The 288,358-nt window shown below is 50.5% G+C and overlaps 2 protein-coding genes and 2 pseudogenes across 27 annotated transcripts in view; 1 reads left to right on the top strand and 3 right to left on the bottom strand.

Annotated features, from left to right (window-relative positions):
• Bid (BH3 interacting domain death agonist) overlaps window positions 1-19,186 on the bottom strand; it is a 23,909-nt gene extending 4,723 nt beyond the window's left edge. The window contains exons 1-3 of the mRNA XM_016009865.3: window positions 19,026-19,186; window positions 4,391-4,454; window positions 2,147-2,360 (exon numbers count right to left, since the gene is read on the bottom strand). Of these exons, the coding sequence (XP_015865351.2) occupies window positions 2,147-2,360; window positions 4,391-4,402 (226 nt within the window). The 5' untranslated portion in view covers window positions 4,403-4,454; window positions 19,026-19,186. The remainder of the gene's footprint in view (window positions 1-2,146; window positions 2,361-4,390; window positions 4,455-19,025) is intronic.
• A 13,593-nt stretch (window positions 19,187-32,779) lies between these two features.
• On the bottom strand, window positions 32,780-242,417 carry Mical3 (microtubule associated monooxygenase, calponin and LIM domain containing 3). Of its 26 annotated transcripts, none has more exons than XM_076567846.1 (42): window positions 241,900-242,280; window positions 191,918-191,971; window positions 148,280-148,617; window positions 145,517-145,724; window positions 143,601-143,717; window positions 143,123-143,224; window positions 142,574-142,729; window positions 141,358-141,458; window positions 138,747-139,004; window positions 138,430-138,545; window positions 134,855-134,981; window positions 133,528-133,624; window positions 129,705-129,852; window positions 127,056-127,252; window positions 124,839-124,951; window positions 124,682-124,744; window positions 123,447-123,620; window positions 121,729-121,812; window positions 118,710-118,808; window positions 117,147-117,203; window positions 114,715-114,822; window positions 112,259-112,366; window positions 111,480-111,666; window positions 103,124-103,212; window positions 102,182-102,269; window positions 78,360-78,555; window positions 70,757-71,007; window positions 69,153-69,242; window positions 67,204-67,341; window positions 65,777-65,839; window positions 62,362-62,472; window positions 61,415-61,561; window positions 60,804-60,886; window positions 57,429-59,220; window positions 56,919-57,013; window positions 52,678-52,728; window positions 51,123-51,233; window positions 50,063-50,156; window positions 38,770-38,835; window positions 36,184-36,283; window positions 35,977-36,050; window positions 32,780-35,894 (listed from the first exon to the last, which is right to left on the bottom strand). In XM_076567846.1, the coding sequence occupies exons 3-42, from the start codon at window positions 148,541-148,543 to the stop codon at window positions 35,710-35,712; spliced, it is 6,708 nt and encodes a 2,235-aa protein (XP_076423961.1). In that variant the 5' UTR covers window positions 148,544-148,617; window positions 191,918-191,971; window positions 241,900-242,280; the 3' UTR covers window positions 32,780-35,709. The 26 variants fall into 26 exon arrangements, with proteins under 26 accessions (XP_076423961.1, XP_076423960.1, XP_076423959.1 ...); XM_076567845.1 differs by lacking the exon at window positions 241,900-242,280 and adding an exon at window positions 222,645-222,736; XM_076567844.1 differs by lacking the exon at window positions 191,918-191,971 and having other exon boundaries at window positions 241,900-242,417.
• LOC121828237 (multiple inositol polyphosphate phosphatase 1 pseudogene) lies at window positions 227,326-229,771 on the top strand (annotated as a pseudogene).
• A 25,632-nt stretch (window positions 242,418-268,049) lies between the features above and the next one.
• LOC121828404 (U6 spliceosomal RNA) lies at window positions 268,050-268,149 on the bottom strand (annotated as a pseudogene).
• Window positions 268,150-288,358: the final 20,209 nt, after the last annotated feature.

Here is a 288,358-nt window from a genome sequence, read left to right on the forward strand (position 1 = left end):
CTCTGGCTTCCTGACAGGAACAGCTCCCTCCCTCCCTCCCTCGGGCAGCTGTCCAACTGGCCCTCACAAGGCAGGCTCGCCCTGTAGCTCAGAACCAGGAGGCGGCCACAGTGAGCTGGGCCTAAGGGGTTCACTTTAAGGAAGTGGCGAGAGGCCCCAGGTACTCCACGTTGGAGTGAGGGAAAGAAAAGATGGCTTCCCTCTGGTGACTCGACTCGACTCGGCCTCACAAGTGGGGCAATCGCTCTCCACGCAGCGAAGGCCTGGCCCTCGCTCAGTGGCTCCAGGTCTTAGAACCACCACACTGCCCCCCAAGGCCTTTCCAGTGCTCACTCACTTCTGCTGAGTGACATGTATGTCACTGGGCTCTGGTTCCCTGTGACAATGTCACTCCTGCCCGCTCACTTCCTGAAGCTTCTACTCTGCCCCTCTCCCGAGGCCAGTCGGACCAGACTTCTCCCAGGCCTGAGATCAAGTGCCAGCCCCTCAGTCTCCCCTCCTGACACCCCTGCAGGTTTAGCTTTGACGTCGGCAGGCATGACCGAGGCAGAAAGAAGCAGGGCAAGACTTACACAACAAGTTTCAGGCTAGCCAGGTAACTGTGAGACCCTGTGTCAAAAAAATTAATTAACCAGAGGAAAAAAGAATTTAAAAAAAGGCTAACCCAGTCGCTAGTCTCCCTCACAACCATTCAGGGCAGCGCAGCCTCTGTGCCTGAGATCAGGGAAGCTGGGCTTGCTTAGCAGCAGGTACCAAGTCTAGCTTGAGAGGTCAGCTCTCTTTGGTTTGCTTGCTTGCGACAATCCCAGGGCCTTAGAAAGGCTAGGCACTCTCTACCTCTGACCTCCATCTCCAGCCCCTGGCCTGCAGGGTTGGAAGGCCTCAGTCTAGGGCTTGGAGGTGCTGGAGGCCTACAGAGCAGTGATTCGAACCAGGATCAAAAATCAACTGAGGGCCAGTGGGTTGGCTCAGAGGCACTTGCCGCCAGGCCTGACAACCTGAGTTTGACCCCCGGACACTCTTGATGGAAGGAAGGGACCAACTCTGACTCTATCCGAATGCTAGGACATGTGCATACGCCGTACCCAGACAGACACGAAGTTCATAAAAAGTCATGCAGCAGTCTCCAGCCCAGGAGCACACTGGTGGGGCGGAGCCCCAGGCCCGCGCATTTGGAAGAACTCCTCACAATGCCAACGTGCACACTACCGACGGGTGCTCTGAGCACGTGGCACACCCCAGCCTTTAGGAAAGTCCCGTCCCCGTCCGTCCGTCCGCCCCCCCCCCGTCCCCCCCCCCTGCAAACAGCACCGGAACAGAGAGACATTAAACAGAGGCTTTGAAGGGAGCCCAGGGCTCAGGTCAGGGAAAGACCAAGTCTAGATGTGGCCAGAGTGATACAGGTTCAGCGGGGAGTGAGACCGCATGGTTCAGGGACAGCTCGGCTGAGTCCTGCTCCCGAAGGACAAGCAGTTTGATCTGAGGCTACTCATTTTCCTCTGCTGTGCCTCAGTGTCCTTATCTGGAAACCAGGGTCAGAATACTTTTGTGCTCTGGTTATCTCTTAAGGTAATAGCAAGTCACATATGTTAAGGTTTCTGAAAGGATGCAAAAATGACTAAAGGCAGGAGTTTTAGTTGGACAGAGAATTCAACTAGCCTACACAAGGTCCTGTGGAGCTGTGTTAGAGTCGCTTGGAGGCTGGGACCAGACTAGCAATGTCCTAGCCCTCCCAGATCTGAACGGCAAGGCCAGCCTTGCTAGGTTTGAAAACCCCCTAGGTCTTTGAAATTCCCCATCTGAAGCTGGTGGCAGCTGAGTTATGAAAGCTCCAGCAGCATCCAGTCTTTGGCTACACCACACTGTAACTGCTTGGGACCTACGGTAAAAAACCCATTCGTTATTGGTCCAGACCTGGAGAGAACTCAGAACTCCTCGGAAGGAGGAGCTTTCTAATTAGTCCTGAAGCGGGATAATGAGTTAGACATGACGCAATCAAGCACAGACCAAAGACAAGTCACATGACATGCACACGTTTAAGAACCTGACAATGCAGGGTTAGAGACCGAGCCCCAAAGTCCCCTGTAACCTTTGGGGGGACAGTGAAGCCTAGATGTGGGGTGTAGGGGACAAGGCCGGGGCCTACCTGGCTCTATTCTTCCCTGGTAGAAGGAGCGGCTGGCCCGGCTGCCATCGGTCTGCAGCTCGTCCTCCAAGTCTGCATCCAGGTAAACTTCCACGGGCAGTTCCTGACTCAGGGCCTCCAGTTCTTGGTGGAAATTATACTTCGAGCTTTGGAGAAAGCCAAACACCAGCAGGTCTGTGATGTGCGCAGCCTCCAGGCCTGAGCCGTTGCTGACCTAAGGTGAAAATGGAGTCAGGAAGGCTCACGGAAGCCTGGGTCAGGGCACAGGCAGGCCTGAGGCTCACTACCTGTGAGAGCCAGCAACTCTGAGGATCCAAATGCTCCAGTAAGAGGCCTAGGGGTGGAGGCATTTTCTGCAGTACCCTCTGTGGCAGAATAGTATTTAAGGCGTGTTACTTTTGTTTATATTGCATTTGTTTAACTCTGTGTTACTGTGCCTGTCTAAAACACCTGAGGGTCTAATAAAGAGGTGAACGGCCAATAGTGAGGCAGGAGAGTATAAATAGAGGGAGAAATCTGGGAGGAAAAAAAAGAGCCAGAGAAGGAGGAAGACTCCAGGGGCCAGCCACCCAGCTACACAGCAAGCCACGGAGTAAGATTTACAGAAGTAAGAGAATGGGAAAAGCCCAGCGGCAATAGGTAGACAGGATAATTTAAAGTTAAGGAAAGCTGACAAGAAACAAGCCAAGCTAAGGCTGGACATTTATAAGTGAGAATAAACCTCCGAGTGATTTATTTGGGAGTTGGGTGGCAGGCCCCTCCAAAGAGTAAAAAACAACCAACGACAACTCTCCCCAACTACCGAAACCTGCAGACATCAAGGGGTGATCTAGTCACCTCCCACAGAAGGCCTCCTGAAAACCCCCTGCTGGGGAAGCAGCTTCAAGTAAGGCCTGCACACTGTCTTAGGGGAGCCAGGCAATGTCATCGTTTCAGTTCCGTCCTTCTTTACCACAGAGCTGAGTCTGATGGCCCTGGCTCTGTTCCCAGCGACAAGCACTTCTTCTCCATCATTCCCTTCACGAGCCCAGGATGGTCTTGGCAGGCTGACCCAGGTCGGTCAGACTCTGCCTCTGCCCTGGTCTACTGCAGGAGCAGGTGTGCATAATCAGAGCCCCAGCGCTGGCAGGGAGGGCCTTGCTCACAGGCCTCTGTGCTCTTCACTGCAGATCTGCAGGGTGTCCAAAGCAACACCTGGGAAGCAGCACTGGGGAGGAGCACTGGGGAGGAGCACCGGGGAGGAGCACTAGGAAACAGCACTGGGGAGGAGCACTGGGGAGGAGCACCGGGGAGGAGAACTGGGGAGGAGCATTGGGGAGGAACACTGGGGAAGAGCACTGGAGGAGCAGTCAGAAGCAGCATTGGGGAGGGGCACTGGGGAGGAGCACCAGGGAGGAGCACTAGGAAACAGCACCGGGGAGGAGCACTAGGAAACAGCACTGGGGAGGAGCACTGGGGAGGAGCACTGGAGGAGCAGTCAGAAGCAGCACTGGAGGGGCACCCAGACAGCAATGCCTGTACCATGAGTCCCTATAGAACAAGAAAGTTTAGAAATAAAATTGCGTCACTTAATGGCCCTCAACTGTGCACTTAATAGATGTAATAAATGCTAACTTGATGTTACTTTACCATACAGAGCTGGAATAAAAAAATTCAGAAAGTCAAAAATATCTACAATAAAATATAAGTTCTGATGGGGGGGTGGGATCAAATGCCAAGATAAAGAGAAAATGTCAACATTTCACCGTGGCCTCAACCCTGTGGGCACTGGGCAAGCTACCTAAGTTCCTGGCAGCGGGAGGAATCTCATCCACCCCTGCCCCCGGGGTGGGGAGGAGGCCCACAGGAGAGAGGCACTCCATAAGGGCCCTGCAGGACAGCGGGGGACACCAGCCTTGCAGCAGACTGTGGCTGGAAGGGGAGACATCAGGAGACCCAGAGACCACTACTGCCCACGGCCAGCCAGTTCAGCCCCTCACTGGGACAAGCGAGAGCCCAGGTCTCTTCCGTTCATACAACTGTTCTGTGTTGCCCTGCCAAGTCTACCAGGCTGACAGTCACGCCATCCCATCCTCCTTCGGGAAGAACATTCCCCGCCCCACACCAAACCCGTCGGTGCCAAGGGAGACCAACTCTGTTGGCTATTTGAGGTGGACCTCTGCAGACCTGTCAAGTGAGGGGTCAGGCTGCACCATGAACAGGAACACCCAGGAAGAACAAAATGGAAAGATGCCAGAATCTAACCTGAGAGTCCATGGCTCAAGCCGTGCAGCTCCAAGCACTGCCGCCTCGCGAGTCCAGGGAACACCTGAAAGAAGACATCAGATGTGTAGGTGGCTGTTCCCTGAAGCAATGGCCCTGTGGCCCTTCAGGATGCAGGACGTCCCCCCCCTCCAGCTGAGGCCATACCCACCCACCACCACTGGCTCTCAGCCTGGGTTCCTTTTTTGATCTCCACCCAGACCCGGAGCAGCAACCCAGTCAGTCAGGTCTGCAGTCTTCCTCCTTACAGCCTCAGCTGGTGCTTCCCTGGGCACCCCCAGGCCAGTTCTCCCAATTTTGCTACTCACACTGGTCAGGCCAACCAGCACATCCCACACAAATTCCCATAGTTAGTCCTCACACTAGTCAGGTGCCCAGCTAGTCACATTCACCTGCGAGACTGCAGAGATCTACATTACAGGACCAGGGCCTGCCAGCAGCACCTGCCCATTTCCCTTCCACCCACACAATGAAGCCCAGCAGACAGCGTGTATTCTGACTTCATGGGAAGAAAACAGTTTGGAGGGTCATTCTGAGCTCGGCAAGACAGCTTGGCTGGCAAAATGTGTCTGTCACTCAAGTTTTCTGACCCACCACACACTGACTGGACCAAAGCCACTGAAGAACTGAATTTAAGAAGTATGTCCAGCCAGGCAGTGCAGGTGTGGGAGCATCCTGAATCCTAATGGGGCCCCACAGGGGCCCCGCTTCAGGGAACAGCCACCTACACCATCTATGGCACACACCTTTAACCCCAGCGCTTGGGAGGCAGAGGCAGGCGGATCTCTGAGTTCGAGGCCAGCCTGGTCTACAGAGCGAGTTCCAGGACAGCCAGAGCTACACAGAGAAACCCTGCCTCAAAACAACAAACAAACAAAAACCAAAAAGAAAAGACGTTATGTCCAGACAAGCGGCTTTGTCTGGTGTGGAGGCGTTCTGAGGTGTTCCACAGTTTTATCACCTTCATTATCAGGTTAAAATGCAAATCTGGGTGAAGATTCTGACCAGCAAGACCATTACCCTAGAGGTGGAGCCCATTGACACCACAGAAAATGTGAAGGCCAAGGTCCAGGATAAGGAGGCACCTCCCACCCGCAACCAGCAGAGGCCCATCTCTGCAGGCAAGCAGCTGGCAGATGACCATACTTCTTGATCCAGAAAGAGTCAAGCCTGCACCTGGTCCTCCACCTGAGGGTGGCTGCTACTTCGTCAGCCTGCATTTCCGGTGGGCACTGATGACATCACTCTACACTAAAGCCATCTGCCCCATTTAAGCTTAGAAATTATAAGTTTCAGTAATAGCCATGTGTGCTGGCGCATGCCTTTAATCCAAGCATTTGGAACAAAGGCAGGCAGATTCCCCGAGTTCAAGACAGGACTATACAGAGAAACCTGTTTCAAAAAAAACAAAAAAACAACAACCATACACACACACACACACACACACACACACACACACACACACCCCAAAACCCCAAAAAGCAAAGTTCCAGTGATAGCTGAACCTCTGTTTAGAATGTTAACAAAGGATGTCCATGCACTGTATACACTGTTATCGATAATGCAAATAGTATGGCGGCTATGGAAAGTAGTGTGGAGGTTCCTCAAAAAGCTAAACCCAGGAGCAGGCCGGAATATGCTTGCCAGCAAACCAGCTGACCTGAGTTCCAGCCCGGAATGATGTGAAAGGTCAAAGGAAAACCGATTCCAGGTTCCTCTGACCTCCCGCACCGTGTGCCCTGCCCCCACAACACACATACAATAACAGACAGAAAGAATATTTAAGAAGCCACCTTGTTCCACAGTTCCCACCACCTCCTGAAGCATTAGACACGGGTGTGAAAGCGAGGGCAAGACCTCACGGTGGTCTTGGCCCTCAGTCACGTCCACAGCAGAGGCCACCTCCTCCAGACGCCACCAGGTGGAGTCTGGGGCAGGAGAGCTGCGAATCTGGGCCAGCCGGGTCACCAGTGAGATGGTCTACTCAGACACCCCCTCACTCTCCTGGGGGCCCAAGAGTTTCTCTTGTACCATGGAAGCCAAATGTGAAGTAGCTGAGCACTCTGAACCTCACAAAAGCCCCCCTCCCACATGTCCGAAGTGCAGACACAGGCCACACCAGGCGGGAAGACGGCCCGGCACTTGAGTGTAGTTACACACAGAGCTGGGTGTCCTTGTGTCCCACGTGTCCCCCCTGCTGAAGTTTATCTACACAACTAATCGCTAACCACTACGCACAAAGTCACACCCCACTGTAAGCACCCACTCGTTCATTCACCAAGTGTCCAAGGTGCCAGGGACTACAAAGCAGAACACAGAATGCCCCCAAGACAAGATCTAGAGAGGAAAAAGCCACCCAGATTTAGGGCTGATGAACGCCCAAGAAACAGCCAGAAAAACATAATGAGTTTTCCATCTTTTTAAAAAAAATTCTTTAATTTTATGTGCATTGGTATTTTGCCATGGGTGTCCGGTGCCCTGGAACTGGAGCTACAGATAGTTGTGAGCTGCCATGTGGGTGCTGGGAATTGAACCTGGGTCCTCTGGAAGAGCAGCCAGTGCTTTCTAGCCTTGAGTTTTCCATCTTTTTAAATGAACAAATGTTAAATATTTAACTCATTACTTAACAAAAACAAACAAACCACACCACAGTGCCATGTTAAAACTGCCCAAGGGTTAAAGATGCAGCTCTGTCGCGGACTGCGCATCTCACCTGGAAGAAGCCCTCAGGAAGTAGAGCAGGAGATGATCAGAAGTTCAAGGTTGGGGGCTGGAGAGATGGCTCAGAGGTTAAGAACACCAACTGCTCTTCCAGAGGACCAGGGTTCAATTCCCAGCACCCACATGGCAGCTCACAACTGTCTGTAACTCCAAGATGTGACACCCTCACACAGACATATATGTAAGCAAAACACCAGTGCATATAAAATAAATAATTAAAAAAAAAAAAAGTTCAAGGTCGTCCTCTACTACACTTAGGCTGGGCCACATGAGACCTTGTCTCCATAAAAATAAACAAATAAATGAATAAAAATCATTCAAGAGTCGAAGAAGCAGACGATGGGAACTAGAAGAATTTGTAGCCGCCTGCAAGCCTGCCAGGAGCTGGAAGGCGAGCGCTGCCTTCCCCGGGGTGAAGTTCCTGTGCTGGTCTGTGGAAAATGCCTGCATTAATATCTGCGGTCCACAGAGCAGCACTACCCTAAAGGGGATGACGGTTAAAAGACCCAAGATTCAGCACTGCCCAGCACGCCCGAGGCCCTGGGCTAGACCCTCAACAACCTGAAAACAAAGTATGCCTCGAGGGGCTGGTTGGAGACTGGAGAGATGGTTGGGCGGTTAGGAGTGACCCAAGTGCGGTTCTCAGAACCCATGCCAGGTGGTTCCTAGCCACCTGTAACTCCAGCTCCAGAGGGATCTGATGTCTGAATGGGCCTCCGTGGGCAATCCACACATGCATGCATGCACACACACACACACACACACACACACACACACTAAAGGGGGCTGGAGAGATGGCTCAGATGCCCCACCAGAGGACCCAGGTTCAGTTCCCAGCACTCATTTCTCCAGCCCGCTCTTCTTTTTCTTTTTACAGGACAAATGGTCAAACTGATATTTTCTAGGGTTACCCAACATAGCTTTAGGTGTAAAGAGCCTGAAAAGGCTGGGAACAAAGCCTGATGGTAGAACACCGGCCAACATGAGCAAGGCCCTGAGAATTCCATCCCCAGCATGCAAAATATGAGTAGACAAATAAAGTTGTTTTTTTTTTCCAAATCTAGGGTCTAATATTAGAAAACAATAAACACCAAGCATTGTCAGAAACATGAGGAAGCCGGACAGCCGATTAAAACAGGAACTCATGCACCCTAGAAGAGACTTGGTTATCCATTAATGACACCACCCTGACCGTTTCATAAGCAGCGAGCTTATGTTCTGCTCCCCTCCACCCTTCCACCCCTCCACCCCCGGTCCCCACTGCTGTCTAAAAGCCAATCAACATGCAGCAGCAAAAGTTACTTCCTGTAAGAGCTCACAGGTGAGCACAATAGGGTGGCATGTGTGGAGGTCAGGGCCCAATTCTGCCGCGTTAGTAATCTTTTTATACCTCTACATAAGCTCCACGGAGCCAACTGCAGGGCACCAGGCTTGCCGGGCAAATGTCTTGACGCACTGGGACATGACTTTTAGGTCCAGGAAATCCCAGAGAGTGGACACCTTTTCAAAGAACCAGTGAGGCCCAACTGACTCCATAAGCCTGGTGTGGTGGTGTGGACTTACAGTCCCAGGGACGGGGAGGCTGAGGCGGGGGCTCACTTGAGCTCCAGGGTTAGCCCAGCATGGGGAACACAGCAGGGCAAACACAGGGACACCCCTGGAACCATCCCATCAAATAAGAAAACACAGCAAATGATCAAACGATGTTATATATATGCATATATGCATGAAGTCATCTTTTTTTTTAAATTTTTTTATTTTTATTTTTTTGAGACAGAATCTTGCTGTGTAGCCTTGGCTAGCCTGGAACTGGCTACCTAGACCAATCTAGCCTCAAACTTACAGAGATCCGCCTGCCTCTGCCTCCTGAGTGCTGGGATTAAAGGTGTACACCACCATGCCTGGCCATAAATAAATAAAATAAAAATACATACTGTGTTTAAAATTTTTTCGGGCGCCAGATGTGGTGGTGCACACCTTTAATCCCAGCACTGGGGAGGCAGAGGGAGGAGGACTCTGTGAGTGTGAAGCCAGCCTGGGCTGCACAGCAAGTTCTAGACCAGCCAAAGCAACATAGAGGGACCCCGTCTCAGACAACGCAAGCAGAAGTGTTGTTGTTGTTGTTGTTGTTGTTTGCTTCAGGGCAGTCAGAGTTACACAGTAAGACCCGGCTTTAAAAAGGAAATAAAGTAAGTTTTCGGGGAGTAGGAAGGTGTCTCAAGTGTGAGAATCTGAGTTCGGATGCCCAGAATCCACCTAAACGCTGGGTGGGTGTGGCGGCCTGCCAACAGTTCCAGCCTCTGAAGGCAGAGACAGGAGTCTCTCCTACAAGGTCAGGGCTCACTTGAAAAATTTTACCTAGCCAGGCGGTGGTGGCACATGCCTTTAATCCCAGCACTCGGGAGGCAGAGGCAGGCTCTGCGAGTTCGAGGCCAGCCTGGTCTACAAATCGAGTTCCAGGAAAGGCACAAAGCTACACAGAGAAACACTATCTCAAAAAACCATTTTATAAATATATATATAATATATATTATATATATATAAAATAAGGCTGCCTAGAATGCACAAGGCCCTGGGTTCAATCCCAGTACCACGGTTCACCGTGGGAGTTTGGGCGGGGGGAGGATATGCTTTACTTTCTTTTGTAATAAAACACGTGACCAAAAAAACAACTTGGGGATGAAAGTACATATTTCAGTTTACAACTCTCAGGTCACGCCCCATCACTGAGGGAAGTCAGGGCAGGAGCTCAAGGCACGAGCCCACGGAGGAGTGCTGCTTACTGATAAGCTCTGCCAGCTTTCGTACGGCACTCAGGACCACCTGCCGGGGAGTGGCACTGGCCACAGTAGCTGGACCCTCCCACATCAATCATGAATCAGGAAAATGCCCCTTAGGCTTCCCTACAAGCCAATCTGATGGAGGCATTTTCTCAACTGAGGCTCTTTCTTCCCATATGACTCTAGCTTGTGTCAAGTTTACAAAACACACACACACACACACACACACACACACACACACACACACACACACACACACACGGGAGAGGGGGTCAGGAGGGGGAGGGGAGAGACCCAAACTCATAGGTCCAGATAACAAATGCTGTTCTTCCCACTGGACACAAAACTGAGTTCAACTGAGCTCAAGAGACTGAGGACCTCAAGAGAAAACAGTCCGTCGACAGGTGCTCTCTCAACAGAGAACAGATGTGCCACCCTTCACGTGATGAACAAATGTTAAGATCATTAAACTGAATCCTTGCTGTGCCAACAAGGAGACCACTTCATCTGTCATGTACCAGTCACGGACCAAGACAAAATCCAAAATGGAAGACAGGGGTGCCAGACACACTGGTCAGCAAGTTCCACTCCTGCCTCTACTTCCCAGGTACCGGGCTGTCCCGCAGATGCCGTGGGGCTGTCCCGCAGGTGCCGTGGTGCCCAGCGCTCTCGATATTTCAAGCCTGGCTGCACCCTGGAATCTACTGGCATGCCCCTGAACATACTGACCTGACATACATCACCCAAGGAATCCACTAAAAAAGCTACCAGAACTAATTCTCTAGGAACACAGGGCAGCAGAGAAGAGAGGACCGTAGGGCTGTTTTTCTATACACCACTGATAATCCAAAATACAATTAAATGACTGTTATGGCACCAAGAAACAGAAAATACTAAGACCTGGGCTGCACAGTAGAAGACATCTCCCAAGAGCCTGAGATTGATCCCAGTGCTGTGAAAAAAAAATTAATACACACATACAAAACATTTACAATAGGAATAAATTTAATACAAGTGTCAGGCCTGGACACTAAATGAAAACTATAAAGACCGTTGAGAGGAAAAAAATGAAAGGCTAGCACCTGTCACGGGTGGGAAGACACTCCCCACACGATCTGCAGATTCAGTACAGTTCCTATAAAAACGCCGGCTGGCATTTTCTGCAGAAGTGACAAGCAGTTCCTAAATTCATAAGGGAATGCAGAGAACATTTTCAAAAACAGCCGATCTTGAAAAGGAGCAAAGCAGACAGACTTTTACTTCCTGATTTCACAACTTACTATGACACCAGAGTCATGGCAGTGTGGGCCTGGCTGACAACCCCAAGATCACCTATCATTGATGGTTCCTCAACTGTTGACTGTGGAGCCACCGCCAGGGGAAAGAACAGGGTTTTAATCAACGACCCTGGAACAACCAACTATGCCTAAGCAAAGGCATGAATCTGCACCTCCGCCTGATGGCATACAAAAGATCTCAAAACAATGCCAGGAGGGCTGCAGAGAGAGGTCAGCAATGAAGAGAACTGGCTGCTACTCCTGAGGACCTGGGTTTGATTCCCAGTGCCCATATGGTGGCTCACAATTATCTTCAACACCAGTTCCAGGGGATCTGACTCCTGGCCTCCACAGGCACCAGACACCCATGTGATACCCAGACGGGCATGTAGGGGAAACAGACACATAAAAGTAAATAAATTTGAAAAAAAAAATAAATGATAGAGGTCTTTCCTATCAGACAAACATTGGCCATGGACATACTGTCCAGACTCAGGAAGACAGGAAAACTTCGGGGTGCTGTGGTAGCATTAGCAAGCCTAGACCACACCGGGTCAGGGCATCCAGAGGATCTACTTCCGGAGACAAACCCAGGTCACTCTGACGAAGTTGTTATGAGTCACCTAAGAGGAAGTGAGCCCAACTGTCAGTGAGCAGACAGGGTCAAATGATGCCACAAACAAGAGTGCAGCTGTCCCACCATGAGGTGGCATGAGCCGGCTTCTCTGGCATCCTGGCACACTCCCTTAGCAGTCTGTCTTGATGAAAGCCAAGTTCAGAAGAGCTGAAATGATTCGGGGTGCTGGAGGTACCAGGAGATGACTTGAAGCTACACAGAAAGGTTCATTAAAGGTTAACAAATTATTTTACTTTTATTTTGTGTCTATGGTATTTGCCCTGCATGTATCTCTGTGCCTGGTACTCATCACATGTGCCTTGTACTCATGGAGGCCAGCAGAGGATGTCAGATCCCCTGGAACTGGAGTTACGGAGGGTGATGAGCCACCATGTGGGTGCCAGGAATCACCAGTCCTCTGGAAGAGCCGCCAGTGATCTTAACCACTGAACCATCATCTCTCCAGCCCGAATAATAGTTTTTTTTTTTTTTTTTTTTTTTGTTTTTTTTTAAAGACAGTCTCACTATGTAGCTCCAGCTGTCCTCAAATTTACTATGTAGATCAGGCTAGCCTTCAATAGAGATCAACCTGCCTCTGCCTCCTGAGTGCTGGGATTAAAGGTGTGCATTACCACACCTGGCTTCAAAAGACAAATTCTTAAAAGAAAAGAGAGAGAGAGAGAGAGAAAAAGATAGGCCTAAGTGTAAGAGCTAGCCTGTAACACTTTAAAGAGCACACTGGGGACCAGAGAGCTGGCTCAGCAGTTAAGAGTACTGGCTACTCTTCCAGAAGACCTGGGCTTGATTCACAGTATCTAAAGAGTGGCCCACAACTGTAACTGCAGTCTCAGGGGATACAATGCCCTTTTCTGGCCTCTGAAGTCACCAGATGCACCACACAGATGGTGCACAGACATACATGCCATCAAAACATCTACACACATAATTTTTAAAATAAAATTTAAAAATTAAAAAGAGAACATGGGAGAAAAAAAATCTCAATTCTCTTGTACTAAGCAATACCTAAGACACAGCCCAGAGGCAAGTAACAAAAGAGAAAATTCTCTAAATTAGTCTTCAAAATTGGAACCTTCTATGATTCAAAAGATACTACTGGGAAGATAAAAAGTCTAAGAAGACAGTGTGTAATCTCAACCCTCAGGCAGCCGAAACTGGAGGATCATCTTAAGTTTGAGGACAGCCTGACCTGCACAGTGCTTTCAAAGCCAACTTAGCAAGAATATGGAAGTGGCCGGCGAGATGACTCAGCAGCTAGAGACATGGGTACCAAGCCTGTCGCCCTGAATTTAACCGCGAGGACTCGCCTAATGGAAGGACTTTTCAGGAAACTGTCACCCGATTTCCATATGCATGATCCGGTGTGTCCCATAACAAAATGATTACGTGAAACAGAAAGGAACATGGGCCTGAGAGACGGCTCAACTGTTAACAGCACTGGCTGCTCTTCAGAGGACCTGGGTTTGATTCCCAGAACCCACACGGCAGCTCACAATGATCTGCTACCTCAGTTCCAGGGCATCTGACACCCTCGCCTGGCCTCCCTGGGCACCAGGCATGAAAGTGGTGTGGGCGAACACCCATATACATAGACTGGGACGCAGCCCAGCTAGTGGAATGCTTGTCCAGCATGGACCTCAGGTCGGCCTGGAACTTGATATGCAGGCAAAAATGGCCTTAACTTCTGATCCTCCTGCCTCCGCTGCCCAAGTGCTGGGATTACAGATGTAAACCATTGTGCCTGGTTTATGGCATTGAACTAACTACTCTGATAGCTTTAGGCCCTTATCTGGGCTTTTTGAGACAAGTTTAGCTGCTCTGGAACTTGTTCTCAGCCTTCTGCCTTGGAGTGCTGGCATTACAGACACCAGCCACCACACCAGCAATACAATGGCTTTAGAACAAGAGCACAGCTCAGTGGTAGAGCCGCTACTTAGCGGGCGAAAGACTCTGCATTTAACCATTAGCACTGCCACGGGGAAAAAAAAGTAAATATAGCTGAAGGGTGGCATGAGAGAGGGCCCGTGTACCCTGGAACTTGGACTGTCCCATCACTTGTGGGGTGTCATGAGAGAGGGCCCGTGTACCCCGTAACTTGGGCTGTCCCATCACCTGTGGGGTGTCATGAGAGAGGGCCCGTGTACCCCGTAACTTGGGCTGTCCCATCACCTGTGGGGTGTCATGAGGGCCCGTGTACCCCGTAACCTGGGCTGTCCCATCACCTGTGGCTCCACCAGGCCCTCAGAAGTTGGCCATCCTGGATGCCTGAAGTCTCTGAGACAGCCCCCTGCTTCCCTCCCTGCCCAGGACCTGGGCTTCTGAAAGATCTCCGCACTGGGCGGGGCAAGATGGCTGGAAAGGGAGTCAGATGTCCCCCGGGTGAGCCGGCAGGGGGGCAGACAGATGTCCCAGAGGCCACCCTGCAGTGTCTGCATGCCTTTGTCCTCTGCCTTCTGCTCCCCACCCCCAGGCTTTGAGCTTAGTCCTGGAGGGAATGGGGTGCCTAGCCCAGCAGAGAATACAATGGAGAGATGACTGGACGCTTGTACTACACTCAGGGGCCAGAGCTGGCCGTGGGCCTGCCCTGGGTAACAGCACTTTCCTGTCTCCCACACCACAGAGGAAAGCGACCTTTTCCTGGTCTGTTAAGGGGACAAAGCAGGATGGATGACAGGTAGGACGCCAGCACCACCGCCCTGCCTAATGAGAAATGCTCCTGGGGGACATTGCTCCCCACGGTCAGCCCAGGAAGGACCGTGGAGTGTGGTCTCCCTGTGTCTAGAAGATATTCATGGAAGAACAAGGCCATGTCTTGGCCAGAGACTTGCCTAGCCTTATCTGGAACTCAAGGGAAGTTAGGGCTATGGTATAAGAGAGGATGGCAAGATGCCAGACTGAGGAGGCGTGGTGGGCTCTAGAGGCCTCTTCCAGATGACGTCACCTAGCCCCAACCCACCTTTCCAAGACTGATAAGGAAAAGCCTGTTGGAAAGTTCCCACAAAAGTCCAGGCAAAGGCTTTCCAGGTCCTCACTTAGAGCAGGGCTGCTTTGGTGGGTTCCAGGATCTCTAGGACCCAGCATCGCAGTGGTCCCTTTGTCCCCATGGGGGTGCACACACCCCTTGGAAGGCTAGCTGTCTGTTCTGAGGACACACAAGGTGGGCTAAGGTAACATAGTGTACTTAGGCGTACGAAATGCCTTTTCAACTTGTAATCTTTTTCAACTTATGGTAGGTTTATTGGGAAGAGCCCCGTCATAGGAGAAACATGTATGTATGCACTAGTTATGAAAACTAGACCAAATATAGACATGAGACACAGGATCATTACTGCTGGCTCAGGTAAAAGCCAGCAGCCAACGGCTCTTGATCAGACAAACTGGACTCTCCCAATCTCCCTCACCTGGAACTCCCAAGATCAGCCAGCACCCACCCAGGCTTCGGCTCGATTCTTTTACTGCCTCTGAAGGAAGGTTTAGCGCATGGGTGGTGGCACATGTCTGTCATCCCAGCACTCGGGGAGACGGAAGCTGGAGAATCAGGAGTTTGAGGTCATCCTCAGCCACACAGTGGGAAACCAAACTGGGATACATGAGACCCTGTCTCCGGAAACGAAAACCAAACAAAGAAGGTTCATCACCGAAGGAGACCACCCTGGTCTAAGGCAGCACAGACCTGGCTCAGTCATTGCCGGGGCCGTCTTGGTGGGAACAGACTCACTATAGGCCAGGAGATGCTTCCAGGCCAGAGAAAACAAGCAGGAAGTTTTGCAAGAAGTTTTGCAAAAAGGCACTTAACACCGTGAGCTGGGTTGTGTCCCAAGACACACAGCCGGGCAACCCCCCTACATCTGGCTGCTTCACTTCCACCAAGCCCAGTCCTGGGCCAGGGCTGCCGCCAGGGCTCTCCACACCCTTCCAGGCACAACGCCAAGAAAGCACATGGCCTCTTCTTTTTTTTCAAGACAGGGTTTCTCTGTGGGGCCTGCCCTGGATCTCGATCTGTAGACCAGGCTGGCCTCGAACTCACAGAGATCCACCTGCCTCTGTCTCCCGAGTGCTGGGATTAAAGGCGTGCTGCACCACCACCACCACCACCACCACCACCACCACCACCACCACCACCCAACCCCCTCCCCCTTTCTTGATTGTTTGATTTTTGGTTCTTCCTTTCTTGATTGCTTTCTTTTTTGCAGCAGGCATGTCCATGAGGACAAACACCCATAAAGCCAGCTAAGAACTCAATTTTCAAGATGGCAGCACCTCTAGAAAAGATTGCTTTTTAGCTCGTTCAGACAGATACGATTACCCTTTGGTCTGAAATAACCCTCCCGTTTGGACCAGTGAGAACAAGGAGATGAGTAAGAGAGGAAGAACGCCGAACTGTGGGCAGGGAAATTGTGGCTCTCCGCCAGGATGGGTCTTGGGGGAAGCCCCACCGTCGAAGCTCCCAGCACTGAAGTTCCAGCTTCTCCATTCATACAACTGGCTGCCTTGTCCCCTCTAGCAACAGTGGGAAGAGGAGACTACAGGAAGGGGCATGGATGTCTGACTCGGTGGCGGAGTGCATATCTGGCACATACAGACCAGGCCTGGGTTTGTCCCAAGACCCCCGAGGTCTGCCAGTCCCATGGATACACCTCCTCCCTTGGGAAGAGCAGCTTGGCCGGGGAAAGCCCCCACCCAGTGCAATTAGAACTGGGAGTTCTGAATCTGATTTTGAGACCCTGGGCAAATTAATTAGCCTCTCTCTGCCCAATTTACCTATCTGACGAAAGGAATCTAGTCTCTAATTACTGTAATAAGAAATGAGCTAATTAATATAAATGGTACATATTATAGTCCCAGGACTTAGGAGGCTGAGGCAGGAAGTACTCTTTTTGGTTTGCTTGTTTGTTTTTTGAGGCAGGGTTTCTCTGTCTAGCCCTGGCTGGAGCTCAGAGATACACCTGCCTCTGCCTCCTGAGCGCTGGGATTAAAAGTGTGCGCCACCACTGTCCAGCAAGAAAGTACTTTTGAGTTGGAAACTAGTCTGGGCAGCCTACTGCCTTAAAAAAAAATAAATTTGTAGCCGGGTGTTGGTGGTGCGTGCCTTTAATCCCAGCACTTGGAAGGCACAGGCAGGCAGGTCTCTGTTGAGTTCAAGCTCTAGGACCAGCCAAAGCTATACAGAGAAACCCTGTCTTGAAAAACCAGAAAGTGCCCTCATGTGCTTACCAGGCACAGAAAGCTCTGTGTAGTATTTGATCACTGCCACCCTCCACCCTGCAGCTTCAATTTAGCTGTCTCCTTCAGGCCTGTGACTATGGGGAAGGATATATGTGGCCAGGCAGAGTGGCCAGAACCGAAACCCTAGCTGCCCTCCACGGCCACAGCCTGGCAAATGGTGGCCAGAGATGCAGCCACAGAACAAATGTCCAATGACCACAGACCCACAGCAGGAGTTTCTTACAGACTGCCAGTCTCAAGCTCACATCCAGGGAGCCACCAGATTCATTGTATCCCTGATGACAATGGCTGTGTGGCCTTGAACACAGCCTAGAGGTGGGTCCCCCATCCTCAACCTCTCACTAGAGAGGAAAGGGGCAGCTAGAACAGCATGCACCGCCCTTCAAAAGGTCTAAAAGGCTGGGTCCAGGCACCCAGCACTGTTGAACCCTAGGGTAGGCTAGTCTTCATGCAAATAAGAGGAACCAGGTGACCTCAAGCTGTGAACATCGCCTCCCCTCCCCCAGCATCCTCTGCAAACTGCCCTAATCGGCCCCTTTTCAGGTACACCCTCAACTCGTCCACCACGGATCTACCCAAATCTCTTCAGAACAGAGTGCCTGCCACATCGGGGCAGCTCTCTGCATTGGCCGTCACCAAAGTCGGTACCCAACACTACAGACCACAGCAGCAGGAGCTAGCTAGCACCTTGCTCCTCAGGAACCTGCACTCAGTGGTGAGATGCCTGCTAACTTGAGCTGTGACAAGCCAACCCCAATACCATTCCTTTCCTAGGCGAGAGTGGGGGGGGGGGCGGGGGGAGGAGGAGGCGAGGACACACACAATTCCTGCCTACCTACACACAATTCTCCCTACCTACAAAACTTTGCAAGAGCTCAGCCATCTCAAGGGTTGAAGCCTCTGGAACTCGGGAACCCTCAAAGCTGACTGCCAGGGTTTGTCCAGGACAGCGCTGCCCAAGGGCTCAGGGGAGCACTCAGGACTTTGAAGTGTCATGGCTGGGTGGAGATGGAATGTGGAAAATCCACATCATTCTTGCGGTTCCCCCGCAACTCCCTTCCATAGTTAGGTCACCCTCGATCTGGTCTCAAGGCAGTCTTCCAGGAAGGGCAAGCAAGTCTGGCCTGGCACCAGGCAGTAGCCTGGGAAAGTCGGGGTTGGGTCCTCAGTCTGCTCTTCATTACCCGCTTATCAGATAAGGGCCAATCTCATTCCTACAATCGATGACACCTGGTCTTTCAGTCCAACTACTCACAACAGTTCCACCCTGACCCATCCCTGGTGCACATTCATTTGCTGAGGATATAAATGAATGAATGAGTGCGTGAATGAGTGAATCCTTGGGGGCCCAGCCACTTGGTGGCTGAAGGCTGCATATTTCTTCTAGAATCCTATAAGGTTATTTGGCCAACCATTCAACAAACTTTTTAAAAACACCAGCAGCCAGTCTCTACCCATATTTTCACACCACTTCAGGTACTGGAGACGCGGCAGGGGGCGGCTACTTTCCCAGTTTAGGCGCCCACAGATGGAGGGAAGGTGCCCTTCCCTGGAGTCCAAGGTCTGTGCTCGGGTTGGGGTTCAGAGTCTGTCGCGGGGCCCATTTGCGGGCTGTAAGCCGTCCCTCGCTCATCTTGGTGGGTGGCCACGGCAGAGCGCTCGCCCGAGACTGCCGACCTACGGGCCCGTCTTCCCCTCGCCGCGCGCACCTGCCCAGTGGAGCGCGACCGCGGGGTCCCGGGTGCACCAGGAGGCCTGCCGCGCAAGCAGACCAGGGCCAAGCGCGCGTCCCGGGCCCTCCCGTGCCTGGCCCACAGCTGCGCGGTGGCACCCGGCGGCCGGCGCCCCCACCCCGCCTCCACCAAGGCGCAAGCGCCCCGCCACCGCGAAGGACCGAACGGATACCAGACTGAGCGCGGCGCCGAGCCCCGCAGGGGAACGCAGGGCGAAGGCGCGCCCGGGAGGGTGGGCGGACTCACCAGGCAGACGCCGCGGCGCGGGGAACGGGCCGCGTACACGCCGAGGCTGGGCTCGCCGGCCGACTGATACTTTAATGCGCGCAGCGCGCCGCACGCCTCCTTCCTCTTCTTGTGCCCGCGGGGGTGGCGGCCTAGCCACGCCCCTCGTGCAGCCACGCCCCTCGTGCAGCCACGCCCTCCGGATGCTCCGCCCTCTGCCTGGCCGCAGCCCGCGGAAACCTGAGGTTCCCACCCTTCGCTGCGGGGGGACAGGAAGGTTGGTTCACCCTGAGCCCGCGCGCGCCCCCTAGTCCCCAAAGCCCGGGCCCCCTGCCTTCATGAGGATGGGTGTCATACCTGATCCTGGCCTCTCGCATAAGGCGGTCATAGGAAAAATAGCATCATCTTAGTTCATAGCATGGTTGTCACACTCAGACCAGTGGCCCTGTCAGAATCGGCCCCATCAGAGATGATGGGCGAGCGATTCCTAATGTTTCTCATAGGCAGCCGCTTTCAGACCCCATAAACTGTTTTGGGGGGTGGGCTTGTTTCCTTAGTCATGGAAGGGGCCAGCAAGGATGAAAATGTGAAAAGAGTCAGGTGGATAGCAGATCATGCTAGCTAGTCCCCGTGTCCGGAGATGCCCCAGTGCTATGCTTAAGTGCCGGCCATTACCCCCAAAGGACACGTGACATTGACAGAAGAGAAAGAGAAACAAAGTGAATTTCTGGGAAGTATGAGGAAGTAAACAGGACCAAGAGTATTGCTGTTTTTGAGCAGAGAAACTGGACCTGAGAAGACAAAGGAGGTGAGCACTGAAACTCACATGGTTACATTAGCATAATACAGGGCAGAGATTTTTTTTTAATTATTTATTTATTTATTTATTTATTTATTTATTTATTTATTTATTTATTTATTTATTTATTTATTTTATTTTTGGAGAGAGGGTTTCTCTGTGCAGCTTTGGAGCCTGTCCTGGAACTCGCTTTGTAGACCAGACTGGCCTCGAACTCACAGAGATCCGCCTGCCTCTGCCTCCCAAGTGGTGCTGGGATTAAATGGGCACAAGCCACCGCTGCCCAGCTACAGGGATGTTCTTTTGTGTGTGTGTAAATGTTTGCTTGTGCATGTGAGTGCCAATTCGAGAGCGTGTGTGTGTGTGTGTGTGTGTGTGTGTGTGTGTGTGTGTGTGTGTGAGAGAGAGAGAGAGAGAGAGAGAGAGAGAGAGAGAGAGAGAGAGAGAGAGACTGGAGGCCAGAGATCCGTGTCTTCCTCAATCACTCAGTGCCTTATTTTTTTGAAACACCATCTCTCTCTGAACACAGAGCTCACTGGCTTCTCTAGGCCAGCTAGCCAGTGAGCTCAGGAATCTTCCATCCTGCATCTCCAATGATGGGATTGTAGGTATACACAGCACCCTACTTTTTACATGGATGTTAGAGAAATTTTGAATAGAAGCAGCTTCATTAAAATAAATATATTTCCTCCAGAGGGGATTGGTGTGAACAGTGAGGACTGGTGTGAACAAAGGGGAGTTTCTCACCTGGATATTTAAGATCACAGAACAATTACCTCGGTGGTCCCAGCTCCATACTTTCTATGGCAGAAAGGAATAGGGATGGGCTGGAGTGGGAGAGAGGAAAGGCTCTGTGCTGTCTGGCACACACTCTCCACCCAGCCAGCAGAACCTGGCTCACACAAGCTAAGTGTTCTTTGTCCCTAAATATGTCTAGGATCACACAGACCCAATCATAGTCTAGAAGTTGTTTGCAGGATCTGGATGCATATCCTTGCTTGGAGGAGTTTAAATTCTAACAAATTCCTGTAACTAGGAAGCCTTCCAACCTTAGCACCACTCAGATCACACTTAACACATTTGTTTAACACACTTCAGATCACTGACTTTTTAGGGTAGGGGGAGAGTATTTAAGACAGAGGTTGCTATGTAGCCAAAGCTAGCCTAGAACTATGACCTTCTGGTTGCCAAACTTTGTTCGATGGATTGTTTATCTCTCTGCCCTCTGATACAGAACTCTAAAAGCAGTTTCTCTTTCTTTGGTGACTCAGAGCACCAGTACAAATAGGACCTTCTCATTTATGGCTCAGGTAGTGCTATTGCGTGAGTCTATATTCATTATGTAATAAAAAACAAAGCCTAAGTACACATCCGTAAGTGTGTGTTCCCCTGGATATGGCCGTGTCTTAGTCACTTTGTCAGGACAAAACAGTATGACCGAGACACCTTACAAAAGAAAGCATTTAATTTGGGGTTCACGGTTCCAGAGGGTTAGCGTCTATGACCATCATGGTGGGGAGCGTGACAACAGGCAGGCATGGCGCTGGAGCTGGAGCTGAGAGCTTGCATCCTTGTCTGCAGGTAGGACGCAGAGAGAAAAAGCTAACTGGGCTTGGTGGAGGCTTTTGAAGCCTTTAAGCCACACCTTCCCCAACAAGGTCACACCTCCTAATCCTTCCCAAAAGGTTCTACCCCCTGGGGACCAGACATTCAAACTTATGGGTACCAGTCTTAGTCACTGTCCTAATTGCTGTGAAAAGACACTGTCTTAGTCTGGCTTACTATTACTACAATGAAACACCATGACCCAAAGCAAACTGGGGGGGGGGGGGGGTTATTTGGCTTATGCTTCCACATCCATAGTCTAGCACTAAAGGAAGTTAGGACAGAAACTCAAACAGGGCGGGAATGTGGAGACAGGAGCTGATGTAGAAGCCATGGAGGGTTGCTGCTTACTGGCTTGATCATCATGGCTTGCTCAGCCTGCTTTCTTGCAGAACCCAGGATCACCGGCCCAGAGATAGCACTACCCACAATGGGCTGGATCCCCGCCCCCCATCAGTCACGAAGAAACTGACCCACAGCTGGATCTTATGAAGGCATTTTCTCAGTTGAGGTTCCCTCCTTTCAGATGACTCTAGCTTGTGTCAAGTTGACATAAAACTAGCCAGGATATGCTGGGTGATGGTGGTTCATGCCTTTAATCCTAGCACTGGGGGGGGGGGTAGATGGGGGCAGACAGGTGATCTCTGTGAGTTCGAGGACAGCCTTGCTGTGGATATTACTCTATGTAAATAAAACACTGATGGCCAGTGACCAGGCAGGAAGTATAGGCGGGACAAAGAGAGAGGAGAATTGGGGAAACAGGAAGAAGGAGGGGGAGACACTGCAGCCAGCGCGATGACCAGCAGCATGTGAAGATGCCGGGAAGCCACCAGCCATGTGGCAAGGTATAGATTTATAGAAATGGGTTAATTTAAGATAAAAGAACAGTTAGCAAGAAGCCTGCCACGGCCATACAGTTTATAAGTAATATAAGTGTCTGAGTGATTATTTTATAAGTGGATTGTGGGACTGCGGGGCTTGGGGAACCTGGAGAGAAGCCCTCCAGCAACACAGCCTGGTATACAAAGCAAATTGCAGGACAGCCAGGGCTACACAGAAAAAAAAAAACAAAAACAAAAAAAAACTGTCTTTTTTTTTTTTTTTTTTTTTTTTTTTTTGGTTTTTTGAGACAGGGTTTTTCTGTCCTGGACTCCTGGACTAGCTCTGTAGACCAGGCTGGCCTTGAACTCACAAAGATCTACCTGCCTCTGCCTCCCGAGTGCTGGGTTAAATTAAAGGCGAGTGCCACCACCGCCCGTCAAAAACCTGTCTTGAAACACACACACACACACACACACACACACACACACACACACACACACACACACAAAAAAAAAAAAAAAAAAAAAAAAAAAACACACACACACAAAAAAAAAACCTAGCCAGGACATACACAATGACCAAAAGCAACTGTTACAGCCGGGCGTGGTGGCGCACGCCTTTAATCCCAGCACTCGGGAGGCAGAGGCAGGAGGATCTCTGTGAGTTCGAGGCCAGCCTGGGCTACCAAGTGAGCTCCAGGAAAGGCGCAAAGCTACACAGAGAAACCCTGTCTCGAAAAAACCAAAAAAAAAAAAAAAAAAAAAAAAAAAAAAAAAAAAAAAAGCAACTGTTACAAAAACAATGGGGGGCTTGCTTAGTCCTTTATCATGATGGCAGAGAGTGTAGCGGCACACAGGCACACATGGGGCTGGAGAAATAGCTTTGCGGAGTCGTTTCTTGCCTTCTGCCGTGTGGGGTGGAACTCAGGTCATTAGGCTTCGTGGCCGGTGCCTACCCCTCTGAGCCATTCTTGCCAGCCCCACCTTGTGTTTTGAAGCAAGGTCTGTCGTGAGGAAGGGGGCTTACTGTTCAGGGTCGGCTGGCCGGCCAGTGAGCCTCAGATGGAATGAAGCATACAGGGCTTTTTGTTGTTGTTGTTGTTGTTGTTGTTGTTTTGAGACATGGTCTCCCTGTGTTGCCCTGACTGACCTGGACCTTGCTACACAGACAGGCCTGCCTCTGCCTCCTGGTGATGGGATTGAAGGTGTACACCCCCAGGTCTGTGTCTGCTTCATACTTGGCTTTTGAAGTGGATGCTGGGGATCAAACTGAGGGCATCTCCAGCTACATGGTGTGTTTGAGGCCGGGCACATTCCTGGCACCGGGGTGTGGTTGTAAAGCCCCACATACCTTTCTCATGGTTTGTGCATTTATAGTTTCCATCTGTGGGAAAAACAAGACCAGGGTTACTCGAGGGTGGTCATGGTACTTAGGACCCGATGTGTAAAAGAACACAACTCACAACCAGCTAGACAGCACTTGAGAAGGAGAAGAGGGGCTTGATTATATGAATAATCCCAATACTCAATTTGATATGACTCCATGAGTCATAACACCCACGAGGAAGGCCACACCTGGGTGGGACAGCACAAATACTGAGCAGTGTCCCCATGGGTCAGTGTGTGGTTAGACAAGATGCATCTGGTAAGGAGACGGCAGACGGGCCTGTGAAGAGCACTAAAACCCCTCCCCAGGTGGTCGGGAGGAGTGTGGGAGCAGAAGAGCCCAGCTCTGGGGAGTTATTTTCACAGCTCTCTCCTTTGGTGGCCGAGGTTCAATCCTTCAGCAGCCCTAGACTCAGTTCTCCCATCAGTCAGAGAGAGATGAGCCTCTAGGAGTCCTTCCTGTCAAAGGAGATCTTAGAGTGCATCAGAGGCATGCTCTGAATAAATGAAATATATAGCAAGTGCTCATAGAATGTGGCTGTAAGCCTGTTATCAGGCTCCTGCTAGCTCTGTGTGTGTGTGTGGGGGGGGGGTCAGAAGGCAGGACTCTGCTGGGGGATGTCTTTCTGTATGCTGTGAATGTATGTTGTTCCCATTGGTTAGTAAATAAGCTGCTTTGGACTATGGCAAGGCAGCTTTGAGGCAGGTGGGAAATCCAAGGAGAGAGACAGGAAAGAGAAAGGTGGAGTCGAGAGAGACACCAGCACTGCCAGGAGAAGCAAGATGTGAAAGTACCAGTAAGCCACGGCCAAGTGACAACTTGTAGATAAATAAAAATGGGTTAAGTTATAAGAGCTAGTTAGCAAGAAGTCTGCCATCGGCCATACAGTTTGTAAATAATATAAGCCTCTGTGTGTTTAAATAAGCTGCTTCGGCTATGGCAAGGCAGCTTATAGGTAGGCAGGAAATCCAAGGAGAGAGAAAGGAAAGAGAAAGGCTGAGTCTAGAGAGACACCAGCCTGCTGCCCAAGGAACAAGATGCCAGCAGACCGGTAAGCCACAGAACATGTGGCAAAACATAGGTTAAATAGAAATGGGTTAATTTAAGATCTAAGAGCTAGCCAGCAAGAGGCCTGCCATAGACCATACAGTTTGTAAATAATATTAAACCTCTGAGTGATTATTTTATAAGCTGCTCCGGGACTATGGGGCTGGGTGGGACCCAAGAAACCTTTTGACTACAGGACTCTATGTGCAGGGGCCCGAGTACAACTATGGGCTTTTTTTGTTTTTTGTTTTGGTTTTTCAAGACAGGGTTTCTCTGTGTAGTTTTGGTGCCTGTCCTGGATCTCTCTCTGTAGACCAGGCTGGCCTTGAACTCACAGAGATCCACCTGCCTCTGCTTCCTGAGTGCTGGGATTAAAGGCGTGTGCCACTGCTGTCTCACACACCTTTAATCCCAGCACTCAGGAGGCAGAGGTAAGCAGATCTCTGTGAACTGAGGCCAGCCTGGTCTACAGTGCAAGTTCCAGGACAGCCAGAGCTACCTAGTGAAACACTTTCTCAAAAAACCAAACCAAACAAAGCCAAACAAAACCAAACAAAAAACAGTGTCTCAGACTGGCCAAGAACTTCATATATAAAGTCCAGCATGATCATGAACACATTTTACATTTGCTTCTTTATAATACACATTTATTTATATATATTCATATTTGTATATAAATAAATTGTAGTGAAAGGCCAGAGGATGATGACTAATCTTGGTTGTCAACTTGACCACATCTGGAATCAACTAAAACTCAAGATGGTGGGTAAGCCTGTGGTGGGATTATTTGAAGTGGGAAGATCCACTCCAAATCCCAGCCACGCCTTCTGGTGTCAACCCACATTAAAGGACATGGGATAAGGAAGCTTTTGCTTCTTGCCTGCTTGCCCTGTGTTCCTCTGCCTGTCAGAACTCATTTCTTGGGGTTCCAAAGTAAGACCGAAGACCAGCAGCTCTCCAGGAATCCTCTAGGACTCAGGGCCAGCCTGGGACTACTCCAGCATCTGAACTGCTGCCAGATTCCCCACCTTTCCATTGCCAGCCATCCATTGTCAAACTACCTGGACCACGTTCTAGAAGTAATCTAATACATATTCATTCTGTGTGTTCTGTGCCTTCTGAGAGCCCTGACTAATACAGAGGACAGCTTGCCGGAGTCAGTTCTCTTCTCACCATGTGAGTTCCAGGAATTCTCAGCCTCGTCACCGACAGTGAAAGACTCCCCTCCCGCCTCCAGTCTCCTCAGTGCTGGGACTACAGGCGTGGACCACTAATGCGGCTAGTAAATGAATCTTTTATTATTAATATTAATATTATTATTTCAAAACAGGGTTTCTCTGTGAAGCTCTGGCTGTCTTGGAACTTGTTCTGTAGCCCAGGCTGTCCTGGAGCTCAGAGATCCACCTGCCTCTGCCTCCCGAGTTCTGGGATCAAAGGCGTGCGCCACCCCTGCCCGGCTGTAAATTAGTCTTTTGAAGGACCAGAAACGGGAGCCGGGAGAGACGTGCTTTCTGCAGTGCAGGTGCTGGAACCCAAGGCCTCGCACAGACGAGGCAATTACTCTACCACCGAACCCTCCACCTAGCACTCTCCCCCGTAGGTCACGGCCTGCCAGCTGTCCTTCAGTCCCAGCAAAACCTCGTGAGCCCCAGAGCTCCTGCCAGTCTCCCAACCTCCACTCCACCTCACCCCGTCCTGGTAATTAGTGTTTCTACTGGGTGTCCGTCTGTCTCCACAGCCCCAGTGCCTTCTTCTTCCCTGCACAGGCTCACCACAGCTGACACCTGGACATTTCCAGCAGACCCACCCACCCTGGGCTTGGGGGGGCGGTGTCAAAGCTTCCTCTGTCCCCGCCACTTTTCACCTGGGTGAAACACGGACAGCAAGCTCCTGCTCCAGTCACCGATGGCAAAACAGAGACACACATGTGTAGGTCGGTGAGTCCAGGCGTGTGCAGAGTACCCTCCGAACTTAGTTCTCTTCTAATGGCTCACTGGGGATGGCCTCGGGACGCAGGGGGTGGTAATGAAACACCAGATCAGCTCAGGGAAGATGATGAGAGTCATCCATCAGGACCGCAGCATCCTCCCAGGCCCAGGCAAGGCCACCAGGGCTGTCTTGGGACACAGAGGAAGGGACAGGCCAAGCTCGGTGGACACTAGGTTGCTAGGAAACCAACAAGTGAGAGCAAGGTGCCCAGTGCAGCGTGGGCTGAGGGAGTGTGCTGAGGCTGTCCTCAGGGCTGCTGTCTGCCCTGGGTGTAAGAGTGGGATGTTGGGGTCCGGTGCTACTCAGGCCACAGGACCCACAACAGCTCCCCCCTCTCACAGGTACTGACAGGTGCCCGGCTGTGGCGCTGTGCTGTGAGTGGGTCCCTAGCTGACAGACTCTGGGGTGCTAGGATCGTTCACCCAGGGAGATGAGAGGTGAGCTCACACCAAGGCCACACAACGTGCTCCTCACCCCCTTCTCTGCCTCGGAATAGGAATGAGAGCCTGAGGACAGGCTTGTGTGCTGAGACCATCCCCAGCCTCAGAACGGCTTAAGAGGCTACCACTTTTGCCATGTGGGCCCTGATTTCCTCTGTTCTACAAAGTCCCCTGCCATGCTGTCTGTCTCTGATGCAGAGGGTGAGCTCTCCAAGCCCCCACCAATCTGTCCCTCCATGGTGTTAACAACCTTTTTTTTTTTTTTGAGACAAGGTCTTATTATATAGCAATGGCTAGCCTGGAACTCACTATGTAGACCAGGTTGGCCTCACACTCCGAGTTCCTTCTGCTTTCCCAAGTGCTGAGATTAAAGGTGTGCGACACCACGGTTGGCCTATTAATAAATGAAATAATCTCCATACTCCCAGTGATCCATCTCAGGGTCTCTCTGAATCCCCATCTGAGACCTCCCACCGGGAAGGTAAACGTGTTCAGGGGCTGGGCCAGTGTCCCACCATTTCCAGCATGCTGTCCTTCCATGCTGTCTATAGCTCCAGACAGACAGGTGAGGGACAGCAAACAAGCCCCGCTGGATGAAGATCTGGACCAAGGTCTGCGGTGCTAAAAAACACAAAGTTCCTGTCACTTACACCTGAGCGGCCTCCCGGTCCTCTGCTGTGGGAGGGTGAGCCAGGTGGAACCGCTGTGACTCAGCACCTCCAGGGAGCCACAAGTCCACGGGGTTTCCCAGGTTTCGCCCCTCGGCTGTCCCTTGGGACTCTTGGGTCTACTCTAACAGTTACTAGTGAGGCTGCCCAGCTGAAGGAGGAAGAACAGAGACCTGGAGGGCCAACTTCCCAAGGCCAGATAAATGTCCCTTCCTAGGGTCTGGCCACAGCCCCCACAGACTCCTGGGGAAGGAGCAGAAGAATGGGGGTGACTTTTCCAAAGAGCCAGGCCGCCCAACATTTGCCCCAAGGTGGGTCTGATCATGCCCCCCAGACCATGTTCTGCTCTTTCTGAAGCCAGCTCTATTTATTTATTTAGTGTTTTTCAAGACAGGGTTTCTCTGTGTAAGAGCTCTGGTTGTCCTGGAACTCACTCTATAGTCCAGGCTAGGCTCGAACTCAGAGACCCGCCTGCCTCTGTCCTAGAGTGCTGGGATTAAAGGCATGCACCACCACCAGGCGATTATTTTAAATTTTAAGGCATGGTCTTACTTTGTAGCTTAAGCTAGCCTAAAGCAGCCTGTGACCCAGGCAGGCCTAGAATTCACGTCAATCCTCCTGCTTCAGTCTCCTGAGTCCTGGTATTGCAGGTGTGAGCCATGATGCCCTTTTTGTTTCTGTTACTGTTACATGCTGTGATGTGCTATTTCTGTGCTCTGTGTTCTTGTACAGGACTTCCCCACATCCAGTCCAACCCTGGCTTCCTTCCTCCCCCTCTGCCCTGGGATCCACATGCCGTCAGGAATTCCTAGAAACTGAACTGGGACAGTTTTTGGGTTGGGCCCTTAGCAGGGATGGACTGGCATGTGGCTGTGACTCAGAAGCCTGAGAGACAGGCAGAGTCCATAATGCCATTGGTTCTTTTCCATCCCACCACCAGTTTACTGGGCAGAGATGAAGGAAACAGATTTGGAGAGCTAAGTTCAAGATCAGTCAGCTGAGTAGCAGCCAGACTGGGCAGATGCCAAGTCAGCTCCCCAGGGCTCGTCACGTCACACGGCCAAGTGACCTACAAAACATTTTCCTCCTGAGGGTTCTTAGGATCATCATTAGCAGATGTAAGAGAAGAGAGGAAGGGCCTGGGTGAAGCCTCCATTGGCCTGGAGGAAAAGGGGTTTTAAACCATGGGCCCACAATTAAATACATTACATATATATATATATATATATATATATATATATATATATATGAAAACAGGATCCTAAAACCCATTCTGTATAGTTAATATATGCTAATAAAATTTTTAAAAAAGTAAAAAATTCTTTCGAATTAAGTTTACATTTTTTTATGGTGTGTGTGGGACAAGTGTGTGGAGGTCAGAGGTCAACTTTCCTTCTACCGTGGGTCTGAGGGTTGAACAGGGTTACAAAGCAAATGCTTTCTTTCACCTGCTAAGGCTGAGCCATCCTGGTGGCCGCAATGGCCTTTCATCCTCCAGCAAGAGAAACAGATAACAGGACCTCTCTCACGGTGGGCCTCCTACGTTGCTGAAAGCAGGGTCCAAATCAGTAATGGGAACTCCTTGAGACCCTGATCCTAGCTCCTGTATGGCTGCTGAGGTCCTGGGAAAAGCAGGCACTCTGAATCTGTTTGGAAGATTTCTCAGAATGGTGAGTGGCGCTTGATTCAGCTTCCTAACAGACTGGAGAAGGACCAGGGGTTTAGGGAGGTCTGCAAAGGGCCAGCCACAGGTTTCAGATTCCACCGTGACCTTGAAGACTGGGGGTTGGGAGACACCTCTCTCCTGGCTATTGCCTAAGGTCTGGGAAACTAAGGGAGGGTCAGTTTTGGTTGGAGACTGGCCAGGGATGTCTGGATACTGATGACCTCTGAATTAGCTGCTATAGAGTTAAAGTTAGATGATTAATGACATTTCAGGCTTGCATATGTGTACGCGTGATGATTTCTATTTGTTTCTTTGTTCTTTTTACTTGGAGACAGGGTCTCAGGCCATCCAGGCTGACCTCACCTTTGCCATGTACCCAAGGATGAACTTCAACTTCTGATGTTTTTGCTTCCACTTTCCAAGTACCGGGATTACAGGTGTGTGTCAGCATTCCTGGGTTTACGACGTGCCGGGCTTTGTGCTAGACAGGCACACTACCACCTGAGCTGTGTATGTTTTAAATCTTCCAGAAAACCAACACATGGGATTTAATGGTTCAGTGTTTTAAAGACTTGTACTTAAAAGATGTATTTTCGTGTTTGCACGTATGTACGTGTACCAAGTACATGCCTGGTGACCTTGGAAGCCAGAAAAAGGTTGTCAGATCCCCTGGAACTGGAGTTACTGATGGTTTTGAGCTGTCATGTGGGTGCTGGGAATCGAACTCAGGTCCTCTGCAAGAGCACCAAGTGCCCTTAACCACTGAGCCACCTCTCTTGCCCCTTGTTTCTATGATTTTAAATTGTATGTGTCTGTGTGAGGGCATGTGCACCTGAGTGCAGCGCCACCTTCCAGCCAGGGTCCAATGTTTTCAATGTCAACGCCGAATACTTACATATGTAAAGACTTGTGGAACTTGGGGCCGGAGAGATGGCTCTGTGGTTAAGAACACACACTGCCCTTACACAGGACCCAGATGAAGTTCCCGGCACCCAGGTCGGGCAGCTCACGATTGCCTGTAACTCCAGCTTCAGACGGCTCTGATGCCTCTGGCCACAGCTGGCACCGGTACTCACATTCACATACCCACACACAGACACAAAACTAAAAATAAAATAAACTGTAAAGAACTGTGGAATTTATACTTTGGGTTAACAGCTTTTCTCTCTTCCCTGTGTCTGTGTTCCTTCCCCTCATTTCTCTTCTCGACCTCTTTAGGCCATTAGATAACTAGATTGAGCCATAAAGTGTCCACACCAGGGGCTGTCTCATTACTGGGAGGTGCTTGGCTACTTACCAGTGATTAGGAAACAGTCTTTCTCTATGATATAGCCACAATGCAGTCTGGGAGACCAGACGGAGGTAGCCTGAAAATAGATCTCTGAATCATGACTAATACCTCGTAGTTAAATCTATTTCCCTGAGAGGGAGGAAGAAGGAATGGAATTCCCTCTGAGTATTTCTGAGCCTTCTGTTGGGAGGCCTCCGTAGGGAAACACCTTTCTGGAGTTTGTCTTCCAAAGGACGGTGACTTGCTCTTCCTTCCCCTGGGTCAGGAGGGAGGTGGCTCCCACGGCTCTCCGGCTTCTGTGGCTGCCAGAAGAGATGCCCCCAACACATGCTCTCTAGAGCCTGAGCCCCCTTGCCTGAAGGCTTTTCCCGGAGCCTCTACACCTCACACCCTCCCCTGAACCGTGCCTCTCCAGCAAGGTATAAGTGGAGAGGGACGCGCAGTTTGCATGGAGGATGTGCGTCTTACCACCTCTGACTCGTTCAGCTGGAAGGCACACACCCAAGGTCTGCGGCAGACCCAGGAGGATGCTATCCTTACCGCTCACCTTCTTAGGGGGACGGAGATCTGCTCTCCTCTCCCCTCTTCTGACAGGAGTCAGCTGTGCTGGCAGAATGGCGGTTTCTTGAGAGGAACATCTTTCTGGCTGGCTGGCTGCCTAAAACTACCATTTCCTGCCACCTGGGGTTGTTGTGAAGTGCGGCCATGTCCCACCTGTTTCTCAATCTTATTATGGGAAAGCCTCTGGGGTAAAAAAGATGGCTGGACCCAGGTGCCCACGAAGCTCGGTTCTCTTTTCAACAGAGAAAAAGCCATGCTCTCCCTTTCCTCGGGAGTCTGGGGTCACACTATATCCCTCCTAAGCTGAAGTCTGGGGTCACACTATGTCCCTCCTAAGCTGGAGTCTGGGGTGGCAGTATGTCCCTCCTAAGCTGGAGTCTGGGGTGGCAGTATGTCCCTCCTGAGCTGGAGTCTGGGGTGGCAGTATGTCCCTCCTGAGCTGGCTGTTCTTATTCCTCTCCTTTTCACCTCCCATTACACACAGGCCCTGGGCAGCAGCCTTCTCTCTGAAATAACTGGTAACCCAGCCATCTTGGAGCTCTGTGAGTTCGAGGCCAGCCTGGGCTACAGAGCAAGTTCAAGGACTACACAGAGAGAGTCTTGTGACTGTCCTCTGGTAACTGCCATCTCACCCCCTTGCAAAAGCTCCTCCCAGCTAGGTTTGTTGATGGGTCATACCCTCTTGGACGGTTAGGAAGAGTCACATGACCCTGGGTACCTAGTTCTTGCTTACTAGACCTTTGTACACAACTGTCTTACTTGCATGTAGCCCGGGGGAGGGGCTAGCTACGTAGGTGGGGGGAGTCTAGGGGAGGGGAACTCTATCTAGGAGGCTTTCCAGGTGCAATGTTCTGGGTTTTTTTGGGAGGGGGCATCCCCCCCATAAGTGACCTAAGTTCTATAATGAAGCTCAGTGAACACATTGCTTTCCCACAGTAACTTGGGTGGAATCCTGCCTTAGGTTGACATCGGAACCCTAAGAGTTTTAGCAACACCAGTCTTTTTTTTTTTTTTTTTTTTAAAGACTCCGTGTAGTCCTCGAACTAGCTCTGTAGCCCAGGCTGACTTTGAACTCACAGAGCTCCACCTACCTCTGCCTCCTGAGTGCTGGGATAAAGGCCTGTGCCACCGTGCACTGCTGTAACAGCAGTCCTAAGGGGCTGGCTCCGGCTTCCTTGGCATTACTCAGCACTTCTTACTAAGTAGGGTGCTGCAGAGAATTCTGTAAGTGCTAGCTGCTGGTGGCTGAGTGAGGCTAACAGAGGGCTCAAAATCATAAACCAAATGAAAAGCCACAGTCTTTGAGCAACCCTGTCTGTTTACACTCACCTATAAGCTGGCCAAATGATTGGCGTAGAGATAAGGAACTGTGTCTTGGCTCAATGCCCAGAAGAAAAAAGGGCTTCAGAAACAGTCTTTATTTCTTTTTTAAAAAAACTTTATTGCGCATAAAACAGACCATTTCCTCTGTGGGTCATGTTACCATCTCTCAAAAAAAGCCTTTTTGTTTTTTTAAATGTGGTACTGGGGATTGAACCGTGGGCCTTATGCACGCTAAGCACACATCCTACCACTGGGCTACAGTCCAGCCCCTGATACTTGCTGCTCCCCCTCCAACTCGTTTCTTCTCCTGTCCCAGTGAAAAATGTCTTATCTTTTAAAGTCTACAGTTGCTGGTCAAAATTATCTTAAGGATGGCTGCTGGGGGGACATGCCCAAAGATATCACCTGAGCTGGGTTAGAACCTGGGGTTCTGGCCCGGCTCTTGCTGGGGAGCAGGGGGCTGCCTTCTGCTTGACCTTCGGGGTAGAGCCTGGTGCCTCAATGCACTGACTGTACTTAGCTTACTCAAATGCGCTCTAGCATCTTATGCATGTACGAAGTGGGTATACATCCCTCTCTTCCCGGCCTTCACGTGAAGACATAGTCCCTGGGAAGAACATCTGACTAGACCTGCATGCATTTCCAGAGGTGGAGAACACATGTCCCCGGACCACTGAAATCAACTGCAAACTAGTGGTTAAAAACTGGGAGCCAGAAAAAAAGTGCTCTACGAAAACCCCACGTCTTCATGCTGTCACGGCTGGAGAGCTGGGGGATGTCTCCCAGGCTGGTGGATCTCTGCCCCACTTCTGGTGACTGCAGGAAGCAGCGTGTGCTTTGGAAAGATCAACAAGGTCGTGGCTGATCAGGACAGAGGTGGGAGGGAACACCCGGTGCTCTGTGAGGCCACTGGAGGCGCAGTGTGCCCCTGGGTCCTTCTTGAGTCACTCTGGAAATGGTCTCCTTCTTCTGGGCTAGCAGGAATGACAGGGCTGGCCTTCCCGGGATTGCCTCTGGCACTGGGGAGGCGGACAGGGTGAAGGAGAAGGCCACACAGGCCATAAAGGTCCTGTTCAAAGTCCAGTCCGATGGGCAGATTGTGGTTGAACAATGGAATCCAGAACATCCTCCTCTCCCCGTTTCAGACAGAGAATAAAGACAGCAGTAACTGCCGTGGCAGAGACCAGGAGGTGATGACGTCAGAGCTGTGGTGGTTGCTAGCAGCACATCTGTATTTCCACAGGAGAGATGGCAGCTTCCGCACAAGGTGAAGAGTGAGCTAGCAGTTTGCTCCTCTGGAGCTAGATGGATGTTCAAGTTGAGGCACACGGTGGTTCCCACAGGAAGTCCAGGGTGAGTGTGGGCCCTTGGCTGTGTCGCCCTTTGGAGCCTTGAAGGCTGCCAGGGACGCCATGTTTTCTGCACCGGCCCCTCCCACCAGGCCGAGCTGGCATGCCCTTTTCCAGATTGGTGTGGCACCAATGCACTGGTCCATGCGCTGCTGTTGTGAAAGAGAAGCACCCTGGCCCCCCATCACCGGTCTCTGGGTGAACCCCGAGAAATGAACAGCTTGGCTTATGGGGCTGGTTACATGGTGCTTATTGGCTCTTGCCAGGCCAAGAAAATCCTAGTACAGGCAGGGAAGACTGGAGTGGCCAGTGTGTTGAGGGGAGACCAGCACAGCACACACACTCCAGTCTAGCTGGACCACGGCACTGTCATCTGCCAGTCCAAGGACAAGGTCACACTCGACTTGGTCCCAGCAAGAGTGAAGAGGGGCTACCCTCAACCGTTAACATATGTACAGGAGGTAAAACCTGGGCTGCAACACTGGACAGAGTGGGTTCCACAGTGCCACGATCCGAACAGCATGGCCCACAGCAGCCTGTCTGTCTTCAGGCCTGGTGCCGAAATGCATCCTCATAGAGAGGCGGTTCCCTTGTAGAAGTCCAGTGCCAGCAGGGACAGGGTGCTGGGTGGGGGTGGGGACAGAAAAGCTGTGAGCAAGGACCCACAGGGCTTTGAACTGCTCCCCGGTACCGACCAGGTCAGTAACACTATTCAGAAGGCTAATAAATAGATGCATGTAACAAGAATCAGGTCAGCTTTGCATCAGGCTGCATGGGATATACAAAGACCTCCCGGTCACTCCTACACGCAGGTGACAGGCAATCAGTGTCTTTAGTAAAGGTATAAAAATGAAGTTGCTTACTTTCAAGTATTAAAAAAATAAGTTAATTGACAAAAAAGGGTCCGAAGTGGCCGAGTGTCTGGCCAGGTTGTCAGTCTTGTCTCAATGTGCAAACACAGGAAAATGCCAGGGAGCGCCATCTCCTGTACTGATGTGGGTGCTGACCAGGGATGGCGCCTGCCTGTCAGTGGGGGGAGGGGAGGCTGGCACGTAGGGCTTCCCTCAGCTCTCTCCCCAAGTCAATACTTTCCAGTGTCAAAATGGTTGTGAACTAAAAGCAAAACACAGCAATCCACGGGCCTCAGGCCACTGCCCATGCGAGAGGCCTGGGGCACACTTGGCCACTGGGAATCCAGTGTGTGGTGGGGCTGGGGACAGACCCCTCCTGCGCCCTCCTAACTTGCATAATGAACCTGCCTACTGTCTGCCAGGCAAGGGTAGGCATCACACCCCCATGGGGGTCGCTCCCCGCGGATCTCCTCCATCCACAGCCCTTTCCGTAGATGCCGCCGGACTTTCTTTGGTGGTGCTTCGGGGGGCAGGAGGACAAAGGCTGCTCTGTTCTTCAGGTGCTCTGTGGTGGCTGTGGTTCTGAAGAGGAGCCACCTGCCTCTCTCACCAGCAGAAGGAAGGGAGAGGTGCCGGACAGCAAGCCCAGGGGACCCCGCAGGAGTTTCCCCCCCGGGCACGCCTCAAACACACCCATCTCCTCCCTCCTGAACGGGAAGTCCGGGCGGGGCCTCCCCCAGGTGATGGAGTCACCTCGGATGATGGCCCTCCCCTGGGGTTTCCCCACAGCACAGGTGTCTGTGTGCCGCCTTCCAGGGATGCCAGGCCTCTTCTGAACCTGGATCCGGTGGTCTGGGAGGACGCAGCCGGGTCAGGTGGGTGCCGATCAATGCACACGGTGGCCAGGCTCAGGACCAGTCCAGGCTGAAGCCCTTGCACAGCATGGCGGCCTCCAGGTCCTTGTCCTCCTCTTTCTCCCGCAGCCGCTGCTCTTCCAGCAGGACCACCAGCGAGTCTCTCTGCTCCACCACCTCCAGCATCTCGTTCAGGATCTTCTTCTCCTCGGACAGCTCCTCCTCGGTCTTCAGGTGATCTGCCGAGTGGCGGGAGGCGTCAGGCGCGCGGCCTGGGAGAGCGGCCCATTTCACCTTCCCACTCAGGTGCCCTCCACTTACCTTCCACGGCCATACGCTCTCGCAGCTCCTGCTGCAGCCGGCTCTGGCGGTCTTCCAGCTCCAGCTCCCGGGCACTGAGACGGAGACAGCAACAGTGACTTGGGGGACCTCCTCTCTCACCCCGCCAAGCCAGGACAGCTGTGCCTGCTGGGATGCACCACATGCTGGCACCCCCTGTAGCTGGTTCTTAAAGCTCAGTGTACTCACAAGATCATCAGCTCCGACTCGTAGCGCACCATGGCGTTCTTCTCCTGCACCAGCTTGAACCACTCCTGCATCAGCTTGGGGTCATCCTTTTTGCCCATGCCTGTGTGAGAGACTGAGGGTCAGGCGAGGGGACGCTCTCTGTGTGCCCAGCCCAGAAGGATTGTCACACTGGGGCAAATGTGCAAAGAGCCAAGCAAGATGCTGCTGGAACAGTCCCAAGCCAGGTCCAAAGTTTGCCTACTGCCCTGACGGGGAGAAGGGGACAGAGAACGACAGGCCACTGCACCGTGTCCACCCCAGGGCCTGACAGACCTAGACTTTCCATCAGTCCTGCCCAGGCCTTGTCCTGGGTGCTATTCCTTCCGACAAGCTTAACACGCCTCTGCTCAGTGACACAGGTGTGCGTGCGTATGAAATGACTCGCTCTCTCCTCGCTACGAGGTCTCTTTGGAGGAAAAGTCTCGTACACAGGAGAAGTATAATATTTACAGACTACACCTGGCCTTTAAGATAGGGTTTCACATAACCCAAGCTGGCCTCGAACTCCTGATCCTCCTGTCTCCATCCTCGCACATTCTGAGATTGCAGGGACGTGTGTGCCAACCATGCCTCGTTCTACACCTTGTTCTTCAGTTACTTTCTTTTAACACTGTTTCTTCCTGGGCAGCTGGCTCTTTCAGGGGCCCCGGACACTTCACCTCTGCTTCCTAGTCGACTAGGAAGATGCCACTTCTTTGGTTTGTTGTGCATTCACCTAGACACATGCATGCCGGGCGAGTGCTCCACCACTGAGCTACGTCCCCTGCCCTCAAATACCCCTTCTTAGCGTGCTGCCCAACAAACACTGCAGCCCGGTGGCCGGTGGCCATCACCAGCAGACCCCAGCTGAGGAGGGCAGCTGTTCCTACTCTTTGGCCACCTGCTGACTTGAGCTGTCCTGAATCAACATTTGACTGACACTGAGTCTCCATCAGGAGTGCCCCCCCCCCAGGCTTAAATGCAGCAGGAGCATGGAGGAAGGAGTCCCTAAGGAATCACCTTCTGTGTAGTGTACAGACTGACCTTGCCTTGGAAACACACTGTATCAGTGGCTCTTTGCCCACGTGGACATAAACCTGTAGTATTATTTTTGTGTGCTGGGGATGGAACACAGAGCCTCATATGTGCTAGGCCACGCCCCACCACTGAGCTACACTCCCATCCCAACATCCAGTAATTTTTTTATAGAATTTTTTTATAGGGTGTTCCAAGGGCTTCCCGAAGTTCATTCACAGACCTCAAGTTAAGACTGGAACCCTCTAAGTCCCCTCCACTAACTTGGTTGGATGGTCCAGCCCTGAGCAGTGCCCTAGCACAAGAATGTGGATAGCATCCTCAGGTAGGTGCTGATCTTGTGTCATAGCCTGCTTCTTCCCGACTCTTTCAGGCTAGTCAAAGGCCAAGCTCTGTCATTCTACGCTGGACACATGTCAGGCCTAAGTCTAAGCCTTTAGCCGGTGACCACACTTCAGAGACAGAACTGACGCACTCAAGGGTTAGTATCAGACCGTGCCAAGCACACATGCACCCTTGCTCCTGGCGTGGGGGATCCTGGCCCTGAGCTCTGCTCTCAAAGATAGACACCTCCATCCTGGCCTGTCGAGCCTGCCTACAGGTCTGGGGCCCAAGCTTTCCTTTCCCGCTCCAATAGACTTGGGTCTTTGGCTTTAAAGCAGCCTAGAGCCCAGTTCCACGCATTCCTTCTGGAGCGTCTCTGCACAGTGTGCCCATGTGGCCATGGAGATGAAGCCCTGAGGCATGCAAGCTGTCCAGAGTGGCAAGTCCGTCCCTCCTTCCCACCTCCCAGCACGTCAAGACCCCAAATTCCACGGGGTGGGGGGCGGGCGGGCGGGGAGACACTGGGACACTACTCATGAGCCATGTTGGAACTCAGTCATAGCCAATGAGCAAGGGGATGTGGTGGGGTAGGTGGTCAGATGTAAGAACCATGGAGAGCAGAGAAGAGGTTAGCAGGGTTAGTTATGGCCACACTCCCCTTCCCCTGCCCACATGCCTTGCCAATGACAATCTTATCACCACAACAGACTTCAAATCAGACAAACTTAAAACAAAACAAGACACACTCAGCAAGACACACGGTAGAAGTTTGTTTTTAGTGGTTGCTCTGGGGGAAAACAACAGAACTTGGGGGGGGCGTTTGTGTAGACCAGTCTTTGTAAGGACAGTATTCCTTGACTCTGCCAATACAAACTGCTGCCACAGGGGGTTCCCGACCCGTCCCTGGCCCTCTGGATGCTGGCCTTGAGCTTACCGGCCCCAGGCCCCCCAGCCCCAATGGCAGGCAGAGCCACAGGAGAACTACAGCCTGCAGACGCTGGAGCCCGCGGGCTCTTCTATGGCTTCCCTCGGTCCCTCTCCTCCCTTAGACAGTCAAAGGGATACTGTGCCTTGTAAGAAACTGCCACATACTCATGACATTCTGCAGTCAGAGAGAGGAGCAACTGCTGGCCTTGGCTCCCTGCTGGACTACGGTGGCTGCGGCCCCTCAGAGGCAGTGGGGATGAGTGGGTGGCGAGGTTACGTTACCTTCCTGGACACAGCACGGGCAGAAGGAGAGAGGTCTACGCCGTGGAGTCCCGCCACTGGGCTCAACTTCAAAAGGACCAAACAAGGAAGAGGAGACAGAGAGAGACAAAAAGAGGAAGAGGGAGGGAGAGGAGGAGTGTGGAGGTGGAGAGGGACCGGGAGAGGGTGAAATAAAAACAAGCAGAGGACAAAAACAGAAAAGGTGAGAAAGGAACAACAGGAAGAAAAGAAAAAAAAATCCACAAGAATGGAGAAGCAGAAACAGGGAAACAAAGTCTACGAATGAATTAAGTCCTTGGTTCAAGCACGGAAATCGAACGAGAGCGGACCCAGACTGCAGGCAGCAGTGGCTGGTGAGGGCGTGTAGGGACATCGGAACACTGTCCTACGGTGGCCCTGGGCTCCTTCCTAAGGAGCACCCACAAGCCCTGGGTAGACCTGCCTCCCTCCATTCAACGGACTTCGTAAATAAGCAGCCAATGCTGCTCCTGCGTGTGCAGGAGGTGCCGAGGTGACCAACAAAATCTACATAAAACGGATTCAGATGTCACCACGGGCACGGGTGCTTGAGGAGGTTCAGCTAGCTTTTCCATAAGTCTAAGGGGCAAGGGGGGGTCTGTCACCCTTGGCCGTCACCCATGCCCACAGAAAGGAACTCTGAGTCTGCACGAGCGGCGTCTTACCCTAGTCATGGCCCTGCAGGGCCGGAGATACATTGCTTTGCGTTCTGAACCAGCGGAGTTAGGGGGACGGATGGACTATGGACACCCAGAAATGACCTCTAATTGCCTGGAGCATCCCTCCCACGGGCTAGGGAAAACCAACCACCACCTTTTCTTTTGTTTTCCCCACAGCTGAGGGACGGTGTCACACTGTGGACTGTGAGACCGAAAGGGGGTGAGCTGACAGGGCAGTCCACGCCTCACAGCGACGCTACTGTTGGAGTGGTGATGGGCAACCGAGAGGAGACGGTGTGCAGAGGCGTCTACAGACCCTGGGGAGACCTGAGCACCATTCCAAGAAGAGGGAGAGGAGCTGATCAAGGGACCATCACAGAACCACAGGAGCACACACAGGACACAGGAAGCCCAGGAAGGTAAGGCCTTCGGGCCACGGGAGAACTGGGAGGGAGGTGGCCCATGATGAGAACAGGGCTCAGGCTGAAACATCAAGCTCCCGCTGGACTGGCGGTGGGATAAATGTAGAGCCCACAATTGCTTTTCCTTTCAAGCCTTGTCCTATTAAGCACTTTGTGCACAGTAAACCTGGTACTTGGGTCCAACCTCCACACCAAAGGCACAGACAGAGTGTGTGAAGTGCTTTTACCCCATTTCAACAGGTGCGGCCATCAGGAGCTGACGCCCACGTCTTTTCCAAGCATGTGCTCTGACACAGCTAACCTACTCAAGCCTGCTTGGCTGCGAAGCATAAAGTCTGTGCAGCTCAGATACCTGGATGAATCCCGTGAATATCCCATTAACTCTCTCTGCCGCTTCCTGGGACTCTAATGATGCCAGCAGGTAGAAATGTCGCTAGAATGGCATAGTGGCATCCTTGCTCCTTAGCAAGGGACAGTGACACAATATGACACAATATGTAAGCAATGCACATCCAAAATCAGGCAGGTGCCTGCACACGCACACGCATGTACACTGTGAAATTTGTTGCACTCATTGATAATAAAAAGTGACTGGCTGATAGCTAGGCAGGATTTTCAGGACAGAGAGAATGCTGGGAAGAAGGGCAGAGTCTGAGGATGCAGAGGAAACATGAGAAGTTCACAGATGAGGTAAACGAGCCTCGGGGCAGCACACAGATTAATAAAAATGGGTTAATTTAAGTTGTAAGAGCTGGCTGGAGACAAGCCAAAACTATAGGCCGAGCATTTATAATTAATAATAATTCTCTGTGTGTGGTTATTTGGGGCTGACTACCAGGACACAGAAAATCTACACACACACACACACACACACCAGGACACAGAAAATCTACACACACACACACACACACACACACACACACACACACACACACACACACCAGGACACAGAAAATCTACACACACACACACACACACACACACACACACACACACGCTAAAATACATACACAGACCTAAATATAAACACTAGTTTCTGGACATCATACAATAGAGCCTACGTCCTTTTATCTTGATCACATTCCTCAAAAATGAGATAACAATATTGAGAACAGAAGTTAAAAAATAAAATTAGAAAGCATCGGGTGAAGCAGGTATTTAAAACAAAGGAGAAAAAGTGATTCCATAACAGGCGAATGGAAGGACATGTTCAGATGGGTCTGATCCACATGACTTGCTTTGTAGCCTCCAACATGTCCATGATGAATACCTATCACTCATAATTAGAAAAAAAAATAATACAAAAAAACCACCTACTAGGTTCTATTTTAAAAAGAAGAAATGGAACAGAAAAACTAATCAATGGGGAATTCCATACTAAATCAGACTCTGAACGGAGCATGTGGGCAAAGATTTTGATAGTTTTTTTTTTTTTTTTTTGCCATTTATGGACATGTGAGAAACAGATGTCTTGGTTTGCTGGATCTTGTCTCTCCTCCTGCCTTTTTTCTGTGGTGCTGGAGATGAACCTAGGGCCACAAGCATTCTAGGCAAGTACTCTACCACTGAGCTGCCAACCTGCAAGACACTGAGCTTAGGCGCTCAATGACACTTAGAACACACTGTAGTCTTTTTACTGCTCACAACACTGAGAGCTCTGAGTGCAAGGCTGAGACAGAGGAGGGCTAATGTTGCCTTACATGAAAGGAAGTGCTCATCATGGAGAGGCTCAGACGGAGATCTGGTCTATCATAGCTGGGCCCCCTCAGGGGCAGCATGGACTGTCAGGGGAGACGGCTTTAGGGTCCCCATCTCCAATCCAGCCACTCGGTCCTGCTGGTTACATTTAACTCCCCCTCTACAACGCTGCTAATACCAGAAGGAACTAGACATACCTAAAGGGACCATGGGCTTATTTTAAGGTGAGAATGATTCATGGGAGAAATTACTCTCTGGACATGGCAGAATGCAGTAACTCAACACCTGGAGGTACAGGCCGGAGGGTCAAAAGTTAAGGGCATCCTTGACTACACAGTGAGCATGAGGCCAGCCTGGGCTACATGACAACTTCTCTCAAAACAAATAAAACAAAACTCCAAGGAAATATCTATGAAGTTCTTCTCCTGTGCCTAGCACTGGTTACTATTTTAACAGCTGGTTACTATTTTAACTGCTGGTTTACTATTTTAACTGCTGGTTACTATTTCCCTGTTTTCTTTAAAATCCAAAGCAGGAAAGCATTTCTTTATTTCTTTTTCTCTTTCTTTCTTTCTTTTCTTTTTTTTTTTTTTTGAGACAGGGTTTCTCTGTGTAGCCCTGGCTGTCCTGGAACTCACTCGGGTAGACCAGGCTGGCCTTGAACTCAAGAGATCCGCCTGTCTATGCCTCCTGAGTCCTGGGATTAAAGATGTGCCTCCCCTCCTCTCCTTGGCTGGAAAACATTCCTGATTGGACAAAAATAAAGGGATCATCAGGGAGCTGGTTTTTTGTCTCAAAAAGATGAGGTGAAGAGCAGGTCCAGCACAGGGCAGGAATCTGGGTCTGGACGTCTCAGGTGAGGAACGGAGTTCCCTAACACTCCAAGTGCTGCTCAAAGCTGTTTCCAGGAAGACTGAAGCTGTGGTCCCCAAATGGCATTTCTGTGTGGTAAAGGGCCAGCCAGCTTCTCTATCTACTTCATGACCCAGACTTCAAAAGGGCAATTACTTCTCAAATAATATTAGAGCATGTGCCTGAAGAGAAAACCCCAGCAGACTCTGAACAGGGTCAACTGTGGCATCTATGTCTTCCTCTCTGGAGAGGGCCTGGTGACCCTTGCTCTTTGCTGGAGCACACAAGGGCCTCTCTTCAGAGAGGAGTGCATCGTCCTTCACTGGGCAGTAGAGTCTGCCTACTTGTGACAGAAGCCACGAGGGGCCGGGGCCGTGGGCAAATCAGAATGGTTGACGAGAAGCCATGAGGGTCTGGAATGGGGAGCACAGGCAGACGGTGTCTGACTCGGGGAGAGGGGTTTTAAAGAGCCTTTTTCCTGCTCATCCCACTTCACCCCAGAATCCCCTGGCACATGGTTAGAGCTCGGGGTCTGGGGCCACAGACAACGGTCCACTGCATTTCCTTACCTGAGCAGTGGGTCAAGGACAACATTCAAGACACAACACAGACAGTCTACGCTGCAAAAGCCAGTCTCTCAAGCAGGAGGGGTGGGTTATGTGGCGGGAAGTGGGTCTGGACCACTCCCTCCACAATGTCCTGACGTAAGTTATCTTTTCACATGTGGAGATGACCTCAGAATCGACATGGACATTCCTCAGGGAACTGTTAGGAGTAGGCGGGGGAGGGAGACGGGTATTAGACAAGACGGGGGTCTGTTAACTGGGGTGCAAGCATCAGCCCTTTTTCAGCATCAATGGCCGTGGGTGGGAGCCCCCCAACACTCCAGAAGCTGGAGACTCTGAAAAGCGCCTGTGGCCAAGTGGACTCCTGGACGTGTAAGACTAGGAACGAAGAGGGCAGAGGCCGACTCCTGCCCCCTACACAGGAGCCCAGGGTCCTACCCTCTGGGCACGTGCTGAGCAAGTGCCCCACCTGGCTCTGGGTTCACTTTACTCACGATTGTGTATATGTTGCCTATGTGTGCACATGCGCACCCCCAGGCCTGGCTTTCATTTTACTTGTGTGTGTGTGTGTGGTATACGTGCAGGTGACTGTGGGAGTGTGGAGAAAAGAGGTTGACAGCGGCTGTTTCCTCAGTCACTGACCACATTATTTAAATGATTTTTTATTATTACATTTATTTTTCTTTTTAAAAATTTATTTACTTTTATTTATGTGTATGTGTGCGCCTGTCTGTGCATACATGTACAGGTGCCCACGGAGGCCAGAAGAGAGTGTCAGATCCCCTACAGCTGGAGCCACAGGTGGTTGTGAGCTGCCTTTCATGGATGCTGGAATTGAACCCGGGTCCTCTGGATGAGCAGCAAGTGCTCTAAGCCACTGTGCCATCTCTGTAGCCTGTTGTTATTATATTAATTAATTTACTGTGTGAGGTGGTATGAACATGCCACGGCAAAAGTGGGTAACTTGCAGGAGTTGGCTCTTTCTGTCACGTGGGGTCAGACACTGAACCCACAGCATCAGGCTCAGCAGCAAGGAACTCGTCATGTAGACCAGGCTAAGGAATGTCCCTTTAACCAAGGACAGGCCCACCACCTGAGGTTTTGACACCTAGCTTGGCCTGACTTAAAAAAAAAAAAAAGTATTTATTTTGTTTGTGTGTGTTGTTGAAAGACATGCATGTCATGGCAAGTGTGTGGCTGCCAGAGGACAACCTGTGAGAGCTGGTTCTTTTGCACCACGGGTCTTGGGAATTGAACCCAGGTTGTCCGGCTTGGAAGCCAACACCCACGCCCAAGAAGCCATATTGATGGCTTGACTACGACTTTTAAATGAGTGGGAAGTGTCTCTCTCATGGGGAAAATTTTATCTTCCCCTGCAGTTCTGTTTTCTGGAGGCATGGAAGCCCCAGGGGCAGGTGAAGAGATCAGAACACCTGACCAAGAAGAGGGGAGCTTCCACTGCCCTGCTATACCAGACAACCCGGGGCTGGACCCTCGCTCTTCTGGAAATACGGCAGCTCCGAGTCTAGGAGCAAGACTCCAGACCGGCCATTTCTCTGCTGAGCTTTGTTCAGGACGACAGCAAATACTCAGCCCCACGTGGCCAGGGCTCCCCTGCTTTAGAGGCATCAGAATCAGCTGGGAAGTCTGTAAGACTAGGCACGCAGGCCTCCTCTGTGGAGTTTCTGACCCAGAAGGTGTGGGCTGCTGTCTGAGAATCTGCATGTCTAGAAAGTCCCAAGTGATCAGGGGATCAGTGCAAAGTGAGCCCCAGGGCACGGGGAGGAAGGGACATTATGGATATAACTAAGTGCTAAGTCTCGTGACTTGGCAGAGACGGCATACTCCGGCCTTTCTCGTGCTCTAGGGTCTATGCGACACTCCCAAGCGAAAAGGATGGCAGCTGAGTTCATTGTTTTACAATTTTTAAAGCATATTTCATCTCTAGCTGCTGCGGACGGACTCGGAGGCGTGCCGGCAAGCGCTCTGTCACTGACTCGGGCTCCCATGCTTGCACTGTAAGTGCCGCGGGTGGTGAGCATCCCAGAGGATGTGAAACCTGCACACGGTAAGGGCTGAGATTCAGGATGGAAGTCTGGACTTGCGTGTGAATGAACCGCTGCCCAGCGGCAGCAGAAGACGAAGGGGACTGGGGCGCAGATGCAGGGCGGGTGGAGCAGGGGGCGTAGGTCTTGTTTGTTTTAGATAAAAGTTTAGGAAAACATCAAGCAGCAGGAGCTATCCTGAATCTCCCTCTGTGGCACACAAGGAAGAAAGGACTGCTGCTTTTCGGCTGTGCCGAGGATGGAGCCCAGGGCTTCTGGCGCACTCTAGGCAAGTGTTCTGACACTGAGCCTGGAAAAGGGTTTGTGCTTTGCCGTTTGGTTATCAGGCTGGTTTTTTTTTTTTCCTCACTGTTGTGAGCAAGGACCGGGATGGAGAACAAGAGGAAAGGGCGTCTCGGGGTTAGTGCCAGCAGTGGATGACGCTATACATACCACCCAGGTGCAAGTCGATGAGGCCACTGTAATTAGACTCTCCCCAATAGTCTACAACAAGGAAGTGGTGAAGACAGAGTTATTGGATAAGATGACCCTGCTGCCACCCCGCCCCAAAAGCTATCAAACGCATGACACACAGAACACAGGCAAAAATATCATGAGAGCCCAGTGGAGCAGCTGGCAAGCATGCATGTCTGGGAAGCATGGCATGCACACACACAGGCCATCTCTGCATCTCGTGGTACTGTGTGTGTGTGTGTGTGTGTGTGTGTGTGTGTGTGTGTGTGTACCAAACACCATTATGAATGGAGTTGCCGGCCAACATCAGGGAGATTCCTGTTCGCACCTCCACTCAGCAAGGATGGGGCTTGGCTTTACTGTGACCGCCAATCGTGCTGGAAGGCAACGTTACCCGTGATTTAAGGAAGTTTTAAGGGCAGACCAGGAGCTGTTCTCACTTAGTTTCTGAATATTAAAGGCTCCAACCTAAGGCTTTCAAGATGTGGATGTTAAGGGAGAAAAAAGAAAGCTCTGGAAACCAAGGAACTTGCAAGTGACTCCACTAGTGGTGAGCATGCTTTCCTTCGCTGAACGGGCTTGAGATGGAGGCCCCCCCATCTTCAGAGAGCCTTTTCTTTCAAGATAAGAAATGAGCTGGGACACTGGCAGAATTTCCACCCTCGATGCCGAGGCTGCTGGCCACAGGCCTTTCTGGCTTTTCAGCTCCTGGAGCTGTCCAGCAGTGTCTTGTCTTAATGTGCCTATGGTGTGAAGAGGGGGGCTGGCAGCAGGTGGGGCCCGAGCTGGCAGTTCTTAGGGCCCAGAGCACACCAAAATGCCTGTCTTTCTCTAACCTCACAATCTGGATGCTGATCCCAGCAACCACAACCTTCTCTTTTAAGGATGAATATGTCTGAAAGCTGAGTTCCAGCTCGTGTTCAAGCTAGTCTAGTGGTTCTAGGCTTGAGTCAGAGTTCTAGAAACAGAGAAGCTCCCCTCGGATTCCAGGACAAGAAGCCCACAAGTCTCAGCCTTGCCCTGGTCTCCAGGGCTCTGGAGGCAATCCGCACAGCCTGTATACAGAAGTCTTCGACAAACACAGGTTACCTGCTGGCAACTCCAGACCAGATCTCTTCTATGAAGGGCATCTTGGCTAACAAACAGGGACCCGCTCTGACAGCAATGGAGGCTTGAGGCCACCACATGAGACAGGATGACAGGTTCTGGCCAGCTGGCTGGAGCTCAGGGAGCGAGCTGAGTTGTGCTGCTAGAAGCCGCGGTGCTCCTTGCTCAGCAGGTAAGTGAGAAGGCCAAGTGGAATGGGATGAGGAACAAGAGAAAGGTGCTGGCACCATGTACATTCAGCCTCCAAGGCGCTCTCTGCCAGGAAGGGACAAGGGCACTGGGAACTGACACTAGCCCAGCCCTGGGCATGGAGTGTTCAGTGTAAGAAAAGAAAAAGAATGTATTTGGAAATACAAATGCGTCACAGGCGGATGTGTACCTTCGGAGGCCATTTCACCTTCTGGTCCAGGGGGTTGTGCAAAGATCTGCCTACAGTCAGGAGCTGGACTAGAACACGTCTGTTGAGCCCTAGGGCTCTTCAAGAGAGGTTCCAGGGGTCCACAGTGACTTTGAACTTTTAAAGACTAGTGCACACCAAGCTCAAGTGCTTCCACAAGACAACTTTTGACACACTCGAGACCTCCAGGAAGGCTGCTTTTGTGGGCTCTCAGGTCTAAGATTCTTTTGCTTCGTGTCCAAGAATTTTGCACTTCTCATAGATATATTAGTAAGAAGTGAATTCAAGTCCCTCTGGCAGTGACAGAGATCATGTACCGCTGTACTGGGATCCGTGAGAAGGGTGTGGCTTAGGGGATGACTTCAGAGCACACTGCTGGTACAGTCCTTCAGATGGCTGACATACCACACCAGTGTATATTAGCACATTTGGGGTTTCTCTTTATGTTTGGGAGCTTCTTGTTTATAATTTTTTAAAGACTTATTTTGATTTTATGTGTATGGGTGTTTTGCCTGCATGGACTTGTACCATATGCATGCCTGGTGTCTGCAGAAGGTGCTGGATTCCCTGGGACTGATGGCTGTGAGCCGCCATGGGTGCTGGGAACAAAGCTCAGGTCCCCTGCAAGGCCACCACGCACTCTTAAGTGCTGAGCCATCTCTCCAGCCCCTGTACTTGGTTTTGTTGTATAAAGAACATGAATTGTTGCCAGAGAGCCAACTGCTCTGTTCGTGAGCATCCATCATATTTGCAGACACCGTGGGGTTCCTGGTGAGCTGCTAAAAAGAACAGGGGTCTATTTAGAGCAACCACATGTTCCTGCGGGGGTGCCCTGAGCACTGCTTGAGGAGGAACTGACGCTTCTGGACGTCTGCAGCTCTCACTGGGACACGGGCTTTCTCTCCAGTTTGTGTGTGCGTGGCTTTTCAATGTTTAAAAGACACGGAAAATAATTTTTTGGGTTTTAGGCCTCAACTAGCAATTGTGTACAATGGGCTTTTCTCCTGCCAAAGCAAGTTGAAAACCACTGAGTGAGAAGAAATTTGGGGTGTGTGTGTGTGTGTGTGTGTGTGTGTAAATGTGAATACCGATGTCTGTGGAGTCCAGAAGAGAGAGACAGCTCCCCTGGAGCTGGAGTTACAGATGGTTGTGAGCTGCCTGGTGTGTGGGTGTGGGGACCGAACTCTGGTCCTCCGTAAGAGCAGTATGTGATCTCACATGCTGAGCCATCTCTCTGGCCTCTCTGTCCATTTGTAATGGTATCATTTTCTGGCCCACTGGTGGCAATGGAGTGACAGTTTTTTACAGAAGTGGTGAGGAAGAGGAACAGACTCCGGCTGACTGGAACCGTAAGCACTTTCCAGAAACATCCAACCGAACCGGCCATCTCCTTGAGCCTCTGAACCTTGTGAGTGGGGAGAGTCAGGGCACTTTTGGGAAACTAGGAACATGAGCTCATGTACCTAGACAGTATTGCCAGCTATTGTTGTGGGACATGGCTGTCCCTTAGTTGAAGTAATCTGGAGAAAGGTTGAGAGGCAAGCTGCAGATTCCCTTCTGGACTTTTGTGCATGGAGAGAGTAGTGGAGAGGACAGGGCTTTACAGCTCTGTGGCCAGGGATCTCCGGAGGGAGGGCTAACCCACGCCAGTGCTCACTCAGGCTGCACTGAGGAGATCAGTCAGAGGAAGTCGGGCACAGGGAGGCCTGCAGGCCGGTGGAGCCACAGGCTCATTGGGAAGCCAAGAAAATGTGCGGGTGAGTCTCTTCTTCACTGCTTGGCATGGGACCAGTCTTCTTAACTTGCTGGATACAACGTGACGTAAGCTTTTGGACTCCATTTAGTAACATGGGCTCCAAGCATTAGGTCCAGCATCTGGTGAGGCACAAACCCCCAAACATCCACCTCCTCCTCCTCCTCCTCCTCTCTCAGGACACATCTTCACCTGAGGGTCATCACTGAGCTGACACACGTCTTCACCTGAGGGTCATCTGAAGGAAGGTTTGCTTCTGTGCCAGCCCTGACTCCTCTATTGGGAACTCCAGTTCCAAATTGGATCCCTGACACCAGTCCCACACCCGAGGCTAGACCACATGGTCTATGAGGCAGTGGTTGGCCCTGTCTGACCTGCTACTGGTTCTTTAGCTTGCCTGCCCAGGAGGTGTACCAGCTTGCTTTCCTGTGCCCAGAAGGAAAAAACAAGAGGCCCTGCCCTTCCTTCTACGTCGCCTCACAGAATGAATGCTGAACCCGTAGGCCAGTGGCCACCTGCAGGGATAAGAGGGTCCCCATCCAGGGACTGGATCTTGAGGAAGGAGATCAATCATTCCATGCCCGAGGCCAGGCTGACCTCGGACCCAGGGACAACAGCTCAGATACCTCATCTTCTCTGTACCCACCTGTGCCAAGCTGGCAGGGCTCCAACCACATGGCCCTGGTAACAGCTCCCCACGCCTATGCCTCAAGAGCTTATCCCAAGCCCAAGCCTCTGCGACACCGCTCTTAGTGACCGGCCTTCGGTGGACACAAGCCTGGGCTCACCCAGGGAAATCGGAGTGCAAGGGCAGCCAGAAGCCCCACATGGGAGAGGATGCAGGCGCTCTGTGGCTGTGCAGCTCAGGGAATCGAGGACAGGAGGAGTCTCGGGAGAGCAGGCTGAGGCCTGTTCAGTGCAGTTCTGTGATGGTTCCTTGAGGGACAATCTCTCTCATTCCCTGATATTTTCTTTTAGAGAAAATGGGAGGGAGAAGGAGGAGGAGGAGGAGGAGGGAGAGGAAGAGGAAACCCAGGGCTTGCCACCAACAGGTGACAGGGCCTGGGATTTTGTTCTGCATGGCAACAGCAAGCTGAGAAATGGACTGGGGAGCAGGCCTGGGTGTCTGGGCTGCCCAAACACAGGTCAGCACCGGACCTGGATGATGCCAAGAACTCAGCAAACCCCGATAGAGAAGGAGCTGAATTCCAGAAGATGTGCCGCCCATCTGGCTCACCCCCGGAAGGAAGGTAGGCTCTCTCCTTGAGAACAAGCCTCCTCACAGAGGAGGCCAGGCAGTACCTGCTTCTCCTCGCAGAGCCTTCTCCACGGCCACGCCCCTCTCCTCCAGCTGCCTCTGCTTCTCCTCCACCTGCTCCAGTTGCCGCTGGATGATCTACCGAGAGACAGAGCGTAAGCTCCCGGCCTTTCCTCACCTCCCGTCTCCAGGAGGAGAACCAAGCCGCAGACCCGTGGAGGGAGAAAGAGAAGCCTTGTCGAGACACTGAAAGGGGAATTACGGCCAGTGTGGTGTGCCAGTGCACGCAGCTGGATCCTGGCGCTTGTTATCTTTCCCTGGAATAGTTCAAGAGCATTTCAAAATGGTTTCTTTAAACCTTTACAGTAAGAAGACTTAAAACACTGGATGGAGTGATTAGAAGTTCCGTTTCGATAAGTTTCAAGAGTCTAGAACAGTCTAGGACAGTGGTTCTGAACCATCCTAATGCTGCGACCACAGGGCCTCAGGTGGTGACTCTCAACCATAACATTGTTTCATTGTTACTTCATAACTGTGATTTCTCTACTGTTACGAATCGTACTGTGAATGTCTGTTTTCCCATGGTCTTAGGCTACCCTTATGAAGAGGTCATGACCCCAAGCTTGAGAGCCACCAGCTTAGGCTGTGAACACAACCAGAGGTTCTTCTGAGTTTTCCCTGTAAAACCACAGACTATTCCAAGCAGAGGTCAGGGCCGCGAACTGACCCCCGACACTATGGTTACAAGTGAACTAGCTGGTTCTACATCCACTCTAGACTAAGGCTTCCAGGAAACTCAAAGCACGGATCTTTCTTTTTATAGACAGTGCCACAAAGAAGGGGCCTCTGTAGAGCATGAAGCTGGAGTACTTGGAGGTTGTCATCTTGGAAGCCATGAATACCGTCTCTGCTTCTGCCCTGGCGTCTACACCTTCCTTGATGTAGATGAGGCCCTGTGGGGGCACGGGATGATGCCGCCTCACTTCCACCCGAATGTGGTGCCCCCCAGCCGGTGTGTACCTAGGCTGTAGATGGGGCCCCGTTGGAGCACGGGACGATGCTGCCTCACCCACCCACATGTGGTGGCCCCCGGCCGGTGTGTACCTGGGCTCGGTGCAAACGCTTCAGCTCCTCCTGCTTGGCCTGTCTCCGGGCTGCCTTCTGCACACGCCGGGTCAGCTTGGCACTCAGCTCCTCCTCTGTGTAGGTTCTGGGCTAGAGAGGGCGAGAGAGAGCTCCTGAGCCGGCTGCGTGCAGGTGGAGGCTGGTTTGGGCGGCAAGCTGGCAAGGGTATGAGGACTGTCCCCTGCGTCAGCGGGGCATGGCCGGTGCAGACACCCTCTCCTGAGGCGAGGCTAGAGACCTCAATGGGAGACACTTTGCCTCTGTGACAGGGACAAGACCTTAATGTGGAATGAGTGTTAGCAGATTAAACCTCAGACAGACACACTCCTTTGGTACTGAGGCCATCACTGCCATAAAAGCGTGTGTGTGGTTTGTGTTTGTTTGTTTTTGGTTTTGTTTTTCAAGACAGGGTTTCTCTGTGTAGCCCTGGCTGTCCTGGAACTTGCCCTGTAGAGCAGGCTGGCCTCCGACTCACAGAGAACCGCTGCCTCTGCCTCCTGAGTGCTGGAACCAAAGGCGTGCGACACCACCACTTGGTGTGTCTGGTTGTTTAAGGCACTGTGATGATAAAAACAAAAACCACCACAGTAAAATGTTTCCCTAGGCCTCCTCTTTCTGAGGCAGACAGGAACAAGAAAAGGCTTGGAAAGTAAGGGCTCTTCTCCCCCCTTGTTTGGGATTACTTTCTCTAGGTGAGAGGGCCCATAGGGTCCAAGTAGCTAACATCTGCCTGCAAGGGAGAGGACATGGGTGCCTCCATCTGAAATCTCAGTGAATCCAGACTAACACGGGCTGAAAAAGGAACAGTGGTGGTGACTGCTTGGGTGTGCAGAGGCAGCTGTTGTCATGGAGTCTGCAGCTGTTGTCATGGAGAGGAAGGGCGGAGATGCCCGGGCAGGGCAGCTGGGGTGGAAGCCTGGGGGCTTGGAGGAGGCCCCTGGACAAGTCCCATGCAGACAGTGACGGATGTCCCAGGAACCTGTACACATGGTCCACCACACTCCCAAGCATTCAGTGACAGGACACACTGGGCAGCCACCGAGAAGCATGAGTGGGGGACTGTCCTCTTTTGTGAGACCCTCCTGATTTCCTCTAAAAAACCAAGAGACCTTTCTGACTGTGAAGGAGACATCTACGTTCAACCTGGGTCCAGACTTATCATCTCTCTTCAAGGAGCTCAGTGACAGCAGGAGGTCAAGCGAACAGGTGGAAGGCGGCCTGTAAGGAGCATCCCGGCACCCCAGTGCCCTGATGGTTCAGAGTGGAGGTGATGAGCACCCCTTGCTGGGCTACCCAGACCCGCAGGGGCAGCTCTGCCCCCACCCATGATGACATGCACTCCAGCCAAGGGGAGAGTGACTGGCTGTCTCCTCCTCTTTCTGTGACACAACGGAAGAAGGTTTGACCGTGACAGCTGCATGCACGTGTGACAGTTAGTGAGGACGTGGCCGCAGGGCCCAGCAGGGCGGTCCAAGTGGTTAATCACAGACAGGCATGCAACGAGGACCAGCCATGGATGGGAACGAGACACTACCTTTGATGAGTAGGCTCTCCTGAATGCCAAGGCGTGTGGTACATAAACCGACTTTTAAGGGGATGGCAACGGAAAACAAAACAGAACAGCAATGATAATGATGATTAAAATATGAAAACAGAATACAGAAATGGAACAAAATCAGTTAGAGGTTTAAAACAAACACAAGACTCAATCACATGATCATTTCTCACAATGCCACACAAGACTGCACAAGAAGGAACCTGGGTGTACAGACCCTATCGGCCGAGTCTCGCTGAACCCCACTGTTAAATAAAGCTGGGGTTCACTTTTCTATTCACAGAGCAGCATGCCCTGACTCCTTTGTGTCTGTTTCTTGTAGAGCCCCGGTTTGTGGAAATGTGTGCTGGCTGGGCCCTCTTCACCCACAGCAGCCCTCGCTTCCCTTTCCTGCCGCTGACCACTTAGCCTGAATGGAAGCTGGAGGCAGGAAGTGGGCGCTGACCCTGCACACTCTTTTGACTGGTTCTCCAGCCTGGCAGGGTTCTCAAGCAGGGCCCTATAGGTCACAGTGTGATATCTAGCCGTCCTGGGACTAGGCAAACTTGTTCTTTCAGAATTAGACCCCATGAAGAGAACCAAGGTGTCAAACCAAGGTGTCAAACCACCGTGACGCAGAGAGAGCACCAGGGTTCAGGCAGCCGTGGAAAGCTTTTCACTTCACACACTGACCAGAACTGCTCCAAGCCTTGCCCAGTAGCCTTTGCTTCTGTGGTCTTCTCATGGGTCGGCTGAAGTGCCTAAAGGGTCCCCGTGGGCCGAGGCATGGAGGCAATCGGAATTTGGTGGTGTGCGGGACAGAGGGATGCTGAGGGCGGCCCAGTGGGGGACCCACACAGGATTCCACAAGCATGCTGGCTGGGGAACGGATTGGCCGCTTTTAGCTCCGAGCACAGGCATCCTCTCCCCGACAAAGCAAATTGTGAGTGAAGTCCTCATGCAGAACAGGGCACTTTAAAAAGGAAGAGTCCGGGCGAGGCCCCCAGCGGCCCCACACAGACACACTTCAAGAGCGGCGCCGACACCTGGATCTGTCTGTGGCTGCTGCAGCCACAGCAGCCTCCTTTATTAACTTACCCACTGCTGGCACTGGTACCGACTGGGCAGTGGCAGTGACAGGGAGGTGAATCACGACACACTTGGGTAAACTGGGAGAGTGGGACTGAGGGCATGGCTCGCTGGCTGGGGCGGGGGTACAGAGCAGGATGAGGGGCTGGTCGGGTGCCGGGCAGGCTCTGGTGTCCTCAGTGACAAAGAAGCAGCTGGTCAGGCTGCACTTGAGTCATAGGGAAGAAGGGAAAGGGGCCATGATGAGTTAGCCCTTGTTGGCGGGGCTTTAGATGGCTAGACAAACCTGGATTGGCTGGGGAGACAAATCTGTTGGTAATGAAGACCTTACGTAGGGTCTGAGCTATAAACCCCACATAAAAAGCCCGGCTTGGTGGGGTGTGCTTATAATCTCCGAGCCGGGAGGTGGAGGCAGGTGGATCCTGTCTCTCGGGATTTGCTGTCCAGCCAGTCTAGCCTACACGGTAAACTCGGCCACGCATGCACACATTAAAAGGTAGACAGACACCAGAGGAATAACGCTCAAGGTTGTTCTCTAGCTTTTCACACGCGTGTTACAGACATGTGCGTGCACACATACGAATAGAAACACACAAACCCTGAACGGTTTATTTTTGGATAATAGACATTTAGGGGAAAACAAGGTTTTGGTTTTATGTGCTGTGCATCCCTGCGGCACCCAAACCCAGGCCCTTGTTTCGAGTCCTGACTCAGGGCTTGGGTCTGCGAGACAGGAAGGACTGGTTTCCACCTACACTGCACTGTGGCTGGAGGCTTCCTTTTCCGGGCGAGCAAAAGCTCATTTTCAATCTCGGTCCCCTTGATCCTGACACTTGTGAAAAGAATCTCAAACCCAGAAACACAGAAGGAGGAAGTCAACGATGCTGGAACACTCTTCACCCCGACTCCCAGATGGTAGCACAGCCCCATGCTTCAGGTGTGGTCTTTACACAGCCTGTTTTTAGACATCAGGGACCCAGTCCCTAAAAGCTTCGGGATGTACTTCTTCCTCAGAAGAGACACACCTGCCCAACAATGCCCGTAATGCCACCTGCTAGGATCCGGACACCAGCTTGATGACGGATGGCATTTTTTAAAGTTACACGTTACATTTGCCATTGACCATCAATGCCATCAACAGTTTCAAAGTGTCCTTTGTACCCTTACGGTTGTCTTGCTCTAGTTTGTCCCCACTCTAGGTTCCGTATGTGTCCCCCCACCACCTCTGGTGATAAGACAGGATCTTGCTATGTATCTCTGGGTGGCCTAGAACTCACCAGGTAGCCCAGGCTGGCCTTGGATTTGCGCAATCCTGCCTCAGCCTCCTAAGCGTTAGGGTTACATGGAATCGCCATGCCCAGTGGGTCCCATATTTTAAGAACTACTGTGCCCTGCCCTCACTCGGTGAGATGCAATGTCATCCTAAGAGCCATGTTTGCCACTGCCTGGGCCCTGCTTGTCCTCATCATTCCCTATGTGACCACCAGAGAATGACCTTGTCCCTGTGGAGTCCACCCGGTCGGTACACAAGGTGTCCAAGGCCCTGCTGTTCTAGGAATCTGTGAATGGCGGCTGTCAGTTGTTCACATAACCACGGAAATGAGTTCCTGGGCTCTTCATACTTGTGGTCACTGGGTGGCTATACCAAGATGACGGATTTGGCACAGCCAGGGGGGGCACCTGGCGCTCCCCACTGCGGCAAGATGTTTCATTAACTCATGGAGAAGCGGTATGACCTGACCACAGTGGCAGCCAGAGATGGAAGATCTGACCAATGTGGCACCAAGTGTCTCAACACTCACCAAGGAGGCCAAGGGGACTTTGGGCCACATTCTCTTCTGCTCAGGCTCCTTCAGGACTCCTAAGACAGCACCTGCCCCCGGTGCTGGGATGAGCTTTGAAACCCATGTGCACATCCACATATCACATATCACCAACACCACTGCCTGGAAGACCTCAGGGGGGCATGCTCAGTAGTAACACACTGGACTGAACCCCCATGGAGAGCACACAGCTGCCCCCCACCCCCACCCCCATACTACATTCAGACTCCTGGTGCAAGAAATGAGGCCTGGCTGCAGGAGACGGAGACGGAAGAGAGGTCTGTGCTTCTTGGAGACTAGGACAGTAGAGAAAGAGCCATCGTCACGCCCGGGGAGAGAATATAGAATGAGATGGAAATGCAGATGAATGCAGAAGGAGGTAAGAATAAGCTGACTTGTTCCAGTCTGCTGAATTATTCAAAGAGGAACTGAGACAGGCTGGAGGATGGACCTGCGACAGGGGGATGCCAGCTCAATGAACAGACACATGTGGGGTGCAGAGCGACCCCAGCCTGCCCTGGCTGGTCTACAGCTCAAGCTATTGACAGAGGGAGCAACTTAGGTCCAAGCCTTGAGACGTCACATCAAAAAGGTACAAGGGGGTGGCCACTGGTGGGTGCCCATGCCCCAGTGCATGGCTCGGCACCCACGCTTTCAATCAGTGCTGCTTCAGGGTCAATTCTCCAAACAGAAAAAGTCCTCTACCTAACAAATGCACCAGGCAGTTAGCTTGGCCAGGCTGTTCCTGAGGGATTCCTGAGGGAGCTACCCGGTCTACCTCCTTCCCATGCCTGGTGCCCAGTCCAGGCTTGTACGACTCCAAGCAGTATCTGGGCTCTTCCCCCACTGTCTGGCCCTGGCAGACACTGCTCACAGTGTAATGGCAGGCTGCTCACCGGCAGCGTACCCTGGTCTCTTCAGACTGAGGCAATATCCTCAGCTGCGTATTTCAAAGGCCCGAGAGACCACTCTGTGGCGTTTGCTGTTGGCTGTGGGATGGCACGGCACTCCAATGTCTATCTGCTAAGAGACCAGAGCAGGGCACTGGCTCTGCACTGCAGCTTTAGACTGGCCTTTCACGGTCTGCTTCTCTACCAGAGACTAAATCGATGTTCTGGGGCTGGAGAGGTGGTTCAGGGGTTGGAAGCACTGGCTGCTCTTCCAGAGGACCTGGGTTCAATTCCCGGCACCCACCTGGCAGCTCACAGCTGTCTATAACTCCCGTGCCAGGAGATCTGACACTTACACACGAATGCACATAAAGTAAAATTAAATAAATTGATGTGTTCATCGGCTCTCTGAAGCCGTTCAGGGACTGGGCGTACCCACCTCTCGCTTGGACTTCTGGGAAGACCTTTCAAGGATGTCGTCACTGGACAGGTCTGAGTCCTCTGAGAAACTCAGCTGGCGTCGGAGCTGCAGATCTGTAGGGTGAGAAGAGGTCAGGTGAAGACAGCAGCCAGTGCCTCACGAAATCATGCTGCAGGAAGTCAGACGCCCCTCCTACACAAGGAGACACGGGCTTGTCCCCAAAGGCGATGGGCCAACACCAAACATGTCACTCTAGACACCTGCTCAAGACCCCTTGGCAAGACCCTGCTCCACTCAAAATCAGGCGCACGTTTGGAAGGCAGGGTACCAACAGGAATCTACCCTATCTGGTTTTCACATTGGCGTTAACATTATTCCGTGCAGTGGATCAGGCTGAGAGCGAACGGCCTGTTCTCCTTCTTAAGAACCCTTGCAGGAGCAGCACAGGAAAGTGCATCTTTTGTAAACCGAATGACTGGGGAGGTACTCCCCATGCCTGTCCTGTGTGCATCCCTTGGCCATGCATACCTGTTCTCACGATCGGAGATGCCCTGCGCTGGCCAGAGTCCACTGTGGCACCGCTGGACGGGGTACTGGAGCAGGACTTCTCATCACTCTTCTTCTTTTTGTCCTTCTTGTATCCAGAAAAGACTGACTTCCACAGGGACTTGGGCTTAGCAGCCCCTTCCTCCGGGAGGCCTGGGCTGGGTTTCTCTGGGGGTCGGCCTTCTCCTTTGGGTTTCTTCTCTTTCTTGTTCCTGCGCGGGGAGAAGAGGGATGACCTCTTTTTGCTCTTCCCACTAGAGCCCTCAGACGAGGTGACAGAGCCATCAGGGCCTCCTGAGTCTGATGGAGGGGAGAGGATCTCCTCACTAGTAGCTTCATGCTTCAGAGTGGGCTCCTGGGAGGCTCGGAGGCCTGAGCGCTTGGTGGACTCTAGTTCCTTGCCCTGGGATGGCGCTGTGCGGGACCTGGAGGCTGCCATCTCCATGGCCTGCATCCTGCTCAGCTGCTTGGCCATGGCATCTCGAAGTGCTTGGCTCTTCACCGACTTCTCCCGGGCTCGCATGCGCTCCTCAGCCAGCTCCTTGGCTTCTGCGGAGACCAGAGGCAGTCCCCTTTTCTGTGGCTGCACATCTCGATCCGGGGGAGGGAGCCGCCCATTCTCCTTGGCCAGGAGCTTCTCTGACCGGGACCAGCAGGAAGGGGGTGTGAAGAACTTCTCCTGCAGACTGGAGTCCTCAGTCTTATCATCGTAAGTGTCCTCCACATCATCAGCAAAGGGGATCTCATCCACACTCTCCACAAAGGACTTCCGAACCTCCTCTCTGGGGGGCTGGGTTGGCTCCCTTGGGGGCCGCATGAATGGGGCAGGAGGGGGAGGGGGGATAATCGAGGCCTCCCTGTGCTCAAAAGTCTGATGGGGTTTCCTTCGCAGGGTTGCAGGCTCCTCGTTGGGAGGTGGGGGTGGGGGTGGGCTAGAAGGCGGAGTGAGCATGGTGGAGTCCGAGGTGTTGAAGCTCTGGCTGCCCAAGGTCTTCATGTTGGAGGAGCTGCCATGCAGGCCCAGGCCGGAGCTGCTGGAGAGGTCCCTGCGCTCCTCCTGGTTGCTCCTCAGCTCCCGGTCCGAGGGCGACTTTGGGGTGAGCAGTGGGGGCTGGTCACCAGCTGACTTTGGCAGGCCCAACCTTTTAGGAACAGATGGAGGTTTCAGAAGGCAGAGACCCTCTTCCTGAGGGGACTTGTCAACTGAGTAGGACTTTAGGGATATTGGCTTCAAGGCAGGGGAGGGGAGGCTGGGCTCTGACCCCTTGCTCCGGTCCACAGGAGTCAGGCCCAGGCTGCGGCGGATCTCGGCGCTCTTCATCCAGAACTCCTCTACCAGATCACTCCGCTTCAGGGCCTCCTCCACAGCCAGGGGGCCACTTAGTCTGTCTTTGGGGTCTCCTTGGCTCTTCACAGGGAGTGGGGTCAGGGGCGTGGATGTTTTGGCTGGAACCGGCTGGAAGCGTATGGGGGACTCGGTGGGCGATGGTATGGAGGCGTCCGAGGAAGGCTGAGGTTGGGAACAGATGGGGAGCTGGGCGGAGGGAGGTGTCGGAGGGGCCAGCAGAGACTCTGGCTGTAAGCTGGTGGGCGAGGTAGGCGTCCTGGCTTCTGGCAGGGCCACAGGCTGTGATCGGATGGGCGAGGGTGCAGTTTTCTGATCTGTGGGGGCTTCAGCTTTGGGCTTTTCTCTGGGGAGCAGAGGCACAGGGAGGAGGCGCTCCTCGGGGGACTGCGTCTTGGTGGCGACAGAGACAAGAGGGGCCTGGGCCCCCTACACAGAAAGAAGAGAACAGCGGTCAGCACCGGCCCTCAGGGAGCCTCTCTCAAGGGGCCTACACTGACTGAGGTAAAATCCTCCCCATCCTTTCGGCTAGTCTTCAAAGAACTGCAGGGGGAGCGTCCTCATTTTCTACGCCACTTGTTAACATTTCAAAACCTCTCCACTTGGCTTGGACAGCCTGAGCTTTCAGGGTTGGCTCATCTCACACATGACCTTGGTTCTTGGTCCACTCACATGAATACTGGCCAAGGACACTAATGAATGTGGCTTTCATCACAACCCACAATAACCAGAGCTCTGGGGTCCCCGAGGGATAACACGGGGCTAATGTATGAGAGGACTTAAAGTCATTACTGAGTACTGTTCTCCTCTCCAGCCACGCTGTCCCTCCGAGGGACCGTGGAGATGCACACAGACCCTCTCCAGCCACGCTGTCCCTCCGAGGGACCGTGAGATGCACACACAGACCCTCTCCAGCCACGCTGTCCCTCCGAGGGACCGTGAGATGCACACACAGACCCTCTCCAGCCACGCTGTCCCTCCGAGGGACTGTGAGATGCACACACAGACTCTCTCCAGCCACGCTGTCCCTCCGAGGGACCGTGGAGATGCACACAGACCCTCTCCAGCCACACTGTCCCTCCGAGGGACCGTGAGATGCACACACAGACCCTCTCCAGCCACGCTGTCCCTCCGAGGGACCGTGAGATGCACACACAGACCCTCTCCAGCCACGCTGTCCCTCCGAGGGACCGTGAGATGCACACACAGACCCTCTCCAGCCACGCTGTCCCTCCGAGGGACCGTGAGATGCACACACAGACCCTCTCCAGCCACGCTGTCCCTCCGAGGGACCGTGAGATGCACACACAGACCCTCTCCAGGCACGCTGTCCCTCCGAGGGACTGTGAGATGCACACACAGACTCTCTCCAGCCACGCTGTCCCTCCGAGGGACCGTGAGATGCACACACAGACCCTCTCCAGCCATGCTGTCCCTCCAAGGAACTGTGAGACACACACGGACCCTTACAATACCCAAACCAGTGCTTCTCACTTCTCAGGTCAATTACCGGACTGCGCTATGCTGCCTGGAGCCCCAGAGGCCAAGGCCTGCGCTTTGATTTCTTCCTGGTCTGCCCTGCACATGGTACTTCCCAGACTAAAAACCTCAGACATTAGCATGACACATTCATGCGTCATTCTCTAAAGTGGTTCTGACGATCTAGAGACATGTTTTTTATTTAAATAGTTACACATTTATTTTAACATACAGAAAAAAACATAACCGTTATAAACCTCTATCGATGCATAAATATCATTGCATCAACTTAAAAATAAGCTTGTCAAATATTAAAAACACAAAAAACTTGCCCATCCATAAGGACTGAGGTAGCGCCTGAAGCCTTTGCCTCGTCAGCAGCCTTACCTAGCAATCACATATTTAGAAGTTCACAAAACGAGGTGGCTACAGGGCTGCTCTACCTCTCTTTGTGGAGCCCACACCTAGGACGGAGCCACGTCTCCTCAAGGTCTCAAGGTCCCACGGACCGCCCGGTCCCCAGCGCTACTTACCTCTGCCCCGGGGCTGTGGGCTGGGGAGAACAGAACATCTTGTTTCTGAGGTGACTGGCTGGGGCTGGAGACTTGGGGAGGACCTGAAAAGGAGGGACACGGTGTTTATAATAGGAATGAAGTCCCTTCCTCTCCACATATACGAGGAGAAGGGAGCAGCCAGATCCATGGAGGGTCTCACACGACAGCCAGCCCCTTGCTGAGGCCGGAGAAGAGGGACTCAGACAGGCTGAGCACGCACTGTGTTCCAAAAGAAAACAAAGAAATCAAGGGAAGGGACTCAAGGAAGGCGCTGCCCGTCCCCTCCCTGCATGGTCCGTGGTAGCTGGCACTCTGGTCATTATGTGGGGTGGCTGCGAGCTGAGTTTCGAGCTTTGCGATGTCTTTATTCTTCCCAGGCTCCCAAACAACCCAAGGGAAGGGGCCATTGGCTGCGGCTGTCTGTCGAGATCTGTGGTCTCAGACAGGCAAGAACCAGAACAGGGACGGCTGGGGCCCCTGGCCGCCCACAGGGCTAGGCACAACAGGCTCTATTCTGAAGGCCTCAAGTGGGGTGACCAGCATGCCCCCGCGGCCTCTGGCATTCTGGGAGTGGTTCCTCCTGCCCCTACCTCTCTCCTCTGGCTTTGGTGTAGCAGGCGGCTTCTCCTCCTCGTTCTCTGACACTCTCAGCTCCAGCTCGGCTTTCACCTTGGCCTGACGCTGTAAGCGGAGTTCGGTTTCGGCGTCGGAAGGGATGTCGTCAGACCAGTGCTGATCTGGGGGAGGTAGGCGAGATACAAACTGTTACACAGTTTGAGCCCTGGCCCTGTTCCTTTTCTGTGTCCTGCTTCCTTAGAGGATTGCTCCAGGGGTGTTCCACTGTGGCACGAGGTCTAAACCAGACGCGGCAGCCCCTGAAAACCCAGCCTCTCACCTGAGACAAATCTGACACAGCAAAGCATCCATCCTGCCTTCTGAGTGTGGGGTTTGTGGAACCCCATGGTGCTTTTGCTTTTGGTGTGTGTGTGTGTGTGTGTGTGTGTGTGTGTGTGTGTGTGTGTGTGTGTGTCTGCCTGTCCTCACCTGTGTGAAGGCCAGCAGTTGACCCTGGGTGGCTTCCAATGCTCTTCACCTTATCTTTTTGAGACAAGGCCGCATTAAACCTGGAGCTTGCCTTTCAGCTTAACTGGTTGGCCTGTGAGCCCCTGAGGTCGGCCTTCTCTATCCCCACCCTCCTCCCTGCCGGGGCATGTGTTTACAATGGTGTCAGGTAGCTGAACCAGGCAGTCCTGTCTGTGCGGCAGGCAGCCATCTCCCCAACCCATTTGTCTACTTGTAAAACACAGTGACCCCGACACCAGAGGCTGCGACAGAAGGCCAACAACAACCACCGAAACCCTTTTGGGGGTGCCCGGGGGCTCATTTCCCCTTTTCTTTCTCCAGAGTTGCCCCCAACCCAGCTGCCCCCCTAAACTTTTGCTGTGAAGTATCTTCTGTGAGTTCCACCCACGCTGGTCCTGTTCCCCATGTGTAACAGGAGGTCACAGGGGTACAGAAGGGAGGCTGGGCCCCGTACCATCCAGCTCAGCACCAGTGTCTCCAGGGTCCCCATCCTCTGCAGCCTCCCCTTCCGTCTCGGCGGGCTCAGAGTCCGCGTCCTCTTCTAGGTCATTCTCATCCAGAGGGGCTGGAAAGCAGAGACATTCACGGACAGGAAGAAAAGGGCGGACAGACAAATAACTGTGCAGGGCGCGAGACGGCAGTGATGCACAGGCCACGCGGGGAAGGCCGGCCCCTGGACAGACATGGAGTGTGCTCTGTAAGCAGCGTGGGTACCACGGCCACTTCTCCACTCTAGCAGGGCCAAGTGGAAGCAGAAGGCAGCTGCTGGCCTGGAGGCATCACCTTTTCCTCCAAGGCTGCTGCTACGAGATCCTCAAGTCAGTCATAATCAAGGGATGCTATGGGGCCCCAGGCAGCTTCTACTAGTACTTATGTACCAGGCCCAGTGCCGGCCACTTCATGTGTCATGAGGTAGTGACTCCTCATTTGGGGGCAGCCAGAGGGTCCTCATGGCCACCTCTGAGTGACAAACCTTAGTTCTGAGTGTCAAATGACGCACAGTGGGCTCTGCCCTTCAGTTGCACTGGTACAGGTATAGGTGGATGCTTTTCTTGAGCTAACTTAGAGGAGTTTGCTAAAGCAAGACGGTGGACCTAAGGGGATATGTAAAGCTCTCTTTCTGGACTCAAGAACGGCTCTGCAGGGCTGCAAAATAAACTAAGACTCTCCTCCACTTCCTCTACAGAGGCAGACAGCCTCGGAGCCTTACAGCACCTGGCCCTAGCCTGTGCCCGCAGAGGATCTGCAGCCAGCGCAGGGGAGAGCAGGAGGAGGACAGAGGCTCCGCCTGGGGATGCTGTCAGCCTGAGGGCAATGCTTTTGATTGACATGGAGAAAGGCATCAGAGCGCATCTCCATCTTCTCAAAGCTGAGCTGACTGGGGAGAGGTCAGGCCAACCCACCGGCTCTGTCCTAAGTCAGCACGGGCCACTGAGCTCAGGTGATGACAAAACTTGAGAAGGGGGCTCCCTTAGGGGGTGACACTGGGGGACCGTGGGTAAGAAGCGTCACCTTGAGGATTCTGGGAGCGCTGCATTTCCTGACGTAGGAGGAGGCAGTTCTGTAAGTTCTGGTTTAATTCCCTACATTGTACACTTTTTCTGTATACTTTCTTTTAACATGTAATTCATAAGATGACGATAGTTCAAATCTATGAAGAACTTTTTATGTTTGTTTGTTTTGTTTTAAAACAGGGTCTCACTATGTAGTTCTGGCCGGCTTGGAACTTGCTATGTTGACCAGGCTGGCCTTGAACTCAGAGATCTGCCTGCTTCTGCCTCCTGAGTGCTGGGACTAAAGGCGTGCGCCACCGTGCCTAGATGAACTTTTTCAAACTTCAACTGGAGAACTATGGCAAACAAGTCTGGAGAAGGGCGACAGCCTGGGTTTAGGAAGCGGTGGCTGCTGAACAGTTAACCTCACCTCCTGCTCCTTCTGAGACACTAGAGCCATCCAGGAGTGGATGGGCCACCAACGCCAAGGCACGCTCGGACGGTGACACATTTGCTGAGGTAAACACTGGGGAGAAGCGGCTCAAGGATTCCCACAGGTCTAAAACCTTCAAGTGGCCATGCTGCTTTGGGCCACTCATGAGGATGGTCACCAGAGAATGTGTGAACGTGATTTTGGAGACACAAACACCCACTGAACAACACCCTGGGCCCCACTTTGTACTCGGATGGCGAGTCTGTCACTGCACTCTGCCATGTCGGGGGGGGGGGGGGGGGGGAGGCCTCTGGAAACCGAATCTGGGCCCATTCCAGAGGGCCTTTGTGTACAACGTGCTTGCTTGAGTGCCTGGCACTGAGGTGGTAACCACATTCTCTCCGGCAAGAAAGCTGGATGCGGCACAAAGGAGACCTGGTTCCCCAGGCTGGCCCAGCCTGCACCCAGCCTGCCCTGGTCCTGGTCTCGTGGTCCTTCCCAGTTTTCCTACTAAGAAACGTCTGCTGTAGAGTCGGAAGGGTGCGGATCCTACACTCCTCGGAATACCTTGAAAGAAATGATGACCACACACAACAAAAGCAATCACTCAGAGGGCTATTGCGCGGCAGTGGCGGCGGCGGCAGCGGCAGCGGATGCGGATGTGTGAGGGGACACAGCTGGAGCGTTGGAACTGGAGGATGGAATTCTGGTTAAGATGGAGCGCTGTGCTGGAAGCGGCCACACGAGTGAGGAGCCACACACTACGGAAGCTGCTGTGAGTGGCCATGTATTTCAGCTGCCTGCCAGGACAACCTCTCTGCTCAGTCTCGCCGTTCCTCCTTCCTCTAGCTCAGAGGGTGATAACTCAGGCTTAGCCACGCTGGACTCCGAGTCCTCCTCACCTGTGGACCCCCCCCCCCCACCACATATGTCTACTTTCAGCTGCTTGGGAGGACAATGGGGACAGGTCCACAAGCATCGTCCCTACTGGTCCTAGAAGTGACTGCCAGGATACTGGTTCTCAATTGGGGGGGGGGGAAGGAGGGGTGCTATCTCCTTTTGGGGGGTACCTGGTGTTAGGCGGAGAGTGCTCATCACTGAGAGCAGAAGACCATGTGATACCCCGCAGTGGGAAGGGCTGTCCTAACCCAAAAACCAGGCACCCCTCTCCTCGAGAAACAGGTTTCTAGTGAAATAAAGGACAACTGAGGCCCCTCAGGTCACCTTTGGCCTGCGTACCGAGTGAGACGCTTAGTTTAGTGTGGGAACCCAGCTCAGGGACCACCTGGCAGTATCTCGCACAGCTCAGCAGTGCCCACAGTCTCTCCTCTTAGGCAACCGTTCCGTGAATTCCCGTTTTGGCTGCTCCTCTGACACACTGGTGGGGTTATCTGATTTCACTCCACCATCTACTGCTACCCAGGCTCGTTTCTACAGGTTTAAAACTTCAGCAGAAAAAGCTTCCTTTCACAAAAAAAAAAAAAAAGCCAGTCGGTGACAGTGCACGCCTCAATCCCAGCACTTGGGAGGCAGAGGCAGCGGATCTCTGAGTTCGAGGCCAGCCTGGTCTTCAGAGGAAGTTCCAGGACAGCCAGAGATACACAGAGAAACCCTGTTTCGAAAAACCAAAAACTAACCAAACAACAACAACAAAAGCTTCCTTTCACCTTGGCTTTCCTAGCTAACTGCTAATGGTAATTTTTAAAAGGCGTGACTCCATCCTGTCTCCACTGTGGGTCTCCAGTCTGCCTGGGGATGGGGGACGCACTTCCGGTCCATGCATACGGGCTGTCTGACTAAGCATGCACGAGCCCCGCCCACTGGCTCTGCCCTCGCATGCACCAGCGACAGGAGCTGAGTCCTAGAGTTAAGATGCCAGCGGAGCTGCCTAGAGAAAGAGGTTACAATGAACGGGGTGGGGGTGTCACATATCACCAGACTACCTCCGGAGACCGTCTCCAGCCAGGCCTGTACTGCTGCACGGCGTACTGAGGGAAGGCCGGTCACTGAATTTAAAACAGATGATAAATACAGAGTTAAATACTGGTAGGTTCTCGGCAGGGAGAGCTGAAGTCGGTCCTAAAACTCAAAACAGAGGATGAGAAACCAAGACATCGTACGGCAGAGGGCCATCCGGAACTGACACAGGGTGTGTATGTGTGTGGTCTGATGGTAGCCCATGTGACGGGTATTTGGGACAAGGAGAGAAGACAGACGGAACTCCAGAGAGGTCAGCTCTGGCTAGGACAGCTGAGTTGTCCTTGTTCCCATCTTGCGGTTCATCTTGATGTCCTAGAGGATTGAAACATCACACGAAGGCCCAAGTGTTCCCATGGACCATAGTGATCTTCTATAGACTCAGAGCCTTACAGGACAGGTGGCCCTGGGTGGCACCACCTGAGCCAGAAATGGTGATGCCACCACCGGTCCCTACGTGGAAGAAAGATGGCCAAAGAGAACGACATCTAGCCACCATGCCTCTAAACGGGCTTTGCTTTCTTTTTATTGCTACTGCCTAGAAGAAGCCAGAGGCTAGACATGGTGGTGCCAGCCATTCTGGAGGCTGAGGCAGGAGGATCTCGAGTTCAAGGCCAGCCTGGCTAGCTTGGTGAGACTGTCCAAAAAAATAATAAATAAATAAATAAATAAATAAATAAGGAAAGAAAGAAAGAAAGAAAGAAAGAAAGAAAGAAAGAAAGAAAGAAAGAAAAAGAAAGAAAGAAAGAAAGAAAGGGGGGGGGTCGGCGAGGGCCAGGTACAGCGGTGCACATCTTTAATCCTAGCACTTAGAAGGCAGAAAAGGGTGTGTCTCTGTGAATCTGAGGCCAGCCTGGTCTACACCGCAAATTCCAGGCCAGCCAGGGATACAGAGTAAGAACCTGTTTCAAACAAATAAACAAACAAACAAACAAACAAACAAACCAAACAAGAAAGAAGCCAGAATAAAACATTTTCACCTCAGTGGGAAACACAGACCCCCTTCACCTAGAACTTGGAGTTGAACATGGCACAGAGACCCCAGGGGTCCCCCCATGCACCTCTCTTTACTTTCACTTCTAAATACGCCCCCTTCTCTGGTCCTGACATGCACTCACGCGACACCCACTCTGCCAACACACTCTGGAGAGGGCTGAGAATGTCCTGCGGAGAAGCACAGGACAGCAAGGTCTAGGGTCTTCTAAGTCAGGCTCACTTTTCTATTTCGCATCAGGAGAGAGGGCCGGCAACCTCATAACTCACGGAGAGCTTTATGTATCTTCGAATGAGAGCCAAGGACAGTGGTCCCCCAGCACTGGGCCTCTGCGGCCGTGGGAGGGTCAGGAATGGGTGCTCTGGATGCACCCCGGACTCTGGGGCTCAAAGCAGTTACCTCTAGAAGTGGAGGACTCAGAGGTTGGGAGCATCCTCTCCTCCGCCTCTCTCTCACGGATGTGTGTCCAGTGCACATCAGCCTGGATCGCCAAGGGATCCGCTGCGGTTATGATCTGCTGCAGCCTGTTGGTCCCGGCTAGGATGCCAGGTCCCCAGGGAGGAGAGGACAGGGAGGACAGAGGGAAAGTGGACAGTGAAGGGAAGGAGGGGATGAGACACCACAGGAAAGGAGAGAAAGAATTACAGTGTTTGCCAGGACCAGTTTGAATCAGAAAGAGGTACACACACACACACACACACACACACACTCGTTCTATTAATACGGTTTGATTTAGTCATTTTGGGCTTCACATACACTTCTTAGTTCAGTGAGATCCACACACTCCACCTCCAAATGCAGAAGGAATTTTCCCCTTTCATCATGGAATGAATCTTAGGCCCACACTGCCCAGGGTGGAACGGGACAAATGACCCTCAGCTTTAAGACCACCACGGCAGGGGCTCAAGGACTCAGCTGTTAGCTAGCAGAGCGGAGCTCAAGAGCACCCTTCTTGGCCATCACAGGAGGTGAGGATGGTGCCACTCTGCCTGGAGCCAGCCAACTAACCAGGACAGATATGTGCATTGCCGGGACTTTAGCTTTTACCCTCTGCGGTAAAGCTGATGCTGGAGAGAAAATGTCCTTTGGCCAGAGACCACATGCGGCATGCTGGCACCGGGGCACGGACCTGGGGCAGGTGGTCAGCATTGGAGGGTGGGGATGGCCGCTAGGAGAGGAAGCAGAGATCTGTCCTTCGAAGTCCTGAACTCCAGCATTCGGGCAGAAGTGAGGCCAATACCCCTGCCCTACTGTGGGGAAGGCCCCACCTGAAGCCCTTCCGAGCCCTCTGGGCATGAGATCAGCACTTACCAGGGCTCCCTCATGTGCTCTCGCTGGCAGAGCCCGGGCAATTCACATGCAGCCCTTACCCGGCAGGACCCCTCATTAGTGCTTGGATCATGCCACACAGTAGGGTTAAGAGAAAGGGACAGCCAGTAACTAAGGAGCACGGGGGTGGGTACTGAGGCAGGGAATCCAAGCTATTCAGGCAGCAAGAGCAGGTGCCACCGATGTGAAGGACGCTGGGGCTTCTGTGAGAAGCCAGCGTCCACCTGGGAGTATACGCTCCCTGTCCCCGACACCCTTAACTGGATACTGTCACTACCAGGACAACTCTAACAAAGGAGTGAGGACGTGACTTGGCACAAGCGGAGTCTCCGATGGGGACAGTCAATTGTACAGTGACGTAGAGTTGGCCCCCAGACTCTTACTGGTCTCCAGAGACTCACAGCCCGTCCCCAAAGACAGTCTGCCCAGACGGTGCTGGCGAGGGCTGCTTCACGGCAAACTCACCGACCGCTTAGGTGTGCCAGGACCAGGGAGGGTGAGACAGAGGAAAAGGCCGGTCCTCTGGTCCTTTCTTTGGCTTCTAAGCAACAGAGGAAAGAGTGGAGCCTTTTCTCTGGGTACAGGCCTGCCTTCAGCCAACACATGCAGCCTTGTGGTGTGTGTGTGTGTGTGTGTGTGTGTGTGTGTGTGTGTGTGTGTGTGTGTGTGTGTTGGGGAGGCATCAGCAACATGGAGACCCTGGGGTGAGACTGGAGAGCTGTGGCCGGGCAGTGAGGTTTAACTGGATAAAGGGAACTCAGAGCAAAAGCTGCGGGGACAGAGGTGGGGCCCCATTCCACAGACCCTGTTTCCGGTCCTCTGGGAATCTGATGACTCATGTGCTATTCTGTGCTCTGTCCGTGGAGGACATCGGGGCCAGGTGACCAGCTAGGCATGCCCAAAGCCTTTGAGAGCAGCTTTACGAAAGAGACCTTGCCATGTGGGACCTGCTCTTGGAGGTGCATTTTAGATGGCTGCTTGGGAGCCGGGGTGGAGATGGGCAGGGGCAAAGCGGGTACCTTCACTTGTACCCATTTCTTCTTCTTTTGAGAGATGCTGGAGCCACTGGCCTTGCAGTTGTTCTCTGTCCCAGGGGCAATACTCCCCTTCTACAGCAGGGGGAGCCAGACACCCATGGACAGCACCAAGAGTCCCACAGGGGGACAAGAGGAGAAGGGAATGGAGGGAGGAAAGAGAACAGAGAGCAGAGTTATCCCAGCTGCACGCTAGAGTGTCCTGCCACTGTCCACACAGGCATCCAGGTGTGCTGCCCCAAAGAGGCAAGGCAGGCTGGGGACAAAGGAACACCCAGGGCTTGGCTGAATGAACTGTGAACTTCCCAGCCCGGGAAGTCAAGTTTTCACGAAGGGAAGGAGCGCCAACTCTCCCAGAGTTGTGCTGGGACTAAAAGCTGCTAGGTATTCATCATCACCACGTAGAGATAATGGCATCTCAAATGATTCGAACAGAGTACCCTTCCCTGTGGGAGCCGTGAAGGGGATGGGACTCACTCTGATGAGCGTGAGCACACAGAAACTCGCCAGCATGGCGAGGCAGACATGACGGAACAGAAAAACCATGCTCTGGCTAGTCCAGTCGCTTTCCAGCACATTCCTTCTTCATGTCTCATGAAACTGAGTGCATCTGCCTAGAACCCACGTTGGCCTTCAGAGGAGTCAGTGCAGGAGGATGAGAGATGATGCTCTCTAGGGAAGATGCCTAAACATCACCAAGTGTCCCACTGAGCCCGAGAACACCGGGACGGTCCTGGGCAGCGAGCACACAGAATCCAAGGACAGGCAGAGCTGACTGGGAGGCAATGTTGAAAACCGAGAGCTAATTCTCTGTGTCCACGCTGTCAGGAATTTAACCCCTCACTCTGACGCAGGGCTGGAAGAACAAGTGCTTGTCCCTCCCTTTGGCCCTGGGTCCCCGGGGAAGTGAGCAAAGCTCTCCTTGGGGAGTCAGATCTCCACAGTCCTGGCTCCTCCTCCACAGTCCTGGCTCCTTCCTTACCCTTACACGGGCCCTCTGCAGCCAGGGAAAGAGGGACGCTCTCTACCCAGCCAAGTTCCTTCTGTCTCTAGGCCACAGCCAGATAGGAGGTGGAAGAGAAAAATCTCGAGCTCAATGCAAGAGGAGTTTTAGAAGCAACTGGAATGGCTGGAAACTCAAAAACTGAACACTTTCTTCAGGCCCCGACAGTTACTGACTATGTGACTGGAGCCAGTCTAGTGTGCACCTAAGATCACAGCGGCCTGCTCTCCAGCACCACAGGTGGCGTCTCAAAGGAGCTAACTTGGTCTTATAAAGTTCTCTGCATGAAACTGAAGGGGATAAAAGACATAAATGAAAAACAGAAGCCACTTAATTTGGACACAGTCCTCAGATGAGCCCTGTCTCCCACTCCCAGTTAAAAATATGAATGTAGACAGGGGACATTTTTCTCAGTCTGCCAGACACTGCATCCTACCTAAGGTCTGGAAGAAGTGAGGGCCAGAAAACCTCAGGTCCTGAGGGTAGCATCCAGACTCTAATGTCCACGGTACCTCTTACACTCACACCAGAAACACAGCCAAGGGGATAGGAGGGGGATGAGGTCAGGACTAGAGACGCTTCTGACCTTCACTGGACTCCTCCTCTTCCTCTTCGTCATATTCTTCCTCCTCCTCTTCCTCTTCATATTCCTCTTCTTCCTCCTCTTCCTCAGGCTCGAAGTTCTTGGAGGCCTCTAGCTCCTCTTCACTTCTTCCCTTCAGAAGGGCATGAATCCTTACTGCCTCCTTCCAGGGAACCCCGCCCAGATCAGAGGTGGGGAGCTGATCGTCCTCATCCTCCTCCTCTTCCTCCTCCTCCATCTCCGACTCGGAACTGCTGAGGAGAAGTAACCACAGAGCCTGAGTGAAGGGATGGCAGCATGTGGAGAGGAGGGTTCAAAGCCGCTGTCACAAGCAGCAGTTCCCAATAAAGCAAGGAAGAGGAAGCGGGCCAGGCTGGTACCCTTCTCCAGCCAGGGAAGAAACAGGAAGGACCGCACTAATGGAGCAGGATGACAGACCCACCCAAGGAGCAACCTGGCTCGTGGGGCACTGTGGCTACTCATGGCACACCAAAATCGGAGAGAAGGTCCTTGCTTGCCATTGTTTGGCTGGAGAACTCAATTAGACTCTATGCACGTTGGCTGGAAGATTCCAGTGAGAACCATGGGTGGGTAGAGATGGGGGAGAAGACCCAAGAGGCTGAACTGGCAGTCAGAAGTCTGTGTGTGTGTGTGTGTGTGTGTGTGTGTGTGTGTGTGTGCGCGCGCGCGCGCGTGTGCGCGCGCGCGCGTGAGTGCTGGGACCGAGGACAAGGCAGCAGATCCAGTTCTCTGTGTTCAAGGTGAAACCCCTCTATGGAGGATGCCACACAGGTGAAGGGCAGCGAAGGGCCCCCACCCAGCAGGTACAGCAGGGACCGTACCAAAGGCCCCCGCTCCTGAGGCCACCCCCATTCTCCTCTGTTCCCGTCACAGCACGAGGCCAGCTCAGCTTGGGCTGAAAGCAGTACTACATTCAACAACTTCTGTAAAGACAAAATTCGCTCCCCAGAGCCCCTTTGTACGCAGGAACCCAAGCCACGCTGGAACGCAGGCAATGGTGCTTGCTCACTTCCAGAGCTCTGTCCGATGGGGGGGGTCTAGGGTGACAGCTGGTCACACTCACTCTGAATATAGGGACCGGCCACACTAGGAAAAAAGCCAAAAGACTTTTCCCCCCCCCAGGGGAAAGGGGGATTTTAGGTTGACCTGAAGACTAGATCGACCCCATGGACTATCAAAAATTACTATGTACATAATGGAGTCCCAATAAAAACTCCAAAGTCCCAGGTCTGAGTGAATGGGACATCACAGGTAGAAACAGGACAGGAATGCTGTCCCTGCTCCACAGGGGCAGGACAACAGCAGCTCCGACTCTGAGAGCTTCCTGGACTCTCCGTGAGGAAGTCTTTCCCCACACTGTGAACAGGCCCTGGCCACGAACATGACAGCTTCCAGAAAGTTCTGAGTCCCTCTCAAGCAGCTGAGCGAGCCTCCTGGTGCTTGTGAGGAGAACGCACCCCCTCTTGTCTGCTGGCTGACGTCTCTCCTGCAGGCTGCGTACACCCCCTCCCCTCTGCCTCTGTTCCACCTAGCTGGTCATTATGACCCTTCCTCCCACTGTAACAGGCCCTGGCCACGAGCACGACAGCTTCTAGAAAGTTCTGAGTCCTTCTCAAGTGGCTGAGCTTCATGGAGCTGTGGTCCCCAGCAGGTAGGCCATGTGATGCCTGCCTAACAGGCAAATGTCACTATTCTTACACTGTTTATTCACTTCCACAATCACTCACCCATTCATTCATGAATTCTTTTTTTTTTTTTTCCCCCTTGAGACGGGTCCCATTATATAGTCCGGGCTGACCTGAATTCTCAGTCCTCTTGAGTGATGGGGTTATAGGTGTGTACGGCCATGTATCACTTAAAGAACATTCTGAGACCTGCCAGAGCTCAGCCAATGGACACACTCACTCAGCTGAAGTAGACTGAGTCTTCGTGCACTGTACTTACTCACTGACTACTGGAAATGGCAAAGGTGACCCAGGAAAGCCCACACATACCATAAGGTGTGTGTTGGGGGGTGGTGTGGAAGAGATCCAGGGGGAGGTGGTTTAAAGTGTAAACATCTGGCCAGGTGTGGTGGTGCATGCCTGTAATGCTGGAACTTGGGAAGCAGAGGTGAGGGTCAGTGCATGCTGGAGGCTAGCCCGGTTTACACAAGTTCCAGGCCAGCCAGGGCTACAGAGCAAGACCATGACTGAAAAAACAAACAAACACCAACCACAAGGAAAGAGGGGAAATAAAAGGACAGGGTGGAAAGTGTGGCACCTGACTTCTGAACATTTCCCACCGTTATTTCTACTGCTCATGTTTCTCCGCTGACGTGTTTTCACTAGCTTACTTTCTCGTGAATGACATGGGCTGTGCGTGCCACTCACCGCTGCTCACATCTGGAGTAAGGACGAGGAGACGTCTGCACTCATCCTCGATTTCCTGTCCCTCCACCAGGGCCCAGTGTGCCTTGTCTAGACAGGCGGGGGGGGGGGGGGGGGGGGGGGCGCCTGGCTGCTCAAGGGCGGGGCGGGGCCGAGTTCGGCCTGACCTCACTCGCGTCTTGTTATTAGGATGGCCGCACCGGGCGTAATTCGGGTGATGAGTACATCTCGCTGTGATGATGACTACGAAGCCCGTGATGGCTATTAGTGCCACTCCAGATAGTTTTACGACAGCGCCGGGGTTGTGAGAGCATGACAGCAGGGGCGGAAAGGTCAGGCCTCACTTTCCTCTGCCAGCCGTGAGCATATTGCTCCTGCAAAGCAGCCTCCCTGACTGCAGAGAGGACAGAGAGAAACCCGCTGGAGCTAGCTACCTCTATCAGAGGACCTCAGGGCCACTGTGAGGGCTGCCCAGCTCTTACATCACACAAGACTCAGGGTGTCAACCCAAACCCAGGGCCTCGTGCATGCCTGGTAAGTACTGCACACTGAGCCACACCCTCAGCCTCAAGGCTCGCTTTAGATCCCCCTGTTGACCCAGGCACCTGAACCTCAGGTCTTAGCCTGCTGAAGCTGGAGTACCCACAGCTGAGCATGCCTGACGAAGACAGAAGGGAGTCAGGACTTCAGCAGTGTGCCCAGGCTCTTCGGTCCTTCCCCGAACCCAACAGTGGGATTCAGTGCCAGCAGCTGTCCGGGTGCTGTCCCCCACGAATCTGGTCCAGTCACATGGCTCTGAGATGGATCTTATGATTCTAGGTCAAGTTCCCTAGGGTCTCCCTCCTCTCTTCCTCCTTCTCTTTCCTTCTTCTGGACCTCATGTGGTACACAGGCTGACCTCAAATTGCTATGCAGCAAGGATGACCTCGACCTTCCCATCCTTCCGCCTCCACCTCCCAAGTACCAGGGTACAGGAGCACAAAACCACATGCTCCTGTGCTGGGGATTCAATCCAGGGCTCCCTGTATGTTAGGCGAGCACTCCACGGACTGAACTACATCCTCAGCTCCTTCCCATTGTGACTGGAGGGAAACAGGAAACAAATGGCTTTGACTCAGGGTAAGCTGCTAGTCAGCGGTTCCAGTCTGCTCCGCCGCACCCCTGGGTCTCAGTGACCCTGACAACACTCTGCTGCCAGGCAGGGGGCTAGAGAAGGCGCACATTGTTCTCTACATTCACCCCCTGGAAATCGCGCATGCGTATCAGCCAGGGCTGGCATTCCTTACTGCCTCTGCTGGAAAAGGGGCTGAAGCCGGAAGAAAGGGGCAGACAGGGATTCCTGTTCATTCACGGTCTGCTTGGAGAGTGGCTTCTCCTCTTGTTGCTCTGCTGGTGACATCAACCTTGGGGAGTCCCTCGAAATTCTGACTGTCTAATTTGCAAAAGTCACTTGTATGTTCCAGGGGCTCACTGACTTCATTTTTTAGATTTATCCATTTCTTATGTGTATGAATGTTTTGCATGTCTGTGCACCACATACATGCCTGGTGCCTTCAGAGATCAGAAAAGGGTGTCAGATCCCGTGGAACTGGAGTTACAGAAGGCTGTGAGCCACCATGTGGGTGCTGGGAATCGAACTTGGGTCCTCTGCAAGAGCAACAAGTGCTCTCAACCAATGAGTCATCTCTCCAGCCTCTGAGTATTCTTCAGAGGTAATGGAGAGCACACAATAGCTGGGCTGTACACTGGCCACCTTCCTAAACCATAGGGTCAGTTCTCCCTGACCCACCCTCCCCAAAACACACACACACACACACACACACACACACACACACACACACACACACTAAAGTGCCTCCTGGAGACTTCCACAAGTCTGCAAGGAGAACTTAGAAAGCTGATGAGGCCTTGTCACGGGTCTGCGACACAGTTTAGGACTTGCGGGCACCATGTGAACTAAACCATAGAGGTGATTATGAAAATCTCCCAGGATGTCTGCTGACCCTGCAGACCTCAGACACCCTGGAAACCGGTTTCCAAAGCTTGTCTCCTGATACCAGCCTTATTGTTAAAAGGAAGGTTCTCAGGCAGGGAGATCAAGAGTTCGAGGCCAACTTGGGTTACATGAGAAGGAAGAATGAATGAATGAATGAATGAATGAATGAATGAATGAATGAATGAGTGAGTGAATTTCCCAGAACAGTAGAATGGCCCCTCAGCCCAGCTACCTGCTACATAGGTAGCTATGATACAGCGATGCAGATGAGCAGTGCCCAGGGCAGGGTAAGCTTGAGCCAATCAGGTTCTGGCTCTTCACCCACCTGGTGATGGCAACCACCTGCATCCCTGGAGTACTCCACTAGAGAGGGTTGCTGCGCTGTAATGGATGTGTGAGTAGTGACAGTTACTGCTGACACCAGCCTGGTGACACCGAGTACCTGGCATTCATTCATGTAATTGTTCATGATAAACTCAGGACACACAATGGCCTTTTCAGATGGGGAAACTGAGGCACACGTGATAAGTGATTTGCCAGCAGTCAGTGGGTGGTAGAGCTGGACTTGAAGTATATAGGTCTGATTCCACAGCCATGGAATCTCTCTGAATTGGGGGAGAACAAGCTCCTGGGCTGGACCGGAAAATTCACTCATGCATGCACATATGCATTCATGCATTCATTCATTCATCCATTCTTCCTTTTCATGTAACCCAAGTTGGCCTTGAACTCTTGATCTCCTTGCCTCTGGGATTACAGGCATGTACCACTATGCCCAGCTTGGACAAGATGATTTTTTTTTTTTTTTTCGAGACAGGGTTTCTCTGTGTAGCTTTGCGCCTTTCCTGGAACTTACTCTGTAGCTCAGGCTGGCCTTGAACTCACAGAGATCCGCCTGGCTCTGTCTCCCGAGTGCTGGGATTAAAGGCGTAAGCCACCACCACCTGGCCGACAAGGTGATTCTTAAAAGATGTCAGGTCTCATGTTCAGGGCTAACCCTCACTAAGGAGGCTGAAAGCTGCAAATGCAGCTGACAGAACCTGAACTTGGTGCTATAGGGAAGATGGATAGAACGCATCTGTTTCAGGCACCTTACCACTTCCCAGGGAAGTGAGGCAAAATCCGTAACTCCTGCTCTGAGGTCCCTCACTTTATGAAGCATTTGATATAGGTTTATTGTGATTTTTTTCCATTTTTATAAAAGATCTTTCATTTATGTTCACACTGTGAAAGACAGAACCCCATGTTGAACATGCAAGGAAAATGCGCTCCCACCGAATCATACCATATCTAAGCTGCTGTGTGCCCCCCCCCAAATAGAATTTAAGCAGGCATTTTTGTATTAGGCAGATGCTGATTTCATATTTGACCCCCACGCATCCCAAGGTTAAGCCACCTGCTCTGCTCAAGGGCTTATCAATGTGCTTGGCTGAGCTGTGGGGCTGGCACTGAGTGCTCTCCTTCACCAGAGGGCAGGCGTGGAGGGTGTGCCCCCACGGGCACTTTGGATACACTGCAGTTATATGACTGTGGCCAGAGGTCAGTGAAGGCTCTGGAACTGTGCCAACAAGGGGCTGTCTCCTGAGTGTGCAGGGGAGCTGTTTGTGGAGCCAGCCCAAGGGGCAGTTCATCATAGTGCTCGCCCCAGATCTTCCTGCTAGGATGCGGCTGAAAGCAGTTCTTCTCGGAAATGCACTCTGGAGAGTCTCGGGCTGTTCAAGAAAGGCTGCCTTATCTATCACCATACATCTGCTCATCACCTCTGACTCAACGTTCTGGGTCTGGAGTCTCAGCTCTGGCACAGGAGTCCTGTGAAAAAGTCTGGCTTCTATGGACTCTGCCCTTCCTCGTCATCCTCTTCTCTCCCACCTCTACTGACACAAAAGACTTAGGTGTAGTGGGTAGCTATTCCAGCTTTGATCTGGAAGTTCCAACCCCCATCGAGGCTTCGGTAACTGTCACGCCTACAAGGCGGGGCGAGAGAGGACCCTGAAGACCCTAGATCCTGATGCGCTGGCTCTCTTGTTTCCTGGACCCTGGACACTGGAGGTAGACAGAGCAGAGTTCTCCAAGAGAACACCGCTGGACTGCACTACACCTTTCCCAGACCCTGTTACCTATCCCTTCACTTGTGAGTTACCCCATAAAATAAACCTTCCTTTTAACTACGTGGAGTGGTCTTAATAATTCCACCAATACTCTGGGCCACGAGAGCATCATATACAGGTTCAGCTGCTGGGGTGAGAGGACGCATGTTTCGTCCTGAAGACACTGGTCAGCTAAACAGAACTGACACTGACTGGAGAAGCCAGACACCTCCTGCATGTGGCCCCTGACATGCAAGGTTCCTGCCCCTCTTTAACCACAGAGAGGTGAGGTGGCTTCCCTAAGGCTGCAGAGTGAGTAATCAGGGGCCCAGTCACCTCTCCTCGGAGCCCGGAATCTTCTGAGGAAACACCCGCTCCGAGGAGGCTCGCTCTTTTCAGCTTGCTTTCCTTCCTGTGACGGTCCTTCCCCTCCCACGGACTTGGAAGCACCAGCTGGCGGATGGCAAGTGTGACTTACCGTTCCTGTTACCTTCCCAATGAGTCACAAAGTGCTAGGGGAGCGGGCACCATTTTACAGATGGTGGTCCTTTCCAACCCCGCTCCACCCAGTGAAGGCGACCTACACTGCTGCAGACTTACAGGGTCACACAGGAACTGATCTGACCTTGATGCTGTAGGGAGAACATGGCGCAGGGCGGCAGGGAAAACAGGAACGACTCAGGGCCTGGGCCTAGGAAGTCTGAGCTGGAATTACGGGTCCCGTCCTAGTTACACCAGTGTCCTCCCCTACAAGGGGACAACGCACATGGCCCACATCTATCCCTAGGACTCTCAGGAACACATACACGGTCAGCACCATACAGAGGAAACTCCACATGCTTAGACATGCTAAGGACTGTTGTAAACACAGTGACCTATCTGCTCCTTAACCTTCACACTGATTCTGAGGAAGACACTAGATACTAGAGGTATTACGTCATAGATGAAGAAACAGAGGGACTTGCCTACTTCACAGCTGAGAAGCAAAAACACCAAGATTCCAACCCAATCACACTGGTTCAAATCCCCTTGCTCGTCAAGCTCTTTTGCTGCCAGCTGAATCCAGGGACCCAGTAAGACCACCGCCCCAGGGACACCACCCCCAGCCAGGCAAACCACGGGCATGGGCTAACCTGCTGGCTGCATCCTCCTCGGTGCCCTTGTCTAGTACACTGCTCAGGTTATGCTCGGCCTGTGTCTCCTCGGGCACCTCCTCCAGCTCCTCTACCTGCCTCACCGATGGGCGGTAGTTCTCCAGCTCGATCCTCTCAGGGGTGCCTCTCAGCCTCTTGGCGATGCTGGGCTCCTCCAGGCCATTCATGCTGGAACCTGTGGGAAAAGCAAAGCGGCAAGTTCCGAGGATGAAGCGCAGACGCGGAACTCCAGCAGTGGATGACGGGAGCTGGTGCTGGAAGAAGGGGAGCGTTGACCATTGGGACAGCCATAACCCATTTCTCAGAAGAGATACACAGTCCTCTGGGAAGTCAGAACATGGGTGACTGAAAACCGAAGGCCTGTGGACTGGCCTGAGGGCGGGAAATGAGGCTGGGAGGTGGGGCAACACTTCCCTAACTAGGAGACACAGAGACCACACATCCTCATCCACTTCCCATCAAGCCAGGATGGAAAGATGCCACCTAACAGGTGACGGTGACTGTTTTGGGGGAAGGGTCTGTGTAGGGCCTTCAGATGGGTCTCTCATCACCAGTGAATTAGGAGACTCCCAGAGAGAGTGTCATACTTCCAGTAGCCCACGCCAGCATGGACTGAAGTCTGGCAGCACTCTGCTAAGGTGTCCTGCAGGTTACACAGCACCTGCCTGTGTCCTGCCGCCACGCATGTGGTAAAGATTCTGTAGAACAAAGCACGCCACAAAGGTGGTGCTGAGCCCTCCGCATGGCTGTTCAGGGGAGAATGGCGTCAGGCTTGGCAGTGTGGGGCCAGTGTGCCTACCACCTTAGCAGCACACAAGTACACTTTCCCTGTAGACATTCAGCTCCGAGGGGAGACAGCATCACACGGTGCTCTGCCCCCGTCACTCTCTCACTCAGGGACCTGAGCTTCTGTCGGTGATCTCTGCTTGTCGGTTAGAATGACTGGGGTCACCAGCAGGTCCTTTTTGAATTCTATCATTCTCCTGGCATATCTTGCTTTTAAGTATTTTTGAGTAACACCATATACTGAACAGTGTTTTGAAAACTTACAACACTACACACAAAGCCTCCCTGTCTCTTTAGTTTCCTTCAATCTACAGCAGGTGCCCTCATTTCTTACCCCCACGGTTCCCCTCTGACACTCCCCACCCCCAGTCCTGGCCAGAGGCCCCTCGTTTATTCCACATTGTGCCTGCCATGACACCACACAGGTACACCCAGATAAAGCCAGGTCTGACCCTGACTCCCCCTGGGACTGGTGGTGTCGGAACATGGTCCAAGAATGGAGTCGTGTGACCTTAGATTCTTCAAAACAAGGAATTGTTCTTAGAATGTGTCTGCGTGCCCCTCTCAAGTGTGACAGACAGAAGTGAGTTTACTTCCAATTGCTCATCACAACTGGCTACTGTTATTTGTTTATATGCGTCTATGGAAAACATGTTTTCCCTGTGTGCAACTTGTCCTGGTGAAGGTGTATAGTTTGAACTCATGAGAACTTACTCATGTGATTTTTTTTTAACCCTCAGAGTATAAATTGTCTGGTGCTCTGAATAAAGTTGGCTATTGCATGAGACTTTAGTCGGCCTCATTTTTTGGCTCTAGGCTCTATTCTCCCAGGTCCCACCGCCTCTATAGCGGTGAACATGGCAGAAAGATCTTAGAAAAAACTGCAATCTTCTCAAAGTCATACCCTGGCCTGTGGACGGGATGATGCCTGCCTCCTATGGCTGGTATGGATGCGAGGGTGCCAACTCTGGACCGCCAGCATATCGGCTACCACCTTCTTCTCCCACAGGGTGGCACTCAGCAAATACGGGTGAAGACACATACCCGATGTCAGTAACATCCGTGCATCCCTGTGGTGCGTAGTAAATGGAGTTGATATCCATTTACTCTGGACCATAAACTCAGTCACCCGATAGAGACAGAAGGAAGAGGTGGCAGCCCTGGGCTAAATGCACACACACACACACCACACACACACACACACACACACACACACACACACACACACACACACACACACACACACTTGTGCTTTAAGATACAAAAGGAAAAGCAGGAGCAGGCTAGCAAAGCAGGTAAAGCACTCTTCACAGCGTCCTGATGACCTGAGCTCAATCCAGAACACGTGTAGAGGTGGAGGGAGAGGACCAATTCCACGAAGCTGTCCTCTGCCCTCTATATGTGTGTTGTGGCACACCCCCACACACACACACCGCACATACACACAACAGTAATAAATGAAGTTGGTGTTTTGTTTTGTTTTCAAACAGCAAAGACAGAGCCCAGGCGAGAGAGGGTCAGGAATGACCACAGGTTCCCACTAGCAGGTCCCTGCCTGATGTTGCGTTCTAAGCACCAACAGGTAACGCCCGAGGTTTTGCATGCAGTCCCACACCAGCCCAATTGGGGATGACAGGTCTCTTCTCAGGCAGACCTGAAATAGTTGAGCAACTCTGGTATCCTGACTAGTTGTACAGGAAATGCTTTGAGGGCTGGCACTACTGTTGTGTACAGCTTTTTGTTGTTGAGGCAGGGTCTCTAGCCCAGGCTGGCCTCAAATTCACTATAGCCAAGGATGATCCTCCTGCCTCCCAAGTGCGGGGGTTAGAGGCATGTGCCACCCTACCTGGTTCAATTGATACTGGGGGTTGAAGGCAGGACCTCATGAATGATGGGCAAGAAATGACCCTCAGCCCCAGCCTGTGTTTTCAACTCTTTTGCCACAGCACGGGGGTGGGGGGTGGGTGGGGGTGGGGGAGGGGCGCGGGGAGGTTAACAGGCAGGTACAGGGTCCGGTCAGCACATCTGCTGCCCTCCCCAGGTTCTTCTACAGCAGCAGCCGCCAAGGTGACCAGAATCTTTACTGAAAAGCAAGTTGTTCTGATGCTAAGTTTGCTAATCCAGGCAAGAGTGTTCGGATGGGATCTGACCACACATCCCTGCGTTTACCTCTTTAGTCTGCTCACCCTAGGAGAGAGAGAGAGCATCACTTTAAACACCCTGCTCCATTTTCAACACCAGGTTCACAGCCTTGACAGTGTAAGCTACACACACATGACTGGAGGAGGGTGTCGCGGAGCCAAGTGCACAGACTGCAGGGGGGGGCAGGCAGCTAAGCAAGGCGATCCCACTCATTCTCCAGAGCAAAGCTGGCTGCCCAGGCCTCAGGAGGGCACAGGCTCCCCGGCGCTGCTTCATCCCATCTTTCTTTCCTCATCAGCGCCCACCAGCTCCACATGATCAACACGGGCAAGCAAGCCGAGGGCTCTGACCACACACAGTGGGACTCTTCCCCAGCACGAGCCTGACAACTGCTCTGGCAGGGAATAAGCCTCCCAGGCACTAATACGGAACAATACCAGAATTTCTTCTGGAGGGGAAGAGAAACTACCCCTTTGGGGCAAACAACTAACGTCCATTAGTTCTAACCCCAGCAAGTTCAAGGTGGAGTGAGCAGACATCCTTGTGGAGACACTGGAGCAGCCAAGTCATGTCTGTGGTGTGCCGGGAACTCTTAGAACCTCAGGAAAGACGGCGGATGAAAACCCTTTCCACTCTTCCATAGACGTGTGGACAGCATGTCAGGCGTAAGCTATGAAGTTGTACGACAGACGCATGCTCGTGGGGCCATGAGAATATCTAAGGGAGCAGCATCGTGTCCTGGGTATTCAGGTCTGCTGAAGGACTAGGTAGTCAACTGACTTTAGAAAACATGCTGCAGCCGGGCGGTGGTGGCGCACGCCTTTAATCCCTGCACTCGGGAGGCAGAGCCAGGGGGATCTCTGTGAGATCGAGGCCAGCCTGGGCTACAGAGCGAGATCCGGGACAGGCACCAAAGCTACACAGAGAAACCCTGTCTTGAAAAAAACAAACAAACAATAACAAAAACCACTCTGCAGGCTGGCACTACACTTTGTAAACCGGGTAACTGAAGTCTGCAGGGACGTAGGTGCCTGAGGTCACAGAGCAGTGCGGCGGCGGGACTAAGGCTTGAACTTTAGGAGGACAGCAGTAATTCAAGTGACCGCCATGCTGTCCCTGGACTTGTAGTGTCCCAGTCATCCCTCCCTTGAGGCTTCACCATGCTGTCCCCCTCTGGTTCTTTATATGAGACAACGTCTTGAAACAGAGAAGCCAGAGTCTGGCATGGAAGGCGTTCTGTCCTCTGTCCGGTGCTCTTTCTCTTGAGAGTAATCAAACTGCAGCCGAATGGATCATCAAGCACCAGAACTTGGCACTCAAAGCCCAGAGCCCGAGGCTCTAGGGAGGAGAAGTGCTACAAACAACAAAAAGAAGCGGGCCAGAGTCGGAACTCTGGGTTCACACCTCAGGCGCTAGAAGAAGAATGCTCTGCCAACCTCAAGTATCTTAGCGGAGATTTTGCAAAGTAAGGCTGAAGGTCTGACGTGGCTTGCAATTATAATCCCAGCACTCAGGAGGCCGAGGCAGGAGCACTGAGATGAGCTTGGGCTACACAGCAAGACCGTCTCCAAAGCAGAACCATCAAACAAAAACGAAGGTGAAGCTGGGTGTTAAAGTACACGCCTTTATTCCTAGCACTTGGAAAGCAAAGGCAGGCAGAGCTCTGTGAGTTCAAGGCCAGCCAGGCTACATAGTGAGACCCTGCCTCAAAAACAAACAAAAAAAAACCCCAACAACAAAACAAAAACAAACAAACAAACAAACAAAACCAAAGTAGGGTGAAATAAAGGGCTGGGAATGCAGCTCAGCTGGAGGCTGCTTGCTGAGCATTCATGAGGCCCCAGGGTTCAGTCCAAACAGCACAGAAACCAGGTGTGGTAGCAGACCAGAAATTCAAGGTAATTCTTGCCTTTATAGGGAGTGCAGGCTGGCCTGGGCCAGAGACCCTGTCTCAAAAATCAACCAACCGACTCATCCACCCACCCAGAAACAATAAGATGGAGGGAGGGGCACTGTCTCTGCCCAGTGCCACACCACAGAGTTCTAGCTCACCTGAGCCAAGGGACGACTTAGGCAGGGAATCCCAAGTATTAGGTTTCACGGAGGCTCAGTTTTCCCAAAGGCAAGATGACATTCAGAGTGTACTTGGTAGGTACCCAACGCTCTCAGAATGCCCAAGTGGGCTGCACATGTCCAGCTCACAGCCTTCGAGTGCCTTAGCAATAAGCACAATGTAACGAATCAAGGATATGATCATCCTTGATTCTCTGTCCTGACCCAGGAGCTACCAGACAGACAGATGTGAGGGACACAGAGGCCTTTGTGGTGGTGGCGACATCATCTTGAGACTAGAACATCCCCTCCCATCAACACATATAAGCCCCTGGGAGAAGGAACTGCAGGAGACAAGGAATGAAAATTACCAGCAGGCAACACTGGCCTTTAAAAAGCTTCACAGCTTGCCAGCCAGCAAGGCTGAGGCAGTAGGGTTTGCCTGGGCCAGGAGTGCCTGAGTCACATACTGAGACTGGATCTCTACACAGGCAGACAACCTAGCTGGCAAGGGCTGACCCGAGAAGGTAAGGCAGAACCATCCTTGTCAGGGGAGCCGGCCACCTGCCCTCCACATCATATGCTTTCTAAGAGTGGCCACCGGGCAGGGACTTCCCAGCGAGAAGTGTAATGAAAGGCCTGGAATCAGTTCCAAGGCTGATTCGTCTCTAAGTCGGGACAAGCTGATCTCAGGTCACAAGGAGGCCAATTACAGCCTCATGCATACCAAAAGAAAGAGCTCCCAGGATCTGGTTGCATCCTAAATAGGAAAAAGGCCCTGGGCCTGACCTGAGGCTCTGTTGTGGAACAGTCCCTGCCCACAGGAGCACCATCCATCATCCCCAAAGCAGCCTGCTTCCAGGACAACCTGCTCTCAGCTGATGTGCAAGGGCTGCCAGGATCTCTTAATTGCGGCTGTCTGATTCACAGAGTGTGAGGGATGCAGCCAGGCTTCGGGGTGGCCTTCCCAGGGCCGCAGGGGCACCTGTGCTCCCTGCCCCCCTCCCCCGCCTTCCTGCTTTGCTGACAGAGCTTCCGGGCTGGTGCCGTTTTTTCAGGCACCTGTGGGTACCACACAAGCCATCTGGAGGCTTTCTCTTCCTCCGTCTTGAATTCATTTCTGGCCCATTTTCCCGACTCCTTTTCTTTCTAATTAACCTTTACCAATACACCATTAACAACTGCACCTATTTATGGGGTACAGTATGATCTCTCCATACTATAAACAATGAGTAATTTCCACCATCTCAAACACTTAGCCTGTGTGCTGGGACCTTTTGGACCCTTCTTTTCCAGTTAGTTTCCAATGAGATAAATGTGGTGTAAAACGTGGTGACATCCTGGCTGCAGAACACTTGGCCAGTCCCTCTGGCCTCATGGGTACTGGTGACCTAGTCTCTCTCTACCTTACCTCTCTCCCCTTCTGTGCTTTGGAAACTGTTCTATTTTACGTTTGGATGAGGTCAACTTTTTCTGCCGGGAAAACCTGAGTACAAGCTGAGTTTGATGAGAGGTAGGGACAAGGTACAGGGAACCAAGACAGGTCTTCCTTGGTGTCATCCTGCCCCAGCTAAAGTAATGTGGCTGCCAGGATCCACTCATCATCCATCCAGCAACTCTACCCATCTTCATGGGTGCCGCCCCATCCCCAGCAACCAGTGTCACAGCCAGCAAACTGGGTCTCTGCACCAGAGAAGCCTGCTTTCTGATGGAATACGGTGTCACTCAGCTTCTAGAGGGACTGGTGACTCAGGATGTCAGCTGGAACCATGTTAAGAAGCGGCCTTGTGCCTTGAAAAGATCGGTCCGTCTGCAATACACTGGCCTGAAATGATTGGTCCATCTGCGATACACTGGCCTGAAAAGATTGGTCCGTCTGTGATAAACTGGCCTGAAAAGATTGGTCCATCTGTGATACACTGGCCTGAAAAGATCGGTCCATCTGTGATACACTGGCCTGAAAAGATTGGTCCATCTGTGATACACTGGCCTGAAATGATTGGTCCGTCTGTGATAAACTGGCCTGAAATGATTGGTCCATCTGTGATAAACTGGCCTGAAATGATTGGTCCATCTGTGATACACTGGCCTGAAATGATTGGTCCGTCTGTGATAAACTGGCCTGAAAAGATCGGTCCATCTGTGATAAACTGGCCTGAAATGATTGGTCCATCTGTGATACACTGGCCTGAAATGATTGGTCCATCTGTGATACACTGGCCTGAAATGATTGGTCCATCTGTGATATACTGGCCTGAAATGATTGGTCCGTCTGTGATACACTGGCCTGAAATGATTGGTCCATCTGTGATACACTGGCCTGAAATGATTGGTCCATCTGTGATATACTGGCCTGAAATGATTGGTCCGTCTGTGATACACTGGCCTGAAATGATTGGTCCGTCTGTGATAAACTGGCCTGAAATGATTGGTCCATCTGTGATACACTGGCCTGAAATGATTGGTCCGTCTGTGATACACTGGCCTGCTATTTTGCCATTCAGAGATCCACCTGTAAGCCTTGTTTCTCTTTTCTTTTTTGGTGTTAAAGATTGAACTCAGAGTCTGGTCAATAGAAAGCATTCCCCTGCCACCGAGACCCACCTCCAACACCCTCTGTTCCTTTTAATCAAAACTTGCTGGAGATCTGGGCTGAGACTTTTCTTTCAAAACCATGAGCTAGCGGCTCCAAGGCTCTCTGAATGTGTATCCCCATGGTCTGAAATACCAGGTGTCTGGAGAGATGCTAAGGGCGGGAACTCCTGCAGAAAAAACTCCCTGGCTAACAGCACAGTCTAGACTCTATCCAGAGTGACACTGGCCAAAGGCACCAGAGAAACTGGACGCCCGTCCTCGCCAAGCCTCCATCATTGCAAGGCCTCGCTGGGACCTACACCTCAGTTTCGCTTCCTCCCTGTTCTGTCAGAAGGGACTCCATTTCCATTCTCTTCCAGCTCCAGTAGGAAATGTACGGTGTTCTCTCACGCTCCCTCATACACTGGGATTTACAGATCAAGCCATCTGGTGTGATCCTTCTAGAAGAGAATCGCGGTATGGTCTTAGAATGCAGCCTGGCTCCTGGGCTCTGTCTCCTCTGGAATATAAACCTGCAGATAGAGCCACGTGTGCTACCATGGGCCTCCGGTTCCAGCTGCTTGGGAGGCTGGGCAGGAGGATTACCTTGAGACCAGGCACTGGGAGACAGTCTGGGTAATATGGTGTGCATGTGCGTGATAAGAAACAAAATTAAAATAAAAAATTTCCTATCAAAGCAAAACAAAATCAAAACCCATCAGCAACAAGCTGCAGCCAGTCTCCAAGTGACCTGAGCTGGGCTGGTCACATATAGTAAAGAATCAACGTGGACATCAGTTCCCCCCCTTTCTTGTTTTGAGCTAAAGCTGCCCACACAGGAGTCCTGCTTAGCTTTCTGAATAGCAGAACCAACAGCAGCCCACACAGGGAAGCATCTTGGCCTACAGTCCTGAAATAAAAGATGGTCACTCACTGCCTCTTCACCACACAGGTGGCCAGTGTTCCTGTGTTCATGGGAGGAGGAGAGGGCTGAAGGCCCTGCAGCCCACAGAGGCCCTCCATTGTTAACTGTGGTATAGACTGGCTCCCTTTGCTCCTGTTTGGTCTGCGCTTATCGGCCACACGAGCTGCCTGATGAGCTCACATTTGGGGGGTGGGGTTCGAGACAGGGTTTCTCTGTGTAGTTTTGGTGCCTGTCCTGGATCTCGTTCTGTAGACCAGGCTGGCCTCGAACTCACAGAGATCTGCCTGGCTCTGCCTCCCGAGTGCTGGGATTAAAGGCGTGGGCCACCCCCGACCCGCCAGCTCACACGTTTTTTACCTTTCACAGCTACTTTCTGATCCCAAGAGTGCAAGCATCGAAGCTGTATGTGGAAGAGAAACTTCCCAGGCACTGGCCCAGCAAAGTGACTTCTGCGAACAGCTACCCCCCAACAGCAAGTGGTGTTTCTGTGAGGCAGGTGAAGGGTTAAGTGTTTACTGAGTTACCTCCCACGTCAGTCAAGACAAGATGCCATCTACCATAGCCACCGAACTGTTACCTCGTAAGCCTCTCTTGCAACAACGGTCTGAATGTCGCTTATATAAAATATTAAGACCAGAAATGTCCCAGATGTAGGGTTCATCGTCTGTCTGTTTTGGTTCACATATAATTAAATATCTTGGGGATGATAACAAAATGCATTTATGATTTATATTTCCTTCATATGCATCGCTTAAGGATACTCTGTTTGATAGCTTCTGTAACTTCGTGTGTGACAGTTTCCTGGCACGTGATTTTCCACCCCGTTATGTTTATGCTGACAAGGTTCTAGAATTCGGATCAATGTATGACATTAAGGGTTCTGGGTCTCAGCGATGTTAAGACTAACTGCCCAGCAAGTGTTTTAAAGCTAGTGCCTTTCCACTCACCCAGTACAGTATGGGACGTTTTGGGGAAGGTACTGGGGGTGGAATCCAGGGCTTTATACTTGGTAGGCAAGCACTTCATCACATACCTACATTCTCATTCAAGGATGGATTTTTCTTTTTAAAGCCTTGGCTGCCTTGAACTAGCTATACAGACCAGGCTAGCCTCCAACTCAGAGAACTGCCTACCTCTGCCTCCTGAGTGATGTTATTAATGGTATGTGCCATCATATTTGGCAAGGAAGGCTGTTTTAACTACCCTTTATACATGAAATATTCTTCACTTGGGGTAACTGCATTTTGTTTGCTTTGATTTTGTGAGACAAAATCTTGCTACATATAGCCCAGGATGACCTCAAACTCTCCGTCTCCCTGCTTCGGCCCCGAGGGCCAGGACTACAGGCATGGGCCACTGCATCTGACGGAAAGACTGTGATTTTATTTTTATTTATTTTATCTTTTTGTTGAGATAATGTCTTACTCTGTAGGCCTGGGTGTCCGGGAACTTGCTTTGTAGAACAAGCTAACCTCGAAGTTACACAGAAATCTGCCTGCCTCCCTACTGCTGGGATTAAAGATGTTTATCACCAGGATTGGCATAAAACAAACAAACAAACAAAAAAAAAAAACAGACTCATGTATCCCAGGCTGGCCTTAAAATATGCAGGTGAGGACGACCTTAGACCTCTGGTGCTATCTCTGCCGCCCAAGTGCTAGGATTACAACAGGTGTGCACCACCATGCCCGGTTTTAATGTGGTGCTGGGGGTGGAACCCAGGTGTCTTATGTTAGGCAGACACTACCAGCTGGCCTACATCCCATGGGAAAACTGTTGTTCTATGGGGCACTGAGAGAAGCAGATCTTCTGGATCCAAGGGGAAACTCAGATGTTTTGGAGATATGTATCAAAGGAGTTGGAAAATTCTGAGTTAAATACTAATGATGGAGAGGCCGAGTGAGGAACCCCAAAGGGAATAAATAAATCAGCAGCACACCCAGAAACGCCACAGGGATGCCGCAGGCTGGAATGTGCCATCTCGAGAATGTTGAGGGCACCTCAGTTCCTACTTCTCGCCATCACTGGCTGCTGCTGGGGGGCTGAGGAGCTCTGTCTGCATGGTCTCATGGGACTTAAGCTTGAGAAATGATGAGTAGTCTTTTCAATTATTATCACAGTATCTGGCCAATGGGAAATGCTGGCACACGTCACTATATCTGAGGAAGGCAAAGAGGCATCTTTTAAAGTCTAGAATCTACTTTTCTCCATGAATAACGCTCCGCTTGTGTATCATGAAGCTCTCTTGAAAGGATGCTTCACACGTGTTGTGGTAGCCCCCAGATAGATCCCAACTCGATCCATTAGCTAGGTCAGACTACCAAGGGCCACACGTGGAGTTGGTGTGTGGGGGTGGTGGAAACACCAGGAATTGGAAGTGTGTACTCTCAAATCTGAAGAGAACTGTACCCTACCCTAGGCTCTTTCCCTTCCTTAGCTGGTGCCCACCTTCACAAAACTCAGGTAGGAACTTAAAAAAACATTAACTCAAGTAGAGGGCTCTGCTGTTGTCTTTGCCTCCCAAACCAGTTAAACACGAGAGACCCACTGAGATCTGCACATCCCCAGGGAGGGAAGCCCTGCTCAACATACAGGCCAAGGCCAGCCCTTCCCTCCTGCTTCCCAGTTCTGTCCGAGCCTATTCTGTGAGCGGCTCTATCTCACTCTGTCAGACGCTCTCATCTCCGTTATTCTCCCACTCACAGATGGGGTGGACCCCAAACCACAGGCCCTGCTAGAGAAGAGGGGGGGGTAGTCTGGCCACTTCTGTTGCTCCTGGTGCCTAGGGGGACGTGAGGTCAGATACTGATATGTTCACGCCATGACTAGGGCACTTTTGACTCCCCCAGTCCACGTCAAAGGCTGGTTCTGCCATAGTGCACATGTTGCTAGCTATATAGGCCCAGAGCAGATTTGGTTTTGAGTCATGAAACTGATTTCTAACATCTTGGGGTTAAGGGATAAAGTCTAATCCTAGGACTGAGCAAAAGAGCGCTTCACAATCAATTAGACCGTGGGCTCAGTTTCCCCACCCTGACACAGGAACTTAAGAAGGCAAAGTGGTTCCCACAGTGGTGCACAGGCACCAGGAACCAATGCAGACACCATGCCCCGGAGAAGGGCAAGACCATTAGATGGTACAGAGGGCACCGGGGGAAATGGGTCCCAGGGAAAGAGCAGGTCTGACAGATTTGCTAAAGGCTCAGGGGACACTCGGCGTGAAGGCCCTTTAACGAACACATTTTAGAACTGCTTCGTCTGTCACGATGAGTTAGTTCCAGAGAGCAGCTTGCATACTAGAAAGAAGCTGGACCAATGGTAACAGCAGGAGGCGGAGGAAGGGCAGGCCCGCGACCAAGGCAAAAGGAAGTCTGTGCTGATGGGCTTTTCCCAAGACGCCAGGTTCATTTGCTTGGTCACGCTTTCTGTGGTGCCCATGAGGCAAGTCTTCCACCCTGAGTGACACCGTGACCAGGGCACTTTTGACACCCCCAGTCCACGTCAAAGGCTGGTCTGCCATAGTGCACATGTTGACAGCTATACAGCCCCAGGGCAGATTTGGATTTGAGTCATGAAACCGATTTCTAACATCTTGGGGTTAATGGATAGGTCAATGAAAGACTCTGAAATAGGTTCCAACGCCTCTCAAAACCTTTTGTTCCCCCTTTAAAGACACAACATTTCATACTCAGCATTCTCGAGCCGAGTTTCTATTTGGAAAGAAATTAACACCCCTCCCAGCAACACCCACGCCTTCCACCTGATACGCATGCGTTATCAGTCATGTTTCTGTTGTCAGTGATTAGAAGGTCACCGGGGTCGGCCTCGGGAAGCACTGTTAGTGGGTAGGTTTCAGACAAGCAAACAGAATCTAAAAACTCAGGCCAAGGGACCAACAGTGCGGTGACCCAGGCTGTGGAAGACCCTGTGCTGGGGATGCTATACAGGAGAGGAGTGGGAACTACAGCCGAAACTCACTCACGTCCTGACTCTAAAGAGGAACCCCCGGCTCTGGCAAATGGGCCAGGAGGTGACCCCAGGCTGTGGGGCACCAGAGTTGTGTATAGAGCGAGGACAGACTCACAGAGGTCTCAGAACAGTGAATCATCCTAGCCCTGCTAGAATGGCGGGTACCGTACCAGGCTCCCCCTAGGTCAAACATAGATAGATCTAGTTTAATGTAAACCTTATTAGGAATTGTTTACACTCTTGGCATCATGGAATCGCTGGTGACTTCACATTCTGTCCATGCAGGCTGAAGGAGAAGCAAGGCCAGAGTTAGTCAAACACTTGCCCAAATTTAACTATCTCCAAAAGAGCTGGCTTCCAATGCAGCTCAATACCCCGGGCTCACTGTGTTGCAGACCACAGTCCTGCACTGACATGTCTCTGTCTTCTGGCGAGGAGTACACCCCACTGGGCAACCCTGCCTAACCCCACAGGGCGCCTAGACCCCAGAGGGAACACATTAGCGAGCCAGGGGAACCAATCATAATCTGGACTCACACACAGCTTTTCTGCCACTTTCTGGAATCTTTACCGAGGATAATCATACTTGATACCCTGAGATGCTTCTAGACAACCAAGACCCACTTTATTTAGCTCCTTGCTTTTTTTACAAGAGACTTATAAGACAGAGGAGCAGGAAGCTTCCCTCCTCCCTTTCCCCACAGATGGGAAACAGGGTGCAGGAAGGGCCCGGCCGAAGGTGGAGTGGACAGTAGGTGGCAGTGAGTAGCTCAAAGGCACCGTCTTCAGACCCGCACTTGTTCTACTTGGAGAACTGTAGCCCTCTGAGGCTGTGGTCACCACAGGGGATGAACACATTCTGTGGGTGCAGGGATAACCTACTGGGGTTCAGGAAGAGGGCAGCAGTGGTTCTGTTTTGGTTTCTAACTGAAGTGTGCTGTCTGTATCCTTTAGTACACGGTGTCGGTACGGGGGCTCTGTGTGTGAGCGAGCATGCGTACATTGGAAAATACGCTCATGCTTTACATGGGAGTGGGCAGTATAATCCACAGGTCCTGCTGTGGATGGCTCCATTCTATGTCTACCTTCCTTATTCCCACCTCCTCTTGTCCTTGACCTTCTCCAAGGTGTACTGTCATTGATGTCTTGTCCTCATAGGTAGCTCACAATCTGACTTCTTCCTCAGGGCTCGACTGGTAACCATCTACAGACACTGGTCATTCCAACTTAGGCAGGAGGATGCTACTGGCCTCTAATGGGAGAAGCCAGAGATACTGCAGTGTACAAGACGGGCCCCCAAAGAACTAACCAGTCCCAATGTCCACAGTGCTGAGCTTGAGGAGCCCCGGCTTAGCAGCACTACCAAATGAACTCTAACCTCATAAATACAGGTCCACCAAGCCATCTAGGTTGGAGTGTGCAGCCAGAACAAGAGTGAGCGCAGGGATCCTCCCCTCCGGTGCTGACCCACGTCATCCAACTAACAGAAAGGCAAGAAATGAGGAGCGGTCAACTGAGGCCTGCCACGCTTAAGAAAGAGCCTTTGGCTTGTGTCCAGAGAGAGACACCCGGAGACGCCAGAGACCAAGGCACACAGCAGTCCAATGCAGCACCCCAAGACCACGACCTAAGCACCTACACAAGATGTCTGGACCTCTCACCACCTGCAGCCCCACCCCACCTCACCTCCAAAGGTGACTGCCCACCTCCCACAGGGCCACTCAAACACTCCTACCCTCTGTCTAGGTCTAGCTTGTGTGGGAAGCCAAAGGAGGAATTCCAGGGCCTGGAAGATGGATCTACTCAACTGGTCTCCTTTATCTACGGTCTCTCAGAGTGCCACGAGCCTGGTGATGGATGGAAGAGTCCCCATATTTATAACAGGCCCTCTTACCACACCCGGGAGGGACTGGCGTGGATAGACACATCTTTCTCTTTGCATTCTCAGCTGTTCCTCCATTTTCTATGTTCATTCTGCCTAGGAGCTCTGAGGTTCTCTGTTGTGGCACGTCTTTCCAAGGTGAGGGCAAGGCCATGTCTGTACATGCTCAGGAGACTTCCTGAAAACATCCTAGGCCTGGCCAAATTTCATCCAACAGGATAAAACCAAAGCTGCTCACTGGGATAACAACACGGACACCCAGCCCCTCATTCAGCAGATGGTCACACTAAGTACTATGAAACCAAACTGGTTCAAGCCTAAAGAGACTCATTCCCAGAGGCTGGGGGGTGAGTCAATGGCAGAGTGTGTCCTTAGCAAGCAGGAGACACAAAGGGCAATGCCCAGTGTAAGTAAATTTGTTGCAACTCTGTGGGTTTGGTCCCGGATTTCGGCACCAAAAGGTGAGTTTTGCAACTCTGGGGAGAGGCATCCTGACCACCTGGGGAGTCAGGTGACGGCTGGAGCTGCCATGAGACGGCAGCCCTGGAGGGTGAGGTACTCCACCCACCACCTGAAGAAAAAAAAGGATCCCGTTTTTCTCTTTTAAAGGTGATTTGCCTCAAACTGTCAGTACAGGCACGCGTCCCTCCTTCCTGTACTCCAACAGCACACAGACCAGGGAGAGTCATTTTTCATGAGGACTGAATGGCGCTGTAAACCATCAGTGGAACTTTTTAAAGAGGGGGAACGGAAAGCTGGCTCAAGGGTACATGGGTACCTCTTGCCCAGCATGGGTAGAGTTTAGGTTCCATCCCCAGGCCTGGAAAAGTAAAACGAGAGGCAGAGAACCAGAAGTGAAGCCACCGGGTCCTAAGTGTGCTGGGGGGACAGGCATCCCCTGGGGTGCACACGGTTCCAGTTACTGTACACTCTACAGCCTCAGGCTCGAGTATTTGACAGGACTCCACCTCACACTCACAGGTAACACACAGCTCTGATTGTTCCCTTCCTCGGTTTTACACATCAGTAAACCTTTGTTCTTTTGTCTTCTGAGTTCCCAGTGCTGGGAATCACTGCTAAAAAAAAAAAAAACCAAAGCGGGACCCGCGTATTTCCTGTAATAAAGAGATACATCCTTGCTGACTTACGGGGTGGGGGTGGGGGCGGCATCCACGCCTTCCCAGAAATCCCAGTGCAAAGCTGGTGCCGTCTAGAAGAGCTCTTCCGTCATGTGCCTTGGGTGTGGGGTGACAGGGTGGGGACAAAGGGAGGCTGTGCACGCAGTGGGCACACAGGCGCATCCCGATCATGGTTCCTTGGCTACACGACTCTGCTTCTGTGCCCGGTTCTAACACAGATCAGTGCAGGTCTGAGCGAGCATATATAAAATATCCAGGCAGTGCCCTATGCACGGCTGCTGCTGCTGCCATTACCTTTACGTGCATTCCTGCTCCTCGACTTCATTTTACTTTCCCTTTTTGATAGAATTTCGCTATATAGTTGGTGTCGTGCCGGCTATGTAGCCCAGGCTGGCCTCAAAAATCACAGCAATCCTCTTACCTCAGCCTCCTGAAGGCTAGATTACAGACATATGCCACCACGTCTGGTTTAGTGATCATTTTCTTTCTTTCTTCTTCCTTTTTTTCTTTTTTTTGGTTTTTCAAGACAGGGTTTCTTGGTGTAGTTTTGGTGCCTGTCCTGGAACTCACAGAGATCCTCCTGGCTCTGCCTCCCAAGTGCTGGGATTAAAGGCGTGCGCCACCACCGCCCGGCTTCATTTTCTTTTCTATTTTTTTTTAATCTTCTTTTAATTTTTGATGGTATTGGGGATGGGATCTAGGCCTCCACCACTAAACAAGGACTCTATCACCCAGCTGCGTCTCTAGCCTCCACTTTGTCTTCTGTGACCCGGTGTGACAGGTACACTGAACAGCGTTAATCGGGGAGGAAGACAACAGGGGCCAGCACACCTCCAATTTTCTACAGGGCTTCTGAGGATCATCTTTCAGGAGGAAAGGCTGAAAATACAGGTAGCCCTTCGCCAGGGGGTGCGGAACCCGAACCCAAAGACTGCTCCGGGCTCCTGGCAATGTACAAACAGGAAGACTGTGGCTTTGGCCTTGTGCACCCTGTTAGTCAGTGCCCTTACCCCACGGTAGTACAGCTGATTCTCGGAGAGTCCACAGACTCACGCCAGGACTTCCTGGAACCATCTTCCTTCTTCCTTCCTTCCTTCCTTCCTTCCTTCCTTCCTTCCTTCCTTCCTTCCTTCCTTCCTTCCTTCCTTCCTTCCTACCTACCTACCTACCTACCTACCTACCTATCTTCCTACCTACCTACCTTCTCATCAGAATGAACTCTGGGGGAGGGCATTGCCTTCTAAACAGACCCACCAGCCTGGTCCCTGGGGGGTAGAAGGTGGAAGAGAAGCCACACAGCTGGTCTCTCCAGCCTGTTTTTCTACATTTTGGCAGTTCTAGAAAAGGGGGAAACAAGCACACACAGGCTGTCATAATCTCCTTTCAAGGGACGCCGAAGTTGCTTCTAGGAGATGCGTTCCCTTTTCCAAGGTTCCAGTTAGTCCGAATCACAACTCTCATTTTTCAAGTTCCAATCGGAGCAGATACTGAATGCCAAGGGGATTCTCCTTCTAGAACTTTCTATGAATACCTGTTATTTGTTGAAGAAAAGCAAGGCCCACGGAGTCCCAGCACTGTAATTATTTTATATGGGGGAGCACCTGTCACCAAGGTTACCTTTCTCAAAGAACGAGTCTCTGAAGAGGTATGCTAACAAGTGTTCAACCTAGGAGCCAGCCGGCCTTAGAAGGTCTATGACACTGGGTACAAGGACGGTGGGTCCTGTTAACAGGGACAACTGAACGTAAAGTAACTAAGGACGAACAATCACGGGTGACAACACACGAGGAAGCAGGCTACATCCCCTAGGCAGTATTTGTGACGAAGAGGGACTCTTCCTGGTGTCTCACAGTCACAGAAGGAGGAAGGCAGTCACCTACAGGTCACCGTGGGCTACTTAACACAGGAAACGTACAATCAAAAAGAACTAAGGACAGAAGAGAGGTAAAGCAGAGAAACAGAAGAGGCCAATGGAAATCCTGACTCCATCTCTACAGACCCCTCCACGGGCAATTATCCCAGCATGGCCCAGAGTCCGGAGCAGGTCAGACCCGCAGCCCTGCATTCCTTTAAGTTTCCCTAAACCTACCCTAGGACTGACTGAGAAGGGAGTAGACGTTCACGGCTGGAGAACAGTCTGCCCGTATTTTGAGCAACCACACTGGGGGGAGAAAAACCAAAGGCGAGGCGGAGTTTAGTCATCGTGACTTAAGGCTCCAATGTTGACAGCAACTTATGCGCTTGCCAACCGTCCTCAAAGACTCACTGAAGCACCTCGGGCGCTTTCAGAAAATGTTTACAACCCACTTGTGCAAGGCTGAGAAAAAGGTGGCCCAGAGGAAGTGAAAGGGAGATGGTGAACACGTGGCTGGTAACACCCGGAAGTAATTGACGGTTGCTCCCTATGCCTAGGGGCCCGCCTCCCTTCCTCAGGTGCACAGCAGTGCCTTGCACAATCGTCCCTACACCCTCTGGAGCTATGTCACAGGGGACAATGAGTGAGCATGAAGAAGGAGGCCCTGCCGACATTTGGTCAACACCCTGGGTGGGGACAGGAGCACCCGGCAAGCAGGACGTAGCCTGGGTCTGAACAGCAGCAGGGCCCCTACCCCCACTCTTTATGACTTATCTACTTGTTGGCACTTGCTAGATGCTTGGCTGCATGCGAGCTGTGAGGAAGGGCCACGCTTGGCATCTTGGGTTCTGGAGTTTTCTGGAAGGACCTGGAATCCAGTCTTCCTAAAACTCCCTGCTTTGAAGTGAGGTCCCTACTCAGTGGATTCTTCTTATCCACACTCTAGAGGGCCGGATGTCGGGTTCAGATCCTACATGTCCCCATCCTGCCCTCCATTTCATCATGGCAATAGAGAGTGGCCAACTTGTACAATCTGCTCTCCGTCTATCCAGTGCTCAGCCTCTGTGCCAGGGGATGTCTTAATTTGAAAAACTGTTAGGGAATATATAAGGAAAAAAAGAACAATTTCAAGATGTTTCAGAAGTCAACTGAGTTCCCTTGGAGATTTTCCAGGATCTTTACAAGGGCTGGCACAGAGTCACATCAACTACTGGGCAAATCAGCCCATGGCCCTTACTGGCAATGGCCTTCATCCCCTTCTGACTAGGTCTGGGGTGGCGAGGGCGGCTAAGGGTTAGAGTCTGAAGACCTTGCACATGTACACTGGCTCTTTTTATCACTGGCTCCTGGCCAGTTCTGTACCTGCCACCTCTCTCTTCCTTTCGAAAGCACAGGAGCATTGGCCCTGGCCCAATGCTCTCCACAAAGAAGTCTAATGTTCCTCAACTTCCCAGAGGTCTGCTGCTGGGTAGACAGATGTCAGCAAGGAACAACACCCAGACTTCCCAACAGGGTAAACTCAGTACAGAGTACTTCAGCCACCCGAGGTGCACAGTTTGGTCCCTTTGGCCTGTGTTCCCATGGCTGCCATGCTGATGGGCAGAAGTCACTATTGCTCGGTTAGCTGCAGCATGTGTGAGGAGGACAGGCGGGCCTCCCCAGGCTTGAGGACGGTCCAACGACACTAGGCAACAGAACTCGGGAGCCAGGTCCCTCCTAAGACAGCTGAGGAGAGACTCCAGCTGGGGAGCAAAGAACAGGGATCCCAGTGTGACTGGTCAAGGATCCCAGTCACCACCTGAGCAAGCGCATCTACAGAGAGGGAAGACATCTAACTGGTCCTAGTTCCGAGGACAGCACCTGGCGCGATCTGTGTCCCCTCGGCAGACTTGGGCTCTGTGTGGAAATTTATCCTCCATCCATCTGCCTAGCCTGAGGTCCCTCACGATGGCTCACTGAACAGGGGACACAGGGGTGAGGGGCTCTCACTGTTCTTTATTTACGGCCGCTGCAGAGCCAAACACCCTGCACGACGTCCTTCCTTAACAGGACTCTGGAGTCTGTGGACAACCGGGTCCCCACAGCCATCTGTGCTACCCTATCCTCAGCGTGAGTGAGGCCCCGAGGAACAGTGGCTTCTACAGCGCATGCCCCACACCTGCCTGGGCTTCCCCCTTCCCACGCTCCAATCAGGAAAAAGAGAAAGAAAAGAAAAACTCAGAAACCTGAAGATTGTTTGGAATTTATTCTCTGAAATAAGAATGTAACATTTGTTAAGAAAAAAACAAACAAACAAAAAAAAAAAAAAACAGAAACCAAAAAAACCTTAGAGCACACCACCTTGGTTTCACAGTAACGGCAAAAACAAAGTTACACAATTAAATTAAAAACTCACAAAGCAACACACCAAAAAACTCACAATAGCACAGATTAAAAACAAGGACGAATTAAAAGCTTTAGGGAAGTTCAGAGAGGACAGGACAGTGTCCCTTGGCACAGCTAATCTTCCCCACTCTGGCTTCTATGTACCTTAGCTTTGGGCATAGTCGGCTGCCCCCTCCTGCCTCACCCCAAGAGAATGGCAGCGTGGTTAAGAGTGAACCCCTTACTTCCCTGGCCCGTTCTCAGTGGCACCGGGGGCCTAGGACGATCCCACTGTGCTGCAGGAAGCAGCCAGGCACAGTGAACGTGAAGACAGCGGGGAGCCGCTCCTGTGGAGCCGGCAGCGCCCACACGTTGACTTGAGGGCAGTCAGGAGTCTGACTCTCTGGTCCCCCTACCAGCAAGACTACTGCTTGGAAAACTGATTGCCTGAGTTTAGGGGTCCGCACCACCCATCTTCTGAGAGACCCAGCCCCCTGTCTGCGCCTCGCTCATGAGCTCCCTTGGAGTGCTGACTAGGCTGGGGTCAAGCCAGGGCAAGCTTCCAGAAAAAGCTCCTATGGCTTTCAGATCAACAAGTAACTTTAAAAACAGTCTCACTGTTATCATTTAGGGCATGGTATATATAAATAGTATCTACCTACACACTGAACTTCAACCCGTACACATACAGATACACGGATATACATACACTGAGAGGTTGGCATACACGAATGTTCACTCAGTGCCACTGCTTGGCTTTGGCTCTACTGGTTGGGTTGGGGAGGCAGACAGGGTGGCAGCTGATTCAGAGCGTTCCCTTTGCTGGGTTTTACAGCAGGCTTAGGAGGGACGAGGCCCTAGGAAGCCATGAGAGGATCCCTGGCCTCCCCACCAGGCAGCGTGGCATTCTCTGTAGCATGCGGCTATTCTGGCTAGTGTGGACAAGGCCTGTGTTTCCCAACAGCCTACCGAGATTCAAGCATGGAAGCCAATGGGCACCAGGTACTGTGTGAAGAGTGTCTGGGGCCAGGGAAGAGGCCAGTGCCACTTGTAACTACAGCTTCTCCAGGAAAGACACTCTTCCTCACAAGGTGACTGGGGCGCATGCTCCTCCCGCCTGCTCTCTGTTCTCTGCGCTGCAAATGTTCTAGACACTGCGTACCGGGAGGAGGGCTCGTTTCCCCTTCCCACCCACGTGCCCTGTGCCTCACTTTTGGTTCTGCAGAATGGGATTCCTCTACCCAAAGAAGGAACCCCTGGCAACCAAGGGCTCACATCCGAGAGAACAGCCATCCCATCCCGGGTTTTCTTTGCCTGTTGTCCAGACGCTTCCTAAACTCCAGGCAGGTACCGTGAGGCCAGGGGAAGGAAATCTGTGCCAGGCCCACTGATCTGTGGCAGTGAGAAGAGGCGGCTTGGAAACAAAGCAGTTACAGGTGGGAGAAGAGAAGGAGGAGTTCTATAGTAAAAGCACATTACAAACAGAATCCTGTCAACAGCGTCTCAAACAGCGGGCCAAGCGGCAGCGAGAGACAAGGTTACCAGAGGAAGACAGCGCGTTAAGTCGGGCCTATGCGAGGTTTCGGTGGGTTATGTTGTTATTTGGGGGTATGTTTCTGGCTGTTACTTTGTTTTTGCAACAGCACTAATTCTTGCCTAAGGGGAAAAAGGGAGCAGAGTGAAGGAAGAGAAGGCGTGCAGGGCCAGGCATGCAGGGCCGCTGGCCACAGCCCGGCACTTCCTGCTCCTCCTCCACGGTGGGTTCCGGGGAGCACGGGCAGCACCACGTGACAGAGCAGGGACCAGGTTAAGAACCCTTCTGTGACACATTCTGGGAGCCTGAGGCACTGGGCTTTGTCTGAACCTTTCGGGAGGATATTAAGTCAAGCACTCAAAGCTAGTGTGGGATTCAAAGGAGGCATTTCTACCACAGAAGAAATGAACGGAAACCTATTGCATGGCAACTCTAAAATGTCCCTCAGAATTCTGCCCCCCTTCCCAGTCCTTTTCAAGGGCAAGTGCTACGGATTTGAGCATGTTCAGGACTCGGGGCTGGGATTTCCAAACCGGGAGTCCGGCCTCCCGTTGCAGGGAGTCCTAACCCTGGGGTAGGGTTCAGAGCCAGCCTTGCTCCCTTTGGACGTTCAGCCTGGGGTACCTTGGGACGCCGACTCTTCACCCTCTCCTGCTGTTCTGAAAGCCTGTTCTACCTCAGGCCGTTTCTCTGTTGTTCTGATTCCTTAACCACACTGGCAAATCTCATTTTCTCAGTGTTTTATAAAGCATCCTTCTCCTTATCTATGGATCCCTTAATTCTTCAGAGTGCCCTAAAAATCTGAAACTCATTATGCTTTCCTTGGACAGACAGAGAGGCAAAATGAACAAGTCAAGAGTTAGCAAAACCACGGATGCTTCTTTTTAAAAGAGTGCTCTTGCGCCCTTCACCCGTGGGGAAAGCGCAACTCTGACTGAGTAGCCAGGCTCCTTGGCAAGCTGACTAGGTGCGGCTGTCACCCGATCACATGCACATTCCAGGGTAAAGCCAAAGTTGTGTCTGGGGCCAGCGTCCTTTTCTCTGCCAGTGTGCGCTCTGGAGTGTCAACTCCTGAGAAACACTACCAAGGGCTGACAGACTTCCCAGGGCTCAAACTCACGCCTGGCTTAAGTCTGGTTATAAACTGTGAGTCCCACCACGAGAGCACTAAAAGCTCCCGCCTCCTCAGAGCGTGAGCAGGGAACACAGAAAAGCGGCAGTCAGGTTCACTCGACCTGGCTGGGGTTCCTGTGCCTTGGAGGCTTAACATACCCCCCACCCCCACGTACGCCCGCCAAGCGCCAGGCACATTCTCCCTCCTCTGGTACCAGTGCCCAAAGGCTGTGTCCACTCCTGACTTCATCAACAGAAGCAGCTCTATTTCAAAGCTAAGAAAATACTCCTCCATCACGGAAAGTATACATAAGCTCCTCAGTGGGTCCTGGCATTTCATTTTTATTTGAGTTTGTACCTGGCTGTGTAAGATATATTTGCTGCTGGGCATAGTGGCGCACACCTGTAACCCCAGCACTTGGGAAGCAGAGGCAGGTGGAGCTCTGTGAATTTGAGGCCAGCCTGGTCTACATATCCAGTTTTAGCCAGGGCTACACAGTGAGAATCTATCTCAAAAACCCCATACAAAAAATAAAATATAAAATAAAATATATATACTTGTTGTAAACAAGAGAAAATGTGTGACATACATAAATATAGTGCTAGAGACTTCACACATAAAGAGCAACCCATGAGAGACACCTGGGGCCATCACAGGTGACTCAAGACCTCTCAGCAGTATACAGAACTGTGGCTAGTTTTACAAGGGCAGACAGGGGGAGATTATAAGGGGAAAAAAAAAAACAAGACAATTCTCTACAGGCCTCATGTTCCTGACACTCCCCATTCTACCTTGCAGTGGACAGAGACGGCGTATTTTCTGAGGTCTGAGGTAGGATGGAACCGCTGAGCTCTTGACACAGGAAGTGGTTAAGAGAGTGGGACAAGGGGTCTTGACCCTCACTGGAAACTCAGATGCCTAAAGTGATTAGGAGCGGGTGGTCCTTGTCACATGGACGATCTGGACACAGAGCTGGGGAGCGGGATGCAAAAACTTCAAGTTACAGTGAACACATTCAAACTGTGGGCCACAGTTTTCTCTGAGACGTGAAGAAACAGGCCCTCCCCAGGAGTCACAGAGCAGAAGCCTATGGCTCTGGGATCTCCCTGGGTCAGTGACACAGCAGCCTCTTGTGGGTTTCTGTTCACCTACGGGGTCTGCACCAAGTCCCTCGGTGTGCCTTGGGCGTGTGGGGCAAGCCCACTTACCAGACTGCACCATCACTGGCTCACAGTCTGCCAGTGGAACTCCCCGCCAATCTGCACCAGAACCTCCGACAGGCCGTAGAGGAAGGGGACCCCGAAGGCCAGCAGCTGACACATGAAATAGGAGTCCGGGGGGTTCTGGGCCACTTGATGCCCAATTGAAGAAATGTTGCTTTGGAGGTGCTGACTCATCCCCTTGGCCTTGTCACAGAGGCCGAGGGAGTGATGCACCACCCAGCCAAACAAGGAAGTGAGGCTACCTGGAGTTCTCTCAGCTGCGCTGGCGGCCACGCTGGCCAGTCCATTTGCATCTGCAGCAGGGGCATCCTGCAGGGGTCCTTTGGCGTCCTAGAAGAGTCCATAGGAAAAAAGAACAGTGATTCGAACTGCAACCTTGGACTCAGCAGGCAGTGACCCCGAGACTGGCTACTCTGTCTGTCTACTGTATTCCTCAGAGAGGAGGCCTTCCTCAGAAAGAAGGCTTTTGATCCTCTTAGATATCAAAATCTGTGATGCACTGACATATAACATATATGCATGCTCTTGCCAACTTTAAATGCTCCCTGGATGACTTACATAACAATGTAACTACTCTCAGAATAAAGGGTTATTATACTGTATTGCTTAGAGGCCAGGAGAGTCTGCACAGATCCAGTACAGAAGTATTTTCCCTCCATGCATGGGACCTAGGATGGACTCCGTGGATGCAAAAGGCCACTGTACACCTCTTCCCACCATCCCTGTGTGGTATGCTGTCCATGAAGTGAAGGGATTACTCAGGCCACCTTGACAAAACGAGAACAGACCACTCTCATTGAAGCAAAAAAAAAAAGTCAAGGGCTCAGATACTAACTCATGGAAGCAGAGGTCAAAGGGCATCAGGCAGAGCGGCTATGGCAGTCTGGTCTCCTCAGGATGGAGAGCAGGGGTTGGCCCTCAGATGCCTGGGCTGTGGGCCTGAGGAAAGGGAGGGACTCCTGAGGCTGCCTGTTCTCCAGCTACAAGAGAGCTCTGACCTCTGGGAGGGAACAGTTCCTTACGGTGAGCAGCAGGGCGCCTTTCTGCTCAGAACAAGCCCGGAGCACAGTCTCTGAGAGTGGCACCCTGTAAACCTGGCTTGTCTGCACCCAGCCAACTGCCGTCCCTATCAAGCCCGCTCATGGGACAGGTGGCACTCTGACAGTCCCACTCACAGAAGTTACCTTTGCAGACAGAGGAGCCACGGCTGGCCTCTTCCTTTGCGCGTAGCCAGACAGCCGGTAACAGTAGTGCGGCTTACAGTAGAATTTGCCTGCGGACAGAAAGAAGCCGGGAAAAGAGGAGTGAGCAATACGCCCCAATGGCGAACTTGGCTTGCTGGCCACAGGATGCCATTGCGTAACTCCTACTCCTGAAAGCTCCCAACTCCCCCCACAATCCAGAAAGGCCGGCCCCGGCCTCCTTTCCCTGTGTCTGATGCAGAGGTCTTTCCCTTTGGGTGTGTGAGGGCTGGTGAGCCACCACCAATCAGTGCCCAGAGCAAAGATGTGAGGCTTGCATGACAGAGCCAGCAAACAAAGTAGTAGTGTGTGAGGACAAAGACGTGGTCACATGAGACCCGCAGCGGCATTTCTGGGGAGGGCAAGAATGAATACAAGGGCAGGGTGGAGGCAGGAAGGCTTGAAGGGCTAGGGCGGTGCCAGTTACTAACTCTGACAGAACTGTCTCTGCTCCCCTCCACTACCGTGGACTCCCACCCTCACTAGCCTCGGCCAGTCCAAGGCAGGCTGAACCCTACAGTGTGCTAAAAATGATACAAGGGGCAAGACGTGGCTGCAGGTAAAGGAGCTGGCTGCGCAGGAGCAGGACCACCTGACTTCGATCCCTGGGACCCACGCAAAAGGCAGGACATGGTGGCGGGAATCTGCAATCCCAGCATTCCTATGGACAGACAGGAGGCGGAGACAGGAGAATCCTCGCGGGTCAGCTATCCCGGAGTATGCAGGGCAGCAGCAGAAACAGGAAAGGAGACCGAGCCTCAACAAGGTGGATGGAGATAACTGACTCCCCAAAGTTGTTCTCTGATCTCTACACACAGGGTGTGGTATGCATGCTTATGCACATGCACACATGCTCACACATACACACACACACACACACACACACACACACACACACACACACACCGTGGGGGGATCATAAACAGACTGCCACACCAATTCCAGTGTCGTCCATGCGACATGAACAATTATGTCTATAATAGCGGACGGGAGATACGTGTCCCACGGGACTAAGCTCCCTGGAGGTCCCTGGCAGAGTGCCCGTGTTATGCCTCCTTCTCGAAGGAGACATGCTTCACAGATCATGAGCTCTCTGGGCTATGGGTTCTGTATAACTGCTTTTCTGATAATGTTCTAATTAATCTATAAAACACAGCCAAAATTAATGAATGCTTGGGTTGTGAACTATGGAGGAAAGGGGAAGCTGGACATGGATCTCAATCAGATATAGCAGAATGAGCTATTTCTTAAAGACCCCAAGCTGCTAGATAAAGAAAGTATAATAGTTCAGGCACTTCTAGGGAAAGAACACTCATCCACTAGGAATCCTTTAGGAATCCCAACTAAAGTGATTTATGGTAGAAAACGTTATCTCATAGGAGGCAGATGATGGGCCCCTCTGTTGAGGAAGTTCAGCATGGGAAACTTAAAGACTACATACAGCAGAACTCCTTCCCCTTACAGGCGTAAAAGTATAAGAGTCCATATTCCAGCAGGTAAAAAGGTTTTATATTAAAGGAGATATGTGGTGGAAGAACTAAAGAAAAACTTAGAGAGGGTCTGCAGCATCCAAATTGGCTAAGTGGGTCATGAGAACCAGAAAAGTAAAAATGTATAATAAACTAGAAAGCTGCTGGGATAAGATAAGGGACACAGCTACAACCACAAAAAGTCTACACAAGTCTAGGGACTGTACTAAGTTTATAAAACACAGACTGCTCTGGGTCATAAAGTTCTTGTGGGTAAAGGGATATGTCTAGTGCTAATTAATAATTGTGTGCTTGCTGTTTTTTAAAGATGATGTAATTGAATTATTGCCAAGCTCTTGTTGTTCCTTGTATAGTCATGTGTGTGTGTATACACACACACACACACACACACACACACACACACACACACACACACACACACATATATTCTGTATATAAACTACTGATTTGCAGAAGTAAAATTGCAGCAGATTCAAACCATTCGCCGAATCCTTGCCTTCCTGACTCCCCAAGCCCTGGTTCTCCTACAGTCGTGGTACCCCTGATGGGCCAGTCCATGGCAACAGACCAAATAAACACAGTGAAACCCAGGCGTGTGCTTCAATATAACCAAGGCTAACCATGATTTCCTAGAACTTTTGGCCCTCTCTACATGCATTTACTGGGTCTGACCTAAAGTGATGTTATCTCCAAAACGTTTGCAAGGCCCATTTCCCTTTGCAACACAAGGGTGCTGGAATGAACCAAGAGTCAAATAAACCGAATCTCTTCTCTAACTTGAGGTGTGAACGCTCTTCGGCATCAGCTCCGTCCTGAGAACGGCTGCCTCAGGAGCTGCCTGCTTTCCCTTATCATTTGCCAAGAACACCGTCAACAGAGGTAAACCCAGGAACAGACGGTCAAAGGGAACAAGGCGAGCGCCTGCTCTTCCCTCTCCCCTTCCCTGGGGACCTGGTGTGTCCTCCTGCTGTGTGTGCACGGTGCACGCACGGGTGCACGAGCGGAAACCAGGGTGTACGCCCCTCTAAAACTTCCTGTTCTATTGCCTTGAGATGGGTCTCTCACTGAATTGGAAGCTTGCATTTCAGCTACCTTCCGAGGAGTCCCCAGGGTCTGCCTGTCTTTGCTTCCTCAGGTTGGGGGTTTACAGGGATGTGCAACCATGCCAGGCATTTTTATGTGGGTACTGGAGGCTCAAACTCAGATCCTTATTGTTCGAATCTTAGATGGTCTTATTAATAGAAAACCCAGAGCCAGATATCAGGGTGAAAGCTGAAAGATCAGCCAGCCACTAGTTCTCACCTCTATGAAATCCTAATCGAATCTTAGATAGTCTTTTAATACCTTATGTCTGCAGAGCAAGTGGACTTACCCACAGAGTCATCTGCAACCCCTGTGTATTTTCCTCATTTTATAAAGTGGTTGACTTTTCCTTTATCTGCTTTTCTTACTATGTTAAGTCAGCACTGTCAAAATACCCAGGAACACAACTTAAAGGAAGAAATACTTATTTGGCTCATGGTTTTAGAGGTCTCAGCCCAAGGTTACTAGGTCCCACTGCTTTGGGCTTTGCTGACCTGCAGGGCATCATGGTCAAGAGCAGGTGGAAGGGGAGGTGATGCTCCCTTCAAGCTGGCAAGAAGCAGAGAAAGCATGGGGAAAGGAGAAGAGGATGGATAAGTTATATCTTCCCAGGGTTCATCCTTGTGACCACAGTTTTCAACCAGGCTCCACCTCCTAAAGTTTCCATCATAACTTAACAATGCCATTACCTTATCTATCCATCTGTGAATTAACCCACTGATGAAGTCAGAGGCCTCATGAGCCAGCTGCCTTCCAAATACCTATCAGCTAATAGCCAAGCCTTTAATAATGACTGTAACCAGATAGTTTAGATTTAAAGCCAATGGTGAAAAACAATCGCAGTGAATTTTACGGGCTTCAGATAATAGTCACATTTCCCTAAACAGATTTCTCACCAGCTGCTGGCACTCAGGACTTAGAGACCTGGCACTGTGGGTCCACATGATGGGCAAAGGCTGTCATTTCACTGTCTGCTTCTCTACAGGTGAGCAGAGTTTGTTTATGTGATTTTTTTTCTTTTGTTTGTTTTGTTTTTAGCTTATCCACAATTCCTTTCAGATAATCTGTAATAATCCACTCCGTTCTTTTGGAAGCTCCCCCCAGTAAATAGAAGATAAATTACATTAGGACCTGGATCATCCTCTATGTTTTGGGTCTGTTTTGTATTTCACTCTTTAAGAAATACCCATCCTCTTTCATTGGACAGTGATGGGACGATCACAGGGGATACTGGACCAGACTGGTCAACCTCAGCTACCTCAGGACCCGTTCATTCCCCAGGGCTGGATGTGACTGAGGTCAGGCTGATCAGGGCCATTAAGAAGGACAGCTGTGACCTTCAATGAAGCACTTCTGAGCCTATTTAAATTTTATCTATCTATCTATCTATCTATCTATCTATCTATCTATCTATCTATCTATCTATCTATCTATCTATCCATCCATCCATTCACCCACCCACCCACCCATCCATCCATCCATCTTTCTATCATCTATCTATCTGTCCATCCGTCCGTCCGTCTGTCTATTATCTATCTATCTGTCTGTCTGTCTGTCTGTCTGTCTGTCTGTCTATCTATCTATCTAATGTATGTCTTGCCTGCAAGTATGTCTGTGCACCACTTGTGTGCCTGGTGCCCACAGAGACAGAAGAGAGCATCGGAACTGGAGTTACAGACAGCTGTGAGCCACCATGTGGTTGCTGGGAATTGGGTCCTCTGGAAGAGCGGCCAGCGCTCTTAACCACTGAGCCATCTCTCCAGCTCCATCGCTGAGAGTATTTAGAAGGAAGACATAACTGTGAAGTTTACACTTTAGTGACTTGACTTTTATCATGAAGCTTGTATATTGTCAGAATTTAAGAACGTTTTACGTTTTTTTATTTATTTCTTGTGTGTGTCTGTGGAGGCAGGCAAGGGGGGGCACATGTGATCGGCAAACAACTTGCAGTCATTGGTTCTCTGCTTCCACCATGTGGGTCTCCAGGACTCCAACTGAGGAGATCAGCGTGGTCCCAGGCACCGTGCTGAGCCACCCCACCACGGCCTGAGGCTCACTACAAGAACACCCCGTCACTGACCATCATTTTCATCGGACTTTTCCTTCTAAGTTAGAAACTCAGATCACGGGGTTGGGGATTTAGCTCAGTGGCAGAGTGCTTGCCTAGCATGTGCAAGGCCCTGGGTTTGATCCTCAGCTCCACAAAAAAAAAAAAAAAAAAAAAAAAAAAAACCTCAGATCACTCTCCTCCCAGCTGACCAACTCTGGATCCTGCTCCACATTAAAACAAAACACAAGGGTTTAAGTTTCAGAAACCAGGCTCAGATCCTAGCCCAAAGGGAACTTCCAGGAACATTCCAGAAAACTGTTTTCTCTAGGAAGGTAGTTCATGACGCAAAGGCGCAGCTGAAGAGCGCTCTCAGGTCAAGCCAACCTCTCGGCAGCCATTTGGACTCTAGCTTCTTCGGGCTCACTTCCGCCCACAGCAAAGGAACAGAATTCCTACCTTGGAGAGTGAAACAGTTCTCCATCACAGGTGTGTGTTATGTGTGCTCCATTAACCATCAACGCTTCTCTCTGTTTCTGGAGGTACGGACTCATGTAGCCCACCCTGACCCTGAGCCCCTGATCTTCCTTGTCTCCACCTCTCAAGTGCTGGGTTACAGGTATGTGCCACTATACCTAGTTTTAATGTAGTTTCTTATTTTCTTCCCCAAACTCAACTTATTGACTTTGCTGTTTTTTTTTTTTTTAGATTTATTTATTTATTATGTATACAGAAGAGGGCGCCAGATCTCATTACAGATGGTTGTGAGCCACCATGTGGTTGCTGGGAATTGAACTCAGGACCTCTGGAAGAGCAGTCAGTGCTCCTAACCTCTGAGCCATCTCTCCAGCCCTACTTTTGCTGTTTAATGAATTTTAAAAAAAAAATACACACACACTAATTTTTACCTAACACTTACTATGTTCCAGACATGATTCTAATTGCTTTACATCTATCCATTCGTTCAGTGCTCACACAACCCAGGGAGGCACGTAGGGACTGTTACTATCCTTCCATGGGTGAGGCACAGGCAGGCCAAGCTGCCTGCCAAAATGCCCCACAAAGGGCATCTCAGGCAGGAGACTGGCTCCGGAGCCCACACCGCCGGCCACTGCACTATGGCTCCTGTCTCGGGAAAGCCAGCCAGGCTAACACTGTGAATTAATCACGAGTTATAGAGGATTCAATAAAATGACGGACCGCGGAGTGTCTAGATTAGGCCATCCTGACAATCAAACTGAGTGATGGAAAGGGGGGCACAGGTCTCCGTCAGGCTGGCCCAAGGCGAGGCGGCATCTACTCCGCTGTCTGTGTCATTTGGTACCATGGACACTGGGTCTCCAGTCAAGGGAGGTGAGCACTTCAGTTGCACGGAGCAGAAGACACGGGGTTCAGGAGGAGAAAGCAGTGAACACCGTGGGTACAACCGCAGCCAGTGGTCCAACCGGACCTCAGTGGCCACGTCATGGTCTGGGGAGACCTCAGAGGAGAGGACGTGTGGGGACAGGAAGGCCAAGGAGCCCATTGCAACATGACTAGGAGAGTGTATTCTAGAGGGAGGGGACACTCAAGCAAGATCTGCGGCACCAACTGTGGACTTAGGGAATGAAGATGTGATCAGTGTGCTTTGCCCCGGGTGAACTGTGCCTATCGTTCCCATCGACTGTGCCAGCCCGTGTGTTCAAAAAAAGGCTGGGTCTTCAGCTACTGGGAGAAGCTAGGTCGCTGGGGGGGGTGTGCCCCGAAAGGACTGTGGACTCTGGTCCCTTCTTCCCTCTTTGGCTTCCTGGTAATGAGGTGTGCATGTCTGCTCTGCTGCACACCCCTGCCATGTGCTACGGCGTCACAGGCAGAGAGCAGCGGACCAGAGGCCACAGACCCAAACCTTCACATCGGAGCCAAAGTGAGATTCTTTTCTACATACGCTGATTATCTCAGGCATTTCGTCACATCGACAGCAGCTGATGAACACAGCCTGGTGAGTTCCTAGAGGTACACTCACACTTCTTCTAGACCCTCAAGAGAATGAGGGATCCTCTTCTGGGCACATCCAAGGTAAAAGACTAGAATAACCTAAGTACCAAGGGCAGCTCTGAGGTGGGGCCCACCTGCCAATCCCTCTCCCCGGAGTCGAAGGTGCTGTCCCCAGAGAAACGATGCGTGAGAGATGTGTGAGAGCGGAAGCGAAAACTCGATACCAACAGGTGGCCTTCTGCACCCAGGTGACTCTCTCAGCTCTTCCCTGAGCAGTGAGTGTCTCCACCAGTGCAGGACGGTCACGCTGAGTTCAACACTTAACTCCTGCCTCTTTGTGACAGCCGTGGCTGTCTGTGCTTCGCTACTAGGATCTGTATGACAGGGGTGACTTAATATGGGCTCCCTCTGCCATCACCTTCTGGTCCCTTTACAGTCAATAGACCAACTATTGACACACAGGCTTGCTATCATCCCTGTGAGGACTGAGTTTCCTTTCCTATTTACCTAGGTTTATTACTCCTTTTTTTTTGTTTTGTTTTGTTTTTTTTTTGTTTTTGTTTTTTGAGACATGGTTTCTCTGTGTAGCTTTGCACCTTTCCTGAATCTCGCTTTGTAGACCAGGCTGGCCTCGAACTCACAGAGATCTGCCTGGCTCTGCCTCCCAAGTGCTGGGATTAAAGGCGTGCGCCACCACCGCCCGGCGGTTTATTACTCTTAAATTAAACCATGTCCCACGAATCCCTCAGCATCGTGTAGGGATGGCGGCAGGAGTCATAAGTGCCTTTGGGTAAGAATCTTTGGAAGTGGGGGTAGGGGGCTGGAGAGATGGCTCAGCAGTTAAGAGCACTGACTGTTCTTCCAGAGGACCTGGGTTCGATTCCCAGCACCCACATGGCAGCTCACAGCTGTCTGTAACTCCAGTTCTAGGGGACCTGATACCCCCTCACACAGACATATAGGCAGGCAAAATACCAATGCACATACAATAAATTATTTAAAAAAAAAAAAAAAAAAAAAAAAAAGAATCTTCAGATGACAAGCTGGCTGTTATTTGTTGGCACATTTCTCCACCTTAAAACTAAGGTCTTTCCACAGTTAACCAGCAGAACTGGGCCCCAGGCCAGGAGATGCTGACGCCAGAGGGAGGTCACAAAGCTTGGCATTACAATCTGCTCCGTAGGGCAGAGGCCTGGATCTACTTTGGTGGCTGTTATCAACCTTAGGCAGGAAACATGAGTTCTAGGAACCCTGACTATGTATGCCCCCTTTAGATGCCACAGTCTTATGTGAGGTGAGTGAGTGTGTGAATTGTGGGGGACGACATCTGTGCCACCACAGCATCACCTCCCTGGCTGAGCTGTAACCGTCTGGGGACTGGAAAAATATTCTTAAAGAGTCTCAGAATTGCTCTGCTGGGCGGCGGTGGTGCACACCCTTAATCCCAGCACTTGGGAGGCAGAGACAGGCAGATCTCAGAGTTCGAGGCCAGCCTGGTCTACAGAACCAGTTCCAGGACAGCCAGGGCTACACAGAGGAATTGAACAACCCTCATGCCCCCACCCCCGGTCTGAGGCTTTTTTAAAAAAGGGAAAGAGATAGCTGAGATTAGTATAGAGAGGAATGCAGCGAGGGCCCAAAGGTCTCTGGCTCAGGAGGAGAAGGAGGCGTCACACTCAGTTGCTGACTTGACCGATGTACTCACCGTCCTCTATGTCATAGGCGTACGCAGAGAGGCGCAGCGTGGTGGCGCAGTACTCGCATTTGAAGCAGCTTCGGTGGAAGAACTTGCCCTCGGCGCTCAGCCGCTCCATCACGTAGACTCGCTTTTGACAGAAGTAGCACGTGTCGCTGCCCCCCAGGTTCTGTGGGAACTCTTTCTTGATGGAGCCCTGTGGGGTGGGTGAGGAGGAGCGTATCAGACTGTGTGGCCTCTCCTGGGGCCACACACGCCCCCTGTGGTGATGACGACGCGGGTCACATGGACACAGACCGTGGGTATTAAATGACTACAAATGCTCCATTGGTGGCTTTCCCAAAGAGCGGCTCTCGTGGTAGCTTTACTCCACGGGCCCCTCCCGAGGACCCTCAGTACAAGCCAGGGTCTAATCCTGTGAGGATCAAGAACTAAGAGATGCCTGTGATGAAGAGTCCAAGGCTTCAGAATTTCTTACAATCAAACCAACTGTCTGCTTGGGGGACAGAATAAATATACATACACCTGGCGTTCATGGGTGCACACACACGTGTGCGCATCCCGAATCCCGGAGGGACTATCTTTAAAGAGAAAAGTGCTTTTCCGTAGAACGTTCTAAATATTTACCACATTTCTAGAAATTTAGTCATCAAAAATCAAGACCACCTCAAGAACGCTGCCACGTAGTAATTCACGTGGCTACAGAAATCAGCAGGGCCCTCAGAGCAGGTGAGGGCTGCTCACCGCCGTGCTGTGGCTAGAGACAGTGCCCCTGGAATAGCTCTTACCAGTTCCTTCTTGTCTAGAAGGGTTTTGGGTTGCTCTTTCCTTTGAAGCTGATTGGCTATCTGCTCAGCCAATGAGCTCACTCCGCCCGTGTACATCTTTATATACTTCTATTGGTTGAAGATTACAGAATGATCAAAATGAAGGGAAATGAGAAGGAAAGAAAAAATTAAATTAAGGAGGCGGGGGGAAAACATCTTTGAGAGGTGTGAAATGAATACACAGTGCAAGAGCAAACCATGCCAACACAGTGCCCACAAGCAGAGACTGGGCAGTGAGCAAGCGCTGGTGCCAGCGTCCACACGGTGGTCAGCACACGCACGAGAAGCAGTCGTGGAGACAAGTGTTCCACGGGAAGAACCTGGTCCTTCGTGTTTCTCCAAGAGTCCAGTTCTGAGGACACGGAGGAGAAAGAGGGGGCCTGCTCCTGGACTCACAGAGTGTGAGGGGTCCACAGCAGGCAGGGGGCTACAGTGTCCAGAGCCAGGAGAGGGCCCAGGGGGCTCTGTGAATGAGGTGACTACCTCAGGCTGAGAAAGAAACCAGGCAGACTCCGGCAGAGGTTAATGTCCCATGTGAGCAACAGGTGCGAAGAGTTCTGGCATTGCTGGTGACCCCCTGCCTCACTGCCAGACCCACAGTGTCTGCTCCATACAGCTGACCGCTCTGGGAAGAAGCCTCCTCTGGTCACTTCCCCACTGATGGGGGGGGGGGCTTTGGGAGCAGAAAGACAGCGCTCGTCTACCCATACGCGGAGGCTAGAATTCTCCCAGATCAGGTGGGACACCAAGTCCCATGCTACATCCTAAAGGAAATGGCTCCTTTTACCCTGGAAGAATTGTTCTTAAAGATGAACAGTGACAAATGAAGACAAAACCCAGAGCAGAGTATGGTGGCACACATTTGCAATCCTAGCACTTGGGAGGCTAAGGCGCGAGGATTGCTTGCCATGGATTCGGGGCTGGCCTGGACTACATGAACAGCGAGACAGTCTAACCTCTTCCCCCAACACACACAAATCAAACTAATTCAGTCCCCCTTTTGGCAATGCTGAAGCAAAAAACAGGAAAAACGCCCACGTCTGCATGGTGAGCCACCCTGCTCACAGAGGCCTGACATCCTGTGGCCCAGCCTGGATCCTGGCCTGGGACTATAGTTCTGTGGGTAGTCTTTTAGAGACCTGGGAGCCAGGTCTCTGGATGGAGACAGAGGGTGCCACACCTCTCACGGCAGGAAATAAAGCACGCTCCCAGCCAAGCGGGAGAGTTTGTCACCAACTCTGATCCAGGTGCAGCTGCCCCAAAGATGGCCAAATCCCCCGGTAAGTGGCCACAAGGGACAAACCTGCAGAGCCACATGTAAGAGGGCTGCCGGCCCAAGCAGCAGCACGTGCAGGTTCTCGGGGCCAACTCTCTAAGTCTGGGAACAGACACGCTGGAGCAAAGACTTCTCACTGGGCTCAGCTAAAGCCTCGCTGGAACTGAGCAATCCATCTCATTCTCCACTTCAGCTAAAGAGATTTCCTAGGACTGGTTTTACCTGCCAGTTCCACAGTCTCTTAGACAGGTGGACACCCGGGAGAGGACAGCAGAAACGAGAGAATAGATCTCCTGGGAGAGCAGCCCTCAAAGGGAAGTCGCATGGCCGTCACTCTGTAGAGCAGATGGCCAAGTGCCAGCACACCGCGGGCGGTCCTAGCCCCACTGTGTGCACTCAGGACCAGAGACCGTCACCTCGGCAGGCATGGCCGGGGCTGTGCAGGCAGAGGCACCTGTCAGTTCTTGGGGAGGTAGCAACTCTGACAAGCATCCCCCAGAGGGGTGAAGACTCAAGTTCTGTTTGTTTCCGGCATGGACAGCAGATGGTTTCCTTCTTCCCACACTCAGAAGGGAGCCAAAGAGTAGCAACCGTTAGGCTTAGCCCACTGCACACCACACACATGCACGGGCTTCCGCGCACGCGTGCATGCACGCGTACACACACGCACACTGCTAACAAACTCCTCGGCACCGGATGGGGGTCACTGGGGAAAAGCAGGCTTCATGCCACACATGAGGAAGCACCAAGAATGCTGTGTGCTCACTATTTTACTCAGGAAAGTTAGTGACGAAACGGTTCAGATTCTGTAGCTCGTGACTACGGAAAAAACACAGTCTTCAGCCAAAGGTTGAAAAAATGCTATCAACATCGGACGTGGTTTAACAGTGGGTTCACTCGGACAGGCTGTGATGTGTGAAAACACTCCAAGAAAGCTAGCGGCCTCTTTAATACAGGCGTCTGTGGCAACACACACCCACGCGCGCCCGCGCGCACACACGCGCATGGACACACAGCTTCTGAGGAGCCAGGCAAAGGCGGAGGAGACCTCCCAGCCTCCCTCAGGTGGGTGACACCTGTGGAAACAGAGTGAGCAGAGGCTGCAGGAGAACATGGTTGTGCCAAGTCCGGGCCATGCTACCTGTCGGAGGGAGTCAGAGGAGGGAGAGGCAGGGCGGGTGGAGGAGCGGAGACTACGGGAGAGCTCCCACTGGTCAACAAAAAATCGACGCGAAGGCTCGGGCTCTGGCTATAAAATACAAGGTGGAGAAAAAGAGCAAGGTCAATGTTAAAAGTCACACCGCAAACACAGGAAGTCAGGGTTCAGACGGGTTGGCTCTTTAGCGGTGTATGAATATGGTAGAGAGAGCAGGCCTTGCAGTTCCCAGAAGCAAACGCACTTCACCTATGGCTCCCTTCTGCTTCCCACTTGCTCCTCCCCCATGCTTAACTGTCTCTGGAGCCTGTCTCCCTACTGAGCACTGACGAAAGCCTCAGGCACCTTGGCTCGGTCCTCCCACCAGGTTACCCCCTCTGCGGCTGTCACTCCTGTTAGACAGGTGACACCCTTCTCCCAGAGCCCTCGCTGACCTGCAGGGATTGCTCCTTGGCAGAGACATCTCACACCCATTCCGGTCCTCTCCTGACAGTGATAAGAGCAGGACCGGGAACCTCACCATCCTCTGCTAGGACGGGGGTGCTCTTGTCCCGTGGAGAGTGGCCACGGCCTTCTCCGTGCCTCCCTATGGCCAGAACTCAGGTACGCTCCTTCTAAGATCAGTGCTCGGGGCAGCTGTGCTTGCTCAGGAGCCAGACAAACTGCAAACAGTGACCCAGGGACTAGATCGAAATCCCCCCGTCTTTCTGAGACCGGCTTCAGCTGGTGCAGCAAGTGTCCAGGGTCTTCCTCAACGCTGAGCTAGCAGAGAGAAGGCGACTGACAGCCTGGACAATTGTTTCTTCATTTCCCACCACATTCAGGATAAAACCCTTACAGGACAGGAAGGACAGAGGTACGGCCCAGGCTCCAAGGAGACCCGCTGCACCCCCATTTTGGTTGGCCCTTCAGTGTCACGGCAGCGACAGGCAGAGCGGCAGGTGTCTGGGAATCGCCTACCCTCTGCTCCAGACATCCAGCCAGCTTCCCGGCCCTGAGTTCAGCACCTGGATGGGGTCAGCCATCTGAACCCAGAACAAGGAGCGACAACTCTGTGGACTGCTAACATTCACGAAAAGGAGGTGAGGGACCACCCTGCTGCAAGGTGGGGCAGTCAAGGTGGGGAGCTGAGTGAAGGTGAGCTACAGGGTGAGGCCGTGCACGAACAGCGGTCTGGAGTGGGGAGAAGGCCGGGAGAGAAGTAAGCAGTACCCCAGTATCTAACCTGAGCCCCGCACTAAGAAATCGACAGACACCAACTCCCTGTATGCTGCATTGCCACTTCGGCTATGACCCTGGGCACCCCAGTTCTGGACCTCACACGGTTTCCGGCCAAGCTCCCTTTAGCCCAACATACTTCTCGATTCCTTTTCAGATGTTGTTTATTAAAACCACCGACACCTCACTGAGTGTGCGCTCTCCACGGTGTAGGGCACTACCCTGCGCTCCCTTGCTTACATAGACAGGACTATGGTAAGGTCTGGGAAGAAGGAAGAGGCAGTGAATGCCGTGTCCACACCAGCTCCCCTACCAAGCAGCAGTAAAGCAGAGCTGGTGACGAGGGGGACAGGGAGGCCGGCCACCTCCAACGCAATCCTACTTCTCTCTGATCCCGCCCTGCTGGGAGTCTGGGCCAGAGAAGATGGTGCTAACATCTGTTCGCTAATGCCCCAAGAGGTCCTCAACGCGGTTCTCAGAGAGCAAAGGCAGGGAGCGGGCGGCTATGAAATGACCAACGAGCTGCAAGATCACCAGCTCACTTGAGATCTTTAAGGACAGGATCAATGCCGAAATCTTCATGAACAAGTAGGCGAGGGGCTTCATCATCACGGTCATTGAAAAACAAATGGCACCACGGCCCATTCTGCCCCGTGATGACGCCTCTGGGGTTTGTCAGAAGAAATCAACTACGGCTTCTCATTAAGCACCCCCCTGCCCCGTCACTGCCTTCTTCCCCAAAACTCTGGCAAGAGCCTCACTTCCTCTCAGTATTTCTATTTCAAGAGCCACGACTGTCCAATCCACTGTCTGTCGGGCCCGAGGCTTCCCTCTCCCACTGCTCTCCGATTTTCAAACCTTTCGGCCACTGGCGCCTACTGTGGGGGTAGAAGCGGTAAGGTCTTGGAATGGGATTGGAGAACAAACCGGAAACCCACTAAGGCCCGGTGCCACAACGAGAGCACCAGGATGAGCCACCAGTCTGAAGGCTTTTCACACAGACGGACACTCCGCCCGCCATTAATGCTCCTGTGCGGGTCAATGCCGTTCGCGGAGAGTTCTGGCTCTTGGCTGGGTGACAAGTGAGCAAAAAGCGGGGAGAAGGGACTGGTCTCCATGCTCCCTTCCCCTGCCCCACCACACAGCGTGCCCGACTGTCGGCTCTCAGCCTCCCATGCCACAGGCTCATGCTTTTTTACCCTCTCATGGTGGGGATTCTGCTTGCCACGGCTGCCAGCATGAAGATCCCTGTACATCTGTTGGCAAAAGTAGAAACTTAAGCTCCATCCCAGCTCCATTTGGACCCACCAGGTACCAGTGGGAAATTTAGGCAAGGATATCCCCACCCCCAGATTTCCCCAGCCACTTGTCCACAATCCCGCCTGCATCGAATTCCACGGTCGGGGACATGGAATGCTCTGTATGGCCTTCCGCCTGCCTCCAATGAGGCCCCTCCACAGACAAAGAGCCACGGTTAGTACGAAGGTGGAACAGACGTGTCTTTCACACAGTGGCGGGAGAAGAGTGTGGAGACTGAAAGCACTCTCAGTTAACAGACGAGTGTGAGATCGTGGAAAACCCTAGGACAGGCACGGGGCTGCTTCAGTGAACGGAGCAAAGACCTAAGATGGTAATTATGGGGACAGGAAGACCGTGATGCCCACTAAGGATAACCGGCGACGTTCATCCTTGGGAAATGGAAGCCAATGTCCCAGGTGGCTGCCCTCATCCAGTACCCTCGACATGTTGCCACAGGCAGCAGGAGCCCGGAGCCTGCCTCCAGACCTCTCACGGCTCCCTTCAGCTCGGCCCGTTGCTCACCTGGAGTCTTGCACAACTCCTTGGCCTCTCCACCCTATTCCTCAGGCTCTAAGTGGAGACGAGGGTGGCCCCTGCCCCACAGTTACTGCGAGACCTGGCTGAAATACCGTGTGGGGCAGAACAAATGCTCAAAACGTCGAGCTCTTATTTAGAAGGCCCTGGGCAGTCACAACAGCCACCATGTCTCAGTTCTTAGGCCTGGGGGCGTGAGGAAGGCCTGCAACACCAGATGCATCATTAGTGGTCATCTCTTAGGTACGTTCTCTTCATTATGAAAATACCCTTTCACCAATCGTGCCCTGTTATTTTATAGCGCTTCAGCTCAAGGGTCAGCAAGCCATTCTCTGTGCACACTATACAGGTGTGTCCACCATAAACGTGTGTTTGTGTGGGATGACAGCCACGTGGCCACCGGCAGCGGCGGTGGCGGCTCTCAATGCAGCTCTTCAGTGATCTGCCTGGAGTGGGAAAGGGTGGCTGGGCTGGTTAGAAGAAGCTCTATGAGCCAGAGAACAGGCTGTCAGCGTCACCAGGAACCAAACCCGTGCAGGGAGGCCATACGAAGCTTTCTTGTGCACATCTTGACTGTACCGCGTGGGACAGAAAAAGAAGAAACACGGCCACTCTGAGTGGGGTCCTACAGAAATGTGTGCCTCCTGGGGCTCAGGGGCCTTGGGTCTGACGTGAGTACAGCTCATGCTCTGGTTTCTGGCTGTCCTCCCGTGACAGGGACTCGACCAGAACGCGCAGGATTTGAATGCACAGGGCCCTGTCCTGAAGAGGTCCCAACAGGAAGAGTTCCATTGTAGTAATGAAGGCTGCTTTTGCTACCTGTGATCTTCTAAAAACTTAGCCTGGAAGAGAGGGGTTACTGAGGTGGTTCCCTACATGCACAGCGTAAGTAGGAGTACAGACAGGACATAGAGCATGCAGAGGATCACCTGCTGAACGCTTCGAGCCCGGCAGGAAGGTGGAGTAGGGGGAGGAGAGAGAGTGATCACTTTTTTGGGGCAGGTCCGAGCACGCTCCTTTTCCTGTCGCTTTTACACCAACAGACACAAACAAGAAAGAACACCGTTGAAACGGGGCCTCGTGGAGATTGCTCCTGGGAGGGGTGAGGAGTATTTGCACCTTTGCAAAGCATCCCAAGAGGGCCCTTCCTTGACCATCCACCCTCCACAGCTCCTCACTCTGTGTTCAGGGGTGGCCCCCATCACAATCTTTTGTCTCTCAGGTTGGACCGGAGACTTAAACCTCACAGCTGGTGAGAACTTGGGAGTGATGCTCTCGAATGCCAAGGGTCAAGGGCTTTATCAGAGAAGTTGGGGCACAGAAATGGATCTGATCGTAAGTGGAGAGAAAAGGCAGATGGGCCCACCCAGGATAGCACATGACCTCCGCACGCCAGGTCACACCAGGGCAAAGCATGTCTCCCCCCAAGCCATCTGTGGCCACGTCCCATCAACGGCTCGCTTTCTTAAGCCCCTCACTCACATGCAAGAGTTCTGAAAACTACAAAGAAATGCCAGGAAACAGGTCTACAAATTAAGCCCTAACTGAATGTTCATCCCTTGATCTGCCTGTACCACATGTATCCTTCTCTGTGGTTCGGCTCATGGTTCAAGAAAGATGCTTCTCGGTATTTGACATTACCCTGGACCTCTCTGGTACCTTCCAGAAGATCCTCAGCTTCCTTTACCCAGTCTGCTGTGCCGGGAAGAGGGTGGGGGTGGGGAGGCCTGGGGCAGCTCTAAGGTCAGAGAAACATCTCCACTGTGTGTTCCCACCTCCCATGACAATCTGCTTCCAAACCCAGGCTGGCTCATGTGCAGTTTATCTGCAGGACGTACTTTTGAGATCAAAAGGAAAAGGGGAGGGGAAGGGCAAAGGACGAGCTGCAGTGTTTACACTGGAAAGAACAGCCCAAAACCATTGGCAAGCAGGGCTGTGATCCATTTTCCTCCCTCTACACGATGACCTAAGTCGGAACAGGACCTCGTGCCAACTCTGCCATGGATGCCACACCTGCCACGCCTCCCGTCTCAGTAGGAGCCACTTCAAGAGACACACACAGTGAGTCACAGTGAGGTGCTGTCTGCTGGAGGCGAGTGGCCAGCCAGCAGCAGCCCAGGCACCGGGGCTCTGAGTTCCCATTCTTGGGAGCGTCTAAGCACATCTCTAGCTTCCAGAAGATACATCTAGAGGGCCAAACCCATGAGGTAGAGTTGAAAAATGATGGATATGTGAGTGTTCGACATTCCACCCGAACAAAACGTGGGGCACAGTGTATCAGTGCCGCCTGTACAGGCCCTGAAGTCTGTCATTCCCAACTCGAAGAAGCCTAAAGCACTTACTGATCTAAAGCATTTCCGCTGCTCAAGGGTGCCAAGGCTCACGCCATCTTCCACGCCACCCGCTACGGCTACCGGTAGCTTACTTCACTGATGGCAACAAGCTCAACAGGCAGGAGAAGACCCAGCGTCCACACGAGTCTCGGCATAACACTATGAGCTACTGGGCCTTGTGAGCAGCTGGGTATAACCAGGTTCCAGGCGACCTTTCAAGCTGCCGGACTGATCTTCACCAGGACAGAGGCCGACACCCAGCAGGCTCCCTGAGCTACACACACTGCCCTCTCCTTCCCAGAAGCCCAACAAAGCTGCACCAGCACAGGCCGCACACAAAGCCACCTATGTCCCCACCTGCAGGTGACACCCGACCTTCCTGCTGTTCTGTTCTATCTCAGGCCTTCTCTGGGAAGAAGAAGACTTTACACTTCCGAACTTCAAACCAGTTCACCCATTCCCTTCCATCCGGACTACAAGCAAAGGATAAAAACAGACAAACAAACAAATGCTTGATGGCATTTTTCAGAAGGCTTTCCTCTATGAAGTGACTCCTACTAAGGCAGGAAATTTGGCTCCTGCAGTGAGTCTGGACATTGCTCCAACATTCTCTTTTTCCCTTCCTGGGCCCTGCCTCCCACGTGTATATCATTACAAGGTTAGAAAGGAGCATTTTCTTCAAAATGCAATTTCTGTAACACCCACCTCCCCATTCCCCAGCACTTCCGGCCACCAGAGCTGGTGAGGCGGGCCGACGGAGAAGCTAAGAGAACCCAGGATCAGCTCACCCTACCCAAGCGAAGTGACACATGCTCATCCAGCACCCTGCCCCAGCAATGAACCGCTCACCCACAACAGAAGGGACGCACGGGAAGCTGCTTCCCACCCACCGACCAGTCTCCTCTGCCTGAGGCGTGGGTCCCTCCTGTTCTGACCGTCAGATAAGCAGTTCTCCAGGAGTCCTGAAAAGGTTTGGTGGAAATCCCCACAAGTCTTTTGTGTGTTGTTTTGGGGTGGCAGATGGAGCCCCGGGCCTCAGGAAGCTAGGCAAACGTCCTCCCATTGAGCTACAGCCACGGCTCCTAAGCCCCCCACTAAAAGATGTGGACAAAATTCCAAGGAGAAAAAAAAACAACCAAAAATCAAAAAACTCAACCCATAAACATTTTTGTATAGGTCTGAAAGAAACAACTCCACAGCTCAGGACTACTTTCCCAGGCATATTTCCTGCCTCACACGAAAGGCACAAACCCGTTCTCAGGCACGACGCAGGTCACACAGAAACAGGCTACTAAAAGGCCAATCTGGCAGGAACGTCACGAGAGCAAAGACCCAAGGGCTCAAGTACTGTGACGCCTTCCCACATGACACCAGTCGCCTTCAATACCGAGTTAACAGCCTTCCTAAGAGGGGCCTCGAACCCAGGGAGTAAATGCGACCACAGACTCAGACCAGCATCGTCTGTCAAATGTCCCCCAAAGGCGACTGGCGCAATGCAGCGCCTTCCTGCCTCGGCGAGCTCGCTTTTCGGGGAGGCCAGGAGCAGAGGCAGGGTGGAAAGCCGGGGGTGGAAAAGCCAGGGGTGGCCCTGCTTAAACCCTAGCCATTCTTTTACCTGTTTCCACTGGGGGATGGGAGCAGGGTGGCCCTGCGCAGGCAGGCAGCGGGACGGCTGGCTGAGCCCACGCTTTTGTGTCGGCTATGACACGCACAGGCCACGCGAGAGCGGGGGCAGGACATGGAGACAAAACAAAATAAAATCCAGTAAGGTAGGAGAAGACAGAAAAAGGTACCTGTGAAGGACAGACATCTGTCCGTACACTGTGAGGGGCAGGCTAAGTTAACCCTTAGAAAGTTACAAAAATAATAAATAAAGGAAAGATAGTAGCCTCCCCCAAACCAAAAGCAAGTGCAAACACAGGGAGGGATAAAAGGAGAGGGTGAGGAGAGGAAACCAAGCTGTGATTTTTTTTTTTTTGTTTTTTTGAGACAGGGTTTCTCTGTGTAGCTTTGGTGCCTGTCCTGGATCTCGCTCTGCAGACCAGGCTGGCCTCGAACTCACAGAGATCCACCTGCCTCTGCCTCCCGAGTGCTGGGATTAAAGGTGGCACCACTGCGGCCTGGCCCCCCAGCTGTGATTCTTGTTACCCTTTTACCAAACTGAATTCTCTGGGGTCTAGACGACTATCTGATTTGGAAAACTAGGAAGGCAAACTTCTTGCAGAGGCAGCCTTCCACTGGAGGGCGCTCTGGCCTCCTGACGTGGGGCCGGCAGGGCGCAGCAAGCTCCACTGCTCTAGGGAATGAATGCTACCATCCCTGCTACAACATGTCAGGAAGTCAGGAGGGCAGACACCAGCCCAAAGCCCGGTGTGAGGAGCAAACTCATGGCTGCTTCCGGACCTACGGGAGCCACGGCCTGTGAGTACGGAGAAGATGAAGAAAGAGAACGTGCCCGGTGCTCTTTCCGTATCAGGGAGCGTTGTAAGCCATTTCAGAGAGAAGTCAAAACGCGAGCCCCTTCTCTTTAAAGAGGCTTAGTGACATCTGCAGAGCAAGGGAGAGACAAGACGTGACATGGACACTCCAGGCCAGGTGCTGCCGGCCTCTGACACGTGACTTGTGTCTCCATAAGTCTCCACCTGAATGGCTCACATTCCCGGGCCAGAATCTTAGCTCACAGAAGCAAGGATGGATACCTTCATATCTTATCACGGGAGAAGCAACTAAAACACCCACCACAGTTGGAGACGGGGACTAGCACAGTGTACACACACTCTGCAGATGCCTGTGAGCTGAGAAGACACAGGGGTAGGCCGTGGGCAAAAACACACAAAAGGCGGAATCCAAGGAAGTGTGCCCTCAGAATGGTCTCCACCATGAAAACAAGAATGTCCTGAGAAAAAGCCCAGGAAGAAATGCGGCAAAATGAATAGAATTGTAGGTGCCTTAATCACCTCTATTATACTTTTCAGAGTTCCTTCAATAAGTCATATTCTTCTTTTTCTTTTCTTGAGATAGTGTACCATCATGTAGCTCAAGTTAGCCTTGAACTCACAGTCTTCTTGCCGCAGTTTCCCAAGCCTTGCTTTTACACCACCACTCCAGCTACAAGCTTCCTTTGTAACTCAGCAGGTATGTGTGTGAACATATACATGGGTTTACAGTCATCCAAACAAGTAATTTTTAGATCCCTCTACTGATTCTGGTCATAGACTCCGGAGACCGGAGGGGAAGCCAGTGCAGCCCTGGATGTGTAAGACTTAGACAAGAGCGAGCCTGGCCCCCGAGTGCCGGGGTCTGTGGCATGACCCGTCCAGAAGCTGAGCTTACCTGTCTCCTTACACCAGTGGACTGTGCAGGCGCATTCTCTTCGAACTTCGCCAGCAGCTGGGTTGCCATATACTTTACTTTGTTCTGGTTCCCAATGGCAGCATCCATTCGCCTGTCCGTCAGGGTGCTCACCAGGGTGGGCCTCTCTCCTCGGTAGCTCCGGGGAGGCTCCTCCTGCCCAACAGAAAGCACCCAAGAGTCAGGACGGGTCACGGAGATGCCGATGCTCTTCTCTCAGCGTGTGGGCAGGAACTGAACGGCAGTTCAGGTTGCTTAACAGCACCCTGCAAAGTTCTGATGTGCAGAGTTAGCGAGGTGCCAGGATGCAGGGCACCACGGGGCACACAGACTTGTGCTGGCATCACCAGATCTCAGCAAAGCCACTTCGCTTTGCCAAATGTGTGATTCCATGGAGCGAAAGCCTGAGCACATGTGTGTGCACATTCCCTGCTGGTTTCTGGAAAATGAAACAGAGGCAAAAGGACAGAGAAACCCTCATAACAGATGACGACGTAAAGATCTAGCAATACCAGCAATACTGGGGCTGGAGAGATAACTCAGAGTTTAAGAGCACTGACTGCTTTTCCAGAGGTCCTGAGTTCAATTCCCAGCAACCACATGGTGGCTCACAACCATCTGTAACGGGATCTGGTGCCCTCTTCTGGACTGCAAGGACACATGCAGACAGAACACTGTATGTATAATAAATCTTAAAAAAAAAAAAAAATCTAGCAATACCCATTTGAGAATTAATAACTTAAACCAGGTGGCCAGAGATGGCTCAGTAGTTAGGAGTGCTTGCTGCTCTTGCACAGGACCCAGGTTCTATTCCCAGAACCCACAGGAGATAGCTCATAACCACCTGCAACTCTAGTTCCAGGGAACCCCATGCTCTCTGGTCTCCACATACATGATGCACATAAACTCACACAGGAACACATATGTACACACACACACACACACACACACACACACACACACACACACACACACACACACACACACACACACCAAACCCTTAAACCAAAAAGGATAATTCATGCTCTCTGGTCTCCACATACATGATGCACATAAACTCACACAGGAACACATATGTACACACACACACACACACACACACACACACACACACACACACACACACACACACACACACACACACACACACACCAAACCCTTAAACCAAAAAGGATAATTCAGAGCAATCAGTTCTGACAAACCGAGATGAAGCTTACCTCCTCTGACTGACTGGTTTTTCTCCTCTTTCCAGCCCCATCTGAATCCTTTTCCTTTTTATCCTGCACCACAAGAAGACACAGACAGCATTAGCCTGGTCACCTTCCTTTGCCATTAGCTCCGCAGCCACATGAATGTGACTCTGTGTGCACATACCTTGGGAGAACGCTTCCGAGAGATGGTCTGTCCAAGCTTGCTCAGGAAGGAGATGGGGGATTTGGTGCTGGCTATCAGGACGGCTTTCTCCTCTGCATTCAGGTCCAAGGTGTCTGTGGACAGGAGTGAGCAATGTTTACCTAGGACAGCGCCACAAAGTCCTGACCGGAACCACGCTCCCTTACAGGGAACTGGAGGAAGGAGGCTCACAGACTCTGCGGGGCTACCAACTAAGACAGATGAGCATGCCCAGCCACAGAAAACATCAGAAAGGAAACGCATGCTTCGGCCTAAACACTTTCTTTTCCATCCACATCCACAAAACCACCCCACTCCTTACACTTCAGGTGCAGCGACCCACACTTCCACTCTGGAAAGGGTGGACTCTGCCTGGAACTATCACAGCAGACTGGTAAAGTTAAATTTTGAGAAAGAAAACTTCAGGTTGGGGTGGAGGGTTGAGGGGGATGAGACATAGGGCTGTCAGTTTGGGGGTGCTGCAGAGGCCCTGTTCTTAGCTGTGTCTGAAGAGGAGTTCTCAATGAACAGGGCTCCTCAGGGTTCAGGGTTTGTGTTGTAAGAAATGCATATCCAGCTAGAGAAAGACACAGGTCCTGGATAAGGGCACACTGGCTTGAAGACGCTGTGAGGGCACCATTAACTGTGGATTTATTATTGTTATTATGGGGGGGGCACACATGTCCCAAGCATGTGCTAGGGTTCAAGGGCAGCTTTGTGGAGTCAGTTTTCTCCTCCTGCCTCTCTGTGGGCTCTGGGGACTGAACTCAGGTTCAGACTCTTACTATCTGGTGGTAAATCCACTGAGCCATCTAATAGTATACTAATAATGATAGCAATTTTGAGAATCGCTAACATTTATTCAATGCTCACTTGCCATTCTTAGTACAAAACAGCATTATTATATCCATCACTCTCTTTTTACACACAGGGAGACTGAAGTGTAAGGAAACTTAGCAATCTGTCCAAGGTTGGAAAGCGGAAACGCTGGAACAGAACCCAGGTCAGACACTGGCCAACACTCTGAGCACAGTGCTTCCGTGACCATAAGTAGTGTCCTAGGTAGCTTCAACTGTCAACTTGACGTCACCTAGAGTCGTCTGAGAGGAAACGTGACTGAGTAATTGCCTAGATCAAATTGGCCTGGGGGATTGTCCTGATTACCCACTGATACGGGAGGACCCGGCCCCACTGTAGGTGGTACTATCCCTAGGCAGGTGGCCCTGGGCTGTAGAGCTGGCTAACCATAAGCCTGTGAGCAAATGAACCAGAGTAAATCAGCAAACAGCGTCCCTCCACGGTTCCTGCCTTCAGGTTCCTGCTTGAGTTCCCACTCCAATTCCCTCAATGATGGACTGTGACCTGGAAGTGAAAGCCAAGTAAACGTCCTCCCCTCCCCCCTCACTTGCTTGTGGTCAGTTTTCATCACAGCAACAGAACAGGAAACTAGAATGAGTTTCACAGGAAGACGTTATATAGCCCTACTGAGTGCTGGCTGAGGCAGCAGGCTGAGGGAGGACCAAGGAGACATCTGGGAATCTCTAAGAAGGAGATGGTACAAGGGAAGCCAGAGAGGGACAAGTAACTGAAAACCCAGTAAAACACAGCATCACAGACACTGTGACCATGAGAGAGTACCAAGGGACATCACTGCGGAGTGCTGACTGGAGAAATACCAAGTCTACAAGATGAGAAACAGGCCTAGGCACGTAGCTCTGGTGTAAGGAGCTTGACTGATGTTCATGAGACCCTAGGAGCAACCACACACGTATGCGCACACGCATACACATGCACACACACACACACACACACACACTAAAAGATGAAAAAATAAATAAAGAGGTGAGAACAAGAAAAGAACTTGGATTGGGAAGATTCTTTGCAAGGACACAGGGCTGTCCAGGCAAAGTTCTCTAAAGAGAAGCAGTATTCCAAGGAACTTCCAAGTTCACCAGGAGCCACTCTGGCAGAAGGGATGGGTCTGAGAGAGGCTGGGGGGAGGTGGCGGAGTCAAGGAAAAAAGCTTCGGACAGATCAGTTTTGCATACTTATGGGTAAAGGGAGGACGATTTTGAAAACAGCAGAGGGTTAAGAACACTGTGCTGAGAAGGAACGTGTGAAGCAAGGTTCTAGAGACCTCCCTGCTGACCAGACAGCAGCAGCAGGCCAGGATCCCAGCCCCGGGCCTCGGGTCCTTACCGCTGGAGGAGAGTGAGTCCTTGAACATCTCGTAGAACTGCGTGAGGTACATCACCATGGAGAGCTTGTCGGGCTCGGCCACCGAAGCCATCTCCTTGCCTGTCATGATGGGAGAGATGCCCAGCTCCTTCTCGGCGATGTCAAAGGCCAGCTGGTTATTCTTCTCCACATTCTGCTCGTCCAAAGAATCAAAGTCTCTGAGAAGTACGACAAGGAGAGGTGGATCACGTTGGGCTCACTGCTCTCCATCCATACACAGTACTGGGTACCGCTGCCGTTTCTCAGTCCCCGGGCTAAGGTCCAGGGAGTCCGGCATCATCCCTGGACCCGAGAGCAGATGGGCTTTTCTCATCCCCCATTCTTCCCTCCTGACTAGGGAAATGCACAACACCTTCAGGGGGGAAATGATTAGAGATCTGCCCATCTAGATGAACGGGGAGGGGGTAAGAGGAGGTGTGTGTGGGGGAGACAACTTGCATCTTCCAGGGACGCCAACTCCTTACTGTGATGTCAGCTCGGGATGGGAGCTATCTTAGTATGTGCCTGGCCACAAATACATAAAAAACTAACGTCCGCCGGGCGGTGGTGGCGCACGCCTTTAATCCCAGCACTCGGGAGGCAGAGCCAGGCGGATCTCTGTGAGTTCGAGACCAACCTGGACTACCAAGTGAGTTCCAGGAAAAGGCGCAAAGCTACACAGAGAAACCCTGTCTCGAAAAACCAAAAAAAAAAAAAAAAAAAAAAAAAAGGGCGGTGGTAGCGCACGCCTTTAATCCCAGCACTCGGGAGGCAGAGCCAGGAGGATCTTTGTGAGTTCGAGGCCAGCCTGGGCTACCAAGTGAGTTCCAGGAAAGGCGCAAAGCTACACAGAGAAACCCTGTCTCAAAAAAAAAAAAAAAAAAAAAAAAAAACTAACGTCCAACAGTGACATAACCCTGTCTGGATTGATTCCCAATGTCCTGGGACTGTCGCTTGCCCTAACAGCTCTCGTAAATTCTATTAAACTTTCTCCTGAGGGGAGATTCTAAAACCTCCTTCAAAGGTTTCTCCACTGCTGAATCTCTGAGCTTTCCCAGCCATCTCCATTAATCAACAACCCCCCACTCCCCACGCCCCCACCCCCACCCCGCCCCAGGTTTCGCTCTCACTACTCAGAGGATGGCTTTCTCAGTTGATTTCACCATCCTGGCATCCCTTACCTCGTGTTAACCTACTGACCTCATGAATTTTTTTTTCCTATTAAAAACAAATTACTTTTCTCTTAGATTAAGCCCATTAAACCACGAACACTCATCCTGAAGAGAGTCCCAGCAGTGCTGAATCACGCACTCCCTGACCGCCCTCAGGCCTTCTGCAGGCCACCTTAGGGTGTTCTAACAGGACCCTCTACCCAGACTCCATCCCACCCCCAGCTGCCTCCTACCTCCTTCTCTTCCTTGCTGTCCCCTTGAGATGGAACTGACCCCCCACCCCAGCTTCAGAAACCCTGTCATGCCACACGGCTGTTCTCTCTCCTCACCCCTCTTCTCTGGTGCAAATGACAAAACTACTTTCATTTAGTTTGTTTTTTTTTAAACCAACTTTTAGACGAGCATCAGAGGTCATTTATTTTACATCAGAAATTTGCCCCTTCTTTTCATTTTGCCTGGGAACTGAACTAAAGCCTGATGGGTGTCTGCTGGGCAAAGGCTACGCTCCCACCTTTCCGTATTTATTTATTCATTCATTTTAGGAGACAGTTTCCATCTGAAACTCAACTCTCCTGCGTGAGCCGCCCAAGGCCGAGATCGCAGGCAAGCCTGGCCACAGTTGTTTTGTTTTGTGGTACTGGGGATCAAACCCAGAGCCTTACACATGGTCCTCGCTGTTAATCTACACCATGCGAGGCTGGCTTTATTACCTCTTGCATCATTCTTCGCTATCATCACAGAACAGGGACTATGTCTTTTAGGATTTCCTTAGCCAAGCATTAAAACAACGGGCAAAACCTGAACCCTTGAGTGGACCTAATGATAAAAAAGAAGGCAGCCAAGAAAATCCCCAGCTTCTGCTGCTGCCTCTCACTGTTTGGCTTCCATAGTAACAAGAGCCTGAATGCTTTGTTCATGAGGCTGACCCAAGGCCACTCTGTGCTGATTCTGTCGACAGAGGAGTGAATGATGGCTGTCAGAGGGACAGTAGGTAAGATGACGTCTCCTGAAGCTCAGGGGCACACTTGCAAAAGCACACTCCTTAACAGAGAAAACGCCCGAGGAGACCATCATAAATCAGGTACATATCTATTGTTTTCTGTTGGGTTGAGCTAGCCAAGTGTTCTCGCCAGGTTTCCCTTGTGATCAATAGCATCTGAGAGAGAGCTAGCCAAAAATGAAGAGTTCAACCCGGGGCCAATAAACAGTTTTCCTTTGTGAAAAGTTAACAGGCCCAGGTGGGTGTTAAAACCTGTTTTTGACCTTCCTCATGCTATGATTTTTAAAGCTAACTTTTTTGGGGATTGAGTTTTAAATACAAGTAAGTAAAAATCCTGGCCTTCTCTAGAGAAAACATTTTACCATGCAACCCAAACTAGGAAAAGGCATGCAATTCACATAAGGGGCTCTGGGATCCTTGGTGAAGATAAAATGAAACACAAAACTGGTCATGACTTACATCAGATCAGGGCGGTATCTGTGGATGATGGCACACAGGGCCAGGCCGCTTTTCCACGACGTGGTGAGATCTGTCACATTTACCCCTGCATAGCCATCTGTCTGCCTTTGGCACCACCCCAGCAGTTTGCTTGAACGAGCTACAGACTCTAAAACAATAAAAATAATTATTGCAGTATGCTTACCTAGTAACGCTGACACAGCATCCTCTTTGCAGTACACACATCCAGTTTGAAAAGTTATTGAGGGTGGGGACAAAATGTCAGTGCTATTTTTGGAAGAAAGCCGTGAGGCATGAGTTTATGTCACCAGTATCATGACAGCACAATTTTAGGCACCAACCTATCTGATTCCAGGGTCAATGCCCCAGAGAGATACCTCTGCGCAGGTGACAAGGACCTGCCACACGGAAGCCATGTTCCGGCAGCACTCCTGGAGACAAGTGGATGGCAAAGTGCCACCTCCTAAGCTGATACTTCACTGGCAACAGAGTCAAGATGTCCCTGGGGAGTTGCCTGGCAACAGGCTGAGGAAGCCTTTCCTCCACAGCAACACCGGGAGATTAGATTAGAAAAGGTTTCCTCTGTGGTACCTTAAACCAAAAGCAAACAAAGCCTCAGTCTCACTTCCTAGGGTCCTGACTGAGCGCCAAGTGAAGAGACTCTGTAGGCTAAAAATGACAAGGACAAATACTCCAGACCAGGACAGGTCCCCTGACTCAGGTGAGCAACCTGTGTTATAAAGGATCACGTGTGGAGCCAACGACGAGGCATGTGACTCGCTGACATGTCTTCATCGCGAGGAGTTCTGCGGGCACTGATCTGAGTTTGAGCAGACTGTTCCTGTTCCCGAGGCAGCCAGGATTTAGCTTTGAATGAAGTCACTTGGTGATTTGTGAGCAGATGATTTAAAAACGCCTATGACTAGAGTCTTGCTAAGTCCTTCACAGTGCCAGCATGGTCTGAGACAACACACTCCTGGGCCATCTCTTGGCGCTGCTGTTGACCTACTCGGACGTTTCCCCTGTCTGCACATCTACCTGCCCCAAGTCTATCGGGCAACTGCAGAAACGTAGGTGAACACGGCTATGGTGAGAGAGAGATACAGTCTCTGCTCTCAAGGGCTGACACCCCAGGGGAGAAGAAGAGGTGTCACAAACTGCCTGCTGGTTTTCACATCTACCCTGACATCTCATGACCATGTTATTAAACTGTCCAAGCTAGAACTCAAACCTTTCCAGCCTCCTCACCTCCTTGTTTGAACTGATGCAGCAAAACCACAACTATCTACCTGGTACCTCTCAGGACAATTAACCGTCCATGCCTATCCACCGTGGTGCCTTCCGACGTTTCCTATTAACAATAACGACAAAACGGCTGCTGTTGCCACCCACAGCCTGCAGAACACTGTGGCCGATGCTATGCCAGAGACCTCCTGACTGCAACCCAGGAGCAGTGCCGTTCCCCCCAGATCAAAGACAGGGACACCGAGGTTCTGAGGTCCTAACTAATCTGCTCAAAGCCACAAGCGTGGCAGAAGGCACAGCTCGGACTGAGAGCTGCTTGTATCTGGCCCCGAAGAAGTCCAGGTTCTACTGTGACTCGCTGCCTCAGCCCCAGATTCTGGCCTTTACCACAGAGACTGACCACTGAGCTCTTTCCCAAACGGCCTCCCCACACTGCCCGTATTCCCCCTGCACTGCCCGTATTTCCCCCCTGCACTGCCTGTATTTCCCCCCTGCACTGCCCGTATTTCCCCCCCTGCACTGCCTGTATTTCCCCCCTGCACTGCCCGTATTTCCCCCCTGCACTGCCCGTATTTCCCCCTGCACTGCCCGTATTTCCCCCTGCACTGCCCGTATTTCCCCCTGCACTGCCCGTATTCCCCCCTGCACTGCCCGTATTTCCCCCTGCACTGCCCGTATTTCTTCCTGCACTGCCCGTATTTCCCCCCTGCACTGCCCGTATTTCCCCCTGCACTGCCCGTATTTCCTCCTGCACTGCCCGTATTTCCCCCCTGCACTGCCCGTATTTCCCCCTGCACTGCCTGTATTTCCCCCTGCACTGCCCATATTTCCCCCCTGCACTGCCTGTATTTCCCCCCTGCACTGCCTGTATTTCCCCCTGAACTGCCTGTATTTCCCCCTGCACTGCCTGTATTTCCCCCTGCACTGCCTGTATTTCCCCCTGCACTGCCTGTATTTCCCCCTGCACTGCCCATATTTCCCCCCTGCACTGCCCATATTTCCCCCCTGCACTGCCTGTATTTCCCCCTGAACTGCCTGTATTTCCCCCTGCACTGCCTGTATTTCCCCCTGCACTGCCTGTATTTCCCCCTGCACTGCCCGTATTTCCCTGCTCAGTCCGCTCTAATGCACCTGACCAGTTGTCCTCAATGCCACTCTCCAAAGAAAATCTCTAGCAGCCCTTCATTATACACAAAACACAGAATGACCCTTGTGGAGGGCCCCTAAACAGCCTGACCATACAGCAGCCATGACAGGCTTAGGGGCCTAGACACAGCTTCTGTGACAGGCTTACTGGCAGGCAACACCCAGACCCAGGAAAAGCCTTAAGCTGATACCACCCACGGATCCATCCTGGGGTGAGGAAGCACCTGACACCCCAAACATTTCAACCATTGGATAAGGTGGCCAGATGTCCTTGAGTCTAGCACACACCTATTTTTTGTTTTACAGATACCCCTAGAAAGCTGTCAGCCTATCAGGGCCCTGGACCCTGGAAATCCCTTCACCCCAACTGTCTGCTATGATAAAAACTCTGCCCCACCTGAGCTCAGGGCTCTCTGCTCTCACCACTGCATTGGACAGACAGAAAGACCAAGCTCGGAGCTTGAAATAAAGGCTCTTTGCTTTTACATGTGGGACTTGGTCTCTGTGGTGGTCTTTTGGGGGTCCCTGTGATCTGGGCATGACAACCTTCGCGTCTGCCACAGCATGATGGTGCTGTCTCAGGACCCAGGGGAAAGGCCACCACGTGTTCTCTCCTAAAACTTGAGTGTGTGTACGGGTACCCAGGAGCTTGTGTGCGCATTCTTTCTCTCCCTCTCCAGGATCTATAACTGATTGCTGTGGGACACTGTCCTCCAAGTGTAAGAGCACTACCGTCTTCGACAGAGCGGCTGGGATTAGTGGCAAGCGACCCTTAAGGTCAGGGCTGTTGCTGTCCCCTCACTGGAGGGAAATGTCCCCTCAGCGTTACATGATGCTGTGCTGGCTGCACACAGTCTCAGGAGGGGCTGGCGCATAGAGAGAGCAGAGAGCTAACTGAAGGGAAGCCTCCATCCACATGGCCATGGAGAAGTCCTCATCTACCCAGGAGTGAGACGTCAGCGATGCGGACATCTGGGGGTCACCCATGTTCCTGCAGGTGTGCTTAGGAAGTCCCCGGGGCACAGGGCTACCCTTGAGTGGACTGATTACTTTTGTCGGTTGTTATTTATTATGTTGGCTGGTTCCCCATCTGGAACATTTGTTTACATCTCCCTAGGAAAAGTTCATGAAACAGTAATTTGCCTGTATACTCTTGTGCTACCTGAGACCACAACACCCTTCTGTGTGTGGGGGGGTCGTTTTGTGCACCCCAAAAAGTGTAAGCAACATCCCTGCGTTCTATCCACTGGCTGCCAACTAGCAAACCTACCTCAGTCACGACATAAAAATACACCCTGGCGACAACCTCATATCCCCGCAGGGTAAAACCACTGGCTACAGCCCAGGGCCTTTGAAAGCGCTGTGGTCACGCAACAGCCTGATGGATGAGTACAGACTGCTTTGAACAGGTTAGACCATTGTCGGAACTCACCATTCCGAGTCAGCTTGGGAGTGGTTCGGGAATTCACCAGGTTCTCCATTTCCAGATGAATATCTTTTGTATCTCCACTATCGTATAAATGGCGCACCTGGCAGAAAGTTCAAAGGTTGAAAAGGAAAATGAAACCCGGAATAACAAGTCCCCACTTAAAAGAAGCGAGCTGGTAAAGTCTGGATTTTTGTTTTTACTTTCTGCTGGTGCCGGGGGTGAGGTTACGGTCTTGTGCGGCCAAGCAGAGCTCTATGCTCCACGGTAAGCTTAGACAGAGTCTCCACGATGCCTCGGAGCTTTAGTGGAATGATGTAAGTAAGCCAGTTGGCCACAGCAGTCCCTCCGAGCTGACGCTGCCCACCCTCAGAGTATTCATAAACACTGTTCAAACACATTCACAAAGCCTGCAGACACTGGGCAGAGGGCAAAGAAGAGAATCCTCTACGATACAGACACACGGAGGAGGAGGCTACTTCCTCACGTGTCCTGCTCCTCAGGACTGTTGGGCTCTGTTAGACGTCACAGCAACGGGGCTTTACGGATTCTGGAGAAGCCAGTACACAATCTAGGCTAACACTAACAACAGTGCCTTCCACTTGTAGACAGCGTCCTGACCTTTCAGAGCCCTTTCCAGAGAACAATTGCATTTGCCCGACAAATATCCTTGGCAGAGGTTGCCAAGGAAACTTCTCAGGTGAAAAACTGAGGTTCAGAGAAAGCCATACAACCTGCCGAGTCTCGGGTGATGGCTGGTGAGGCTGTCAGTGACGTCATGCTTCCCGACTACTGAACCAGTCCGTGCCCTTTGCCCTACTCTGTGTGGCCTGAGGTGGAGGGTGACGTTCTAGGTCTTTTATTTTTGTCATTTCTGATCTACAAGTCACTAAAAAACTCTACTCAGCCAGACACAGTGGCTCACGACTGTACCTCCAGCATCTGGGAAGCTGACCCAAGAGTTCAAAGCCAGCCTGGCCTATGTAGTAAGTCTCTCCAACCCCACCCCAAACTCAAAACCAATAAAGACCAACCAATAAAGAAAAAGAAGGAAAGACTGGCCCTCTGTGCCCTAGCTGCTGAATGCGGTAATGGGAAATAATATCTACTTTCAACAACAGAGATATCAAGTTGGATTAGTGTGTGCTAACAAACACAGCTATACACATTCCTGTTGGAATATATACTGTATAATAACAAGCATATATACTGTATAATATATACTGTATAATAACAAACATAGTTATACACATTCCTATCTGGTGTATTGACCAGAGCTATGAGCATCCAGAACATGGGCCTAGGAGTACGTAACTGACGGGAATGCTCTTACCTGACTTGGCCGGAGGAAGTTGATGTTAATATTGGGATACCTAGTGACAGGGTCGATGCTATATTGGCTGAAGTTTTTGCTCACGTTCTCAGGGGTGGTCTGAGGCAACAACCTATAAATGCTTTCCCTGCAACGACAGACAACAGTGTGCTCACATGCAGTGAGATACAACAGTGTGCTCGCAGCAGTGACAAACACCAGATTACCCAACAAGTGAGCAATCTGATGAATCTATCCCACCAAATCGATCTCAGCTCTTCCCTCCAGACCAGAACTCAGTGACCCCAAGGACCTGGACCAGGGAAAGGACCGAAAGGAAGAGCAGGGGCAATGCTGGGGGGTGGGGGTGGCAAATGATGCTAACTTAGAAGGCTGTCATCTGGTGTGCCAATATCTACTATGACATCTACGAGATTCAAAAGGAACATGGGGCCTGCTTGTGTGGGTTACTGGAATGCACAGTCTGTCTTGTCCTGAGTCCTATCCCCACAGAGTCATCTTTGCTGAACCTTCTCCTCAATAGTAGAATATTTAATCCAAAGGATGAAGGACACTTCCAAAACATCTTCTCTGTTAGCATAAAGGTCTGTGGACTCCTCACTGAGTCTGTCAATGCTGTGCTTACTTCCCCAAAGGTCACATGCTGGAAATCTGGACCCCAGCATGGTGGTAGTGAGGTGGTAGATGTGGTAGCTCACACCCATAATTCGAGCACATGGGGCACTCAGGCAGGAGAATGCTTTGAGTTCAAGGCCAGCTAGGACTTGGACTACATACTGAGTACTAAGCCAGCCTAGGGTACAGAGGGAGACTCTTATTTCAAAACACAAAACAAAGAAAAAAATAAGCTTTGCCATTATTTCCAGATGCATGCCTTACACTAAAGATTTAAAATGATAGACTGTGCTGGCTGGTTTTTATGTCAACTTGACACAAGCTACAGTCATCTAAGAGCAGTGAATCTCAATTAAAAAATGCTTCTAATTAGATCAGGCTGAAGGCAAGCCTGGAGGACATTTCTTAGTTAGGGATTGATGGGAGAGGGCTCACCCCATTGTGGGTGGTGCCACCCTGACCTGGTGGTTCTGTAAGAGAGCAGGCTGAGCAGACACAAGGAGCAAGCCAGTAGGCAGCACTCCTTGGCCCTGCATCAGCTCCTGCCTCCAGGTTCCTGCCCTGTTGAGTTCCTGTCCTGACCTTGATGATGATCAGTGATGTGGAATGTAAGCCAAATAAACCTTTTCCTTCCCAAGATGCACACTGGTCATGGTGTTTCATCACAAGAGTAGTAACCCTAAGACAGAAGTTAGGACCAGGAGTGGGGATTGTTGTGACCTGCCTGACTACGCTAATTTTAGGGGAAGTATGGAAGACTTTGGGACTCTAGACTAGGAAAGCAGCTGAACACTGTAAGCACAGTTTAACAGGCCATCCTAGTAGGAGCTTAGAGGACAACAGTGCAGACAGCAATATGAACTAACTATGGAGGCCCAGCTCAAGGTTTCAGAGGGGAATAACAGTAGCAACTGGGCTAAAAGCCATTCCTGTGATACTTTGGCAAAAAAAAAAAAAAAAGTGGCTGCTTTTGGCCTAGTCCTAAGAATCTGCCTGAGGCTAAATTGAAGTGTTTTGAACTAATTTTACCGGCAAAAAAAATTTCAAGATAGCCTAATATTCACCCTGTCACATGGTTATTAGTGACTGTTCTTACGCAGGTCTACAATGAAAGAGAGCAACAGGGAGAAAGAAATACGAGACGTACAGCTGAGAACACAAGAAAACTTAATGTTGGCACCAAGGCTGGTGCTGAAAGAGACAGAGAGAGGCCTGGTGTGCAGGGGTAAGAGGGAGCGGTTCCCCTGGGGCAAGGTCCCACCCAGCTAGCCCTGCAGCTAGTGAAAAGGAAAAGGCCTGAGGGATTTTCTGTTCCTAAAAGTAACCAGTCAAAACTTATGAAAATGTAATCCAAGGAGGGGCCAGGCCCCATCCCAGGTGGGCAGCCAAACTTGGAAATACCAGCTGCAAGGTTCAGGGTTTAGACCCTCAAGTGTAGGGTCACGAGGACACAGGAGTAAAGGTGTTGTGGACTCTTCCTCTTAGGTTAAGAAGAGCTGCCGAGGCAGGCTAAGGCAGGCAGGGGAGCCCCTGCATGGAGGTCCTGAGGGGCCACTGTGTGAAGCCTGCTGTGCTGGAGATGCCAGGATGTTGGAAGTGACAGAACCTTGGAATGTCTGCCAGGGAGAGTGGCACAGGGAGAGGAACCAGGCCAAGAGAGAAGTGTGCTGCAGACGAGGACACAGCCTTCTAAACCCTCTGACATCAGATGCGGGGCCACAGGATTTGGAGTTTGCCCTGTGGGGTTCAGTCTTGTTGGGGCCCCAGTATTTCCTCATTCTATCCCCATTCTACCAGTTTTGAATGGTAATGTATATTCTACGCCACTGTAGGTTGGAAGTATGTAATCTGCTTTTTGGTTTTATAGAGGCTTACAATTAAGAGACTGCCTTGAATCTCAGAAGAGACTGTGGACTTTTAAAGTGTTAAGACTCTGAGAGAGATACTATGGGGATTTCTGAAGTTGGACTAAATGCATTTTGTATTTCAATATGGCCACAAGACTATGAGGACTAGGGGCTGAAATGTGGTGGTTTAAATGAGAATGGCCCCCTAAGACTCTTAGGCCTGAATACTTGGTCCCCAGGTGGTGGAACTGTTCAGGGAGGACTAGGAGGTGTGGCCTTGTTGGAGAGGTGTGTTACTGCGAGTGAGTGGGCTTAGCGGTTTCAAAAGCCCACACCATTCACACTTAGCTGTCTCTCTGTTTCAGGCCTATGGATTGGATGTGAGCTCTCAGCTACTGCTCCAGCACCATGCCTGCCTGCCTGGTGCCATGCTCCCCACCCTGGTCATCATGGTGGCCCTCTGAAACTGTAAGCCCCCAAATAAACTTTTTCTTCTATAAGCTGTCTTGGTCATGATGTTTTGTCACAGCAAAAGACAAGTAATAATATCAATTATCAGAGAATAATATTTTCATCCAGGAAATCTCGCATTTCTGTTTCTCCTGGTCAGGGTAGACAGCAGGTAAATCCTAATGTCCCTGCCTCATTTACAATCATCTGCTTCCAAACATCTGACCTCCAGGGGTTCAAGAAATGTTTACAAGCATGCTGGGGTGTTCTTTTCAGCTAGCCACTTCTGATGACCACAGCTGACATGCTCCCACTGCCACGCTGGCTCACGGAACATGGATGCCAACATGCTACTCCTGTGCATTTCCGCATGTAGTTAATGGGAAGGAGTCAGGACCAGTCAGGGGTGCACAAAGACGCAGACACCACATGCCAACAGGAGATGCTATCTGAGGAGGGGTATGAGAAGAGCAGCCTCGGCAGATCATCACCTTGAAGTGTCTGTGCGCTTATAAGACAGAAACTTTCCCTCCTCTACTTGATGAACACATCTTTTAAAAAGAACAAGCAAACCAGAGGGAGGAAGAAATCACACTCGGCCGAGGAGTAAGCAGGCCCACTTCCCCAGTCCTGTAGGAGGCATCCATGACCTCTTCCCATTACCTCTCTGCCAGGACTTCCAAGGGGCTGGTGCCCAGAGACCAGCTTCGTACCATCCAGGCAGAGTCCATAGCAGCCAGAAAGCCCCGGGCTATTCCTGTTCCCATTGGCCAGAAAGGCTGAAAAAGAGATATACACAGAGTTAAAGTAACTCAGCTACTCAAAGAGGGAAATAAACCAGTGACCCGGGGCCCACCATCACCTTTCTCCTCTATGGAGCAATTCTTGTAAGGAGTCTCTGAACACCTAGACTCGCTCATCACTATCTCCTAGTTACCAGGGCCTCTGCCCCTTAGTTCTCTGCCCCTTTCAGTACTCACCTCCAGGAGGCTGTCCCCAACCAGAGCTACTAGTAACTGGTGTCCATTTTGTTCCCGTACCAAGGCTGCATTTTCAGAGGCGTACATACAGGTGAAGTCAAACATGGCCACATCAGGCTGCCCGTAGTGATTGATGGCAAAGTCCAGAGAAGGCAGTTGCTGCTGGGTAGAGAAGTCTGCAGCCTCCCGGGCGTAGTTCAGCAGGGCCTCCTGGTCCACATTCTCCCGGGAAAGCAACAGCTCCGTGTCTGTGTAGTCCTGTCCAGAAAGAGCACAGGCCAGGATGGAGAAGCCCAAGGCGGGATGTGTAGTGGGTAGCTGCCCACCTGGCCAGCTACAACCCCACAACGAACATCAAACATGACCTTGTCTCTTGGTGTTTTTTCTCCCTAAGATGTTTTTACATACCTCAACCAAATCTTTTACATCAATTAAAAAGAACAGGGATGGGGGTGGTGTTGGTTAAGAGTGAATCAGCTTTGCCTAAATGGACCTGGCTTTCCCACTCACTAGCGGCAAAGGGCATTTATCTCAGAGCTGTTACAATTATCAAGTAAAATAGCCACATAACAGCACCTATAAACTGAGAAGGCATTTTAAAGTCTGTGGTATTTCCTACAATCACTTTAATCTGGGTGTCTGATGGTTTTTGGCAGCAAGAAATTCAGATTTATTAAACCTAAAGGAAATCTGAAAACTTTAGTGCAAAGAGAAGTGTGGTGTGGAGCAAGAGCAGGTCCTGGACGACGAGAGGGAACACACTGAGAGATCTAGAGATTTCTAAATCACACAGAGGATTCTGCTAGGCTCCGTGAAAACCCACCAACAAATGAAAAGGACGGAAGCATCAAAAGGGCTTTCTATGCAGAGAACCGAGAAACCCTTCCTCGGCTTTGGAGGGTCCTGTGCACTGAGTCAAGTCTGCTCCCCTGAAGTAGGGCCTGTGGGTTCCAGGTGCCCCCCAATGGTACTCAGTTACAGCCATAAGCTGTCAAAAGCCAAAACACAAACACTCAAGTCAGTCCTGGAAATTCTGTTTGCTCACTGTTAAGTGGCCACGGCGGCTTTAGTATTTAGCAGCATAAACCCCTTACACTACAAAAGCAGAGAGGCAAAGTAAACCGGACCTCAGCATTCCAGACTGTTCTTACTCAATTCTAACTGATAACCCAGATCGGCATGGATGGCTGGTTTGAGTCTTAACTCTGTCCTCAGGCATCCCGACTGCAGTACTAACAGCAACAGAAGAGCCCCAGATAATGAACCAGCCGGCTTTAGAAAAGCATCCAGCTCAACACGCCTTGCTTTTGTTTGGCAGGGAACTCTGTACCAAGAGCTTTGTCTTGCTGTTCCCTGCGCACACAGGGCTGCCACGCTGAGATGCAGACACGAGACGGGTTCCCGGTGGAAAGGAGACTCTGTGTCCCAAGCACTAGCTTGTCAGCTCATTCCCCAGTCTACTATGGATAAAGCGATAGCGTGACTCACTCTAAGGGACCTGATGTGTTAGCACCCTGCAGACACAAAGAGCTCCCTAAGAGTCAGCTCTGGGGCTGGTGGGAACTGGACGGGCTCGGTCAGCACATCTGAGGCTTCTTCTATCCATTCATCGCATGGAGAAAGTGGTTCTCACATCCAGATCTGCGGGGCCAAGTGAGATGACAGCCACACTGCTCCTTAAGGGACCATCTGGCCTGTGATTTAGATTTCAGGTCCTCAGCTCAGGGTATATCATACAATTAGTCATCCAGAAAAAGGGCTGAGCAGGAAGTGGCTAAGGATAGACATCAGGCCTTTGCTGTTAGTTAGAAAAGAGCCTTAAATATACCCTGATCTGGTCAGGTCAGTGTTCCCTGGACCTCACGTAACCACATTTGCAGTAAAACCTGAGTCACTGTCAGGCTACTGTAAACACCAAGGGCTTGCTTCTTGGTTCAACGCTTGCCATTCTGCCCCCCAAAAGAGGACCCACTAATGTGGGCCCTGGTGGGCATATAATCTCAGCTACTCAGAGGCTAAGGCAGGATGGCTACCCTTTCAAGGCTTGCCTGGGGCTATGGTGTTATTTCAAGGCCAGCCCGAGCCACTTAGTAAGAGCCTGTCTCGAAGGAAATAGTTCTTTGAGACAAAGTCTAGGGACGTAGCTCAGTGGCAGACTTCTTGCCTAGCATGCACAAGGCCCTCGGTTCAGTCCCCGAAGGTGTGGGAGGGTGTATGATCAATGATTGTCATGTATGGAATTCAATATAACTCTAAATCAGGCTACCTAAAGTTAAACTGGCTAGTCATGCAGGGCGTGACATCCGACAGTTGCCCTAAAAGGGGAGAGAGGACGGAGTTGGGCTTATGGAAACAATCTGGCCGTGTTGGTGACTGTTAAAGCTAATCATAATCATGGCCACACAGACCCATTCTGCCCTCCTCCTGTTTATAGCTTCAATCTTCCATAATAAAAATATTTTAAGTTAAACTAATAAATAGCATGGGTTTCCAGATGTGCTCAGTGTCATTTTCAGTCCCTTACAGGAAAAACCCATCAGACTAAACTTCTTCTTGGGGATCCTATCAAGCAGTTCAACAGAGACGCTGACGAAAGAAATCCATTGCTCACATGCAGTATCACCCCTTTGTCCAGCAAACTCTGCTTTTTGGCCGTCATGACAAAGTAGTGTGTGTCATCTTTGTAGTAGACGATGTTCTCTAAGTCAATACCTGCAACCAGAAGACAGACAGGTGAGAATTCAGGAAGACAGGACACTATGGAATCCACAAGGCTGGACCTGGCTCTCAGGGAAAGCGCTGAAGAGCACCAGGCAGGAAAGCTGTCTAGGCTCAGATCCTCACTTCCTGCACAGTGCATGGAAATCGCGAGGTTGGCTTTCTTTTGTGAAGCCCTAAAACTCACTGAGTATCCTAGGTTATCCTAAAAACAATAACCAACAGTAAACAGAACACGAAAATGGGAAAAGTAAAGCAGAGGCTGGCCAGTCTACAAGAGGGTATGGGTTATGTACCAGGTAAAACCTCTTTGATAATCACCAAGGAAGCTGGAGGCTTCGCCTAGATTTCTAACAGGACAGACACCTAAATGCAGAGAGAGAAGCCAGGCGGTGGTGGCGCACACCTTTAATTCCAGCACTTGGGAGGCAGAGGCAGGTGGATATCTGTAAGTTTGAGGCCAGCCTGGGCTACAGATTGAGTTTCAGGAAAGGTGCAAAGCTACACAGAGAAACTCTGTCTCAAATAACCAAAAAAACCCAACCCAAACCAAACCAAACAAACAAACAAAACCAACACCAAAATAAATATATATGCAGAGAGAGAAATACTGAATTTTTTATTCAGTTAACCTGAGAGACACATGGAATGGAAAGAAATCAAGCTCTAGAAATCAGAATGGAGATACTTTTCTGTTTCATTGCAGCAGCATATCTAACTCAATCCATCAGAAAACAGTCACACACAACCCCATTCCTGTCCAGCAATGGTTGCTGGTGAGCCCAGATGACCTCAGAGGCTACAGTGATAGCAAAGGTCACGATGTCAACAAAACCAGCCAGTGGGAAGCCTGCTCATCCAGCAGAGAGCCTGGCTTGTAGGGCGGGGGAAGGAGCCGGGATGAGTTGGCAGAAGGCAAAACCAACAAAAACAAATCCCCGAGCGGCCTGGTCACTGTGCTGAGGACTGACCCACGAAAGCCGCAGTGCGGAAACATGCTAAGGACACAGGACGGGAGGGGCAGAGGAACAGAGGACCAAGGACACAGAAGTGACATCCGTGGCCACCCACACCAACAACCTCTGGGCTCTGCAGGCCCTGACACCAACCTGTGGCTTCTCTCAGCTCCTGGAAAAATTTTTGGTTGAATATAAAAGCCACACCACTGATCTCCTCTACTTTGGCCTCTGCGGTTGTATTTCGGTTAATGAAGTTTGCCGTGATGGCAATGGCTAGCTTGCCACGAAATTCTTTCCGACGAAATCCTAGAGGGAAAGAGAGCAGGGGTAAGGACTTCAAACGAGAGGGTATTGGGGGGCCAGAATCAAGGGGAGTGGGTGGCTCACCTAACAGGGATGGAACTCAGGAAGAACTCTAGAAGGAAGTCCCCTCCCACATCACAGACGATGTGAAATCCGTGCGACCAGATTACCTGCTCAGTACTCAAGGTTACCCCTAAAATGGAGGGGTGCTGTGTGCCGGGCATATTCATGCATAGACTAAAAGCTGTGGTACCGATACTTCTAAGCACAGCTTGTCTCTTAGTGTTCTGTGGGAAATATCCCTTTCAGGCACCGACTGGGGAGCATACATGCACGTTCTTAGGGCTGTGGTCTCTGTGATAAGCCAGGCAAGAGAGAACAGGCCAAAGCCAGTACCTTCCAGGGTGTTCCTCCGCCCATCCCCACCAATGATCACTTCAAATTCGTATTCTGATACAGGATGAGTTTTGGGGTGCACCAATGCTCTCCATCCTATCCCTGTGGACCAAAGGCAAAATGAAGGTCACAACCTAGAGGAAGTCACACCCAGACACACAGATCACACGGCGTCCCAATTCAAAGCACTACATGTAACAGAATAAGGGGCCAGCCTTGCACGGAAAGTTTTGACAAGAGCTCACAAAGACGCTTTCTTTACCTTTGCATTTCCTATAATACAAATGCCTGCCACGCCTAATACCATGTCAAAGGCCTCTCGGGCGAGCCAGAAGTCCTCAAAAGCCCAGGCTGCATGAACAAAGCCCCTTTAGTCAGCGCTGAAAACCACCTGCAAGGTCTTCTGGTTCCTCCCATGATCTCATCTGTTCTCACCCACTCAGGGCCCTCATGCCTTCCTCTGTCCAGTCCGACTCACGTTCATTCTCTTGGTCCTCGGGAGGCTGAACAAGTCCTTGGAATTCCACATTCACATGGATTTCAATGCCTAAGATCAAAGCTACTTTCAAGAGGATTAGCTGGAGCTGACGGATACCTAGAAGAACACAAAGATTTTGATGGCAAGGGGACAGGAAGGGGACAGCCTTGTGGTGCCTACCCTCAGGCTCCCCTCCATCCATGTCTGCTTCGGTTCCCAAAGGCTGTCTCAGCAGAGACATGTCTTAGCAGTTCTCTTTCTTTCTCCATGTTGTAAAGGTAACATCTAACAGTGGAAGAAACACTCTGGATAGACTAGGCCACCCCACTTCTGGAGCCGGGTGGGTATCCCAGATAACCTAACATGACGACAGAGGGTCCAGTGAGAGCCTCTGTTTTCAGCAGCATCCACAGCCTTCAGAGGCACCCACTACTGCCAGCACAGGAGAGGTGAACCCACAGGTCAGACGCCATAGCACGTCTTCCAATCTAAGCCCCTGCTGGCCTCACATGCTCCTACCAGATACACCAAAGAAACCACAACCCCACCCTATCTCTTACCGTTTCCCACCACCTGTGACGTACAGGTGTGGAAACTGAGGTCCAAAAGGACTGACTCCTGCTCATTATCACGGTAATAAACATATTTGATGAATCCCACTAGATCTGGCATCGATGAGAGGTTACAGTGAGACAGAAATCCTGTCCCTGGCCAAGATGCCTCTGCCCTAAAATAAACCTGGCCACAGATAAGGACCACAGATCCAGTCAGTCAGCAACCCTTGGTCCTCTCTTAAGGTCAAATCTACCTGCAGCCTGTGACTAATGAGCTATGAGCACGCGCAAATCCCCCGGGAAGTCATCCTGGTTACTCTCCTCAGCTGCCCACATCCTCGCCCTTCTGAGTCACACTCCCCAAGACTCACTGAGGCCTCTGCTAGCACACACTTTATTTCTGCAGACAACTGTGGGTTCCAAGATGCTTTACAAATTACAGCCTGGCAGATGGGCTGAGCACCTCCTCTTGCCAGAGGAATGTGGCAGCCGCCAGCTCGTGTTGGATAAATTGGTATAACCACTTCAAACCGTGAAAGCTCTAATGGCTGAATATTTTCAGGTCACAGATGGAGGAGCTCAGAACAAATGCTCCTCACTAACATCTCCCTAGACTAATTAATGACAGTAAAAAGACGTCTCCAGCTTATGATGCAGACACTGTTCCGAACTGGTTTCAGATACGCCACTTCGTGAAAACAAGACCATCTTGAGACAAATACAAGGCTCTGACTTCATTTATCACCAGAACACAGACTCTCACTGCAGACTTGGCATTTGTGTCCAAGCTATGACTCTTACTTCTTTGTGTGTGGTTTCCCACGTCTGTGTCCCCATGGCACTGTTTTCCTGCATTAATAGAGGGTATACAAGATCACAACATAGAACCTAAGCCAATGCACTCTTTCACTGAACTAAGAATGACCAGAGGGATGAAATCCAAACTGTCCACCTATTTCCAATGCCTACCCTTCCTCCTCCACTGTACATACCGTGGGTACTTAGCAAGAGTCCCAAGACCCAACAAAGAGTGTGTGTGTGTGTTCAGAGTTTCTCTGTATGTATCCCTGGCTGTCCCAGAACTCGCTCAGTAGCCCAGGCTATCCTCAAACTCAGAGATCTGTCTGCCTCTGCCTCCTGATTGCTGGGATTAAAGGCGTGCACCACGATGCCTGGCCCCGAACTAAGAATCTTTAAGCCAAACTCTAACTCTTTTTTGTACAAGAGACCCACTTGAGGTTAGAAGCCTAGATTCTAGAACACTGGTGGCAGGTGCACATCCTGGCTGAGGAGGAAGTCCTCAGGTCACCTACCTGTCTCTGTCCACTGAACAAGGGAGCAGGAAGAGTTGGTGGTACTCACTGATGTGGTCGATGGCTCCAGCACAGAACTTGCCGTAGAATTTCTTGGCACCCAGACCTCGAAGATCGTGTATGGTGAAGGGCCAGAGATGCAAGACGTTGTTTCGGGAGAAGGCATCTCGCTTCTCAATAACAACTACCTTGGCTCCCAACAAGGACAAGTCGATGGCTGTGCGGAGACCACAGGGGCCAGCTCCAATGATGAGACACTGGAAAACACAGGTGTTCTCAGGGCTGAGGCCACACCTCTCAAAACACACTTCCTATAACTGTCCCCCCTAGGGCCATACTCCAGGACCAAGACACCTGAAGCCTGCCTAGGATAACAGAGCCCCTGCAATGGCCTAGAGAAAAAGCTCATGATGGCTGTGCACAGAGAAGAAGGACCCTACCATGTCTACCTGGAGGACTCAAGATCAGCAAGACTTAAGTGGGTCATCATCTCAACAAACAGCATGAAAATCGCATCTCATCTTTCATCAAAACAGGACCCTTAGGAAGCTCTTAAGTCACAGGCAGACTGCTGTCCAAATGTAAGATGATTAGCTACATCCAGGCAATCAAGTCTGGTTCTACCATGCAAATGCCTCCCAGGAGGCAACTTTCAAGACCCAAAGGTTCATGTATGGAAGAATTTTTGTTTGTTTGTTTTTAAATATTTGTTTGTTTATTTTATGTGTGGATATGTGAGTCTGAGTGCATGTATGTGAATCTGAATATATGTGTGTAAGCCTAAGTGTATGTATGTATGTGAGCCTGAGTGTGTGTATGTGAGCCTGAGATACGTGTGTGAGCCTGAGTGTATGTGTGTGAGCCTGAGTGTATGTGTGTACACCATCTGTTGAACTCCTTCAGCAGAGGTCAGAAGAGGCACTGGATGTCCTGGAACTGGAGTTTTGTTTTGTCTTGTTTTAAAATATATTTATTCTTGTCCGTCTGCATGTATATGCACTGCAGGTACCCAAGGAGGCCAGAAGAAGGTGTCAGATCTCCTAGAGCTAGAGTTACGACTGTGAGGTACCCAGTATGGGTGCTGGGATCCCAACTCCAGTCCTCTGCAAGAACAGCCAGTGATATTAACTGCTGAGCCCTCTCTCCAGCCCCTGATGTGAGGTTTAAAGTCATTTCTAGACAAAAAGCTTAGGGAAATGCTCTTGCTAAGCTCCCTGGGGCAGGACAAACACTGACCTTAAGCAGCCTGTGCTTTATGCTCAGAAGGAAGATACACAATGCTCTGACTCTGTATTCTTTGTCTTCATTTTTTTTGTGCTCTCTCTTACTCAGTGTGTGTGAGAGAGAGAAAGAGAGGTTTTTTGGGGTGTAGAAGAGGGGATGCTGAGTAGTCTACCTGTGAGCTCCCCTTAGGCCCCTCCTTTTATTTTAAATTAAAGTCTAGCCAGGCGGTGGTGGCACACACCTTTAATCCCAGCACTCGGGAGGCAAAGCCAGGCAGATCTCTGTGAGTTCAAGGCCAGCCTGGGCTACCAAGTGAGTTCCAGGAAAGGCACCAAAACTACAGAGAAACCCTGTCTCAAAAAACCAAAAAATAAATAAATTAATTAATTAAAGTCTAGTAGTCACTCATGAGAATCGTGCCTTCAAATCTTCAAACTTCTCCATGGGACGGGTCTCCAGGTGTCCCACAGGATAAATTAAAAGTCACAAAAAGCTGAAATAACAGCCCTGGAGCTACAGGAGATGTGTTTACTACCTTTTCCTAGACTTCTCACAGGAGTTCTTCAAAGAGGAAGGCAGAGACTGCCTCCGTCCCCTTCTCTTCCTCACACCTATCCCGACTCAAATGTGTGCACACTTCTCACTTTACTCCCACTCAGGTGAGTGCACACTTCTCACTTTACTCCCGACTCAAATGTGTGCACACTTCTCACTTTACTCCCACTCAGGTGAGTGCACACTTCTCACTCTTGCTCCCACTCAGGTGAGTGCACACTTCTCACTCTTGTTCCCACTCAGGTGAGTGTACACTTCTCACTTTACTCCCACTCAGGTGAGTGCACACTTCTCACTTTTCTCCCTCTCAGGTGAGTACACACTTCTCACTCTTACTCCCGACTCAAATGTGTGCACACTTCTCACTTTACTCCCACTCAGGTGAGTGCACACTTCTCACTCTTGCTCCCACTCAGGTGAGTGCACACTTCTCGCTCTTACTCCCACTCAGGTGAGTGCAGATCTCAGATTTCAATCCAAGCAGATTTTGCAGAAACTCCATTTTTCCACACCGGGAAGACAGCAACAGAAATACTTCCATCCACAAGGTCCTTGTTTGTGAACTACAGTCGACCTTCAGACTACGGATGGGAAGAAGCCTGACACTTGTGACAAATCCTTACCAGGTGCTGAACATGGAAAGATGGCTCTGGAAAAGATGCCAGGCCAAGACCCATGAAGTCCCATTCAGAGAGTATACTCACATGGGCCTGGCTTCGTAGAGCTGCATCTGCATCCTCTTAACAGTGAGGCTGGGGCTGGGGCTGGGGGGGGGGGGCTTCAGAAAAATAGAAACTCTCTATCCACCTGCTCTCAAGCTTTGAATGTTCAATAAGAGAATACATGAAATCCACTCAGGGTCTGGTGAGGGGAGTGTCAAATGAACACAGGAAACAAAGTTTCGACCAAGTTTAACCCCTTCAGCTGGGCTGAGGCCTTGCTCTTCCCCTGCCCTCTGCTCCTCCAGTCCTCCCGGAAGCCAGCTGAAGTCCCCGTGTGGGTGACCCCGTGTCCCAGGAACGGCCAGGCTTACCTTTGTGTTGGTGCACGCTTTTCCCTTTTTGTAGTCTTTGTGACTGCCCCGCTTGTCCAGTTTGGCCCAGAGGGCTTTGGCCTTCCAGTAGTTGAGCTTGGACTTGAGCTTGGGGTAGAAGGAGCGGTAATCTTTGGGCTTCAGTTCCAGGTGGTCACAGAGCTCCTGGAAGGCCCTGAGGGTTCCCTTGCAGGTCGTGGCCTGGACAAAGTGGTCAAAGAGGCCGTGAGCTTGGTTGGTTGTCTCCTGCTTCCTCTCCTCCATGCTCCCCTGCTCTTGGCACGACCCCCGAGGGGCAGTGGAATGGCTGCGGATCCACCTGGCTCTGTCACCTTAATCTAACGGGACACAAGCGAGAGAAAGAAAATGGTTAGCCTCTCTGTGTTTATGAGATGTCCCCGGAGACGTGCTCCTTCCCAAAGACGGACACCACTCACGTCCTTGACGGACGTGCACTGAAAACACTCGAGGCACCACACGGGGTGCTGGGGAGCTGACAGTCTGGTGGCAACATGAGCAGAGAGACATACTACGATGGCCTCTTCGGGGACGGCGGAGGCTTCAGCTGGGCAAGGAGGGCAGGCAGGACTGGGCAGGGAGGTCGCTCCAGCTGTGCTGTCCCGTGAGGGTCAAGAGTGAGTCCCAGTTTCCTGATGGAGGCCACCAGGAATCTGGGAAACTACAGCAAGCCAAAAGATTAAAAGCATAAGCACTCCTTTGTGTGGCTGGCTGATGAGCTCACTGTCTTGAGCCCACTAAATGGAAGTACTAATATGACTAACCTTGAAGTTTACTGAGTGGCTGAGGAGGGAGACCAGGTTTATATGGAAGGAATGGAAATATTTAAGCAGAGGGCACACAATGGGACGGCCTATGAGCAAGAAGGACCCAGGACTCTGCACAAGACCTGAGCTATGCTGATCTGATAGAGGCCATCAGGAAGACGCCCTCTTCAAAGACAACTGCAAGAATTAGTACAGAGAAGGCTGAAGAAAGCCAAAGGATTGTGTCAGAGGTGGCTAAGAAGCAGAGGACAGACACATGAGAGTCCCTTGACACATCAGAATCACAAAGTTTTCCACTGCACATGGTACATGCAGGGTGAGTTTATAGCCACATTTCCAAATTCATATTTTAGAATAATGATGTTACCCATACCAGAATATCAGAAATGGCCACCACCAGTCTCCCCGTATGGGTGCAGACAAACCTTTGACCAGGTGGGAAACAGCAACCTTACATACGTCTGCACCCACTCCTCGCCCGTCTCTCCTGCCATGTTTTATTGGAACTACTATCCAGAGACAAAGAGCCACGAGTGCAGGAAGTCCACCCCAGCCCGGGGCCTGCACTGGCTGCTGCGTGACCCTCGGGAAGTCAGTCTTCCTCCCGTGGCTCTGAGTTCCCATTTGAAAGTGAGGAGGAAGGACTGATGACCTGCCACCTCTGGGAGCCCTCAAGTCCTTCGAGTCAAATGCTAGGACAATTCTGGCCACAGCACTCTGGGAGTGCTCCAGTTAGAACACCTCACTCATCATCAGTTGCCTCTGGGATAAAGGAGACTGGGTGGAGCTTTGCTATGAAGAGGCTTTACTCTGGGATGGGGGGGGGGACATGACGACGATGACGACGACGACGATGACAACAACAACTGTGGAGATGCACTGCATTTACTACTGAGGGGCAAGGAGCAGCCCTTTATCCAGTGAATGGACTCACGCTGGTGGGAGCCCCCAAGCTGTTGGTGCTGATGGAACCGATTCTCAGAGACAGACCCCAGATTCTATGACAGGGATGACCCCGAGACTGAATGAAACTGTTTCTTTGGACAAATCACCAGGCAACAGAATGCTCAGGGAAGCGGGGGACATTCCGCTTTTCTACACATCCTGCTAAAGCTTCGTGGGATTAAATCCAAACCCCTGAGACAGGGCTCGGGTTCCGTAGGAGGGGGTGGGAAGTACAGGGACCGGCGTTTCCCCTCCTGCTTCCCAGGAGAGCGGACAAGCCCAAGAGTGTAAGACGGTGATTCTTACCACACACGCTGGCTTGGCTTCTTACCACAAAACTGTGACGCACTCAGCAGCCCTCCCCTGGCTCTGGGTACTAAAACCCACATTGCTAATGAGCGTGGCCTGTGTCGATATCCATGTGGCCAAGAGCACGGGATTTAAAAAAAGAAGAATGCATTATTTAGGGGTGTGGCTCAGGGCAGAGCAGTGACATGTCAAAGGCTCTGGGCTCCATCCTTAGCGCCACAAATGAAGAAGAAATACAAAAACAAATAAAAGAAATGCTGGGATTAATCGGAACCATCCTCTGGTCTCCCCTAAATAACGGTTTATTTTAGGTCATGGCAGTAAGAAAACATTTTGAAGGTCATAAAAAGAGTCCATTCTTTTCTTACAAGCCCAGACTTAGAAATGGTAGTCAGTCAAAAAAACAACTTGTGCCGGGCGGTGGTGGCGCACGCCTTTAATCCCAGCACTCGGGAGGCAGAGCCAGGCGGATCTCTGTGAGTTCGAGGCCAGCCTGGGCTACCAAGTGAGTCCCAGGAAAGGCGCAAAGCTACACAGAGAAACCCTGTCTTGAAAAACCAAAAAAAAAAAAAAAAAAAACAACTTGTAAGAGTGGAAAAATCCAGACATCTCTATGACGAGGCGGAAGAAAGGGTGGCAGGAACAGCGACTGACTGTAACCAGGCTTCCGAGGGCGGGCAGTGCCCTGCCCTTCCGACCTCAACCCCCACACCCTACCTGTGTTCGCAAACACCTAACACTACTGGGGTTACAGCGCAACATTCCCCAAGTTCGGAGCACACCTGGCCGGATTACCCGTGCCAAGAAGGAACGTGGTTTTTCTGTTCCTAGCTGGCAGCCACTGATTACCTCTAGCCAGAATGCAATGCACTCAGAACCGTAGAGTTCTTGCTGAATCCAGCATACTCAAGATTCCACACTACATATTTCTTCTTTTTATTTATTTATTTTTTTGTTTTATTTTGAGGCAGGATCTCACTGTGTAGCTCTGGCTGTCCTGGAACTCACTATGCAGACCAGGCTGGCCTTGAACTCACAGAGCTCCGCCTGCCTGTGCCTCCCGAGTGCTGGGATTACAGGTGTGCGCCACCACCGCCCGGCTCACATCACACTTCTCAAGCCTTTCCAGGCTGTAGTGTTGCCCTGTGCCCATCCTATCCCTTGACAATCATCTTGGATATTACTCTCCAAAGAACAGCTCTAGCCCGAGCTGGCATCCTTTGCTTGGGTACTGCAAACTCTGAAGTAAACGCTCCCTTCCCCAGAGCTGCTGACCACCACGGGGCATTCCCACACCAAAGTACATCAAGGCTGACCACTTTCATTAACAACATCCCAGGGCCTATTTGAGTGTAAATGATCACCTAATGCACAGTCTCGGCCCAGTTCCCCAAAGGGTGCAGTGTCTGCTCTGCAGGCAAGCACTAGGTGCCCTGGCTAAGGGATCATGACCTGGCCAGGCACTAATGACACCGTCTAAACAGAAGTAGGCTGGCTCTCAGGACAATGCAACAGGCACCCGGGGTAAGACTACCCGAGACAGAGTCCCTTGGGCTGCCTCCCCTTTCGCCTCTGTGAGCCAGGTGAGCACAGCAGGAAGACGGTCCAGGGCGGCCAGCACTGCCCAGCCCGTCTGTACACCTGTGCTGTGCACCGGGACTGTCCAGCCCGTCTGTACACCTGTGCTGTGCCACACCGGAACTGTCCAGCCCGTCTGTACACCTGTGCTGTGCCACACGGGAACTGTCCAGCCCGTCTGTACACCTGCGCTGTGCACCAGGACTGTCCAGCCCGTCTGTACACCTATGCTGTGTGCACCAGGACTGTCCAGCTCATCTGTACACCTGTGCTGTGTGTACCGGACTGTCCAGCTCATCTGTACACCTGTGCTGTGGTGCACCAGGACTGTCCAGCCCGTCTGTACACCTGTGCTGTGCCGCACGGGACTGTCCAGCCCGTCTGTACACCTGTGCTGTGCACCGGGACTGTCCAGCCCATCTGTACACCTGTGCTGTGCTGTGTGCACCGGACTGTCCAGCCCGTCTGTACACCTGTGCTGTGCACCAGGACTGTCCAGCCCATCTGTACACCTGTGCTGTGCTGTGTGCACCGGACTGTCCAGCCCGTCTGTACACCTGTGCTGTGCACTGGGACTGTCCAGCTCGTCTGTACACCTGTGCTGTGTGCACCGGGACTGTCCAGCCCGTCTGTACACCTGTGCTGTGCCGCACTGGACTGTCCAGCCCGTCTGTACACCTGTGCTGTGTGTACCGGACTGTCCAGCTCATCTGTACACCTGTGCTGTGCCGCACCGGACTGTCCAGCCCGTGTCTACACCTGTGCTGTGCACCAGGACTGTCCAGCCCGTCTGTACACCTGTGCTGTGCACCGGACTGTCCAGCCCGTCTGTACACCTGTGCTGTGCACCAGGACTGCCTCACTCCCCAGGGCACTTGCCCAGCACTGTGACTCACACTGAGAATGGCCAGGAAGAATGGCAGAAGGGCCCATCCTGTTAGGCGTCACTTCCCCCGTCCTGAAGGTCAAAGCTGCATCATAGTCTTCCTGGCTTCTCCTCACCCAGTGTGCCACCCTTCCAAGCATTCTGGGAAAATCAACACTCATAATCACAGGAACCTAGAGACCAGGAAACCTGGCCAGAAAGGCCAAAGTACGGCAGACAGCAGGCAGACAGCAGCAAGGGAAGTGAGGGGCCTGAGGAAGAGGAAGCAGCCAGGCCAGGTTTCCAGGTTTCCAGAGCATCTGTGTGGATCTGCCAGCCGATGACACCCTGTTTTTGTCTCACGGCAGCTGACTGCTGACTCAGCCCTTTACACATTCTTGGGCTGTGGAGGAGAGCGCTGGGAAACAGGCCTGGAAGAGCACAGGGAACAGCCTTGTGCTTTTCATTCATGACAGGAACAGCTGCCCTGACTCCCAGCTCTTAGAACAGATGGTAGGGAGGGGGTGGGGGAGGGGAATGGTTTATAAAAATAGGAAAAGGAAAAAAACAGAAGTATAAGAAAATAGAGGCCCACCTCATACACCTATACCAGCAGGTGTACAATTCTTGAACCCAAAGGCCATCTAGGAAGTGCTCCTTTCCCTGGCCCACTCTGTGGGCACTAACGCATCCCAACAGATCTCGGGAGTAGGCGAACAGGGACGCCTGCCTTGGAACACTGTTAGGAGGAAATGCAGATGAAATACATTTCTGATTATTGAGCATCTCTGTGATTTGCCCCTGAAACAGCACCCAAATCACCAGGGTGGCTGCATTCTCAAATGGCCGTCCTGCAGCTGAGCGGCTGGGCTGCTAGTGTTCAGATAGACACCAGAGCTCTGGCCTCGCGGGCAGCCAGAGGCCTGACTCAAAGGGTCCCTGTCTCCTGCAATGTTCTCAGCTACTCAGTCACAGCTCTTAGGTAAAGCTTCGGTTCTAAGGAAGCAAGCCAAAATTCAATAGTATGGAGGTTCTTCAAAGAATCAGAAACAGAACTATTTTATGATGCAACGACCTCAACTCTAGATGTATATCTGAAAGAGAGAGAGAGAGAGAGAGACAGAGAGAGAGAAGGAAGGAAGGAAGGAAGGAAGGAAGGAAGGAAGGAAGGAAGGAAGGAAGGAAGGAAGGAAGGAAGGCAAAATCCTCAAGTTTGTATACTCTTACTTCCGGCTGTATCATTAACAATGGATAAAACATGGGAGTAAACCAAATATCCATCAACAGGTGACTAGATAAAGAAATTGTATGTACGTGCATATATACAACACACATGTATGTACGTACACACACACACACACACACACACACACACACACACACACACACACACACACACAATTCAACTAAATCCCAGCACTTGGGAGATAGAGGCAGGAGGGTTAGGAGGTCAAAGTGAGACTCAGCTACATAAGGAGTTCAAGGCCAGCCTGGGCTACAGTGAGGCCCTTCTTGTAACCATGACACAATCAAAGGCAAATGCTCCATGATTCCGCTTAAGTTAGCTATTTAGGATAGTGAAAATCAGAGACAGGGCGTAGGATAGTGGCTGCGAGGCCTAGAGGGCAGGGAAACAGGGAGTTAGAGAAGAGGGGAGGGAAACAGGGAGTTAGAGAAGAGGGGAGGGAAAGAGGGAGTTATGGGAGAGGGGAGGGAAAGAGGGAGTTATGGGAGAGGGGAGGGAAAGAGGGAGTTATGGGAGAGGGGAGAGAAACAGGGAGTTATGGAAGAGGGGAGAGAAACAGGGAGTTACAGAGACAGGTGGTTCGGGAGTTGCGTGGATCTGGCTAGACCGCTGGCCAGAGAACTCCAGTGCTGGGGTTGCAGCTGCAAACAAACCACTGGCCTGCTTTGACACCGTGGGCTCTGAGGATCGGAACCCAGGTCCTGGTGCCTGCAAGGCAAACACGTCACTGAGCCACCTCTTCGGCTTGTTTTGTTTGCTTGCTTGCTTGGAGATGCCGTCTGGTTTAGCTCAGGCTGATCTCAAGCTCACTATATAACGGAGGCTGGTCTTGAACTCCTGACCCTCCGGCCTCCGTCTTCCGGTATTGGGATTACACCTGTGTGTCACCAGGCCTGGCTTGTAGCTCTGTAATAATTCCTGAAATCAGGAAGCATGCGTCCCCAAGGGTTTTCTTCTTTCAAATATTGTTTTAAGATATTCAGGGCCCCTAGAAATTTGGTAAGAATTTTAGTTTTTTGTTTGTATTTGGATAATGCTGACATCTTACATTTTTCAACACAAGAATGTGGAATGTATTCTCGCTTATGTTTACTCTCTTTCAGTAATATTTTGGGGGTTTTGTTGTATATGGCATTCATTTTCTTGATTAATTCTCAAGTTATTTCATTCTTTTTTAAAGATTTATTTATTTTACAGTGTTCTGGCTGCATGTATATATATATAGTGTTCTGGCTGCATGTATGCCTGCGTAACAGAAGAAGATACTAGATCTCATTGTAGGTGATTGTGAGCCACCATGTGATTGCTGGGAACTGAACTCGGGACCTCTGGAAGAACAGCCTGTGCTCTTAACCTCTGAGCCATCTCTCCAGCCCCAAGTATTTCATTCTTCTTGAAACTACTATAAATAGAACTGTTTTGTAATTTCCTCAGATCATTCCCTGTGGGGCACAGAGATGCAGTTGACCTGTGCAGGCTGACTTCCCTGAGTCCTTCATTAATTAGTTCTCATGGGATTTATGGATGGAATCTCTGGGGTTTCCGAAGCGGAAGATCCTATTACCTACCAACAGCGATGATGTCACCTTTTCGGTGTGGGCACCTTTTCTTGCCAAACTGATCTGGCTAACGTCTGACATTCCACTAAACAGAAGCAGTGGAGGTGGCAGCTGAGCCTGGACCCTGACGTTAGCAGCCAAAGCTTTCAGTCTTCACTACCAAGCACTGTGTGTGCTGTGTCCTCATTAGTGTGTACTGTGTCTTCATTAGTGAGCATGGTGTGTACTGTGTCCTCACTAGTGAGCATGGTGTGTACCGTGTCCTCACTAGTGAGCATGGTGTGTACTGTGTCCTCACTAGTGAGCATGGTGTGTACCGTGTCCTCACTAGTGAGCATGGTGTGTACCGTGTCCTCACTAGTGAGCATGGTGTGTACCGTGTCCTCACTAGTGAGCATGGTGTGTACCGTGTCCTCACTAGTGAGCATGGTGTGTACCGTGTCCTCACTAGTGAGCATGGTGTGTGCTGTGTCCTCACTACCGAGCACTGTGTGTACCGTGTCCTCACTAGTGAGCATGGTGTGTTCTGTGTCCTCACTAGTGAGCATGGTGTGTTCTGTGTCCTCACTAGTGAGCACGGTGAGCAGTTGTTCCTGTGTCTTCTCTATTAAGCATGGTATACACTGTGAGTTTTTCCACATATGTCGTCTGTGAATCTGAGGAAGGTTTTGTTCCTGGCTAGTTGTTTCCATAGAGACGCCAACTCCACACCTATTTGTTTCTGCATGTGTTCTGCCCTACGATCTTCTCTGTCTTTCCATGTTGCTTAGCATCACACTCACATCCGACTCACAACCAACAGAACTGTGAAGACACATGGACTCAGTCTTGCCCCCACGGCGCCCCGCCCCTTTCTGTGCACCTGTTCCCACTGTGGTATAGCCTTCAGATGTCCTGCCGTTCTGCAAACACATCATTAAAAAATCTCTCTCCTAACTAACTGCCAGCTTCCCCAGGCTGTGAGCAGGTCTTTGCAGTGATCAGGTCTGTGACCTGATCTGTCATGGGAACATGCTGTTTCTGAGGAGTTGGGGGGTGTAGGACAGGAGCCAAGCAACCCCATTCTTGAAGGAATGACCCTATGGTAATGCACCCACCCGAGCCTTCATGGCTGAGAAGATGGTGAAGAAGACCTGGGAGACATTACGGGGAACACCCTGGGGCTGTGGACTGTCCCCAGAGGTCTTCCACAAAAGCTGAGATCACATGACCTCTGGGTTCTCTTCAAAGTCTCTAATTCTGCAAGAATGCCCTTAATCTCTGTTATAACTTTTCTAACTTTTTTACTGCTTCTCTGCCAACAACCTATTTTACTGTGAAAACAAAGAATACTTAAGCAACGGAGAAATGAAGTAAGCCAAAAACAAATTGATTTCTGCCAGGGGTTCTGCTGTCCAAACACACACGAGAGGAATCCAGAACTGAAGCAAACACCCCAAAAAACACAACCACTCCCAACACTGTCAATGGTGCCCAAAGCAACCCTCAAATACAAGAAATCAAGAAGAAATGTTTACAGATTTCGTGCCTTGCAGTTTTCTTATCTGTAAAATGAAAAGAATCCTAGTTTTGAAGAAACTGAGGCAATGAGTATAAAATATTTAATGTGCCAGGCACACAGCGAGGCACAACCAGCCACGGCACTGTTATCGTCCAGCGGTTCAAAGTGTATTGATTGCCTCTCTCGGGGCTACGACCAGATGCCTGACAAGAAGCGGCCTGTGAAGGGAAGGTTTACTGTGGTTCATGGTGCAAAGGACACAGTCTGTCAGGGTGGGAAGGACAGCGGCAGGCTGCGCCTCAGCTGTGGCAGCAGAGCTGTCTCTCATCTGGGAAGGTCAGAGGATGAACGCTGGAGACCTCATTCCCTCTGGACTCAGATACCAGGCAGTGCAATGGTCCTGCCTACATCCAGGGTCTCCTTGCCCCAGGAGACCTCTCTGGAAATACCCCGGATGGAGGTTTGTCTCCTTAGCGAGTCTAATTTGAGTCAGGCTGACGATGAAGCTTAATCTCAGCAGCAAAAAGGTCTGCACCAATGGCCCCCCTATATAACAATTCTATGCAGTCTGCACAAACAGCCCCCCTCTGTAAAAGGCATATACAGTCTGCACAAACGGCCCTCCTCTAAATAGTGTGGACATGGTGGGGTGTGAAGGGAAGAAGAACACTTCAAACTGTCCTTGTTCTGTCACACTCTGCCTCTCTGCTGGTTCCGGACAGTGCAGTGATGGCAGTCGGGGGAAGAGGCTGAAGGAGTGACAGCCGCCTGAGGTGGGCCATTCCTTCCCTGGGCAGATCCAAGGTCACCTCAGTAATGGTATTGTTGATGTCACAGGGGCCCAAGGCTGATATAGAAAACCTTCCATCGCTCTTCCACCTTATTCCGTGAGACGGGGTCTCTCAATCAAACTCCCCCAAAGAGGCCATTCCCAACAGGCAGCTCCTCCAGGGATCTCTTCTACCCCTGTCTTCTGACGCTGAGTTACAGACAACCCACCACACCCAGCCAGCACTGGTGTGAGTTCTGTGCGATCTGAACTCTGGCGCCCTTCCTTTGTGGCAAACGGGCCATCTCCCCAGCCCTGGCACCTTCATTTGGTTCCTGGTAAACTGTAGCTTCAAGAAGTTTGGGGCTGGAGAGAGCGGTTGGTGGTTCAGAGCGGCCCAGGCTGAGCCCCAAGCTGTCACACAGGAGCTGACTGACAATCACCTGCACCTCCAGTTCCAGATTTAAGGCCTCTTCTGTCCTCCTCCTGCACCAGGCACACACATGGTACGTATGGAATAAAAAGAAGTAAAGATTCCAAGGGGGCAGTGTACAGCCTTCGCCATTCTGAAAACCACTCGAAAATGCAGCTTCAGAAATGAAAGCTCAGCACACTGTGTGCTCAGGGTCCTCAGGGACAGGCAGCTGCAGAAGACAAACACTTGGCTATCAGGAGAAAGGCAGTGTCAAGTACACCGAGCAAGGGTATGCGATCCAGCGTTCTTCCTATCAGTTTATCACAGCATCCGGCTCTTTAGAAATGGAGCCTTCGTAAATGGAAGCAAGAGAAACCTGGTTTCCTAGGAACGCTTCCTCTTGGCTGTTGAAAGGCCAAGCAGTTTAAAACAGTGTTAACCTGGCTGCATTTTTTTCCAGCAGGCTCTAGCATATGCCCCACCCCCCCTTCACTGTAGGAACTCAAGGCAGGCAGGACAGACGAATTTCAGCCCCTTCTACCAACTGCACAGGGCTGAATCACAACTCGATACGAAGGCCAGCATCTTCTGGTCCTACTAACCTGAGAGTGTTGCTCCCATACAGGCTGAGACGTGAGAGGGTGACTGGGGAGAAAGTGTCATTGAGCGGGGAGGGAGCACAGGGAACAGAGAATCCCAAGTTCTTCCGTCGCCACATGGCCAGCTCCTATCCGCTCTGTACTGTGTTCCAGGCACACAGTAGGTACTCCATTAAGTGCTGTGGAATGATGAACTGTCAAGTGGCTAAGGACATAGAGGTGGCAGCTGATGGGGAGACTTCAAGGGCCACAGTTGCCATGCTCCAGCCGTCCAGAGACACAAATACCTCCTAAAGGCCATCATGGAGCTCCCAGAAAAAATGCTGTGAACTGGACGAGGGACTGCCTTAAAATCACCTCTCTCTCCTGCAGCCAAGGGTTTAGAATACACTCCAGTACCCCACTGGGATCTAGGGGTTGGCGGTGATCTAGTCTGCCTGCTAAGAATCTTAATGAATGGAACCTTAAAATATTCCACAGTCAGGGCCGGGAGGCAGCTGAGGGACGTTCAGCCTAGTAGCTATCTCAAGCCCACTCCAACCATCCCAGACACAGCAGCCACAAGTGACAAGCAACCCGACCTTGTGAAGCAGCCGCCATCACTGCGCCCTCTGAAACGTTAACTTCTCAAGGATGCTGTTTCTATGTAGAAAAACCATAGAATCTTCACCCCACGGTCTCAAATTTACCATTGAAGATCAAAATCAGTTAGTGTCGTCACATGACAGCGGTCTGCACACTTTCCCCAGCTCTTTCAACCATTTTTCTGGACATGAATGTCTTTCTCTATGAGCTTATGCCATTAATCAGTGGTTATGTCTGTCTCCTCTGCCTTCCCGTGATAATGAAGGAGCAATCATGTATGTGCGCATCTGAGGCCATGCTCCACCTGAGCACCTGAGCATCTCACACCGCCCCAGGGGGACCACTCCCATCGACGTACGCCCTCTGATCTTGAATACTCAGCTTTGCCCCATCCCTTGTAATTCGCTCACTCTAGTCCCGTTACAGCAAGGCTTCCCTTCAAGCTGTCTGTGCTGACAGTCACAGCTTTCTTCTTCTCACACTCTCTTCTGAACCTGCATCCCTGTTACTCCACAGGAAGGGCAGTGGTCCGGAACGACTTTCCTGATATCAAATCCAACAGCCAGGGCTCAAGCCTGGTTTTTCTCAAGCCATCATGCTGATCAATATTTGCTGTCCATGAACCTGCAACTGGGAAGCCAATATTTTACAGTATATATATATGGAATACGATTATTTTCTAAAACAGAAAAGTAACTTTGACATTTCTGCAGATCTCTTAATGTGGTTCTAAGAGGACAGCTGGATTCTTGATCTGACGCTGCGTTTCAGCTGTTGCAACATCACACACCACTAGGCAGCCTCTAGAACACTCCACTGTGTGCTCACCAGCAAGCAGAGCGGACAAAGCAGGAGCCCCATCTTAGCATTACTGCACAGACCCTCAGGGAAGTCTCAAGGAGCCCACCCAGGTCCTCACCTTCTTGCTGAGCCCCAGATCTCACTGCCCCTCACAGGCCTTCATGATACACATGTAGGAGTCTCTGCATTTTGCTGCTCTTTTGTCTGGAGATAATCTTCCCTGATCCACTCACTTTTTCGTGTGTGTGTGTGTGTGTGTGTGTGTGTGTGTGTGTGTGTGTGTGTGTGTGTACTGAATATGCAGATATGTGAATGTACATAAATACATATAAACATTATATATAACAATATCACCTGTTAGCAGCCCAGTACTTCCCTAGGCTCTGGAAATAATACAGCAGTGAACAGAGAAATGACTCTCTGCCTCTTCCTGCGAGTTCGCGTCCTTGTGAACTTCTTACACGGTGGACACACTACCCACACATCTTTCTCTCAGTACTGACATCCCCCACCACACTGGAGATGTCGCTCAGTGGAAGAGCCAACGGCTAGCATGTGTAAGGCCTGGGATCATTGCCGCCAGTGCCACCACCACCACCAGACACCACACTTTTGTGCCATTTTCCTGGTGTTCTCCAAAGTACGCACCCTGATTTGACATGCTATCAACGTTCCCTGTGTGTTGTTCTGCAGCTCCCAGGCCGCCATGCAGGCCATGTCATCATGCCTGGAACAGCCTCTGGCCTAAGCAGCACCCAGTGACCAGGACTTGATAGCTTCTCCAGCCTGCTGCCAAGTGCCGGGGTCTAGAAACCCACAAGGTCATGGGGCAGGTGCTATGGTAAATGGAAGTGGGTGACGTGCGTGCAGGCCCATACCACCACGTTGGGAGGCACACACAGGGAACCGGGGATTCCATGAGGGGAGAGAAGGGTTCCGCCAGGCAGGCCCCCTTACCAGCTCAGACCCTGTTCCTGCCTGAAATCGAAGGAGGATGGCTTGAGAGGAGGCAGGAAAGAGAGCAGGACAGGAGCAGGAGCTAAGGGCAGCTCCGCTTCAACAGACAATCATCTCAGAACGATTGCCCCTCTGGAAAGAACCTATTTCCAAAAACGAATAGTGTTGTGAAACATCAGCTGGCTTCCCGCGTGGCAAGTGAAGGACCCTGTGGGGGTCTGAATAGGAATGGCCCCCACAGACTCATGAGTTTGAATGCTTGGCCCACACGAGTGGCACTCTCAGAGGTGTGGCTGGTTGGAGTAGGTATGGCCTTGTTGGAGTAGGTGTGTCACTGTGCAGGCCGGCTTTGAGATCTTACGTGCTCAAGCCATGCCCAGCGTGGCACTCTCCTGCCGCCTTTGGATCAACATGTAGAACTTTCAGCTCCTTCTCCAGCACCATGTCTGCCTGCACAGCACCATACTGCCATGACGACAACGGACTAAACGTCTGAAACTGTAAGCCAGCCCCAATTAAATATTTTCCTTTGTAAGGGTTGCCGTGGTCATGGTGTCTCTTCACAGCAATGGAAACCCTGACTAAGACAGACCCATAATAGCTCTAAATCCAAACGGTATGTTTAAAAAATCTGTCAGAATGCCACCACACTGCTATCAGCCAGGGGTGTGGGAATGGCACTGTTTCTCCATTAAGACAGAAGGCCAGAAGGGTTACTGCTGTGCATCTCACAATTCAGCTTCTGATACGGTGGGAAATGAGACAGCTAATACCTGGACCACCAGTTTCCGCAGGGGAATGGACGCAGACAAACAAACAATAACCAGGGCCGCAAACTCCCAGCAGTGCTGAGGGAAGTGAGGGAAGGGGCCTCAGGTACACCATCTCTGACCCAGGTGGGGGGGTCTCTATGCAACCCCTGGTCCTTCCCTGCCCCCCCCCACCTGTTTCTTCTGACCTGGCACCTGGCTCTAGGTCTCACGTGGCCTGCTCCTTCCTCACCTCCACCCCACTCTCCAGTGACCTCACCTCTTACACACAAGTATTGTGGGCTTTCCCCTTTCTCTCTGGGGAAGTGGACTCAGGGCTCCCTGCTCTCCAGCCCGAACGCGTACCTCAGAGAAGACAGTCAAAACTGTAGAGTCCATCCCCTCTAGTCTCCTGGGAATGTGGTGTCATCTCTACCATGTTTCCCCCCAACTTCTGCGTGTTAAGAACACTCAAATAACATGCAACCATCACCTCACCCACCCGCTACACATTCTAAACGGCTTCCCATGCCGGCGGCCCTCTGAGCTAACATGCCGGGGTTCCCTTCTTCCTGTCCCGCTTTGGGCCACTGGCCTCTCCTTGTCCACTGCTGGGCCTCCTGAGAGAGGCTCCCAAATCTGCTCCTGTCACCGCGTCCTAACACCAGGCCCCAGACAACCCTTCTGTCTTCATCCCGACGTCGCTCCTGCTGCAATCTGGCTTCTGTCTCCACCACTCCACTGAGGCTGACAGTGGCTTCTGGGAAAGGCTCAGTCATTAGCTCCCTCGTGCCCTCTCTACGGCTTTTCCTGGAAACTCCCGCCCCTGCTCTGGGAGCTCAGGGCCTCCAGCTTCTCTCCCGACAGCTCCCATTACCCAGAGTCTCAGATGGCCCGAATTCTTTCATCTGCCGCCCTTCATAAAACAGATGACCTTGAGTTGCATCCTTTTGACAACGCTCCTGAAAACCAAATGATTTAAAGGACTTCTGTGTAGACACCCCACAGGCACCACGCAGAGAAGCCCCAAAGCAAACACCTCTCAGTCATACACATCTTCCTCCTCACAGAGCCAAATGCCACCTACACCCACCCACCAGCTGGAAACAGAGTCACATCAGTCCCTGCTCCTCACTCCATCAACCCAACCTGCTACTGCTTTCTGGGCCTCCACTTCATAAAGTCTCTACCCTTTTGTTGGTTAAGTTCTCAAGACTGCTAGCGTGAACTGTCATTGGTGAAGCCCTCAAGACTGCTAGTGTGAATTGTCATTGGCAAAGCCCTCAAGACTGCTAGTGTGAACTGTCGTTGGTGAAGCCCCCAAGACTGCTAGTGTGAACTGTCATTGGTGGTGCCCTCAAGACTGCTAGTGTGAACTGTCATTGGTGAAGCCCTCAAGACTGCTAGTGTGAACTGTCGTTGGTGGTGCCCTCAAGACTGCTAGTGTGAACTGTCATTGGTGAAGCCCCCAAGACTGCTAGTGTGAACTGTCGGAACAGCACCTTAACCCCCCTCCAACCAGCACCACATAATGCCAGGTGTTCACTTTTTCCCCACCTCCGTCCTCCACTGACTTCAGGGAACAAGTTGGATTCTTAGCAAAGTTAAAGACCCACCAAGCCCCAGCACCAGGCAATGCCCTATGCCTCCAAGCGTACAGTTTTCTTTGGTCACATTCTCTGGGGTATACCTCACACCTGTGCTGGCTGTCCTCAGCCAAATGTGCCCTCCTCCTTGCTCCCCAGAGACCCCTGCTCAGGATTCAAGGCCACCCACCACCTGCCAGGCAGGCTCATCCAGTGTTTCCTCTCCCGGTGGCGGAGGCCACACTCTCAACACCCACCAAAGCTCTGGGGCCACATCTCTGTGTCTGCCGGTGAACATGGCTCTGGTTAGCAGGAAGATGTTGTGTTTACATTTGTTCTTAATACAGATTCTGTAGAAAAGCTGGTGCCAGAAAGGAGGAAAAAGAAAAGGAAAGGCTTTCTGGGAGACAGTGTCAGAAGTCAGAACTATTAGAGGAGGAAACATATTTGCATGATGATTAATTTGCTATTAACTTGATTTAGGGAACAAGAGGGCAGGGAAGTAGCTAAATCTGAGTTCCTCGAGGCATCTCTGGATGTTCCCTAATTAAGAAAAGGACTATTGTTTTCAACTGACAGTTCAGGACAATATCTACACTTTTCGGGCACTAGAGATACGGGGGGCCTATCCAGATGTTCTATGAGCTTCTTGGAGATGCAGAGGATGAAGCAAGAAAAAGCCAACACAAGCAAACATCTGGGAAGGAAGGGCCAGGGGAGAATGAAGCTGGCAGGGCGGGCAGCTCACAAGGGGCAGGCCTCTGTTCCTCAGCAAAGTCACATGCGTCCTCTGTGACACCCACAGCTTCCAAACTGAATTAACCTCAGTTCTAGCTACAACAAAGGTCGGGTTCCCAGCCTTCTGCCATCAACCCCCCCCCCCTCTCTCTCTCTCTCTCTCTCTCACACACACACACACACACACACACACACACACACACACACACACATACATACATTTTTGCCAATCATTTTCATGAAGAAAATCTTAATTGTTCTTTCCAAAGCAGAAGTGGAGCTGGAGGGCTAACCCAGATCCTGGTCTCCCTTCCAATTAGAAGAAAAGTATGAGCTATAGACACAATTTCACCGTGAAGCAGAAGTTTCCTCTGCACCAAGTGCTTGTCAGGGCCAACGCTCTCCCACTCTCCCATTCCTGCGGGGCTGTAGCACTGCTGAACTCACGCCCACAGGGACACCCCGGGCTTGCTGCCACCAGGTCTGCCAAATGCACAGCCCACAACATTTCCCTTTCCGCCCCAGGACCCTACTAGAGGATGATTCCCCGCACACACCCTCTCCAGGACCACATTGAAGGATAACCCAAAATTTCATTTCTCTTCTCTTAAAATCCAGTTGCCAGAAGTCAGCCACCATGAACTCTTTGAGCTCTAAAATTCCAACCGTTCTGGGCTCAAAGCCAGATACCTCCCAGGTTCTTATAGGGGACTCACTTCACTACCACCGAGATTAGCTGGCAGAGACCCTGGAGAGCCAAGAGGTTACATTCCGTGTCTGCCCTGTCCTAAAATGCCAACACAGATGGCCTTATTTGGGGAGACCCATCACCTGGTTTTCCAAATCTCTAACTTACTGTAGCAGGACTATTGCCGACTCTGGTCCACAGGGGCAAACACTCAGGCTTGCCCCAGGACTAAAATCTAAAGTCTAGGAGCACACATGTGTTTTCGGAGGACGTTAGGAAGAGTCACTTGCTGCTGTGAGACACGCCCCCACCCCATCCCACCCCACCTCACCCCCACCCCACCCCATCCCACCCCCACCCACTCCACCCCACCCCACCCAACCCCACCCCATCCCACCCCCCACCCCCAGCTATTGTGGCCTGTGCAAGTCTCACTCCCAAGAAGACACCCTCACCACTTGCCCTCCCATGAGCCCCTGAACAGCATCAACACTTACACCAAGGACCCAGGTAGAAAACTGTTCCAGGAATGGGCAAGCTGACCTGAGGGCACCTACTCCAGTTCAGGCACAGATTTAATAGACCCCTTCAGAAAAACTACTCATTTGGGGAAAAGAGGGTGCATTCTGTTCAACTCAGTATTTGACCCCCACATGAAAGATACTGGCATAGGGTATTACTGTCGAAGGTCTTAAATAAGTAGCCCTGTGTTTCTGAAGACACCTCAAGAAGCCCCAGAGGATCCAGGAGCCCAGGAGTCATCACTACAGGCTGACGGACGAGAAAGGGCATCCCCCCAGACTCCGCCTGCCTCTCCTCGATCTGGTTTCTACCCTGACATCCCACCCTGCAAGTGACAAGAGTGAGCAGGCATCGAGGGAGCTGCTCAGAGAGAATCGGCGGCAAGCAGTCACTGATGCACAGCTGTTATCCTCGCCCCTGCAAGCCACGGAGGCATCGGTGTGAAGGCAGGACAAAGATGTCACTCCGTTTCAATCATCTGGATAAACAGTGGAAGAGAGATCAGACGCTGGGAATACATAAACTGCGTACCCACAGGATGCAACATCCCCTCAGACTCGGAGAAAAGCCTACCTGTGAGAACTCAGTTTAACCAAATATCCCGCACACCTGCCACCTGTATCCACAGAGCAGCAGCTTTGAACAGAGACAATGGTGAAGAGTCACGGGACCGAACACAGCAAACCAGGTAATCAGCCCCCGGGCTCTACAGCACCTGAGTGCCTTGCTTTTAGGCCAAGGGGAAGATCAGAGGACAACTTGCTGGAGTCGGTTCTTTCCCGTGTGCATCCCGAGGACTGAACTTGGGTCATCGGGCTTGGCAGCCAGTACTGCTGAGCTATCTCGCCAGCCTGATGCAATCTTTTAAAAAGTTAACTACTGGTTAAAAAAAAAAAAAAATAGTGCTTCTCAGATAAAAAGAAAGCATTCCCTAGGATGGGCCAAGTGCCATGTACCTGGAACCCTAGCACTGGGAAGGCTGAGGCAGAACTATTAGGATGCAAGGACAGACTGCGCTATGCAGGGAGACCTTCTCCCAAATGGGAAAAGAAACAGAACCCTGTACCATCTGCTTCGCCTTCCTGCACCCTCCTCCACAATCTGAGTGTTGCACAAATCTCTCCACCACGAGAGGTTAGAGCCAAGGTACCAAACTCACGGCAGTCAGTTAAGGCCTGAAATGGGCAATGTCCCTTTCTCCCAACAACAGCTGGACATTTTCTCAGGCACAAGGAAGAGCAATAGGCTGTGAACCCCCAACCCCGTAATTTGCTAAATAACTGATCAAAGAAACACAATGAAATTTATGGGGAAAATGCTTTGAACTTCGGCATGAGGCGTAGGCATCTTAACTGATGCACCCCTCAGCTGCAGGGTCTTACAGATGTCTTCTATCCTGAAACTGACTCTGGCCCACGCCCTCAGTTTGATTGCCTGTACGAGTGTAGGCAAAAGCAAGAGAGAAGAGGTGGGGACATCAAAAGCCCTGAGCTGGCCGACAGACCCAATGTACAGCCAACGGCTCAGACGTGAGGACCGAGTCACAGTGCCTCGTCCATCTGCCCTCCTCCCTGGAGGAGGCCTGTGCTCTTTCCCGTCTGCACGTGAAAAGGTGCTCCTCAGAGGGGCGATGTGACTCCAGTAGGGTCAACCATGAGACCATAGTGAGGACCAGAGAGATGGTTCAGTGGTTAAGAGTCGATTCCCAGCGCCCACATGGGCTCAGAGCCATCTGTAACTCCAGTTAGAGGGGATCCGAGGCCTTCTTCTGATTTCCATGGACACCAGACACACATGTGGTGCACAGTACATTTGCAAAAACATCCATATACATAAAACAAATAAATAAAAGTCAAAAGGGGAGGAGGAAAAGGAAACATTTGCAGCAGTTGCCGCCATGGCCACCACAGACAGCACAGTGGCAGGGGACAGAGGACTCTGCAGGGAACAGCCCAACTGGGCCCTCTCCAGATCTGCCTTCCTTGGTCACACTCGGGGACGGTAATATCGCCCAGAGTCCAGCTGCTTCATGACCCCAGCAACACTGTGAGCTGCGTGCACCTGCACTGAGCACTGTGAGGAGGCAGACACATTCCCACTCCCTCTTCCTCACTCCCTCCCTCCATCCTCGCTGCCTGGCATCATCTCCTGAACTCTGGCACAGGTTCCTCGAGGATGCAGGCCCTTCCTGTGGGTGGCTGTCCAGCTTGTTTACCTTCTGTAGTAAGAACGATTGAACATGAAAGCTATCGTTTACACCATTTTTAAATGCACGTCAGGGGCCATGCTGCAGGTGTGAATGTCACCTATTTCCAGAACTTTTCATCATCCCCAACGGAACCTGTATGGTCCCAAGAAACAATGACTTCTAGTCCCCTCATCTCTCCAAGCACACGGAAATAGCTATTCTGCTTTCTGTTTGCATGAACCTGACAATTCTAGGTATTGCATGCATGTGAAATTATTTATTACTTTTAATTATGAGTACTTGTATCTAGGAGTGGCTACGTGTATATGAGTGTAGGTGCCTGTGGAGGCCAGAGGCATCAGACCTCCCTGGAGCTGGAGTTACAGGTGGTTGGGAGCCACCTGAACTGAGTGCAAGGAACCAAATCTGGGTCCTCTGCAAGCCCAGTGGGTTCTTAACCGATGAGCCATCGTCCCAGCCCCTCCATTTGCCCTTTTATGTCTGGTTCCTTTGACTTGGCATGTTTTCTTGCATTCCTTCCCTTTTTGTGGCTGAATATTATTCCACCACGGCCAACACTACATCCTGTTTATCCATTCTTCCACTCACCAATGAGCACTTTTTGGTGGCTGAAGGATGTTATTCTGGTCATGTCCATACAAGCAGAAAACAGGCTAAAGGCCTGAAGTTAACCCATCAACACACATGAACGAATGGTACTCAACATCAGTCATCAGGAAATGTCAATCAGAACCATGAGACACTATTACAGATTTGTGAAAACGACAAAAATTAGAGATTGACAATCCCAGAGCAGGTAAGGAGAGAGGACAACCAGAACGCAGACAATGAATGCTAGAACCACTTCGGGAAACTGCTGAGCGGTGGTTCTTGACGCTAACCACACACCCACCTAAAACAGCAATTCCAGTCTTGTTGATACAGGCAACAGAGATGAATGTGAGCCAGGCGTGGTGGGGCAGGCCTGTAATTCCAGCACTCAGGAGGCCAGCCTGAGGGTACACAGTGAGGACCAGGCCAGTGGTCACACAACAGAAGGTTGTCTCAAAGACAAAACAAAAAATAGAACAACAACAAAAGCAAATGAAGACAGAACAGATACTACAGCACGGGACAGAGAGGGAGCGAAGAAAGGCAGGTCTACGCTAACCAAGAGGCTGGCACAGGAGGCAGGTCTACGCTGACCAAGAGGCTGGCACAGGAACGCTCATACTACCTCGGATTCTAGGACTTCAAAATTGCAAATAACCCAACAGCAATCCAAATGGTTAGGTACAGTGCAACTATACCATATAACCGAGTATTATACAGGGGAAAAAAAAAGGTTAAATATAGATGTCTTTTGGTATCCACAAAGGATATCTAAGTCCCTTTTGCCCCACGGCACAATATTTGCAGATAATCTCCACAAGCATCCCAAATGTTTTATTTATTCATTTATCCATCCATCCATCCATCCATCCATCCATCCATCTGCTCAATTTGAGGCAGGGCCTAACACAGCCCAGGCTGGCCACAAACTGACTGTGTAGATGAGATAACCCTGAACTTGTCATCCTCCTGCCTCCACCTCCTAAGACACCACCAGTCAGCTTATGGGGTGGTGGAGTTGGAATCCAGGACTGCCTGCATGCTGGGCAAACATTCTCTCAATTGAGCTACAGCCTCAGCTACACTCCATATATTTTAAAACTACTCTAGACAACGTGTGGCACAAGATGATGTTTATATTATGCAAATAGTTGCTATGGTGTCTTGTCTAAGGATGACTAAGTCTGCATATTCAGTACTGAGGCAGAACTCAAGGGTCCAGAGGACCCACTGCACTTTGACACAGATCAATGCAAACGAAGTACACAGATTCGTGTCCCATGAGAGAACAGACACAAAAGGACCATACTGCATGACTCCATTTATTTAAAGATTAAGAATAAACAAAACTTCAAAACTGCAAAATGAGCCGTCGGCAGTGGCGCACACCTTTAATCCCAGCACTCGGGAGGCAGAGGCAGGTAGATCTCTGTGAGTTTGAGGCCAGCCTGGTCTACAGAATGAGTTCCAATACAGGCTCCAAAGCTACAGAGAAACCCTGTCTCGAAAAACCAAAAAGAGAAAAGAAAACCTACACACAAAAGTCTTACTCGCTGGCCCAGGCCGATGCCTCCCACAGACTAAGAATTTCTCTACCCTCCCGACCTCTCCATCTAGAGACCTAATTTCCCAACTCCTCCCATGGCTACAAAAGGACTGATTCCAGTAATAAGTTCTCCATCCCTAAGATTTCTAAGAGGCGTGGTTCTCCTGACCTATCCTGTTTGTAATGGAAAAGATGGCTCAGTGGTTAAAAGCTTGAGATCTATTCCAAGTACCCACATTGGTGCTCACTGTCGCCTGTAATTCCAGTTCCAGGAGACCCTATCCCTCTTCTGGTCTCCATGGGCACCTGCACACAACCCTCACAAACACACACACACACCCCACACCTTAAAATATTGCTCGAAGTCAAGGATTTGCATACACTACACAACTGTATAAAAGGCAGGCAGGCACCTTCTGTGTCCCAAACACAGGATCTAAGGGCCGGCCAGCAGCATGCATGAACGGAATCCACACTAGACCTCACATACTAAGGAAGAACTGACCCAGCACTACTTGGCATTCGATCTGGCAAGACATCTGGGAGCCCGGTGGGGTGTGGCTTCTGACCAGAGCCAGGGGTGTGTGCCTTATAAACAGCAAGCAGGATACATGCTTCCTGCCTAGCAAGCTCTCCACTCCATGTGCCATGATCTAGAGCTCAGAGGAGGGCTCCAGGAGGGAGCCAGAGTCACCAAATCCAGTGTGGTCCTGACTGCAAGTTAGGGTTAGGGTCTCTACACAGGCAGAATGAGCCGTGAGTGGTGACTTCAGCCAGGCTAGAGACAAGTGTCTGGACTTGAGCATCATATGAAGAACTCATCTGTCGCCTTCTACAGGGTGACCCAACCACGTCTGAAGGAGCCAAACAAACACTTCTCTCCGTGCTCAAAACTGAAAGGTCTTTTCATCCGGGGGAAGGACTGGGGAAAGAAGGCTCCTATCTCTGCACGACACTAAAGCAATGACGGTCCTCTGTAGCAAACGGGCCTGTCCGCCACAGGCGGCCTACTGCAGGAGGCTGCTCTGCTCAAGCCCCAACTCAGTGACATATGCTGGCCCCCCGAGCCCCTCCCACGGGCCAGGTGTGTGTACTGAGGATCCCAGTGTCACGGGACCATAGCCACCTGTGCTGTGTGGCTCTCAGGTCAGATATGCCTGCAACCCCCAACAATGGCCTCTGGACTTCGTAACTCCGGGAAGTGGAGAACTAAAGCTGATTCTCCCAAAGTACCAATCGGCTTCCATTTTAGTGCCTGCTGTCCCTGGGCCAACTGAACAGGATCTCAAAAGCATGATTTCTAATGCACGGGAAAAAACCTGCGCAGTATAACAAAGAGAGTTGATCTGCTGAGGTGCCCTCCAGAGGAACGGGGAGAGACTAGCTCCATGATCATAATGGTGAATGGAAGGAGGGTAAAGGAAGAAAAAGCAGCCGTCATAAAGAAAGACACAGTGATGGCATAAACCTAAGGATGCACACAGGAACACAAGGGCAGCCTGAGACGGGGTCAGAAGAGGAACCCAGACCGCAGGCTGGAGGAAACCAGGCAGTGCATTCGTCAACCGGAGAACATTTTCGGGGTCTGTGCAACACTCCCCTGCAGGAAAAGCTGGGAGTCCTGCATCGCAGGACAGACAGGGGGCAAATGTCCCCTGAGAACTGTTTAATCAAAGTAGGTGAGCTATGCACTGTAAGTCAAAACCCCTGCCCACTCCCAAGGCAGCCGACCCTGCGATAGAAGGACAGCTTACTGTTCCCATCCCTCCCCAGAGAGTCTGAGCCATCAAGATGAGCCCAAAGAGTGGGCGGGCAAAGCTGAGGACCCTATCACCCACTGGATCACAGAGCAGCAGGGACTGGCTTGGTCAACACCAGGGGACCCCGTCCCACACGGTTCTCGTTTTCATCTTGTGTGCTTAGGGGGGACAAAGGCTCACAGCTGTCCCGTGGCACTTCTCGCTGGCCCACATTCGCCTTGAGACTCCCAAGACTGTATACCCGAGAACCTCCGCAATTAGACGGGACGAGGCTTAACATCAGCAACAGTGAAAATCAGCCGCGGGGGTGTGGGGCCGGCCTGTCCATCAGCTGGGAACAGCCAGCAAGACGCCAAGTCAAGGTCTTCGGCACTTTCTCATGCCATTTTTCTGGAGAAATGGACCTGAGGCTTAGAGGGGGATCCAGCTGGTTAGAAAGGCCCTTCCTTAGGAGAGCCCTCAGCTGGGTTCTCCCCAGGGGGTGGGGCTCTCCAGCAAAGACAGAAACCATAACACACTAGGATGAGCTTCCAATGTCAGGTTAGACACCAGTGGTCATCGTTTAGCGCAGGAACAATTCTCAGTTTGTGAAAGAGTCACCGTGTTCTTGCAGGCCTCCTTGTGTGATTTATGCTAGTGACTGAACCTAAGATTTCTCACACACCAGACAGTGCTCCTCCACTGAGTGACCGCTCCAAACCGCCACCTTGCTCTGTACATGCCACTGCTAGGGTACGCCCACTGTGAGGGGTGAAAGGTGGATGATAGCCGCTCAGGTACCTGGTCAGCTTTCACGGTGGCACGTGAAGTTTGCTAGAATCATCATAAACTGTAGAAACGCTCTAGAGACCAGACCCCGGCCAAATCTGAATCTCTGTGGTGACGTGGTCTACGCATCTCCTCTTACCCCAACTAGTTCTAACAGCTCCCAGGCTTAGAAGATGGGAAGGGATACGGCACACGTTCAGCTGAGAGGTTGGAGGCTCAGCTCACGCACCCTTGGGTGGCCTCCACCAGCATCCACGTCACCACCCACTCAGCAGATCTCTACTTTCTCCAGGGAGAAAACAACAGCAACATAGATTGCCTAACCGACGGTGAGCCATATTCCAAAGAGTTCAAGAAAATGACGTGTACCATTTGGGTGTTTTTGTTCAGGAAGAAGTGAACCAGTTGTTACCATCCTGTCTCTTTTGAGGTGAAGCCACACCACAACACATCCAAAGATAGCCCTGTGATTGTATGTTTACCAGGAAGTGCTACACCCATGTAACCCATGTGGGTGGGGGAAGACCATGTACCGAGGGATCATGGCCACCGGGCCAGCTCTGGACCTTCTCCTGCCAAGCAAATCAAAGTTGTGGGTACCCAAGGAAGGGAAATATAGCCTGGTGCCACCAAGGTCAGCCTGGGCGTTAGGAGGGACTCTGTCCAGTCCTCTGCCCTGCCAACAGGGCCGCCTGTCGGATAGACTCCCATCCTCTACTTGATCGGCATGGCTGGCTTTGCCAGTCACCATCAGTTAGGACTGAGTGCTCCTTCATGGTCAGGAAGGGATAATGATCCGAGACCTCACCAAGTCTGTAGACTGCCACCAGCACACCTCTGAGAACAAAAGAGCTTTGGGGTACGGCCACCGGTGCTCTCCACTACACAGCTCCCTGTGCCTCAGGGAGCTCAGCGAGGTGGCATACGTGCAGCGTACGTGCAGAGAGCTCCAAGGGACTTCTGCTGCGGAGGCCCTTCAAGCGGGAGGCCATAGCACGTCCTCAGTACTGTGCTGAAGTTCACCTCTGTGGACAATGACAAGGAAAATGTTCCATAGGGCCTAGTGATGCAGGAAGGACCACAAGTTCAAGGCCCATCTGGTCAAATTAGAGACCTCGTCTCAAACAACAAAAGCAAGAGGTCTGGGGGTAACTCAACAGTACTCGCCTGCCTAGCATACACAAGGTCGGCCGCCCAGGCCCGGCACCCTCCCTCCCAGAAAGAACACTGTTTCTGGTGACTAGTATTTGTTTTCCTATATCAACACCTCTCCCTATCCTTTCGTGGGCCAGGGGATGTGGCTTCTTTCAAAAGGCCTTCCTCCTCTTCATGCAGACAGACCAACATCTCCTAAGTGCAAAGGATGATGAAGTCTTAGGGCCAGCAATGTCTCTCTCTAGCTCTTTCTGCATCTGAGGCATGCCCAAGTCTGGGTCCAGGCTGTGTGGACAGTCAGGGGAGCTGGCAGGCTGTGTGGATAAATCAAGGGAGGCAGCAGGCCGTGTGGACAGTCAGGGGAGGCAGCAGGCCGTGTGGACAGTCAGGGGAGGCGGCAGGCCATGTGGACAGTCAGGGGAGGCGGCAGGCCGTGTGGACAGTCAGGCCGTGTGGACAGTCAGGGGAGGCGGCAGGCTGTGTGGACAGTCAGGGGAGGCGGCAGGCTGTGTGGACAGTCGGGCCGTGTGGACAGTCAGGGGAGGCGGCAGGCCCTGCTCCCACCTTTCCCACCTCAGCTGAGATCAACTGAAGGGAACAAAAGAGCAAGAGCTCCTCTGCCTGCTTCTGGGGGCCTTCCCGCAGACAGAACAATGAGGCTGAGTTTTACGCCATGACATCATCAGCCACCAATCACCACCGCCGAGGTGGAGCAGGTTTTGTCTGTGAACAAGGCTCTGCCATTGCCAGACGGCAAAGGGCAGTGCAGGTGTAGGGCGGGCATTTTCTGTTCCCCGTTTCTGTGTGAAACTGTAGAAGAAAGCTGAGAGGCAGCGAGGAAGAGCTCGCTAAGGGAAAAGAAAATCAGAGACCTAAAATGCCCTGGGTGTGTGTCCCGGGCCATCGGGGAATGTACCTGTCCCCTCCCCCCACTGCCGGCGACAGTGGAGGCCTTTGTTCCAGGAGGCAGCCAGTGACATCTTTCCCAGTGCGCCTTGCCAGGCAAAGGGCCAGCGTTTCAGGAAAGCGTTGGCTAGCACTGGGGCTCGTGTGTGCAGGTGTGTTTTCAACAGGGGTTCCAAGCATCAAAGCGGCGGCGCAGGGGGGAGGGGGGAGGAGACAAGGAAGAGAATGCAGCCAATCCACAGATTCGGTTTCCACTGGGGTATCAGGGGCTGGAGGTTCTGGGACTTGGCGAATGATTGGCAGTCTACTTTCCTCCAGAAAATACTGGCGATCTTATGAATGAAGCTCTGTGGCCAAGGTTGGAATATGAAAAGGGGGCAGCAGGGAGCCAATACTATCTATAAGAGCAAAGCCATGCTGATCCCCGCCCCCACCGCCAAAGAATATTATAAAAGTGTGTGGGGGGGACAAAGCAACCCATCCTCTGCTCAGCAAAACACTCTATGCAGTCTGCCCAGCAGATATGCAGCCAGACTCCTGGGTATGAAACAGTGACTCCAAAGAGAACAAGCTTTCAAGACATAGGCCCACACTGGCCACCAAAGACCCAGGAGGAAGCCTACAGGATCAATCCTTTTGATTTTTGTTTTGCTTTGTTTTGGTTTTTGCAGTACTGGGGAACGAACCCAAGGAACACGGAAGTTAGGCAGGTGTTGCAATCTCAGCCCGGAGAACTGCATCGCTAACTGGCAGTGGGCTTGTGAGGGAGCAGGGGCACCCCAGTGATTGATGGGAGGTGGAGGGGGGCGGGACAAGAACAGGATTCTCCTAACAGCTCCACGGCTATCACTGCCTGTGCTGCTTATACACCTAACACTGGGCACCTCTGTGTCCCCCAAACTTTCTACACGCAGTCTGTATGAAATGCCATCAAATAAAAACGTCTCACTCATGCACCGTATGATTCTTTTTTTTTTTAAATACATAGCAAGACTAGCTGGGTGTGGCAGTCTATGTCTGTAGTCTTCCTGGTGCTCAGGATGCTGAGGCAGGAGAATTGAGAGTCTGAGGTCAACCTGAGCTAAATGAGTTCCCTACCAGCCTGAGCAAGACTGACTCAATACAAACAAACAATGATAACAATTAGGCTAATAGGAGCAAAATTAAGACAGTATGTAGCTGGGTGTGGTTCGTGGCTTTAATTCCAGCATTTGGGAGGCAGAGGAGGATAGGTCTCAGAGTTCGAGGCCAGCCCAGTCTATGTAGAAAGATCCAGGACAACCAGGGCTACGTAACTGAGACTCTGTCTTAAAAATAAAAAAAGACAAGGACAATAACTATATAGTCTTAACATTTATTCCGGGCTAGACAAAAGTGACGGTGATACCCTTCAGGGCTGGCTGCTGTGGACTGTAATTCTCCAGAGCTCCCAAAGGGACAGACCTGGTTCCCTCTCATACTCCTGGCTCCGCCGTTACCTTTTCCCAAGTTGTCTCCCTGCAGGGGAGGCCCCTTCCCTGGCTCAACTGGACCAGCGATACAGGCCAGGGCTCCTGCCCGAACCCATCCAAGACCTGTGCTCACTGTGCCCCATCCACCCACGCACATGAAACGCTTGAAGAAAGGACACCTCCGGCTCTGAGCCCAAGCTGAAGTTCACCAGCTGGGGTGGAGGCCCTTCCCTGACAGACAGGACCGACACCTGCTGTGAGCTCTCTGATCCTTAACCCCCTGGGGCCCTGTGAGGAAGCTCCCCTAAAAGGAAAGGAGAGCCCACATTAAGACCACCCGTTCTTACTGACCCCCAGGACACTCCCAAATAAAACAACAGCCAAGTCTCACAAAGAACTGGCACCAGTCCCCAGGGGCTGTACCCTGAGATTTGGCTGCCCGCTGCCCCAAGAGACAGGGTCCTGAGAGCTGAAGTCTCCTCCACACCAGCCTGGTGACAGCGGCAGGAGCCCCCCACGCCACCAAGAATGCTTCCGCCTAGCCCACCACATCAAAGACCACAGACGAGGTAATTTTTCTGCCCAGAGATGGGAGAAAGAAGGGCTGAGAGAAAAGGGAGGTTATATTTAGCGAGCGGGCCATGATAAAAGGAATGGGATGAGTCACCCAGGCCAAGCACAGCTCAGGCACTTAACCACCGCTCAGCACGGGGGTCACTGCCCAGCACGGGAGGTCGGCCCACCAGAAAAATGACAAGGCAGGGCAGAGCAGAGCCAGGGGCAGCCTGCCGAAGAGCAGGACGTTCTCGGGTTCTGGGGAAAGACAGACGCACAGAGGGACACACCAGATGTGAAAGTTAGGAGAGAAACAGAGAACACGGTATCATTTGGAGGCTGGTGGGGTGCAAATCCCCGAAGACAGGTGTCATCTAGTGCTTAGAGAGCCCTCTAGATGCTCAGAAGGCACAGAAAGAACTCTTGCCATTTCAGCCACAGCAGGTCCATTTAACCTTGCTTTAAGCCTGGAAAGGTAGGAAGATCTGACTCTCCCTAGCTCAGTGAAAAAAAAACCTCTACTCTTAAAGGAAGACTAGGAAAACCAGGCAGCCAGTAGGTCAACACCTTTCTAGACCAGCCGGCACAGCACGCCCCCGATTCCTATGTTCTAGCACATGGCCCCCTGTGTAGACCCGTGACCCAGGCTGCCCACTCACTGACCAAAATGCAGCCCAGGAAAATGCTTTCACTTGACCCTAAGAGGCTCCCATGTGCTACAAATGCATGTGTGACAGATTCAGCAAGGCCTCCAAAGTGCCGCACACATGCAGACACACCCACTGCATGCACATGTGGGCACACGCACGGGGACATCACAAACACCTGCATCCCCAGACGACTGGGTAACACACAGCCAAAGTCAGCAGACTGTGATATATGGGGCGCACAGTAAAAGCTTACATTTAGGGTGGCAGGGGTATTTATTTAACAAGGACTTCCAAACACCGTGCACAGAGCTCAGCCACCATGGGAGGTACACGTCTGGTCGGAGGGAGCGGGCCCAGGTTCTCACAGCTGCCTATTTTTAGCCTCTGGTTTTTCCTGCCCTCTTCCCCAGGGAAGGCCCCTCCCTCTGCTCTCTGGTCCACTGCTCACCAGCAGGATCCTGCCGCTGAACTGGAAGGTGGGGCTGCAAGGGCCTCAGAATTGCCTCCCCGCGCCTCACACTTCAGAGCGTAGACTGAGAAGCCAGACCAAAAGTAGGGGGAAGAATCACTTAAATTTCTCAAGGCAAGTAGCAATGCGGCTGTAGAGAAGCAGTGTGGAATGCCTGTTGTCCATCAAGGTTCAGAGCTTGAAATCTGCCAGCCCCCACCATGATTGATATTGTAGCTTGTACTTTACAGGTGACCTTCTTTCTGGCCACCAAAACAGCAGTCACTCAGCAGCCAGGATGGCTGTAATTGCAGCCACATAACACTGGCACCTCTTTCTATAGCACGGTTCTCTGAGGAGGGAGGAAGCTTGGTGCGGTCTTGCTCTAGACAAGGGGTTCTCAACCTGCGGGTTGTAACCCCTCTGGAGGGTGAACTGGCCTTTTCACAGGGGTTGCATATCAGCTATCCAACATACCGGACATTTACATTATGACTGGGGGTCATCACAACGAGAAGAACTGTATGCATCAAAGGGCTGCAGCTTCAGAAGGCTGAGAGACACTGCTCGAGAATCTTACCACGCGGCACTCCCTGCACTAAGGCTCACAGTTCTACACACATGCAGCTGTCACGGAATCACCACAGTAGACTGCCGTGGGTCCGGTCATCCTGGCTGTGACAGGGTGACCTGTCACTCCAAAACCTGGAAGTACAGGGGCCTTGATACTCTGAGGAGAATTAGAAGATTTTAACATGACCTAACAGGTTTAGACACAGCAAAGGAGATGGATCCCATGTAAATAATGTGGGTTGTTTTCTTTTTAACCTAGAGCAAAGGAAACGATAGCCAGCCAGTTAGTATAACCATTTGTCTTCAAGCACCACGCAATGCACATGAGAGGTCATCGACATACACGGTCTCTTCTGTCCCTGACACCACACTGCTCTCAAGCCATCAATGCGTAACTAGGAGACATCAACCCTCCACTCCTGGTTCTCTGGTCAAACGGTGTAGATACACGAACCACAGCCCTCCGGGGTGGCCAGTTCCAGCCCATCCTCCTCCTCCACTTGCCACTGGGGTAGAAACTCGTCGATAATCGTCAAATCCTCCTCCATCCCCTCCTGTTCTGGTGTCCAACATCTAAGAACAACAGCACCACTTCTGTGCCAGCTGGGGGGGGGGGCGGGGGGGGGGGGGGCCACGACAGGATGACACGGACACGGGACTTGCCAAAACCCTGAGGGGGGATGGGGCTTGGCAAGGTAGGCGTGTTCTCCCTCAGTCACATTTCAGCTCTCCCGGATCTTCACCCAGCGGCCAGACTGCTTTCACTACTACTACCCAGACTACACCCCTCCCCAAGATGTGTGATCACGCAGGTCCCGGGACCCTGCTCCCCTGAAGCTTATGACCCATCCTGGAAACTATGGAACAATACATGGAGAGAGATGGAGCATGACATTAGAGGCTGCCTCTATTCTGTTCCTTTTATAAAACAGAAGGTATGACAAAGATTAACGAGGTCCAATTAAGATACCTGAAAATATCAGTTACGGCCAAGTGCACGAATACATTCATCAGCTACCACTTACAGAGTACTTATGTGCCAAACACTGCTGCATGCTCCTGCATTAGCTCACTTCTGTCTTCAGAATAACACTCTAAATAGAGAGCTATCCTCACTTTGAAGGTCAGGAAAATTAAATTACAGTTCAGAGAAGACCATTACCTCCCAGGGTCATGAGGCAATGGAGACTCGGGCTGGCCAGTCCTGGAGCCTATGCCCCTTCCAACTCGGCCTCACTTGGTAAATTCAAATGTAGTGAACTCTTTGCTGCTTCCTATGAGCACACGCCATTATGTGCCATTCGATTTCTCCTACGCTTCTACAGATTTAAAACAACAACAACAACAGTGATTGCTAATTTGCGGGTATTCATTGGTGCCTGCCCTGTACCAAGCTGCCCTGGATGCAGAGACCCAAAGAAAAGGAATCTATATAAGAAGAAACTGGGAGGCTGAAATGATGGCTCAGTGGTTAAGAGCACTGACTGCTCTTCCAGGGACCCAGGTTCAATTCCCAGCACCCACATGGCAGCTCAGCTGTCTGTAAGTCCAGTTCCAGGGGATCTGACACCCATGGCAAAACACCAATGCACATAAAATAAAAATAGAAAATATTTGGGGCTGGGGATTTAGCTAAGCGGTAGAGCGCTTGCCTAGCAAGCACAAGGCCCTGGGTTTGGTCTTCAGCTCGGCGGGGGGCGGGGGGGGGGAACGGACGGACAAAATAACAAGAAGAAACTGAAGAAACTTCATTTAACTCAAGATAGACTACTACCTAGGCAGTGCTGCTGGACGCTCACAGCATGTCCCGCACAGTGCAGTCGGGTTCCAGCGGTCCCAGAGGATGATGCAATGCTCCGTTCTAACAAGCCTGTGGGCTATGCTCCTGTCACAGCCTGACAAGGGGCTCAAGCACTTCAAACTACTACCTAAGAGGTCCGGAACAGGAAAGACACGAGTGAATGAATGGGGAAATTAGGAGGACGAGCAGAACATAGAGAAGTATGGGGTGGCGTGTCGCTGGGAAGCAAGGAGGGAGGGAAGACACCTTGGGGACAGGAAGCACAAAGCTCATCATCCAGGGCATGGGGAGCAAGGGGGAGGGGGAGGGGGAGGACGGGGACAAACGATGAAATGTAGTAGAATATTATTTTAAGGTGTGTTACTGTGCCTGTCTAAAACACCTGATGGTCGAATAAAGAGTTGAACGGCCAATAGCAAGGCAGGAGAAAGGATAGGCGGGGCTGGCAGGCAGAGAGAAGAAATAGGAGAAATCCAAGAGGAAAAATGAGACGGAGGAGTGAGAGGAGGAAGGAGCCAGAGGAGGAGGAGGACATCAGCGGCCAGCCACCCAGCTACACAGCCAGCAACGGAGAAACAAAGAAAGGCCTACAGAAACAGAAAAGAAAGCCCAGAGGCAAAAGATAGATGGGTAATTTCAAGTTAAGAAAAGCTGGCAAGAAACTAAGCCAAGCTAGGGCGGGGATTCGTAAGTACTACTAAGCCTCCATGTGTGAATTTATTTGGGAGCTGGGTGGAAGGCCCCCAAAAGAGCCAAAGGAACAACAACAGGGAAGACGCAAATGCACCCATTGTTACACTGCTTAGCAGAGTTCGGATCTTGGATGTCCATGTGTTGAAGGCTGAGCGGTCACTGGTCTAAGGAACTATTAGGAGGTGGGACCTGTTGGAATACGTTAGGTCATTGAAGGCACGTCCTTGAAGGGGATGTTGGGACCTTAGCCCCTCCCCATCTCTGCTTCCAGCCACCATGAGGAGAGCAGGTCTCTCCTCCTCGGCACTTCCGCCATGGTGCATGGTCCCCACAGGCCAAAGGAACAGTGTCTTAGGGAAATTCAACTACTCCACCACCCAATGGCACAGAGGCTTAAAGCCATGCACTCCACAGTCACCTGGCCACCAGCCAGATTGTTCTGTGAACTATCTGCCCTTAGCCCTCACTGCCCACAATGAACAGAAAAGGAAACCCCATCATCGGCTCCACCCTGTGTCAAGTCTCCCAGGAGAAAGGCCAGAACAGTGGCCTCAACTCTAGTGATGCTCTCTCTCGGCTTCCTGGCTGGGCCACTTCCTTCACTGTCTCGGACGGTGGCACTACCCTTATTCAGCTAGTTCCTCAGTGACAGCAACAGGTGCTCGGACCACTGCAGTGTGCAGTCTATAAAGCGACAAGGTGGCACCAGGACAGAGTACCGTACTCAGAGACAGATCCGAGGCAGGGGCACTGTCACTGAAAAGAGCCTGCCTGCTCCAAATCCAGCTGCACATCTGAACTGGGAACGGAGGTGAGCAATGGGAAGGTCTCAGCAAGCTGCAGACCAGGGGGACATACAGCAACCCCTCCCCAGGGGTCCCAGATGAGGGTCCACGATGTCCTCTCACGGCATACACACCTGATACTAATTTCTACTCAACAAGTGGAACACCTCAGCACAGAAAACCTACCTACTTGTCCAAGGCCAGCCTCAATCCACCCAAGGAAAGAAACAATTGATAAAGGTTGTCAAAAGTCAAATGCTTTTCTGTTACGGTGTAGTAAGACAGCCGTAGTAATTCACTTCTCGAAAATTCAACCACATTTCCTAAGGATGCCCTGCAAGAGTCAAAAAACATAGTACCCAAGAGTTAGGTGACGTGATCCCAAGGTAGAGCTGATTGAAAGGCTGGGAGTCCCAGGGTTCACAGACCCCACAGTTCTGCATGCACCCTGTGCTGGGGCTGGAGCCACTCTCCTTCCTGTAAAGGCACGGGACTGGACTCGCTGAGATCCAACCTTCCACAGGCAGCCAATCCCGTCAACCCAGAACAAGCTGCTCTACGTGGGGAGATGCCCCAGACTCCCTGTGGCGCCCCCTCTCCAGACGCTTCCCACGCTGTGCTTTCCCTAAGACTCACTAAGCAAGCCTCCCTGCCCACAATTATGAGCCCTGCACTGGGCTGTGATGCGAGGTCCCCTCTGATACCCTTGAAACTTAGCAGCCGCTATAAGGTAGAGAGGTGGATTAGGGGCCAGGAGTGATGCTACATGCTTACAATACCAGCACCTGGAAAAGCTGAGGCAGGAGGATCACCAGTTTCAGGCCAGCGTGAACTGTCACAAAAACAAACCAACAAAACCAAAGGCTAGGGAATGAATGGGCTTTAAGGGCTCCACCCTTACGAATGAGTTTAATGCCACAGTCACAGAATGCGTTACCGAGAAGAAACTGGGTTGGACTGGCTTCCTCGGACTGGTACCTCCTGACAGCTTGCCCTTCGGCCACATGATACAGCAGCAAGAAAGCCCTGACTGGGTTCCATACTTTGGGACTTCCTGGCCTCCAGAACTGTGCCAGTCTGTGGTGTTTAGTATACAGTAGAAAATAAACTAAGACCCAAGACAAGCTGGAGTCCTCCATCTCAAATGGGCCACTCCACCCCACCCCACCCCTCCCCACCCCACCCCCACAGTCTGTTCCAATCTGCTGCAGTTCCGGCCTCGGGGCAGAACTAGCCAGACCTGGGGACATTTTGAGGGAAGGACAGGATAAACAGAAAATGAGGAGAGAAGAACATAATACGACAATGCCCACCAATCAACCAATATTAGGTCACAAAACTAAAGTTTTTGTGGTTTGCTACAGTTATAGAAAAAATCTATCTATCACTACTCTGAGTAGCCCAGTGGAGGGCTCGAGAGAGAGCCGGCTGATTAGCGAGAGGTGACTCTGAAGCTCTGGACAGAGTGCGAGCCTTTCTACACATGTGACTTGAGGGGACTTCTTTGTTTTAGTTTGGTTTTTCGAGACAGGGTTTCTCTGTGTAGTTTTGGAGCCTGTCCTGGATCTCGCTCTATAGCCCAGGCTGGCCTCGAACTCATAAGAGATCTGCCTGGCTCTGTCTCCCGAGTGCTGGGATTAAAGGAATGTGCCACCACCGCCCGGCTCTTGAGGGGATTTCTTAACCTATTTTCCCAATGGCAAAAGACAATCTGAGGGCTGGAGAGATAGCACCATGGTCAAGAGCACTTCCCGAGGACCCAGGTTCAATTCCCAGCACCCATACATAGAGGCCTGTAACTCCAGTTCCAGATCCAAAACCCTCTTCTGGCCTCCGCAGGCACTGCACACACATGGTACAGAGACACACGTGCTGGCAAAGCACCCATACACATAAAACAAAAATTAAACAAACAGCCTCAGAGGAAGGGAGTAACATGTGAAAACTCTGGGCCAGTGCCTGATACACAGCTAGGGATGACAACCGTGACCATTCCCGTCAATCCCCAATGTCAGAACACCAGGGGCAACATCAAACCTAGACCTCTCACTCAGCAGGCCTCGAACACAGGATGGCAGGAAGCACTCTTCGGGCCCATCCCTTCCTCTGTCCGGGAGTCAAAGGAAAGTACCCGTCTCCAGGCACCGACTGATCCCAACACTGACAAAAACACATAGCTGACCTTGTCCTCCATCCACAAGGCCCAGGCCCAGCTCCAAATGAAAAGCACCAGCAAGGGACCTTGCTAAATACGCCCAAGAACAGCTCACAGCAAGCCCTGGGCCCCCCACCTCGAAAGCCAAATCAGGGGTACTGAGATGGCCAAGCAGCCCCGTTCTCTTGATGGCTGGTAAACAACCACACCCCACCAGGACAGCCCAGGGTGTGCGAGCCGTCCTGATGCTCTCTGGGACAAGTGGACATCGGCAGAGACCCCTACGGAACTGGAGAAAGGCTGTGATATTTATATCAACTATGGGATTAAAACAATGTGATAGAAGAATCTGGTAATGGGAGGAGGGATTCTCCTGTACTAGGACGCAAGCTCCATGGGGTAGGAATTCTTGCCTGGTTTGCTTACTGCTGTTATCTTTAGCTCTTGACACTGTGCCTGGAACACTTGATTGAATGAGAGAGAGACAAAAATCCCATATGATTAAGGCCAAAAGCTCTGAGTCAACCAGAAGCGGATTCAGATCTTTTTCTGTAGCTATGTGGAAGCTGTGTGACGGTAATAAACCACTCAGCCTCTCTGGTTCTTCTCGGGATAAATGGCGATGATTTAATCCTCACAGAATGTCTAGCACAAGGTAATCTCTGAGAAATGAACACTATGAGCTACTAGCTTTCCCCTGCCAATGCCTCCAAATTCTCCCTAACTGAGGGTAGAAAAGCCACAATGAAGAATCGAAAGACTGTCAAGAGCGCCGGCCATTCACTGGTCTAGCCCAACTCCTATCCACCCAGCATGCTGTCAAACACACCAGCCCAACCTCCTCTCCACTCCTGAGGAAACTGAAGCATGGGGACGGTGTGCCCCAGGTCCCCACTAAGAACCAGCACACACCTACTCTCCTGCCCATACCCCAGCATGTCATCGAGCTCACCCGAGCATGTCCTAAGTCTCAAGATGGGTGCTCTTTCAGGCCACTCCAGGGCACTGTTCCTGAAGGCAAACCAGAACCCCAAGTCTCTCTTGACAGGTCTACTTCTCTGCACCTCAATGTACTGAGGCAGGGAGTGGAAAGAGATCTCAGGTTTGGACACAAGCCCCAGGCTAAGGTCACAGAAGGTTTGCACTGGAGACTGGTAAGGTCGCTGGCTTGCTCACTGAGCAGGTGCACAGCCCATGTTTCCTAAAGCCCAGGGTCCAGGGAAAAGAGTAATTTCAGTTTAGTCATAAATCTGGAAACAGTTCATGGTCAAAACAGAGTAACAGGAGCATGAAGAGGGGCGCCAGTGCTTTTAGTAGTACCTGGTGTGCTGCTTTGAAGGAAAACGGCCCCAAACGGAGTGGCACCATTAGGCAGTGTGGGCTCACTGGAGTAGGTGTGACCTTGTTGGAGGAAGTGTGTCACTGTAGAGGAAGGCTTTGAGGTCTCACATATGCTCAAGCCATGCCCAGTGAAATAGACCACTTCCTGTTGTCTATGGGTCAAGAAGTAAGAACTCTCAGCTCCTTTTCCAGCAACATGTCTGCCAGCATGCTGCCATGCTTCCCACCATGACAATAATGGACTAAACCTCTAACTGTAATCAAGCCACCCCAATGAAATGTCTTCCTTTATAAGAGCTGACATTGTCCTGGTGTCTTTACAGCAACAAAAACCCTGACTAAGACAGAAATTGGTACCAGGACTGGGGTATCGCTATGATAGGCCTGACCATGTTTTTGTTTGGACTTTGGTACTTTGGACTGGGAAAGCAGTGGAATGCTTTAAGCACTGCTTAATGGGCCATGGTAGTAGGAGCATGGACGACAGAGGTGTTGTAAATGATTTGAACTGGGAGGGGGGGGGGGCTGGCTCAAGAGGTTTCAGAGGAGGAGAATTTTAGTGTGTTGTCTAGAGATCATTCTTGTGATATTTTGGTGAAGAAAGTGGCTGCTTTTTGCCCAAAGAATCTGCCTGAGGCTAAAGTGGAGAGATTTGGATTAATTCCATTGGCAGAGGAAATCTCAAAACAGCCTAGTACTGACTCTGTTGTGTGGTTACCCATGTTCATGCTCATAGATTTATAATGAAAAGGAGGAGAAAGCTGAGGAGAAAAAGAGCACCAGGAAGTGGAATGGAGCTAAGTCCTGTGTTCCAGGAGATAAATAGATTAAGAAATGGACTAAGGGGAATAGTGACCTCAGGGTAAGATCCCAAAACAGCCTAGTATTGACTCTGTTGTGTGGGTATTACTGGTCACTCTTATACAGATTTATAATGAAAAGGAGCAGGAAAATGTAAATTTTGAAGAGAAAAGGAGCAGCATGAAGTGGAATCGAGCTGGAGATAGACAGATTAAGAAATGGAATAAAGGGAATGATGACCTCAGGGCAAGATCCCACCCAGCTAAATTTTCTAACTTGTAAAAAGGAATTAAAGGAAAGCTTAGAGCTAGATGTGATGGTGCACTCTTTTAATCCCAGCACTGGGAAGGCAGAGGCAGGCAGATCTCTGAGTTTGAAGCCAGCCTGGTCTATGGTGTGAGTTCCAAGACAGCCAAGCTTAGGCAGTGATGGTAACCACTGAAAACAGAGTTGGTGAAGATGTCATTGAACAAGGGGGCCATGTTCCAGCCCCAATAAGCAACAGAACTTGGCAACTTCATCCACATGGTTCTGGAGTTAAGGATTGAAGGAAGGGGTTATGGAATGTGCCTCCACAACTAAGGAAAGCCCCTGAGGCCAGACATGTGTCAGGGATGTCCCTGAATGGAGGCCTAGTAGAGAGGCCATTGCATGAAGCTGTGAGTTGAAGCCTGGATTGCCTTGGAGTCCCCAAGATATTAGAGATGCCAGAGCCATGGAACACCTGCCAAGGAGAGCTGCTAACAGGGAGTGGAACCAGCCCAAAGAAAGAAGTGTGTTGCAGTCAACAAAGCTGAATGGAGTTGGAGATCTGAAGAGCACTTTGACATCAGACATGGAGATGCAGAGTTTGGAGTTTGCTCAGCTGACTTTCAGTCTTGCTTTGGTCCAGTATTTCCTCACTATGCTCCCTTCCCTATGTTTTGGAATGTAATGTATATCCTGTGCCATTATACATTGGAAGTATGTGATCTGCTTTTTGATTTTGATTTTACAGGGGATTACAGTTAAGGGATTGTATGAATCTCAGCAGAGACTTTGAACTTTAGACTTTTAAATAAGTTTGAGACTGTTAAAGACTATGGGGACTTGTTGGATTGAATGCACTTTTGCATTATGATATAGCTACAAGTCTTTGGGGGCCAAGGAGTGGAATATGGTAATTTGAAAGAAAATGGCCCCTAAAGGGAGTGGTACTATTAGGAGGTGTGGTCTTGGAGTAGGTGTGGTTTTGTTGGAGGAAGTGTGTCACTGTGGAGGCGGGCTTTGAGGTCTCATATATGCTCAAGACATGTCCAGTGTCCCAGACCACTTCCTGTTGCCTGTGGGTCAAGATGTAAGAACTCTCAGCTCCTTCTCCAGCACCATGTCTGACTGCATGCTGCCATGCTTCCCACCGTGATAATGGACTACACCTTTGAACTGTAAGTGAGCCACCCCAATGAAATGTTCTCCTTTATAAGAGTTGCCATGGTCATGGTGTGTCTTCACGGCAACAGAAAGCCTAACTAAGACACCTGTTCTCACAGATCACAGTACAGTTGTGTGACAGAGGGACACTGTCAGTGCTGGCCAGGAAGACCTCACCTACAGCTTCCAACTGACCTTCGAAAGGAAGGAGGAGAAAGGAGAAGGGTGAGGCCAGCCAGCCTCGGTGGGTCTGCACTGACCTTACGCCTTGGTCCTCTCCAGGTCCCCAGGACACAGGGAAGGAGAACTGGATTCCCACGGGGCAGGAAGTGACAATGTTCAACACTCCAACCCCAGCAAGGAAGCAAGCACTGCAGGAGAACTCCAGCTCAGCAACCTGCTCAGTTATAAAATGGCGTTTCCCAGCCTTCCTTGAGACCAACGTGACTGACTGTTCCATCGATACTGGCTATGCGACAGAAGACGTGGGTAGGTGTACCTTCCAGAAAGATCCTTTAAAGATGTGAACCATCCACATCTCCCAGAGAAATCTGTTTCCTGCTGTGGTTTGAACTTGTGACACAGAAGCTCATGATCCTTGAGGCAGAGACATCATGGGGGTAACTGAGGCTAGGTAAGCCCAAGAGCTTGGTGTCACCATGGTGGCATTAGTGACTTCATAGTTAAGACAGGGCAGGAAGCTGTCACCAGATGCTGAGATAATACCAATGCCACTTCTAGGGTTCTTGGCTTCCAGAAACATGAACCAAAATTAAAACAAAAAACAAACAAACAGAAAAAAAAACCCAACTTTGGGGGGGGGGGGGTCTCATGTAGCCCAGGCTAGCCTTGATCTTGCTGTGTAGCAGAAGCTAACCTTGAACTCCTGGTTCTCGGCTGGGCACCACCACAGGCAATTTTCAACTTCTACTCTTTACAAATTACAGAAAATGGACTCAGACATCTGTCTTCTGTTTTCCCGGAAGACAGAAATAAGACAGCTGGAGATCCAGCAGCCACACCTGACCATAAGGCAACCCGACACTTCCGGTCCCAAAGCATCTAGGCGAGGGGTACTCCGTGTGCGGTGCAGTGCCGTGGCTTACCTTCTGCGGCCATCTCCTGCAGAAAAGCCCGGAAGCTCCTCCGGCCTACCTCCCACTGCCGAACTCGGCAGCTGAGACTCCACCCAGCCAGGGTGACTTTAGGGTCTCGGGCCATGTGCTCCATACATTGTTCCTTAAGAGGCAATGCTCTCAAACAAAGATCGAGCTGAGCTCACTCCTAGGAGAGACCATGACAGCAGTAACTGGGAGCTCTTACCCAAGAAAGAAAAGAAGGCTGAGCCTCGGCCCGGCTGTCTTCTTCTCCAGTGAGTCTCAGCCTCACCCACATTCTGCAGAAGCTGGAACACGTTCCCTTCTTCAATGCAAAAACGGAGGGGAACTCTGGCCAAGCACTGGAGGAGTGGGCCACGGCACAAGCACACAGCAGCCAGCAGGCGCGACTGACCCCGAGGTGGGCACACGAGGGGCATGTGCCTGCGGGCGCTGTCTGCTAGCGGAGGAGGGGCAGCAAAGAATCGGAGGGGTCAAGGCAGGGGCGTGGCTCTGTGACAGAGCGCATGCCTGGAGAGTGTGAGGCCCCGAGTTCACCCCACCACCTTATCATCACCCTGGCTGGATAGGTTAAGGAAATAAACGCTGGCAACTGTGTGAACAGGATCCTGCCGGACCAGGAAACTAAAGATAAATAAAGGGAGAGAAAACCTGAAGAGGGATGAAAAGAAGAGACTATTCGGATGTAGGAGGCCCTCGGGGAGCAAGGCCCGGGGTTGGCCAAGGAAGCTGCGTCCTCCCATCTTTCCTCCGCTCTCTCCTGGAGAAGCAGAAGGAAAACAAGAGCAGTGAGCAGATGCTCCGGGTTCCAATGTGTGTTCCGGCCTCGGAGCGTGGAAGGGACATCCCAGCAGGATGGGTCTCTTCAGTCTGTTCCTGCCTGCTGCTACAATCTACCCCTCCCGGCATTCCTCAGTCCTCCATCTCCAACACTGCTCAGTGTCACTGGACAGTGAGTGCCTCTGTGTGTGTAAGGGTATATACGTGTGTGTGCGCGTGTGTGTGTGCGCGTGTGCGTGTGCGTGTGCGTGTGTGTGTGTAATGTGTGCGCGCACGTGCACAGGCAGGCATGCTCCAGGGCCTAGGATGTGATCAACACAGAGTCGACAAAAGCCGCTAACGGGTGGGTAGATGGCCCAGCAGTAGAGAGCATTTGCTACACAAGCATGAGGTTGTAAGTTCAAATCTCTAGCTAGGCATGGCCAAACACATCCCTCAACCCCACACAGGGCAGGGTGGGGTGGGGTGGAGGGCACAGACAGAAAGACTGCGGGGACTTGCTGGCTACCAGCCCCGCTCCGGGTGCAGTGGAAGACCCAACAACGCCCCACGTCCCCCTCTGGCCTCCACATACCCACCCCCGTGTGCACACACCACACAACACACAATAGAGGACTCGGCGAACATTTGCTGTGCACCTCCTCCTCAGTGTCACGTGTTCGGGGCAGAAGAGCGGATGCCCTGTCGCCCCGGAGCTTCGGCTCTCAGGAGCTGAGACACACATAAGCACACCCAGGACCTAGCGAGAAGTGCACACGCGCGTGCTGTGGAGGCGGGCAAGGCGAGGGCAGAAAAGTGGTGCCGGGACACAGAGGCATGAGGAGGCAAGCTACGGGTCCACCAGGACAAGGGACAGTGTGTACCCCACGGGTAAGGGGGTTGGTGAGAAGGGCAGCCAGGCTGGGAGGGCTCAGGGCTCCACGGAGGCGTTAGCTTTTATCCAGTACCGAGGACCTCCCTGCAGAGGGCCATGGGCAGAATACAGACGGCAGAAGGTGGCTGTGTGGGCAGGTGGAGCAGAGCTCGGCCAAACCCAGGGGCCTGACTGCATGAAGAAGCCAAGGTGAGAAGAGCGTGGGGGCGGAGCAGACAGGGGCTGTGTGGGACAGGACAGGAGGTGTGACAGGGTGGCAGGCATGGCCCTGACAGTCTTGCTGTGAGAATGTACCAGAAAGGAAGGACCAAACTAACTGCACACAAGCATCTCTTCCTACCGGGGCTGGCCAGCCCTGGCACTCCCAGGGCGCGGGGGAGTAGGTCAGTCCCGGGTAAGCAGGGCAGTCGTCCCTGGCTGAGGTCCTTCTCCACGTGGAACAGGCCCAGCCAGCCTCTCACTCCCTTTTTCCCTGTCTCCCAACATGGCTGGAGACATCCCTCATCCATCCCTCATCTGTCCTAACCAAGACAACTAGCCAGACAGGGGAGCTCACACCTTTAATCCCAGCACTAGGGAGGCAGAGGCAGGCAGATGTTTGAGTTTGAGGCCAGAGCTCTAAAGGTGAATGAATGCCTCTTCTCAGCACACAGCCCATTCCTGCAATTCCCCCCACACACCAATATGGGCACCTGGGTGCTCCCGAAGGAGGCAAGCATGCCTCCACATAACAGGAGCAGCAGACAGGGAGGAGAAAACAAGCCGGAAGGTCTGTGCCCTCGCCACACTCAGCTCTGCCAGTCACCTCTGAACTGGCGGCTCGGACCACACCACCCTACTGCACCCACAGCCTGGCCGGTCCTCACTATCCTCCACAGGGCAAAGGGAGCCAGCATCACTGGTCACCTGGAGATGCACCGCTCAGATCCACACAACCCTGTTCGTGAACATTCCAACTGAGACAGACTTGTAAGACTGACAGGGACAGGAACTTGAAAGGAGGCAAAACCACAAGTCCATCCCCACTGACGGCAGGAGCGAGTGGCAAGTCTGTCAACCGTGTGTCTGCCTCCGCTCCGTGCTCAGTGTAAAACAGCCCCAAACGACACACACGAGTGAGGCACCACTCCCAACCAAGGAGAAGATTAGCCTAAGCGCTGCGGTACAGCAGCAGCATCCTTCTGAGCGCTGCGCCAATGGTGTGCCAAGTGAGTCAGGACCCCGAGGCCAGGACGGAACAGCTCACACAGGCCAGGGACAGGGAAGTGGTTCCCACTGGGCTGGGGAGGGCAGGGCGGTGGTTCCCACAGAGCCAGGGAGGCACAGCAGCATGGCCAGAGCCGGGCCAAGAGGATGTGCCCAGGAACATGGAACCCAGCAGGTGTGAGCACGGAATGAAGGTGGACCAGATGAGAACCTCGGCACAGGGAAGGCAAGGCTGAAAAGGGAATACCATCATCAACCAGGCGTCGTGGTGCACGCCTTTAGTTCCAGCACTTGGGAGGCAGAGGCAAGTGGATCGCTATGAATTGGTCTATATAGTGAGTTTCAGCACAGCCAGGGCTATGTAGAGAGACTCTGTCTCCAAAGAAGGGAGGGGGGGACCACCTAACAAATTCTGAGCACCAATTCTGGTAGACCTGGTTTAGGGTACCAGGAACAAGCAGTTTCCAAAGACATTCTGAAAGAACTAAGAGTGGATTTGGCGGCACAGGGCACACCACACAGCTGCACTCACTCACATCTGCAGCCTGGCTCAGGGAGCAGAAAGCGCGCACGCGTACACACACACACACACACCACACACACACACACACACACACACACACACACACACACACACACGATTCTCTAGCCCATGTATTATCCATGACATTCCCAAGAGCACCAGGTTTAGAGAAGACCCTGCTGGGGACACCAGCACATGGGAAGGCAGCTGAGATGTTAGTGACGTCATCCCGCTCTCCTACACTGCATACAAACATAGGAAATTGAGGCAACCCTTCCCTCCCCCGGCAATCCGGCGGAGTGACTGTTCCTATGTGCAGGGCCTATTTTGCCCATTCCTTACCCTGCCATGGCGTTAGCCTTCCTTCGCTGTGACAGAAGACCTGAGAAAGTCGACCTAAAGGAAGGAAACACTTCTTTAGCTCACGGTTTCCAAAGTTTGCACGTACAATCACTTGGCCCCATCACTGGGCCTGTGGTGCTTCAGGACATCACGGCTTTAGTGTGAGGTAGATGAAATAAATCCATTTACCTCATGGCAGCCCGAAAGCAAAGGGACTCAGCATGCCCCCAGTGACCTAATTTCCTACTAGTAGGACTGACACCCTGCCTCCAGGTTACACCACCTTCCAATAGTGCCTCAAGCCAGTGATGAAGCCTTGTGACACTGGGGGGAGGGGTGCCTTGGGGTGACACTCAAAATCCAAACTGTCACACATGGCCGGGCACTGGCCTCCCTCTGTGGGAACCCAAGCGATGAGGACAACAAGCAAACCTCAGACACCCCAGGGCGCACGGGTAAAACCGTCCACTCACCTGGGCCCACCCACCTCTACAGTGCAGTGCAGGCCACCGTCATCCCGGGTTTGGTGCCTGGGGAAAGCTAGGCCTCACTGAGAGGCCTCACTGAGAGGCCGGAAAGCCATCTCCACGCCATTCACCTAAACCCAGACCCAAGTAAAACACCTTCAGAGGCAGTGTGCTCTTGACTTCAGATGCGGGCCTCTTAACCAAGCAGGCAAACGGCTCAGGCTCACACAGGCACAAGGTTCCTGGGGATGTATTTTAAGGGCACGCTCCCCACTCTACTGTATTTATAATATACAACTAAAATCCTGAGACTCTGTTTACACACTTCTGGCCAAGGGAGGTGAGCCAGCTCCCCAATCCCAGGCCACACCGACTGAAACAGAGTCAACGAAGTGGTATCATCACTCCTGGGGCTGGGCTCTGTGTCTCACAAGGACAAAGCTGGGGAGAACACCAACCTCAGCCTCTCCCCGCTTCAGCTCAAGCAGGAAGTCCCGCGATGGCAAAGCCACGGAAGGCAGCTTGCTGTATGGGGCTGTCACTCTGTCCCCCAGCACCCCCCTCCCATCACGGCCTTTGCATGGCGTTTTCGTCTCCATTACTCTCTAGGTAGGCATAAGCCCCTAAGGCCAGTCTTGCAGTCCTTTCTACCAGCTGCCAACCGAAGGCATCACCACACAGGGGCACCGCGGCGAGCACCGGGTCACCACGTGACCATCTGCCCTGGTAACTAGTGGCTGTGTCTGGGTTACCTACATGGTTGGGTTTTGCTCACTGTCTCCACACAAAGCACATGTCCACACTCACTGCCAGCCATGGCTGCGTGGGAGAGGGTTGTCAACCGGATCAGCTCAGTGAAACTGACTCTCGGTGAGATAACACCTCCTGAACCTGCGCCAGCTGTCACGCATCGCTACAGCACACAGGACGGTCCCAGACAACAGGCTGTGTGAGGGCGAACGTGCTTCACAGATAAGCTGTTCCTGCACAGGACGGCAGCAGCCATTGTACACCAGCTGGTTTCTAGCCTGAGCCAGTCCTCAGAAAGTAACTCTCACTTCATCTACAAAGGACAAGGTTCAATGACTTGCGTTTCATTAAAAAAAAAAAAAAAAAAAAAAGACTTGCTCTACGCAGATAAATTCCAGACTCAGAGGCCTTTGGAAAGAGCGGCCATAGGCTCTGGCTTTGGCTGCGGAGCCTGAGGATAACAGCCCGGCTGAATGTGGCCAGCCTAAACAGGGTAAGACAGAAGTCAACAGAAGACCTGCCATAGCCAGGAAGCAGACAGGGGAGGCTCCGTGTGGGTGTGCGTCCTCGACAAGCCCAGCAGCGGGCCTGTCCCTACATCCTGGGGCACGGCACCCAGTGACGGAGATCTCTCATCTTGTGCCTGAGAGATGATGGATTGTCTGACTCTGCTTTTTAGAGACAGGATCTCCTCACATAGCCCACGTGGGCCTCAAGTGCCTAACCTCAGACTCTTGGAGGTGGGGGTTATGAGACAGGCCCCGCACACCTGGCTTAGGTACAGCATCAAGGATTTCCATAATACCTGGTTGGTTTGGTTGTTGGTTTGATTGTTTTAAGACAGGGGCTCACTGTGTAGCTATGGTTGGCCTGGAACTCACTATGTAGATCAGGCTGGCCAAGAATTCACAGAGACCTTCCTGCCTCTGCCTCAGGGAGTACTGGAATTAAAGGCATGCAACACCATGCCCAGAAATACCTGGGATTTTTTTTTAAATTCTGGAATTAGCACAATGTGATTATAATTTCAACATCAGAAGAAGTGCTCTAGGCAAGTCACTTCTACCTGACTCTGGGGCAGTTTCCTGCTACATGTGGGGTGTACCATGCCTGCTCTCCTGCCCCTAAATGGTGCAGACTATAAAGGTATCAGTGGTACCTACAGCAGCAGGTGTCGAGCCAGACACAGTAGTGCTTAGTCTCAGCTCTCCATCTCAGCCCTCAGAAGGTGGAGCTAGGACCAGGAGTTCAAGGTCATCTTCAGCTATGAAGCTAGTGTGAGGCCAGCCTGGGTTACATGAGATCCTCTCTAAACAAAACAAAACTTTAAAAAGCACCTGTCATTTAATAATCACTTATTACACGTGATGGGCATTAAGAAACATGTGTGTGTCCCAGTCCATTGGGCCTTTACAAAATACTGACAGTGAGGGACGATTGCCAGCATGGTTCTACAGAAAAGGAGACACAGAAAGATCCAGCAACCTGCCCAAAGTCACACAGGGGTGAACCAGCTGGAACCTGACCCCGGGAAGTCTAGGACCAATACACTAAATAGCCTTCTGTAATTATGTCTACTATCTTCATCCAGAAACCGCGGAATGAGCAGTTACAGTTGTCTGCAAATTACAGATGAGAAGAAAGCAGCAAGCTGATTTTGTCCAGCTCGGCAGCTTCAGAGCCAGGAGTGCAGCGGGCCGTCTGACCTCTGCAGTCTGCGCTTTCTCAATCGGCCAGTGTGGGACTCCTGTCCAGAGCAGGGGACACCGCCTTCCCAAGGGGACAGGGTGAAGGGTGAACTAGATGCCATGAGCCTGCTCCCTGCAGTCTGCCTCCCACGCAGGAGGCTCGTCCCGACACCAGCTCCTCAGAGATCTGTCTGGCACGATGCTCTAACTCCAACGCTCAATGTCCCCCACCTTCCCTAAGACACTCTGCTCCCCAGTTTGACTAGCCCAGGGAAGTGGGAAGGCCGGGAGATAATTGTAAAAACTAGAAGGGAAAGAAGAATGAGTGGAACAGGAAAAGTCCCCCAGTGGAATGAGGAAGTAGGTCCTGAGGCATGATCCAGCACTGTGACTACCCGACACTGCCACACAGCACTCGGGGGACTTCACTCTTCTAGGAAAAGGTCACAGTGTAGGGTTCGCAACCCACCGCGCAGGGAAGACAGGCCTAACCACAACGGAATCCAGCCTTTTTTGGCAGAAGAACTTCTTTTCGCCATCAGCAATTTCTTATCTTTCTGGGACAGACAGCTCTTCCTCACAGCCCGCTGACTGGAGGACTGCCCAACACTCAAGAGCTACCACGAGTCCAACCTCTCCCCGTGGGCTCCTAGTGTGTTACTCACAACGGCGTTTCTTCATACTGTGAGGAGAGCGGGGCGCACATGGTTAGGACACCGTTCACACATGCCGTAACACATGATGACCCTGCCCTGTAGACCCCCGGGCCAATCCCCTGCATACACACATGTACACTAATCACCCACAGCATGAGAAGGCCTGGAACAGACAGACACCTCGACAACAGTTCCAAACAGACAGACGGGGGACAGTGAGACGGCTCAGTGAGTATGGCCCTTGCTGTCAACCCTGACAAGCTGAGTTTGATCCCTAGGACCTACATAGTAGATGGAGAAAGCTCAGTCCCAAACAGATATATATGCTAGACAATAGAATCACTTAATAATCTTAACTGAAACATAAAAAAATGTTAAATGCTTGTAAAAATTAGCAGAATGGAGCTGGGCGGTGGTGGCGCACGCCTTTAATCCCAGCACTCGGGAGGCAGAGGCAGGCGGATCTTTGTGAGTTCAAGGCCAGCCTGGGCTACCAAGTGAGCTCCAGGAAAGGCGCAAAACTATACAGAGAAACCCTGTCTCGAAAAAAGCAAAAAAAAAAAAAAAAAAAAATTAGCAGAATGGGCTGAGGCTGTGGCTCAGTGGTTAAGCACTTGCTCAGCACAGGCCAGGCCCTGAGTTCCAGCCCAGTATCACAGTAAACAATAAATAAATCAAAGTTTCCCAGGAGGAAATTTGAGGAGACCCTGAAGGTTAGGTACGGCCAAGTTCAGCTGAGGGAAGAGGAAAGGAAGAGAAACAGGGTAGCAAGCCCAGACCCAGACACCAAGGTTCTCTGTGAGGAACAGTGAGCAGAGAGGAAGTAACCTTGGTGACCTTGGCCTGAAGTCTGGACCTGTGTGTGTCACTGAAAGAACAGAGATCTCGGGGGCAAAGGCCAGGGAAGCCAGGAGACACTGCAGAATTGGGGAGGCTCCGGAGCGCTGCAGCTCCTATCCAGGTCAGACAAACCCACCGGTCCTCGGAGTGAAAGGGATGGAGGTGGGGTGCAATCTGTGCTGGGGTGTCTTTGCAGCGGCCGCCAGGTCTACATGCCATCCCCAGCACCCCAAGAACGGCCAGCGGCATAAGTGATATTAGCATGGGAACCTGATACTTCTTAAGAAGTGAAAAAAAGTAAAACTAAGAGCAAATAGGATGCTCCGACACTGTAAGAAAATGGACACAGCTCCAACCACCGAGACCTCCTTATGGGACCCTCAAAAGGACCTCTAGCCAGTGGGAGCTGGGAAACAGGGAAGACACCCCAGGGTGACTCCAGCTGGTTAAGGGCTCACTGGAAAAGTGGATGGAGAAAGAGGCTTGGTATACACATCTGGAACTCGGAACTCTGGCACACACACCTGGTTCCTGGTCAACAAGTGAGGAGAAAATTGCTAAAGGAAGCCTCATCAGGCCCTCCCCAGGTGACGTGGGTGTGTGTGGACAGCTCTGAGAATGCAGGAGTACACGGGAGGCCTCCGAAGGGGAGGTCCCAGACAGACACTTTCTGGAAGATGCTGTCTGCAACCTGGTGACCCTGCACATGCAGGACCTGGGTCGGAGGCCTGGGTTCCGAGGTCCGGAGCCAGAAGGGATGGGGAGGCCACCGCATTTCCTTTCGGCATTTTTGGCAGCATGGTGGCGGGAGGCAAACAGGGCGGAGTGAACCCAGGAAAGTCTGACTAGTGATTCAGTGCCGGCCACACAGAGCTTCTTCCCACCTTCATAGACATGACTTCACCAAGCCCTCAGGTCCTTTCCTGACAGGTTCTCACAGGCAGGTCACAGGGAGTAGAGAAGAAGGCTAAGCCCAGGAGCAGCCTTCAGGAGACCAGAGAGGCACATGGCAGCTGACTGGAGAACACAGAGGAGGCGCTGGGCTGACTTCTCTCCGCTCTGCCAGAAACCCAGGCTGTCTCTCACAAATGACTCTATGAGTTTAGGAAAAAGTGAGTGTCCCAAAAGCGAGTCCCAAAACAAGTGTCTAGGATTCCACAGGCCAGACTCACAATCTGCCTCGCCCTCCTTGTGGATGAAGGACTCTAGCTGCCTCAAATCACTTTTAGACAAGCCAAAAACAGACAAAGGATGGGTGAAGTGGGGTGGGGGGGATGAATTTTATCTCTAGGGGCACCTCAGGTGATCCCTCAAAGCCTACATGTGCCAGGCCAACGACAGCAGCAGAATTAAACTGCTGTTCTACATTTCTTGGTGTGTCTTACAGACAGTGTCCGTGTTCGGCACCCACTGAATCCACAGGGTATCAGGCACTGTGTTGGATCTGAGAACAAAGTGAACAAAACCCTTACATCCAGAAAGAGAGGTACAGGGGGGAGCAGTCAGCAGAGCTCATACTGTGTGCCCTGACATGGTCTGTGAGGAACAGACCAACAAAAACTGAGGAACAGGTCTGGAGGGTCCTCCTTGGCGCAGGTGCAGAAGGAAGGCCCTGGTCACAGGAGTGCTGCTTTGCCTGACATGACAGAGCTATGCTGGGTGAAGGCAGGAACTTGAGTTTCCTGGAACAAGGGCCAGGGAGTTTAGAGTTCAGTGCCAAGGACAGCAGAGCAGGTGAGACTATGTGAGGCCAGGCCGGACATCTCAAAAGATTTGGATACAAACATTTGTTTTCTTAAGAGCGCCAAAAGCCGCCTTCTTCCTTGAGACACAAATACATGCTTGCTGAGCACAGTGGCAGGCACCGTTCAGCCCAATACTTGGAAGGCCAAGGCTAGAGAACTGCTTGAACCAGGAGTTCCAGGCCGGCCTGGGTAAAATCACGAGACCCCCCCATCTCCAGGAAGGACAGAGGAGAGGAGGGAAGCGAGGGAAAGAAGGAAAGAAAAGAAGAGAAGAGAAAAGAAAAAAGAAAAGAAAAGGCCGAGCACAGCGGCACACACCTCTGATTCCAGCATTCAGGAGTTTAAGACAGGAGGATATGAAGTTCAAAGCCAGCTGAGGCTATATGAGCCCCTATCTCAAAACAAAACAAGAGAGTGAGAAGACAAGACATGTTTAACTCAGCACATTAAAGACAAACTGACAGCCGGGCAGTGGTGGTGCACGCCTTTAATCCCAGCACTTCGGAGGCAGAAGCAGGCGGATCTCTGTGAGTTCAAGGCCAGCCTGGTCTACAGAGAGAGATCCAGGACAGCCAGGGTTGTTACATAGAGAAACCCTGTTTCAAACAAACAAACAAACAAACAAACAAACAAACAAACAAACATATACATACATACATACATACATACATACATAGACTGATGAATGACTATTTAACATGTAAACCAATGGCCAAAACTGTTAGCCTTTGAGAAAACATATCCGGAAGCTACACCTGACTCCATCAGAATGGTGCAGCTCACTGGAAACGGTAACTTGGAGGTAAGATGTGTCAACAGGCTCCACAGAGAGGGTGGGACCCAAGCGGAAACTGGAGTCTGGAGATAATTAACTGAGCCAGCCGGGTGGCGTGCTCCAGGCACACCGCAGGCGCACAGAGCAGGGCAGGCAAGCACAGAGACTGGGAGAACAAGGGCTCCGGGGAGCCCCTGGGAGCACAGCATGGGAGCACAGCATGGGAGCACAGCATGGGAGCACAGCGTGGGAGCACAGCGTGGGAGCACAGCAAGCTCACCCCAGACGCGCGGTACCCAGGCCGTGGTCAGCTCCAGGGAGGCCCACCCTTCCCAAAGGTCTCATTAAGAGACCAGAAGTGTCAGCTAGGCAATCCAGGGCCCCGGGCTGGAGTCCCAGCAGACACATTTCAGGAAAAAAAGTGGGTAAGACTGTCTACCACAAGAGAAGGAGGAGCAGCAGACAGCTATGATTTGCTGAGATTTAAAAAAAGGGGGGGGGGGAGAGATGCCAAAGAGAAGGGAGAGGGGGGGAGGGGAGGCCAAGTTGTTGCAGCATTATGCAAGCAAAATTCCAGGCATAAGCCAGGAAATTCAAAGGTCATGGTTCCCACAGCAACAGTAACCTGACCCGTCCGCGTATGTAGCCTTTGGCAGTGCCAGGACCAAAGCAACCTATCATGCCGATGCTCACCGGGCAGCTCCCGCCAGCTCCACATACCTGCTGCAGGCACCCCCACTAAGTCTGCACATGCCCGGCAGACCACACCCTGCTGCGTGAAGATCACCTGGTGCCCAGGCCAGACTGCACCAAGCCCCACCACGGGCTTGGCAAGCCCGATTCTCCTTGGCAGACCCTGCTCCTGCCTCCACCCACACCTGCCCGCTACGGGTTTTTAATCTTAGCTCCCTGTGGGGTGTATAACCACGGCTTATCCAACTGGCTTGGTACAAGAGGGAGCAGGGAAATGGGGGGGGGGCCTTAAAGGTTATCGACACTCCCTCCCCTCCCATCTGGTAGCGTCCCAGGGCTCGCCAAGCATCACCACATGGAGAAACCGGGAAGTGGCAGGGGTAAATGTTGTACTTCAAAGGATGCCATCAAAGACATGACAAGAGGACTGCGAGATGGCTCAGCGTAAGTACAGGAGCTTGCTGCTAAGCCTGGCAACGTGAGTGGATCTCCAGAACCCACGGAGTAGAAGGAGAGAACTTCCCTAAGATGTCCTCTGACCTCCACAAGCATATGCATTTAACAAAAAAAAAAAAGTAACTAGAAGCCAAGCTTGGTGCCTCCTACCTGTAATTCCAGCCCTCAGGAGGCAGAAGCAGTTCAAGGACAGCCTAGTATCAAGACCTTGTTTCACTGAGTATGGAGGAACACACCTGTAATCCCAAGACTTGGAAGGTGGAGGAAGGGAGGGAAGGCCAGGACTTCAAAGCCATACTCTACACATCCAGTTCCAAAGGTCACCTGGACTACAGGAGATCTTCGTCTCAAACAGCTTAAAAAAAGACTAACAACAATCAGAAACACAACTCACCGCATGTCACAGCATCACGGCCTCCCGAAGTCTTGCTTCTGGAGAATTCATAACCAAGCACCTGATGAGTCTAGACACAGGCAGTCACCAGCTATGCGCAGGCACAAGATGGACCCAGTGAGGTGGGTCAAGAGGGTGACAGCCGCAAGCCACACTGCCCATCTCACCCCCACCCTGGGGTGGGGTAAAGTGGAGAGGTGATCCTGAGCCTTGTCCAAGGACGGGGGAGGGCCTTCTCCTGAAGGCATAACTGTCACCAGAGAAGACTGAAGACTCAGAATCCCTCCCTCCTCTGGACCAGTGGTTCTCAACCTGTGGGTCCCCTTTGGGGGATCAAAAGACTCTTTCACAGGGGTCACTAAGACCATCTGCATATTGGATATTTACATTAGACAGGAACGGGAATAATGTTTTGGTTGGAGGTCACCACAATCTAAGGAACCTTATTAAAGGGTCACAGCATTAGGAAGGTTGAGAATCAGTGCTCTAGGCTATGGCTCCTCATGTAGGCAGCCGAGCTCCCCAGCTCAGCGGAATGAATGACGCTCCTGTCCCTAAGCTCCAGGAGAACACACTCAAGGAAAGCAGCCAGACGAGTTTGTGTGAGCAGCTGTCCAATGCCGAGCATGCGCCTCACAAGGCTGATGAGACATGCTTTGCATACAGCTACAGAAATTAAATGAAGTCACATACATGGAAGCCCATGACACAGGACCTAACACGAAGGTGCTCAACAGACCAGAATCATACACAGATGCTCAACAAACCAGAGATGTCTGGGGCGGCGGCGCTGTGGTCCTCACACTCTGTGCCCACTGCCAGTGCTGCTACAGGACATGATGACCTTCATTCGAGAAGGCTGTGTCCATCGTAATGCTTTGTCTGCTTTTTCACAGTAAACAGCAGCGTTTCATGCGCATCCACTCTGTGATAAGCACCGGCTCATACGCTCTTCTTTAGGCCCTGATTCCATTGAGTCCGTATAATAATGTCACAGGGTGGTCATCGGTATCAACTCTGTGTGGACACACAGTTAGTGGTGGCAGAGAAGGAAGCCGAGCTCCAACAGTCTATGAGTCTAAGGTCTCCAAACTTAACCGTGTCACATTCATCTCCAATGTGTAAAATTATGTCCCCAGCAGGCGCCTAACACAGAGGCCAAAGTCATTCTCGGAGTGATTCTTGGAAGAGCTGTCAGTCTGAGGTCAACCTTGTGATCACGGAACAATATGGAAATGGTCCCAAGCTCTGGCGTCTCGGGTGCCATTGTTACCCCGTCACCCATTTGACTGAAGCGGCTTCCCACACTTCGCTTCAAAATGATACTTGCAAAATAGTCATCCACGAATTCTGACGCCCCCAGGATAACACTGAATGAACAAGCCTCGGAATGTTCTTTAATATTTTTAAAAGATCTTTTTTAATGTGTATGAGTGTTTTGCCTGCAGGTACATATGTACAACATATGGGTGCCTTCTGCCCACAAACCCCAAAAGAGGGTAGCCAATGCCCTGGAGCTGGAGTAACAGGTGGCTGCTGGGAACCAAATCTAGGTCCTCTGCAAAAGCAGCAAGTGCTGTTAATCACCGAACCATTTCTCCAACCCCCAATTTTATTCATTCTTAATTAATTTTGTGCTAAGAACAGAACCTAGAACCTCATGCATGTTAGTCAAGCATTCTACTACTGAACCACAGCCCCTAGGACTTATTTCAACCGTCACAAGCTTCCTATTTAATAAATCCTACAACTTTCTTGTATTCAGTCAGAACTCACATTCGCCCCTTTTCCTTACTCAGTCCTCATCTACTTTATTCTCGTGCTCCACCCCCACCCCCACCCTCACTGCCTGTTCAGATTACATGCAAAGAAAAAAATCCAACACATTCACTTATCCCAATTTGGGCATGGAGATAAAGAGCTAAGAGAAACGAGGCTGTAAAATAACACATTTAAAAGTCACCCCAACGGTGGCTCCAAAAGAAGAACCCAGTATTCCCACCCGCCAGTGAGCTACACTGACCCGGGACATCAAGCAGACTCTCTTGAACACCCCCTGCCCTCCCCACCTTGCACGGGACACAAGATCTACGAGTGAGTGTAGAAGGCCATGTGGTACAAAGGGGCAGCAAATATGACGGTAGGCAGAGTGCCACCGTGTAGGTCACATGCTCTCTTTGGACTGCTAACGTATGTGAGAGGGATGGGACAGTTTCACACTTTCTGGTCCTCTGTCCACATAACCCAGATGCGCTGACTGTTGCTAAGCTTCCTGTTTTACTTGAGCAAATGAAGCTGAAAACCCCATCAGGTGACATGAGAGTGCTATGGGAATCATGGGCAACGGCAAAGCTCCGTTCTCCAGGTCTGGACTCACACACACCTCAGAACACCTCATCAACCTCAAATCCAGCTGAACCCCGAGTCCCGGGCCCCAGTCAGTGTGTTCAGTCAGAAGCAGTTTACATCAGGAGGCATCCTGAGTAAAATGCCTTCAGAAGCTATATGACCTCAGTTCTGCTTGCACGGGATTTTAAGTTTCCCAAATCTAAGACCAAGTCAACAAGTTCTCGAGATTAGAAAGCCTGAGACAGTTGGAAGCTAATTCAGCTCTCCAGACTTCAGTGCAGCAAACACTTGAAAACCCTGAACTCTAATATGTAAGTGTAGGCTTTTTGAAGAACTAACAGCAGTCTGGACTTGACCAAAATACAACAAACAAAAAAAAAACTTACATGTCTCATGGCCTAAACACAACCCGGAAAATGAAGACAACCCACAGAATCGAAGAAAATGTTTGCAAACCGCATGTTTCATAAAGAACTTACATTCAGAGTATATGAAGAACTCCAAAAATTCAATAATAAAATGGTAACCAATTATTTTAAATAGTCAACCTGCAGGAGGACATCACTTCATTTCATACTTCTGGGTGACCAGACTAAGAAAGGCAGGCAGGAGCTGTGCCAGCAGCACATGCCCATTGTCCCAGGTACTTGGGAGATGAGTGGGAAGGGACTTGAGCCCAGACTTCTGCGGCAGGGAGGCAGGAAAAGGCGGCACCATGAATGTTAGTAAAGATGAGAAGAAGCTGGACCTCTTCAGTAGTGCTTTGGGATAACACTTGGGCGGCTCTTCCCAATGTTAAGCACCGACTTACCAGGCAACCCAGGAATTTCACTCCTATGTCTGCACAGCCAGGAGGAAAGTCACACAGCCCACAAATGCATGAGCATTCCTAGTAACACGGTCAAGGAGTAGAACCGACCTGTGCAATACATAGATCCATGGTTCTCTTTCTCTCTCTCTCTCTCTGTCTCTCTCTCTGTCTCTCTCTCTCTCTCTCTCTCTCTCTCTCTCTCTCTCTCTCTCTCTCTCTCTCTCTCTCTCTCTGTTTTTCAAGACAGGGTTTCTCTACGTAACAGCCCTGGCTGTCCTGGAACTCGCTCTGCACAGAGATCCACCTACCTGGGTGCTGGGATTAAAGGATTAAAACCAGTGGTTCTTAACCTGTGGATCGTGACCCCTTTGGCAAACCTCTATCTCCAAAAATATTTATATTACAATTCATAACAGCAGCAAAAATTACAGTTATGAAGTATCAACAAAAATAACTGTACAGTTTGGGGTCACCACAACATGAGCATTAGGAAGGCTGAGAACCACTGACATGGATAATATGGACAAACAAACCCACATGTGAAATAGGGCATGGACTGCTGCAGGTTCATGGCCAGCTTGGTCTAGAAGTGAATTTTATACAATACTGATCAGTTGTAAAATAAAATAGAATTCTGATGTTCACAAGAACATGGATAAGCCTTGAAAACAGGCTGAGTGAGAAAAAAAAAAACGCAGGCAGGAAAAAATACAAAAACAAACAAACAAACATATAACTGTATGGCTCCCTTCATAAGGAATGTCAGAACAGCAAATCTGGAAGAATGGAAACCAGGGAGAAGCCGAGTTCAGGGCTGCTTTGGGGGATCATAAAAACGTTTTAGAATTGGTTACGGTAAATGCTGTCCAGCTCTGAATACACTGAAAACCACTCACTAAATTGTATAATTTAAATGATATATATGGTTAAACTACTGGGGTTTTTTGGATGATTTATTTATTTTTATGTGCACTGGTGTTTTGCCTGTATGTATGTCTGTGCAGGTGTCAGATCCCCTGGAACTGGAGTTACAGACAGTTGTGAGCTGCCATGTGGGTGCTGGGAATTGAACCCAGGTCCTCTGTGAAGAGCAGTCAGTGCTCTTAACCACTGAGCAATCTCTCCAGTCCCACTACTGGTTTTTTTTAGATTGATTTATAGTGTTTGCACCACGTGTGTGCCAGGTGCCTGCAGGGGCCAGAAGAGGATGTGACTGGAGTTAGGGAAGGCTGTGAGCCCCCATGGGGGTGCTGATAATTGATAATTCAACAAAGAAATCTCCAATACAACTAGTGATTTTTTTAAAAAAAAGAAATCTGTGTGTGCATGTGTGTGTGCGTGCATGTGCATGTGGTGCGTGCATGTGCATGTGGTGTGTGTGTGTGTGTGTGTGTGTGTGTATACGATCAGGTTACAACCCAATCTCTTCTTTGTTGTACTCAACTTTGCGCGGCTGTCTAGCTGGCCCACGCATTCCTGCAGATGACTCCCACCTTGCCAAAGGAGCAATGGGTCTACAGACACACACCATGGAGGCCAGCTTCACATAGGTTCTGGGGATTTGAACTTTGGTCCTCACCTTCAGGGGTGAGGGCTTTTACGCCCTGAGCTCTCTCCATAGCCCCATTCAGTGGCTTTTCGTAAGACAGTCCTTGACTTAAAAGAGACAGGAGCCCTACTTCAGCTCACTAGCCCAGCCTAGCTCACTCTTAAAATTAGGTCTAGTCTCCTAAGCAAATATGTGGCTTCCTAGTAGACATGAAGAAATACCATGTATTCCCTTTGTTGTTGTAGTTTTTAAAGACAGCATCTCATGTGACCAAGGTTGATTCTCCTACCTCCACTCCCCTAGTGCTAAAATTACAGATTCACGCCACCACACTCAGATGACACCGTGTATTTCTGAGGGCGTCTGTCACTGCTCTGGATCATCAGGAGGGAAGCCTGGCCTAGTCCCTCACCAGGAGTCTGCCCAGAGGCAGAACTGACAATCCCACACTTCTGGAAGACAAAGGAAGGGGACAATTTGGAAGTGAAGACACAGTTGTTCGATGGGACCTCCCTCCCCCATCAGCAGAGACAGCTGCCTCTGCCACCCTTTGTCACACCCACCCTGTTATTGTTTACTATTACACTACCCCATGTAACCCACACCTGGGGACAAGGGCAATGTGACACACTGAGAACCACCATCAACGCTTGTACAAGGGAGTGGACAATTCCTCTTTATTGACGGAAGTGTTTGCTTCCCAAAAGAATACTGTAGTCCTCCTCCCCACCCAGCTTCCAAACGCCATGGGACTGAGTGGCCCACCAGCCTGTAAAGGGGACACACTTGCTTACATGAACCCCCAACAGCACCAAAAGCTCTGGTCACACTCGCCCTTTCTGTTCCAGAATTTCCACCTCTTGCTCCTCTCTTATCATCTGGCTGCAGCCACACGTGTTGCCCAAAGGCTGCAGCCTGCAGCACCCCTCCCAGCCTCACCCACAGGCTGCTGCACCCGAGGCACCATCCACCCCTGCTCACAGAACTATCACATCCCTGGAAGGTGATGGAACGAGTGTGAACGGGGTGGCGAGTCGCATCTCAGATGCTGATCGGAGCGGTAGGGTCTTCCGGGGGAGGGGAGCAGTATGTGCGGTCCTAGAAATGATCCAGCGTGAGCTGAAACATCAGCTCCCAGCTTCGTCCATGCTCAGTCTGCAGAAGGCAAAGCTCCCGCCCCGCCCCGGGCCCACCTGGTGGGGATGCCACATCTGCCTTCCTGGCCTCTAGCCCACCTTCCCCAAGCCCTTCACAGCCTGTTACTTCCTTGTTCAAGAATGGCTACAGGGCCGTGTGTGGCTGGATGGTAGAATGTTTACTTAATCAAGCGCAAGGCCTTGGATTCCATTCCCAGCACTGGGGGCAAAAGTCATCCTGGAGAAGGTATTAGTCAGGGTTCTGGAGAGGAACAGAACTTATAGAACATATATATATATATATATATATATATATATATATATATACACATACACACATATATATACTCATTTTTATAACAGATGAAAGTTACATGAAATTCATATTTCATATTTATTTACATACAGTCCCCTGGCTAATACCTTCTCCCAGATGATTTCTCCCGCGTGTGTGTGTCCATATATATGAAGTTTATTAAAAATGCTTACAGGCTGTGGCCCAGCTAGTCAAACAATGGCTGTCTACCAATGGAAGGTCCAAGAATCCAGTAGTTGCTTAGTCCACAAGGACTTCAGGTCTTCAGTATGTGCCAGAATTGTGAAGAAGCAGGCTCTAACGCCAGTGAAGGAATGGGGTGCCAGGAGAGCGAGAGCAAGCAGGCGAAGAGAGCGAGCTTCCTTCTTCCATGTCCTTTATATAGGCGGCCAGCAGAAGGTGTGGCCCAGATGAAAGGTGGATCTTCCCACTTCAAATGATTTAATTAAGAAAAAAGTCCTGAGCCTGGCAGTGGTGGCGCACACCTTTAATCCCAGCACTTGGGAAGCAGAGCCAGGCGGATCTCTGTGAGTTCGAGGCCAGCCTGGACTACTGGCCTCCCAAGTGAGATCCAGGAAAGGCGCAAAGCTACACAGAGAAACCCTGTCTCGAAAAACCAAAAAAAAAAAAAAAAAAAAAAAAAAAAAAAAAAAAAAAAGAAAGAAAAAAAAATCCCTCAAGGGTGTACCCAGTCACTTGGGTTTTTACTTAATTCCAGATATAGTCAAATTGACAACCAAGAATAGCCATCACAGGAAATATTCCTATTTTCAGGAACACCTGCTGAAGCACTTCGAAATCCAGGGGTACAACTTACAGGTGGTGCTAGGAAAAATTTCAAATTTCAAAAACAATAAAAAACATGCAAAAGCAAATGGTCAATCTGTCTCTCAGTATGGAGTAAACGGAAGTCCCTGTACTAGCCCCAAACATCCCTAAATTCATACAAAATTAGTTACTATACATACCAAAGTCCAAACCTGCTACTCAGCATAAAAGTTTAACACACAGAGAGCCCAGAGAGCCACTCCAGGCTGGTCTGTGGCACCACACCAGTCTACCCAGCATCCTGTTCGGTCCTCTTCTGTGAACCTGGACTCGGGACTTGCCTGAATTGCTTCATCCAGAGATGCGAAGGAGGGGTAAGAACCAGCACACTGATGCTGCTCCAGCCAGGCTGGAGAGCTGCGCTCACACCCATGCAGTCTCTGCTTCAGCCAGGCTGGAGAGCTGCGCTCACAACCATGCACAGTCTCTGCTTCAGGCAGGTTGGAGAGCTGCGCTCACACCCATGCACAGTCTCTGCTCCCGTTTTGCAGCCAACCCCCCCAGCCCCTACCAGCACAGTGACAGCGTTCCAGTGGGCCCTGCTGTCCACACACTGTCCATGCTCAGATGTTCCTAGACACCTTGCCAGGCCAATGTGCCCCACAGCCCAGTCACTCACTCAGTGTGTTCTCACTGCCCGCTTTAGGGCTGTTCTCAAGGACAGACAAGGATCTGCAAAGGACAGATGACCTCATGAAGCTTCCATGCTAACAGGAAGAAACACAGAAAAGGCCCTCTTTACCAAACACCTCTATGGCATAGACCCCATGTTAGGTGCTGTACTGAGCGTTTATCAACACCAAATCCCACTCTTAGCAAAACTCCCAAGTTACACATTATTCTTACAGATGAGTGACAAGCAAGAGGCGCTAAGTAACCTCCCCAAGGTCACGCATGCAAATGGTGAGAGCAATACCTAAGCCCAGGGGTTCTTCTGCTCTAGCTCCAGAGATATGCACAGCCTCTCAATACCCATAAATAAATTAGCTGCCATGCCAGTCGGTGGCAGGCACTCTGGAGAAACAGAGAAAGTAATGGGGTTATGTGACTCTCAGACTGGGTCTCTCTATGCAGCCCTGGCTGTCCTGGAACTCACTACGTAAATCAGGCTGCCCTTGAACCCACAGAGATCCACTTGCCTCTGCCTCCCCCTCCCAAGTGCTGCAATTAAAGGCGTGCAGCCACCACATCAGGTCATGCTAAGATTATTTTCCCTGTGCAATACAGTTGCCCAACCTGTTTTTTTTAACTTATTTGTTTTTATGTACATTGGTATTTTGCCTGCATGTGTCTGTGTAAGGGTGTCAGATCCCCTGGAACTGGAGTTCCAAACAGTTGTGAGCTGCCATGTGGGTGCTGGGAATTGAACCCAGGTCCTCTGGGAGAGCAGTCAGTGCTCTTAACCAGATGTGCCGTCTCTCCAGCCTCAGCCCAGCCTGGTGTGTCTCCTGAGTTCAAGCAATTCTCCTGCCTCCTGTAGTAGCGAGGACTACAGGATCAGGTCAATACACTCAACTTTACAGCAAAATTTTAAACTGGCCTGAGCTTTTAGGGTTTTCAGTCTTGTAGTGCCTTAGGAAAGGGTGTTTCTGCCAGAGGTGAGGGCCCAGAAGCAGGGGCAAGCTGGGAATATATCCAAAGCAAATCTAAGTCACTTGAGCAGGGGGAGCCTCGGGGTAGCAGACTGCTCATCAGGTGTGACCTGACTCCATATCCTCCGTGCTGTTCACTAGCTACTGTTTCATGCTATACTGACTTCCAAAGTGAATGGTGGACTCTGAAAACCTCCTTACTCTTCTTGGGGAGGTTACTTAGTCCACAACCTCCCCACCACCACCTCCACCCTCAAAGTCTCAGGCTAAGCTGATGCTGCTAAATGTGTGTGTGTTGTTGTCTTGTGGATTCCATGGACAAGCGGGCTTGCCAGGGCAGCTTGGCAAACCCTATCACCAGGCACTCCTGCATGAGCGGTGTGCAGGGCCCCATCTGTGTGGAGGAGGGCAGCATGTGAAGGGCACTGTAGGCTGCTCCAGAGCACACCTGCCTGATTCTACTCTCACATCTGGCAGGCAACATCTTCCCTGACTGAGAATGTGAGGCAGAGCCATCCAGTGACTTCTGAGCTTTCCACCTAGCACCAGACTCAGGATTTCTCATCAGGAATCGGAAAACGGGGTACAGAAGATGCAGAGGGTACCACACGCCTTCACCCTCACTGAGGCTGCCCAGCCTCTCAGTGCCTGGCAAGGCCTTAAGACTACTGATGATGGAGCTCCTGGCTTGGCATTTCATGTGTCCTGGATGACAAGAGTCGGCTCTGAAGAGGCCAGTGATAACTAAGCCCTGAGAAGGGCTCAGACCGATCTACAAAGGCTACAGACATTTACAAAGGCAAAGAGCGTTTAGATTTGACAGAATTCAGCTCACCGCAGTGGGTCATCCACTTTACACTTAAATAACAACTTTCCCTTTCTTTCCTCTCCCTCACCCAAGCGGAACACCAAGACTCAAGTCCCACTGGAACCAGGGGGCGTTTAAACACTCCCATTTCTGGTTTCAGTCTTTTTAAAAAGTAGCAAAAAGAAAATCACTTTGGCCCAAGCCAGAAATATTAGGATCCCCTCACACACCTTATTTCCAAAATAAATTACTGAACTTTCCTTTCATTTTATTTTCCAGATAAAGCCTAGGGCGAGGGGTGGGAGGGGGAAGTGGGGGGAATGCATCTTAGAAGAAATCATGTTCCATGGTCTGAGATGAAGGAGAGTAAAAGGGAAGACGTGTCACCCCGACAACCCATCTCACACGCTGCGTCCAGTTCAATTGGAGACTGGCAGCCTCACAAAGCTGGCGGGATAGCAAGAGCTCCATGAGGAAAGACAGAGAGAGCACTGACCCTGCAGTGACAGGTCAAAAGACAGGTGACCCTCTGGCCCCACACTGCTCTCCCTCCAGGCCACTGCTGGTCCCAGGGGACGGCTGAGTAGCCCCAGCTGGCATGCAGGAGAATCCCGTTGGAACTAAGGCAGATGTCCCCGTGGTGAATGCCTGTTACTATCTGAGTACAGCAGTCATCTAGCAATAATAGCCCCCGGGGGGTGGGGCACTAGCTCCACAAACAGCCGGGCTACAGCTCCCCGTCGATGCCAAGGGCCCTGGTGCTCTGTACTGTGGCAGTGGAACGTGGAGTCTTATTTCTGATAACTCTGCACTGGAGCATTTAGAACAGAGAGGTGTAAGCAACCGGGGCAAAGCATGATCAATGAAGCCTAACGCGTCCCTCAAGGTAGCAGGCGACAGGGCCCCGCTCTAGGACCGCTTCTGCAGCTTCTACACAGGAAATTTTGCCGCAATACCCACCGGGCCCAACCCAGCTACAGCAGGACCTCCTGCCAGGGCACCCAAAACCAAGGCGGCAAAAGCAGCCGACTGGCAAGATGGCACGTGTGTGTGCGGAGGGAGACATCACCCTGACGAGCACCTGGAAGCACAGACACTCCGCTTGCTACCCTGGGCTTTCTCCAGCACTCACACGCGCTACTGGCTCATGCTTCCTGGCTCTCTTTACTGAATGGGGCCAGGGAACACTTAACCCGCTTTGCCCACCACCCCCACCTCCTCCACCCCCCACCCACCCACCACCCCCACCTCCTCCACCCCACCCCCACCCACCACCCCCATCTCCTCACTGCTATCTAATCAGAATCTTCTTTCCAAAGGGTCTCTGGCATCAGGTCCCTTCCTCTTTATCTTCAATGCCAACATCCTGGCCCAGTCCTTTGTCACATCTGAATTATTACCAACTGCTGGGGGTGGGCAAACCAGTGGCCAAATCCAAGCTCCAAGTTAACAATGTTTTTTATGTAATTTAAATGATTCAGGGGAAATCAAAACAAGACTCACTTTTATAACAGATGAAAGTTACATGAAATTCATACTTCATAAATAACAGCTTCAGCGGCCACAGCCACGCCCATCTGTACTGCATTATCTTCAACGCCTCTCACAATATTCCTGAAAGGCTGTCCTTGGAGTATGGGCAAAACTATTACCATCACGAGACCCTCACAAGATTGGGCCTATATCAACAGTCCCTTGAGGGTGTGGGGGGTTCCCAGGTGTGGGAAATCCTGCTCCAGCTGTGTGTGGTGGGAAACCACTCCAGCACATAAGAAGAGGAGGGTGGGCTGGGGTGGAGACTCTGAGGCCACTTCTGGGGGTCATCACCCACACTGAAATGGAACTCCAGGGTGATGCAACTTTGGGGGATGAGCCATTTTCCTGTAAGTAGGCCCAGTGTGTTCCCAAGATGAACACAGACGAGGTGTCTTTGGTCAGCAGGTGCCTCTCTATCTGGAGACAAAGTCAGCATCACAGAGGCAGGGTTGAGGGGACCCAGAAAGGACCCAGCTCCCAGAACTGAAATGCTCCCTTCCCAGCCCGTACAGACAGGGTGTGACTCCTCCCACAACAATCCTGCTCCCCCCCCACACCTCTCCTACCCTGTTCAAACTGTTACTCCGGATGGCCTCCATAGACTCACTGCCCAGATGTGCCTAGGCATACACAGACCCTGGGGACGAACTGGCTCCAGGCACTTGCTCATGGCCCTTCTCGTCTTTTAGAAAGGCCCTCTCAGCCGGCCACTAGCCTGCCTTTCAAGGCTCTGGGAAGACTTCCAGGCTCGCTCTCCTCAGCGCACACTGCACCCTACATCTGCCCTCATCGCAGCTCCGGGCACACGTGTGTGTGTGTGTGTGTGTGTGTGTGTGTGTGTGTGTGTGTGTGTGTGCGCGTGTCTGGCCAGCTACACCAAGAATCCCCCGGGAGAAGAGAGCCGCTTACTCCCCCCCCACTGAGGACCCAGGCAGAGCCTAGCACAATGGTTCAGGCTCAAGGGACTGAGCTCGGCTCCCAGGGCGCAGGGCTGCCCCTCACCACCTAGGATGTCCCAGGCTTGCTCTCAACTCTAAGCTACGGCTTACATTATGCACCCTTTTCTCTGGGCTGCCCATGTATCTCATGGGCGGCCTTATGCTGGAGCGAGGTCAGCCTACCAGGGGCTAACACTCTTAAAATTGACGGACCCTCTCCAGGAGCTATCAGCTGCCTGCAGCTCCTGGGCTAGGGGCTGGACTTCACCTCCCCGACGCTGGGCTTGTGCATGCCATCCTAACCACTGTGAGTTCACAGGGCTACTGCCCTGCGGGGTCTGGATGGCACGTTTCCTTGTGTTCACACACAGCCTCTGGATCTTACGCTCTTTCCAGCCCTTCTTCAGCTTGACCCCTGGGCCTTAGGAGAAGGGGTGTAGCACAGATGTTCTGGATGAGCAGGGAAAAAAAAGGCAAAGTTGGGTGGGTGGGAAGAGCAGGGGAGATGGACGAGAGGAGTTGGCGTAGGGGCGAATATGGTCAAAACACTGTAAAACATCTCAAAAAAACAATTTAAAAAATGTATAAAGTGTGTGGGGGGAAGCAGACATTTATATAAACAAGGTAGAGATTTTTTTTTTAAAGGACCATCTTCTCACATAAACAATCATCAATGACCTAGGCTGCACATGAATCAGACCTCCTCTGTAGGCCAGGGGTCAGTGTGGACCAGGTTCAACCTGAGGTAGCTCACCTGAGGTAGCTCTCCTTCATGTACTGAGTGTCCTTAGTACATGCTAGTGTTTCTATGTCCTCGCCTGTGAAATTCAGGTGACGCAGAACTGACCATGCACGTATCCCCTAAACAATCCTGGGCAGGGCACACAACTGATTCTCAGAAGCGTATAGCTGTAATCACCTTGGTTTTCCCCAATCAACGGCTCATACTATTTTTGCCTTTACACACACGCATGCACACACGCACAGCCTATGTCAGTTCTATGTCTTCTGAAGCCAGCAGGTTCAAGAACAGTGACAATACACATTTCCACAAACCTTTAGGCCCTTGCCCTAAAACCCAGTACAGTGAGGCAGGTCAAGAGGCCTGATCGATAAGTTAATGAATATATGATTTCAGGAAGTGGAAAAGATTACTAGGTGGCGAGAGAATGCTGAGCAGCAGGGAAGAGGCAGACAGTAAGGAGAGAGAGCCAGCAAGAGTGGGAGACAACAGAGGGGAGCCGGAGAAGCCAACCTTGGACGGGATGGCAGGTAAGGGCCCAGTGGCAGGTGCGTTCCTCCTTGGAGCTGGTACTGCTCAAGCTTCCTGTCCAGGGCTCTGCTCAGAAACCCGCTCCTGGCTCACTGCACAGCCTGACCCCACACATGCTGCCCAAGGCTGCTCCCTACCTGAGAGGAAACCCAGAGTCCCAGGCCCACGCTCCAAGGTCAGAAGCATGGGCACAAAGGCCACTGTGTGCCCACCACGCGCCTGGTGGAATTCTGCCGCCTGGAACCATGAAGCGGAGGCATCCCTTCCACTACCCAGAGAGGTGCTGGCTTCAGCACCCCTGCTCTCAACCACCACACAAGCTGCTGCCTCTAGTCTTGAGTTAAAACCACTATGTATGAGCTGAGAAAGCTCAGGCAAGTCACCTAGGCCTCTACGAGCCTTATGCTCCCAACCTACTCAGTGGGCATCACATAACTATGCATACTTACTGTAAGGAGGAGAAAAACATCATAACACAAAGGGCACTTCTAAAATAGACACGGGGGGGCGGGGGGATCGGGAGGAGAGATGAGAGGGGGATCTGTGGTTGGTATGCAAAATGAATTAAAAAATAAAATAAAATAGGAGATGGGTTCCCTTTCCAACCCACAGCCTAACATTTTTCGGCCAAATCGCTCGTCTCCTTTACTACAGGGGACCTATCAATGCCCCTCGAATGCCCTGCCTTTTGCATATGCTCAAGTATTTCAGAGCCCGCAAGAGCTTGCAAAATAACCCGGGAATAAACAAAAGGCAGGCCACTCTGCATGGGACACACGAGGAGGCCGCCCAGTTGGAGAAGATGGCACCGACGACGACGACTTCTGGCGTGCCGATGAATAGTGCATGAGCACAAGCTGCCCGGCCAGCCCCTGCCAACACGGCATACACCCTGACTGACAGCCCAGGGCGGCACCTGGCTCCGCCACACCAGCAGGCCAAGATGACGGCCGGGGCACTACCGAGGCCGTGTCCAGCGGCCTCCGGGCCCCTGCGGCTGCATGTGTGTAGTGGGATAAGGAGGGGAAGGCAGGTGAAAGGGACAGGCAAGCAGGGGAGGCGGCTCACAGGTGTAACCGCAGGCCTCTGGAAGCTGAGTTCGAGGCCAGCCTGGCCACACAGCAAGACCCTGTTTCAAAACCCAAAACAAAAACAAAAAGACAGGCGGTCACTTCAGCCTGCTTGAAAGTCATATACAGACAAAGCGTCACGTTCCTAGAGAAGGAAAGGTGCCACAAAATCCCTTTACTGTGATCAAGTCCACTGAAGCCAAGAAGTACAGACAGGCACTATTTTATTGGAGGGAGGCACATCTCCGTACATCACCTTTAAGACATTACCTTTAAGCCCATGAGCACTACTCTGGGATCGCTGGTCACAGAAAACTCTTCAGAAACAGCGTGGAGCAAACATGCTCGCCAAGTGGCATCAAGTCGGTACACAAGGAGCAGAGGCTGGAAGACGCTTGACTTGTTTCCAGGGTATACAAGCCATTTCCACTGGAATGGACCTAAGTGGCCCAAAGGTCTTGGAAAATAGAAGACTAAAACACAAGCAAAACTGTATTTCACTGAGCACACTCAGGTCCAAGTAGGCCATTGTCCACATCAGCCCCCAAATAGAGCAAGTAACCTCAAAAGACGAACAAGAGGTGGAGGCTTGGGAGAGGAGTCTGAAACACTAGCAGCCTCCGAGGTCATAGCGGGAACAGGGTTGTATCATGGCCACAAGGAAGATCTGGCAGTACCAACGTGGTTCTAACCGTGACCATGAGGATTATCAGAACACCTGGGAGAGGGTGTGGCCGGCAGCATGTCCTCTGGGAAGGCCTGCCCTGTCATTGGAGTACCTGTCGCTCATCTTGGCAAGCAGTGGCTAGGCAAAGACAAGAGGACCAGCCAACAGATCCCCAGTGGTGATGGACAGACACCCAATCAATGGCAGTGTGCAGGAAGGGGAGGTAGCCCAGCCCTTCCTGCCACCAAGGTCCTGGCGGGGGGGAGCTACAGAAACAACCCAACCCTGTTGGCAAAATACAAACATCCCCGCCTCAACCACAGGGGGCAGGTAACGTCTAGACAGCCTCACTGCAGTGTGCAAGAGACAAGCAACCCAGCCGGGGAGAGTATCGCGCTGCAGCGGGGTACCTCTGCTCGCCACTCCAAGTTCAGGGTTCCTGACCGATTACATCACAGATCACCATACAGGGTGGCTCACCGCTTTTGTGCTGCCCCCCTACAAATATGGTAACTTCCTGCAGCCTCTGCAGGAGCTCTTCAATAAATATGTCAAGTGGGAGTGTGTCACCACCTGAAGCCTTAGGGGAATTCCCTGCTGCTCTGCTCTCTGGCTCGGAGTGACACAGGCCCAGGAGTTCTCCTTATTCCGCCTGCTCTACCCGGGCTGGGCACACGGTGTTCAGAGAATCCCGAGGGCTTGACTCAACTTACCACTGTCTACTTCCTCTTCAATCCCTCCCCCTTCGCTTCCTCAAGGGTTCGTGTTATATGACGGTAATTACAGGCTCGGCTTATGCAATTGACTGGGTTTATGGAGGTGACCTTTCTGAACACTAAGGACGCTTACTGTAGAACGGGGAGGGGGAGATGGTGTGTGTACATAAAGCGCTGACCCGGAGTATGGTCACTCGGTAGGTAAGCAGTAACTATGGTGGCTTCTCTGCTGTCACGGACCATCAGGCCCAAAACTTTTCAGAGGCACTTAAAATACCAGCGACACAAGGTTGACTCCCAACCCCCACCTCTGCAAGGCTGGTTTTGAGAAGAGCCTACCTGTCTTGGAAACAAATTGACAGAATTCAAAGCTCTAGATAAAATACTTCCTTTTTCCATCTTCGCAGGGAAATAAGGGAATCCCACTGGTCAAGGCCTACCTGGGTCAAAGGCTCCACTCTAAAAGTCCACTTGCTAATTAATTATACAGGGATAGGCTCTCCAGCCTGCCCCCTATCCATAAAGAAACTAAGGCAATGACAACTGATTTGGGCTTCAGCCTTGGAAATGCAAGCCCACGCCAGGGCCCGCGAGACGGCTTAGCAGGGGAAAAGTGCTTGCGGCCCAAGCCTGATCACTAGAGTTTGATCCCAGGAATCCACAGTGCAAGGAAAGAACCGGCCCCCCAAAGCTGCCCTCTTACCTTTACATGTGTGCCATGGCTCGAGTGCGCGCGCGCATGCATGCACACACACACACACACACACACACACTATACACCGTTAACCACTATATACACACATACAGAGTAATAGAAAAAAAAATCACTGAAAATTTAAAAGAGAGAAACTCACGCCAGGCAAAAAAAAAAAAGGAGAGGAAGGAAAAGACAGGACCGAGGCTGTACTCAACACTTCCTAGATCCTGCAGCACAGCCCATGGCCCCTGAAGAACTTTTCTACTGCCCTGTACGGTCCTCCAAATGCTCCAGAATGCAACACTTAAGAGAAATATGGCCAGACATGGAGGGACACATCTTTAATCCCAACACCTTTAATTGGGCAGCCGAGACAGGAGGATCTCTGAGTTCAAGTCCAACCCTGTCTACGTAGCAAGTTCCAGGCCAGGGGTGACATCGTGAGACCCTGTCTCAAAACAAAAACAAATAAATGAGTAAACCTGATGCTATCTAACCCATCTCCTGAGGGCATTTCAGTCAGGTGACTCCAGGGGGAAGGGAGAAGTCTGATTATGGTTTTTAAAAGTCACAGGAGTTGCCAGGTGGTGGAGGCGCACGCCTTTAATTCCAGCTCTCAGAAGGCAGAGGCAGGTGGGTCTCTGAGTTCAAGGCCAACCTGGTGAACAGAGTGAGTTCCAGAACAGCCAGGACTACACAGAGAAAAAGTCACAGGAGTCTGTGAGGGCACAGGTGCAGAGCCAAAGGCCCGCAGGGGAATCCTGAGACCACTACCCTCTGAGAGGGACGGTAACAGCTCTGCACCCTACTCCAACCGGCTGCCCCCAGGCTGGCTTAGGACACTGCAGAGAACTCGGGACACAGGCTTCAGGCAGGGCACTCCAGTGTCTGCCCCCCTGATCATGTGATCAGGACCGTCATTAGCCCAACAGCTCCAGCAGGCTGCTCTCCCCACCTCCCCCTTCCCCATTGCAGAACCCTGAAATCCCTAATCACAGGGCAGCCAGGGGGAGAGAGGGGGATTGTCCTCCCCCCCTCTTCTCCCAAGCTCCCAAGGTGGAGAGCCTTCCTAGGCTCCAGGGGAGAGACAAGAAAGAGAGAGCAGGTTGGATCAAACAAAGTAGAACTTTGTCAGTTTAAATGGTGCCAGGGTTCAAGTGCTTTACCACAGGGCCACGCCCACAGCCCTGCACATCTGTTTTAAAGTGGTAAGGAGAAGCCAAAGGCAGTTGAGTAGTCAGCCACTGGCCGTGTGGTCCCCTTCCCAGAGTTCACCGCATATACAATGTAACAGCACCTGCAGACCTTCCCGGTGCAGAAGCCCCCTCTGCTGGCCACCCTCCCCTCTCCTCAAATTCACAGCCAGTCTCAACCCCGAGCCAGGCACTACACAGAGAAGAAGCCTCTAACAGACACAAAAGGGCTCCACCGCTCTCACCAGGGCCCTTCCTGCTCAGCAAAGGCTTCCGAGCACTCCTCCCCCCCCCCCCCCCCCCCGACAGCTTTCCCTGAGGTAAAGCCCACAGCCCCCCTTCTCCGATCTTTACTAGGATGATCCCTTCCCTTCATTTTTCAAGACGACAACAGTCTTTCCATCCTCTTGTGCAAATCTAAGCAGCCAATGGAGAGAAGTCTTTCAACAGCAGGGCTAAAGGAAACTGCTTTCCTGTCTTCAGTACCACATCTGCATGCCTTCAGACAGCTGACCCACCCTGAAGAAAACAGCTCATCACCTATGACCCAGCCTCACTGGAACGGCAGCAGCATTCTGCCGAATGGTGTATCTAAGCATCCAGGTGTGTGACATCCACCCCACCCCACCCAATCCCACTGCCTCAGAGGACTCTGAAAAATGGAGCCAAAGATGACAGAGGGGTTGGCTGGAAGGGGAGGGAAAGTCCACCCCATGGATTTTAGGTAAATTTCCAAGCGACATCCCCTCCAATTCCCACATAACTCGATAATGTGCTGTGTTATCTGTGGAAGCTAAACATCAGAAAGGAAGCAGGTGTCCAGCTTTCCAGAGAAAGCAGAAAAGAAGCGCCCGCCTTTCTGCAGACCTCAGCAAAAGCGCCAGGTCTCCAATGCCACAGTTTCAACCAGTGAGAAGGTGAAGAGGCCTGAGCACTGAGGACCGGCTGCGGGTCAGAGTATCACTCCCCCCACCTGAACCACTTCCACTCTGTGGTCCTAATAATCGTCCTGTCTGGTTTCATTAAATACTTCACATTCTCCCAAGATAAATGTCTTTTTCAGTTCTGCTTCCCCCCCCCCCCCCGCCCAAGGTAATGACTGTCCAGAAAGTGGAGGTAGAGGTGGAGAGAACATCAGAACCCCAAAGTCTCCCCGTTAGTCACCACTGTAGCATGGGGCTGGGATGATACTCCCCAGAGTATGCCCCGAGGCTGAGCTGTTCTCAGGCAGGGCTTTCTGTCACTTCCTCGCCCTGGGATCTCTTCAATGCCTAGTTCGTCACCGACGAAACGGGAATACCTAGAATAAGTTACACACAGCCAGGAGGAGTAGACAGCTGTGTGCACCCAGCGCAGGCACGGACTAGCAAGCAAAGGGCAGCGACACTGCTGACCAGCAATCAGAAAAGTACAACGGTCTGCCATAAACCTTTCAGCGCCTAAAAACAAGAGGGGTGTGGGCGTGTCTTCCTCCCGAGCTATCAATGGGAGCTATTACACGAGAAATCCAATACAAGGATCAATGGATTTGTACTCAGGGCCAATCACGTCACTCCTGTTCCTTCATCTACAGACTGGGGAGACACTGTACTATAATTTGACTACATTACAGTCAAGAACCAATGACACGGGCTGGGGGTGTGCCCCAGTGACAGAGGGCTCGCCTAGCTGAGTGAGGCCCAAGCACCTGCCTCCAGAGGGTCAACTAGTGAAGGAAAAGGAACTCACTTCTTCAAAGAAAGAGCAATTACTGAATCCAGAGCCGCCTTCTGTAAAAATGTCACGCCCAATATCATGCAACATAAACAAACCAATGATGGTTCTTATTTCCCGAAGTACATTAGTTCTGATAGCCTTTTAATCTGCTCATAGGACCAGTCGCAAGAAGGGAGGAGGCAAACGGTGGCTCCCTGCCGAGCCCAGAGCAGAGTCCACGAAAGCTACCCCGGCCTGCTGGTCCAGCTTCAGCCACCCTGGCCACTTCTCAGATGTCACTGCCTGGGAAAATTAAGTAATGATTCTAGTTCCACTTGGACATGTCAATCCACCAAGAGTAATCAACCTACAAGAGTAATCAACACCAGGAAGGCAGAGGCAGGCAGATCTCTGTGAGTTCAAAGTCAGCCTGGTCTACAGAGCTAGTTCCAGGACAGCCAAGGCTACACAGAGAAACCCTGTGTGGGGTGGGCAGAGTAACCAACAGATGGAAGAAAGGGTCAGCTCTCCTACTGGGTGGTACTTAAGATCTCTTCTAAGGCAGGCACCATCCTGTCTTTCACAATGCAACACTGGATCTGGCCAGATGGCTCAGTGGTTAAGAACATTCATTGCTCTTCCAGAAGACTGGAGTTCGGCTTCCAGCACCCAGGTCAGGCAGCTCACTACCACCTGTAGCTCCATCTCCAGAGGATCTAGAGGATCTAACGCCCTCTTCTGGCCCCCAAGGGCACCTGCACACATGTGTGGCACCCACAGAGACACACTCATACACACCTGTAAATAAAAATAAATATTTAAAATGCAACATATTGCTGGGTGTGGTGGATCACACCTGTTATCTCTGCACTCGTGAAGTAGAGGCAGGAGGATCAGGAGCTCCCTTGCCACAAAGCAGGATCAGGCAGGTCATCCTTGGCTATATAAGGAGTTCAAGGCTAGTCCAGATCATACGAGGCCCTATCTTTAAAAAAAAAAAGGAACACACGAGCATGAGGTGAGGGTCAGAGAGATGTAGAAGTAATCCCAGCACGGAGGAAGCTCAGACAGAAGGTTGGAGAGCGTGGCGCCAGTGAGTAAGGCCGGACTGGAATACACAGAAAGAGATCCTGTCTCTAAACAAAACAACCAACAAACTGTAACAACAACCAAAAACTGCATGAGACAGATGGCAAACCTCAACTTCCCTTCTTTAATGTCCCCCAGTCCAGAAGTGTTTCACTTACAACCTCCTATTAAAATGTCTAGAAAGCGAAGAAGGGGAGAGGGAGGGAGGGGAGCTGGTCTCCCTGTCAGGGAGAGGAGGACACCAGGCCCAACTCCATCCCCACCCAGGTCTTCCAATCAAAGAGGACCTACTGAACACCCACAAGGCACGCTCAACACTGTGCGCAGCACACCTACTATGTCCTCGGCACTGTGTGAAGCACACTTCCCACATTATTTCCTCTCCCACACCTAGAAACCACAGGATACAAACACCCTGGTACGGTGAAAGCCCCAACCGGCTGGCAGTCACATTTTAGACTTCTCAAAAGTTGGCACTATCCTAAACACAGAAAAGAGCTCTAACTGAGGAACCGGGTCCAAGTTCTAAAGGACTCTTTGCAGAACAAGCCACCGAACACGGTCTTGGCTGTAATTCTGAAATCAACTCATGCTACTTAGCAGACCACTAAAAGATACTTTAAGACTTTTATAACCTGGAGCACAAGAAAAGCTCCCCGTGAGGCTAAAATAAGTGACCTGAGTGCATGTGGCCATCAAGTATGAAATTTATGATAGCCTCTTAAAGGACCTTGGGAAACATGCTCACAGAAGGCAGCCACAATGAACAGCATCTTTTGTGGCCGGGTCATGAGTCAAATTATTCCTGCTGGCAGCAGCAATCTGTAAGATGTCTCCCTCATCATAAAAATCTCACTCTCTCTCACCATCAACCCAAATGGTTGTGTATGTGGCCAACAGTCAAGTGGGGCGAAACACACACTGCTGTCCTGGTATTTAAATGCTATTCCCTCCATCCAAGTCACATTTAAAATAAACAAATACGACTGTCTGAAATGATCTCCGTTGCTCTGCATTAATCCATTTCACACAAGCCATAATTAATGTTTGACTTAAGCACTAAAATCAAAGCAATACGGATGTGGTGTATATTCTTGGAAATAACTTTGTCTCCAGACTCGGGAGAAAAATCAGCCAAGATACAAGGCTGACCCACGACCCCAATTGCGCTGAGGCGCCTGAAGGACCCCTCTTCCCAGCAACAATTGTGAAAGAGCTGGATGATGCGATCCCTGCCAAGCAGAGACGCCAGGAACCTGCAATCGGCCATCACGCCGGCTGGCTGTCTGAGAACACCAGACAAACCCATATCTGGGTAGGGCTCTCCAAGGTTATTCTTAAGCGAGAGATGTCTAGTGTGCCACGGGGACCTCCAACAGTGTTGTCACTTTGTAAGGCAGTTAGGAAGGGGGACGGCGCTGAGATAAGAGGCCTCGGTGGTTGCTTGCACCCCACTCAGTCTACCACCAGACGGAAATGTCAAGAGTTCCCTCATGGCCACCTGCCATAACGACCTCAGGAACCCACACACTGCGCCTGCTGGGCTCCGGACTAGGGACATCGGGGAGCGCAGCCCCACTCCCCAGGCTGGGTCTTCGCCCCTACAAAGCCGCCTTGGGCACACCCAGTCCAAGCCGCTTAGTGTCGCTCCTACTAGCGAGACAGCTCTCTTCAGTTCCCCCAGGGCGCGACCTGACCTAGCACCGGATTCCTGGAGGTCAGGGACCCGGACACCGACCCGGTAGCGCGGGAAGCGCAGAGGGGCTTCCTCGCCGGCGCGGCAGCTCGGCCAGCGCTTCGGACGCACCCGTCGTCCCGAGAGAGGCTCCAGGCACAGAACGGAGCCGGAGCCCCGGGGCTGCCCGGGAGGGATGTCTCCAGCCACGCATCGGGGCGCCGCGGTCACCCGCGCCAAAGCCGCCGTGGGCCAGCCGCCGACCCCCGGCACACCGAGGCGCAGCGTGGGCGGGATGCGGCTGCTCCCCGAGCGCGGCACTCACCTCTGCTTCATGCTGCTGTGCCCTCGTGGCCGGCGGGGCCACCCAGCCGCGCGCCGGGACACGCAGCCGCAGCCCCCGCGCGCTAGCCCGCAGCGTCCGGCGCGGCAGCAGCGGCGGCGGCGGCGGCAGCGGCAGGAGCGGCGCCGCCGGGGCGGGGCGGGCACATGGGAGGGCGGGGGCTGCGGCCCTCCAGGCTAGACCACCGACCCCAACGGGGGCGCGCGTGCTCAGTGCTCCCGCAGGTCGCTCTTAGAGTTCGTTCTTAGGGACCGGATTGCCACCTGCAGGCTGGATCCTACCAAAATCTCACGGGTCACAAGCAGAAGGTAAAGGAATGCATAGCTGCCACTCCCTCCCTCCTGCTCTCTCCCCCCCTCGGCCCGGACCATATGGTACATTCCTGAAAGCCCAACGGAGTAGGAGAGGAAAGAGGTGATTGGCTGGGAATCTTGGAAGGGGCGAGAAGCCACACAAAACGGCCAACGGGATAGCACCGGGGGCATATCAAAGCCGGCCAGACCCGGGACTGGAGGACTCCCTTAAAGGGGACTTGTTTGTTGCTCTCAGAAGCCGCCACAAAACAAAGCTAGAATTTTCTTCCTTATCTCATCCCGATGGGACAGAATAGAGAAGTGTCGGATTTCCGGGGGGAAAGCTATAGAAAACTTGGGAGAATTGAATCCTATAGCTATATGACTTTGAGCGGGTAACGCCAACTCCCTGCCTCTGTTTCCTTTTCCAATCCGACGAGGGTGTTAGACCACATTTGACCTCTAGGAAGCCTTTCTCTTACTTCCTCATCCCTTGCACCAGATTATTAATCTCTTCAATTCCAGGCATCTTAAAGAGCTTCGGTTGGAAGTGGGTAGACCTTCTGACACCACACCTTTACAGACATCACTGTATCTAGTCTCTTATTACGGGAAAGCAGGTCGGATATTCTCCCGAGGCCCTTACATATGTTAAGGAGGAGCATTCTTCCTACCTGGGTGTGTAGACCGCGCCTCCTAAGCCCTGCGCTCCCAGAGGCCGAGGAAGCTTCAGTTAATTCTTCACTGGCCTGCTGGACTGTGCAGGATTCCGGCCTTCAGCAGCAAACCCCACGGGCAGATGACCCTCGGGCCCTGCTGAAGAGTTTGTTCCTGGCTGAAGTCTGAAGCACACCACTCAACTATGCGCTCTCAGTCGCCCTCCACGTCTAGCTGAAGACCTGCGAACATTCCTGGAGGCCTTGTCTGCTCCATTGTAGACTTTTACTCCTGAGAGCTAGCACTGCCTCAGACCAATTGCCCTCTATTTACATTTTTAAAACTTATTATTTGGAGGGTGGCGCGGGGAGCTGGGGGTCAGAGGGCAACCTTTAGAAGTAAGTTTTCTCCTTCTACCATGAGTCCTGGGGACCAGTCCTCGGCTTGGTGACAAATGCTTTTTACTGGAGAGCTTTCTCACAGGCCTTTCACTTCCTTTATTTCAGAAATTTTCAGCCTGTACTCCTCTGCGTCCAAACTGTAAGGTATTAAGGATGCCTTTCCTAAGAGTTCCACTTGCAGCCAGACAACCCACCTTCCAACGATTGTCCAAAGACACCCAGAAGTACAGTCCTGATAGGTAGCCTTCCTGGACGGGCTAACTGTAGCCACTGACATTTCTACCTTGTGCCCTCATGACCCTAATTTTCCATGTTTTCTGCCCCCAGATAATCCTCTTTCCCTAGTACCCAGCAGCTGCTACTTCTTGTGTTTATTAACTGTTATGGTTTAGATAAGAAGTGTCCTTCAGAAAGGCTCATGTATCTGATGCTTGGTCCCCAGCTGGTATGCTATTTTGGGAGGTGCTGGAAACTTTAGGAGGTGGGGCCTAACTGGTTGAAGTAGGTCATTAGGAGCCAGTCCTTGGAGTTATCTGGTCCCTGGCCTCTTCCTGTCTTTCGGCTTCCTCTCCACCATGAGGTGCGCACGTCCCTCCTGCCATGCTCTTCTGCCTGTGAGCAGGGGACCCAAGTCAACGGAGCCGGGAGCCAAAGATGGGAAGCCACGGATTAAAAGAACTCCTTAAACTGTTTGTGTCAGGGATTTCTGTCATGACGGTGAAGAACCTGAACAAACGCAGTATATCCTGTGTGCCGGGTACTGTTGGGAGAGGTTTATGTGCGTCATTTCTTCCCAACCTCACATCAGTGCTGTGAAGTCCATTATTTCTGGTCATACCATTACTCCTCCTGAGAGAAAAAAACCAAGTGTGGAGGCGCCCATCTGCACAGGGGCACAGAGAGGCCTGACTGACTCTAGCAACCACCCTGGTAATCCTGCCATACAACACTGTGCTTGTGTGTGTGTGTGTGTGTGTGTGGGATCTCAACTAAGGAAGCGCCTCCCTCAGATTGGCCTGTAGGCAAGTTCGTAGGGTATTTTCTTGATTAATGATTGATGTAGGAGGGTCCAGGCGACAGTGGGCAGTGCCACCCCTGGGCAAGTGGTCCTGGGGTGTGGGAGAGAGCAGGCCGAGCAGCGGGGGGGGGGGGGGGGGGGAGCAAGCCAGTCATCATCACCCCTCCATGGCCTCTGCATCAGTTCCTGCCCCGACGTCTCTTCACGATGGACTCCAATCACAAGCTGAAATGAACATTTTCCTTAAGTAGCTTTTGGTCATGGTGTTTTTATCATAGCAACTGAAAGCTAACTAAGACGAACATAGTCTCCTATTTTCATAAATCAACTACACTCTAATAAGAGATCATGCCAGGGCTGGGGGTCTTGTGGTAAGTGAGTGCTTAGCTTGCTTGAAGCCCCAGCAAAAGAGAGGGAAAAGGAGAGAAAAGGAAGCAAGGACGGGAAGAGAAGAGAGGCGGAGAGAATTTCAAACACATGTCTATACCTGTGAAATCGTTTGAACGGCGAAGCAGATTGTGAGGAGCCCTGGCAGACGGTCATCTACGGAAGGCAGGAAACAATGGCTCACAAAGCAGACCAACCTGGCCAAGGTTAAGAAAGCTGCCTGTACTTGGGAGGCAGAGGCAGGAGGATCGCAAGTTCCAGGCCGGCATGGTGTACACTCTGAGATCCTGCCTGAGAAAGCCCAGAGCTTTGGGCTGTAACTCAGCGGTAATTACATCGCATACACATTGCCTTGGGTTCCATCCTGAGGCCTCCAAAAATATATAAATGGAGCCTGGTCTTCAAAATTGTACATTCTGTCCACTGCAATCTCCCGCTCCCTCACAATCCTTTGACAACGTGTAACAACTAGGCAGCAATTGTAAGCAACGAGGAAAGAAATACAGAATAGCAAATTCGCGCCGGAAGGTCCAGGGGCTATGACGTAAGAAGTGCTCACAGTGAGCGTGTGTCTCTGCCATGTTGGAATGCTCAGTAGCAGAGGAAGAGGAAGTACTCCCACCACCCAGCATGCTTGGAGCTGGAATGAGCTCTGTGTCCATGAGGAAGGAAGGGCAGTGTGCACTGCCCCAGAACCAGGTCTTCAATAAAAATATCCTGCCCCACTGGCAGTTGGAATACAACCCTGAAAATACAGGCTGTGCTAATTATCTTCTCCTCCTTCATTTTGTTGCTGTTGTTGTTGTTTTTCAAGACAGAGTTTCTATGGTAGACCTGGAACTCGCTCTGTAGACCAGGCTGGTCTTGAACTCAGAGATCTGCCTGCCTCTGCCTCCCGAGTGCTGGGATTAAAGGCGTGCGCCACTCTGTCTTAGGGGGAAAATAAGTATTTAAATTTTGGTGTGTATGTGAAGATGACTTGCAGGAAACCCTTTTACCCATTCAGCCATCTTGCCAGCCCACTCCCACATGATTTTGCTAGTGTGTCTCATTGCTGCTAGGGTTTCATCCTTACGGTCCACCCCGCCCCCCAAGGAATTCCCAAGCTTCCTATAACTCAGAAACTCCCAGGATGCTTTAGGAAGGCTCAGTTGTAGAATAAGAGACTCAAAAAGGAAGTGCAGGGGTGGTTTAGAACAAACTTCATTCCTGAACTCTATCCACTGTCACAGGGACCCAGCAAAGAAAAACAATGATGTGCTTCAAGTCCTTGCCTCTGGGGCTGGAGAGATGACTCAGTAGTCAAGAGGACTGGCTGCTCCTCCCGAGGACCCAGGTTCCATTCCCAGCACCCACATAGTAGCTAATAACCATATGTAACTCTAGTACCCCGGGAGCTGAAGTCCTTTCTTCTGGCCTCTAGGGATGCCAAGCGTACACATGGGACACAGCATTACATGCAGGCAAAACACTCATACACATAAAAATAATAATAAAAAATTGTTTAAAGTCCTAATTTTAGACTAGCCCAGTCTGCTGGAAGTCAGCTAAGGGATGCACAGGTGGCAGTGTCCCAGTACTGGGGACACTCCTGGGCTCTGAGTTTATCCCTAGACTACCATCTCACAGCTAGATCTTAATACATACACACACAGAGACAGATGCACACACACACACACACACACACACACACACACACACACACCATTCACTTTCTAATTCCTGTTTTATAAGCTTTTTTATCCTAGTGGCAGGCAGAAAGGATCTTAAAATACAAATTGACAAAATCACACGTCTATGTCTTCATCACTTTTTTCACAGCTGAGAAGGGGTTCCTCAAACTCACCAGTCTGCGTGTACTTTGCAATAGTCAGGAATTCTACATAGCAATTGCAGGTAAAACCAAGATGGGACTGTGGAGGGAAAATCGGTTGCCAAAGCCCCCGAGAAATCTAGAGCCGCCACCTCACTTACTACAGAACCCTAGAGTCCCACTGGCCTCGGAGAAAGACTTCCCAAGCCTGCTCCAGCGGGTCTCTGACGGGCTCTACAAATTAAGAGGTATGCCCACAGGGCTTTTAGGTTTCCTGGGTTGATGTCTTTATTTTCATTTTAGGGATGCTGAGATGGAAACACGGGTTTTGTACATACCAGGCAAGGACTTTGAGCTACATACATCCTCAGCCTCGGATGTTCATCTTCATGTGCAGTTGCAGAACCAGAAAATTGTTCTATAGCTGTGTGTACACAGAGATTCGCAGGCACACATGTGCCTGGGTTCTTTGAGTCTCTCGATCAGTCCAGACTAAATGCTGTGTTCATCTAGAAACCATAGGCAAAGCTACCCTCGTGAGGAGGCGGAGCAGTCCAGGGTTTCCCATTCTACCTGCTTGGGACAGCGTCTTTTTAAACAGAAACACGGAGGGTAGGAGAGCTTCCGCAGTGAGTAGAGACGCTGAGGACCTGAGTTTGATCCCTCCGAGTACTCCTTGTGGAAGGAGAGAACCAACTCCCGCAAGCTCTTTTCTGACTTCCACAGGCATGCCCATGCATAGATACAAGATAATAAATGTAATACAGATATTAAAATAAACACATCGCCTGTCCACCTGTTGGATAAGATCAAGTGTGAAATCTAGCACATTAGAAAAGCATAGTGGCACAGACCTGTAATCTCAGCTGAGGCAGGAGGATCAGAGTCAAAGTTAGCCTACAAAAACACATGAAGGGGTCGTACGGTGTCCACTGGGGCCCTGGCTGGGGGGCTGCTCTCTTGCTTTGCACCCTGTGGCCTCAAGGTTCCGCAGGAACTTGCTACGATGTCACCCCCTCAACCTAGGGTGCCCGGCATCAGCTAGCCTGAGACCTGAAGGCTCTGCTTGCAGAGGGAGGGTGGGGGTGGGGGGGGATGGCCTGGGAGCACAAGAGCGGCTGTGTGGACGGCAGCGCCCCCTTCCTGCCGAGGATGTGGCCGCACTGCCACCTGGGGTTGCGGCCTATGAGGTCGCAGGCATTTACCTTCCAAGAATGATTGACAAACTAAGGAGACGTTTTTGGTCATTGTGAGACGTTTGTAACTAAAGTAGGAAGGAACTCCACAGCTCTTTAAGACAAAAACTTCAAAACTGGACCCAAAATTCAGAATGCTTTTTTTTTTTTTTTAAAGATTTATTTATTTATTATGTATACAGCATGTATGACTGCAGGCCAGAAGAGGGCGCCAGATCTCATTACAGATGGTTGTGAGCCACCATGTGGTTGCTGGGAATTGAACTCAGGACCTCTGGAAGAGCAGCCAGTGCTCTTAACCTCTGAGCCATCTCTCCAGCCCCCAGAATGCTTTTTAAAAAGGGATTATTTATCATCATTGTTATTATTCCCAAATGCCAGTAAACAATTAAATGTAGATTTAACTTAGGTAGCTTTTTTTTTTTTAACCTGTTAAATCTTATTGGCTAGGGCTGGAGACAGAGCTCAGTGGCACTTTCTACTCTTCCAGAGGACCTAGGTTCATTCAGTTCCCAACACCCACAAGGCACTCAAAACAAAACAAAACAAAACAAAAAAACAAAAAACAAAAAAAAAAACAAAAAACAAAAAACAAACAAACAAACAAAAAAAACACCAGTTAACTTGTTTTAGGGGATCCAACACCCTCTCCTGGTCTCCATAGGCACTGCACTCACATTGGTGCACACACCTACATGCAGAAGAAGCAGTCATTCATTTATACACATTGCTAATAAACCCCTAGTATGCTGTCCTGACAAAGACAATGCAAAATGACTGGAATAGTTAAGTGATCTGAAAGAATACCGGAAAAGAAGTTATTGGTATACTACTAGTAGTCCGTGCATCAACATCCTGTCTCAGGATACCTTGCAGCACTTGGACAAAGCAGTCGAGCACATGGAAAGGTCTCACCCAGTTTCTTCTGCACACCTTCAGTTTGGTCATGCAGAGACTCTCCTTCCACTGCTTTCTCTCATGAGCTACCTCAATGACAAAGAGCCCCTTGCAGCTTATAATTACGAGGATCACGTTCCCCCTCAAGTTCCAAAGTGGTCACATTGTACCTTGTACTTCAAATCTATTTTTTTTACCATTATAAAAAAAAATGCTAAAGCTCCCAAAAAAGAATTCCAAGTACAGATGCAGCTGGTTCCCTCACCAGAAACTGTTGCTTTGTATGAAGATCTGAAGAAGTTCAATGGAGACATTCTTCAGAGCTGTCAAACTTGTGAAGAATGTGACCTACCAAAGGTGAACATCACAGCCCTCTAGCTCTGAGAAGCCAGACAACATCCTCGATTCGGCATTGCTTTCCTGTGTCGGGTGATTGTGCTATAATTAGGCAGGCAACTTCCTGATCTGAAAAGCTTGCAAGTCTGGACATAGTGACCCACACCTTTAATCTTAGCACTGGGGAGGCAGAAGCAGGTAGGTCTCTGAGTTCAAGGCCAGCCAGGGCTCCAGTCAGATAGGTCATATTAAAATATAGGCTGGGTGAGATGAACTTTCCTTTTTATTTTTGCATTTATTTATTTTGCTGGGGGAAAGGGATGCATGCCATAGTGCTCAAGTAGAGGTCAGAGGACAACTTGGGGGAGTCGGTTCTCTTCCCTCCGTTATGTGGATTCTTGGAATCGCCGTCAGGCCTTGGCAGTAAGCACCCTTTACTCACGGAGCCATTCCACTGCCCCAAACTTGTCCCTTGACACATTAATTTTGAAGATAATGTTTTTTTTAAGTCACAAGGAATTTGTTATAGTAAATGTTTTCATGGCATTTGACAGAACTCAGAATGATTTCTTTGAAACAGGTTCAAATCTAAAAATAAAATCAAGTAAAACATGGTCAGCCAGAAAAAGTCTCTATTTAAAAAAAAATTCAAACCACCAAAACATACATCTTATATAATAACAAGATATAAAAATGAAGTCAACTGGGTTTGGAGAGATGGCCTAGCAGTTAGCAGTGCTTACTGCTGTTCTAAAAGAACACACAGGGTTAAGCAGTTAAGAGCGCTGGTTGCTCTTCCAGAGGATCCAGGTTCGAGTCCCAGCACCCACTTGACAGTTCACTACCGTCTGTGACTCCAGTTCTGGGGATCCAACACCTCTTCCGGCCTCAGCAGACACCAGGCATGCACGCGGTGCATAAACATCTGTGCAAGCCAAGCATCCAGACACATAAAATAAATAAATAAAATTTTTTAAAAATAGAAGCCAACCGACAGAAAGAAGACAATTAGTTAATAGATGTGATGAGCGAGTCTGTCCATATGCTTTCTCCTTTCACTGCTTCAAACTTAGAGCAGATCTGATGAGAATTAAGATTGTCTTGCAAGACTTACTAGGAGGTGAAAGGAAATAACTAAAAAACTATTTAAATATCTTATAAATAATATGAACGAAATATCTCACTATACTCCCTGTCTGTTTCTTATATTTTGGTGTGAGCCTAGCTTTTAATGGTTGAGCCATGTCTCCAGCAGGAGTCTGCTTCTTAATACCATATCCATTCTCATTTAGGTGGACATAGTGATTAGAATTTCTCTGAAGTCACATGCCCACATTACCACAATATTTACATCTTTACACTGCAAGTATCCTTCCAGACGGGAAAAGAAAGAGCTTAACATGGTTGTAAAATTCCTCAACTTACTAAATCAAATTACAAGTTATCCAAGAATGCTAGGTTTTGATCATCCAGCACTTTCCAAGTATCATTTTCAAGTTATAGTCTACCTCAGTGAGGTTTCCTCTGTAAGTCAGAAATGTTTCATTTCTGAAAACATCTGCAGGACCAGTTGTTTCTCTGAGCAGATGTTTTTCTGAAAAGAGCTGCTCCAGTGAGTACAGAAACATCTCTTTAAAAAAATGTTTTAGGCCAGGCGGTGGTGGCGCATGCCTTTAATCCCAGCACTCGGGAGGCAGAGCCAGGCGGATCTCTGTGAGTTCGAGGCCAGCCTGGGCTACCAAGTGAGTTCCAGGAAAGGCGCAAAGCTACACAGAGAAACCCTGTCTCGAAAAACAAAACAAAACAACCAAATAAAAACAGTTTTATTAGTTTAAGTGTATGCACATTTTGCATGGATGTATCTATGCCCCATTATGTGCCTGGTGCCCACTGAGGTCAAAAGGGTGTGACGGATCCCCTAGAACTGGAGTTACATATGTTTGTCAGCTGCCAGGTGGGGGTTGGGAACTGAACCCAGGTCCTCTGCAAGAGCAACAAGTGCTTCTAACTGCTGAGCCAACTCTCTAGCCCCAAAATATTTCTTATCTATCGTGTCTGGACCCTGTAAGAAACTCAGTAACTGGGAAAAGACAGAAACATCAAGTATTCTCTGCAGGATCCCATATGTTCCTTGCTTCTGACTGAGATCACAAAAAGTGTAGTTTGATCAAAGCTTCTGATTGACTTTCAGTCCGTCTGTCCGTGTCCCCCCCCACCCCCCCGCCGTCCCGTCGTCCCCCGTGTCCCCCCCCCCCCCCGCCAGTGTCTGATTGACAAGGAATTTGTCTGGAAATGACAGATGTGGCGAGGATAATGAGACAGAGGGTCTAACTTGTAGGACTGACCATATGAACGGGGAGTGAGCAGTGGATTGAAATAGTTATTGTCAGGTGAAGGGCGCTGCTCCCAAGGTTGAGAAGGCTTACCTGAGATCTGAAAGATTCTGTGGAAGTGGGGGGATTTCAATGCCCCCTACCCAAAACAAGTGGATTGCAAGAGGTAATCTGTGAAGTGAGACTCCCTTTATCTGTATCCCTTTATCTCTCCAGCTTGGAGAGAAGAGCTGGGCTCGTACTCTGTGGCCAAGGGCTTTCAAGTGAAGTAGGGATCTAACCTGAGGAGGAAGGCTGGAGGAGGAAGACCAGTCCAAAGGAATGCGAACACACAGGAACTGCTGTGTAAACAGTGCGGTGGGTGGGAACTGAGTGTCCAGACATCATCTTCTTGGGCTGGAGGTGTGGCTTAGTGGTACAGTGAGTGCCCGCCATGCCAGAGGCCCTAAATTTCATCCCTAGCACCAGCTGGCAGGGGGAAAAGGCTATAATTAAAGAAATCATCTTCTTTTATTGTGCCTTTTCATTTGGGGAGCGGTTTGAGTACTGAGCATACTTTTATAACAATAAAACAGTTACAATTTCAGAACCGCTGCCTCTCACCCTCCCCAAAAAAAGACAGGACAGAAAAGAGTTGAGGAAAAATGTCTATCTGTCCAGATTATATGACCTCTTCAGTCCTCAAACGACATCACTGGTTACAAGTCTTCAGTAAATTCTTTCCCCTTGCTTAGAGAGCCCTCTGCTTGCATGGAGAGCATCAGTGCCCGCCCTTACCCTGCAGGATGCAGCCACAGACCTTCATTCCCGTACACTATCGCAGGAGGGTTAAGGGAGGAGAGCATAGAGTTCAACCAGCCTCAAGGGCCAGGCGTCCCCGGCCTCTCCGAGGATCTGCCTCTGTTCTCTGGAAACAGAGCCCGGACTGAAAGTTCCAAGGAAAGTGTCCACCGGACAGCGCCTCAGCACAGGCAGCCAGTTACCACTCCTGACTCTATGCCTGGCGTGGCCAAGGCCCCTTTTTAAGAGGTCAGGTCAGATGAAATGACTCAGGGCACTTGTCACCAAGCTTGGGGACCTGAGTTCAATCTCCAGGATGCAAACGGCGGAAGGAGAGAACTAATTCTCACAAGGTGTCCTCTGACTTTCTCTTGTACACCACAGGCACAGAAGCATAAACACACAGATACAGACAAAATAAATAAACAATAAAAAACTTTTAACTTGGGGTTTAAAAGATACCATAGATTCTCTCCCTAGCATTGAAGAAACAGGTAGCATAAGGCAATGGCAACAACTTAATTAAAAACAAACAAACAAACAAACAACACTTAAGGGGAGAAAAGCAAAGGCGGATGGGCTGAAGTTTTACCACACAAACTCAAGCTTCACACAGTCACTCACTAATGGGCCCCATACAGAGTTGCCTTGAGCCCTCAGGCCTGCTGGGGCAGTAGGGCCAAAGGTGGTGAGACCCTCCCAGCCAAGCTCCCCCTCCTGGATCTCCTTGCCAGCTCACCCCAGGGTGCTGTCCCAATATCTTCTATATGTGTTTAGAGTTTCATAAGGCACTTTTGGCTCCTGGGCTGGGACACTTGGTGGCATTGGCTTCATGCTGGACATTTGTGAGTTTGCCCACCCAGCATCCATCCCATTCAGGAATGGGACCTGAAGGCAGCAAGATGGGCACTCAGCTTAAGGTCCTGTTGTTCCAACTATGAGCCGGTGGCAGGTAGCCTGGATAAAGGTGCTCTGACCTCCCTTCCTGGAATTTGAGTGGGAAGCAGAGAGCCACAGAAGAGTGAGAAAGACTAGGATGTGGTGGAATATTTAAGTATGTGAAGATGTGTTACATATTTTTATGCTGTAGAATATGACTTTAACTGTATAAAGGTGTGTTACATTTGTTTGTATTTGTTTAATTATGAAAAGATGTGTTGCTGTCTCACCTTGTCTCTCTAAGGCACCCGATTGGTCTAATAAAAAGCTGAATGGCCAATAGCAAGGCAGAGGAGGGATAGGCAGGGCTAGTGGGCAGAGAGAATAAGTAGGAGGAGAAATCTAGGCTCAAGAGAAGAAAGAGAAAAAGAAGAGAGAACTAGGGAGAGAGGGAGATGCCTAGGGCCAGCTAGCCCGCCAGGCAGGTCTCAGCCAGCCAGACATAGAGACAGCAGGAAAGTAAGATACACAGAAAGAAAGGTAAAAACCCCAAGGCAAAACATAGATAAGGAGAAACAGATTAAAATAAGAGCTAAGGTAAGGCCAAGCATTCTTTTTTTTTTTTTTTTTTTTTTTTTTTTTTTTTTTTGGTTTTTCGAGACAGGGTTTCTCTGTGTAGCTTTGCGCCTTTCCTGGAGCTCACTTGGTAGCCCAGGCTGGCCTCGAACTCACAGAGATCCGCCTGGCTCTGCCTCCCGAGTGCTGGGATTAAAGGCGTGCGCCACCAACGCCCGGCAAGGCCAAGCATTCTTAACTAACAAGGCTCCACGTCATGATTTGGGAGCTGGTTGGTGGCCTAAAAGAAAAAGTCTGGTACACCAGGGTAAGTTCTTCCAACCAAGAAAATACTGAGGGAGAGTGCTGCAGGAATATGAAGTAGGAATTCAGCTGACTACGGCAAAGCTATTACCTGGAAGAATCAAGGAATTTTTCCAGAGGAAGCCAAGGCTCAAGGAGCATTTGGTGTTATTTGGCTTTTTGAATGTATCAGCTGTTTTCTGCTATGAATTTCATGTGTGCTGTCATAAGAATCCCCCATTTGATTCTTTTCCTAAGAACTTCTAGACAGTGTGGAGTGATCATTCCTTGGGCATATACAACTAAGGTATTTGGATACAGTCATGCAGGCAAGGCTTCCTGCTTCCAGGCTTTTTGCTTCTTCTTTTTAACATTAGACTTCAGATGTCTGCTTTCTGTAATTATCTCGTTTAGCAAGCATACAAAGCCAGGGCCAGCTCTGGACAAAAGTATCCAAGGACAAACGGCAGACAGAATAAGCTCTCCAGAGCACCTGCTAGGTAAATATCCATATGGAGACACCAGCTAGGCCAGGCAGATGGTAGGTATTTTGCTTCTTTTGCAAATTAAGCTCAGACCCTCTCCCCTTTCTCACACAGCCCAAGTGGCACCCTCAACTTACTTAGAACAAAAGGGTTTTTACATACCAGGTGTATCAAGCTATGAGACAGCTTTCCTAGCTCTGAGCAGACTTACCCCGCCCAACCAGAAAGTGGCAGGGCCAGAGGATTGCTGATTGTAGGTGTGAAGATGGGTCACGGGGTGAGTAGAGGAAGGAACAAGGATGGAGATATGAACGAAGACAAAGATGAAGATGAGAACGAGATGGAAAGAACTTAGAACTATGAGAGGATGGACAGGAGGAGAAGGGACAGAGAGGAGATAAGTATGAGAGTAGAATTGAAGCTGTGTAGATAGAATTTTGTATGAGAAGAATAAAGTGAATGGACTAAAGTGCTTGGTGTCCTTAGATCCATTCCCTCAGATTATTTCTCCTCATTGGTATCGTCTCTTCCAGAAATCCTGGAAAAAGATTATTAGAGGCTGAACCCTAATAGCCTTTGTTAGGAGAGAGCTAGTCACCTTTAGATCCCCTTCCCTGTCATGGTTCTCATCCTTCCTGACACCTGGAAACCACCTTTTCATGAGCTAATTCACAGCCTCTCTCTAACTTTCCTCACCCTTCCAAGAGGTAGCCTAAGCGTTTCTGTTATTTGCACCACCCCCAACAACTGCCCATAAGCTCCACCCCTTACTAACCTCACCCATGTCATTGCCAACCCTATTTGATTATAAAGTACTATAAGGTGATTGAGCTAGAGAGATATTAATATGTTTTCCCAAGGTCACATAATTAATGAGCATCATGGTCAGAATTTGAACCCAAGTTTTGGTATGAAAGCGTGATGGGAGTGACGACTTATTATACAACCAAGAAGAGTTCAAATGCTTACCTCCCTATACTCTACATAACACCTCTACCCACGTCATGGTGTCAGAATTGCAAAGACTCTAAATGAGAAAAACGGGAACAGCGATGCTCCCTTCTCGGAGTTGTCCGGTGCTGCCACAAGTGCTGCATATATAAGTTCCTGACCTGTGGTATTGTGGTGGTTTGAAAGAAAATAGCCCCCAAGGGAGTAGCACTATGAGGAGGTGTGGCCTTGTTGGAGGAAGTGTGTCACTGTGGGGGTGGGCTTTGAGGTCCCTTTTGCTCAAGCTTCCCTCAGTGTGACAGTCAGTTAACTTCCTGTTGCCTGCAAGATGTAGCACTCTCAGCTCCAGCACCACGTCTGCCTGCACACCGCCATGCTCCCCTTCATGATCATAGTGGACAGAATCACTGACATTGTAAGCGAGGCCCCTCAATGACATGTTTTCATTTATAAGAGTCCCATGGTCATGATGTCTCTTCATAGCAATAAAAACCTAACTAAGCTGGGCGGCAGTGGCGCACGCCTTTAATCCCAGCACTCGGGAGGCAGAGGCAGGCGGATCTCTGTGAGTTTGAAGCCAGCCTGGTCTACAGAGCAAGATCCAGGAAAGACACCAAAACTACATAGAGAAACCCTGTCTCAAAAAACAAACAACAACAACAAAAAAAAAAAACCCATAAACAAACAAAAACCTAAGGCAGGTATGCACTGACATTGGTTTGGCTGACCTAAAAGTGCAAATTATAGCCACATAGTGAAACCAACAAAATAACTGACACCTGGTCCAGTCCAAAGATGCTGCTTCTGTGTAGATCCCAATAGACTCTCAAAACCTCTCTCTGCCAAATCTCTCACCACACACACACACACACACACACACACACACACACACACACACACATACGAGGTCCTACTCCAGCTTCCGAAGGGACTGGAGCTCCATATATGAGCCACCAATCACCCAGGTTTGGCTTGGGCTTCACTTTCTTTTCTGAAATATTGTCTCTGGATGTATCCCAGGCTTTCCCTATGTATTATCATGTTGTATTCCCTCCAAGTTGGACCAGTGCAGAAAGCAACCCAGAACAGACGAGAGAGGTTTACCCCGAAGAGTCCATAACATTGTGTGTTAAGGTTTTTCATTTTATTTTGATGTTATGTTTTGCTCTTGAGCTAGGGTTTCAATCTGTAACCTCGGCTGGCCTCAAATGTGGCAATATTCCTACTTCAACCTCTGTTAATGTTTTTAAAAAAACTCCTAATCAGCAGGGAAGCACACCTTTAGTTCCTGCACTCTGGAAGCAGAAGCAGGCAGATCTCCATGAATTTGAGGTTAGCCTGGTCTACATAAGGAGTTCCAGGGCAGCCAGGGCTATGTAGAAAAACCCCTGTCTAAAAAACAAACAAACAAACAAAAAAGAGCAATTCTAATGTCTTACAATTCTCCTTCTGCCTTTTTATCATTGAATTCTCTAAAGCTTTAGTCCTAGGCAATTGCTAATGTTTTCTTTCACTAAAATTTAGTCATTTTGTGGAATTTCATATAAATAGAACATACAGTGAGTAGATATGCATAGAATTCTAATAAAAATAAGAACATTAGCTAGGCAGTGGTGGCGCATGCCTTTAATCCCAGCACTGGGGAGGCAGAGGCAGGCGGGTCTCTGTGAGTTCAAGGCCAGCCTGGTCTACAGAGTGAGTTCCAGGACAGCTAGGGGTACACAGAGAGTGAAAGTACTTGCTGCCAAGCCTGACAACCTGACTTCAATCCTCAAGACCCACAAGGTGGAAGGAGAGAACTAACTCCTAAAAGTTGACCTCTGACCTCTGCATAAGCACTGTGGAACATGTGTGTCCCTCCCTAAGAAAAGGCAATGTCCTGAAATGTAAAAATACAGTGAAAGGTTCTGGTTTTCCTTTCTGCGTGATTCCAAATGCCTTATGAGAAGTTTGTTCAGTCGAGGAGTAGCTCTGTGTGGAGCCCAGGCTTAGCACATTCAGAGCCGTGGTTCGGTTCTCAGCTCTTCCACACAAACACAAAAAACAAAACAAAGGGGTTGTTGGCTCACTGTGGAAAGAGTGGTGCACACAGGGGCTCGTAGCCCTTCTAACACGGCTCTCACATCAGCACACTCAGGAAAAGGCCCCTCAGGACCGGGCCGTCAAAAGGCCCGAGTCAGTCTTCGCTCAGTGGTAAAATGCTTGCTTAGCATGCGCAAGGCCCTGGGTTCAATTCCCAGCACTAAAAGGATCCGAAAATATTTAGTTCTATTTTTTGTCAGCTCTTCTGGAATTTGACTCCTTCCGAGCTTATTGTGACTCAATTCTAGCTTTCTTCAGGGTTCACTGTGGGAGGATGAGCATAAGGGTTGCTTGACTGTGACCCACATAAAGAACCGGATCTTGATGCCTGGGGGTGTGGCTTAGCATGGGCGGGGCTCTGGACTTGGTCCCTAACTCCAAGAATAAATAAAACAAATGCTTCATGACTCAGCGTACAACACACATACATAAACACAAAACCAATACACACATTTCAGGCAATAAAACCTCCTCTCCATATATGTGACACACTTGGATAATTTTTCTTTTTAAAATGCCAGTTATGGTCAAATAGATTTTCTGGCCCACTGATGAGTCACAGTCTAGTTTGCTAAAGTATCAACTTGGGTCCGAGTCTCCTGGGGCCTCCCCCTCTGAGTTCAGGAAGCTCTTTCTGAGGGTGAGCTGGGGTATGCATGCAGCCGAGTTACTGGACACTTCCTCCTGGGCTGTGTGTGGTTGTGTGTTGTCATTTTCGGGGAGTAGGTCTTGGAGGCTGTGGTGGGAAGGGCTGGTGAGAGATGAGACCCAGATGTCCTGTTCTTGACTTAGCTGTCCAGTGCCCAGGCAGCCTTTGTAAGGTTGGTATCCTGCCTTGGGACCAATCAGAAAAGGGTATTGGGGCTGGCCAGCAGAAGCTACCCTGAGCCACCTATCTGACAGAACCTTGTCAGAAGAGCCCAGAGGTGCCCAGGCAAAGGGTGCCCACAGCTCCCTGTGCTGGGGGAGTGCTGGGGAAACCCTGTAGGAGGCCCAGGGTAAGTGGAGGCAGTCTCCACCAGGAAGCAACATAATGTGTGTGTGTGTGTGTGTGTGTGTGTGTGTGTGTGTGTGTGCGTGTAAAGAGACTAGAACAATGAGTAAAGGGATGGATGGAGATGGTTGTAACTGGGGTTGCTTGTTAGATAAGCACAAGGAGAGGTTTGTCCAGGTCACTAGCTGGGAACACGGAGACAAAGCAATCTGGTACAGTATGTGGGAGAGCTGTGGCCGGCCATTCTATGTGGGGATCTTCCTGGCCCCCCTCAGTCTGGCATAGGAGGCCCTGTGATCCCAGTCAGGTGGGTGGCCGCTCTTTATGTGGCTACTTAATTCTCTTTCCAATCTATGACAGGAATGACGGAGGCCAGGCTTTCAGAATAGGCAGGACTGTCTTTGCACCCCCACCCCCATGAAGATTTTAACCCTTTCTCAGTCTAATCAAAATTAACGGGAGAGCCTTAGAAAGTTATGATGGGGCCGGGCGGTGGTGGCGCACGCCTTTAATCCCAGCACTCGGGAGGCAGAGCCAGGCGGATCTCTGTGAGTTCGAGGCCAGCCTGGGCTACCAAGTGAGATCCAGGAAAGGCGCAAAGCTACGCAGAGAAACCCTGTCTCGAAAAACCAAAAAAAAAAAAAAAAAAAAAAAAAAAAAAAAAAAAAAAAAAAGAAAGTTATGATGGGAAAAATACTAGCACCAGGTCACACTTTACAGTTTGTTTAGTTTTTGGCTTCTGAGAATCTTATATAGCCTTAGGATAGCCTAGAACCCAACGTGTAGTGGAGGACAGCTCCTGCTCCTTCCTACCCCTGCCTCTCACGTACAGGCGGTACCCGGGCAGCCCTGGCTTCATAGGCTATTCACAGTCCTGACCTTTCAGGCCTGGAGTCTGAGGCCTTACCTAACCCAGCGAGCACTGCAGGCCTAGGGGAACTGGCTGTGCAGTTTCTGCCTCCCACCTGCTTCCCAGCATTTATGACTTATGAATATTCATGAGGTAGCTTTAGAATGCAAAGTTTCGAGGACGCTTTTTGCTTCCTGGTCTGCCAGAGTGTGTGTGAAGAGGATGTTGCCCTGGTGTTCCAGTTCTAAGGGAAAGGCCATTTTTAAGATTTCCCTTAGGTGTAGGAGGGATTTAAAGTCGTAATGAGTTCAGTCTTGAAAAGGATTAAAACTATAATTTCCAGGTCATTTTATTTGCTTTTTTCCTTTGTTCAAATGGCTATCGTAGTCCTGCCTTCTCTCTCTTTCCTTCCCCTCTCTCTTCTTTCTTCAAGGTCTAATGTAGCCCAGGCTGGCCTCAAACTTGCTATGTAGCTGAGGATGGCCTTCAACCCATGATCCTCTTGCTTCCACCTCCCAAGTGCCGGAGTTGCAGGCATAAATCCCCGCATCCCACCCTCCCCCCACCCTGCGTTCTTTCCAGTAATCATTCTCCTTCCAGTTGCGTTGCGGGGCAGTCACAGGCGTGACTCTGATAAGCACGCAGGCATGGAATCCATTTCTATAGACCCTTGCAGTTTTCCCTCTACAGCCCCACAAAGGCCCACAGTTCCTTTTTTCCTTGGTCTGGAATATAGGTCAGGACATTTTTTTTCGGAGAAGGAGCCCATTTTGAGAGAGGTGCGCCCTCCCTCCTTTGACACATCCCTTTCGCCCTCAGCTGCTCCAGGTAGTCACAGATGCTGCCAGCTCTCTTCCACAAGGTGGCTAGTCACACATCACAATAATAATATACCCCCGCCCTCCAGCAGCAGCATGTTTGAGAGGCTAAACCAGAGTTCACCTGGAAATACGTCATCCTGATTAGAATGGTGGCGGGCAACCTCGGTGCTTTAGAACCACCTGGAAGCTAAGTCAGAATGTCCCCGGCTGGAGACCCCTGCAGGTGTTCCAACATGCAGCTAGGGCGGACTCCTGCAGGGGCCAGCCGCGCTGCTGTCGGTTACCGTTCATTCCAACTAGGTTTTCCCACCCTCCCCTTCCCCTTTGTTTTGTCTCCTGTCTTCCTAACGCGGTAAATTGTAAACACTCCATCACAGCGCTACGTAAGAAAGGACTAGGGGCTCGGGGAGGAGGGGCTGACGGGGAAGGAGAGGACATTTGATGGGTATACAGAAAGTACTTTGCCCTGGAAACACGCTCATTCGCTTCTGAAACGAACGCCGTGCTCCGGAAGTCTTTTTGCCCTTCCCTTGACTTCCAGGGGGGACCAACATAACCATCCCTTTGTTAACCATCACAGAGGCTGACTTGCGCCGGGTCCTCCGCAGCCAGGGGCACGTGCACGCCTACGGGTGTGGGGATGGCATCTCTGGCCTGTTTACCGAGCTCTGTAGGCGAGCGCCGGCGCCCTCTACTGGACGGAAATAAATGTCCCTCTGAGTGTAACAATTGTCGCCTGTGGATGAGCTAATGGATTCACATTGAGCTCGCAGAAAGGACACGGTGCCGTGGGGATCCCGGGGCAGTCCTCTGACATCTGGCACACCACCGGCTTGCCTAAGGATGTTATTTCTTTGATTGGGGTGGGGGCGGGGGGAGAGCCTAGAGATAATGGGACGGCATTGGCTGAGAAACTGAGTGCTGTGTTTCTCAGTCTTTGGGGCGTGTGCTTATGGTGCATGGTTATCGGCCGGTGGGGCGTTGTGCAGTGAAGGAGACACGGATACTGGGGTGTTGCTCCCACTGGTTAAGAGAGCAACGCGTTTAAAGGCAGACAGATTTGTTCCAAGAATCTCATATATATCAGAAAGGCAAGGAAAGGCATACACAATCGAAAGATGTGATTTTTTTTCTTAAGGTGTCAAGACACAAAACCTTTTCCTTTAAGAGATTTGCACACCCAGGGGGAGATTTGATGGTACTTACGGACTGGGGCTTCACATCCGCATCTGCCTCGCCGGTGAGAGCTTGCCTGCCCAGATTGGCTGGTCCTCAGGACACAGGTGCTGCTGTTGTGGCTGCGTGCATCCTAAGTGTGGCGGCTCCACCTTCCAGCCAGAATCCCAGCAAAGGTTCTCATCCGGAGGCCCCGAGGCACGCTTCTTTCATCCTTATGCCTTCCCTCGTTCTCTCAGGGTCCAGAGCAGCGAGGAAGGGATGAAGAATTAGGGGTCTGTCACCGTCTGTCGGTCCTCAGCGCTGCATCTCAGCTAGGGCTGCAGAAAGTGCAGCAGCGGAACTGGCTAGGGCTCCTCACGGTTGCCACGGTAACCAGGAGCAGGCGCCTGCCCTGGTGGCTGAGGAAGGCTGTGGAGAAAAGGTAACGGGTAAGCGATGACGCGTTGGCCTCTCTCCTGGGCATCGGTTGAGCCTCAAGTGACCCAAATGAAATGAAGTCCCGGATAACCCGTTCTTTAGACCCAAACCCAAACCACACCACAGCTGCTGCGGGCTTTTTTCTCTTCTCCCTCACCAGTCAACACGCATAGGGACATGTTAAGGATTAGAAATTCCAGCACTATCCGACGCTTCCTGCCCCGGGGGAGCCTGCTGTACACAGAGCGGAATGTTTGCTAGGTTCGTTCTTGAAAACAGAACTCCCAGCGGGGACAGCTGCGGGTGAGCTGGGGGAGCTAGAGTAGACCAAGCAAAGGATGGTGATGAGCGGGTCACTTAAACTCTCTGAGCTATAATATGAAGACACAAAGATGTCTTAGAAAAAGCGTATCAAACTAAGTTGTTCTTGTTACTATTATGATCATGATGGTGGTGAATGTAGGCTATGATCCCCAAAGACACAATCCCAAAGGCCATAATCCTTAGTAATAAAATACCTCTAAATTCTAAAACCCTGAAAGACTAACACCTTAACAATATAATTATTCTGGAAAAGAATTCAATTTATTTTTCTTCTTTCTGTTTTAAAAGGCAGGGGTCTCAATCAAATACACATGGCTGGCCTTGAACTTGCCCTGTATTAATAATTAAGGGTGAGTTTTAACTCATGACCCTCAAACAAACAAACACAACAATTAAATACTAGGGAGAATATATTTTAAGTGAGGAAATGAGGGGGTATTCAATTGGTGGGGCGCTTACTTAGTATGTATAAGGTCCTATATCCAACCATGGGAGGAAAAGAAAAAAATTACTAAAAACAAATTTTAAAAAGTGTACTTCAGGAATAGATCAAGCCTGTTATAGTGGTGTGTGCCTTTAATCTGAGCACTTGGGAGACAGAAGCAGGTGGTTCTCTTTGAGTTCAAGGCCAGCCTGGTCTACATAGTGAATTCCAGGACAGCCAGAGCTAAACAATGAGACCCTGTCTCCAAAAACCAACCAACCAACCAACCAACCAAACAAACAAACAAACAAACAAATAATTAGCAGATCACAGGACTGAGGCAAAGGCTCAGTTAGGAGCACTGACTGCTCCTCCAGGGGAGCTAGGTTTGATCCCTAGCACCCACACTGTGGCTAACAACCATCTGAATTCCAGTTCCAGGGGATCCAATGCCCACTTCTAGCCTCCATGGACAATGGCATGCGCATAGTGTACAGATATACATGCAGGTGAAACACCCACACACATAAAACAAAACACAAAAACAAAAAGAGAGACTAGGTCAAGGGGCTTGCGAGGGTTCAGCAAGGAGAGACACTGGTTGCCAAGACTGACAACCTCAGTTTGGTTTCCAGGACCCACATGGTAAAAGGAGAGAGTGGAGCCCCAAGTCCTCTGACATCCCCACACTCTCCACAAAATAAATACAATTAATAAGAATAATTAAACCTAGATCAGGGGCCATTTCATGAAAGTAGTCCACAAAAGCTGGCTGATTTCCACGATCATTAACTATACATCTTGTGTCGTGGTGATGTATAAATCTCCTGGGATTATCCATTCCCATCCATTTTCCACGTGGCATGGCTCTTTTGAAAATTCCTCTATGATGTTTATACACCCTGATGGGCGCATTCCCTCCTGAATGTTCCTCTCTCCCGGGCCTGCTTCTGTGTTGTGCTGGGCATATGGCATCCATTCCACATGCTCTCGTATACAGACCACAGATTTGGCAGGAGCAAAGCTGGCGATTGAACAGCAGCAGTATTACTTAAGTGGCTTCTTGTCCTACTGTGCACATAATTATTTTCCAACCGCTTAGATACTTGGCTGACTTCTTCAGGCTAATGCAGCTTTTAATTCATTAAAAGCTCCTGGAATTCCATCAGCTGGGTGGAATGCCAATGTAGATAAATGATCCTTTTTTTTTTTTTTTTCCTGAGACAGGGTTTCTTTGTGTAGGCCTGGCTGTCCTGGAACTCACTCTGTAGACCAGGCTGGACTCGAACTCAGAGAGATCCACCTGCCTCTGCCTCCTGAGTGCTGGGATTAAATCATACCTGAATTATTTTTATTTTTTTTTCTATTCTTTTAAAGACAGAGCCTGTGTTGCCCAGGCTGATCTCAAACTTGAATTTTCTTGCCTCTGCTTTCCAAGTGCTTGTTTACATGTGGTTTCCATAGCTCTTTCCTCAACCAACTGACTCTCCACTAAATGCATTGGGCTGAATGGGACAAAAAAAATAATCTTTATTGATAACACCTTGAAATCCACTTACCAAATGCTTGCTCATACCTAATTCTGAATCGTTCATTATGGTTTGGAGATTCATTTGAAATCTTCACTTTCTTTTTTTCTACAAAATTCACCAAACCTTCAGACTCAAATATAAAGTAATTATAAAGTAATTTGCTATATAGTCATTAATACGTAATTGAGTAGATAAATTTCAGAATTTTCAGACGCGTGGGACAGGAACTGTTTGCATCTGATAAAAACAGTGGGGACAGTTTTGGCCAAAGTGGAGCATGAGCTAGTTCCTCTATGTAAAGTTGTTGGGAAATGTAAGGGGCCTTTCTGCTTTGGCAGTCAAATGCCTGACTGCCAGCAGTTCATCATTTACTGAACGCCACACGCAAAGGAAGCCCTGTATCAGCGCCTGGGGGACTTGTCAAATTCTTCTTAGTCTCCTATAAGGAGCGTTTTGTCTTTTTCTTTTTCTTGAGTCAGTGCTCCGGAGGCTGACCCCAAGCTCACCATCCTCCTGCCTCAGCCTCCTGAATGCTAAGGCAGCATGGTGTTGTGAGAAGGGGAAAAGTAGGAGGGAAGTAAATACCTCGACGTTGTCTTGTGTGTAACTGAGAGTTGTTCTGACTTTCAGAATTCCAACACCTGGGACTCTAGTCAATCTCTCTCTGTCTTTCTCTGTCTCTCTGTCTCTGTCTCTGTCTCTCTGTCTCTCCTCCTCTTCTTTTTTTTTTTTTAAAGATTTATTTATTTATTATGTATACAGAGGAGGGCGCCAGATCTCATTACAGATGGTTGTGAGCCACCATGTGGGTGCTGGGAATTGAACTCAGGACCTCTGGAAGAGTAGTCAGTGCTCTTAACCTCTGAGCCATCTCTCCAGCCCCTCTTCTTCTTTTTGTTGTTATTTTTGTTTTTATTTTGAGACAGAGTCTCATTATGTAGCCCTGACTGGCCTGGATCTCACTCTGTAGACCAGGCTGGCCTCAAACTCAGAAGTTTGCCTGCCTCTGCCTCTAGTGCTGGCATTAGAAGTGTGTGCCACCAGGAATTGGTTTTGAGACCAGATCTGGTTGGCTTTGAACTGCTGATCTTCCTGCCTCTACTTCCCAGGTCCTAGGATTAAATATACCTAGGACTGTCATTTTAGAAATGTTAATCTTTGAGGATTTCAGCTTTCAGGATTTTGGCATTCAAAATCCATCCCCCTCTTGAGGCTTTGATGAGCAATGGATAAGGTGATGGTGACCATGGATGTTGGCACCTGGCTCCCTGCAGGTGGGTTATAATTGAACAGCCCCTTCTAGGGTTCAACTCATATACCTCTCTCCAGTTCTAGGAGCATGCCTTGGTGCTGGAGCCTGAGTAGTCAGTCCCCTTCAGGCTCCCAAACAACTCCCTGAATTGCTATGGCTCATGGAACCTGAAAAAAAAAAAAATCTGCCAACCCCTGAAATAGCTTAGATGTAAGATGGGACAGTTTTAAACACATTCCCACAAGCACATACTTAATATGGTTGTGGCACTGTAGTCGGAGAGGAAAGGAGCCTCATAGAATCTTGTTTTTAAGGTCACTGACCTCAGTACTACACCCAGCCGAGACTACGCTGGAGAAAGCAGATTGTTCAGCAGAACTTTCTTTCAGAAGAGGACTGACCCTTGACTCAGTGAGAAAGAGGATCTTCCTGTCTCCACTGGGCATTTTTATCTTCACTTAGTGTTCCCTGAGTTTCCATAGGTATCGATGTGAGCTTGGCATTGACAGGTTCGGGGCCATGGCTCGGGTGATCCCCACTCCACCTCGGTGTCTGCTACCCCTGGGAATAAGCAGGTGCTTAGCTCCAGGTCTAGAGTGAGGGAAGGGAGCCCGTTTTTACTACAGTCTGACAACGCGTCCCTGGCCTTTCTTGATTCTGCCATTAATCCTCTTGTCAGCCTATAAAACTTTACATTTACTAATTACAGATTAAAAGCTCAAGAGCACAAACAAGAAGTGACTTGCTTGTGAGTGAGTCACTTTTATACAGCAGGGTAAGTGATAATCCTAGAATTCCTACCCACATCGATTGAATACCACCTGGAGATGCCCTGCCTATTGAGCCGTCCAGGGGCCCTAGAGTATGCTGGGGAAACTCCCTGAAACACTAGAGTCTCTAATCATTTCTCTCCCTTTCCTTATGAATTTTATCTGTTTACTTTATTGTTTTTAAGTTAAATTTGAGCCAGGAGTGGTGTCACATGCCTTTAATCCCGGCACTTGGGAGAAAGGCAAGCAGATCTCTATGGATCCAGGGTCAGTCTAGTCTACACAGCAAGCCTCAGGCCAACCAGGGATACGTAGTGAGACCCTGTCTCTCCCCTTAAAAAAATTAAATGCTTATTTAAGAAAATTTGGGAAATATAGAAAAAAAGCTAGGTATGGTAGTGCACACCTGTAACCCCAGCACTTGGGAGATAGAGACAGGAGGATCAGAAGTTCAAAGTTATCCTCAGCTACCTATCCAGTGAGTTTAAGGCTAACCCAAGCTTCATAAAGCCCTGTCTTTTTAAAAGAAAAAGAAAAGTGTATGTGTGTAGCAGCGGGGGTGGGGGCTGGGGAGCAGCTGGGAATGGTAGTGCACATCAGTGTTCTAGCACTCAGGAGGCAGCCGCAGGACCATCACAACAAAATCGAGAGAGATATCATTCATGATATTTCTACCCAAAGAAAGCCAAAGTTAATATTCACATTCCTCAAAAAAAAAAAAAAAATCTCATTTCCTCTGGTCATTTCTCTAGCTTTCTATATTTGAACTAAGTTTTGATAAGACTATATATTTGAGCCGGGCGGTGGTGGCGCACGCCTTTAATCCCAGCACTCGGGAGGCAGAGCCAGGAGGATCTCTGTGAGTTCGAGGCCAGCCTGGGCTACTAAGTGAATTCCAGGAAAGGCGCAAAGCTACACAGAGAAACCCTGTCTCCAAAAAAAAAAAAAAAAAAAAAAAAGACCATATATTTGAATATATGTGAATGTACACACACACACACACACACCATATCTTGGTTTTAGTTTAAAATACCTGTAGAAAAAAATGTCCCTTTCTTTAAAGATTCTTTTGTTTCTATTCATTTATTTGTTTACTTACTTACTTACTTACTTACTTACTTATTTGTTTGTGATAGGGTTTCTCTGTGTTTCCTTGGCTGTCCTGAAACTCACTCTGTAGACCAGGCTGGCCTCAAACTCAGAGACCCATCTGCCTTTTCCTCCCAAATGCTAGGAAAAAAATGTATGTACCACCACTGTCCGGCTTCTTTAAAACTTCTTCTTAAACATTATTTTATTTATCTAGTAAAGATTTATTTTTGTCATTTTGAAATAGTGTTGTGTGCCTGTGTGTGTCTGGATGTGGATATGTACATAACAGTGCAGGTGGCTGTGGAGGTCAGAGACGTCAGATTCCCCGGAACTGGAGTTACTGTGAGTTGCAAAGCTGCCTGGTGTGGATGCTCAGAACCAAACTGTGCAAGAGCAGCGTGTGCTCCTGACTGCTGAACCATCTCAGCACCTATCTCAGATATTTTATATGTTATTTGTGGTTCATTTTGGGAGACAGAACCCAGGGCCTGCGTAAGCTAAGCACGATCCACCTCTAAGCACTGGCTCCACACAAGCTGTTATTTTTTATTTTATATATCTTTATATTTATATTTTATATATCTTTATATTTATTTTCTATTTTATATATCTTTATATATACATATATATTTTTATTTTGTATATATATTCATCATATTTTACATATCACATTTTATATGAGGCAGGATAGGAAGACAGAGAAAATTATGGGAGCATGGCAAGGGAAGGGAGCCCCTCACCTTGGAATCTGACTGAAGTGTCTTGCCAGCTGAGAATCAAAAGTTCTGGTGCAATCAACATTTCTGTGAAGTTGCCAACAAAGAGATACTATAACACTCCTCTCACAACGACAACAAGCCAGGCTTGAATCCTGAATATATATGACTTTGGATGGGGTCTTTCTTGTCTTTAATTTCCTGTTGCTATGATAAAATATCATGACCAAGGCGACTTATAGAGGAAGGAATTATTTGGGTTTATGGTTCCAAGAGGACATGAGGCTATCATGGCAGGGAGTCATGGAGGCAGGAACAGCAGGTTTACATCTCAAACCTCAAGCAGGAAGCAGACACAGTGAACTGAAACCTCAAAGCCTACTCCCAGTGACATACTTCCTCCAGGAAGACCACACCTCCTAAACCTACCCAAAGAGTTCCAGCAAGAGGGGACAAGTATTCAAACGCCAGAGCCCATGGGGACATTCCCATCCACACCTCTATAGGTCACAGTCTTTTCCCAGGCCACCTCTGAAAAACCACAAGCAAAGCTATTAACCCAGTCTCCAATGGGGATATTCCCATCCACACCTCTACAGGTCGCAGTCTTTTCCCAAACCTCCTCTGAAAAACCACAAGCAAGGCTATTAACTCAGTCTCCGGTGAGGATGCCTTAGCTGCCTGCATCCCTGTGGTCTGGATTTTGCTGTCTACATCAGGACCCTGCCCCTTGGGAACCACCCTGTCATTTCACTTAGATTCCTTGGTAACCCTTTGAAGACAACAGCTTCAAAACCCATCCAAATCTCATGAATGACTAAGAGAAGGACAAGGACCTCTTTATTTCTCTCAACTCTTGTGTCTACATAAATCCTACATAAATCCCAACTCGGCTTCACACTGGCTTGTTCTGACTGGGTTTTGCTGCTGTCCCTAAAATATAAAGCTTTCTCTAAAATATTAAGCTTTCAGGTGAAGTTATGTCTTGTATCCCTGTGCATAATTTCTCTTCTATGAGATATTTGTTTCCAGTTTTTGATGATGACAGATGAACAGGGATACCATTCTCCACCCCCACTCCCCATTAATTCTCGCCCATGTTTGCACACATTTCTTTGTGATGGAATCCTAGGAGAATACTGGGTCAAAGGGAATAAACTTTTTCTGGGGACAGGATCTCTAGTCCAGGCTGTCCCTGAACTCCTTGAGGATGACCTTGAACATTTCTATTCTTCAGGCTTCCACCTCCGTAGTTGTATGATTCCTGGTGTGTGCCACCATGCTGGTTTATGTGGTATCAGGGTAGACATTAGGAGCTGCTGGGGATAGGCTCTGAGCTCTAACTCCAAACAAAGCCATTATTTAAACTGATATATAATATTGTGCTGGCTAGTTTTAAGTTGACACAAACTGAAGTCATCTGAGAGGAGGGAACCTCAATTAAGAAAACACCTCTAGGGGGCTGGAGAGATGGCTCAGAGGTTAAGAGCACTGACTGCTCTTCCAGAGGTCCTGAGTTCAATTCCCAGCAACCACATGGTGGCTCGCAACCATCTGTAATGAGATCTGGTGCCCTCTTCTGGCCTGCAGAGATATGTGCAGGCAGAACACTGTATACATAATAAATAAATATATCTTTAAAAAAAAAAAAAAGAAAAAAAGAAAACACCTCTATAAGATCAGGCTGTAGGCAAGTCTGTAGGGCATTTTCTTAATTAGTGATTGATGGGGGAGTGCCAAGCCCATTATGGGTAGGGTCACCCCAGGTTGGTGCATCAGTTCTATAAGAAAGCAGATTGAGCAAGCCATGGGGAGCAGCAAGTAAGCAGCACCCCTCTGTGACCTCTGCATCAGCTCCTGCCTCCAGGTTCCTGCCCTGTTTAAGTTCCTGTTCTGGCTTCCTTCAATGATGAACAGTGAAAAGGAAGTGTAAGCCTAATAAATTCCTCCCCAAGTAGCTGCGGTCATGGTGTTTCATCACAGCAATAGTAACCCTAACCAAGGCAAATACATTTGTGATAATTCATACTTTACATTTCATATGCATTTTGTATTAGATGAGGCAGGACAGAAAGGGAAATCATTAGGTGAACTGAGTTACATTGCCTCCTTCCCCTGTTTTTGAGACAGGGTCTCACTATGTAGTCCAGGTTGACCTCTAAATCAAGATCCTTCTGCTTCAAGACCAGATATGGTAGTTCACACTCCCAGTACTTGGAAGGCAGAGACAGGCAGATCTCTGAGTTCAAGGACAACGTGGGACACACAGCAAGTTCCTGGCCTGCCAGGGCTACATAATAAGACCACACCTCCAAAAAAAAAAAATCCCTTGGCCAGGCAGTGGTGGCATACATCTTTAATCTTAGCACTTAGAGGCAGAGGCAGGTGGGTCTCTGTAAGTTTGGAGGCAGCCTGGTCTACAAAGTGAGTTCTAGGACAGCCGGGGAATACACAGAGAAACCCTGTCTCAAAAATCAAATGAAGTCTCTCTTTTTACAGTCTCCCGAGTAGTGGGGTAGCAGGTAGACACCACTCTACCCAGTTGGCTTTTGAAGACTTCGCTTCCTTCTAACCCTTCTCTCTCCCACTTTCTACCCAGTTCTGGAAATGTACAGCCATTCTCATATGTTTGGAATACCCACCCTGCATCTTGCAAGCCCTCTGGAGTACAGGGACTTGTTTGTAGATTTGTTGTTGGCTTATTCAGAAAAACTCAGTGTCTCCTTATTGTTTAAATATCCTCAGTAAGCCAAAACAGCAGAACAGGTTTTATGGGGGGAACATTTGAGGAAGTGGTGAGCTTATCCAGGTCCCATAACGAAGGAGGGAAGCTGGATCTTGCCATTTCTTCCACATTGACTCAAGGGATGGCCTTAACCCCATCGCCATCACTGAGACTAAGGCTTACATTACTACGCCCTTGGTTATCCTCTGGTATTAATCTCTCTCTCTCTCTCTCTCTCTCTCTCTCTCTCTCTCTCTCTCTCTCTCTCTCTCGTGTGTGTGTGTGTGTGTGTGTGTGTGTGTGTGTGTGTGTGTGTAAACTGAACCCAGGGCCTCATACAAACTGAGCACTGAGCACAGGCTCTACCCTGAGCAATAACTCCAGCCATCCATGTTCTTATTTCAGCAATAACTCCAGCCATCCATGTTCTTATTTCAGCAATAACTCCAGCCATCCATGTTCTTATTTCAGGGTTTACCTCTGACCTGATCTTTAAATAAACAAAGCTGTGGTCAGGAAGGTCTGGGCTTGGATGGAAGGATGAGGGGCGCTACTGGACAAAAACCACTGGATTAATAGACCTTTCTAGGGTAAGAGGCGGAGGGATACGCCTGAGTCACAGACCATCTGCCAAGGTCAAATGTAACAGGAGCTGTCCTCCCAGTTCCCTGGGAGGAAAAGATGGTAAGCCAGGAGGCCACAGGCCAGGCCGGAAGGGGGCGCCGCCTTGGTCCTACGCAGCCTGGAGCCTTTCGAGCAATCACTAGTTCTCCAGGAAGGAAGGACGAGAAGAAAGAAGTGTGACGGCACGGTGAAGAGAGAAGAAACGATTGCTTTTCAATCTTGAAAACTGGCTTCTAGAAACTAGGCCCCGCCCAAAGGGGAAATTATTAGGCAGACGCGCTGCTTACTGAGCTACATTCCCTACCTCCCCCCTTTTTTGAGATGGGGGTCTCACTACGTAGCCCAGGTTGGCCTCTTGACAAGAGCTGAAGGCCCTTGCAGAATTGCTAGGGGGTAATGTGATGTTACAAGTAATATAACCTTCATGCATTCTCTTAGGAGTCAAGTTCTCAATGTTAAAACCATATTCAATATAAGGCCAGGGTCACCAAAAAAGAAAAAGGGCCAGGCAGTGGTAGCTCGCACCTCAATCCCAGCACTATGGAGGCAGAGACAGGGGGATCTCTGTGAGTTCAAGGCCAGCCTGACCTACAGAGCAGGTTCCAAGACAGCCAGGGTTGTTACATAGAGAAACCCTGTCTTGAAAAACCAAACCAAACCAAACCAAACCAAGACTAATGTCAGGCAGTTTTAGATAACAGACTAAACGTGGGAGCTAAATTTATCACAATGGAATGGACAAACTGTCTATAAAATTTTATGATTTTTTTTCTCCCACAGAGTAGAGTTATGCAAAATTCAATATTTAATTACAGAGATATCTACTATGTTATTTTCAGAGTTTAATTCTTTCCTTCAAAGAATGCCCGAGGGCTGGATGGATATAGTTCAGTCATACAGTGCTTGCCTGACTCCAATACCCAGGGCACAAAATGTGTTTATTAGAATTTTTATTTATTGGGCTGGAGAGTTGGCTCAGGGTTAAGAGCACTTGTTGCTCTTGCAGAGGACTCGGGTTTGAATTCTGGCGCACGGTAGTTCACAGCTCTCTGTGAACTCTAGTCCCAGGGGATCTGACACCCTCTTCTGACTTCAGCAGGCACCAGGCACACATGTGATGTACAAACACACATGCAGGCAAAACACACAAACACACAAAAAATAATAAAGTCAATAAATATTTAAAAATCATAACCGCCCACCGTGTGTGTGTGTGTGTGTGTGTGTGTGTGTGTGTGTGTGTGTGTGTACAACTTCTCAGAGTTTTCCGTCATGACTTCCACGAATTGATCTCAGCTCATCAGGCATAAGTGACAAGCTCTTTTACACTGAGCCGACTCACCAGTCCCGGGGCATTAGATGTAAATCTATGCTACTCAGTCTGGACAATGAGAGGAATGTGATGATAGGTTCTTATTCTCTCACGAAGTATTACAAGTGTGTGCCTGTACATGGGGCTGACCTCTCCTCCCCACAGGAACAGCTTTCTTCTTTGTCCATGCCAACAATACCAGACTGTTTATCCACAGTAGGTATTCATTGTGCTAGGTGTTCATTGTGTTGTGAGTAAGCAGACGTTCTCACAAGTAGAATTGGAATGTTTCCACCCCTCCACGCTACCCCCAAACCCTATCTTTCTTTCTTCATGGGTAAGAAGTGGGTTCTGGCAGAAGGAATTTCCTGATCAGTTTTTTAGTCATAGTTCTGAAAGTACAGGTCAGCTCTCTACACAGCTGTTCTCAGCCTGTGGGTCTCGACCCCTTTGGGGTCCAATAACTCTTTCATAGGGGCTGCATAATAGATATCATGCATATCATATGTTTATATTACGATTCATAACAGCAGCAAAATTACAGTTATGAAGTAGCAACGAAAATAATTTTGTGGTTGGGGCTCACCACAGCATGAGGAACTGTACTAAAGGGTGGAAGCATTAGGAAGGGTGAGAACCACTGCTCTCTCTACAATGCAGCCTGAACTTGGTCTGCAGTAGCTGTGGGTGCCAGCACCACATGCATTTGGAGGCGCTCATCTTTTCAGAACAGGTTGTGTCTTAACCCCCTTTGCATTGCAGAGGGTTGTTCCTTTTCAGCCTGGGCTCTCTTTCCTCTGTTGTGGGAGGGACACCATGCTCAGAGGTCACGTCGGCTGGCCTTCCTTTATTTCACTTGCTCGGGATGTAGGAAGCACTGCTTTGGGTGATTCTGTGGGGACTCAGTTCACGCTCCCAACTCTAGATGTGTGCTCCTGTTACCACCCTCAGGCAATCTGTCCTTCAGTGCGTATCTCATCAAACCAGCAAGAGTCCAGAGTACAGCCTGGGCTCGGCCTTTTCTGCAGCAAGATGCCAGGTGGTACTGGGTTTCCTCCGCCCCACCGCTTCCCATCACTCCCCTGTTCCCTAGAGACACACAGACCTGCCCTGTTACAGCCTCCGGGCTCCTGGGCTATGAGGCTCTTCAAGCTGTTGCCCAAGCTGCTCCCAGATATACTTGGCTCTGGGAGTTGGAATGAAAGACACAAGACCAAGTCCTTTGGGTGACTCACATCTCTTTGGGGTGGTAATGGCCTATTTTTTTAATGCCACTTAGCAATTAATTTCCTCCCCAAACCTACATGCTCTTCATTTTCCTAAAATTGCCAGAGGGTAAATATCTTTTTTTTAAATCAATGAATTTTAACACTCTTAGCTTTAAGAGTCTATCAACACCTCCCTGTCCCTTCACTTCATCCTGCTTCCTCCATCTTGGCTTGGCTTTGTTAGAAACCCCCTCCCCACAGCACTGTAAAACTAGGGTTCCAGTTGCTGCTGGAAGGCATGGCATTGACTGTCACCTGCAGGAAGGTGTTTGTTAGAGTCCCCTGCCTCTTTTTTCTGTAAACAAAATGCAGCCTAAGTGGGCCAAGGATAACCTAGAACTTCTGATCCTACCTCCCAAGTGCTGGGATTATAGGCGTGTACCACCAAGCCCAGTAATGAGCTCTCTAATGAAGACATCTCATGGCAGGTGGAGAGAGGGTTGGGACACAGCCCTGCCCGAGGCTTTGTCCAGGCCAGGGTGGAAGGGACAGGTCTGAGCCTGGAATACAGCTTCTGTTGCTGTTAGGCAGGCCTAAGCTCAAGGGCAGAGAGAGACAGAGGGTGTGTCCAGGCACTCCATCCCCCATACAGCTTCCCACACAGTCTGGAGTCTGGAGTTCTGTCCTTCCTTGCGCACAGGTTCAGCTGAAACTGGATAAACCCTCTATCGTAGGAGGCTCCGTGGTTTGAAGCAATAAGCCAGAAAGTCACAGCCTATGATGCTGGCCTGCATGCGCTTCTGTGCCTGAAGACCGTTCATGGTCCCTCATGGATCAGAGGCCGGACTTAATGGTCTTATGTGGGGCAGAAATTCAGATTTTTTTTGTTTCTGATTGCAAGTCCCAGGCCAGCCAGGGCTACATAATGAGACTCGATCTAAAAAAAAAAAAAAAAAAAAAAAAAAAAAAAAAATCAAAGCCAAAGAAGCTATCAAAAGAAGAATCAAAGCTTTTATCAAGCTTTCCTAGGAGTGAAGACCTTAAGAAGTGCTAGGCTCATCCTCCCTGAGGCACTCTGAAGAAGAAAGAGACACTCAGTAGACTGTTGGTTATAAGCTGGCCATGGGCACAGATGTCAGGGTGGGGAGTGTTTTGTGAGTTGTTTTATTAAAAGGCCCACACAGCCTTTTAAAGGGATGGTACTGAATCTCAGAAACTAGTCAACACCGACTGGATACTTCCAGGCCTGAGAAGGCAGTAGCAGCAGGCCTCTGATCGACACAGGCAGGTTTGCATGAGGAAGCTGAGTTCATTATCTTCTCCAAGAGATGGGCACACATCCAAGAAAGCTACACTTCTGTGAGCCCAGATGGCCAGTGGTGAGAGTCCTGTAAACAGGAGGCGGGGTGAGGCAGAGAGACAGGGAAATTAAGGGTTATGGCAAGGGAGAGAAACCCTTCGTCTTGGCCCCTGCCAGCTGAGAGTCCAAAACTCCAGCTCAATTTGTTGTGAAGGTTGCTTACAAAAAAAAGATACCGTTCTTCCTATCTAGAGATGGTTTCAGCTGAATGTGGTAGTGAGTGTCTGTAATCCCAGCACTCAGGAGTCAGGAGCAGAAGGATGGGTGCAAACTCCAGTCCACCGGGCAACATAGTGAGCCCCACGCCTGCCAGATCTACATAGTGAGACTGTTTTTCAAACACAAAGTAAGATCAAACAAAAAAATTCTAACAAGAATACTAAAGTATCAGTGGAGCATGATGAGTGTATACGACCTTCTTCCTTTCCCAGATATGTTCTGGAAATTTCCAAACAAGAGCAAACTACTATTGACAATGAAAATATCTTAACTTAGGCTGGGCGGTGGTGGCACACACCTTTAATCCCAGCACTCAGGAGGCAGAGGCAGGCGGATCTTTGTGAGTTTGAGGCAAGCCTAGTCTAGGACAGCCGAAGCTGTTACATAGAGAAACCCTGTCTAGAAAAGCAAAAATAAATAAATAAATAAATAAATAAATAAATAAATAAATAAATAAATAAATAGTATCTTTTCCTGCAATCTCTGTGATACTGGGTGGTACCTCATCAGATGTAATTCCACCCAGTGTACTCAGGAAACACCCTATCATCCTCACTTAAGTTTCTTAGCAACTCGTTAACATCTAAGTTTAGAGTCTAACAAAATTTCTTGTAAGATTATTGGAAGGAGAACTGAGCAAACCTCTCTCTCGGGAGCCCCTCTCCTTGAGTATGACTTACCTTTAATTGTTTCTGTTAACCACTGTGCTTAAAACTGTTGGAAACTAAGCCAACAACAGCAATTCTCTTCATAAGAAAAATCAACTCGACTTCATGCTGGTTCCTTGTGAAATTCTTTTCTAATGCAGAGTCAAGATTCCCGCATCACCCCAGTCTCTGGAAAGAACTCCCCGGCTACCAAAGGGTGGCATCGGGTAACTGTGTCTCAGCCGGTGCCTTACTGCCACCGACAGGACCAGGACACCGAGGAGGGTGAGCCTGCTCTCCATCTGCCAAGGCTTCCCGGAGGAAAGGGAGGACTGCTGTTTGGAATGGGGGTCAGGGTGGACAGGTGCATTCTGGAGCAAGGGCACCAGCAAGCCAAGCCATAGAGCAGGGGCTCCCCAACGATGGCAGGCCGACTTGATTGCAGTACAGAATTTGAGATAGCAACGGGAATGGGCAGGAGCCGTGTGCTTTGCAATGGGCCTAAGCAGGAAAATTGGCCCTGGTTCAAAAGTGCTTAAATCAAAGATCTGAGTCGGGAGCTCTGGGGCGGCGGCTCGGGTTCCCAGTACCTTCACCTTTGCCCTGTCCCACTGCCTCCTCTGAGCAGAGCTCTGAGCTTAGGAACCACAGATGGCTAGTGGGGATCGGCATCTCCTTTTATTAATGGCGAGGGCCTATGAGGAAGACTGGGTGGTGGCATTACAGCTGTCACAAGGCAGTTGGAAGCCTACCAACAAGCAGGAGGAGTCTGCGGTCACCTGTGGGGTCTGGATCAAACACTGTCAAGGTGGGACTGACACGTAGCTCAGCCTGTAGTTTGTCTCTCCTTCCCAACCCCCGACTGCCCTGACACACCTACCCGCACCCAGATCTATCTGTACCCTCTCACGCTGCCTGGTGGACGTTCTCGTGGGTACGTGTGTGCATCAGCGCTGTTATACATGGGTGCATATAGATACCACCCATGCAACTAGGTGGCACATGTACTTACAAAGAAGCCTAAGAGTGTGAGTCTGTAGACAAACTAATATCCGTGCTCTCGTGGACTCTACTTTCCAGATACTGGAAGGTGGACACATGTTGTCATAGAACAAACAGAAGAACCACTTCCAGCATTTCCTTTGGCTTGGCGGAAGCATACAGGTTTTTTGCTCCCCCAGCAGGGCTCCAGGCAGCTATTTCCACTTCTCTCCTTCCCCCTCAGTCTTCAGTCCTCGTCTGATTGGCCAGCTGTTGACACTCCCTGTTCTAATGAAGGAAGAACTGAGCTAGCTGGTGGCAGGGAGCCAGGACCCAGGACAGTGGCTGACTTCATCTCACAGGCCCGTCTCCTTGCTGACTCCTGCTGTTGCCGCAGCTGCCCTGCTCCTCAGAGGCATGAAGCACGTCCCTGCTCATTCCACCTGAAGCCAGAGGAAGGCCTAGCTCCCCAAGCCACAGCCCGGAAGGCCTCCGTTCCACAGCAAGGGCCTCAGTTTCCCCAGCTGCACCACAGAGTGTTAAGTTACGGCACTTGTGAAGAGGAGGCATTCTGTGTCTGCATTTTCAGGGCTAGGCATGATTTTTCTGTAGCAATAAACAGTGTTTCTGGTATGGATGTGGTATATTATATATATATGGAGGGGGTGGGAGGTGAGGTTCATTCCCTACGAGAACTCGGGTTATGGCGGGGACAAACATCTCAGAAAGGAAGCAGACTAAAGGAAGACCTTCTGAAATTCCATCAGATTTAGATCATGTTAACCAACCCTCCCCCACTATCCCAGCTGCGCCCTGAGGTTTTCTCTCCCCTGCAGACTGACTAATCATTCTTTTTGTTGTTGTTTTTTGAGACAGGGTTTCTCTGTGTAACAGCCCTGGTTGTGCTGGATCTCGCTCTGTAGACCAGGCTGGCCTTGAACTCGAAGCTGCTTCTGCCTCTTGAGTGCTGGGATAGTCAGTCCTAAAGGTCCTCTCCTGCGTCTTCTTTCCATCAGCGCCATGACTTTTGGCCAGCCTGGGGGTCTGGTTTACACGCCTTTCCACCCGACTCTGCAGGCTTCTGTCCACTGCACTGCCCCGTTCAATCCACCTCTGCAGGCTTCTGTCCACTGCACTGCCCCGTTCAATCCACCTCTGCAGGCTTCTGTCCACTGCACTGCCCCTGCTTGTCCCTTTCGCCTCACTTCCCAGAAGCTGCCTTTAGCTACCAGTGGTTATCCTTAGTTTGTCAAGACCTAGACTAAAGAGAGAAGACTCTGGGCACACCTTCGAGGGATTACCTAGACAAGGTGACTGAGATGAATTCTGAAGCCCACGAAGAGGATGACGCTCTCAGAGCTTGAGCATTGGTCTCTCTCCTGCTTCCTATTTTCTCAACATCCTCGCCAACACAGTTGGTCCATTTTTTTTTTTAATGTTAAGTGGGGTCCTATACTTAAGATGCTTCCTTTGTTCTCAAGATCAAGAACAAAATATTGCCTAGCACTGATAGTCCCAGCCATTCTGGAAGCTGAGGCAACAAGATTGCTTTGAGATGTCAGGAGTTCAAGGCCAGGCTGGGCAACATAGATCTCCATCTTTAAATAAACAAATTATATATATATATATATATATATATATATATATTCCCACATATATGCTATATATATATATATATATATATATATATTAAAAAAGAAAAGCACAAAATCCCTACAGCCCTGCTTGATGGCCCCCGCCTGCCTCACACAGCCGCTCTTACCATCTGTACCTCTGCCTCAGCCTTTCCCAGCAGTTTCCCTCCCTCTCACTCCACCTCCCTTTGTGGCCGCCCTCCTAACAAGCCTTCTCTCTGTCCCTCCTTGGGAAGGTCATCCTGGGACGAAGACACTTGTGGTCCAGCAGCTGTCAGGCAAGGCTGCCCACAGCTGTAATCTGCTTCATGCCTCTGCTCCCCTCGTCAGCGTGAGACTCCGATTTTCTGCTTTGCAGACCGTTGAAAGCATCCCTCCCTCAATGAGATAAAGGGTGGAGGATGGGCTGTTTTGGAACTTGGGAGGCTGAAGTATGCAGGGGTCTCTGTTTTTATTTATTTAGTTAGTTTTGTTGCAGGGCTGGGTTTGAGGCCAGGGCCCCATGCATGCTAATAGGGAGTGATACACCCCAGTCCAGTGTCCTTTTCTGACACACAGAGGAATTGTTAACAAACCTGGTCTGCACCCCTTGTCCACGAAATGTTCAGTTCAGGCCTGTACCCCTAACCTGCTGCTGCCCTCCCCCTTGCCCACTCTCCATCTATGGTCCCTAGGGACTAGGAAGAATGGTGTCGGGGTGGGATTGGTCAGTCCTGGGAGCCTGGTCCAGGAGCAAAGCTGACGCCTAGTTCTGCAGATTCCTGGGCCCCAGCTAAACTTGTATATTCAAATCGCCTGGTGTTTGATTCATTCTTCTATAAATAGTGACACTGCTGTAAGCAAGATGACATTTCTCTGTCCCAGTAGGGCGTGATGGCACACATCTGAGATCCTAGCACTCGTGAGGTTATCCTGAGCCACACAGCCTGTTCCAAGCCAGCCCGGGCTGCATGAGACCCTCCCTAGTTTTTGTGTTTCTTTCTTTGTTCCTCCCTCCCTCCCTCCCTCCCTCCCTCTCTCCCTCCCTCCCTTTCTCTCTTTCTTTCTTTCTCTTTTCCTTTATACATTCTATCTATCCAGTTCTAACCTAAACTAAAGGAATTACAATTTCCATTTCTCTCTCTATTATGTCCTTCGTCTCCTACAGGAATTGTTGGGATCCACAGCCAGGCGGGTACTGCAGTGGAACACCTGCACTCTCGGGTCTGTGACCTTTGGGTCCCTTTCCAGCCGCCAGTTTCCGACCAGGATTGGTCTGTCTCTCAGAATGTACAATCAGCTCTTCCAGAAGGCTTGTGACCCTCCCATCCCCACACTGTGAGTCTTTGGTTGTGATTTCTGGAAATGGTTCTGTTTCACTTCTCAGCCTTAAGTGAATTCTAACGTGAGTTCAGAGGAAGTTCAAGAGTTCCAATCAGCCTTGTCAATGTTTATTTAGTTCCTTTTTTCTCCTGCCCTGGGGACCGAATGCTGGCCTTGCACATTCTTTAGGTTCCTAATGGTAACTCTGGCACTAGACTCTAGGGGCTAAAAGTGAGTAAGAGTTAGTTAGCATCGCGTGTTTAGAGGCAGCAGGGGATGGGACAGCTTTGGTGTAGCATGGGGGCTATGCTGGTTCAGAAGACTGGGTATGCCAGGTATACCCAATCCTTTCTGTTAATGATAAAATCCCATCCTCTCAGGGAGAAACAGTATGCTCTGTGTGATGAAGGAGCTGATGCCCTTCCCCTTAAAAAAGTGACCAGGGAGAGCCTGGTGTGGTGGTGTATGTCTTCAATAACAGCACACGGGAGGCAGGGGCAACCAGGGCCAGCCAGGGCTACCTAGTGCTGTGGGATGGTCTGTATGTCAAATTACTCTGATTGGTCAATAAATAAAACACTGATTGGCCAGTGGCTAGGCAGGAAGTATAGGCGGGATTAACAGAGAGGAGAAGAGAAAGAACAGGAAGGCGGAAGGAGTCACTGCCAGCCGCCACCATGACAAGCAGCATGTGAAGATGCTGGTAAGCCACAAGCCATGTGGCAAGGTATAGATTTATGGAAATGGATTAATTTAAGCTATAAGAACAGTTAGCAAGAAGCCTGCCACGGCCATACAGTTTGTAACCAATATAAGTCTCTGTTGTTTACTTGATTGGGTCTGAGCGGCTGTGGGACTGGCAGGTGAGAGAGATTTGTCCTGACTGTGGGCCAGGCAGGAAAACTCTAGTTACAACATAGTGAGATCCTGTGTGGTGATTTGAGAAATGCCCTCCATAGGCTAAGATGTTTGAACACTTGGTCCCTAGTTGGCAATACTGGGGAGGTTGTGGAACCTTTGGGAGGCAGAGTCTTGATGGAGGAAGTACGTCACTGGGGCCAGGCTTTGAGTGTTAACAGCCTTGCCCCACCTCCGATACGCTTTCTGCCTCAGGCTTGTAGTTGAGGGTGTGAGTCTCTGATGACTGCTCTGGCTCCCGTGCCTGCCACTTGCTACCTTGCCTATACACCATGGTGGACTCTTAGCCCTCTGCAACCATAAGCCAGAATTAAAACTCTTTCTTCCATAACTTGCTTTTGCTCATAGTGTTTTGTCACAGCAACGGAACAGTAACTAATGCATCCTATCTTTAAAAGGACAAAGCAGATCCAGATAAAGGGTCCTGGAATCCTCTGTCTTGTTTGCCACCTTTTTATGTTCCACAAAATGGAGGGCAGAAAGATCTAGGGACAGCTGAGGGATCAAATCACAAGAAACTAGAATGAAGAGAAAGCAAGACTCACAACCCCTTTCATTCCCTCTTCTGGCTTCAGGAAGGAATTAGAACAATGTACAAAGGACATAGACAAATTCCCCTTCCCTTTAAACAGCAGTCCCCAAAAAGGGTTCTACTCCTTTAAAAATTCCTGTAGGACAAGGGGTGATGAGATCTGTAGATGTTCCACTCACCAGTGTTAGAGTAAGGAACTCCAAGGAAGACATGAAGCCCTTGGAAGAGCCAGTTTCTGAGTCCTAGCTTCTATACCTGGGCTGAGATGAGGTCCCCTTTGGAAGGAAGGGGGGTAATTACAAGGGCAGTTTTTATTATTTAAGAAACACAGCTCTTTTGGGAGAAGGAGTTTCCCCAGAAAAACGAAAATTTACAAATACAGACTCTAAAAGGGACTCTCTCCCAACTGCTACTGCTGGCAACATCACCTAGGTAACCTTAGAATAGAGGGTACCTGTTAGAATTCCTAGCCACTCTCCCAGTTACATGACCGCATATGCGCTGTCCAGTAGCCAGGCAAGAGGCTTAGTCATCCCAGGACCTTACATCCTACGTAGTTGGTGCACTGCATGATCACGTAATTTGCATGCGGCGTGATCATGAAATCTATGCACATGCGTGGCGTAGCTACGTAAGCCCATATGCACACGTGCAGGGGGAACCCATAAAAAGCAGGTTCCATCTATCCCTTCTCTCTCTTTCTGCACAACATTTCCATAGGCCTAAGGACCTCCTTCTGTTCCCCTTCCCCTAATAAACTCTTATAGTGGGTTTTGTTGTACCTCATGGCTTTTCTTGCACAGTAAACAGTGCCACTTAATGAATAACATTGAGCCGCTTAAAAAATAACAGTACAACAATTTGGTCTTGTAAAAAACACAGATTTACACAAAGGCAGCCATTTTATTTCTAAGACATTACAAGGAACCATGGGAAGTTTAAATGTGAGGTGGAGTGGTCATACTCTCTGGCATCATCCCCCTTCACCTGGGGGAGTAGAAAGAATGAATCAAACTTTAAAACACACATAACAATGCTCATCTTAGAGATCTGCCTCCCCTGGACCAAATGTCTCCCTGTAACCCTTTTCAAGATGAGAACAGCTTCCAGAAGGGACATGGGATCATCCCAATTATGAGATATTATGTAGTCTACAAAATATAAGTAGAGGAACTATATCTCCCACAATGAAAAGTAAAGACTGATTCTTGAAAAACTGTATACTGGCCATATCTCCCATTTTGTCATCTTATTTAAGGGACTTTTTACTTGGGTCCTACCCTTGAAGTTCAAGGTTTATCAGTACCAACCAGAAGATCTGGACAAGCTTCAGCTTAGCAGAGAAAACTCCTATCAAGTGTTCCTGGCCACTGAGACTGCCATATGAACTGCAGAATAAAGGCAGGACCCATTATGCTCGAATTAAAGGACAGTTTCTATTGCTGTGAAGAGACACCATGACCATGGCCACTCTTATAAAGGAAAACATTTAATGGAGTGGCTTACAGTTTCAGAGGTTTAGTCCATCATCATCATGATGGGACATGGTGGCGTGCAGGCAGACACGGTGCTAGAGCTGAGAGTCCTACTTCTTGATTGGCAGACAGGAGGAAGTGATCTGTGATACTGGGCATGACTTGAGCATATATGAGACCTTAAAGCCCCCCTTCACAGTGACACACTTCCTTTGTGGGGTGGGTGGTGGTGGTGGGGAGGCATTTTCTTTCAAACCACCATAGACTGGTATACATGAACCATGGAAGGGAAGGAGGGACAAAGCAATTGGAAAGTGATAAGGGTACCTGGGAAACCCTAAAACTGAAAGAGCCATGAACTTTTTAATTATGGTGATAACAAACTTTCTGCATTTGAGGAACTAGGCATGGAACATTAGGGAGCTGGACAAATAGATGAGAGGCGAAGGGCACCCATTGATGAGCTGGATAAACATTGCCGAAGAGTGAGCCTCAGACTGTAAACTTGAAAACTGTGGGAACATCTATGACTAGAAGGCCCTTAGCAGTTTAGACAAATATCTCTGTTCCAAGTCCCCAAAGCCTACCTACTGGGGAGCCCAGACCCTGGGTAGTCTTATATGGGATCGACTGTAGCCTACAATTGATAGACAATGCCTTATTCTGTAGGTATCTATCCTAAAAGGGTCTATAGACCTGAGACAAGGTTGCCGACAATGTAACCCTCTCCCTATAACCATAGTTAAAGCAGATGAAGTCAACAGTCAAGGGGCTGTAGCAGGCCCGAGCATGGCAAACATGGCTCTGGCAGGCCTTGCCCTTCCCCCATTCCCTCTGCCTTGCTAGAAACTGTTAGAGCACATTCCTAAAGCTAGCCACCACGGTCTGTTCCCTTATTTAGCCACTTCCTCCTCCTGAGGCTGAACACCAAGGTCCAGCTATTAAAGTATTCAAGTCCAGCAATCAAAGCCCCCTTCTGACTACCCTGATTAACATCCCCCAGTCAAAATTATTATTTTTTTATTTTTATTTTTTGGTTTTTTTGAGACAGGGTTTCTCTATGTAGCTTTATGTCTTTACTGGATCTCACTCTGTAGACCAGGCTGGCCTCGAACTTACAAAGATCCACCTGGCTCTGCCTCCCGAGTGCTGGTATTAAAGGCTTGTGCCACTACCGTCCGGCCCCAGTCAAAATTAAACACATCCTAACATGGGGTTTCCTCTTTTTTCCTTTATAAACTGCCATTTGCCTATGGGCCACATCTGTCTCCTCTCTATCCAGAGGCAGTCCTTTGTCCCTCTGGGGCAAATACCCCTTCCCCCCTCGCGTTCCCCTTTTCTTCCCTCTCCTGAGTTTCTCTTCCCTTCTCCCTCGTTCTGTCTTCTGTCTTTGTCCCTTATCCCTGCCCTCTGTCCCTGGGGCCAATCAATCTCCTCTGTGCTGAGAACTTGGTCTTGGAGTGTCTTGTGCCAACTTCCAGGTCCTTTCAAACAAGACTTACAGGTTTTGTCTTCCAGAGCTAAGGACCCAATCCAGGGACTTATGCTTGCTAGGCAAGAGCTCTGCCATTGAACTAAGCCCCAGCCCCAGGCATTAAGGACTGGGAATGGACATATCTGGATCCATCTGGTAGGCTGGCTCTATCTTTGTTAGATCTGCAGCCCCTCCCAACGGAACCACTACTGAAAGTCCCTAGAGGGCCACAGAGAAACACAAAGGGACTCCTGAAAAGACCCAAAGAGGGTAGAAATGGTAGAAATCAAGGATTTAAGACACATCTTAGAAATAGAATTTGGATATGGAGAGTTAAATGCTTTGGCAGAACGGGTTAGATTTATACTACAGGCGCTTGGTTAGAGTGGTTGTTATGCTTGTGTGTCAGGACACACCCAGGTCAAGCAATACCCTTCCCCTTCAGGTGGGAGGCACACGGGAGTGTTGCATGCTGGACTCAGTTGCATGCTGGTCTTGTTTCAGCATAAGGGCACATGGAACAGTGAGACTTGCTAGAGTCCATTAATCTTGTTTTTAACAGTGCAGTCTGGCCCACCTGAACTTCCTCCTTTCTTAGCCTGGAGAGTGAATTGCTCCTTGCATCTCACATGACAGAGGGGTGGATTTTTTTTCTCACCCACTTAGGGGTCTTGGAGCTTCTACCCATGTCCAGAATGTCTCAATTGACAAAGGAACAAATGGCAATTACTCTGCGCTCAGTGTCTCCCAAGCTGACATATGGTGGTACTATTGATGGAAACCTTTACTCAGGCATACAGTCCAGCTGGTGTAGGACCTGTGCAGTGGCTCGATTACTCTGGTCTTTAATTTCCCACCCTTTAGAAAGACTAATCACCGAATTAAGAGGTTCCTATCTGGTTCCTTTGACTCTCATGTCTACATTGATGTAATGGCTTTAGCCTTCTCTCATCATTGTGGCAGGGATCCTAACCACAACGGGATGCTGTGTCATTCTCTGCACGAGAGGGTTAACCCAAGGGCTCATTGAGGCAGCAATTTGTAGGCAGAGTTTCTCTGTGTCCCAGCAGCCACTTCATAATAACCACACTGAGCATTAATATTGATTATAAATGCTCAGCCAATAGCTCAGGCTTGTTTCTAACCAGCTCTTACAACTTAACCCATTTCTATTAATCTATGTGCTGCCCTGAGGCTTGTGGCTTTTACTGCTATCCCATTTTGTGTGTCTGACTCATTCTTCATTTGGCTGACGACTCCTCTGACTCCACCCTTCCTCCTCCCATCATTCTCAGTTTGGTTTCCTGACTAACTTTATCCTATTCAGCTATTGGCCAGTCAGCTTGTTTATTAAACCAGTCACAGCGACATATATCCACACAGTGTACAGAAGGATTATTCCACAGCAACAATTAATAAACAAATGCCTGTGACATATCAACAAAATAATATGATGCTTCTAGGTGCTAAATCAGATCAAGAGTCCTTCGATGAAAAGAGTGAAGAAATTTTAGATTGACTTAAAAGGTTAAATTAAATATAAAAATATATCCAGTGTGGATAAAAGAAAAAGAAAATCATGAGAATAAAATTTTGATGGTCCATTTTCAATACAAAAGTACATTAGAGCTCACTCCTTTGTGGTACAGAAGTTAGTGTCCCTTCCTGTCACACAGGAGACTGCAGTTCAATTTCAGGTGGAGAAAGATGGCTCCCTGGTTAAGAACACTGTTGCTCTTCCAGAAGACCTGGGTTCAGTTCCCAGCCCTCACACCAGGTGGTTTATATCCCTGTAACTCCAGTTCCAGGGATCCAGTACTGTCTTCTGGCCTCCATGGGCACTGTACACACATGGTGTACTTACATACACACAGGCAAAGCACTCATATACATAAAATAAAACAAAAATATGTTTAAAGTTAAGAATTACAGTTCTGAGCCTACTCAGTGCTACCACCATTGTCTGGGTTGACAAGACTATAGAATAACCTGGGTTTCTCCACCCTGATTCTCTGCTATTAGTTTTTATGAAGGGGAAAGGTGGTTCTGTTCCCCACAAAAGTGAATATTGCCATCCAAATGGGTTGTTTTGTTATTGTATGTGAGAGGGGATCAGACAGACCTAGGGCTGGAGATCTGGGCCTGAGTTCTGCCACTTCTACCGGAAACCAGCGTGAGGTCGTGTGCTGCCGGTGCTCTCTGAATTCCAGTTTCCTCATGGTTCCACAGGGAAGCTGTGAAGCCTATAGGCCTCACTCTACATCAAATCTGCTTTGTCAAGAGCTAGACCTGAGGAAGCTGAGTGGGGACCTTTGCTGGAAAAGGGCAAATGGTACTTGACAGAGCTCCTGTGGAACAGTCTTTGTACACTGTAAATATGTATTACTCTCATTGTTTAATAAAGAACTGACTGGCCTATAGTTGGGCAGGAAGAGATTGGATGGGAGAGCTGGACCAGGAGGACTCTGGGAAGAAGAAGGTCAGAGTCTGGGGAGTCACGAGCGAGATGAAGATGAAGCAGGAGACGAATATGCCATGCTGAAAGAAGGTATCACCACTTGGCAGAGGGTATAAGAAATATGGGTTAATTTAAGCGGCAAGAGCTAAGTCAGTAACAAGCCTAAGCTAGTGGCTGAGCATTTTTAATAGTAATAAGTCTCTGTATGGTTATTTGGGAGTGGCTGGAAGGACAGAGCTGACTGATAGTATTTCTACCTCTGAGGCACCTACACTTTACACTCTGAGATTGGATCTCTCACCGAACCTGGAACTCACCAATTTGACCAGACCGGTTGGCCAGCCCACCCCAGAGGTCCACCTGGGACTGTGGGTGCTGATGTCACTGGCTTCTTACGTGGGCTCTGTGGATCCGAACTAAGGTCCTCATGCTTGAGCAGCAACAGCTTTCCCAAGGAAGCCAGCTCCCTAGCTCATCCACATTTCTTCCTTCCTTCCTTCTTTCCTTCCTCCCTCCCTCCCTCCCTCCCTCCCTCCCTCCCTCCCTCCCTCCCTTCCTCCCTTCCTTCCTTCTTTTCTCTTTCTTTCTTTCTTTCTTTCTTTCTTTCTTTCTTTCTTTCTTTCTTTCTTTCTTTCTTTCTTTCTTTCTTTCAAAGACAGAGTTTTATCATGTAGCTTTTACTGGCCTGGAACTCCATATGTAGACCAAACTGGTATCAAACTCAGAGATCTTCGTGCCTCTGCTTCCCAAGTGCTGGGATCCAAGGCATGTGCCACCGTCCACAGCCATACTTCTTTTGCTTGTCTTCCTTGCGCAGGGGCCATGCTAGTTTTCTCTGCATTGTTCCCATCTTAATACACGTGCTGCCAAAGCGAGTGCACCATACTTCTTTTGTGTGAGAGAAGAGTAAGCCCCCTCTGTGGAATAGGTACTCTGGTTTAAGATTCCTGTTTCTAGAAAAGCCAGAATGATACACACCCATCCGAAAGATATTAAGGGCCTAAAAAGCAGTGCTTGGGAGCAGAGTTAGGAAATATTCCTGGTGAAGGGCCAGACCGTGAATAGTTTAGGCTTTGAGAGCCATACAGTTTCTGTTACAACCACTTGACACTTGTCATCTTGCACAAGGGACCACAAAACTGTAAATAAAGGAGCGTGGCTGTGCTCCAGTAAAATACTACGTATTCACACTGAAATTTGGGATTGCTTTAATTTTCACATGCCATGAAATACTATTCTGCTTTTGACTTTTTTTTAAAAAAAAAAAAAAAAAACTTGCAGACCACACTAAAGCAGGGTTTGGCCATGGCTGGAGTTTGCTAACCAACATTATATAGAATACAGTTCCTCGGGATCAAGCAAGGCTTGAGCAATGGCACCTTTACCGTTTGTTAGCTGTTCGTATGTTTCTTTTTCATTTTCTTTCTTTTTGCCTTTTCCCCTCCACCCTTCTGCTCCACCTCTCCCCTCCCATCACCTACTCTTTTGTGGTGCTGGGGACCGAGTCCAGGGCCTTGCATATGACAAGCAAGACCATGTAGCTACATTACCAGCTCTTTTGACTTTGAGACAGGGTCTCACTAAGTTGCCTGGGCTAGCCTTCAGCTCATTCTGTACCCTACATTGGTCTTGAACTTTTGAACCTCCAACCTCGGCCTCCTGAGTAGCTTTGATTACAGACCTGTTCTGCCAGGCCCTGCTGCTTCTATATTTCAAAATCGTCTTAGATGTCTACAATGTAAGGCCACTAGTTTTCACATTACACCAACATTTCCACACCTAAATGAATGCTGCCTTCCCACTGGTGCCCTTGGGAGAGAATAGACTCAGTGCCTCTCCCCTCTCAGTATTACACAGGCTTCATTTGGATCTTTGAGACCGGTCCTTTGTTGTTCTGAGTTTTGCAGCGCTGGGATGGGACCCAGAACCTTTTACAGGTTGGTCAAGTGTGCCACTGCTGAGCTGCTTCCCCGGCTCCTGTTGGCTTTAAAACAAACCAGGTCTGGAGAGATGGCTCACAGGTTAAGAGCACTGGCTGCTCTTCCAGAGGTCCTGAGTTCAATTCCCAGCAACCACATGGTGGCTCACGACCATCTGTAATGAGATCTGGTGCCCTCTTCTGGCCTGCAGGCATACACTGTATACATAAATAAATAAATCTTAAAAAAAAAATAAATAAATACCACCACCCCTCCAAAAAAAAAAAAAACCCAAGGCCATAAACAATCATTTACTTCAAATTTAATCTTTGTAAGGCCGCATTACTGTGGACCTCTTGATGGTAAAGTACAGTTGAGGTAGCCTGGGGCAATATGGGCAGATAACGGCTCTTACTACATTAGCTGAGATGGCACTGGAGGTGGGAGAAACCACTGGGGACAATGGAGCAGCCGTCCTGGCTCTATGGGAAGGGCTGAGGAGGAAGACTTTACCCTGGGGTATGGAAGGATAGAGAGACTTGGGGCTCCCCCCACTCTCTCTCTCTACCAATGAGCTACATCCCCAACCCACAAGGGTTGGTTTTTAAGTTACGGTGTCTGAAGTTTGATCTTAGTGGGTAACTTTCCCCTGAGAAACACACACATTAATGGAAAGACAGGAGGATGGAGTTGAAGTTGAGAGCAGAGACAGAGGCTGGAATCACTTCCAGAGCCATGGATTGTTTCTGGGTGGTGGTGGTGGTGGTGTTAATGTATGCATTGAACATCTTGTACACTACTTATTTGGTTAAAATGCTCATGGTTCTTTCAGGAATTGGGATAGTGTAGACATACCTGCTTTGTGTTTGGGCTTAGGGGAGGGTTGTTGTCCCCAACAATTCAGAGAAACATGTAGGGTAGTTGTGGTTAAGCTCAGAAATTAGGAGGTAGAGGAAGAAAGATGGAGAGTGAGAGGCCAAGCTGGGCTGTACAACAAGACCCTACTTCAAAAAGTCAAACCAGATGCTGGCGGGACAGTTCATCGGTTATGATCAAGCATAGCTCTTCCAGAGGACCTAGGCTCAGTCCCCAGCACCTACTTCTGCAGCTCACAATCACTTGTAACTCTAGCTCTAAGACAGTGGTTCTCAACCTTCTTAGTGCTGCCTGACCCTTTGATACAGTTCCTCATGTTGTGGTGACCCCCACCACAAATAGAATGATTTAGTTGCTACTTCATAACTATAATTTTACTGCTGTTATGAATCATATTGTAAATATCTGATATGAAACCTTCCAAGGGGTCTTGACCCACAGGTTGAGAACCACTGTTCCAGGGACTCTGGTGCCCTCTTCTGGCTCCCTCATGTATCTGCACTCACTTGTACATACTCACACATAGTTACACACACACACATACACACACACACACATCATTTAAAAAAAAATCAATATTTTTTTTAAAGAAAAGAAACCAAACTAAATAACAACCAACCAATCAACTGTGAATGAGAACCCTAGGAAAGAAACTATTTACACAGGCTGGTCAACTGATAAAAACTTCAATGACTTAGAAGATTTGGGAATGTTGCTTATCTGGTAGCCTAATTTCAATTTTTCCTGGGCATCTTTAGCCCCAAAGAATCATTCCTTGTCCACCTCTGTGTCAGCCCTAATGTCCTGATAAACAGATAAAAACCTTTAAAATACATTAACTTAAGAAAATCTATCCTCTACTATTGGAAGCCTAAGAACACTGTCAAGTGACATGAGAAGCTTGTAGACAAGATGCCCTCATTCCCTGGGGACTGCCCACTTAATGCTTCCACCAGTGTATTTTAAATTTTATTTTTATTTCATGTATATCAGCGTTTTGCTTGCATGTATGTCTATGTGAAAGCGTCAGATTCCCTGAACTGGAGTTACAGACAACTGTGAGCTGCCCTGTGGTTGCTGGGAATTGAACCCAGGTCCTCTGGAAGAGCAGCCAGTGCTCTTAACTGATGAGCCATCTCTCCAGCCTCCTCTGATGCATTTTTAAAATGCCTTGATTTATAACTTTCTTTGTTCTGTTACTATAAACACTCCATGTGTGGCTGGAGAGATGACTTGGCAGGTAAGAGCACTGTCTGCTCTTCTGAGGACCTGAGTTCAATTCCCAACACTCACCTGGTAGCTCACAACCATCTATAAGGGGATCCAATGCCCTCTTCTGTTGCACAGATGTACATGCAGACAGAGTACTCATACATAAAATATATAAGTAAATAAATCTTTTAAAAAAAATAACTCCAAGAAACTGCCCTCGTGTTGGAACACTGTGTTTGCAGAGACCTAAAGGTGTTGCTGGGTCACAGTCACTGAAATTTGGCTCCAGAATAAGCTCTTTCTTATTCCCTTTGAGGTGAAAGCTGAGTTTTTGCCTTGATACAACCAACCGACCAAGCAAACAGAAGCATGTGTGTGGACGGCAGAGGATGATGTTGTGGGTGTCAACAGTCCAGGAGTGGGGGGAAGGTGGTTCATTGTGTTCCCTGAGAACACCTCAGAGAAAGAGTGCTCCGAAGCTGGCCTTTCTTTCTTGTGCTACCAGTGGGCCGGGGCTTCTTGCATGTTGGGTAAGCACAGTCCCAGGGACCACACTGTGGCTCTGTGTGACAGCTTTTAGTCGTGCCCAGGAGAATCATTTAGCTTCAAATATGGTAAGAACCGAGCGGCTGCTCTCGGTCTCAGCCTCTCCCTCACGCCCTTCCCTGAGTCAACTGTGCGAAGATTTGGTCCTAGGACACTGAAAGCCTGGGACTGTGCCAAGAAGACGAGCATGGCGGAATGGAGGCCAAGGACAGGACCCCCATCCCCAGATGTGGTCCCCGGGCCCCTCTCCTCGGCGGGGCAGCCAGCCCTCCTTGTGGCGCTTCTTCACCCCCCTGTTCTCCTAACTTCCAGGAGCCAGACTGGGCATCCTGGAAGCAATCTGCTCGTTCCTCTCTGGGAGCTGGACAGTTATCTCCAGGGTGGGGACTGCTAGGGGAGTTCAGGGTTTGGGGTACAGGAGAGGGACGGAAAGAGGGTCTCTTCAAGGGAAGTTCAACAAGGTGTGCATGCCGGAACACAGGCCAGCAGTTTGAGGACTCTCAGGCTGGCTGGGTTCAGGGTTAATCCTTTCCTGAAAGTTTGTTCCTATTTCTCTACAAAATACTCCTCCTGGCTGAGAGAGGGGGACCAGGTCTTGGTGGAGGCGGAAGGATCAGGAGTTCAAGGTTATCCTAGGCTACATAGTGAGGGGTCAGCCTGGTCCACACGTGGAAAAAAAAAACCCACTATGAAGTGTTATTATATAAATAAAGTGGCAGATGTTGTCTTAGTTAGGGCTCCTGTTGCTGGGATAAACACTGTGACCAAAAGCAACCTGAGGAAGAAAGAGTTTATTTAACTTTTATATCCCAAATTACAGTCTATTGAGGGAAGTCAAGGCAGGGACTGAGGCAGAGACCAATGGAGGCATACTGCTTCCTGGCCTGGTCGGCCTGCACTCTCATACAATCCAGGACCACTTGCCCAGGGATGGCATCACCCACAGTGAGCTGGGTCCCCCCACTTCAATCATTAATCAAGAAAATCCCCCAAAGACTTCCCTACAAGCCAATCCAATGGGGGGGGCATTTGCTCAGTTAAAATCCCTTCTTCTGATACGTCTAGGTTTGTGTCAAGTTGACAGAAACCAATCAGTACAGATGTCACACATTGATGACTATTTTTAAAGTGGTAGACGGTGCTTGTCTTCCTGGAAGACACCCATTTTCCACCCTCTATTACTTGTCAGGTGTCATGATACTTGGTGCATTTTATTATTTGCAGTGCTGGGAGTGGAACACAGTACCGAAAAGTGTTAAGTGAGCACTCTACAATTGAACCACACCCCAGGCGTGACAATTCCAAAAGTCACTTTTCTCGGGGACAAACTTTATGGTGTGTGTGTCTGTCTGTCTGTCTGTCTGTCTGTCTGTCTGTCTGTGTAGATTAGAGATTGTCCTACTTTGTCCTACTTTTGCTTGAGACAGGCAAAGCTAGCTGGCTCTTGAGGACCAAGGATATGCTTGTGGCCGTTCCCCATGCTGTCATTACTACCAAATGTCTACCTTTGGAACTTGCTATATAGATCAGGCTATCCCAAACTCACAGAATCTACCTGGCTCTGCCTCCCAAGTACTGGGATTAAAGGTGTGCTTCCATGTCTGGCTTGTGGCTGACAGCACGTGGGTCCTGGAGATTGAATTAGGTTCTCATGCTTGCAAAGAAAGAGTGATCTCCCCATTTTTGTCCTTTTTTCAGGGGTGATAACGTGAACAAACCTTATTACCATTTTTGTTTGCCTTTGTTTTCTGAGATAGGGTCTTCTGTAGCCCAGGCTAGCCTTGAACTTATGTAGCTGAGGATGGCCTTGGATTTCTGATCCTTCTGCCTCCACCTCCCAAGATGGGCAACACCATACTAGCTTTCAAAATCATTTGTATGCCCTGTTTTTTATAGTCAAATTTATGCATAATCACTCAACTCTTATTATGTATTTATTTTGCAAAACAAATCCCTCATTTATGTTAGTTCTACGACTGAGCTACACCTTTGACCCCTGAACTCATCTACACACACATACACACACACACACACACACACACACACACACTTAAAAAGTAATTTTTAAAAAAGAACAAACTGAACTGAAGGTATATCTCAGTTGCGTTTAGGAAGGCTTGCAATTGGGCCATAATCAGATTAACATTCCTACCATGAAAAGGAGATGAATTTCCTTGAAGGGCCCTAAGGGAACAAGGCTTCACAACACTTTGCAATGGGGCTTCCGTATTCCCCAGTGGTAGAACACTTGTCTGGCAAGCGTGAGACCGAAGGTTCAATCCCTAGCACTGCAAACATAACAATACCCCCAGCTCTTTGAAGTAAAGAACCTTCATTTCAGGGGGACTAACTGAGAAGAAGGGAATGGGGGGGACAGGAGAAGGTGTGGGGTGTGCAAATGTGATCAAAGTTCATTAAATACTTGTATGAACATGTCATGATGAAACTCATCATGTATAACTGAAATATACTGATAAAAACAAAAGGCAAAAAGAACATTTATTTTACATGGTACTAATAGCCATGTATCCCTTGTTCTTTCTTTGCTCTGTTGGTCACATCTCGCGTTGATTTTATTAAAGAGAAAGTGTGTGTGTTTGAACTGGAAATACACTCCTGAGGATAAACAAGCAACGTTTCCGTCAGGGCCTCAGAGTACGTAATAAATATAAATCTCAGATCTCCACTGTGTGGTAGTGAATGCATTTAGGAATCCAGGGAGCCCCATGACTGAGGTGCGGTCAAGCTCAGCAGCCTCCCCCTGAAGCCTCTCCCTTCAGTCAGACACCCCCATCCTGCCTGTTCCTACCAAGTCTTTCCACCAAGGGAAGGGAATCAGAGCGTATGCTCGCAATTTCGAACCTCTACCTCTTCTTCCAACCCCTTTGTGGAAGCCAGTAAGGGCGAGGACCTGCTTCCTGCTGGCACTGAGGATTCAACAGAGACACGGCAGCTGCCCGACTACTGCCCAAGGGATCGCTGATGCCTGTGACACAAAGCCACCAGTGAAGGTGTGCAAGAAGTCTGCCCACCATGGTCCTGTCACTGAGCATCCAGGATACGGAGACACGGTCCGGCCACAGGCTGCCCAGCCTGGTCTTAAGCATGCTAGCGCCTGGTAGAAATTGGACCACCAGCTGAAGGCTCATGGTTTTTGAGTGCTGATGGCATGCTGAAGCCTCAGAGAATTTCTTGCAATTCCCTTCTGTCTTTTCCTATGCTTAAAAACAAGTCAAAAACTTCACAGCTTGTATAATTGGACCATTCGGGGTTCATTTTAAATTTGGGACTAGTATAACTCCTTCATGCAATAAACTGTAAAGAGCCAAAAAAAAAATTGGACAGCATAAATTGGACTTGGTGAATTTAAAAAGGAAAAGAAAAGGAGAACATGAAGTTGGGTGGGTAGGGAAGTGGGGGTGGATCCGGGAGGAGTTGGCAGACGGAATGAATATCATCAAAATACATTGTATGAAATTCCCAAAGAATAAAAATGTCATTTTAAAAAAGAAAGAAAAGAAAAGGACTGAGGAAGCAAGTTCTAGGTCAGATCCAGGAGTGCCCAAGAGCACAGTTCCTTCTGCAGGCATCCCAAAGCCAGAGCAGTTCCTGATCAGGGGAGAATCCCCTACTTAAAAATGCACTCGGGGTTGGGGATTTAGCTCAGTGGTAGAGCGCTTGCTTAGCAAGCGCAAGGCCCTGGTTTGGTCCTCAGCTCTGGACACACACACACACACACACACACACACACACACACACACACACACACACACACACACACACACACACGGCTCTGTAGGTGACTCAGCAGGCCAGGCCCAGCTCACTGCTGATGTTAGCTGACTACTTCTCATATACCTTTCTCAAAGACCCAATTTTTATCTGTCCTGTGCTCCTTGTAACAGACTTCCCCTCCAGTCCCCTCTCACATCCCAGGTGGTCAGCATCAGTTCACTTTTATGGGGTTTGTAACCCCCTCCTGCTTCTTACTGCTGCTCTGGGACATGGGAACTCAGGTAGACCTGTCAGAACACTTCATCTCTGGGGCAGATGGCAGCTTTGGAGAAGGGAACGGTGACAGAGGTGGCTGTACACAGGAGGCCTGGTCACTGTCCTCATCCCCACGTGCCTCCAGAAGTCTCAGCCACGGCAGCGCTTCCCTTCATCCCTCCTCTTCCTGTTTTTTGAGTCCGCTTCTCAGAGGGCATGGAGTTGGAGACCTACAATGCCTTGGAGCCGCTTTCTTTCAGGCTCTGATGTACTGATCTAAAAAGTCAGCCTCAATTCATCTCACTTCCAAGAGATCTGATAGTCCAGGAATGACCGAGGACATCCTGAGATCACACCCCACCACTGCAGTTTAGCTTCTGAAGTGTCCTGGGCTGGAGTGAAGCTTTGGGGAGCTGAGTCCAGGAGACTAACACAGAGCCTGAAGCCATGGGCTTTAATACTGGATGTAACAGGGGGCATTTTTTCCTTTCTAGAGTTTGATTGGAAGGGTTTTCTGATTCTGTCTTATCACGAGCGGGTGGCGAGCAGTCAAGGGGGAGTCGAGGGACCGAGCTGAGAGAGTGGATGAGAGGAATCCCGCCCCAACTAAGAGGTCTTGGTAGCAGGGTGATGGCAGGAGGCCAGATCCCGAGAAAGGCAGGCAGGACAGGGTTTGAGTTGCCTTTTAGGGAAGCAGCTGCACCAGCAATTCCGGGCTCGGAATTCACTTTGCCAGTTCAGTTCAAGCCTTGGCTCCTTCTTTCTGGTGTGTCCCGAAGAGCACGTGTTTGGAGTCCAAACCTGAGTGTCTCCAGTCCCTCTTCTCTGCCTGCTACACACAGGTCTCCTGCTGGGGTAGGTCCCCAAGACCTCAAAGGAGGGAGCCTCAGGGTTGTATATGAGGGGTAATTATTAGTAACCAAGAAGACAATTCTGCTATGCAAGGAGTAAGAACGGGCTTATCTGGCCCTCCCCAGCCCCCCAAAGTAAAAATCTTTACCGGACATGGGGCGGGGAGGCTCACATCTGTAATCCCAGCACTCCTACAGAATTTCTTTTCTTACCAAGTGAGTAGTGGGAGGCAGAGGCGGGTGGATCTCTGTGAGGCCAGCCTGGTTTACAAAGTGAGTTCCAGAACAGCCAGGGTTATGCAGAGAAACCCTGTCTCCAAAAGCAGCAACAATAAAAAACAAAACAAACAAAAAAGTTAAAAAAAAAAAAAAGAATGGGCTTATCATGAGTGGAGAAAGATGTGGCCAGATCACCATGTTCTTTTTGGTTATGTTTCTGCCAGAACATTTCCATGAGCTCTTTGCTGTAGCTCTATGATGCTAGGAAGAGGTAGGCCTGTGGTACTGCTGGTACTCCCAGAGAAGGGGAAGCCTCCTGGGGGGTCTAGCTGCTCTTTCCACGGAAGACATAGATGGACTGTCATCATCAGATAGAGCAGGTGGCTCATGAAAGCAATCCTGGGGTAGGACACGTGATGGGGACAGATCAAAGACTGGGGATACAGGTAACGGTGGCTCCCGGTGGGGGATGGATGGGTTCCCAGAGCCTGCTCTTCCAATCGCAGTGCCAGTCCTGGCTCCCACTATCCTCCGTAGAAGGCCACCCATAGGTGTCCCACCCCAAGGGCAGCCCCACTTCCTGGGAGGGACAGAGGGGCCTGTATGAGATCTCATCATGCTACTCAGAATGGCCAGCAATTTAAAACGTATGAATTATTTACTTCGGGCATCTTCCATTTAGTAATTTCCAACCACAGGTAACTGAAATTGTGGAATGTCTGCTGGTAGAAGTGAACTGTAAAACAAACACACAAACAAGCCACCCAGAAGCTTTCGCTCCTTTTAAATCTCCCAGAGCTCTGTTTTAAGTTCTCTTCATTTCACTCTCATTATGCGTTTGCTGATGGGCTGTGACTGCACTCCACACTCCTGCCCACTCCTCCATCCTCCTTCCTTGGACCAGGGCCCCTTCCAGGTATTCCAGGGTCTATTCTTGTGCCCCTCTGCAAAGCAGCCTGAGGGAAGGAATCTTTCCTTTATTTCTTCCTCTTCCTCTTCCTCTTTTTCTTCCTCCTCCTCCTCTTCTTCTTCTTCCTCTTCTTCTTCTTCTCCTCTTCTTTTTTTCTCCTCCTCCTTCTCCTCTTTTTCTCCTCCTTCTTCCCCTTCCCTCCTTCTCCACCTCCTTCTTCATCGTATCTAGCCCAGGCTGGTCTTGAACTTTCAATTTTCCCACCTCATCATCTGGAATGCTGGGATTACCGTCACTCTCTACAGAACCCAGCTCCTGTGTTTCTAAAGCAGTTCTTGCATCATCGCATTCCTCCCCTAAGGACATCCAACAGACTCTTTGCCCCGGCCCACAGGCCCTATAAAACAGGCCCTTCCTGTTTGTGGTCGCTTCTCTCTGCCCTCTTCTCCCCCTGTGTGGTCGCCTTATCTGTGGTCCTGATCTCACCTGTTGCATCTTCAGCTTTCAGGTGCCAGATTTAATGACACCTGCTCACCCTAACTTCTGAGCTAGAGGATCCCCAGTCACTTATCTGTACTTAATTCTCCATGCAGCATTTATCAGCATATGATTACCTCATGTAGTCATTATGTACGTCATCTCTCTCCAACAACACCCTGGGCCCGCCCACACCTTGAACTCTTGAATGCAAGGTTCTTGAAGCTGGGATCTGTCTACTGCCACTGTCCAGGACTCTAACTTGGCACATGGCAGGCACTGAATATTTGTGGGCACCTCCAACACTCCTGACTCTCGTGCTGTGGTAAGTACCCATAGAGGAAGTTGTGGAGAATGTGAGGCCTTTCCCCTCCCCTAGGTCTGTGTCCAGTCCATAGCCATCTGCCTCTTCCTGTTTTTGTCCTCATTTCCTAGTGTCAGATACTAGCCAGGTGGGTGCTGGGAAGGAGTAGATGGGAAGAATGGGAGCCAACATCATGTCTACACAAACACAGGCCAAAGTCCAGATTGATGGTATCGAGCCTGAATGACTCCAGCTGCATCTAATTTAACCTGGGCCGACTCACTGGAACCTTGTGGGCTAGTTGTCTGATTTCTGCTCTTTTCCAAGCTTCAATTAAGGGAGCAACAAAAGATCCCTCTTATGAGCCCATGAGTGGTGATCTCATCAGCTAAGACAAATATTTTCTTTCTGGTTATATTTATAGAACTCTTTCTTGTTTCCTTGGACGATCCTGGCTGGCATCATCTGTTTACCTTCTCTTTATCTGGGGCTGCATGTGTGGGGAGCAGCTTTTTTTTTTTTTTTTTTTTTGGTTTTTCGAGACAGGGTTTCTCTGTGTAGCTTTGCGCCTTTCCTGGAACTCACTTGGTAGCCCAGGCTGGCCTCGAACTCACAGAGATCCACCTGGCTCTGCCTCCCGAGTGCTGGGATTAAAGGCGTGCGCCACCACCGCCCGGCAGGGGAGCAGCTTTTTATCTGTGCCTTCCAGCCGTGCTGGATTTCCAAGTCTTCTGTTTGCTTCTCTTAGCTTTCATCTGCAAGGTTCTTGTCAAGTCAAAGAGTTTGTAATCTCCAGTCACCAAGGCACTAACTAGTACTATTTAAAAAGAAGAAGAGGAAGAGGAAGAAGAGGAAGGAGAAGAAGAAGAAGAAGAAGAAGAAGAAGAAGAAGAAGAAGAAGAAGAAGAAGAAGAAGAAGAAGAAGAAGAAGAAAAAAAAGAAGGTCCCCTTGGCTCCAGCCCAGCACTGATTTTTCTTAGAAGTGCCTCTGTCCATAGGATGGGATTTAGTATTTATTTCCTGCTTTCCCACAAGTGAAATGCTTTGGATGCTAGGCCATCCTTGGTACCATCCCTGGGTAGGAAGCATGCACTATTCCCATGGGCCCTTAGATTCATGCCCAACTTCCTCCTTCGGTGCTGGCTCCTGCCACCCGGGAATGTTTGTCAGGGGTGTAGAAAAAGGTGCCATGGTCACCAGAAAGAGACGCTGAAGGCAGGATCCTCAAACAGAGAGAAGCTGGCTGTGGTGCCTCTTGGCTGTCCTGGAACTTGCTATGTAGACCAGGCTGGCCTCAAACTCACTGATATCACCTATCTCTGCCTCCTGAGTGCCGGATTAAAGGCATGCGCCACACTGCCTGGCTCTGAGGCAAATTTTTGGAAGGCTGGAAAGCATCACGTTTATACACAAAGCGCTGATGGACATAGACTTTACACAATATAATAAGAGTAATGATCAGGAAGATGCTTAAATGCTTATGATGTTGACAGGGCAGTCAAGGAACTCACTAGGTGGCCGCCTGTGCACTTGCAGGAGCCATTCACTGAATCTTCGCTTTGAGTGAAGAAGCTAAAACACATGCCCACTAAGTCAGAAACATCTGCTAAGAGTTCATTGTCCACTAATGAGCCCGATGATACCGTGAGGTAGGAAGGGAAGAGGCACAAGCTGGGATTGCAGGTTGAAGCAAGCCGGGGAGCCACTGCTTGTTGGAAAGCATGAATTCACTGGTCACAGTTTTAAAATAAAAAATTTGGACATGGCACCTGTCAAAAGATCTTTTATTATGAATTGGAGATGTGAGACTTTCACAGAGGTGTGCTCTAGAAACAGAAACGTCAAAATTCTGTGGGTAGTTTGGTGATTTTATGGCAAAGGAGAACAGAGTTTTGGGGTCTGGACAGTTCTAGAAAAGCCAGGACTTGTGAGAACACAAGCTTTGTCCATGTCTCTGAAGTCAGAGCTTCAGACTTGGGCCAGCTTCACCTTCCCAAAAGGCTCTTGTCAACGCCTCACTGATCCAGATGGAGATGGAAGCAAGTGTAGGTGGGTGTGTGGGCCGAGGAAGAGCGCCTGGGGCACTTTCCCGTGTGCAGCAGCCCACGACCCCAGGGCACCGGCTGGACATGCCCCTTGTGCTGGGCTGTGCCTGGGATGCATTGAAATGAGTTCTTGGACAAGCTTCAAGACCATGAAGTCACCTTCCTCTATTCTTGGTTTTGATCCAGAATCTTTCTGATGCTGACCCACATCCAACTTGGGCTTTAAAGGTTAAAAAAGAAAGTGATTGGGAACAACTGGAGACAGTCTGTAAACAAGCAACAGTGACAAGTGGCTGAATACTAGGAAAGAGATCTTTTTCAAAACGCAATCAGGAGGGCCTTTACGGTGTGAGAGAGGGCAGATGCGGGATGGTGAGAAATGTGTCTTTTCCTCAGCACTTTTGGATGCAGAAGAGATATATATGATACTCATGTTGTATGGTTGTTTTTTTTTTTTAATCTCTATTGAGAGGCAAATACAAAGCAAACCGGGCTTTGTGCTCAGCTCCAGAGCCTCAGGGTTAACATAAGACAGTATCGATTGGGATGTCTTGTTAAGCCCTGGTCTTTCAAGTTACCTCATTTTCTTTCCTTTACTAGAAACTGTGGCATAGAGAGAATTCAGTTATAACAGAACTAGTTAAATTTACAAAGGACCTGTGACCCAGGACCTTGGTTGGGCACTGCAGAAGTCAGGTAATGCAGGTACTTGCTGTTTTCTGACATGTTTTGATCTTAGGTTTAATTATTCTGATGCTTTCCATCCAGTGGGTTAGATGGAGTATAAGAGAGAGGTCAAATGAGTGTGAGAGACATGCACTCGGGTTCTGCCTCAACCACTTGCTAACTTTCGGACTGCGCAAAGCACACTTTCCCCATTGATCCTGTAGATGGTTTCCCCCCTTACTTTTCTCACCACAAAGTTTGCCAAGTAAGAAATAAATACGACAAGTGGCTATAAACCGTTGTGTCTTGGGCGAACACAAACACGTCTATCCCCCTGGATAAACCCTCCTTTAAGCTCTGACTGAGATGCTTCCGTCTGGAAGTGTTGACGGAAACTGATTGCAGGTTTGAGTCTCAAAACCTGTGAAATCCACCCATTCGAACAGCCTCCCGTCTACCAGCATCCCACTGCTCTAGGTCCGCTGTGTGGCGCTGACCTCTCTCCCAAGTGCTGGGATTACAGGCATGCGCCACCACGCTCAGGTCTACAGTCTTAATGGACTGCAAGAAGTAAGTTTGGGGTATGTGTCCCCCACTCAGGAGGACAGGGAGGGGAGGCATAGCAACGGGAATCCACATCGCCATGCCTGCCTTGTTCAGTGTTAAGGTCAGATTGGAGTTTTGGGAATGTCACTCCCAAATCAGAGGGAGAGCTGGAGGGGCAGGACTCAGAGTGGTGAAGGTGACCTGACCAAGAGAGCAGAGAAAGAGCAGAAATGCTGCTCTGTGGGAGTTGTGTGTGTGTGTGTGTGTGTGTGTGTGTGTGTGTGTGTGTGTGTGTGTGACAGAGAGACACACAGAGAGACACAGAGAGACAGAGACAGAGACACACACACACACACACACAGAGGGAGAGAGAGAGAGCGAGAGCTGGGAAAATGGGGAGAGAGCTCCTGTCAATGCGCAGGCCCAGGATTAGACTGGAGAATGGGTGTGAGGGGAGATGAAGGTCAGTTTAAATGAAGTTGAAAGTCCCAGGAGGCTTCTCCCATGCTTAAAATAAATTGTGGCAAAATGCACCTAGCAGCCAGGCACTGTGGCACACACCTTTAATCCCAGTACTCAGGAGGCCGAGGAAGACTGATCTCTCTGTTGCAGGCCAGTCAAGGCTGCATAATGAGACTCTGTCTCTGCAAGACAACAATACTAAAGCACATGACATTTTGCCATCTTAACCTTTAAGAGTGAAACAGTCCACTGTATTAAGTGCATTAAGATATTAAGTGTGTGGGGGTGGGGTGGAGGGAGGGCTCCTCAGATACAGCGTTTACTGTTTTCTGCACAGCCACAGGACTGGGATGCTGGAATACAAAAGGTGGGGCTGGGTGTGGTGGCATGTGCTTATGGTCTGAGCAGTTGGGAGCCAGAGGCAGGAGGAGAGCAAGTTCAAGGCCAGCCTGAACTACATAGTGAGCCCAAGTTGAGTTTGGTCAGTACGGTAGGATTCCGCTCCCCACTCCCCACAAAAAAAGTATTCCCACCATCACCAGTGCGACCCTTATCACCACCCACCACCGAGCTCTTTCCTCATAAAACCTGAAACTCTGCTCCCGACACCATCCTCAGTCCATGGAATTCTATGAATTGCTTGATGATTTGGCTATTCTAGGAGTCTCATATAAATGGTATCGAATAATATTTTCTTTTTGTAGCTGACTGATTTCACTTACTATAATGTCCCCAAGTGTCAGAATTTTCTTCCCTTGTAAGGCCAACAATCTCATTATATATACTCGAAGTTTTTATTATGATGCACAATAAAAAATGTAGTTTACTGGCTGATATGTAAAATTAAATTAAATTTAAAATAAAAAAATTAAAAAATGTAGTTTACATTATGATCTATTACACATGTATATATTATTGAAATGACATCTCATTAGTTTGTGTTATACAATACATACCATTTAAGCAAATATTTTAGATCCAAACCACACTTCCTTTAGGTGAAGTACTCTGACATATTCCTATTCTGTTTCTTTAGAAAACAATGCAGCTACAACCCTCTAGCTCAGCTTCATGACACACGAATGGGTTGTGTTCTGTAGCTTGTAAATAGTTGGTCTGTTTAGACAGTGAGGTTATCCAGGAAAATAGCAAGGCTTGGTGTGGATCAGTGCCAAGGCTTTGAGTGAATCTGGAGGGGCAAGCACTGCCATGCATTTGTCCTCATGAATGGCCTGCAACTGCAGCCCAAGCTACTAAATTAAGTTCAAACTATCCGTTTGTATTAAGTATAAACAGAATAATTCAAGGCTATGCTGACTCTCCCAGTGGGCTGCAGCTGGCATAGGTCTTTTGCATTGATTTATTCATTGCCAGTGACCCTTGCTCTCCATTTTTCTATCTCCTCCATGTTCCCAGGCTGTATTCTCTGCTCTGGGAATGGGGAGTAGGATCCAAAGCGGTGATGGTGGCCTCTAGATCTCCCAGAATCCTCAGCGGTCTAGAATCCCCAGCAGAGGGGCAGTATGTGTAATGGATGGTGGGGTGGGGCTGAGCCTCCAGGCTGCATGCTGGGCTGTGCCTTGCTGAGAGTGGGGTGCAGGTTTGGGGAAGCACAGAGAATGGAGGGCAGGCCTCCCACCCAGGGTGTGCATCAGGATACCTGATGGTCCAGGATGTTCAGAGCCTTTCGTCATTGCCTTCCTGGGTCACTGCTCTCTTGGCTGTATCTGTTAAATATTAACAAACCAGTGTCCCCAGGGAGTCACTATCATTAGTTACCTAATCTCTGTGGCATCTCACAGGGTGAGGTCAGGCCAGTCAGCTTGTGAATTGCAGAGAAAAAAATGGGGGGGCGGGGGCGGGCAGGAGACCATCTGCATTCCTCTGGCACCCCCTGCATTCTGCACAGCAGTGGCCGTGGAGGACATGGCAGAGTCCATGTGCTTTTGGCACACTGGCCTAAGAGCGGTGTAGGAGTGGTCACACCGAGCACTCTCAGTCTAGGACTTGGAGTTTGTTTGCAAAAGTCCAGGAAGAATTGGACTTATTAAAAAAAAAAAAAATGGGTCTGAGGTTGTTCCCATCACAAACCTAGAACTCAGTGGTAGGCAGCCAGGTAGAGACTAGATGGGAAGCTTGTCAGGATTTTGAAGAGGCTGACCAATGAGAATCATAGAGAACCTCAGGCTGGGCCATTTAAGTAGCAAAAAAATTTATACCTTGAGAATAAAGCTGGTACAGCACTTACCTAACACAAAGAGGCCCTGGATTCTAGCCCCACCCAGACAGAGCAGTGGTTCTCAACCTTCCTAATGCTGCTACTGTTAGGATCCTGCCCTCACTCTGGCACATGCGCAGCTTGGGTTCTTGCATCTTACATCATCAGTGGCCACGGATGACTACGTACCCGCCTTAAAAGGCCAGAAGCAGACCCCCACGCTCTCTCTCTGCTCTGCTCTGCTCCATCCCTCATCTTTCTCTCTCACCAGGCCTGGTCCCCTCCTCCCCAACTCCCTTTCCCTCCTAATAAAGCTCTAAAAAGTACCATTGGGTTCTGGCATGACTGTGACCTTTCCACAAGGTAACCAGAGCCACTGCCAGCGCTGATTACCTTTCAGGTATCCTTTGGTACAGTTCCTCATGTTGTGGTGACCCCAACCATAAAATTATTTTCGTTGCTACTTCATAACTGTAATTTTGGTACTCTAATGAATTGTAGTGTAAATATTTGTGTTTTCCAATGGTCTTAGGTAACCCCTGTGAAAGGATGGTTCTACCCCCCAGAGGGGTCATGACCCACAAGTTGAGAATCTCTGAGATAGAGACAGGAGAGGGAGAGGAAGTGTGTGTGTTTGTGTGTGTGTGTGTGTGTGTGTGTGTGAATATCCATAAAACATGCCGATTGGTTTGGAGATTCAATTATACAAAAATTTAAAGATTTTATGCAACTTTTCTGTATATGGATGGCACTCTATATTATCAGTGTTCTATTTGAGCAATGGCTGCATTTTACCCTTATAACCCAGTGAGGTTAAGAGTGGTCAGTGATGCTGGCGTCAGTGGCGCACACCTTTAATCCCAGCACTTGGGAGGCAGAGCCAGGTGGATCTTTGAGAATTCAAGGCCAACCTGGTCTACAGAGTGAGAACTACACAGAGAAACCCTGTCTCAGAACAAAATAAAAAAAGTAGTCAGTGACATCCTCATAGCCTTGTTCCAACTCCGTAGTCCTAGGTCCCAGCTCTTTTCCTCAAATAAAGAACCTGAGAATTAAAGTGTGAGTAGTTTGATCTGTGTGAAGTGGAAAAAGAACCTGGATGCTCTGTCCCCAGACCTAGGGCTTTCTACACCACTCCCACATTCTCCCCTCCAACCCCATTTTCTTTGCCTAGCCCTGCCAGCCTGTACTTGCTCCTGGCTTCCCTAGGAGAAAGGACACCTTGATGTCCTCATATGTGGGTCTGCAGAGGTAGCACAGTATGTGACATGTCTGTGTGTCTGATGGGCATCAAAAATTTGGTCCTCTCTGAATGAAGCTTGGTCCAGACTATCTCTAACATTTTTAGAAGGAGAAGACCAGTGAGCCTCTGACTGCAGGGGCTGCCGGGAGGATTGTTTCAGCTCAGGGGGGTCAGGATCAGCGAGAGCAACAGCATAGCAAGCCCCTGTCTCAAAAGAGGAAACCAAATAAATAAAACAAAATGACTGAGGGTGGCCTGTCGTTCAGCGAGTAGCAGTCAGCGTTAGCAATGTGGGATGGAGCAGTTGGCACAAACGTTGGGTGCCTCGGCTCCCCTGAGTCCTGGTGTGCCCATCTGCTGAGGGTCCTGGACTGCTGAGACTGCCCACTTGACCTAGGCCACTCTGCACACTGGAGACCATTGTTCTGTGCTGCGCAGGGCTGAGGAGGTGCTGCAGGGCATCCTGACCTAGTGGATGGCTGTCTTTGGGAGCCGTGCTTTCGCCTCCTTTCAGGACTAGCTAATTTACTGCAGATCCAAATAGCTCCAATGGAAGCTGGGTCTCAGGAAGGCCACATCTGGCCTCTGGCATAGAATTCCAGGGCAGGAAATGATTCTTGGGGGTCTCATATTAGCTTCAAGTAGACATTCGCTGCTGTGGAAATCTATTTAAACACTGCCTGAATCATAGGAGGTTCGTCTTAGTTTCAGCCTTGGTTTTCTGTCCTCAGGCCTCCCAGCTAAGTACTGATTCTCCTCCTCTCTGTTTCGTTGACACCGGCCCTATATTTTAAACTGAATCAAGTTTTCACCTCTGCTCCCTCCCTGAGGTTGAGGGAGGAGGCTGATCTGAGGTTTAGAGAGAATGCAGGCCACCCACATCCTCCTGCCTTAGGAAGAGGATAAAAGGAAGCTGCATCCGAGAACACAGTGTGCTCTCTCTTCAAAAGGCTACTTTGGTAGGCTCCCTTAGCCAAACAAGAACCCAAGAGGAGCCTGAGGTAGACAGGATGTGGATGAGGAAAGGAAGGAGTTGAGGGAAGTAGAGGGGCTGGAAAGCATGTGTGGAGAAGTTAAGTTTCTAGGTGTTTTGAGTCAGGTGACAGGCTGGAAAATCCACACCACGTTATTTCTTTACTTCAAGAGGTCTGGCTACACATCAAGCCAGGCGATTCTTCTCATTCATCAATAAACATCCACAGACCTAGGGTCTGGAGAGAGGGTTCAGAGGTTAAGAGCACTGACAGCTCTTCTGGAAGACCAGGGTTCATTTCCCAGCACCCACATGGCAGCTCACAACTGTCTGTAACTCCAGTTCAAGGGGAACCAGACTCCCTCTTCTGGTCTCGTTGGCTACCAGGCATGCACATAGTGCACCAACACACGCAGGCAAAACACCCATAAGTATAAAATAAAAGCTTAAAAAAACATATTCACATCCTCTCTCTATGGGTCAGAAGTTAGAAATGCAGAAATAACATGTACAGCTGAACCCCAAAGGAGTTAATAGTTTAGTGAAAATTCACTTAAGAATTGGTGGTTACTGCAATATAAGTAAGTTGAGGGTGCTCTAGATGCTGTCTTAGTTAGGGTTTCTATTGCTGTGAAGAGACACTATGACCACAGCAGTTCTTATACAGGAAAACATTTAATTGAGGTGGTGGCTTACAGTTTCAGAGGTTTAGTCCATTATCATCACAGCAGAGAGCATGGCGGTTGGGAGTATGGTGGCCTGCAGGCAGACACGGTGCTGGAGAAGTAGCTGAGAATTTTACATCTTGATCTGAAGGCAACAAGAGCTAGTCTGTCTCACTGGGCATGGCTTGAGCATGTGAGTCCTCAAAGCCCGCCTCCACAATGACACACTTCCTCCAACGAGACCACACCTACTCCAACAAAGCCACACCTCCTAATATAGGTGGCTCCCCTTGGGGGCCATTTTCGTGTAAACCACCACACATGCTTTTAATCCCAGGCCCTCAGTAAGTGGAGCAGAAGGATGCTGTGTTCCAGGCCAGCCTGGGCTATGAGGCCATGTCTCAAAACAAAATAAGCCCTCTAAAAGGAGGAGGAGAAAGAAGAAACAGCAACAGCAATAAACCAGTGAGACAAACAAAACAAAACAACAAATGACAAAAACCAGAATAGAAAAGAAAAAGGAACACAGACCTGAGAGCACCTGATCCACACGGGACGGCGGGAGACATTCAGGAACCCCCCCTGATCCACACGGGATGGAGGGAGACATTCAGGAACTCCCCTGATCTACACGGGATGGAGGGAGACATTCAGGAACTCCCCTGATCTACATGGGATGGAGGGAGACATTCAGGAACTCCCCCTGATCCACACGGGATGGAGGGAGACATTCAGGAACTCCCCTGATCTACACGGGATGGAGGGAGACATTCAGGAACTCCCCCTGATCCACACGGACGGACGGCGGGAGACATTCAGGAACTCCCCCTGATCCACACGGGACGGCGGGAGACACTCAGGAACTCCCCCTGATCCACACGGGATGGAGGGAGACACTCAGGCACTCCCCCTGATCCACACGGGATGGAGGGAGACATTCAGGAACTCCCCCGATCCACACGGGACAG

This window comes from Peromyscus maniculatus, chromosome 3 (genome assembly GCF_049852395.1).
Source record: "Peromyscus maniculatus bairdii isolate BWxNUB_F1_BW_parent chromosome 3, HU_Pman_BW_mat_3.1, whole genome shotgun sequence".
Classification (NCBI taxonomy): Eukaryota; Metazoa; Chordata; class Mammalia; order Rodentia; family Cricetidae; genus Peromyscus; species Peromyscus maniculatus.

Excerpts from the sequence above, each read along its gene's own strand:
- Mical3 (XM_076567844.1), bottom strand. The coding sequence starts at position 148,543 with ATGGAGGAGAGGAAGCAGGAGACAACCAACCAAGCTCACGGCCTCTTT. Across the intron at positions 118,809-121,728 it reads CCATCCCCCAGTGGAAACAG|CGACAGGAAAAGGAGCGTGC; the intron begins GTAAAAGAATGG and ends TTGGTGTAAAAG. Across the intron at positions 36,051-36,183 it reads GAGTCGGAGCTGATGATCTT|TGCCCGGGAGCTGGAGCTGG; the intron begins GTGAGTACACTG and ends TCTCCGTCTCAG.